The following is a 207640-nucleotide window of genomic DNA, read 5'->3' as shown; positions in this document are numbered from 1 at the left end:
ACACTGGTGTTCCGCAAGATCTAGTCAGGTGTGCCGTGGGAATTATCCAATTTCACATTTTTTTTCTAAAAATAATTTGCTCTCACAGCCGCTGTCAGCTGTTGAAGAGTAATCATGTATAATTACTCTTCGCCAATAGATGGCAATACAGAACTTTGCCGTTGAAATCGAAACCGAAAGACGTCAGTCTGGTTAGTCTCCACCACTCCCATCTTGTATCAAAGTGTGTCAGTGACAGTGATGGAGAAGTTTTTGAAAAGGAAGAATGTTAACCAGGATCTCAGCTCTGTGTTCATCCATCAGGTCCAGGTTTCACACAGTGAAGAAAAATTTAAAAAAAAGAAATTGGGAAATACTTTTTTTTCTGTATTTATTTGATTCCTGTTGATAAAACTTTGATGAGAATGACTTTATATTGTTAATACAGGCTACAGCGTTTCAAATTTTTACATTTTCGGGTGGTGGTGTGCCTCCAGATTTTTCCAAGCAAAAAAAGTGTGCCTTGGCTCAAAAAAGGTTGAAAAACACTGCTCTAAAATGTCCTTGTCATAATTAAAAATAACAAACCTTAAGTGCCTCCAGCTTCTCTTCGTACACTTGTTTGGGTTGGTCCTCGCCGTCCTCGTAAAGCCAGTTCTCCGTGTCCTCCAGCATCAGCGTCAGCCGGTTACCGTCCTGTCCAGTCACACACAAAACATTACGTAGATGTGAAACGTGAAGACGGATCTCGTCGCTTCACGAGCACGCCGTTACGCGGCGATTGTGTTGCTGGGGGGGGGGGCGAGCGAGGAGTGGGCGGTGCTCACATCCTCCGTGATGTACTTCTCGTACAACCCGCACAGTTTGTCCCGCAGGTCGTAAACGTACTCCTCCACGGCGTTTTTGGCGTCGTTCAGCTCCTTCACCAGTTTGTCCTGAATGATCATCTGACGCTGCGGGAGAGGAAACACAAAACCACACCACAGAGGAGATGCATGATGGCAACAGTAAATAAAAAAAAAAAAAAAAGCAAAACAACTAATGAGCATGAAACAAGTGGAACACAACCAACCTGATTTATCGGGAGCATTTTTTTTTTTTTTTTTTAAATCAATGTGTTGCTTTTTGTGGAGTTCCAGTTTTTTTTTTACTTTATTACTTAAACTGTCGGTGAAAATCAAATCTGGTCTGAAGTGGCTCATTAATCTTCAAAATATACCCTGAAAGCAGAGCGTGAGAGTGAAGAGCACTGATGAAAGAACATTACGCCTGTTTTTTTGGTTTTTATCTCCAGAGAGGTTTTTTTCTGCCGGCACTATTTGAACCAGTTGGCAATCGTGAAACAAACATTGTGTGTCTGTGTCAGTCTGCTGAGGAAAAGCCTCAGTGGGTGAAAAATAAAACAGGTTTCAGTTGCACATGTTGCTTCACAGCCGATTCCACAGCGCCTCACCTCGTACTCCACGAAGTGTGTGAGGACGTCACCGTCCAGCTGCCGAAGGTTGTTGATGACGATTGGGAGCTCCACGCTCTTCACTTTGACTTTGGGCTTGCTGCCTCCGGCCGCCGCCTCCTGCTTCTCCCCCGCTGCAGCCTCCTGCTGGAGATACACCACAATGAAACCCAGAAACACTTTGTTTTGCTAAACGTGGTGCACGTGCATTACCTCGTTTAATGTTTTTTTTTTTTTAAGAGTAAATATTTCATAATTGTTACACGGATGCATCAATGGATATGAGTGTGTTTACATCAATTGATATCATCTGAACCATAGAGTCAACATTTGTTTTGTATCCGAGTCATTGTTGTCTAGATGCAAGTATGAAACGGAAAAATACATGTTAAGTGAAAAAAAAAAAAAAAAAGAGAAATGTCAGGAGGCAGTGCTAAAGTAAAGCTGATCTCACCTTACTGCCGGAGCTGTTCTCCTCATTCTGCTGCTCCTGCTGGCTCTGGCCTTCTGGGTCCACCTGCATCTTATTCTGAGCCATAACACACACACACACACACACACACACACACACACACACACACACACACACACACACACACACACACACACACACACACACACACACACACACACACACACACACACACACACACACACACACACACACACACACACACACACACACACACACACACACACACACACACACACACACACACACACACACACACACACACACACACACACACGTTAAATTTTGGAATAGAAGATTTTAGCGGCGTGGTAAAGCTCTTAACAAATACACTCAATCACATCTTAAAGAGCTGTCGAGTCCTGTATCACCCCAGAAGAACACCAGGACACCCGGGACCATTTTCTAGAGAAGCTGACAAACTAGAACTCCCCACTACCTGGGAGTTTATCATTTCTCTGCCCCCCCCCCTCCCCTTGAGGTCACTCAGATCGAAGCTTAAAACCCAAAACATCAGCGATCGTACCTGATCCTCTCCCCTGCCTTCATTCTGCACCACTGGCTCAGACTCGATCTGCATGTCGTCTCCTTCCCCCTTCTGCTTCTCGATCAGCGAGGCGCCCGACACGCTGAAGATGCCGTGGACGTTGACGCGCACTTTGACCTTGACTTTGGAGCTGTCGCCGTCCGGCTGAGGAACCACGTTCTGCACCGAGTAGCAGCCTGGCGGCACAACAGAGCCGGCAGGTCGTCAACGCGGTCCCCCCCCCACCCCCTCAGAGCAGACTTTTAGTGTGCTCCGGAGGATGACGCAGCAAAACGGATAATACATAACACACACAGTTAATGATGCCGTTTGGCTGAGTCACTAGAAGCCGTCTCTGGATGGCTGGGCCTCGTTCCTAATTACCATCGAGTTACAACCCCGGGGACCCGGGACACGAGCGGGTCAGACGCTTTCATGCAGTATCTGGTATTTCTGAATAAATAAACTTCGACAGTCAATACGCGAGTCAAGGGATTTTCATGGGATTGTTTTGGAAGCATGGCTACTGAAGCGGGCGAGATTAAAACGCTCGTCCGGTACATTTTTCTTTTTTTGTTTGTTCAAGCAGAATCAGCAGCCTCACCTATCCGGTGGTCGGGGTACGGGAGCTCTTGAGGGCTGCTGTAGAAGGCTTCAAGGTCGAAGGGCTCCTTCTTGTGAAAAGTGATCACTTTGGAAAACGGGGCAGCGTGCATCTTCGTGAACACCTCGCACTCCCTGGTGGGGGGGGGGGTGTAGTAGCAAAGTGAGGTCATAGAGAGTCAACGCCGTCAGCACAAGATGCAGGCTGCAGAGACATTTACCCCAAGCCGTCCTCTGTGGGCGACTTCCAGCGCAGAGTAATGGGGAAAGGAACCACGTCGGTGATGGAGAACTCCCGAACTTTACAGGCTGGAGACAAAATCGCACACTGCAACACACAACACACACAACATACAGAGGCGCACACACATACACACACAAGTGGAATTATATCCAGAACGGAGAATTGTTGCAGAGAACACCGGGGAAGTCGATGAGATCGTCGCAACCTGCAGGGCGCAGCCTCTCGCCACGGCCTCGTCGGCGTTGAGCGTCGTGCTGACGTCCTTGCCGAAAAACTTGGCGATGCGCTCTTTGATCGCCGGGATCCTCGTGGCCCCGCCCACGACCTCCACCGCGTAGACGTCGTCCCGGCTCAACTCTGCCACAAGACAACCCTTCGTTACTTCCTGTTCCGGCAACATAACCGACGGATAATTGCTTGAGCGGCGTACTTGACTGCTCCAGCGCCGCTCTCAGGGGCGTTTCCACCCTCGCCAGATACTGAGCGGACATTTCCTCAAAGTGGCCCCTGCGGATCACAAACCGCATTTACCGGAGTGCCGTTTTCCACAATACAGACGCGCGACGCAGGAGAAGCGAAGCGCGGTTCCTACCGGTTCATCCTGCTGGAGACGTCGATGTCGTTCATGAAGCACTCGATGTTCAGCGGCAGGTCCGAGGAGTTGGCGCTCATGAGCTTCTTCAGCTTCTCGCACTCCTGGTGCAGCCGCAGCACGGCCCTCGGGTTGTCCCTCACGTTCAGCTTGTACTTGCCCTTGAACTCCTCGCAGAAGTAGTCGACCAGGGCCTCGTCAAAATGGCGGCCCCCCAGGTGGGGGTCGAACGCCGTGGAGAGAACCTGACGGGAGGGTTGAGCTGGGACGTTAAAACACACGGGGTGGAGCGGGGGGAAATTACAAAAAGGAAGGCGCTCCGGACGAACCTTGAGTTTGCCTTTGTTGAAAGCGGTGATGGCGACCTGGAATGAAGAATGTCCCATGTCGACAAAAACCACATTTCTTGGTCTCTCTTCTGGCGTAGGAAGGTCTTGTTTATAGATCCCGTAGGCCAACGCCACTGTTCATACAAAAAAAACATTATTGACATGGTATTGCGACGACACAAATCGTCACGGCCATGTTTCTGACACACGGCTATAATGAAGCGCCTGACCTGCGGTGGTGTCGGTGATCAAGCGGAGGCAGTTCAGCCCCGCGATCTGACTCGCGTCAAACACCGACCGTCTCTCGGCGTCGGTGAAAAAACTCGGGACCTGCGGAGACGGGGGGGGGGGAATAAAGACATTTTCTCCCTCTTGTTTAAAATTACTGCAAGCAGGCGTCTCACGTCCACCACCCACCGAGATGACGCAGTCCACCACCGGCTTCTTCAGGGCGCTCTCCGACGTCTCCTTCAGCTTGGTGAGCAGCATCCCGGTGATCTGCTCACACGTGAACACTTTGTCCTCCTCCAAATAGCGCACCTGAGACATCAGGACAAGTTACGGTCCGAGACACGGAGCCATTATGGTTGCTCGGAGGCGAATGATAGGAATATATACATCTTTGACACGAACTTGTTTGTTCGTAAGTTGTACATGGTTTTACCTTGATGCCGGTGTTTCCATTCTCCAGTTTATGTAAGCTGTAAGGCAGTTTGGGTTTCTCCGCTTGGACGAACGGGTCATCAAACGCTCGGCCGTGGAACTTTTTGAAGCCATGCACTGTGTTCTTGAAGTTTGTTATGACCTGCAAAAAAAAAAAAAAAAAAAAAGGAAAATGCTCTTGCTGTAAGGTGACAATCAACAACTACAGTTCAGCTAATCAGGTTACTGTCCGATGATCTTACTTGACTCTTGGCTGCGTTTCCAATCATGCGATTTTTGGTGGCCAAAGACACGCACGCCCTTTAGCGGAGGACAAACACATCAGTTATCTTTTCATAACAGAAGCAATAGTGGCAGCGGATGTGACAAAGCAGGAGTGGAAGTGAGGGAGTGCTGAAGATGGGGGGGAACAAGACAAATTAGGGCAGATCACTTTCACAGGGGGATTTTTAAAAAAATGAATCAATATTGTTTACAGACATGGGATGAATGTTTCTGTCCCCAAACGGGTGAGAAATCTATTTCACAGTGGCTGACAGTGAGAAGTCACTCCCTACTTTCACCTTGCCACAAATGTACCCCCCCCCCTTAAAGGTGCACTGCTCAGCCTCCTCTCCAGCTGCACGTTCTTTTTTCTTTTTTTTTTAGCAGGATGCTGCAGCAGATACAGTCTGCACGTTTTTTTGTATGATTGACTTTAAGTGATTATTGTCTGCACTGATCTTTGAAGGGGAAATCCCACACGTCGGGGTTAAGTTACCTCACTCATTCAACTTTGTCGGGCACACTGAAAGCGTCCTTTTAAAAACCCGCACACAAGCGACATTTTGACCTGCCACAGTTGGACTGTGACGGAGAAAGAACCAACAGCCACAGGCCGCAACATCATCATCACCATCATCACCATCACCATCATCACCAGCCGCCGCCGGTGTGCACACATTGCGTAACAACCCGGCGGCGATGTGACGGTATCGATACTCACGGTGTGCATCTGTCACTGTAGTCGTTGGCGATGGTCTCGATGCCGCCGCTCCGGGCCACGGCGATGTAGCAGTTCTGGAAACCCACGTCGATGCCGACCACAGACATGGTGAGCGCTCTCACGGTTCACCTCTTCCCCCCGTGTTGTCCTCCAACCACCCCCCACCCCCACCCCACCCCACCCCCCTCCAGAGACGACCTCACCTCCGAAGAAAGAATTAAAGACGAAGAACCAACCGGCGGCTCTCGTGTCTGAATGAAACGTGCCCGCGCGTGCGTCCCACTCCAGAAATATCCAGAGCAGCTAGCCGTGGGGCGTACTGACTGTATTACTCGCTGTTATGTAAGTGGAGCTGTTTATAGCCGACTCGTAGAGAGTAATCCCGGAGCGCGGTGATGTCCAGAGCGGATTCTCCCCACTCCTCCGCACGGCTGCCCAGACATCACCCAGCAGCGGCGCTCACGGACCGATGCTCCCAAGAGCCCGCCCCCGCAGCCTCGTGATTGGTGGAATCACAGCCGCTGTCCTGACGTGATTGGTCAATCCACCAATCGATAACAGAAGCATCTAGAATCCCCTGGTCTGGTGGTGGTGGGGGTGGTACGTCATCAGTAAGAACAGCGATTCCCTCTAAGGTAGTTTCCCCTGATTTTAACCTGACAGGTACACGTTCCACATTTAAACCCTCACCAAGTTCAAGCGATAGCGATGTGTCAGGCTGGAACAAACGTGATGAATGTTGAAATAATATCTATATCTGACAAGATGCGATAATCGCTTTAGAAGCAGGTGCTGCCTATAAGTACCTAACCAGGGTTTACAATCTCCTCCCTCAATCAATTGACGACCTGAGGGCCTGTACTGTACACTATAAACCAAAATATAAACAAAGGTTTATTCGATAGAAAAAGATAAGAACCACTTAATTATCAAAAAATATTTAACACATTTATTCAGATATTCTTTAAAATCTGAATTATGAATCCCCCCATCCAAAACCTGATTATTCACCAATAGTACAGCATTTAAATAGCTTTTCCTCTCCATGATACCTGTCAGTGTTTTGTAGTGTTTTTAAGGAAGGCTTACATTTTAATTTTTTAAACATATCTGCCAATTCGCAGCACTGATGGTGGGGGGATCAGGTGTGTTTGAGCGGGGGAAGAATCTAAAACATGTAGGGCTGCGGCCCTCGGGAACTGGAATTGTCCGCCCCTGCTCTAAGACACCTGATTGGTCAGGAGGCAGAGTTTTCATGTCCATTGCTCTCTTATCCAGAACATAACCTGGTCCAGAGCAGGTTAGAGATTCTGCAAAAGTTACCAGAGTGAACCAACAACACAGTACAGGAAACCTCGATAAGAGAAAATCCTGCTTCGTAGTGTAGGCCTCGGGACAGTGTTATCAAACCGTGTTTCTGTAAGCACGAGCACACAGCAGGTCCTCATGTCACATTGTGTGGCTCTCAAAAGGCAATTTTGCTTGTGCTTCCTCTCGCACCACCTGCATTGTGTTTGCTGAGCGGCGGGCAGAAGGTAAGGTCGGTGATGGATTGTTCCGGAGGCCTATATACCACGCAGTTCTTTGGAACCAGCGAGCCAGTCTTGACCAGTGTTATTGGACATTTTCCTGATGTCCAATAAAAGTCTTTGGCTGTAGACAGGGCGGACGAATTACATTTAACACACTTCAATACCATTGTGTTGGACAGAGCTGGAGTCGCCGTGCATACATTACGTTGTCCAAAAGCTTACACTATGGGGGTAAATTATTGTGATTAAAATAATAGTCGTACCACAATTCAATATGTCCATGTTGCCGTGAGCCAAATTTCATCTGAGACTTATAAAACCTTCCATCTATGTTCTGTCCCACATCTGCAAACATTATACTTTATTATACTAACCCCTTTCCATCTGGCTTGGTCAGGACATAAATCTCAACTATCACACATCTTACCACCGCCACGATCTATCAAACATTTTACATTACTGCACTATGTCCTTGGGTGTGTGTGAGCGGGTCTGTGTGAGAGCTGAATGTGTGTGTGAATGTTTAGGTTATTCTGTATATATGGTGTGTCTGCTGAGATGAATGCAATGCTGAATGTGAGAATGGCTGCCTGTGTTTATTGTATGTCAACTGTGTGTTTTTAGCTATACCGCAATTTCGTTGTGCAATTTTATTGTACAATGACAATAAAAGCTTCTAATCTAAATTCTAATCTAATCAGTGTCTCCAGTCTTGTTTTTCTATTTACTGATATTCAATTGTCACACTTTCACTTTTGACTTTTCCTTTTTAAATAAGATATAACTTTACTTGACTGATAACATAGAGGTGAGATTTGAGTGCTCAGATCCTGATATTGGGTTTTCTATCCAGAGATATGTTGGACTTTGGATTGTAGCCCTGATCTGGGGTTTGTGATTCGGCAAGGTTTTAATTAGGATGTTGTACTGTATTATTAGTGTTTACTGTTGTGCGCTTCCACAATCTGGGACCAGAAACAAAATTAACTATGGAAGTCATTTTTTTATTTCATGATTGCACCAGAAAAAGAAGACGTATCAACACATAGAGGCCAGATCATTTGACAGTTTTGGTACGACTCTTTGACTCTTTCTCCACAGGTTTCCTTGGTTTCTTCTTCTTCCCTCTCCTGGTCTTGCCTTTCCCATGTGGCTGCTTGGCATTGAGAGCCGGTCTGGACCTGGTCAGGCTGTTGGCTGTGGGGCTGAGCTTGCTGTGGCCCATCTCTGGATCGGAGTGGACGCCATGAGCTGAGATGGACTTGCCCGGAGGAGAGTGAGGAGAGTCGGAGAGCAGGTTGGGTTGGGAGTAAGAGCGCATTGCGGGGGAACTGGTGGGGCGGTACGGCGTGGAGCCTCCGATCATGGGCAGGTGGACGTGCTCGCTGCTGAGGTTGGTGACGGAGTAGCGGCTGCTGTTGGACATGACGATGTGGTGCCAGGAGCTGAGAGGGGTGGCAGAGAAGTGCTGGGGGCCTCTTGAGTCTTCTTTGGCCCCTCCGGGAGACATGACCATGGAGTCGCGTGGCGTGACGGCCTCCACGGCGCTCTGGAAGGTCTTCAGGATGCGGTCACTCTTCTGCTTCTCTTTCTTCTGTCGAGACTCAACCTTCCTGAGCTGACGACGGTGATCTTTCATCATCTGCTTCCTCGTGTCAGCCAGTCCCCTGGACAGAGACGCCACGCTTGGTCAGAAATCTCTGGAGAAACTGCGTAGAAGTAACTTCTATTAGTGAAATAAGAGGAATAATCACCTGTAGTCCACCATTCCTGTCCTGTCGCGATCAAGTCTCTGAATCAGCTCCTCGATCTGGTATCGATCCAAAGGAATACTCGATTGCTGAGTTTCATAGCAGAATGGGGAAAAAACGCATCAGGTTCAGTTCCTCTTCAGTTTAAAATGAACAAAGGAAGGAAACTAACCAGCCATGACATTATGACCATCAGAGGAGCTGCAAAGCCGCAGAAGTTTGAGTTACTGCTAAATTCTAAAAGGGAAGGGGGAAAAAAAGACAAGAAAAAGAGAATGGGTGAAAAAAAACAGGCAGAAAAAGAAAATAGGGAGAAAGGGAAAAATAAGAAAAGGATATATGTTAAAGAAAAAAGGGAAAAATAAAAAAAATATTGTGATTTGATAGAAAGGTGTCAGAATACGCAGTGAGCTGCAGTTTGTTGTGCATGGGGCTGCAAAAGGAGACATTTAAAGGAATTAGGCAGGCTGTCATAATGCTATGGCTGATTGTTTTATATATATATAGTTTGGTAGAAAACCTGAACAGCCTTCCTGAAGTCAGAAACTGGGACTCGCATGGTTCCGTCTTTGTCGATGTTCCGGAAGAAATCCCACAGACGAAGTTTGCGATGATCCAGATAATCCTTCAGAGACAGTGGTTCAATTGATTTTGACAACATATAATGATGAAAATACAGACAAATCTATGCATAAAACAAGACATTACTCTCGTTTGATCAACCTTAAGATATCACTTTTAATAAAGTCATTAAAAGGAGTCAACACACCTGGATAACTTTCATTGGATCAACGCGTTTTGGCGGTTTTTTGGCGATGAAGCCTCCAACTCCTCCGTACTGCACCTCCAGGCCTGGATGCTCCTGACAGGTCAGATCCAACAGGTGCACAAAGTTCTCATTCACCAGCACATTCTGTTCAGGGAAGACGTGCAGAACACACACGTTGAGCTACGAAACACTTCCTTCAGGTGGGTGTAAATGCAAACATGACTGAAGAATAAAGATTTCAGGCCAATGCCAGCCACTCACACATATGTTGATCTCCTCCAGGGCAGTTTTGGGTGAGTTTTTCACCAGGTTGACCAGGGCGAGAGCGCCCTCTACTGTTAGGGAGTTATAAGCCAGCTGGAGAGGGAAAGAACAACGTGACACGCCTCTCTGGTGTTCATGTGGTTCTGACTCTGTATGCGACCTGGTGGTGGACTCACCAGCAGGACTCGCAGCGTATCGTTGCTCTCCAGACCCCTGCACAGCATGCCCACTCCCTCGTTGGTCAGCCGGTTGTTGCCGAGGTTGAGACTCACCAGCGTGTTGTTGAACTTCAGAGCCTCTCCCAGAGCCAGGGCCCCCTCGTTCCCGAAGCCGTTCCACGACAAGTCCAGATGTTTTAACATCACGTTCACCTGGGCGCAGAGGCGAGCGTCAGAGGTCGGATACCAAGTCGGTGATGAAAGGAGCGGTGCAAGGCAGCCACACCTTCAACCCGGCACAGAAAGCCACGGCTCCCTTCATCCGGAGACGATTCCAGCTGAGGTCCAGCACCTCCAGACCTTCATTGTTGGCTGTGGAAAGTGGAGACTCGAGTAAGAGTGAAGACAAGTCATTTAAAACAGAGGATAAGAATTGTGCAATACCTAACAGCTGGCCCAAGTGTTGCCCTCCTCTTCCACAAAACTCATTATTGCTCAGGTCCAACTCCTTTATCCTGGAATTAGTCTGACACGCATTAAAGAAACATTATTCCCTTGCTTTAAGTTGGCTCACGATATTTTCTGATGTTCATTCTTTTAACTTTGTTCTAAAGTTGGCTTTGAAACCTCTCTTTTTAAGGTTGTTTTTTTATATCTTAAAGTTAAATGAAGTCATATCCTTAATTTTGCGCATTTGACATTGACCTTGTCATTAATGGAATACAACGGCCACAGATGCTGGAGCACTAATGCAAACTTCAGACATGATGACCTGGACATACGTGTATTTCAATATGTATTCCTAGATAGGTGTGTGTACTTGGATATAGATTATCTTTTATATATGTATTTTTGTAAAATATAAAGAAATATAGAAAGACACAAATGAGTATCATGTTTCTTATGTAGATATATGAAGTTCATATTGGAATCTTTGTTTTCACAAATGTAAAATGAATTAATGGTAAGAAATACTATTGAAATTGAGTTGCTTTACTAGTAGCAGGTAAGACGCCATTATTTATTTTAAATACCAGCATGGTATTTAAAATAGTTACTGACAATTACGTCATTACTGTCATAGTTACAATGTTCCACTTTCAATAACGTAGTAGTGGAGTTACTTTAATATGAACTGACTTTGTATTTGACTTGATTTTTAAACTATAATACTTCAGTAGTTGTTACTTTACTAAAATGTAGTGGTTATTTAAACCACAGAGGAAGTATTTTACCAATAGTTGCAATTTGTATTTGATTAGATTTACTGATATGCTGTAGATGTGAAGTAACTAAAGATTAGTACTTGATTCAATGATTGTTTTAAATACTGCAGAAGTTACTCTACCGACTGAAAAATAGTACTTCTTTGCAGTTATAACTAGGAGTAATTCTATGAATAACTAAATTAATTACACTAAGTTACTGATTACAACCTTGAATAGTGTAGTGAATAATTTATTTCATGAAAAATAAGTAGTTTCTTTTTTCTCCTCCAAAACTCTTCTCGAGTCATGTATTATTTAATAAAAGTGTCCAGCATGTATTCTCTGTAAGGGGAGGGATCTTCCTGTTCTGAATATATGTATTTCAGGAGTTTATTAATAACTTACCGACAAGGCATCTCCAAAATATTTAGCATCATCATCATTGAATCCATTGCCTGTGGGAGAACAACTTAAGTAGAGTAAATATTGTGATTACCACTAAAAACCTGCAGAAAATCCACCTGGATCCTGATCGAATCACATCCCTCCTTCTTAAAATTATATTAAAATGAGTATTACCTGAAAGTTTAATCGACTTTAACGCGATGTTGTCCAGCAGCACTTTGGTCACATGCTCAGCTCCTGCAGATTTCAGATGGTTATTGGATAAATCCTGAGAAAACAAAGCGGGGTTGTTGATCTGTGCCGTGGAGGACTCTGGTGGTCGATCTCCAGCACCGACGTACCAGATTCTGAAGGGTGAAATTCACCCTCAGCATCTCTGCCAGGTATTTGGCTCCTTCAGCCTGGATGTGATTGTCTGCCAGCTCTAGAGTGCTGATGGTCATATCGGTCTGAAGACACAGAACCGTCACCAGAAATGTCCCCCCCCACTCTCACTGGATACACTTGGATTATAAACTCACCACCAGAGCGATGGCCAGGGCCTTGCAGCCCAGAGGTCCCAGGCCGTGGTGGGTGAGGATCATCACTGGGGAGTCCAGATTCCGAAGGAAGTACGACACAGGCACTACACCCACCAGCTTACAGGCCTCCAGGTATACCTGAGACGTGGACATCTCCTTCTTGTTCGTCTCACCGTCTGCAGACAGCCAGCGGTGGAGAGGACAGACACTGCACTCGAGGACAACTTCTGAGACAGTGTTGAAATACTGAAGTAGTCGACGCAGTTTTGAGTTTGAATTGGTCTTCAAAACAAGATTCTCTGAATAAAAGTCTATGTAGGTGCTGTATCCTGCAAGGGTTACATTTACCAATGAAGTAGGTCCTCTTTTACACCATCTCTTAACACCCCCAACTGCCTTTCATTGAGGAAACGGAAGCTGAATGTGTACACTCACCGTCCGACTCCAGGTCTGAATCAAACTCATCGTACAAGTCTTGAGATGGAGTCGGGGAAGGACAGTCGTCGTCGTTTAAGCAGAGTGACTCAAAAGACAGCGTCGACATTCCTGTCTATTGGTTCATCTTCTCCCCGAAGAAATTCCCCGACACACTCCTGCAGGGACGACGCCAGCTTCTATTGTCTGCTCAGGTATTCAGCCGCTTCGTGTGAGCCGAACCTGTGATGTGCAGCAGGTAACTGTAACCCCCCGTCTCATGTATGGCAGCATTAATAATCAATGCCTCGGTAAGGTTTAGGGTGACCACATTCTGAAAAAAAAGCCAAAAGACGACACATTTAGAGATACTGCAAAAATCCCGAAGATGTTTAAAGATGAGAAAGTAGCTCTATAAACCATGTGTATATTTAAACGGGCGGGGGTGTAAATAAAATGAAACTCCAGTATCGGCCACACATTACAAATTAATCACAATTCGAATTTTACCTGTAATTCACATCACTACTACAAAAGCAAGTCCCTGGAGATTCTCTTCCCTTCGACAATAATTGAACGTGGGTTCTATTCAAACCAGGTCTCCAACTTCAAATTCATCATCCAACGCCCTCCATTTCATGTCCTCTTTGCCACATTATCCAGGGCGGATCATGCGCTGTATGACCACAACAATTCTGCACGTTTCTCAAAGTGTGACCGTCCCTGGTTTTTGATATATGTGCATGTTGGGAGTTTGCTACAAGACACTTGGGGTCGACATTTTTCTGCCGACTATAATCGAGCAGAAACTCACTTGTATTGGATTGTAGTGGCACTTCTCTTTTAAACTCGCCTGTTTGGCCTGGTAGTGAGGACACAAAGGGACCTGGCAGACAAAAAAAAAAAGATGCAAAGAAAATTTACACACACATTCACAAAATATTGCATACAAGTTATTTGAATAATTGGTTACACATGACACATGTGATGACAGTTTACTTACCCAATGGCAGATGTCAGCTTCCACGCCAGGAACATCCCTCACTAGTGTATTTACATCAGAGAAAGTTCTCACTCTTTTGAGCTTTCAAATACTAAAATGAAGCACATTATCTCTTACTTTCTCACCTGTCTGGTGTGTAAAGGTATGTAGAAGATATTTTACATAAATAAGATCAGCTTCATTGACCTTGGTTATTTGTAGAACCTCTAATGAACCGTTTAAATGTGATTTTTCTGATTTTTAAATCTGCGTGAAGCAATGGCTCCTCACTGCAAATCAAACTTGAAACAGAATTAGGGCCGTATGTTATTTCTCGGCGTGTATGGGACGCTGCGGTATGCACCGAATAAGTGATGGTTGCAATCTGCCAATAAACCAGAAGAAGAAGAAGAAGAAGAAGAAGAAGACGACACTAACGGAGAGCCTGAAAGAGGCAGCTGATGTGAGTGTGTATTTGGTGATAAAACAATAAAAGTGGGGTATTGAGGAGAATTGTGACACTGCCATCTAGTGGCTTCAGAATATTAAGACATCAATAGAGGAGCAGCATATCGGGCTTGAAATACATAAATATATATCAAAGCAATATCCTTTTTAAAAATATGTGCAGTAAATCAACAAGTTTGAGATATTACAAGTATATAGCAAATTTTAACTACATTTCCCCATCCCACCCCCCTTTTCTGCAGGAAAATATTTTTTCTGAAAGACTGACTGCAGCAGACTGGTGCAACGAAGCCAGGTTTAATGGGAGACTTCGACTTCCTCTCGTCCTTTCAATGGACAAAGAGCAGCAAACAGACTGTCCGTGAACTGCAATACTGCAATGCTTAGATGACGATGACGACCCAGCAAAACGTTTCACTTTGGTTTTTCCCAAAAAGAAAAGAGAGAGACTACAAAATGTTCTGCAAAGAAATGGTGGACAAGAAAAACTACAAAGTCTTTGGAAGATTTGAGGAAATTGGGGAAGAAGTTTGAGGACCTCAACAAAAAAGAGTGACCAAAAAATGCTGTTGAGACTGACAATAAACTGGTAGAAACGTTAAGACACACGTACACAGTAAAAAAAATCTCTACTCTAGTTATTATATAGCTGGCTGCAGCTGTGGTGGATGCTATTTTAACCGATTCAGTTATTTTTTATTTTTTATTAGCCATTTTTACTTGTGGACATTTTTTTCTTAGCAGTCATGTTCACTATTTTATCTCCATTCTTGACAGTTTCAAACATTTTGCCTCTTTTTTTTTTGACAATATGGGTTTTTATTAGCCAAACCTTCTTGTAATACTTAGTAAAGCAATAAAGTTGTAATCTTTTTTTTTTTAATATAATATAGTTTAGATTTTGTTTGAATTATATTAACGTAAAAACATGATGTAAAGTAATGTAAATCATGTAGAAACATTGAAACATTCAGTTCAGTGTAGGAACCCTTCCAACGAGCGCGCGCACGCGCTCGAAGTGCACAAGCGTGGACCGGCGTCAGAAAAATGATTGGCAGCCTGTTGTGTTACGTGTGCGCCCCTCTTTCCCGGTTTCTTACCGTCCGGTTTGCAGGTAAATCTCTTAGCTCGTGTTGAGATGTGTGTGCATGGAGTGTGTGTTTAAATTAAGCTGACGCTTGGAAGTGTGTGCACATTCCTCCCGAGCTGCAGCAGCTAGCCAGTGTTTCGGTTCAGCTGGTTACCCTGTTAAGTGGTGATTGGCTTCTTTTAGCGTCTCTTGTTGCTGCCAGTAATGGCAGACGTTAAGAAAAAAAACAGACAGAAATCTGCAATATGTCCTGATAAACGCCGTGCAACCGCATTTACAATAAAGTTTCGACGTGCCGTACCTATTTAACATCTGCCGTTAGCAACAGCGGCGACGGACAATAAGGGAAGTCGGTCACTAGTTAACAGGGAATCCAGCTCATCCATAACACGGGCAGCTAAACGGTCAGTTCAGCTGTCTGCTGACTCGAGCAGGTTTATTTATTGGAGTTACCGGTGCTGATTTCATGAGTGGGATTGTAACATTTGTTCTTCCTACTTCACAATCTCAGCATGACTCTAGTATTGTGAAATTTCACTTTTTGCGTATGTTTGTTTCAACTTGCACCTGTTCAGTGTCATACGCAGCCTCATGACGTCATGACGTTATTGCGTGCGTGTGTTGACTTTTTCTTGAATACGTGTTGGGGTACCAAAAATTGCATACTAACAAGTGGCCTAAAATTATAAGTTCCCACGATGGAAATAATAAATTTTTCAGTTAGTATATGTTATTGTCAGACTATATATGTAACAAGTTATAGTTATAGCTGAGTTTAATATTAAACTCTTGTCAAATCATGCGTATTGTCTCCATAAGCCATAGTAAGTCCTAGAGTTGTAGTACATACTGCCTAACACAGCACCGAGACTTTGAGGGGCTGAGACCGGGATCTTGAAAGTACTACAACATTACTCTACTAATTACTATTTTATATACTGTGGTTGTAGTTTATTTACTAATAACCACTAGTGCACTAGTGTTGAGAAAAAGTAGCACTTTATTCCTGTCTGCTCATGCAGTAGGTAATAATTTGAATATTGTACTCATGGATTTACTTTGCTAATAACTGAAAATTATTAGTTTGTTTCTTTGATAGTTACAGCTAAGCTTGAAATATGTTCTACTGACACTTGATTGCAGGTAGTGGACTAGTCACTGCTAAAATATTACGGGAAATCGATACGAGGCACTCGCCTTGGGTGCTTTTGTATGATCAGTGCTGCGTTTGTCCATAAATTGAAAACCCTGGTGCCTTGTGGGGCCCATCACCAATTGTGTAGTGGCAATCTTTTTATGTGGATATACCGTGCAATATATATATGATCTTGCTAGATTTGTAATGCACTATCCGGATGCATTTTAGCACCTAAAAGGTTAACTATGAGTTTATCACTGGGTGGATTTCTTCATTCATTGCTCTTATCTTGCAGTAGTCTCAAAGAAGCTCTCCCCTCCTGCTGAGGTTAATGGCTCCGCAGGGTGGGATGGTGCTGCTGTTACACCCGGGACCTTCACCCAGTCTCAGATGGCCTTGCTGGACCGGAGCGTCAGCCCAACCAGGGGTTCCGAGGGGGAAACCGGAGAGCCAAATCAAGAAAAACAAGATAGTACGAGGCTTGGCATGGAGGAAAAGCCGCCAGTCACTTCGTCGAATGAAGATGAAGATACTGTGTCGGGCCCAATGAGTGAAGGTGAAACAGGAAAGCCTCCTGAACACAAGGATGAGGAAATAAATATCCTCCATGAAGTTCTGAAAGTCACAGACAGTGGAAATATGTCTTCGCTTGAGGTCATTAGTCCAGAAGAAACCCTTCAGAAATCAGAAGACACCGTGCAAGCAAATACTAGTCCAGCGCAGGAAGAAATCCACACGTCTGTAGCGGCTGCCACTCCCACTGGAAACACGTCAACTCAAACCCAGATTCCAGTCAAGGAAACGTCGGCGGCTGAAGCCGAGTGCTGGGATGAGCATGTGTTCCCCTACACTGTCGAGACCAGTAAGGACGTAAACTACCTGAAGGTGGCGTTGTCCTCGACTGAGAGCGGCCGCCCAGCGCAGACTGGCTGCAGCTCCCCTGCAGGGCCGGGTCAGGCAGAGGAGGCGCTGTGCCCCCCCTGGGAGTTTCACCCGTCGTTCGAGACGGCGGCACCCGCGGAAGGTGAGAGGACAATAGATCATTGGTGTCAAACGTGCAGTAGAACGACGCCCTCGGATCACCAATGTCGGGAGATGAATGAGATTTTGCTCCCGCCTGGTTAATGAGCACGCTAATGGCTGCAGGACATCCTGTGTTCTGAGGAGCAACTGAAGTTTAACTGCTTAAAATACTCTTGAGAAATATTTGTAATGAAACTTTGGGGCAATTTCAGGTTGTTCATTTCACGTTATTTTCAAAGTGCACAAAATGTGTAAATTTTACGGTGTGCTGGTATGAATCGTCCACCAAAATTGAGGGAAAACCTCGTAGTTTTCAGTATGTAGCGGTGACTTGTGTTTTTATTTTACTTGCATTGGCCAGTCAAGATGTAAGAAGACTAGAACAATCACTTTTTTTTTTTTTTTTTATTATTACTTACTGATCTCAACAACTGTTTTTTCCTCCAGTTTGACAGCCACTGCAATTGATAATAAATTAAAGTCAAACGGATTTTCCCTGCAGTAATCTGGAGAGAGTGGAAGAATCTGGAGGAGGACGCTGCTGCAGCACAACCCACCCCGATGCCACCCCCGTTGGGAAAAGCCTCGGTGGACTTCACCGTCATGTCCTATAACATCCTCGCTCAGCACCTCTTGGAAGTCCACGGCGACCTGTACGCCCACTGTGCCCCGGAGGTGCTGGACTGGAGCTACCGCTTCAACCTGCTCCTGGAGGAAATCCAAAAATGGTTACCAGATGTGAGTCTGGCGTGCATTTTTCTGTTTCGTCTTCACGACACGTGATATCCGACCATGTGTGTTTTATATTTTGGTGTAGATTCTGTGCCTTCAGGAAGTTCAGGAGAACCACTACCTCGAGCAGCTGGAGCCCGTGCTTTATCACATGGGTTCGTTTACCTGACGACTAAATGTGTCGCCGTCCTGTTGGGAGAGATTTCTCCGCTCATCTTGTTCATGTCTTTGGTCCAGGCTACACGTGTGTGTTCAAGCGACGCACGGGCTACAACTCTGACGGCTGTGCCACCTGTTACCGCGCCAGTCGCTTCGTCGACGCGTCCGTCACCCAGCTGGAGTTTTTCCGGCCCGAGACGGGACTCTTGGACCGCCACAACGTGGGCGTCGTCCTGCTCCTTCGGCCGCTGGTCGCCCAGGGGTCCGGCCTGACGGAGAGCGGCCCCGCCCTCTGCGTGGCCAACACCCACCTGGTGTTCAACCCCGGGAGAGGCGACGTGAAGCTGGCTCAGTTGGCCATCGTGCTGGCTGAAATCCACCGTGTGACCAGGTCCTGCAAGTCCAGTGGGGAACATTGTAACGTCGTCCTCTGTGGGGACTTTAACTCCGTCCCACACATGCCTCTGTACCAACTGGTCACCACCGGATTGCTCTTCTACAAGGGGCTGCCCTCGTGGATGGTGAGAGACAAACACTGCCACATGTTCTATTACAGATGGCGCAATTAATAATTTACATTTCTCCTCTAATCCTGACCCCCCCCTTTTTTTTCTAACCACTTCCTGCAGGTGTCTGGTCAGGAGGACCTGTCACACCGGCTCTATTGTCACAGACTGGCTGTTCCTCTGTGGCCCAGCTCTCTGGGGATCAGCAACCGCTGTCAGATGGGACTGGAGAGGCCTGAGCAGAAATCAGGTCGGCTCCAGATCCACTGTCGGAGACGTTCATTATGTCTTATTGTTGTCGTCATTCTCCAGGAAACTGAAAGCAATAGAACACACCAAAACAACGTTTGTGTGGAATGCTGGAATCTTTCTGTGAAAGTAGTTTGCAATCTCATGAAAAGCCAAAGAAAAATCCGTTCTTCTTAAATTCTTTTGCCATGACAGGAGAAAATATCTGGTTGTTTTAAAAAAAAATATTTTTAATGTTTTCTATTCTTTTTAAACCTAAGGGCTCTTTTTTTTTTTAACAACTAAGAAAACATTTGTACTTGTATTTTAGTTTAGATCTATACATGTGGTTACCCAATGAGGAATAAACGGATCTTATGACAGAAACCAGAAAAAAGTATATATATATATATATATATATATTTTATTTTATTTTTTTTATTTTTTTTTCAGTCGAAGTAATAAGGAAATGGCAACTTTGTTCTCGTGAAGATATAAGATTATTTGTAAATTCAACTCGGAACAATACACTTCACAATGAGCTGAAACAAAAACTATTTAATTCAGAGTTCCAATGGCTTCAATTCACAACGTCAGTTCTCATTGACGTATTTCCTCTATTCCGTCTCTCGTCGCAGGGGAATTTCAGTACGACCACGACTTCATGCTGAGTCTGCGCTTTTGTCCCGCCGCTTGTGTTCGCCCTGAAGGTCTCGAGCTGATTCCAGGAGTGACGGACGGCACACCAGGTGGCACCAACGGACAATTCAGACGCATGCAGTTGTTCTAGCTTTGGCAACAACTGACTAATCTCTGTCTGAAATGTCACTGTGCACAGATCCTCCAAGTGAAAGCCAGTCTTATAAAGAAAGGTCAGTTCATTGTATCTAAAATAGAATCCTTAAGATGGCAAACCCAAGGGGTAAAACGTCCCATATAATCATCAATATGACTTGTTAACAGGAGATCTTTAATCTTTTCTGATCATTGTGAAATTTGGCACACGTCATGTACTTAATTTTATACAACAGACATCGGAAACTTAAGTCGTTTTAAGTGCATTTAAACAAGGAATTAATAGAAACGGTTGTAGTTTACTGTATTATTGAGTTTATTTGAAGGTAAAAATATCAAATGTATGCATGTTGATTAGAATTATAGACATAGAAATAGTGATTTTCATTAAGTTGCAGTGTGCATTAAGTCTGATACATTCTTAAGTCCGCCACAAGGCAAACGTAGCGAAGGCAGATGTCGATCCCTCATCTTCTGTTCTCAGGTTCGGCCCCACCATCAGTCATCAGTTGGACCTGGAGTCGGTCTATAAATTCAGCCCGGGCGGCCCAGACGTCAGCACCCTGCACTCTGGAACCGGCGCCGTCGTCGACTACATCTTCTACTCCCCGAAGCGTGCCAAAGGTCAAAGAATATAACATTGAAGCGGCAGCAAAGCAGCTCTGAAATGAATTATTTGCCGCTGTGAATAAGTTCTGTTTCTTTGAACAGATCATGGAGGCCTGAAGCTCACCGGCTTCCTCCCGCTGCTGTCCGAGGACGTCTTGTGGTCGATGAACGGCATTCCCAATCAGCTTTTCCCCTCGGACCACCTCAGCCTCCTGGCCAAATTCCAGCTGAATGTCAATACAGCATAACAGGAATGTATACATGCAAAGAGGGTAAACATCGAGCTTTGGAGTGTTTTTTAATGTTACGTTTGTTCTGGAAACATTGCTTCAGAATTTCTGAAATGAAGAAAAGTGAATCTTTTTGTTGAAAGTGTTCGGAGAAAAAGCTGTTTTCACTCCACTGTGATAGTTCATTTAAAACCAAAGAAGCAGCGATTACCGTGTTTTAATTGGTGTGATAGTTCACCGATGTGTTTCTTTTGCCGGTTTCTGTTTTGTATTTTTTTTTTACAAACCTCAATTCTGTTTTAAATTTGAAATATTTTTTCAAAAATATTGAATAAATATTTTTCCACAAGCATGTGACTTACTTTGACTCCTAAACTCTGTAATATCAATCCTTATTGTTTACCACTGTATGGATGAAGGAGCTGATACCAGATGACAAGTGGAACCAGATGAAACCCCGTGTCGGTTGAGAGTCTCCAGCTGACTTTGAATCGCATGATTTTGATTGAAGAAACATACTGTTACACTGAAAGGCCAAGTCCAAAATCCAAACAGGTATATTCCCACTCTGAGTCGAGAGTACTAACCATTATACCACTGTTCAGCGCGACTATTTCAGAAGAAATCGTAAGTTAATCAAACTTAAATTGACTTCATGTTAAGATTTGGGGTCATTTCTAGACGTGATTGTTCAGTTTTGCGACAATATAGACATTTTAATCCCATATACTCTGTGCCACAATACTTTAACATTTAAATTTAAAGGTTATTATGGGACTATTTTACTGGTTGAGATGAAACGGAGCTCTATGGTGGCCCCTAAAAATGTGCGCGTCATTAAAATGTGTTGTTTTAACTCATGGCAGAAATCCTACACGTGCCTTCAAATTATAACTCCCAATTTCCTTAGTTTCATCTGGAATTAAATTATCTTCCTTAAATGCATTGATAATGTAATTTTCTGCTGGTATCTGGCTCTTTGTGTGCATCCTGCTGGCCTCGTGCAGAGATTGTGACCTGAATGTTTCTCACTGCACTGAGACTCTCAGCGCAGCAGCGTGCATTGCACGTCTGCGTCTGGTTGATGGAGCAATGAATTATTCATGTTCATAGTTAAGTATGGGAGCGTAGCGGCACTCAGAACGGTAACCTTGTGTACGTATAAGATATTAAACATCCGCAAGCAAGAGACACGAGAATACAGCCATTATGATGCTGGCCAACTTGGATCCTCTGCTTTCTGGTGGAGACCTAAATGTGCTTATACTGGGGGAAAAAACAGAAAATATGAATTCAAGTTAGATGAAGCTGGGTGGAAAAATTGAAGGCTTGAATTAATATCTATTTTTCAATTGAATTGAAACACCTAAGGGGCACGATGAGCCAAATGCGCAATAGAACAATAAAATGCTGTGATAGAGAAGAATGAATTCCAAATGTGCTCGTGTGAAGACAATGAACCAAGCCTGCATGAATCACAAAACAGATTTAATCTCAAAGATTGTAACATATTATGAGTCAGGGGAACTTTGAATAGAAGCAGACTTCCAACTTCACGTCCGTACGGATTGAGAAGCAGAAAAAGCAAGAAAATGAGTAAGACACAGTGTACGTTCACATGTTTAGTGGTACGGAGGGACTTCTTCCAAAAAGGAAACAAAACATTTTTTTAGGGGCCAGGCTGTTTGAACTCATTGATGTGGCTTGTAAATTAACTATCTTGTGGTATGACAGTGTATATACCTATCTGTAAAGTATCTAAGGATAACCATGGATTATAATCATGAGGGAATTTTTTTTTTTTTTTTTTTTTTTTTTAGCGCATCGAGTATATTTACTGGCAAATTAAAAAGCTCTAGGCGTTGATCCCAGAAACATTGTCCTGCTTCCCGAAGCTGAGGACAGTTTCGGTCCCGGAGGAGACGTGAGTCTCCACTATCTCTCCTGACCGCACGGTCTGGAGACTGGAACAGGAAGGGCCAACACAGGTGGAAATAAACTTTTGACTGAAGTGATGGAGACATTTTTCAAATGAAAAAGAGAAGATGAAAGTGACGCCACCCCCTCCTCAAAGGCCAAATATTGTCCGCAGGGTCCCGAGGTCAAAAAGGTTGAGAACCTCTGCTCTGAATCCAGAGGTGTAAACAGCATTACTTCAGCATTTGCCCCAAAGTGCTGTTGTCAAAACGTACTTGAAGTTTTAGTTGCTTCTTAACTGCTTTTGTTAAGACGAGACATTAGATTAGTACAATCTCCATAATAAATATCTTCATGATGTGGTGGCTGGTGATCCGGTCAGCTGAGTTTTGGAGGAGTATGAGTTTGTGGAAGCCTTTCTGAGGCTTCCATGAAAAAAGAGTGGCAATAGTCCAGCCGTGAGGTGACCAAGAACGAACGCATGAGACCTGGAGAAAATGGTACATATTAAAGAATGAGAGCGAGTTTCATTGGTAAAATATAGAATTTTGCAGACTGTTTTTGATTCTCACTGTATTACCGGACACAGTGCGTCCCCTTTCAGCTCAGGACGTGTACTTTTGTTTGCGAATACGGGACGATTCTGTTTTTCAAGGGATGGTTGGTAACCCTAATTTACTCAAATGATCAAATCAAATCAAATCAAATCAATCTTTATTTATATAGCACTTTATACAGTGAAGTAACACAAAGTGCTTTAACAAGAATTAAAAACAGTGCAAAGATAAAATAGATGAATAAAAAGCAAATGAATACACACACACATGCAGACACACACCATAAGTGAAGATATGCCTTGTGATATGAAGACATGGCAACCACTGGAGATACAAATTCAGTTAATAACCGAATAAAAGTAGAAAATTAGATAATTATCTAAAATAGATAAAAGTAGATAAATAAATTGATAAAATACATAAACATATATACATAAATATGTAAAAACATACACATATAAAATCAGTTAAAAGCCTGATTAAAAAGGTGAGTTTTTAACCCTTTTTTAAAAACCTCAACAGACTCTGCAGCCCTGAGGTTCCCTGGCAGGCTGTTCCATAAACGGGGGCCATAGGAGCTGAATGCAGCCTCCCCGTGTGTCTTGGTCCTCGTTTGAGGGACAAATAAAAGGCCAGTGCCGGAGGACTTCAGGGCCAGTGAGGGTTGATATGATAAAAGCAGTTGGATTGATAGGATAAAATGATCTCCAGTTTGGGTTGAATTCGAGGTGTCACATCTTTTTTTCGAGACAGAACCTCCATGCAATGTCCAGGAAAGACATACAAAAAGAACTTTCATTTTGACATAAAAACATCAAAGACATCAAAGGCATCAAATACATCAAAATGAGATCATAACCAGTATGAAAATCCTTTCATCTGGACTACTTAAAAGGGGACTGACAGTCACAGTCACATTTCTACAAAGCCTCAACCAGTGTACAAACGGATATTTAATTTTACGCACTATGAAAAACTGGCGTATTTGGCGGTGGTTTCGTCGTCGCTGCTTCACCTGGAAGACAGCCAACCCTGTGGTCCCTATGGAGACTTCACAGCCAGCTGATGGCTACCTGTTTGAGGAGGTGAAACCAGGACGCATCCTGAGGGTTCGACACATCGTCCCTGACCGGGCGGTAGTTGAAAAGCCCAGCAGCCAGGGCGGGATCGTGAGCTGCAAGCGAAAGATCACGGCCTACCGTACTGGACAGCTGTTCATCGAGAAGCTGTATGACAGGGCGAAATTGGGATTAAAAACTTCGACAAAATCGAGAAAGGTCACGCTGTCAGAGCATAGCAGAAAAGGCAGGCGGAAACGCACTGTGGTGGTCGACTGTGAGAGGACGATATCAGCCTGTAAAGAGACTCATGCAGACGTGGCTCTGTTCTTCATCCACGGCGTTGGAGGCTCTCTGGACATCTGGGGAAACCAGCTGGACTTCTTTTCACGGCTGGGATATGAAGTGATCGCCCCTGACCTGATCGGGCATGGAGAGAGCTCAGCGCCACAGATCACTGCAGCATACAGTTTCTACGCTCTGGCTGAGGACATGAAAATAATCTTCAAGAAATATGCTCGGAAGAGGAATATCCTCATCGGACATTCTTATGGGTAAGTTTAGGGGAAACCTTAACATAAAACACACCAGGACCTCTGTAGATCACTCTGGAAATTTCTGAGACTCTACCTAATATATTAAAGCTCCGTGAAACAATTAAAATCTTATGACATAGAATTTTCAAATCATTTTACAAAGTAAAATGTACAACAACCTACTTGTTTTGGAGATTTTTCAACAGACTTTTCAACAGACCTTTGAACAAAATTGCTCCTAAGACTTTTGAAGGTTACAAGAGTGGAATTGTTGTCATAGCAGCCTGGGTCCCTGTCTGTTGACTTTGTATAAGACAAAACAAAGAGCGGTGTCACAGCAACCTAGGAACTTTGTACGTTGTTCTTATAAGACAAAACAAATCTCTCCTAACACCAGGCCTGCCTACAGTGTTTTTGTAGGAATGAATAGCCGTAAACCTGTTTGTTTAGTTTTTTTCACACCTCTTTCTGATTCGATTTGGTCGCACAAGAAGCTCCAAAATATATAACCTGCATTTTAATTATTCAATATGAAACTTCACAAGGTTCATATTTACTGAACATCCAGATTCTGGGCCATTGTGTAACACTGGTGTTTCATCGATTGGTTATGTACTTTTTTTTTTTTTAACATTTGTTGAAAAATCTGTAGAAGTTTTTTTCAATTGACAGACTATAACATGAAAGGATTCATGACCTTTAGAGCTGACAACAACAACAATATCCACCCATCACAGGCAATTTGGAGCCACTAATTACCTTTAAAGGCATGTTTTTTTCGACTGTGAAAAGAATCTAGGGAGAAAACTTTCATAAACACAGGGATATCATGCAAACTCCACGCAGAATAGTTCCCAAAACCAAACACTATGACAAGATTATTATAATTTATGATTATTATAATCCATATTAATAGTAACATAGTAATCTATATTATTTTTGTCTGGCTGGTAATCATTCCTCTTGTTCTTCCTGTGTAGTGTGTCGCTCTGCACCTTCTTGGCTCATGAGTTCCCACAACAGATTCACAAGATGGTGTTGATTAATGGAGGCGGTCCAACATCTCTGGAGCCAGAAACCTGCTCCATCTTCAACCTGCCCACCTGTGCACTGCACTGCCTCTCACCTCTACTCACCTGGGGCTTTCTGAAGTAAGTCTTGATGGCACATATTAAATAAGTCATCCATAACTGACAGCTGTGTAACCTAACCTATCTGATCTTTAAAATGTTCACCTTGTGAACTAAATAACATGATCAAATTACTTTGAGGAAAAGCTTCGAAGTAGGTAGATGTGATAAAGTCATGGTCGTCCACGTTCTGATTTCGATGGCTTCCTTGACCCTTCCCTTGTCCCAGTCCATCATGTGGTTCTTTCTTTTTCAAGGATCAGTGATGGCTAATTTAGCATTTTCTTCTTCTGCTTTGTCTTGTGAGTCGTCCTGCCTTATAAAATTTTCTTTGCACTGTCCCCCCCACAGGAAGGGCTTCGTGCGACAGGGTGCAAGGGAGAAGCGGCTTTTGAAAGAAAACAATGCCTTCAATGTGTCACCATTTGTGTTACGCGCCATGATGAATGGGCAGTACTGGCCTGAGGGCGATGAAGTTTACCACGCTGAGATCACTGTTCCCACCTTGGTGGTTCATGGGAGGCACGACAAGTTTGTCTCCATTGAAGGGGACAAGTACATGGCAGAGGTGGGTAAATGGAGACACTGTTCAACAGAGTCATAGAGCAAAATGTTGAAAGTGAAGTTTGAATATGACATTTTCGGCTTTTTCTTCTGGGCGCAATTGTAACGTTGACCCTAAGCGTAAAGTTTAGTGGGAAAAGATTTAGGAGATTAAGAGCAGAGTGTGTATGGAAAGCATGAGAAGTAAATACCAAAGCTTTGCATCAGTTGATAATGATATATAAAAACTTAGTAAACAGATGTAACCTGCTGGGTCTTGTTGTATCTGCAGGAAACATCCATTATCGGCATGCTTTAGCTAATATAAATTAATACAGGCAGGCCTTCAACAGGGAAATATCCTTACTGAAGTCAACATAAGCTCAAGTTGTGTTTGGATAACAAATACAACTGAATTGGCTGTGCAAACCCTTTAATTGGATAATTTTCAAAATACATGCAACCTTGATTAAAGAACTGTGAGCAAGATAATCAATTAAAGCGATAATATGTTTCCATACTGGGCACAGGTAGAATGAATATAGCAGTGTTTTGCAGTTCCTGTCATACTCACAATGAAAAACTTTAGTGTCGTTCAATTAGCTTTCTATCTTTGGTAGTAGCTTGTTTTTATTATATGTCACTGCTTGAAAACAGTGCGATGCCAGAATGGAATAGAAACTAACTAACTCACTGACTAACTTTAAAATGTTCAATGTCGTTACGATATCTCTATTCTTCGCTTCATTCTGATTTGGTCAACACCATTGCTCATCAGAAGGAAAAGCTTCAATTACCAAACACAAACAGGAAACTTAGTTATTTGCCGTGTTTGTGACCTTTTCTCAATCCAAATGCCAAAAAATTTGATATTTCATTTGACATGTTTGTTTTTCCCCAGATCCTCTCGATTGCATCCCTGAAGGTCTTGGAGAACGGCAGCCACATGGTTATGCTGGAGTGCCCCGAGGATGTCAACACAGTCCTGCATGAGTACTTCCTCTGGGAACCGGCCACCCTTCCGCGGCCTCAGAAAGAGTCCATGACCGGAGACTGCAAAAGCTCAAATTAATGTTGCACCTGGAATACATGTTCTGTGACGATTCACACACCTCGCTCCGGCACCAGATCCTCACGGACACTCCTGGAGTCAATCAGCTAATTGATTGCTCCACACTCTTAAGCCCTGCAGTGAGGTGGGTCCGGGGCCAGAGGATTGTTTGTCTGTTCTCGACTGCTGTCTACTGCGAATCTGTGTTTGTCCTCCCCGGGGAGTGAGTGTCCTCCCCGGGGTGGGCCAGTCCGAGATGCCCGTGAGTCCCCGGGTCCGTTCCAACGGTTTCAAGATGCCCGAGAGTCCCCGGGTCCCGTTTCGAGATGCCCGTGAGTCCCCGGGTCCGTTCCAACGGTTTCAAGATGCCCGAGAGTCCCCAGGTCCGTTCCGACGGTTTCAAGATGCCCGATAGTCCCTGGGTCCAGTCAAAGATGTCTGTTGTGTATGTCTTCCCTGTGGTGTGGCGAGTCCTTCACGGGTGTGTAGTGTTCTCCGTGGGGTGTGGTGTCCGTTGTGTGTCTCTTGTCTGTGCAGGACTTCCGGCAGCAATCCCCGTGCGCCATCCACACTCCGCCATGGAGTGCAGCGCACCTCCCTGTGGCCGTTCTCCAGTCTGCGCAGCGCTCCCAGCAGCGTCCTTCCACGTGCGCCGTCCGCATTCCTCCCATGGAGTGCAGCGCACCGCCCTGCGGGTCCGTTCCAACGGTTTCAAGATGCCCGAGAGTCCTGATCCCCGTGCGCCGTTCGCATTCCTCCCATGGAGTGCCGCGCACCGTTCCTGCTGCTGGGGTTCCCGCCTGCGCCGCACTGCTGGCTGCGTTCTCCGTGCGCCGTCCGTACCCCCCCACGAGGTGCCGCGCACCTCCCTGCTGCTGTGGTTCTGCCGGCGCAGCACTCCTGGTTCGGGTGCAACGCACCTTCCAGCTCCCCTTTTCCTGTCTGCGCAATAAAAACTGTGACAATTGCATCTATTCTGCCTTGAGGTCTGCTTTTGGGTTCTAGACTTCCACGTATCGGCTCCCAGCCGTGACATGTTCTCTCCTAAGGAAACAGGCTGCAACAACAATGGTGAGACAATAAAATAGCAGAGGGGGGAGGTCTTCACTTCTTCTGTTTCTGTAAAACACAAAGGATTGTAACGGCTTTGTTTAACTATTTACTGTATTCTTCTTTTTGAATGTTCTATTAAAATTCTTCATAAGAGGTTAACTCGTCTGGATTGCACTTACTCCCTTTCGGCTCCTGCACACACATTATCGGCCCACACACTCAAGTGCTTCGTCACTAATCATGGCGTGCAGCAGCCATCGGGCCTGATGGGTGTTTGTTCTCTGCAGTGGCATTGACTTATACAGCCGTCCAGTCTGGGATCCATAAAGGAGCAGGAGTGCTGATCATGAGAAGTGCACACATGCAGTCAGCAAATACTCTGCAGCCATTAGCTGTATGACTGCAACGGGAACTTGTGCTGCTCCACATGATGCCTCTTTGAAATGCGTGTGTTGGCGAAGACATTCCTTCTGTTTAAACCTTGCACATCTGACTTCAGGACACATTGAGCTTGATGAGACTCTCATGAGAACAAAGAACTGGCTCTATTTTCTTTTTCTGCCTCCCACACAACTAATCACAACATCTCCACTCTTTAAATAGAAATAAATGTTTTTTGTGGCCTGTACTTAAAAGACAAAGCAGCTATTGTAATTTCCTCCTGGCAGTAATTGATTACTTTTTTTTTTTAAATATATATATTTTTTGAAAACCACTTCAGAGCCAGACTGTCACAATTAAAGCGACATCTGGATCATATTCTACATCCAGTCATGATTAGAAAAACATAATTAATAAAACAGAAATGTGGCAATGATAGTATTTCAATGTTAAAATGTGTGCACTCCATTTAAACAGTGTAAGACTAGGAAAAATAAATGATAAACGTGTAAATGGGTGTAGCTTGTCTCCGCTGTTTTGTTGCTGCTTCCTGTTGTCATTTTGAATTTGGATCCCCCTCATGGGACTGTGTACACTAAGAATAAGTCATACATGCAGACAGACCAAAATCAAGTGTGTGCACCACTCTTAGACGTTTATTTTTTTTAATGAAGTTCCTGTTTACTACAGGAGCAGCTACACTCATGAGATTGTCTCCACAGTACCTATATGATTTGTTTGTTGGTCCAAAATAGACAATCATTATTTAATAAGTACAGTTTGCATGTCATAAGTTTATATCAGCTATTTAATTTCTTTATTCTCTCATCGTATTAGTCTGTAAATGTATTTCCTTGAAGAACATGGAACATGAAGATTGACTAAAACAGACCCCCCCTCCCCTCAAAATAAAATTTATGTTTCAGAATTTGATTTCCAAATGACTCATGTATCTTCATCTAAACTTGTCTTCCATATAACTAGTGAGTCTTCAGTTACAGTAAAGTTGCTCAAACTAATTGAATTCTTTCTTAAATTGAAGTGCAACTTCTTAACTGTCTCTTGACTGCTCGAGGAAGCTCATGAAGGATTTCTATTTTGGAACAGAAACAGGAAGTTTCTTGGTTAAATTTGTTCCTTTCAGCGTCACTGTGGATACATGTTAAGAGGTTAAGTGGAAAATAAGTGATTTTCATGTCAAGTCATTTTAATACATTTTCATGCTTTGAAACACTTCTCATGTGTATTTTCTGCATAAAAAAAGTGGTTACCATAACTCTCATAATTTCAGGTTAGGAAATTACATGATATGTGATAATACACCAGCTAACAACCGGTCTGGACTTCTTATGCTGCAGCGAGCGTACCGACAGGAACCAGCAGGAGAGATCACATCACTCCGATATTAACTTCTCTTCATTGGCTTCCTATTAAATCTACAATAGATTTTTAAAATCTTTCTTTTAATCTATAAGGCTCTTAACAACCAGGCTCCATCTTAAATTAAAGAAGTGTTAGTCGCATATTATTATGGGAAGCAGACCTTTCAGCTCTCAGACTCCTCTCATGTGGACCCAGCTCCCAGTTTCGGTTAAGGAGGCTGACAGCCTCTACTTTGAAGGTTATTTGTCAGAGTTTTCTGTTTAATAAACCATTTTCTAGTGAAGCTGCTATAGGTTTAGACCACTGAGCTTTTCTTTTTCACTGCTATGTTGTACTATTGCCACTAACCTCTCTCTCTCGCTCTCTCTCAATCATTAATAAAGCCTTAAAATACTTTTAATTGAGTCACTTTCTTCATTAGTAGTAGTAGTAGTAATAATAACAATAATAATATTATTCTTTCACTGTAACTTTGACTCATCCACAACAACCACAGTTTCCACAATGATGACTCTTTATTTCGTTCCTGTAAATCAACAGTCTCCAGATACAAAACATCTCTGAAAAAGAAGGAAACGACACAAACTGTACAGATAGAAACGTTGCCTTCAAACACCCAAAACAGTATGTGGTAAATCCTAAATGCTCACTGGTGATAATCAACACTGGAGGAGGTATTAAAAAAAACACGATTCCCCGTTTAAAAAAATACAAAATGCCGGTAAACAAACTTCTGTACACCTTAGCTTAAATGGAAGGATTACCACTTAAGGCAAGTGAGAAATTGGATCAATTTGCTACAAATGAAAGTACACCTAGTGATAAGTCACATATAAACCCACTTCTCGATGCTTTTTTTAATGCAGACCTGGTATTTTTCTTTGACTCATGTTTTATAAAGCCTAAAAAGTTTGCATGCTGAACATGCCGGATGTTAGACGTCTGTGTTGAAGGATTAATTCTTTAATTTGCAAATGGATTTGTGTTTAGTTCGGAAATATTAACAACGGGTAAGATTTTTTTTGGGGAAAGTCTTTTTTTTCTTCTTCTTTTTTAAATTTCCATAAAAGGCACATGGGTAGTGGCTTGCAAACTACTCACCTCACAAATAATTGTGGATTTATATTACACGACATGTATTTGCACACTTAATACAGATTGCAGACGAGCCCTAAGAGCTTTTGAGTTTTACGCACGCACACAGCACACAGACTTTGATATGTCCGCTAGCACATTTACATCAAGTTCTTAACTTGGAGGAAGGTCCATGGTTCATGTTGTGTACAAATCGCTGCTCTGTCACTCCCTAGGTCTACTAGGTCTACTAGGTTGGGAGCATTGCCAGCACCAATTACTGTGCACAGGAACTGCTACAGAAACGGGAAAGCTGAATGAGGCATTTCTTTTTGGACAAAGAAAGAAAAAAAAAAAAACAGTTGCTGGTGCTCTATTCAACATTGCATCTGTTGAATAGGCTGGTGTAGAGAAACCTCGGTGTAAATCTCAGGCCCACTGAAACAACTGTGTGGTACCTTGAATTTCACACCTTCTTCACACTCGGATCTGATACCCATTCATGTCTGTTGATGGTTTCTGCTCCAAAACCTTCTTGTCTCCAGAGGGACTGTAGGGAAAACAAACAAACAAACAAACAAAACAAAAAAAACAATGATGGTTATTCATCTCCTGAGACTGATGCACGAACCTAACCTCTTTCGCCTTGGATCATAAGACGCCCGCAGTCTAAACAGGGAACACACTTATCCCGAGCATGTGATTCCTCGTACCGTCTCTCCACACGGCTGATTCTCCGTATGGGGCTTCCAAGTCCTCTGAGGGGTGAACCCATGCTGTTCCTCCTGTCTTTGGTGGGAGAGGGAGGGGCGGGCTTCCCGATCTGCAAGAAGACATTTCAGTCTTTAGTGAACGACGCTCCTGTGCTGGCTGACATCTGGCCCCGTCTCCAGTGTGCTGCTGCGGATCAGCTCTGGACGGACGGAGGCAGCCGAGCATGAAGCGGGGTCAAGTCATCACATTAGTTTTATTACATGGAGAGCTCAGCGCCGAGGCTGCCGTCATCATGTGAGCGTAAGAGGTGATGAGAGAGCATCGTTTGACTCGCAGATCCACTCAGTGTCGGCGAGAAACAGCACGCCACAGGAAGGCACGTCCATCTGCTGAGGGCTAATCTCTTTGCTCGGGGTTATATTGCCGGCAAGCTCTAAAAAATACTTCCTTCGCTGCCACTAAAAAGGTTAAAAAAAAACTTTACTTTTTCTGCAGTCTGGTATGTTTTTGCACACGCACACGCACACGCACACGCACACGCACACGCACACACACACACACACACACACACACACACACACACAAACACACACACACAGAAATGTGTTAAAATTGTAATTATTGGACATTATAGCTGAGATAAAGATGAAATTGCAATGTTGGAAACGGGCAGAGCTCCTCTGTTCAGTTCAGAAAATCTCTTTCATCTCTTGTCAACTTCTTGTTTACTTTCAATGCCCCCCCCCCAATCTAAAATCAGGTTAGTAATCTAGAGGTAATAATGGACTCAGACTTGAAATTAACAGCCACATTAACTTAATAGCATCAGAAGCTTTTGATCATCTAAAAAACAGGAGTTTGTCTCCAGCGTGTTAGATGACGGCTCACTGGCCTCTGGAAGCAGCTGTCAGACGGCTGCTGCTCCAGTCCTGACTGGAACCAGGAAGTAGGAACATATTCGTCCAGTGCTCAAGTCTCTGCACCGACTTCCTCCTTTCGTTCAGAGAATGGACTTTAAAACAGCTTGTGTACAAGTTTCTTCATGGTCGAGCACCAAAGCACGTATAAACAGCTGTGGATCAGCGGGTAGAGCGGTCAACTTTTAATTTGAAGGTTGCAGGATCGACTCCCCAGCCCGAAACTGCTCCGATTGGGTGGACAGAGTGGCAGCCATTGGTTTTGGAATATTTTGGAACCTCACATTCTGAGTTCTATTGGTCTATTGGCCCTCATTAGAAGGAAAAAAAAAAAAAAAAAAACTTTGGACAAACCTGCAGTAACGTTGGAAAACATGGTAATAATCATACTTTTCAATTCTATTCTCCATCTGAAGAAGAGCAGTCTCGCACCATACCTTCAGCCTCATGTCTCTCGTGTGCCTCTCCAGCTCCTTGCGGAGCTCCTCCTTGGTCAGTTTGTCCACATCCAGTATGGAGTGTTTCCACTCGATCTGCTCCACGCTGTGGGGGTCGTGGGACACGTACTGGCCGATCTTCACCTTGCGCAGCGTGTGCCAGTAGCCCCTGTAGGCCCCCTCGTAGTCCTGCACCAGGTCGGTCAGCGTCTTGTACTCCAGGGGCTTGAACATGAGGTCCTCCCTCCGGCTCATGCCCAGCGCTCCGAAGCGGCCCCCGCTGTGGACTCCCAGCACGATGTGGTAGAAGTGGTTCCCTGAGAAGTGTGACTTAAAGCTGAGGGGGAAGCGCTCCACACCAGGCATGTTGTTGGTGAGGTGACTGTGTCAGGAAGGGTCAAGGAAATAACGTTTAGTCTTCAATCTTGTATACGAGACTCACTGGAATTCTTAAAATCCCCCCCCCCCCCCAATTATGCTAAATTTAAAGTAACATTTATTTCACTTTTTTTGTAACTTATTATGGGCTGTACAAATAAGCACTGTTGAACAGTGGTTTCCAACCAGGGGAGGCAAAATTCTAAGAGTCACAGTGGGGTTCGCAAAGCCTCTCTTGATTTTAATGGGCATAGTATTTTTTTTATGTTTTTAAAAATAGGCAGCATTTAATATCTGCATTTATTTAATTTATGTCACAAAACTACTGAATTTCAGCATTGGCATTAAATATGTATTTCAAAATAGATGTAAAATAATATTTAAAAGGGTCTGCAATAAACACAAAAGTGAGATTGCAACGTCAGTCCAACAAACACTCTGGGACGGAGTGTAAAACCAAAGAAAATAAAGGAACTCATCCTTACAGAATAAAATGTAACTCCATTTCACATTTATCTTGGATCCCTCAAGAGAAATGTTGGGAATCACCACTGTACACCAAAGCTGACATAGGTATCAAATAAATCTGTCAAAAATACATGTAACTCACACATATTTTTCTACTTATGGTTTAAGAAAAACCCCTTGAAATGCAAAGTTTCTAATATTTCAGAAAATGAAGTGCACTCTGCCACCACTCAGCCAGAAAACTGCATTTTTCAGTATTCTTATAGATTTCAAGCAAAACTATTGCACTTTTTCCCCCCTTTCAGTTTCTGGAAATAATATGGTCTGCGTTAAAAATATATCACAACAAACAGAGAGAGATCAGATACCCAAAACCATGGAAACATGGATATTATGCAAGGATCTTTCTGTTTGACTGGGCTATAATTAAAACTATCTTGAGCCAAACTGCAGTAAGTCTTCCAAAAGCACATTTCTCACTCTAATAGTCGAATGTGTTTGCTTCACACAAACCAGCATTTCTTTCCGAGGTTGAAGTGAAACATAGCGCAAGTAAAAGAAATATCATGTCCCATCTTTCGTGGCTGTAAAAGATACATCCCCAGGATGACTGCCTCCAAGCACTTGATGGGCAGCGCCTCTCGCGTCATCTCCTTCGCGATGTCCATCAACCTATGCAAGAGAAATATAAGCAGAGTGCAACGAGCTGTCTGGGATTGGAGGGATATAGACAGAAAAGTACTAAAATAATCAACCATCCTGTCCTGGCGTTGATTAAAGCTACTTGCCAAACACATCAAATCATAAGCTGAGCCTCTCATCTATTGGCGGTAAATCTCACACTTGTCTGCTCACACCACTACTGCAGGACATCGGTTCAATATTTTTAGCTAAAGCATTAAAGCTTCGCATTTCAAATGAAATTCATGATATTTTTAAACCCTCATCCACTTTAATCTGATGTCAATTCAACCCCCACCCTCCACTGCTTTCATCACAAATGCCAAGCAGGGTGTTAGACACCAGGATACCAGTAAATGTAAAAACAAACAGTCGTTTTCCATGAGCAGCTGCAACAAAATCCATGTGACTAAATCTAATAAAAATGAGGTCAGACAGACTGTATTGCCGGCTTCTGATGGACATCAGCCGTTACTCATGAACACCAGAGCTGCAGCTGGTCCGCGTGCGCCAGCCAGCAGCTCTGACTAACTGCAGGAAATCTAAGAAGGTCAGTTTCCCGTCGGCTCGGACACCGGAGATCAAACATGGATTCAAAAGGCAGATTTGCTTACGCAGTGAGAGGCCGGCTCTTCTTTATCTCAAAAAACTGCGTTCCTGTGTGATTGTACCTGTAGGACACGGTTAAGGCCGCAAGGACGGTGCTGCGAACGAGTGAGGAGAAACACACACAGACCTTCAAAGTGCTTTGAGATATTCATAGTTTGTCGGTTAAATATAGATGGGACTGTTCTCCCTGACTGGATTCAAAGCTTTTGTTTCTATCATGCAGAATGCATCCTCTACATTGCATGTTTCACCCATATCATTAATCTGTAATAAAACATTTTGCAATAAAAAAGGTTGGAGAAAAAGTTTCTTTCTCCATATTTTTGTATCAATTATTATATATTATAATTTATTATTACTATATTACTGTATTTATCCATCCATCCATCCATCCATCCATCATCTTTGGTCCAAGGATACTGCAATTCCCTGATGTACTTCTGTATGGCTTCCAGGCGCTGTGGTACGGTGGTGGTGGGTTGATGTGTAGGCACGCTCGGCACTGGAATCTGTGGGACGGACAGAGCATCCAAACAATTGCACCATCGCACAATCACAATGTTCTCTGCAGCTGCAGAACGCAGTGGTGTCCGACCTCTATGATTCTCTTTGTTTGGGGAAACTGGAGGCACGAGTATCTTAAATGCTCCCTGAGCACTTCTTCTTCTCCCCCACCCCCCACCCCCCTCAGAAATGAGTGTGTATGCTATTTTTAAGTGAAACATGCACACAAAGCATCATGTGCTGCAGCGGAGAGTTTGGACAAGACATGCAATTGTAAAAAGGTCGTCTTCTAATCCCAGTGTTAATGATTCAGTCCTCTGTCCATGGGAAATCCCAAATGAATCCCAAGTCGCTGATCTGGAGGCACAAAGCTGTATATTTCTGGCTAATATAAGTGAGACTCTAATCCCGCGGTTGTCAAACATAAGGCACCTGAGCCAAAAGCAGCCCATCACCCTGTCCCATCCGGCTGGCGGGGTTAACATTACAACAAGATGCAAAGATGAGAAAACTCGGGATGGGAAAATTTCTGTAAAGGCTTTACTTGCAGGGGATTACTGTGTTTTATTAAAAGAGACACACTCTTAATCTGTGAAAACATTCATGCTGGAGGATGACTTGGGACATTTCTCGACATATCGCACCAGGTGGCATCATTACAATACGGCACAATATTGAAATCCCTCCAATCTGCCCGTTTGTTTTCTCCTTTTTCTCTCCCGTCCTCTCTGACTCCAACCGGAACACATGAAAGTCTACACCTCTGAGTCTGGTTCTGCAGGTTATTCCGTTTTTGCAAACATTCATTGTAGACTAAAGCATACCAAGTTGCCCACAAACTTCAGAAACGATCTGACTGGGCTTTGTGTTGCTGGACCGGACTAACATGAGTTTTACTCTCACCGTACATCACAGAATGGAGTGGTTCAGTTCTCCACTGAGGGTGAGTTAGTGTGAAGGAGTAACACGCCATGCAGCCCTCTACCTTGGCCAGGTCAGTGGCGCCCCTGATCTCCTTCCCCAGACGTTCCCCGCTGGGATGGATCCGAGCCACATGGCGCCACATCCTCTCCCAAGTCTCCTCGTCCACCGGGAGGCCTCCCCTGTTCACGTAGAAAGGCACTCCTCCATCCCTCAACTCTTCTTCGCCTTCATCCTCCTGCTCCTCGTCCCTCTCCTCCAGCGAGCCCACCGTGGCCTTCAGCATCCTTCCAGAGTCCTGGCACAGGCAGAAATGTCCCGGCTGGTGCCTTTGGATCCTCTCTCTGGTTTAATCTGCTTGCAGGTTTAAGCAGGTTCTTCCCACAACAGATGGCCAACTCATGACATCAGGCAGACTGGTGGTATTAAACCAGCCAATGCAGGGGTGAGGGGAAAGAGTGATCTGCTGTAATTACAGCTCTCCCCAACAGCTGAAGCAGGTGTGAGTTAAATAGTGGAGCACAAAGAGCTTTCTTAAGTAAATGCAGAAATTATATGGCACTTCAGAAACACAGCTGAACTGTGATGGAGCAGCTATTATGACAAATAATTAAATTAAGACACGAGGTAAGATATAAAACGTGCTTTGACCTCAATACATTTAAGGTTAAAGCAAATACAGTGTAAGAATATCTCGGATGAATGACTGCAGGCAGCAAAGTATTGGAAATGTCTAATTCCCTGTATCGGCTGAGGTCATTTACACCGTAAATATCCCCCCCAAAAAATCACCGATCCTGTCCGATCTCATCCTCTCGTCCCCCTCGGATCCTCTCGCGTCCAGTTCATGTCCGTTTTACCGAATATTTCCCCGTTTAATCCCGTTCATTGTTCATGCAGATGCTCTCCTTCAGTCTGCGGGTTTCTCTCGCATCCACTCCCCAACCCGCGGCTACTGCGCATGCGCCGCACTCAACGGATCAACCGTGCTGCGTTCAAGTGCGCCTCGGAAGAAATCGTTACTACGAGCTTTTTGTAAAGGTAACGAGAAATACAAACTTCTTAAGTACGAGCTGTACAGTTTCTCGTGAACACAATAAATATTCACATAATTAAAATGACTTCATCAAATAAAAAACATGGTCGGAGAGATTCGTATAGCTTATTTTAGGTCTGTTCAATTTGTTACATTTGAAAGTCAATGAATGCAACTTATTATCTATGTACACATGTGGACAAAATTGTTGGCACCCCTCTGTTAATGAAAGAAAAACCCACAATGGTCACAAAAATAACTACGGAAGAGTATTAGGGCCACTGAAGAAAAAAAAAATTCTATGGCTAAAAAACAACCTTCATGCACTTCAGAAAAAGTCAAAAATCAAAGTCGAGATATATTTTTTTTTCACGAGAATTCTTTTTTGTTCTACAAAGTTCATCCGTCCACATGCCAGCTCATGTGACAGCTTCAAAACCTATTGCAGGCGGGTTAATGAAGTGGTGAAAAGATGCTTCAGAACAGAATTTAGCTCATAAACACAGTGCAGTTATCAGTATTAGGACTTTGCAGCCTGCAGCGTCGTTGACGTTCGTCGAGTACAAAGGACAAAGGCACGGATCCCGGGGTGTTTATTAAACATGTTAATATTAATCAAGGAAATCCTGTGTAAAATCACATGTCCATAAGTAGTAAGTAACCCTATATAGTCAGAATTAAGTGATATAATGCAATTTGACATCGATTTCAATCTATAGGAAATATTCTTTCATGTACACGTATTTTAATAAAATATGTTTATTTATTTATGTAGGTTATTTACAAGAGATATATATGTGTATATTTGTACATGTGTATATGTAAGTTTGTGTGTACACTGTGTATATAGATATGTTGATAAATTCAAATTAGCACATATATTTTTTCCTTTTTCTGTTTTGACATATCTAGAATTAATAACAAAAAGAAGCATGTTCACCTTTCTAATCTATCAATCAGGGAAATAAAAAAAGCACATCTTACAATAAAAGGACACATTAGTGAGTAACTAATATTTTCTGGATACCCCATGTATAGCACTAACCGATGAACTGCTGTCTACCACACTGGCTGCTTAGATGTTTTCCCTATAAACAAATATACTGTGATCAGGTTTGTTTTTTTTTGCTCTATTCTGAGTAATTATTGGTAAAATTACAAAAACTGTAGGCAATTTGCAGCTCAGCAAGTCATTTATTAAATTCAAAATAACAGATAGGAAAGTGTTTCAGAGTACATTAAGATAAACTTTGCATTTTGGTCAAACACAACCAATCCTCTGTAAACTAGAAATCAACACTTTCAAACCAGAAAAACCAAACCAAAAGAAGGAGCTTCAATATATTTACAATTCCAGCTTGGATGAAGACTAAAATCTTGGAGCACCGTAATCATCAGGCATCCGCTCGATGTTATACCTGAAAATACAGTGAAAAAGTCAAACAGAGTGCTCAAGCTTTACAAGGAAAGGAGCAAATCAACAACTGAATTGCTTTATAAAGCATATTTACCTGTGGTTTGAGATATACATGATTGGAACGCCGGGAATCTTTCTGACCCTTCTTTTAAGATCTCTGTCCACAGTCGCCAGAATGTAACACTTGTGCTGCAGAAATATATTTGATATCGATTATATTGACCTTAAACACCAAATACACATTATTACATGCACGGCTACTGACAACAATAAGCATTATAAACAAAGCCTTTACGTAGTTGTCGTTAAGTGTATATTACCTGCGTAACTCTTTGGACCAAACAGTCGTCGGCATATGTTCCCTTGTGTGCGCACGGTAGCCGCTCAAACCGAGGATCCTTTGCTATTCTGTAAAATAATAAACCAGGCAACTGTGTTGCTATAAACAACTGACGGGAGGGTTTCATGTGCGCCATGCTGATTATTATCCTGGAGAACGTACCTGAGCGCGACTCTGTATTTCATTCCGAGCTTTTCAATTTCAGCCATCACACAGTCTGTGATGTATGGGATGCCTGGATCGGATAAAATGTCAACAAATCAAAACAAAAATCTCATCAACTGTGAGCTTCTGTTGTTCTCACTGCTACTTATCAAAGGAGAAGAATACATACATTTAGCATACAGGCAGTCCATCATGGACTGAACAATATCCAGCTTCGCCTTGATGGAGAAGTTGATGAAATTAGTGTCGATGAGGATGTGGTACGGTGGACCGAGCTGAGTGTTGTACTGGAAGAAGAGACACGATGGATGTTTCAGCCTGCACAGAGAGATGAAGAGAGCGAGTCAAAAAACCCATCCTTGACCGTTTTGGAAGACACAGAAGATTTTATGTCGTTAACTTACACTTCTCTCTCCTTGAGCGCAGAGGGATCCTTCTTCTTCTTCGTTTTTGCTTTGGCACGGTCTTTCTCTTTACTGAAATTCAAGCAAATGGAGGACTGAAGATGGATTTCATACAAGGGACATTTAATGCAAGAGGTATTTCAATCATATTTATCAGACAAATTATGATTTGTTACCGACTCTTCAGCTTAGACGAAAGCTAAACGTGGAGTTCCACAGGGTTCTGTCTTAGGCCATATACTTAATATTCCTGAATATTATCAGGAAACACTCCTTTAACTTCTATTGTTATGCAGATGACACACAAACCTATTTATCAACGGCCCATTTACACCGAGCATTAACATGGATGATGGGTGAGCAACAGTAGGAACTGAGTAATAAACTGTTTAAATACCACTGTCCTGGCACTGTTGCACTGCAAATATTGTAAATAGTAATACTACTGTCCTCCCCCAATTATCTTTTAAGTATGTGTCCAATATTGAGCTGCTGCGATGACTGCATTTCCCCATTGTGGGATTAATAAAGTCAGATATGCTCTTATCTTATGATGTGGAATTGTTTTTCCCCCCCTCAGTAAACATGCCAGAAATGACTGTGCTGTATTTGGCACCACCGAAATAACGTTGGATTGAATAGACTAAATGCAACAGTGTGAAGACAATAGAAAACTCACAGTCTGGTATCTTTCAGACTGATCATCCTCTTCATGGCAGCAAACTTCCTGGTTTTCTGCTTCCCCTGGATTAAACAAGTTAAATGGGAAAAACAATGTTACAAAGCAACAAACCATAGTCATAAACCAAAGACTAACATTCAATACCAGTTGAGGTAGTGCATGAATAAAATTGAAAAGTAGCTTCAAAGCTATATTTAGAGTTAATGACGGAGAGCGAAACCCCGGCTGCGTTCTGTAGTTCACATTTAGGTTATCAATTGGATATCTACGTTTCAGACACCACAACAAACACCTTTATATTGATGAAAATGTGTTATGTTGTTACACTGATTCAGAGTGCGTCGCATGTCCACAGATGCTAAGCTAACCGAGCTAACGTGGGCTTCGCTCAGCCGTTTCCATGACGCCACACTTCACAGCGCCATTAACAATGTACACTTTATCCAACTTAAAATACCCACGGCCAAAGGCGAAGCTGTTAAAGTAATTAGAAAGTACATACCATGTCTAAATCTTGACACTGTGGCGACGGGGCGCTCCTCTTCCACCCTCGTGTCTCCAAGTGAATACGTCATCAACAAAGGACGTCTTTCGCTCGCATTTTCCGGTTGCTATGCTAATCAGACGGAGGTAAATGTGCAGCGTTTGAATGACATATGTTATCTCCGGGCATTTACAGTTTCACTGTGTTTTTTCATGTGGGCAAGAGCAGTCTTTGAAAGCCTGGCAACTTTTATTATTGACACCGATATTGCTGGTAAACTCGGCTAGCTGATAGCATTGTGTTGCCATAGCGCAGTGCTAACCGTGAGCATTAGCTTTCACCTAGAACTCCAGGTGTCAATAGAGCTGGGGATTGATGAGTTAACTTGTTTATTTCCAGCTTTCTGTGTTTTCTCGAGTCTTTAAACCCACTAAAAAGCTATAGCATCGTAAGACTCGACGTAAGTTGTCTATTTTTGGATTATTTGGCTTGCGTTGTGTTTTGTTTATGATTGGAGCACAAACAGCTCATCATTATCAGCAGCAGCAGCAGCATAAACCGGCACGATGCACGATTCGCACTGTGATTAGACTGTGGTTGGTGGGGTTTCTCTTGATTCCAATTTGTTAGTTGTGGCCGAACACGCAGATAAGAGTCTTGATGGGCACTCCTTTTGCCAAATTGTTCATGCATATTTCAGCGCTGTGGATTTCATGTCATGTTATTCCACATACCTCCCCAAGGTGACGCTTAAATATTCATGCAGTCGTCGGCCGAGCCAGTCCACAGTTCAGCTCCCGGGATCGTTAGGTCTGATCCGCTTCAAACTTTCACGTCCCGATTGTGACCTGAGAAGGTTTTGTCCTCCATTGTAGGAGACTCGACTAGCCCCCCTGGCGCGAGGCAGTTTCCCCACACCTTTGGAGTGCGGACCGGGTCTCGGTGAAGGCTGAAAGATGGTCTGATGGACCGCCGCTTCTTCTTGACCTTCCTCTTCTGCTCCGTGTCGTGGATTTTCTTCTGGGAAGTGCGCTGGAAGAAAGGAAAAGAGAGTCAGATCGAGGAATGGCTCCAAGGACATAGCATCACTCAATACAGGCACTTATTTAAAGGTCAGTGAGTTACAGTTCTTTACAACTACGAAATGCAATATGATATTGAATCCATGCTCCCAAGTAGTGCCAAGAAAGTAGATGCAGAAGTGTTTGGAAAGTATTATATAAAGTAGTATAAGTGTTTGTTTCAGCCTCTAAACATGCATAAAGCAGTGAGAAGAGTTGTCAGCACAGTTATAGTAGCCAGTCAGTCTGATGTCAACTTGCAGGAACTCAATTCCCTGCTCATGTGTTCATCCAGATGTACAGACACTGGAGGAGCTGAGTCTGAGCGTGCTTAGTCGTCTGGAAGAGGTGGTGAAGGAAAAGCAGCGGTGGAGGGAACTTGCAGAGGTGCACATCAGGCTGCTACGAGACTTTGCCTTCCAGGAGTGGCTCTGTTCCCAGAACCTGGAGCACTTTTACCAAACGTAAGCAATGGAAAGGTCTTAAACTTAAACATCCATGCCAATCTGGTTTCCAGGGTTTTACTGCCATATTATAAAGACTTTCCATGGGAAGTTTTTTTTAAGGTTAATTTCTTGTAATAGGACGTTCTAGTTATTTTCATGGCGGGGAGTCCTGTTTATTTTCGTCCACTTGAGGGCAGCCTCTCCATTTATATGGCTGGACAGTTTGCTGACACGGAGCTGTGGAGGCTGCGGTGTTTCAGAGGATCACTGCAGTAAAAAGTATTCTTTCGAGACTGCAAGTGTAAGACCCTGCGGCAATGCAGATGTTCCTGTACTGGGTGCTTTTCACTGATCCATACACACCTGACTATCATTAGTGGTTATTTTCCCCCCTCACAACAACTTCAGCGTACAAACTATTGATGTTTCCAGAGGTCAGCATGCATGCGGTCGTGTCTTTGAAGAATTTAGCTCCCTGTGTGTGAAGGTCATACCGCCAGGCCCTGCAGGTGTTCTGAAGCTCAGCTGGTCACCCTTCAGTCGTTTTCACTGTCAGAGTTTCATTAAAGCATCAACACTTTGAGACTGCTTCCTTATTCTATTATTTTGTAAAAGTCTAAGTCTATCTTTATAATGGCTTTTAATAGTTGAGGTTTTGTATAGGTGGTGTGTACCACTGTGATTGACCTTAATCTTTGGTCAGACTTCAGAGCATTCTAAATTATGTACTAAGTTAGTGAGAGCCCCTCCCCCCCCATGGTGGTCCTCAGCCTGGTCACACACTACACTACGAAACGCCACCTTTGAGAAGACAGAGCTCACCCTCACACAGAGGGGGGATTTATCAGTGGCCACTTCAGAATCTGGGAGTGGAGAAGATGAGCTGACCTCATCGGCAGTAAACACTTCAGGCTTGTTACTGCCAGAGAGATCAACACGACCACGTTGGCCGACTGTGAATTTGGATTCATCCCATGGCATTGTGTGAGCAGGCCGGTGACCATGAGGAGGAGCTGTGTGGTTCCGCCACATGCTATTGAAATAAAACATCGCTCCCAAAAAAGATCTACCCATCATAAATGAGATTTTATGCATGTTTTGGTTTTTAGCTGTGGTATTACTTGTTATGAGCTCAGTAAAATTACTAGAAGGAGTCACATGAAATATATCAGTAAATGATACAGTCACTGTTTCCATCGCTAATTTAACTTGAAGTGAGCTTTAACTTTTACTGTGCATACAAAACACACCGTGGAATTGAAATGTTGTCACACTTGCCCTTCCACAGTGTAGACATCAATCACTTAAAATAAAAGATAGAGAATATTGACAAAATAGAATAAAAATAAGAAGATATATGCAACAAAAATTTTAATACAGAAGTTAAAGAAAAGCTGGACAGTTACAGCTTATCCTAAGGCTGTGTTATAGAGCACAAGACATCATTGAGGGCAGACGATAACTCCTGAAGCAGTTTCCAGGCCAGGGCTGGATGGATAGGTTTGTTAGTTTTGAAAAGTACATCAGCCATTATTTATTTATATATTTATTTATTGACTATGGCAGAGTTACTTTAAATGATGTGTACATCTTTCTGGGTCAAACCCGCGTTGAAGGGTGAATGGAAGGGTGACAGGAAGGGTGAATGGTTGTACGGTTTAGCCCCCCCCCAAAAAAAAAAAGAAGCTAATTTTCTATTCATCAAGAGTTTCTGAAGTTTTCTCCTTCTGTGACGACGTTTGATTGACCAGCGTTGGCCTTCATGTTCACACCTTTTCGATGAGGTTTTTCCTGCTGCGCTGTATATAATGCTGCAATCCATTTGAATTGACAACGTGGCATTTTTCCCCCACCGCAGACTGAAAAGCCTGGGTTGTATGAATCTGGATGACCTGTCCCGGTTCGACAGCCAGCTGCAGCTCTCACTCGCCGCCTGGGGCTACTACTACGAGGACTACCTGAAGTTGTCCACGGGCATCAAGACCCTCCAGGCCTCCAGGGGGAGCCGCGACCAGGACTACGAGATCCGGCTGGTGCACAGCCTCGCAGCAAGGCGTCTGAATGACAAGTGGTCATTTGGTGAGGCGCCGATTGCCTTTTCTGCTCGTCCCTCACAGCTGCAGCGTATCAAGCAGCGTCGGGTGTAAACAACAGATGTTTGTTGCCGCTTCGAAGTGCTGCTCAAGTGTTTTTCACCAACGCCGTTGCTCTTAAGAGTTGCACATCATTTAAATGCAGCTGAAGTGTTGTCATGGAGCTTTCTGGTGTTACTTCATCTCCGTCATTGTTTTCAGTCATTTCCTTCTCATAAAAAAAACAAAATCCTGCATCCTCCCCCCACTGAGACACACAATAATAAAATAAATGCTGTTAATTATTTGCCTTCTCGTTGCACAATCTGCATCACTTGTGGTTTCAATTTGACTTTGCAGGGTAAAGTCTATAACCGATATCGCTGATAAAAACTGGCCGTTTTACTTGATTGTTTGTTGTAATTTCTTGTGAAATCACTTTAGTGCTGCTGATTACTATCCTGAGGTCATACAATCTGTTTATGAAGAGTAGAAAGCACAAGCTGCAACAGTCAATCTGCACACTCAGGAATTATCGAGAGTGCTTTAATTTTTGCATTTGTCTTCCCAGCGGGAGCTCTCATATTTGGCTGTACTGTGGCGCTGTGCTTCTTGATAAGGGACCTCATGTTTTACGTGATTGGTGAGTAAAGTCAGAGATGTTTGGATGAATGACGTTTAATGATCTTGATCTTTGCTGCTGTGACTTAAAATTCTCTTACGACAAGGATTCGATGCTCTTAGGCTGTGAGGCTTTTGTTTAATTGAAGAGTTTGTATAATTACTCAGACTGACCTTACAGTAGTATATAGTATAAACTCATTTCAACTTGAAAGCAGTGGTTTTCAAAGCTTTATCTCATCCGTAATTTTTACATTATCAGTGTTTGCAGCTGCTGGGATTCATACTAATAGGCAATAAAAAAAACCTTTTTTGTGCTAGTTGGATGTTTTCTGTTCAAAATATATAGTAGATAATTATCTATAGACGGCAGCTGTCGTCCCAATTACACTTCTCAATGTGCATTAAAGTGAATTATATCATATTAACTTGTTCACATTAAGCTTAGAATAAACTTAGCTGTAATCAGTTGTGTTTCAAAAGTTTGATTCATAGTTTTACCCTCCACTTATTTCTTTTTGTTATCACTTCTCAAAAATTTAAAAGGAAATGGAAGTCCCCCGATCAACAGACACTTCCTGCTGAAGATTTTTGACGTTCCAGTATGGATACATTGAAAACAACTGTTTTAAATTGTTTATGTCATATCGCTACTGTTAATGGTGTCATAATTATTTTGAAATTTGGCGTGAAGGTGCATGGCATTTATCTTCAAATCCTCAGCAAATGGTTATAAAAACTGACGCCATGTATTTTAGATTTGTGAAGTGCAGCTGTAACAATGAATGAGATTTAAACTCTTCTGCTTTCAGATTCTTCTGTTATAGTTATAAGCCAATCTATAGTAAGTTCCAATATGGAAATGTAGCATTTATCATATAAAGAGTAATGCCAGGTAAGATGTAGCACTATTCTGTAATAAACCCCTCAAGGAAAATCGCTCTAACTGGTGAATTCCTGTGCTTCCTCCCTTCTCTTCTCAGGTGGAATTACTGTTTTCATCATAGCGTTTGTCTTTACCATCAAGTTCCTCTGTGAACTTGCAGCGCGGGTGGTCAGCTTCCTGCAGAATGAGGACCCAGGGCGCCACGGCGACCGCAGCATCTACGACTATGTCCGGGGCAACTACCTGGACCCCCGCTCCTGCAAGGTGTCGTGGGACTGGAAGGAGCCACAGGAAGTGGGGCAGACGATGAGCTTCAGGGTTCAGGTGATCTTGGATTGAGTGTCAAGAATATTCCCTCAACAAAAGTTGGCTGGGAATGGGTCAAAGTAACTTGTGTGTTCTCCACTTTCCCTTTTTCTGCCGGTGTTTTCTCAGCTGTTTTATAAGAATGGTCAGCCTTTCCCAGCCCATCGGCCCGTGGGACTACGGGTCAACATCACCCACATTGAATTGGCTCTGGACATCCCCGTTACACAAGAGGTTCTGCAGGAACCAGAATCCAATGTAGTGAAAGTCGCCTTCACAGTGCGCAAAGCTGGACGCTACGAGGTTGCCGTCAAGCTGGGCGGCCTCAACGTGGCCTACAGCCCTTATTACAAGATATTCCAGCCAGGTGATGTGCGACTACCTCGAAACGTCCAGTTTCTGAGAAAAACTGTCGTCTGGATTGCTAAATTAAAGCTAAATCTTCTATTCTCCTATTAATTCCAGGCACTGTGGTTCCATCCAAAACCAAGATCGCGTACCATTTCTCCACACTGGTTCTAACAAACTGCAAGCAACACAGTTTACAGATTGAGCCCCGGGACGAGTATGGAAACCCCACCAGTAACTCCACGTCGCTCACCGATGAAGCCAACTACAGTGTTCAGGTGCACTCGGTAAGAGAGCCAAATCCATTTCACGTCTCCCCATGCAGGTCCTCAATCACAGGGCGAGCACAATAAAGGCATTCACCACCACCAGAAGCACTTTTAGATGCAATCATTTAACCACAAACACATGTTTTTGGAGTCACGCGTGCTCAGTGGAGCGAGACCGCCGACCACCGTTCTGTGATAAACGGCTCTTTTGAATTGGAATGGATTTATTGAGGAGCCGAACGAACCCGGGATTCACCTCATTCGTCTCCCCTCCAGCTCGGCACAGTGGACGACGACAACACGGAGGACTTCTACAGTCAATCGGTTTCGCTCAACAAGCAGCAGTGCCAGGTTCTCCTGAGGCTGACCCTGAGGAGGACCGGCTGCTTCAGAGCTCGCATCTCCTACAAGGATCAGCCGCTTAGCAACGGGGAATTTGACATAATTGTTCTCAGTGGTGAGCAGTTTTGTTTGACACAGTGAAGGGGGAAAAAAAAAAGCTCACTTTCAGCGATAGAAATGTAGCCATAAGCGGCGTGCTTGTGTTTTCTAAAGCTTGTTCCTCCTTTCACGCGACAGAGAATGAGAAGGCCTGTGTGGAGAAGAATGTGTCCACTCCTGGCATAAGTATCTACTTCGAGGCTTACCTTTACAGTAGCGGGAACTACAGCAGTTCGTCGTGGCAGTTACCGGCCTCCTCGCTGCTGGCGCCTCAGAGGAGGCCCTCCATGGGAGAGGAAGAGGAGGAGCACGACTCTCCCGTGGAGGGACTCCCGGAGAAGGTCAAGAAACCAAAAAAGGTCTACTGTTACATATCGCCAAAGGTACGTGGCCGAATGGGCTCGGTTTTCTGTCCCATTTGTTTGTCAAAGCGTTGGACGATGGATTTCCCCTCACGACGCTGGCATTGCAGTGCGTTACAGTGTTTTTCACGTTGCAATAAAAAGCATCACTCCTGTATAAACCCCTATTTAATGTTGTGCAGGCAGAATGATCTCGGTTAAAAAAATGTGTTTTCATCAAATACTTAAGTTTTACAACTTAAAACTAGTAATTGAACTTGTGATCATCTGAATGTAACACATGGAGATTTCTTCCACTAATGTAACCTTCTCTTGTGATTTTGGATCTTTTCCACACAGCAACTCTCCGTGAAGGAATTCTACCTGAAAATTATCCCATGGCGCCTTTTCACCTTTAGAGTATGTCCAGGAACAAAAGTAAGCAGAGCAGCTCCCAGAAGCTAATAGGAAAAGTCCCACTTCTGCCTGGTTGAAGAGGCAATCTTAAGCTTTTTTTTTCTTTTTTCTTCTTCTTCTTCTTCTTCTTCTTTCAGTTTACCTATTACGGCCCCGACCCAGTTCACAAGTACCTAACACTAGTGGTGGATGATGGGATCCAGCCCCCCGTGGAGCTGAGCTGCAAAGACCGGAACATCATGGCTGCCACCTTCATTCGCTTTCTGCACAAGAACATCGGTTGGTTTCGGTCTTGACGTGACTTTTGCCCGCAGGCTTTCTCGTGACCGGTCCCTCTTAACGTGACGCACGTTGTCTTCAGGTGGCTCCGAAACGTTCCTGGACAAGGTGAACTTCTTCCAACGAGAACTCAGGCACATTCACTCCAAGAGACCTCGCACCAAGACCTGCCTAAAAATCACTCGACACGCCATCCTCGATTCAGTGAGTGCAAACCCGTAGTAGTTCACATAGGTTCATTTGTAAATATTCTCTATCCTGTTGCACCTATATGTGTTTTGTCACAGGATACGCGCGACGTTTCACTTGTTTTCTGGTTGGATTTTGTCCTTTGGGCGAACAAGTAACTGCATTTTACGTGTGGTCTGATCCGGTGTGTTCAAGCACTTTTTCCATCGGTCTTGTGATGCGTTCAGTGACGCCTCCGATGTACAATACAATCAAGCCGCTGTTCCACCTCACGGTATGGGGCAGAGCGGGGGGGTTACGGTACGGCAAAGCGCACCCAGGACCGACTGTGTGTCTGGTCCCACGACAGAAAGTAGCGTAAAATGTCGGCGGGGTTGTGAACGACTCGGAGACGCCACAGCGAAGGACGCGGCGGCCGTCCAAGTCGGTACACCTCGTTAAAAGACCGCGGTGTTGCGTCAATAAACCCAGTTAACAAATCAACCAGTGAGCGCAAAGCGGCGAATGTAAACAACAACGGAGGGCTTACGGCCGACGAAATAATTAAATATTGCGGGCAAGTCGAGAGGAGCGATCATCACGAAAACCCGCTCCGCAACAGAGAGTGTGGTGGAACTGCGCCTTCAGTGTCCCTTCGTGTTCCGTTTTTGTACTGTTTCTTAGCCTGTGTCCTCTAAGCGTGTCGGATCTGTCAAAAGTGTCAGGTTGGTCACACTTCAGTAACACCAGCTGATATAAAGACACGTCATCCGCCACCACTGGTTGACATTCGTGGTGAGGACGGGAGAACACACTCTGAACATGTAAAAGTAGACACGTTTAAAAAAAAAAAGCCTGAAGAAAAGAGAAGTGCTCATCCTTCTTATTTGAGTTCTTTTTGATTGCACTTCCAGCTGTGAGCTGCCAAACAGTCTTATCAATCAACACCTATTCTCTTCTTTCCTACTCTCTTATATTGGTTTATGTTGTATTTTCTCTTTTATTACGTATTATTTTGTCTCTCTTCCTTATTACTTCTGTTATGTTTAGTTTTATTTTTACCATTAATTCTTTGAGTTCTCTCGCTGTGCTAAAACTGCATTAAGCCATGCCTTTATAAAAGTAATCGTGATAATGACTCCTCGTCCTTGTGCTCAGTCCCTGAAGGCGACCAGAAACTTCTCCGTGTCGGACTGGAGCAAGAACTTCGAGGTCGTGTTTCAGGATGAGGAAGGTAAATTCAGTTCATTGGGTTCAAACTAGGTCCTGGAAAATGTTTTTGGTTTTTTTGTTTCGTTTTTCACATGCTAAAATTAAGAGAACGCCACAAATTAAAAATAAAAGTGACATGTGCCCTGCAGCTCTGGACTGGGGAGGGCCCCGCAGGGAGTGGTTCGAGCTCATTTGTAAGACCCTCTTTGATACATCCAACCACTTGTTCACACGCTTCAGCGACAACAACCAGGGTCTTGTGAGTCGGATCTTTTTTCGCCTCTCTTCCGTTTCGTCTTCCTCAAAAGCCCGCGAATCCTTAAGCGACCCCTTTTTGTTTCCAGGTGCACCCGAACGCAGAGAGACCCTCGCACCTGCGTCTGAAGATGTACGAGTTTGCGGGTCGCATCGTCGGAAAGTGCCTGTACGAGTCGGCTCTGGGCGGAGCCTATAAGCAGCTGGTCCGCGCTCGCTTCACGCGGTCCTTCTTGGCCCAGATCATTGGCCTCAGGATGAACTACAAGGTACGAAACGCGGCGCTTTTCCCTCTGAAGACGAAATGTCACGGTCATATTGTTTATTCCTCCAGTGTCAGCTGGTCCGTCTCCTCATAGTCTTTCACGAAGCCAAAAAGCCTGATTTGTTTCTTGGCAACGTCGCTTAAATGGACAACCAGCCAGTGTGTTTAGTTGTTTATACAAGTCACCCATATTTCAAAGTCGAGGACTAAATCCCCACCCAATTATGCTTTATCCTTAAAAAGGTGGGAAATGTCAAGTTTATTTTAGAAACGTCATTTTACTGTGTTTTATTTATTTAATTTCCCCCCCCCCTCACAGTACTTCGAGACAGACGACCAGGAGTTCTACAAAACTAAAGTCTGCTTCATCCTAAACAATGACGTGAGTGAAATGGACCTGGTGTTTGCTGAGGAGAAGTACAGCAAGTCCGGACAGCTGGAGAAGGTGAGGCAACACTCTGAGAGGGGAAACCTCCCCTTCCATCCCTGACGTCATGTCAGAGGAGATGGCAGCAATAAACCGGACTAAAAGAACCAGACTGCCTGTTTGGCCCGAGTCTCGGTTTTGTCAAATGAGGACGTTTGGCAAGTTTATATGCAGGTGGATGAGTGAAAGTTGACTTTCCTTCATTTTTATTCCAGGAATATTAAATTCTATTCATTGTTGTGGAGCTCCGCGAGTTGAGAAATTTATCAATTGTATTAAATCATGGAGTCACAGTAGCTCACCCACGACACTAGTCACTCGTCAAGCTGATACAGGCGCATCTCAAACAACAGAAGCCCAGGTTGCTTTGATGGCAGCCTTCAGGCCTTATCTTCCTCTTGACGACGCAACGTAGACTCTCTCTGAGGTTCACATCAGGCCAGTCTGCCGGCCGCTCAAACACCACGGTCACTGAACCACCTTCTAGTAACTGTGGCAGTGTGGGCCGGTGCCAAGTCCTGTTGGGAAATGAAATCAGCATCTCCAGAGAGCTCGTCAGCAGAAGTGCTCTACAAGTTCTTAATACATGGCCACTTGACTGCAGACTTCAGAAAAAGCTCTGGACCAATGCCAGCAGATGACATGACATTGGTGAGTTTAGGGGCCACAAACAGCCAAAATACAGTGAAATGTTAAAAAAAACAAACAAAAAAAAAACAACCTCTGTAAGCTGTTGCATTATGGTGTTGACATCATGAGGTTATCTTTGTATCAACAAGGTAGTTGGCTTTCACAGCAGCATCACCAAAACCTCTGCTCAGGTCACAATGTTGTGTTGTGTCACTACTCTTAAGTCAAAACATGTGAAATCTTTGATGGTTTCCATGCGCCGGATTGGAGTGTCTTGTGTGCTGGATCTGGCCCCCGGGCCTTATGTTTGACGCCGCTGCGCTAAGATATTTATTCCCTCAAACCACCCTCTTATGCACTCGTTCGTGTATGAAGCCACTCACTCCGTGACCTACTTACTCTCCTATTGAGCAATAAATGCACCAGTTCCTGAAAGAGTTAACCATAATAAAAACTGCTCACTTGTATGCAGATGTTTATAGAAGTTACAAAAAGACAGATTAATACCAAAAGCGACTAAGCAGCTGTTGTGTGTACAAACACTCAGGTCGCGATTTACTGTCCACGCTTTTGTGTGTGTGAATGTCACGCGGCTCATTCTGGTTTTCAAAACCCGTATGATGTGCCATGGCCTCTCTTTGTGTTTTATCTCTTCTGCTCTCGCGTGCAGCATTTTTCACATATTTCCCAACGTGGCCTTCTCGATCCCCTCCCGCAGGTGGTGGAGTTGATATCAGGAGGAGCGCAGATCGCCGTTACCAACGATAACAAGATGCATTATCTCAACCTGCTGGCCCAGTACAGGCTGGCCAGCCAGGTGAGAGACGAGGTGGAACACTTCCTGAAGGGTGAGCGAGGCGGCACAGCTGCAGCCCCACATTTCTTTTTTTTAATCTTTGAGATCTCTGGGAATGTGCATGTAATTAATGCCAGTTCCCGATCTGTTTGCAGGACTCAATGAACTGGTTCCAGAAAACCTGCTCGCCATATTCGACGAGAACGAGTTGGAGGTATGTTTGATGTTTGTTTGTTTTTTTGTTTTTGTTTTTTTTAATGAAATACGGTCGATGCCTATAACACCAGCGGGTATTCATGTTGTTTTCCTTTTGGTTGTTTTGTAGCTGTTGATGTGTGGCACCGGGAACATAAACGTGCAGGACTTCAAGGCCCACGCGGTGATCGTCGGGGGGTCGTGGCACTTCAGAGAGAAAGTACGTTCCGTCCGTCCGTCCGTCACGGCGAGGGGGGGGAGGGGTGACATGTCGATGAACATGTCGTCTTTTCGTGTCACAGGTGATGAAGTGGTTCTGGGCGGTGGTGTCCAGCTTCACCCAGGAGGAGCTGGCTCGTCTGCTGCAGTTCACCACCGGCTCCTCTCAGCTGCCCCCCGGAGGCTTCAACACGCTCTGCCCCTCCTTTCAGATCATCGCCGCCCCGACGCACAGCACTTTGCCCACTGCACACACCTGGTAACTTTACAATAGTTGAAATTTGATGCAATCAGTGCTAAACCATAAATGGATCTGTGTCCACAGTTGCAGCCGAGATATGAAGAGATTTCGCCGACGCGTCTCACAAGCTTGAAAACGAGTTTTCAGATTCCAACAGTTTTAAACCATCTTTTATTGTGAGAAACATTGAGCTTTCGGTTAAAGATTATTACTTGCATGTGCAGCACGCACAGCGTGAGAATCATGGGGCGTTTAAAGTTCTGTGAGGCACTTCAACACTTTAAAAACCTCCTGCTTGCTGTTTTACTTCACTTTTATTGAATTTCAAGCAGTTAAAGTTCAGTCAGTGTCCTGAAATTGGATAGAAGTGGTTCAGAGGAGTTTGAGTAAACAAAAGCTGAGAACAAAACAAAAACAGTTTAGAACTCGACTGTCCCTGACAGTGTGATCCCGCCCCCTCAGTGGACAAATTAGGAACTGCAGTTATCCATATTTTCACACCCAGAGGCTGGATTAAAACTCCGCCTCCTCAGGTGGGATCAGGTATCAGCTGAGGCCAGCAGAGCAGTGGGGATAACACAAGACTCAACCATTTAAAAACTCGATAATGGAACGCTTTCGTATTTCTTTGGATATTCAGTCACTGGAAAAACAATGTTCACGTGTTTCACTTCATTATCTGATTCCTTTTTGAAGAATGTATACTTGCTGAACCGGCTGCTGCCTGCAAATGATCGTCTTCTTTAGAATTTGTTTTCTCCCAAACGGCATCAAGTGGGAACATTTTCACGATCCAGGAAAATAGTGCCTTAATAACCATTAAATTCAAGTTTATTTTTCTTGAGCTTAACCTGGGCTGGACACCGGTGTCAATGCTGAACGTGTGTGCGTTTCCCTCTTTGTTCAGTTTCAACCAGCTGTGCCTCCCGACCTACGACTCCTACGAGGAGCTGCACAAGATGCTGAAGCTGGCCATCAGCGAGGGGAGCGAGGGCTTCGGCATGCTCTGACTCCTCCGCCGGCGGCTCCGCCCGTGCAAAGGGAGAGCAGCCCCCCCCCCGCCCCCTACTGCCCCCACGACCCCACACTCCTCTGCGTCGAAACATTGAACTCACTCGAGAGTCACAGCGACTCTCTAAATCCTCTCTCAGCACGAGAGAGGGCGCATCAGGACGGCCCAGGAAGCCGGGACTCAATCAGCAGAACTCTTAGAGCGACTCTTGTGTATATATAATATTTGTAAAAACACACAGACTGCTGATGGGGGGCGTGTTTTCTTTCTTAATGCTGAAGTTTTGCTTAGTTTTCTATGTTTTGAGAGACAAACTGTGTTAGAGCAAAGGCCTTGAGTATTACTGTATATCTGCTTCTTTTTGCATTCGGCACACTGAGGAACACTTAAGTGCAACAGCAGCCGACACGGTGACGTGGGTGACCCCGCAGCACTTTGGCCTTAACCGATCAGGGACTGATGTGTGTATGTAAATATATGATATCACTTTTATTTCAGTGCTTGTACATACCAGTGTGTGTGTGTATACGTAGGTTTTCATCTCGTCCCTGTTTGATTTGACATTTAAGGAGAAGGGATTTCGTTACCGTTGCACATTTGTTGGGTTCACAGTTAATTTAATTTCTGCTGTCTGAGGTAAATGGGGTTTTAAAAATAAGCCAAGTAATTCGTATTGTGTTTTTAACTTATTGTGCGCGTGTGTGTGTACGCGTGTGTGTGTACGCGTGTGTGTGTACCCACCCACACTGTTAAAGTAATGTTTTCTAACCTGCCTTATTCATGTCCTGTCGCCTCTGATTGTCTCCACAATGTAGAACCAAGTCAATAATCGGTGCGTTAAGTCATTTCTATCAGGACATGCAGGGGTCAGTCTGGACGCGAGTGCTGATTGGCTGTCAGGGGAGAGCTCATATATAACAATACTTGTGTTATATATGCATTGTGTTTTGTGTTCTCATTCCCAGCCTGTTATGGGTTTACCTCAAAGTCTCCCTTACCACCTATGCATCCTCTGACAGCCGTGTGTGTGTGTGTGTGTGTGTGTGTGTGTGTGTGTGTGTGTGTGTGTGTGTGTGTGTGTGTGTGTGTGTGTGTGTGTGTGTGTGTGTGTGTGTGTGTGTGTGTGTGTGTGTGTGTGTGTGTGTGTGTGTGTGTGTGTGTGTGTGTACCATTGTAAAACATTCCCTGTATGTCTGTTGTTGTAAAATCTATTTGTTTCTAATGCTGTTGGGGTTTTTTCACTGTTGTGAGTTAATATTCTTTTTTTTTTTCTTGTTTTATTTTTCTGTTAATAATTTTGTATGATTGTTTTCGCTGTTCCAGAGTTTACATTATTATTATTATTATTAATATTATTATTCATTTTTAAGAGTGTGTGCTGCCAGCAGGAGTGCTGCAAACAGGCGATCCTGACCTTTCTTGTTTTTCCTCGGCAGTGTTTTGATTGGACCGCTCGCAGAGCGCCGCTTCACTCCAGACGTCATTCTCTCTCTCTGACTCTGTTTTAACTCGTCGAATAGCAAAGGGATCACTTTAACATTTTGCGTCTGGCTCATCAGCACCAGTGTCTGTTGCTGGCCGACCTTTTTACGGCGTTAAGAGGGTCAGAAGACGGTTGACGGATTTGTGTTTTGTTTGGGTTGTGCAATGTCTAATTGGTGTACCGGGTAGAAGTGTTGTAGAAGTTGCTCATAAAAAAAATATTTCTACAGGGGGTGTTTCAAGCACCATCACCCACGACTGACGTCATATTTATCAGACACCATGACACGTGTGACTTGACCACTGGAAAGAGGCATGAAGGAGCTTTGTGTTTAATGTGGGGATTTTCATGAGCATCTGTTTTATGTTTGGATGGTTTCTAGGCTTAGAGGGTCTGAGTGTGACTTTTAGCAGTGTAGATATTGTGAAATATTTTTGCCTATGACTTTGAAGCTGAGGGAACTCTTCTGTTTTGTTTTGTTTTTTATTGACGAGCCTTTGCTGATGAATGTTTGAGATTCTCTGGACTGCAGCTCCTTTGTTTATGGGAATTAAAAATGATGGAATAAACTCTTATCTTATTTCAACGTCTGCGTATGGTTTGTGTTTTGACACGGTGTCGTCATACATTTTCTTTCAAAAGTACATTCTGACCCGAAGAGCTGTGCTTTTGCATTTATTAAAAAAATTTATACATTTCAAAGTCATAACTGACTGGAAGTCATCACTGTTTGTGAAACAATGGGAAAAAAAAACAACTTCCAGTGGCTTGAACTGGCACTCAATCCAGCTGTTGTGTGTTAAAACAAACATTTTGCGATGAGCACCACATTTTGTATAATATTAAGACGTTCATGGGTCAGAATAGTTTATTATTTACAAAATGAACAGAGAAGACTGAACATTTCTTGCTTAAGTACAAATTTAAAACAAAGGATTAAAAAACAAAAAAGAGCCAGGGAGCTGCTTGAGAGTCGAAGCTGTTTTTTGAATTGGTCAAGAGTTTTTAAAGATCGGTCGATGACCGATGTGCTCTGCCACCGTCACCACGGTGGAGAAGCAACACACTGCAGAAGTCAGAGGGAGACGCTTCCAGTCCAGAAACCTGACTGGAGGACGGCTGAGACGTGGACCGAGACGTTGGAATGAGAAGCTCTCCAGTGGCTCAGACCGGTCAAACTGCCATAATAACTTCAATTCAATTCATTTTATTTGGCCCATAATCAAGCAATTACTACAGACGATGACCACAGTTTCAAGATAAAGCCAATTTTAATGACGCAAAATACAGTGAAATGTGCAAAAAAAAAAAACTTGTACGGCTCTTGCATTCGACAAGTTTTCACAAACTCACCCTGACGGCTTGGCTTTGAGGCTTGTTTGATAGAAATGAGGTCACTAACTTTCACGGCAGCATCACCGACGTCTCAGCTCAGGTCTCAGTGTTTTGTTGTGTCTACTCCTCTTAAGAAATTATTTTTGTTTTGTTTCTTTAAATCAATGTTTTCTTCAAATTTCTTACCATTTAATTGGTGGTTTGGCCAGATTGGAGCCTCTTGCATGCCGGTTTTAACCCACGGGCCTTATGTTTGACATCTTTGTGACATTGTTTTCCAGGTTATTCTCAGATCACCATTATTGTCAAAATCTCAGTATCTTCTCTGTCCTAAGTTCTATTGTTTGATATCAGTGTTCCCACTGTCGACGAGGGAAAGCAGACGTCCACAGACAGCCTCCTCTGGTCCAGGTGTGTGACAGCTGTGGTGACCGCATCCTCCGCTGACCTGGTACCTCCGTAAACATGTTGTTGTCAAGGTCAGCGTGAACATGAGGGAGGGTGAGTCTGTCAAAACATTCGGGGAAGATCAGGGTGCAGGCAATCGCAAGCATAATGCAGATTTGCATTGGCCTGTTACACATCATTATGATCTGTTTTATTGGTATGTGGAACAAAGATTGAGTCAAATGACTCTGTTTCAGTCATTAAGATGCATATATATATATATATATAGGTCTTTATCGGTGAATCCAGTGTTCCAACACAAGGGGGCGCTGGCTCTACATGTGATGTGAGGCTCCTGCCTCCTGTTATCTGACAGGACAGCTGAGCAGCAGTGACTGATGAGGGGCTTTCCTCCCTCCACACTGTCAGGCTTAAACGTAGAGAGAGCAGGCCAGATTTACATTTTTCATTTCCCCATACACTCACACATACCTCATGAGCACATAAAGTATTTCATTCAAACCGGCTGCGTTCATATTAACTAAGGGACTCCCCAGAACAATAGCTCTTAAAAGTACAGTATAGGATACTTTTTTTTTTTTAGTTGCTCCCCATTTTAATCATAAAAATATCAAAAAACTAGAGAAAAAGTGATATTTTAATTTAAAAAAAAACTTTGACATGCACTAGACACTACAATACCTCCATAGCACAGATGTGGTATCACCCAAATCATACAAGCGACACCTTTAATCATAAGAGAAAAAGAAAATAAAGACAGATTTAAATCTTTTTTAGGATTTCTGTGAGACATACAACTCAACTCAACTCAACTCAACTTTATTTGTTGCCGTAGCTGAAACAAAGTGCTGTACATTGAAAATAAAAATATAAGTCGCAAAATAAAAACATTAAAACAATAAAAAACAATAAACAAAACATAAAAGGTTAAAACAATAAAAAAACGAAGGCACTAAAACCAGAGCAGAGTCTCACGCTGAGGTAAAAGCCAAAGAATAAAAATGTGTTTTAAGACGAGTTTTAAAAAACACGTTTTAAAATACAAGTTACCTTCTACACCAATGTTAATCCATCCTACTGCTTTAATATTATATTGGCCTCTGTGCAAACTTGGCATTAATGAAAACAAAAACCTATAATTTTGGCATATTTAATTTCACAGGTTCACAAATTCCAGCATCTGAAGCAACCACAAGCAGCCTTATGATGAGAATATTATTCTTTTGCCTACGTCTTTAAGAAGCAAGATACAAAGATTACTATCCTTGGCACCTATTTAAATTTTTTTTTTTTTTTTTATCGTCTTTTCCATTTTCAGCGCATAATTAGTCCCGTTGGGAGCATGTCCACAAAAATCACATAAAAATGTGGGGGAAATTGGGAATAGTGTGCCATGACTTTTGTTAATAATTTGGCAAAAATGTTTCCACCCAAAATAAACCCCTAAAACAACAACTAACGAATTGGCCCGTCAAACGGATTCTGCAAAGAACTGTGAAAAACGTGACAGTGAAAAACACAAACAAAGTAAAATTTAATCTGAAACATTCTAGTTATAATATGTGGTCATAATGTAAATCAAATTGAATCGACTCATTATTAAAGTCTTTATTTGACTCGCCCGGTTGATACGTTTGTTTGAACTGTATTCGAAAATAACTACATGGCAAAGAATGTGCTGATTCTACTTGAAGGTCTTAAGTGCCATGACAGAGTTTATCATTGTTTTGTCTCAATTGTTTCATGAAACGCAACCTTGACTCTCAACAATCAAGCGTTCATCCAGTTTTGCCTTCACCTTTTTCCTCCACGTCGTTTTGCAATTTTTCCTTGAGCAACGTCGTGACGTCAGCAGAGAAAACAGGAAAAAGACAAAATATCATCAGAAATAAAACAGAAAGGGATTATAGATTCTCCCATTTCTTAAAGAATGTTCAGGATGAAAATCTCAGGATGGATTAAGATTCAATTCAATCCAATTCATCTTTATTTATGTATCGCCAAAACAACACAGTCCTTTCAAGGCACTTTTAAGGAGAAATCCCTACAATTCCACATGAGCAAGCATGAACGACTGTGGAAAAGGAAAAAAAAAACGTCCCTTTATAAAAGTAAGAAACTTTTACAGAACCAGGCTTAGAGGTGGTGGCAGAATCCACCACAGCGAAAGTCAGCTGTATATATTTAGATTTCCTCCCATTTGCTATCTAACAAAAACCCTCAAAGAAAGACGCCTTTTTGGACCAAGATGCCCTTCTTCTTTCAAGACAAACGTAAAAATCACTCATCTCATTCAAGCACTTCTCAAACCAAAGGTATATTGACACTTATTCTGCAGTCAAATAGCAGAATGCCTCACAATCTCTACCCCAGAGAGCCACCATGAAGACGTTCATATCCAGGGAACATATTTTCTTCTTTCTTATTTGTTTAAAAGTGCATCGGGACACAACAGCTAAAGCTTAGACTGCATGTGGGATTCAACCCCAAATGTCCTCACAACCACAGTATATCATCTGAACCATGACTCTGCACAACCCAACTGGATGAGAGTTGCACGTTGTGGCCTTCTTAGGTCATTCTTATTTGTTTAGAGGACTTACGGGGTATGACAGGAGAAAAATACCACATGTTTGGATGAGCGCTGAACTTCTGCCTCTGTATTTCTCATCCCGCAGAAGCCCTGTTTACACAACATTTCCCGTGAAAACGCATCGTTTCAGAAAAGTCATCTTTTCTCTTGGGAGCCGTTTTCAAAAAGTTGTGTTTTCAGACGTCGTTGACTTCGCCGAAATGCCGTCAGCAGGTTTGGCAGAGGCACGTCCAGTGAGCCGGAGGGTCCTTTAATAAATGAGGAGTTCAAGCCTCCATCGGCTGCACCTCTTTATCTGGCCCAGGGCTGCAGGGGGCTGGAGCCAGTCCCAGATGACTGTGGCTCCATCACAGGGCAAAAAACACACACTCACATTCACACCAAGTGGCCTCAGACGAAAAGCATGCGTTGGGTTTTTCCCCGGGAAAACGTGCAAACTTCACACAGAAAGACGTTCAGGATCAACTGAGTTCAACATCTTTCTCAAGTTTTTTGGGGTTTTTTTTGTCCTGCAACTTCACAAACTCAATCATTATATTGTGTTCCTGTGTATCCAGGAAGCTGCGGCTTTTAAACCAAGTGAAGTGTCAACATCAATAGATCTGTTATATAAGCATTACACTTAAAGTACCAGAGGATCTATTAAACTGAAGTGCACATGTTGTACAGTTTTGTACTTTGAGGGCTCCTTTGATGCTCTCCAGCAGCATCAACACCAATGCGATCGATTAAACTCTTGTGAGGATTATTTTGGGTATTTCATGTCTTACTTTAAATAGCGTTAAAAATACGGCATCTATAATTCAGCGACAGTCTATCGATCCACAAAGTTAAAACCTGCGATGCCCCCGGAACTTCACCGAGCTGCAGAGAGCTGTGCTCTGCATGAAATGTGATAATACGCAGCTGCCGAGAGTGAAGTGGGGGAAACTATCTCTTGATTTCAGTGTGTTGGAGATGGTCACAGCACTTGAAAACGCTATCGGCGCAGGATGTGATAGAGGCACACTCCAGACATGACAGAGTGTTTGCTCCCTGAGTCAGAGCCTGATAGACCGACCGAAGAATAAAGTCAATTTTAATTGCCTTGCTTGAAGGCCGCGGGCGACGCTGCACCCACATGGTCCTGGCGTGTGTCCCCACACTGTGGTCTAAACACCATCAGGAGGGCCGGCCCAACGCCATCTTGAAGTACTTGGAGGAAGGACTCTGGTTATTTGCTCTTGGCGTGCACCTGTGGATTTGCATAATGGTCTCGCTCAAATTTCCCAAAGGAATGCTTTGCTAAAGAGGGACCACAAATCAGAAAGTCATCTTCTGGCACTCGCTGAGAGTAATGTACCATGCTGGAACTGTCTTCCTTCCCCCCAGAGGATCTTTGAGAGATCGTTAAGCAACAATATTTAGCATTTATGGGAATTTAACCGATGATACAAAATCTCAGGGGAAAACACCCTACGTATTTTCACTATTGTACTCTTGCACATTGTAATAATTCTCAGCGTGGTCCCACAAATAAAAATCTTATGTCTATCTTTTCTAAATATAACAATAAACAAAGAAAGTTATAATGATGTTTTGAGTTGAAATAACTATCTCCATTCAAAACAGTCACTGTTTTTCCAGTTTAGTCATATTTTTAAGGTTGCTATTGTTCAATAAACTGCATGACATGTAGACAAATGTTATTAATTCTAGCGGTAAGTTCACTGATCTCCTAAAAGATGACGCTTACAATTACTGTTCAAATATGCATATTTTAACTGATACTTTTATATATTATTATATAGTTGTTTTTTTTTATCTATCTGTCAAATACAATGGAGCACTATTAAAGTTAATTTCAAATGAGAAAGTTTTTCTTGACGACCACTAGTCCTTCCATAAATCTTCTGTACGATCGTATCAAACTAAAGATCCAATGTGTTTGGAGCTGATGCCTTCTGTCAGTGACGTTTTTAACCTGATAGTCTCAAGGTCCATCAGATAAAAACAGGATGATACATCCAGGGGCAAGTTGTTCAAAGGTAATCTGACTGGATTTTGCTTATGGGATTGGATCAAATCTTGAAAATGGGTTGTTCAAAAGGGAAAGAAGGATTCTGAAATCGGATTAGATCATGTAATCCAATCCTAGTTTTAATCTGGAGCAAACCTTCAGTTGGTGTTTTTCAAAACTTTTCAGCAGGATCTGGATCACTTCAATCAAAAAATAACTAGATTTCAGGAAGAAAATGTAGCAAACCTTTAAAATAAGAAAAGAAATCAATTTGGATAATTTTGTTCATATATTTTTATTTATATTTTGCACTTGATTTGTTCAACTGTTACAGTGATGAAGTAGATAAAGTAGACATAGGCTATTAAACCTTTCAGTATAGTAAAGTAAGAATAAAATTAAAATGATCTTGTCCCCATGAAATAAACCCCCAAACAGATTTGAAGAACAAACAAAAATGATATATTCAATATTTCTATCATTAATCGCTGTATATCAAGTCAATCGTGCACAAGGCCTTTAAATACTATATTCACTACAACAGATGAGGTGGAACCGTGGACTCAAAAGGATGTAATTTCACTGTTGCAATTTCACAAAGGTGAAATTTAGATGGAAGAACCTGCGGGCCAGGAGCCACAAAGGATCTTGCTGAAGCAAAAAACACCCAAACAGGCAACAAACCCTTTAAAGGTGAATCCACAGATGTGGTTGTGGACATCATTGGAGGCGAGAACTCTGAAGCGTTGCAGGTGATTCAAGGTGTTGTTGGGGATGATGAGCCTCCGACTGGAGAGGAAAGTGAGCCGGTTCCTCCTCCGAGTGCAGAGGAAACATTTATTCTGGATCTCAGCCAGATTACCGAAGAACAAACCTGGATCCTCACTGGTAGAGCCGCCGGAGCTCAGGAAAGAGGCTTGAAGCGTCCCAAATAATAATGATTCCTATGAAGTACTCCTTATAGGAGCAACTGAAAGAGCAGAAGCACAGATCCTCCTGGCAGAGGAACAAATCAAGCTGCCAAACTGCAGCAAACCAGGGCAAAACTTTAGATCTGCCTCCTGAAAGCAGGGCTGGAAAATGCTTCATAGAGCACTGATAATCCGGATTTGGTGATCTTGAAAACTGTCTATCTGGATCAGAGTGATCCAATCCAATGTTGCTTTGAAAAACCGCCATAAAAGTAAGATGGATTACCTGATCTTGCATAGCAAAAAAAGGGGATTTTCAAATTTGGATCATTTTGATCCAGATTACATTTTGTTTTGAACAACTGGTGATTTAAGCTTTGTTTCCATGGTGACGGAGTCAGAGCATTTTCAAAAAGTTACATTTTCAGTGGCTACCGAGCACCGTTGTTGTGTGAACGCTCAACCAAAACGCAATGAAAGTTTTCCATTTTCACTCAAATCACGTAAACGAGGCACCTATTGTATTTCTACCGTGGCAGGACACAAGCGTACCAGGAGAAAACATACGTATGCAGATAGAGAGTGAACTCCAGACAGAAAGTTCCCCAAACCTTGAGGACTCTCTCAGTGTGTGGTGAGAAATTGGCAAAGTTTTATAACCGGCTGATAACAGGAAATGAAAATGCAATAAAGCATTTGCGGTAATTTTCATATACGACGCCAACAAAAAGACGGATCCATCTCAGGCGAGTTTATGTTTTCTGAGAAATCAGTTCAGTTGAATTGAATTTCATGTCTTTAATGGCAAAGACAACAAAGTCATTTTAAGGCGCTCTGACAGAGAAAAACCCAACAATTCCGCGTGAGCGAGTTAGAAGAGATGGTGCAAACGAGAAACTCCCTTTTAACATAAAGAAACCTGCAGAGTTGGGAGCGCCGGTTCTCTATTCAAGTCAACAGAAAAAGCAACTGGAACTGGAACTGGGGATTTGGGGGTTCAGGGCTTCAAAACTCCCATTGGAGGGAATTAATGGGGGAATCAATGTTTGATTTTAAACATGATTAAAAAAAGCAAGTGTCTCCGTGAGACGATGTCCACCGGCCTCGCCCATCAGAGCTCGGTGTCTGCAGACTGTGATCCACACAACACGTCTCCCTTATACCTCCTCAGAACAATGACTGCTCGCCCTCCTCCCGTGGGGTTGTCTGCTTTTCATTCCAACAAGCGGGTCCTCATTACCTGATTACCTGCCGACTGGATTGGCTGCACGTATTTATCATCCGCTGTGTTTGAGCCAGTTTCCAGGCCAGACTCAATCAGGGCTGTTGAAGGACAGCAGCGTATCGCTCCAGCACCAGGCCCCGACTTCACTTCACTTTTTACTCTACCCAGTAATGACGTCATGTTACATGCAGAGTTTTTTTTTTCCTATGCGTGTTCAAACACTGGCAAACATCACATCCGACTGCATGCACACACATGCGAAGGCATAATATGAGAGTGTGAAGGAGTTATTTCCTATTTGGACTGGTTGGCCTTTGGGGGACTTGCTGCCTCAGCTCGCGGGGTCTTGACGTCTCCCTTTATGACCGGTGGCAGTGCTACTCTGTCTTGTAGGGGATTATGGGGAGAACAGCTGTAAGAAACACATATCACGGTGATGACAACGGTCTGGCAGCTTAACACAGTGCAGCAACGTATGGATGAGATACTGCTGCTGATTAAAGAGACTTGACAATTTGCAGATTCTCTGTGATTCCTGTGCGGAAGCCTCGCTCTCTGCGTCAGCGGCAAACATGCAAAGGTCTCATCTCACTCCATCCCGCCGTCAGACGCAGGACATGTGCTCTGCTTTGAGAATGACGTAACCGCTGAGGTCAGAGGCAAGCAGAAGCTCACAGTCACATGCCGTCTTGAAAAACGACGCGCATTTAGATTAAGTATCCCTCGGCTGATGGCTGTCTGCATTTAATATATGATGCTGGAGAGAGACTTTTGATTCATGGTGTCGGTTGTCCTGTTGGGATGTGCAGCTGTATCGGGGAAACATTTCAGTCGCTGTGTTTCCTGTGTGAAAACATGGCCTCTAATGTGGAGTGTTAAGACAAATTCCGCGTGCCGCTTCTGCTTTTTATTGTCAGCATGGATGTCACGGCGGGCGATGTGAATAGGATGTGAAAGGGGGGAATTCACCCTGATGTATAAAGTCCGTGTACAGTAAATATTATTAGCCACGCTCGAAGCGCGGCTCTCGTCAAGTCTGTCAGACGACCATCCAGACTGAAAAAAATCCCAACAACCTGCCAAGAATTGCCAAGACGTTTCATCATCTCCCAAAGACGAGCCTTCCTGACTCCGGTAATCCCCTGACTTTTTTTTTAATCGCACATCAAATAACTTTGTCTAAATCATTTTTTTTTAATGGAATGCTGGATTGATTGAAAATAAATTCAGCCATATCTGTCAACCCAGAGATCCCTTGTGATTTACGTTCATCTCTTGGCGCTCTGGGTTTTGTTTGCGTGGACAAAGCTTAAGATTTACTGTATGTTACATCAGGAGTGTCAAACACATTTTAGTTCAGGGGCTGCTGTACAGCCCAATTTCCCCGCTGAAATAGTGCCATAGTAACCTCTAGATTTCAACTTCCAAATATTTCTTTGTTGTGACACAGAGTATAAGTGATGAAAACATTTTCGCAAAAAAATAAATATCTATTAGAGAAAATGACAACAATCTCAACATGAAGCCAATTTTAATCAAATCTTCTGGTACAAAATATAATGAAATTATGCACATTTTTACAGACCTGACAGCATGGCTTGAAGGCTAAGACTAAACTCCCTTTTATGGCAACGTCACCGACATCTCAGGTCTCAGTGTTGTGTTGAATCCAAAACTTTTAAGAGATTTTGTAAAAAAAAAATCTATGTTTTCTTTGAAATGTCAATCATTTGCTTCAGGTTTTTGTTGACTGGAGCCTCTTGTGGGCCGATTTTGGCCCATGGGCCTTATGTTTGACACTCCGCTGTTACATGTCGCCAAGTTGCCAGATTATCTATGTAGCATGCCATCACATACCATCTAGCTATGTCTATGCAAGTGCAACCAAATTATTTGAATGAAAGAAAGCAAACTTTGCTGATACTTTATTGGGAATTTCTTCAATGCATCTAACGTAACGTCTTCATAGTTAACCTTAACTTTTCATGCGAGGAGCAGCGGGTTGCCACAGTACAGTGCTCAGGGAGCCAAGGGGTCAAGGGTCGCGCTTGGGCTCAACAAATGGGATTCTAACCTGCAAGTCCACGTCTCTCACCACGAGGCCATGGCTGCCCATTGAGATATCATCATCTATGTAACTGCATCACCTGCAGTATCTTATTAAGACATTTGTTATTGAAAATCAGAATAGAATTAATGATCATTGTTTTAGAAACAGAAGAGTTTGAGCTGCCAGTACAAAATGATCATAATCAAATAAATATTACAAATCAGAAATGTTATTTGCATCTCAAACTCGACTCGGGGGGATTTTGTCTGCTTGGCAGTCGAATGTGTTTTTCCTTCTATTGTTTGATGTCTGTGTTTCATTCCAGAAGTCATCAGGTAGAACAGGTGTGGTGGACGTCTACGAATACAGCTGGCCTTCTCATGTAGTTTTCTCATGTCTCTGAGGGTCAACGTCTGTTTATGATGTCCTCACCACATGCTGCAGGTCGCTCCTCTTGTCCGATACATTCGTAGGTCGCAAAGGTTCACAATGTGAAATCTCTCACTTTGCTTTCTTTTCTTATTAAACATCATAAAATCTCAACACTTTTTCTGTCTTAGTTCTTCTTGTTTTCCCAGTGCTGTGTGAATTCATACACTATGAGAAAACATCGTTACATATTTAGTTGAGCTTGACAGAGCTGCTGCTCTCACTCCAAAATCTTTTGCCGCCTGTCCCTCATAAAAGTCACCATGTCAAATCGTCCCTTTAACTGTACATGCATATGAAACGCCTCGTGCTGCCTGTGAACCACAGTTGAGAACATGGCTGTTTGTGACAGAATCTGCTCTTGTGGCGAGAAGCTGCATATTGACACAATCCTGACTGACAGTGACGTATAGAAACATGGACGCAGAGAGAAACTGTGGACAGTTTTTCTATCCGTTTATCTTTTATACATTAACTTTAGCCAAGTGGGGCGTTGGAGCAGATCCCAGGTCACCATGGGCGAAAGACACGGCATCATTGACATTGCAGGGAAAACACAAAGTGATGAACAATCACTCACACACACAGTTAAGGTAGAGACACAAAAACCATCTGTCTTTGGGCTGAGAGACGGAACTAAAGTACCTGGAGAGGAGCCACACGCACAAAAGAACAGCAAGGAAAATCCACACAGGAAGGTAGCACGTTCTAGAGTTACATGAATGCACACAAATATACATTCACACACCCACCCAGTCATACTCCTATATACAGTCTATCTACAATATTAGAAACAACCGTTCAAGTACCTCCCCTGCAGTGTCCCACACTGCCTGAGGACCAGTATTGCTGAATGGACCACAGTGCTGCTCTGTGGTTTGGGCCAAATTACTACAGAGTCTGAGTAACACAGTTTGTAGTCATCCTTCAAGGTCAAAGTCATCACAGAGTTTCTCAACTCAAAGGGGAATTAATTCATTCATACTTTCTCTAGTTAGCGGATGAGACACTGACCACAGCAGTGTCAATACCGCAGAGCGAACCCATCTGGACAGCACATGTGCTTGAGTGTGTGTGTGTGTGTGTGTGTGTGTGTGTGTGTGTGTGTGTGTGTGTGTGTATGTGTGTGTGTGTGTGTGTGTGTGTGTGTGTGAAATGTCTATATTTTTTAATTGTTGGCTGAGTACAGGAGAAGCAGAACACTTGCAGCAGACCTTTGCGGGTGGTAACAAGCTGTGTGAGGACTGGCAAAGTAAAGCTATGGTACCCGGATACGTTTGGTGTTTCATTTTGAACTCATTTTAATTAAGGGGCCAAATTACAGAGTGTCCAAAAGGACAGCGCGGCTCTGAGGCTGCATAGCTACGAGGTATGGAGCTCGATGAGAATTTTAAAAAAAAGAGAGGAACAGTGGTAATTGTGTACCCGCTTGAATCTGCACGTTGAACTGTGTCCGTCTGCGGTGCTGCTCCCTGCCAAGTCATCTGAGTACAGACCACCCTGGCGACGGGACGAGGCTCCGATGTGACTGACAGAAGACTGACTGCCTCCTATCAACGGCTGCCTCTATAACGCGCCTATCGCTCTCCATTTAGATAAAACAGGCTGCCGCCTTTCAGACATAAATTGCATGTTTTCAGCCTGATTTCATTCCCACAGCCTCACACGACTCCTCCTGACCGTCGCTGCTCCAGCTCAAGGTTTGATTCAGTGTTTTCAACTGGGTGTGAATAAGAGGAGTGTGATTTGTCGATGGATATAGTGAGTGTTTCTAATCTGGTGTTCTGAACGCACATCTACTTCTGCTGAATATTGGTTTTTTGGGGGGGGGGTTTTACCATGAAGGGGGACACAGAGAGAGAACATGCAAAGTCCACAAACAAACGCCTGATCAGTATTTGAACATGGACCTTTTTGCTGTGAGGCGAGAGCAACATTGTTCAATTTAAACAGGTCTGAGTGAATCAAAATCTATAGACTTCCATATGTTTAACTACCAAAAATCATTCTTTATCAAATTAGTTTGTGCTTTTTTTAAACTTCTAATGTCGACAGTTGTGTGTTGTTTGAATATAACAGTAGAAATTACTGAAACGTCAGCGCAGGCATCTGCGCTCGTAGCTCGTGCAGAAAACGTTATACAATAAGCACACGATCGTGTCCTACCGTCTCAACAAGACACTTTTCACCTCATTCTTTATGTTTTCTGTGAAAGCACAGTGGAGTCATGGGAGTCTCCTCCTGCTGAAAGGGGTGTCAGCGTCCAGTGGGATGATGATAATACCATCCAGGACCGTCTGGGGCAAAACATTAAAGAACCAGAAACAAGTGAGGACATGAGAGAGGTTACGGACATGGCAGTGAGTGTTTGCTTTGCTCTGGGTGTGAGCAATGTGTATTTTTCTTTTAATGGTGACTGGCTAAAACAAGGCTCCGTAGAGGAACCCCCGTCACGGGTCACCACACCGCTGTACCAGGAATATCACGGAGCAACAAACTTCGCTTTAAGGACTTTTTGTTCCGTCTTCTTTGCTGAACTCGTAACTATTTTGAGAAAATGTTGAGATGATTACTGACATAAGGAAGAATGCATGTATGACTGGGATTGTTCGACGTGAACTCCAAAGTAAAATTATACAAAACCAACTCTGTCCATCCATCTGTTATCATGTTTTATACAATTTACAATCACGGAGTGGGGCTGGAGCTGATTCCAGCTGAGTACGGACCTGTAAGCACTCATCAGAGAGCAAAGAGATGATCACATTCAATTGTGAGCAATTTAGGTTCACTTTACACGGCAGGGTTTTCAAGTGAAAATTCATCATTGGAGAATTCCCCCAAGGACCAATTACGTTCTGAAAATTATTACATACAAACTGCAGAAATGCTGAAAATGATGTATTCAGCATGTAGGGCCACGAGTAGGTGCTGTAGGTTGTTTTTGTAATAAAATCACACACAGGCGCATTGAAACAATACACTGTAAACATTAACAATGGGAGTACATGGGCATTCGCATGGACAGATGATGAAGTTAGATTGTTATTATGGTGACTACTCCACCTACTCGTGCATGTGCATGTGCAGAAAAACTATTTACTCCAGCCGTGGTGTGCATGTGCAGTAGCAGCGTTGAGGAAAAGCTGTGTTTTCCCTTGTTTCCAGGAAAATGGAGTCAAAGGGTTTTCAAAAAGCTCTATCTTGAAAGCCATTTTCAAAAGGTTGTGTTTTCAAAATGCAACAAAACTTTTGCATCTTCACTTGAAAGCGACCTGGGAGCCACCACTAAATCCCCAAAATATTCTTTTGGGCGACTTGAGGGCACACACACACAGAAAGAACATGCAAACTCTGCACTGCCGAAGGAGTGCGAACCACTACATCACTGTGCAGGCAGAACAAAAATGTAAACGATTCTAATATCAAAAGAACTCCAGAGGATTCTTCTTGCCCTGAAATGCCTACATGAGGACGATTGCTCACCGGTCTGATGCTTGATTTGGATAAAGTTGAAGAAGCGGGACAAATGCCCACCGGTGACCCCGTCCAAACTGCCAAACCATCAAAATTCCTCATTAAAACCCTGATATTTACAATATCGTCTGTCATCAGACTGTCATCATCAAAATCAAACAGATTGTTAAGACCTTGAATCCCCCCCACCCCCCCTCTCTTTGTTTGTCTCCCGGTATCCCTCCTGTCAATCAGTCAACGTATTTCACAGACCCGATGAAGCCCGTTTTCCAAAACCTCTCGTGTGGCGGGCCAACCCCTCCCGAGGACATACACATTTCGTCAGATATGGAACAACGTGCGTGAACTGTGGTTTAAATATTTTCCATTCCTCCGCATTGATCTGTGCTCTCGTTGCAGCCGCGACAGAACTTTTTTCTTTTTTCGTGGCAACGTAAACATGATATCAACAAAGAATGTGCCCATGAAAACCTTCTCTGAGGAGGTTCCACATGGAAATAAACTTCCAAGTAAATACAGCGCTGTAACACTTTTCACTCTCGATTTACTGACACCCCATATTTATTACCGGCTCAGTATGAAAACCTTCCATTTTCTGTCTCCTGCTCAAAACAAAAGTGACATAAAGGAGGCTGTTATGCAACGAGGGAAGTTTCTGGGTGTTTGCACCGAGAGGAGTGAGCGGTATTCTGTTTAGCTTTGTGATTAACAGCCCCCAGGTTGTCTCCAGATGTGCTTTGGCCTCAGACGCGCACCAAGTAAAATTTTTGATCAATTCTCTAATAAAAAAGTGACCCTACGTGACCCCATCCATCATCATAAGGGATGACGCAGTGATCTAATGAGTCGATCTGACTGCAAACATGGAACCATTCTTAATGCGAAATGTTGCACAGATGCTTCGGCCTCGAAGAGCAGTCACATTCAGAGATGAGCAAACTTCTCATCACATATTATTTAATGAAAAAAACAAAACACTAAGGTAGTGGGAAACAGTAGTAATACATTTATCAGCTAATCCTGAAATGGCTTCTCGAGAATGCGTTTATTTTCAAATATTCTGGATCGATCTGCACATCAACAAACACCAAGTGGATTGTTTGTGTGTATCAGTTACACTCCTTCACTCCGCTCTTCATCTGCCCAATATGAAATCTCCTGCAGCTCCACACAAATTCCCAAACATTAAACTTGCCGCGGAACAAAATGTGCAAGGCCAAATTTCTGCTCCCAATTTCATCAAAACATCCCACGCACGGACTTATATCAGGCCCTGAAACATGAGCTCTAATATACAAGGCTTGTGATTGATTCCTCCGCGCTATCTTATCTTGAGCTAAGTAGAAACAGTTGAAGGACAGTTTTATGACTCTATCGTTGAGTTAGCAGCTCGTGATAATTGTCGTGCCTGCCGTCGCGTATTTTTCTCCTCAGCTGTCATCCTGTTTTTATCCCTCGGTAATTTACCTCTTCCTTAGATAAACACCGATCGGACCTGTGCCAAGATCATTCGCAGAGGAAGGAGGGAGAGCGCGTCGAGGGTCGGTGATCACATCCCGACACAATGACGGCACGATAAAGCCCAACCTGTGTTCACGCTTGTCTCGACGTTATGCTTCGATGCATCGAGTTCAATTTAAAGATATTGTATAATAGACGAGGTTGATGGATACGATACATAAACCTGGATATAACTTTTTCAAAGGACAAACACAACTATGAGTACTAACCTTTAGCTGCTTGTCGATACCAAATTATGTTGAAATTGTTGAACAAAAATACATCATCCTCTCACCTAATCCTCATCTCCACCCAGTGCCTATAACAAATCCTAATTGTGAATGGTGAATTAAAACTATACATATGTTCCTTTCTTTGTGTACTGACATTGACTTCTAGCAGACTGCAGAGGAATATACACAAGCGTATCCTCTTTTCTTCTAATTGTGTGTATCTGGGGAGGAATAAAATCCATCTCTCTCTCGAAACACATAAATCTTGTATACATGAATTTAATGAAGTTGATTTATTGTGTACTGAAGTCTAAGTGAGGCATAAATGCCAAACTCACTCCATAAACTAAGCTCACCCGCTACACATACGTCATTATATTTCAGATTTCTTTCCGTATAAAAAGAGCAGCGCACAATATTGAACATATACAGTGCATATAAATATGCCAAATTATAAAACAGAGATAATTTCCGTCTTCTGTATCTTGGCAGGGAAATTCCAGCCACATAAAGAAACACATTCCAAAATTTAAAAAAAGGACAATAACAGCAGTGAGGGGTGATTAAAGTGGAAAAATTATTTAAAATGAGGAACTATTCTGGATGTCAGACCAGAGGAGATAACGCTACAACATGGGGCTGGAATTCACTGCTGTTAAATACTTTTTCAACATTTTAGGACACATGGAAGCAACTTTCTTAACTATTTATTAGAAAGCTGAAAACGCCAGTAGGGTCGTTAAGTCCTATTTATACATGATATAAATATATATAAAGAATTTCTCAATCATGCTGTGAAAGTGAAGCGCTGATATAGTTTGATTAACCCCGTTGTCAGTTTAGTCACGTGCCTCCAACATCAGTTTAAGTATCTCACAGACCTGATTCTGAAGGTAAACGACGCACGGCAGATACGAGGGTGCGTTGCTTATACGGTGCCATGCAAAGTCATGAGGATCAGCAGGATAAGTCAACTCACCCTTTCTGGCACTTGAGGCCGTTTAGCAGCATGTCTGTCTGCGGGCTTATTAAAACTTGGCTCCCTAATGAACGTTCGCCCTTGAAGCCTGCTGAGTGCTTAGTGCTGCTCAGGAGACGGGGCTCTGGACACACGGGGCCTCTCTTCCTGCTCCCTACGGAGCGCCCGGTATAAAACTCATCTGTGCCGGCAGGCCGGGGCAGAGTCATATGAATACTTTTACATTACAGTGAACTGGAATGTTAACAAAAGAAGAAGTCGTGTGCTCGTTTCTTCGTGTTTTGGTTTTATGGAAATTAATATCAGGGGCTGATGTGGGGGAGGTAACGGCTCCTTAGGGTCAGTTCGTCACTGTCATCTTTTCCTCTTTGCTCCGTCTGATTTAAATCCGACACTGGAGCAGAAAGCAGTTCCACATGGGCCGATCGGGACCCTGCAACCATGCCGTGACTTCACACTCCGACATGCCAACTTGTGTGTGAGTGAGTGAGTAAATGGGAATGCTGGATGAAGCATGTGGTGGTGGAATTGTAGACGGGGTTGCACAATAACACGCCAAAGGCTTCCTCAGGGGTGTGATTAACAAGCTGGGCTGTGACGGGAGTAATCCAACAACAAGGGCCTACAGAACAGACATGAAAATCCTGGGATTATCTGTTTATCTAGCTATGGCCCCTCTTACACGAGATTAATTTCAAGTGAAAATATAAAAACGCCTGTTGTGCTTTGGGTGCTTGGGGCCACTGAAAACACAACTTTTGAAAATGGTTTCCAAGGCGGAACTTTTTGAAAATGCGTCGACTCTTGTCTCTGGAGGAGTGGGGGTGATGGGGTGGGAGGGGGACCAACTTTTCTGAAATGCTGCTCCTGCTCAGGCACAACTTTTCTTTTTAACAAAGCTGCTGGACAATAACAACTGTGAGTTTTACAGTTGAGAGTTACATCTATCTATCTATCTATCTATCTATCTATCTATCTATCTATCTATCTATCTATCTATCTATCTATCTATCTATCTATCTATCTATCTATCTATCTATCTATCTATCTATCTATCTATCTATCTATCTATCTATCTATCTATCTATCTATCTATCTATCTATCTATCTATCTATCTATCTATCTATCTATCTATCTATCTATCTATCTATCCATCCATCCATCGTGTCATTGAACTTCTCTTGAGTGTCACACAGAATAAAGCAGCAGTTCAAAGAGATTCCACTCGGGTGCCATGATGAATGGTTCAGTCTTCCCTAACATCTGTCGGAGGCCTCGGTGTCTGTCTGCCCGCCCGGAGGCTCTTTGAGACAGGTCAGCCCAGTCAGCGAGGCTTCCTCCCTCAACCTCCGCCTATTCTTCCCCCTGCGTCCCGTCCCACGAATCCCATGGCCATAACAAGGTCTCATTGATGCCCCCGCACTGAAGTTCAGCCTTTGTTATACGCTGCTGTTGATGTCGCCCTCTTGACCCTTCGCACTGGAGGGATCCTCACCCGACACTTTTGTCTGACAATTAGCAAAAGGAGCCTGTGGCAGACGGCACTTTGAAGTCATGTCAGCTAATTGTTGTGCCGTCCTCTTTTCGCCTTGAAGCTCGCCGGTGGTACCACAGAACATAGGTTACGGCAGGCCAGCGGCTCTGACTAAATGGACTATGTGGAAAAGGTTTAATGGATTGAAAAATAACAAATTTATCATGCTTAATGGGAAGCTATTCAGGTCAAATTGACCTCATGCGGGGGGTTAAATCGCATCATAACTTTCTGGCGCTCGACCTTCACTGTTAATTGGGGGCAGTGAAGAAGATGTTTCATTCTGGTAACTGTTGCTGAAGAGAGCACATGATTCTCCGCATGAGGCCCGTGCAGCAGCTTAAAAAACACAGCGAGCCATTAGTTTGGCCCAAACTACAGCATCATACCAAATTGATGAGCTGTCCTGGTGAAGCCTGGAAGGCACGTGTCCCGACTGAGTCAGCCTCTAAATAAGGTTTAAGCCTCATCCATTCCCAGCAGTTAAGGTAAACAGATCCTAACCTGCATTACTCAACAAGTCTCATACCAAAACAACCGACAGCGTGCTTAATCATTTTTGTACTGTTTGTGCAGGCAGACTGAGAGGCAGACAGCCGAATGGTGAAATTAAAGAAATGCTCTTCAGTGTCGCAACTCGTGTCGGGTTTTCCTTGAAATGAAAGTAAATTCCTCCAGAGTGAGTTACACGGCTAGAGACCCCGTAAACAAATTAAGATTTAAATACGGATCCTCTGAGCACTCGCCATACATGTCTTTACTTTAAGCATTCCGAACGTTATTGGCTGTTCGTTGGCATTTGGTTTGAGAGGAGCGACCCTCTGGAGGCGACTAAAGGAACATAATGCTTCCTGCATATGTGCGAACAGTATTTTATAGGTCCTGCTTCAAAAGTAAAAGCTCTTTTTATGTGTTGCTGCCTGACACAAATAAAGTTAAGAAAATAAAGGGGAAGTGGACAAAGCCTAGCCTCTCAACTTGTTCCAAAAAAAATCTGGGATTTGGTTGAGGGTAAATTGACTGTATGCCCGAAAATTACACAGGCAGGGTTTTAGACGGTTTAACTGCTTGAAAGTCGGTTTGGTGCCAAACAGTTGGCATGAACGCAGACGTGCTTGTCTCACCTTTGCCCCAATTTTTTTGAAAAATACCCCATCAGATATCGGCCCCGTATCGTGATTGTTGTCTGTTATGAAAGTGTGTTGAAGAGAGCCATCAGTTGCTAGTTTTGGGAGATAGATACGTGCGCGGAGCCTTTATTTCTTTTGCGGTGAACGGGAGGAACGAAGGGTAATTGCAGCTGATATCCATTTCTATCCTCTCGGTAAAGCTACTAATGTGGAAAGGAAAAAAAAAAAAAAAAAAAAAAGAAGGAGAAGCTCGACCTTGATTTTTCACGGTCGGTTGGTTGAAGACGCCGCGAAACGACGTGACGCAGGACTGACGCTGTGAGGCGTGCGGACATTCATCACCTCCTCAGGACAGTTCAGGAGGGTCGTATGGCCAGGTCACAGCCAGGAGAACCAGGCGGAGGAGGAGGAGGAGGAGGAGGAGGAGGAGGAGGAGGACCCCCGAAGGCCCCGGGCCAACGGCTGGACCGGCACGTTGAATGGAGGGTGAGAGGCCAGGAAAACCGAAAGGGAGGGGAGAGAGGGAGAAAGAACGCCAGCATGATCTATCGCGCCAATTAACTCCTCCCTTTGCTTCTTTTAGAGAACTAAACGCCCAGATTTTACAAGAATCCGTGTCACAGAGGGCACTCCATCCCACTCCTATTTAGACATTACTGCCAGTATTGATTTATGCCATGACCGACTTCATATGAATCCCAATGTTTCGGGCTGCATCTGGATAATGACGGGAAATCCTCACATCTTTGGAAAAAGTATGTTTCTGGAAACTTATGGCAACTTCTTATTCGACCTAATTGGCTGCCAGTACGATCCACCCTTTGACTCTGCGCCAGTTATCATGCAGTTGCGTGACATCATTGTGTGCATTGTTCATCCCAGACCCTTTTAAATCAAACTGCAAGAGGCACGAGGACCACACCGTGGAATTCAGGGCAAACATTTGGAAAACCATTTATAAAACTGAGCAGCAAACTAAAGCAACAAAGTCAGAAACATTAGCCAAGACATATTTCAACTGCCCTCAAGGTTTCCATTGATAAAACAGTTTTTAATGGGATGAACTGGAACTCTAAAGGCTAATAAATCTAAAGAAACGCTGCTATTTCTGTGCTTGATGTAGGTCTGTGGGTGGACTCCTCACTGTTTGAACCAACTCCCAGTGAGTTTAACTTTCACTTAGAAAAAGGGAAATGGAAAGTTGTGATGAGATTTACTTGTTGTTGTTTTTATCTATTATTCTGTCAGCAAATCACCTGTCCATCTATATTCTATCCAAGAGAGAGTCGGGGAGAGTGAAGAGCGAGGCAGAACCCCTGGGTTTTTCAGAGACAACATGTAGCAGGGCCTGGAAAAATCCAACCAGGCAAAGGAAAACCATGAAAACTCCTCAGCCCGGAAGCAAACTTGGGGTTCTTGTTGTAAAAGTAAATACTTTTTTTTTTCAACACCATGTCTTGAATTACGAGACCAAAATCAGCCTGACATTACCCAACTTGGTAACTTACACATTTCTCTCACATGTATCTCCAACTTAATTACGGTAAATTGATAGCATGACATAACTCAAAGGTTATTCTAAACTTTGCAGTAGGGGCTGTCCTTTGTAGGATTTCTATGATTTGAGACATTTGTAAAAAGCACAACACTGTCCTTGTGTATTCAACATAAATTATGACCATTTTCACTATAAACATGAAGCTTAAAATACCATGTATATCTTTTTCAAAAGAGTCAAAATGGTTAAAACAGGTAAAAATGTCCAAATTGTCTAAAATAAAAAATGCTAAAAACGACTGAAATGTTGTTGATGAAATGTTTACCATCCTGAATAACAACTGAAGCTTCATAAAAGCAATATAAGTAAGTTTTTTTTCTATCAAAGCTATATATGAAACTTTATAAGCTGTGTCAGCCTCATTTAAAGGTAATAGATGTTAAATTATGATTTGGTGACAAAAGTGGCTCTTTTGTTCATAAAGGTTGCAGACCCCTGATTGAAACAATTCAAGAAGCAGAACTATCAGAGCACGAGTTCAGTTTGGTTTTTGTGAGATTGGATGGTACTTTGGTTGTCCTGTCATTGCAGATTTCAGTTTATTAGACACAATCCAGCCTCCAGCAGCCTGTCAATCCCACATTACATATGCTGTAATATATAATATACAATGACGGGTGCAAATCTCAAACTATTTATCCCCTGGTAAGTCTTTTCGAGGGATAATTTGCTAAAAGTAAGCCATTAATCCAATCTCGGTCACAGTTTTCATCGTCCCCGGCAGCTTCATGTCTTTGTTAACTAAACGGCTCACGCCCAAAATACAAGAGCTGCTCGTTCAGGCATGAAGTCATACAGGGTGGACATGCTGCCAGTGGTACGACATCCTTGAGAAATATCAACAGCGGGGCAACGGTTTGTCTGACTTCAACATGTTTCCGGATTTATTTGGAAGTTTGGATGATGCAGAAGGATTTTTCCTTCCTTTTCTGTACCGTATCCAGCGACAACATCCGAGAAACAGAAAGAAAGCAATAAAAAAAAAAAAAAAAACCTCAGGTATGATTATGAAAGGCGAGTGGAAGTGGCTGTCTTAAATAACGCCCATGTGACCTACTTCTATTACCCAGCTGACAGCACTTCATTCATGCGAGCTGGGAGGGAGAGCCTGCAAGTCCTTGGCCTAAGCGCATTACATTTATCCCGCTCTATCTTCCACGGCTTCCTCTTGTCGCGCGAATGCCTGTTTTATGTACGTAGCTCAATCTGGTATGAAGCACGATGGAGGCCCTTTGTAAAATTCCTCCGAAGGAAAAGCTGTCATGTTCAATGAAAAAAAACCTGACACTCATAAAGCACATAATTTCGGCTTTTTTTTACGAAGTGATTCTCTGCCAAGCGCACCTCTTTTTTTTTTTTTTTTTTCCAAGCGTTCCCCCAGGTCCCCGCTGCTGCCCGGCCTGAACAATGTCAGTATTATGTTAGCTCTTGGGGCAAAAAAAGAAAGGGGAGCTGGGGGTGGTGGTTTGATACAAACGGCTAAAGGTAGCTGACGAGGAGATTGACGCTCCTTGTTGGTGCTCCCCATTGAAAGTCATCACAGAGACCGATTCACATGGATCACTTAAAATTCTAGAGGCGGCGCTAAGAATACACTGTTGATACTCACTTATAATGAGAGCTCCGCATTCACGGTGTAATGATACTGTTTGGCTTCCTAATGGCTACACTTGAACTCTGACCTCTTACCCACTCAACGGCCGCCACGCAGTCACTTCCAGCTAAATGGATGTAAATGTGGCATTTATGGCGACGGGCAAACACGCCGAGGCTGCGAGCGGACGTTGTTGTTTGTGTGAGTGCAATTGCAATTTGTCGTTATTGTTATCGTTACCGTGACTCCGTGCTTTGCAAGAAAACTGTGCTATGCAGTTATATTTCTGCTCCGCATGTGAAAGATGATAGGAGTGGCTTTGTCGTGGAGCCAGAGCTTTCAAAAGACTCTTTGTGCAGAAGCGTCGCTCATAGCCAGAGACATCCTCCTGGTATTTATTCCAGAGTTTCTCCAGATGCTGCAAATTGTATTGATTTGGGCGACGTTAACGGCTCACTTTCATAAGATGTAAAGTTCCTACACAGATAATTAGAGATTCCCAAACAGGGGTACTTATGTCACAGATGTTACTCTTGGATTTGTTAGGGGATACATGTAGTGTAGCTATAAAAAGAAAAGAAAAGAAAAGAAAAATCAATGGCCGCATAAAGATAGATCACAAATAGATTGTGTTTTGAGTTTACATGGATTTTGCAGGTGACCAGCGATGAATGAGTGCAAACAAGGGTATTCAAATGAAAGAATTCAGTTCAGTTCAGTTCAATTCGATTCCATTAATTAAATTTCTATAGCGAAATAAACCAAAAATAAACCAAATAACAACACAGTCATTTTTCGCCACTTTTCCAGAGAAAAACTATACAATTCGACATGAGCAAGCAGAGAAGACGGTGAAAATGTAAAAACTCCCTTTTCACAGGAAGCCTGCAGAACCCGGCTCAGAGGTGGTGGATTCCTGCTGGCCTGGCTGGGGTGCAGGTGTGGGCATTCCTGTTTTCAATGTTCTCCCGCTCCAACACACCTGAATTTCATGAATGTATTGCGATGAAGCTCTGCAGAAATCCTGATAACCACCATCATTACTATCAGGTGTGTTGAAGTGAGGGCACATTGAAAACTTTGCAGGAATGTGACTCTCGAGGACCAGGAGAGCTCAATCCTGCTTCCCAGAAGCACAAAATCACTTCATGGATGTTGGAGGCATCCCAGGAAGAAATTGTCACACATCTTAATCTGGGTTCGGGTTATATCTGACGTGGATATATAGTATGATATGGATGTCAAAGTGTTGGCCGCGCCTCCCTCGGGGGGGCGCTGCAGAGCTTCAGGGTTTTGCACAGAAGCAGGAACAATGTCGAGGTCAGGGCCACACCTTTTCCCCCCCACTATATTTTTCTTTCTCTTTATTTTTCTCGAAGGAAAAGTGCTAAAAAGAAAGACGTGGGGGTTAAAGCTATGAATCATTTTAACAAAACACACATTGTTGGTACTGGATTTATTAGACGTGCAATGGAGATTAATTAAGTAAAACTTACTTTAAGAGATAATCCAAATTAAAAACATCCAACCGGCATACAAAGTTATGCTTTTTTTTTTTATTGCTGGAGGCCTCAACAGCTGTTAATCATCATATCTGATAATGTGAAAAAGACGAGGAAGACCAGCAATCCAGCAAAAAGGACTCTTCACTTAGCGTGAGGCTAAGCATGTGTGGCGTGAGAGTCGTGGGGGGTGGCGGGGGGGGGGGGGGGGGGGGGTGGCAGTGAAGTTATTTCAATCTCTCAGGGGGGTTCATCCTCTCATACTTTCATTAAAAACACTGATAGTTGAAGTGACTTTGGTCATCTAGTTTTAACTGCACATGGACTGCACTTCAGATCTTGAACTTAATGTGACACGACAGCGTTTCAAGCAGAAACACATTGTTCTCCATGGTGAGATTTTGAAAATGATGTTCATTTACATGGAAATGACACAGTCGCTGAAAATGATGGCGTTCTTCAGCGGGGACACTCGGGGTTTTTTTTTTTTTTTTCCTTCTTTTTGGAGTTAAACTAGAACAGAACATAGAACAATAAGCTAGAAACATTAACTATGGACTAATGGGGGAAAAGCACAACTTTTCTGAAACGCTGTGACTGAGCATGAACACTATGATCGTAGTAAATCGTTTTTCTGTACATGAAGATGGACAGAAGCACCCACGAGTAGCCAACCATGAAAACGACACAGTTTTTAGCCTTTCACGGACATCGTTTTAAAAATGTACGTGAATGCAAAGCTTTTCTGAAATGAAAACACAAAAACTATGCGTTTTCACTTGAAACGTCAGGAAACAGGGCTTAAAACAAGTTAATAAGGTCAGATATCTATCAAGGTCATTGCTTTTTCTCTTTTTCTCAAAGGAACAATTTGAACATTGTGGATTTGCTGTCGTAACTCCTAACAAAGAAAAACTCAAGCTCAAGGCTGCTTTTTCTGTTTGTTTTTGCAACTTTCATGGACGCCATACATTCTCATGCAGGCTGGGTTTGGTACAATTAGAGTAGCGCCACATGCCACAAAATATTAAGAATATGAAATATTGAATGCACATATGAAAACTGGTGAGCAAGTTTACATTTGTCTGTAAGTAATCGATCAATTCAGCTGAAAGTGGTTCTGGATAAACAGATACTAACACTGTGTTTTCTCTACAGATGAGATAAGCAGTAGTTATAAATGACCAGACATAAATCTGTGTAAGATTTAAGCTAAAGGTGAAAGAAAATACATCTGAGGTGATAAATCAGTCACAATAGAGAAGCGTCAGGTCGCCTAGAGCTCTGAAAATCCCACCAAACTCAGCAATCCACGAGTTAATTCCTTCAAACCTTTCCTTGAGACAGGAAGGTTTTGTTTTTGTTTTTTTTAAATTAACTTTAACTCAGTTATTGTGTATACCTGCCAAATTAAAGGGCAACTGCTCCACACAGAGAAGCACATGCTACACAAACAGATAAAGACACGGACTGGAATGACAGCAAAAAAACCAGCTCTGGAGCTGCAGCCAGCTGCTCGCTCACACAGGTCAGCGAGAGAATCTGTCCGTGCTCGTCCCGGTCACCCTCAAGGATGTCGGGGTCAACCGGCCGTATTCAGTTTCAGAGGCGGCGGCCGCATTCGGCAGGCAGCGAGACAGTCACAAGACAAATGTAACCTTCTCTAATTAGATTTCTCACGGGGTTGGAAGATGGTCCGTCCCCACAGAGTTACGTTTGCATGGAGTAAAAAAAAAACGAAGGTTTTTGTGTGGGAGCCGTCACTCTCCTGAGGTTTGTGTTTGCCATGGCGCTTTATAGTGAGAAAGTGCATGAATGGGCAGACTGGAGGCCGCTGTGTGTTTTGGATGGCAGCTGAGTGGTAATGGTGCTTGTGGGACCACTCGTGAGAGAGAGAGAGAGAGAGAGAGAGAGAGAGAGAGAGAGAGAGAGAGAGAGAGAGAGAGAGAGAGAGTGAGAGAGAGGGAGAGAGAGAGAGAGAGAGAGAGAGTCCTCCCTGCATCTCTGCGGGTTCGAGTAAGACGATCGGGCCAACTCTCTTTGGGTTGTTTAAGATCTTAGGGGAGAAGAGAAATGTGTTGTTTCCAGACGCTCAGGAGGAAAGTGATGATGCAGCATGGATGAGAAGGGGAGATGAATGGGATCTGTTACATAAGTCGACTGCTTTTCTGAGGTTTCAGTTTAAACTGTGAGCTTCCCATACTTTTAACTGACAGCTCCAAATATCCGTGTAAGCCTGTGAATGGGCCTTTTTTTTCTGTTGCGCTGCCTTGCTGCTTATATAAAAACAATCAATAACCATTTAAATGACCATAAAAAAAGACTTTAAATGGAGGAAATGAACACTCATCAAAGTCTTTTATTGCACTCATGGGTGGAAGTAACTCATTACATATCATTTTACTTTAATTAAGAGGGATTCTGGAGTACTTTTAGATTAGATTAGATGAGATAATCCTTTATTTATCCCACAATGGGGGAATGTTCATTGTTAGCAGGAAGGGGACAGTAATAAAGAATACAAACAACAATAATACTCTCCAAAAAAAAGGAACAATAACAGAAAGAATGAACGATTTTCCAAATGTGGAATTTAACTCACACATAAAAGAATTTCCTTCTGGGATTAATAGAGTATTTCTATTCTATTCTATTCTATTCCACAGGAATGATGCATATCATACAGTCTATTCTATTCGTTTAGAAATCAGAGAACAAGCATCATTTGAATTAATAATGATAATTTGCATTTGAATTTTGGATCCAATACTTAAAATCCCTGCTTCACATCTAGATTTCTGTCCACAGAAATATGCTGGAATGTGCTTTGAATGCAGTTCAATAAGTCATGAATACTTTGAGCATACTTTGTCTGAAGAGCGTCTTTTAAAAACAAACAGTAGTTTTCAACGGCAGTCGAGCTTTCTCTCCATATTGCAGGAGCCTGTGACTGAGAGTCAAATTGGAGTTAATGCTTAATGCAGCTGCATCCATATTAATTCCTGCATTCCTCATTCTAACTAAATCCTCCCCAAAAGACCAACAGCAACATCGTGCAGTTTGGCAGAGAAAGCGCGTGTGGGCACATGGACCGAGCGGTGCTGTGAGTGGAAGCAACAATACAGTCGACAAGGGGGAGTTTCTTCTTGCAAAGCGCATGCAATCCTCTCCAAAAAAAAAAAAAAAAAATCCCAGTGACTTCAGATTCAAGGAGGTGCTGATATTCATGGGAGCAGGATTCAAACTTTCACTTGGAGCAGGAATAGAGCCTCAGCCTGCGCGCTGCTCTCCTTTTCTTGTTAAACATAAACTAAAACAGATGGAGTAATGTTTGCTTAAAATAACTCTTGTTTTTTTTCATCGCTGGAAGGACTAAAAAAAAAAAAAAAAAAAAAAGAAATCTGATAGTTTCTCAGTTTGGGGCTGCAGTTAAAAGCTGATTTAATAAGCTGAAGTGTCACCTGGGCATTATGAAGAGGTATCCAGGCTTCTTTCATTCATGGCAGAGGATGCCTTCCTGCTGAGCGCGTGTAGATTCATCTGTCATTAGTATTCCAGTTGACTGAGACTGTAATCTGCTCCTTCTTATTTTATTAAAACATTTTTTGCGCGGTACATTTAAAAAAAAAAAAACAACCAAAAAAAAACTTTTCAACATGGACCGTGCAGGATTTGCACTTTTATTAGTTTTGGCGATGGCGCACATGCGGCTCGGTGACGGTCACCGGGACGCGACAGGTGGGAGGAAAGCTGCCGCAGGCGCGTCGCAGGCGCTCCGGTCCCGGGGGATCAGTCAAGGTCACTCATCCTCCAGGATCAGGACTCTAATCCGCCTGCCCAGGGGAGCGACATCCGCCGGAGAGGAGTCGGGAGCGGTGCGCGCGGCCGGCGCGTACCGGGAAGAGGTCGCCTCGTGGCCGCGGGACGCCGCGCAGCGCGCCGCCAGACAGACGCAGAGGACCAGAGTGAACCGCAGGCAGAACAACAAGCCCGGCTCCGCCGGCAGCAGGCGGCTCTCCGGGTAAGACTGACAGCCAAGAGCGCCACAGTGTAACAAAACATGTTTTTTTTTTTTTTTTCTTTGTCAAGTTCACTGTGAGAGATATATGTGTGTGTGAATGTGACCTATTTTACTGCTCGTGTCTCCAAGAGGTGTCCCACTTCAGAGGAGACTTCTCCACTAAAGAAAAAAAAAAAAAAACAGTTGATGATGTAACAGGGGCTGCAAAGTCTTGTATAGTAACAGCTGGAGGCCAACTCAGTGAATGCTGTATTGTATGTTTTACCATCAGGGGCAGAACATGGGATGAAGGCTGTGGTTCTGCTGATTAAACATCTGATAGTAGAGGATCTGTAATGAGCAGCAAATGTATATATGTATGTGTGTGTGTGTGTGTGTGTGTGTGTGTGTGTGTGTGTGTGTGTGTATATATATATATATATATATATGTATATGAATAAATGAGTGAACTGTGTTTGAACCATTTGCCACCGTATTATCAGTGTTCTTTTCCTAATGGTACAAGGAGAGTGATGTGTCCCCACAGACTATTTCAATGTGTGTGCCCCAGTTTGGTGCTGTTGCCTGTGGCCCTGCTTTAGTGGCTCATCCACAGCACTGGCTGGCGAACATTTTGCAAATTTGCTTAGTGATCAGAAACACCTGTTTGTCCAGTGGCTCTCCCTCTCCTACTTTCTCCCTTTGCTTTCTCTCCCTCTCTCTCTCTCTCTCTCTCTCTCAGTGCTGCAAATGTCTGTTTTTGTCTCTGTTAAACTCCAAACAGGACGGCGGACTGTTTCCATATTAGAGCTCTTTTCTTTTTGTTAAATGAAGCCTCGTGCATCCAGCTCTGTTTGTTCCATAGGGACAAAGCTTGATACACACTGGAGGGGTGAGTGTTTACATAATAATCAGAAGGGGAATTTGAAGGGCTCACCTTGGGTTGCAGACAGTAAAATATAAATAAAACACCACATTTGTGTGTCAGAAGAGGGCAAACAGCTTATTTTTCTGGACAATTTATCAGGGGAATAGGAGGTTTACTGATTCATACCTATAAATCAGGGTGTGACTCGTAGGAGGGGTGAATCCCTCCGCCCTCTCCTGGTCTTTGCATCAGCCGCTTTGCAAAGTTATTTTTACTGGAGGGAGGGATGAATGTTATTTCCTCTTATAGTGATTAAATCTAAATAAATGAGAGCTGTTGACTCTGACACATGCATTTGAATTTTTTTTTTTTGAAATGATAGTGTCTTCATCCAATGTGTTTGTGATTCCTAATATGGTCTTTCTTTTTTTTTGTTGATTTGTTTGTATAATATCAAGTTTTTTCACATTCTATTTCTACCTAATATCATCTATCCTCCCAAATGCTTCTAAACATCCTCCCTTTGGCTTTTATCATGAATTACACCCTCCAAACGATATGTATTTGCGAGTTTGAAGCGTAATACTGAAAATCAAAAGGACTGATGGTGTTTCACTCCAGCCTGTGGCCCCTCTGCCCGCTCCCACCTCCTTGCTACTGACTCACTATTGTGGTGTAAGACCCTGAAAACTAACACCCACTACTTAACATCTAGCCGAGGGGCAGAGCAGCAGTCTGGTACCTCCATACTCCTCGTGCCGTTTCTGTCCAGCTCATAAATGTGTCATGTCGTGCCCCCTCCGACCGGCGCTAATCCATCACACATTAAAAGACAACATTTCTGGACACGTCTGTCACTCAGGCAGTTGCACTGATGCATGGTGTGGCGGAGGTGCTGTCTATTTTAAGCGGCGTGCAAAGAAAATAGCTGCCCCCAGAATTAGATCCAACATGCTTTATTGCAGCGCGGGACGAATACCTTGCTTGACATTGCCAAGAAAACATATTCCAGTGTTGAATGAATGGGGTTCTTTGAGCTTTAAAGAAGCATAAAGGTGGGGTTATATAAATCTGCGGGAACCTTCCCTTCTAGTAGTCTGGGTGGTGATTTTAGTAGTTTGACTCATTTGCTTCCAATGAATCATCTGCTGCTTATTAGGGAAAGTGCTTGTATGACACATTTCCCTGTGGAATTCCTACTCAACATTGACTATACCCTGCAGCACTTCACTCGGCTTTACATTGGAGTTGACTCAGCGTGACTCCTTCTCTGTTTTCATTGCACCTGTCAGACCCTTGATGGATCCGGATAGCTCGGCGGTGAAGTAATACTCCGCGACGTCGTCGTTCGGGTTCTGATAAAAACACAACGAGGTGCGAACAAGGGGTTATCTGCATGCCCTCTTATCCCGCGGCGTGATACTAATTATGATGTATAAAGGTCTCGGTGACATGCATAAATCCCTCGATTGGAATTCGCGCACAATGACTGATGAGTTTGGCGCAGGCACGGCCCGATGTGTTTGATTTATGACGAAGCGGAGGCTGCCGGAGGGCCCGGACAACTGCATGTTATCCCCGTGACGCCTCGGCAACACTCGCAGCATCTAATGAGCGCAATCCAGCCGAGGTCAGTGAGTCAACCCCGGTTATCTTCTCAAATCACCATGAGTCAGACATCCACTTACTGTAATGTCTTGTGAAAAGATGATGGGGCACAGAGCCATGCCAGCGCGTTGACTGTTGCCCCGGAGTTGCTCTTGCGGTCTGGTGCCTTTTCATCTACCTCGCCGCTAAAAATTGGCCTGTGCTGCATGCGCGGATTAAAGAGCGCAAAAGAATCCAGTTCTAACTGTTTAAAACTTGTCATTTCTCATTTGCTCAGTGATTTATGGAAGGTGCGGGGTGTTTTTTCGTGTCCCGCGTGTCCGACATAATCCCTTTAAGTCTCAGATAACTTTGTATTTGTTTTCACTCTCGCATAACACAACCAGGGACTTGTGGGTCGACGTCCAGATAGAGTTTCACGAGAGCTTTTCTTTCTTTCTTTTTTTTTTTTTTTTTAATCAAATAAAAACCAATTACAGAGTAATCTCAACGGTTTGCGTATCAATACGCCAGCCATATCACAACAATTTGAAACTATAACAGCCGCTGCAATCAGATGGGTTTGTCATGCAAGCGCTGGAGGCCCTCCACGCTCAAACTGATATGGCTTATAAAGAAGCTCTTTATTTGCATGCGTGCTTGAGAGAAATATCGTAATTTCACCCTGCTCTCTGTCTTTGTGGTCTTTTTGTTCAGACCAAACGTCTGTGGAGGTCAGCAGTGCTGCTCCGGTTGGGCTTTGGCTCCGGGAACCAACCGCTGCATAAAACGTAAGTGTCTTTTTATGCACGTCTGAATAAACGTAGCTTCATCTAACCACTGCTTTTCACTGTGTGTCAACCAAGGTCATGCAAGCCTGCGAAGCTGCACACGCACACACACTCACACACACTAACACACACACACACACACACACACACACACACACACACACACACACACACACACACACACACACACACACACACACTGACATACATAATGTGTTTTAGAACTTTCTTCCCTTGCAAACGCTGCAGACAGCGAGGTTTTACAATCTCGCACACACAGGCTGAAAAATAACACAGTAAATGGCTGCTAATGACTGTGCTGTCAAGTGGAATTGCCCTATGAAAGATTTTCCTGAGCATTATTGCCCCCATGGTCTTGTACATCATGCAGTGTTTGCATTTTCTTTTAATGCAAGATCATCGTTGGGGAATTACCAGCACTTAGCACTTGGCTCTCTTTTTGACACCAGCCTCTAATTATGGGTGGAACTGCTTCTTCTTTAAGTTGACCACAGCAGTGTTGGATATCTTAACTGCCAGGTAATTAAAAGTCAAATAAGAGACAACGGCTGGGAACGAACAATCAGCCTCTTCTTTACAGTTAGTGCAGAAAGGGGAAGCATTAAAACTCTTTATTTTATGTTAATTTCTAACTTTTCTGGCCCTCTACTTTAAAATGATAGATTTAGCTGCAACTCCTGCCAGGTTTACTCCTCGCATGTTTCCAATTTACATTTATGACCGCCATTGTTAGCTGAAATAACAGGTTGGTGAAAGGACTGTTTTTAGTCGAAGTTATCTTTACATTTTACTGGCAAAGTGAAACACACACTGCAAGTGACATTTACCTAGCAGTTCACTCAGCAGACTTTTTTTAGTTTTTTTTTTAGACTTGTTTACTGTTGTTTCTGTTTCCTCTCCGCTAATTATCCCCCCTCACACAAACTCGCACAGTCCGCACACATTTCACTCAGTTACACAACAGGCTTCTTCTTATTAGAGACCCGTCTCTCGCTCTCTGCTGAGCCTCTTCCCAGTTTTTCCCGATCTTCAGATACTTACCGAGGTGTAAATTACATCTAACGTGTAGCTGTAGTTACACAAATCAAAAGAGTAAATACTTTCAATCTGCCCGGGAGTAACAGGTTCAGGCGAACGCGTCTATGTTAAACAAGGCAGGGGGACCGTCCAACCATCTGGACCCTCTTACAGCTTGGCCCTGGCCCAGGTCTGACTGGAGGCTATGCTATCATCAGCTGAGTGAAGCCCCACGGTCGGCAAAGTGCCAACACAAAGACCCCAGACTGGAGCTGGGACTGGAAGCCCCCACGTAGAGGACCTCCGTGGAGGAAAACAGGCTCAAGCTATCTTTATTCCGTCCTCGCCTGAGACCCAGGCTGCTTTATTAGGAGATGGCAACATGAGAAAACATGCTCACAGTGGGGAAAAGAAAAGGAACAAACCTGTCGGCAGGGAGCAATAGTTAAAAAACATATCGTGGCTGAGCCGCGTCGCAGAAATCCTCCCCGAACGGACTGAGGTAGCGTCTAATATTCAAAGTGTCAGCTGCAGGACTTCACCCTGTCTAGAATTGTGGCTTCCTCACAATAACTCCTTGTTTCAATTGGTTTTAGAGAAAAGCACATTTATGACAGGGATTGGATGACTAGTTGTTCGCTCCTTCTTGTCTTTAGAAGTGTGTTTATAAAAAGATCTGCGTCTGGGTCTCTTCAGGTCTGCTCGGAGATTGTCATCTGGCTCGTGAACGGCTCCCTCCTGCCCACGTCCTGGCAGGTTTCAGAGCAGACTGCCTCTGTTCTCAGCTTCAGCGGGGATGGCGAGCAGACATGTTTGTGTTTTAAAGTTGAAAATAGCCTTTTGTTGTGCGATCGACAGCTTTGATCCATCTGAAACAAACTCTGTCATGTTTGTCCTCTGTACCAGTTAACTGCATCAATTAGAGATGAAAGTGTATTGTAGTTTATGACTGTTTTTACCCAACAAATGTTAAGTCTATTAACAGAGGCTGAAAACCGAAGGTGTGTGTGTGTGTTGTGGTGGGACGGTAAAGTGAGGCCAGTTGTGAGCTTGGCTTCATTTCAATATATTTACTCACAAACAGGATAAGAATTCCGCCGGAGATGAATGGAGGATTCATTCTTTCATCCTTGTTGGTGCAGTCACATCTGCTCATCAGTTGTTCAGATGAAGAGCATTGCTGGTGAGCACAGTGGGTTCCATCATTCCCAGATACAGTATCTATTGACTGGACATGTGAAGAAAAAAAAAACAACAACCCCATAATAATATAAGAAAACTTCAGGTTTTAAGATGTAAACGTCATGGGAGTGTGTGTGTGTCCACCATTGTTTGGCTACATTGTAAAGTTTTGTTGAATCAGAGATTGGTCAGGGTGTCCACAGCCTTTCTCAGGGCAATCTGGGGGGGCGACAGGGAGGAATGATGGGAACATTCCCTTAGAGGAAGAGTGGAAGGATTTATAATACGGGATTATGGGACGGCCACATTATTGTGTTTCAGTCATTTCTTTTGACAAATGAAAGTGCCGTGAAACTCTGCAGATGTTAGTAGCTCACTGGTAAATCATCTGACGAAACTTTCTGATGGTTTCCATCGATTTAAAATACTTTGTAAAAGTACAACAAAACCTCATTTGTAGAACATGCCAGTAATTATAAGCCATGGGAATGTCGTACATCAGCCGAAACAGTAATTGCCAAAAAGGAAAAGCTGCATGTTGCTTTCGTACCAACAAATCTGTCCCCAATGGCTTGGATTGGAAATCTCAAATGTTTACAAAATAATAAGTTACTTAGCTGCGGATATGGATGGGAGTTTGAAGTGCTGGCGTATTTGAGGATAAATACAGTAACCTTCAATTAGATGTCTTATATATCAGTGTAGAATTACTACTTTAAAGTTTTCGTTTACGACATTTCTCAGAAAGCAAAACAATTGATGGGAAAACTCCAGAAAAGCCTGATAGCAGGGAGCAGAGGTAAATCAAATATATTTGCTTGTGGTTCTTTTTTAAGATCATATCTGTCACTTTTGTTGCTTGAGTATAACATTGCGTACACAAACAACCCTAAACCGTAACCCTACCCCTTTTTTTGGAAAGTGTTCCCTCGCGTCCTCAAACTAAGTGCTTTACTTGTTGCTATAAACTGAGAAAAAAAAGTAAATTTTATCCCCATAAGGTAGATCGGACCACACACACACACTGACACACACTCTTAATCTGTGCTAAGTGAACTATTTGGCAAGCTGGTTTGTTTTACGAGAGGCTGTGTGAGGCGATACTGTGGCAAAGCAGCCTCACCTGAGCACGCATGAGAAACTGTAATAACTGCTCATATTTGTCTGGTTTGCAGTTTTAATTTCACATGATGCCAAATTAAATTTCCTATTTAATTGAGGGTTTTATAAAAAAAAAAAAAAGTTGGCGAAATGCCTTAAATGGTGCATTCTAATGCATTCTGGACTTCTAAATACTACATTGCGACATGTAGATTTTGCATCTGAACACTAATGTGTTTCCTTTTCTCCTTAATGTTTTTGCTTAATGCAATATACTTTCTTGCTTTGTTAAAAAGTATTGTTTTCTTTTAAGGTAATGGCTTCTTTTCATTGGGGCTGGTAATGATTATCAATACTTATATCAAAATGAGTATTTTCACAGCAAATAATATTGTATTCTTCAATGAAAAGCATGAATGATGTGTCATGATGTGTCAACATTTTGGAAAAGAAAAATGAGACTGATCACATTTTCAAAAGGTTTAGTCCCACCTGTGTGGCTTCTGCAGATATATTCTGATATAATTCCTCAGCGTTTTGGAAAGAAAATTCCTCCGCTCTGCCCTGGCGCTTGAGCGCACCAGGATGAGTCACAGTATTACCAACCAATCACAGACCACCTTTCAAAACATATATGTGTATATGTATGGTATCAAATTGACCAATCATGTTGCTGGTTACTGGGCGTAATACAAACCGGAAGTTAGTTGCGAGTTCAGATTCGCAATATTTTCGTGAAAAAAAGATGAATAAGGGCAAAATTAGATGGTGACAAGTAGTGATGGTCATTATACGCATATTTTAGATGACTTTGAGCAACATGTCCACAATTTTTTCGGGCCATCTTTCCCGAAAAATGATCGTCCAAATGATGGCCGGCTGCCTAAAACCACGCTCTCACCCCTTCTTCATTAGACTCATTGACAATAATAGGAGCCTCAGTGTCATAGCTCTTTGTACATTATATTAATGAAATTGATGAAAGTAAGACGGACTGTAAACTATGTTGTGACAAAATATCAAGAGGAGGTGAAAGATAGTTTGTACACACACCAGCGATGCTTCATGCCAAACTAATCGTAAAACGTTGTCATGCAAACGGGGTCCCAGAAAGGTGTGGTGTGTCTTTGCCAGTAATACTAATTCTCTGAATGGATGTGTCTGTTACAGATAAAACAGATATCTTTGAGCACAGTAAATGTCGGTATCAGTTGGCCTTTTAAAGCACCCATAGCTCTGAAACATTTCACCCTCAAAGGTTTGATGTATACGTTAAGTTTGGAATCCATGTGCACCGCATTGAGTAATGCTGGCGTCTCTGGTTGACATGACTGTTTTAGTAATTGGATTAATGGCATGCTCTGCCACACACAGACTGAATGTATGGACCAATATAGAATAGTTAAGACCAGGAAACACAGTCAGGGAGAGATTCCCTGCAGCACACACGGGAGCTGCTTTTTATTTCACTGAAGCTCTCACGGTACTCCCTGACCAGCAAGCTTTTGAATTAATCTCACCACGCTATACATCACCGTGTTTTTCAAAGCAATGTGGCGCATATGGCAACATGCTGCACGATAAGCCCCCCCCCCCAGCCCACAGCCTGCTCCCCGTTTGAGTGTGTTGTCTATAAGAGAGCTCAGATGAAAGGTGCATTATTCACATGGAAGAATAAAGTCGTTTTCAGTCTCTTAAGCAGCTGCTGATTGACAGTGGAAGACGGAAGGTGGAGAGGAGTTTCGTTTTTGATTCTCCTTCCAGCTTTCTTTGGCCTGCTGTGCTGCTCCGAGTCCCGTCGCAGCTCCAGAGAAACTCCTCATGCAGATAAAGTCTCTCTTTCTCTCTGTCGTGCTCACCTTCGCCATTGCAAAGGTGACGTTTCTGCTGCTGTGCAGAGCAGAAATATAACGTGCAACATACCTCCCCCCCCCACTGGGGTAGCCGGAGCAGAATTACGACCCCTGAGTGTGAACTCACTGAAACCCATGTAAATAATGTTAGAGGTTCCATTCATTTCTTCTAAACGGGCTAAACGTTTGCAAGAGTCTCCTTTTTCTTCAGTGGAGCTGAAACCTATGTGCGAAATGCATTTAATGCTCGTCCGCCATGTGTGAAGCAGCTGGTATCAAGGACGTACATGTGTGAACGTTTTCTGACCTCCAGAACGGCACCCTAGAAATATGCAGGTTCACCATTTGCACCTAACAGATACAAGCCGTGTCAGTTTGCTTTGCGTTAACCTCTCTGACACAAAGCAATAGTGGAAAGGGATCCAACCGCGTTTTTTCAGTCGCACGATGGAGATCAAGAAAGTTGACCTGCGCTCTGCACTGCCGTGACATTTACCCCTCACAGGCTTATTTATTGTGCACACCAAAGGCTTGAGCTACTGTTTTTCACTTTGTGGGATCGCGGGCAACAGATAAAGGTCACAGACATGTGACGCCGTGTGCACCTTGACCCACTGAATGGCCTTCCTGCTGAGGAGCACTGCTAAAAGCATTACTGACGATATGATGAGTCGAAAGAGAGCAAGTTTCTTTTTTCAAACCGCACGATCCCACAGGAAGGAGTTGGTGAGTATATTTGTAAGCTCTCATGATGAGAAGGCATTTTATAGTGAACAATAGTGATGTCTTAGCACCATTGTGCCATTGAAACTGTTTACTTGGGGGTTAATTGTCCTGTGAAAGGAGAAAGACGAGACGACGGATTGAATCAACAACTTACACTGTATAATGAATGATTACATCAAAATGAATGTGACTGGTGGTGAAGGGCGCATTTACAATGCTCGGGCTGTGAAACATGCTTTATACAGATGCATTTCAGAACATTAGAATGTAATCATCCCACCATTATTAATCATATTACTGAACCAGACTGACAACATTTAGAGACCTATAAATTAGCTGCTTGCAGTCTGAGACAATGAGAAATGAGAGGGAAACCAATCTTGATTATATACGTTCATATAAGAGTTACGCTTTTTTAAAATTAGATTAGTGAAGTGATTGATGAAATTAAGTTTTAATGATATTCTAATTTTTTTAGATACACTTGTGAGTCAAATAAAACAGCAGCAGACATATGAAGGGATGTTGAAGCTTACTGGTGCATCTCTCATGATGCTGCCAGGAGTCATTGAGGATTAATGACACCTTCCTCTTCCAGTAAATGTCGTTTGGAAATGGAAAAACAACATTATTAAGGCCCCATTTACACAATAATGTTTCAGAAAAACTTAGTGTTTTAATGGCAGCATTTTGAAAACGATGTCCATTTCCACAGAAACGACAGAAATGCACAAAACTCTGCCGTTTTCAGTCGGAGCATCTTCAAAAAGTTGTGTATCACTGGCTCTGAGCCACTTATCAGAGTAAAGTTACTTATCCAAGTCACTGTGCGTCACTGTTGTTGTAATATTCCTTAGTAAAAAGGGTGACAGCAGCCTGAAGGGGGCAGCGTGCGCATACACAGACCAAGCTTTTTGCGGATATTCAGTGTGGGAAGTAAAGGAGAGTCTTGGTGCAGGTGGTCGCCCACCTTCTGAGTGAAATCAATAAGTGGGGGAAAGTTGAAGAGAATTGGCAAAACTGGTTGTTATTGTTATGTTGAGGCAGTGGGGGGTGTTGTCGAGGGCCACTGTCGTGCAAATGGAATGAAAGGTTCCCATTTTTGCTTCCAATCGATGGGTTGTGGAAGCCTTATGGAAACATGGTCGAAAAGGAAAATAAGAAGCATAAGCCTATTAAGTCGTACCTCCTCTCTAGTCAGTCTCTTCGTAACCTGTGTATGTGTTTTTTTTTAACCAATCACATACTTTCTATAACTGAAATAGCCACACAACAAAGCAAACACATAGTAAATAAACAGAATTTGTTATGTATAGGGGGCTTACGACAAAAAGTTTGGCTTATTCTCGGAGTTCTTTGTTTGAGGATATTTAAGGTCAGTGCAGGCCAGTGTTGGCTGAAGTGCAGAGAGAGCAGCTCTGAAGCTGTTTTCATGTACAACACAAGCAACAAACACTTAAAACTTTAATGAGTCTAACTGTGTTATTGAGTTTATAATCAGTTACTGGCTTGTTAGTGGCGATACAGTAAAGTTTTACTTTATAAGGCACCTACAATCATACCGTTTAATATGTGTTAGAGTTAGGGTTACAATTAAAAAAAAAAAAAAACAGGCAAAGACCAAGGCTTAAATCAGGCTAGGGAAGAAAGCTAACACCAGTGAGAACCCATGCAGCTTCACTGTTTTACAAGAACAGGAGGAAGTTTTTAAGATGCTGGTGTTTCTGGTGACGTCATTGAGCCGTGGAAATTACAGCAACACAGACAGCCACAGATCCCTCCTCGGCTTTGTGTGTGTGTGTGTGTGTGTGTGTGTGTGTGTGTGTGTGTGTGTGTGTGTGTGTGTGTGTGTGTGTGTGTGTGTGTGTGTGTGTGTGTGTGTGTGTGTGTGTGTGTGTGTGTGTGTGCGGGGGGAGATTTGTGGGGGTTGCACAGTTTACAGTTCAGGGCCACGACACTCTTTTGGCAGCCTTGTGTGGAGTTATGGCCCATTAGACAGACCCTGTAATCAATACACACCCCACCGTCCCAAACCCCGTGATTAACATAGATACCGGACGGCTCGCTCTCAATTTGTGTTCTCAAACCAGGAGTGCTGCTTTCCCCGCTCCAGCTGCTGCGTCTGCTTGCAAGGGTGCAATTGGGTCCTGTTTTGGCCTCCTGCGCCACATGTCTTTGTAATTGCTACCATGGACAAAAAAAAAAAAAGTGTGGCGTGAATGAGGGACTATTTATCATTGGCTGTTCCACATCTCTTTGTAGAAATTACTGTTTTGTTTATTTGTACATCTTTGTTCATAAGCAGTAGAGAGAGAGAGAGAGAGAGAGAGGAGGAGGAGGAGCGCTCTTAATCATGCAAAGATGGAAAATGTGCTTCACGCACTTTATTAACTCTGGTTTTCTTTACTCCTGTCCGCCTAATGGAAAATTGTTTATCCGCTGCAGCAGAAGCAAGCCTGCGCTTGATAGACACTTGCAGAGCAACATTAACGACTGGTGCCTCACTCTCTTCATGCACGCACACGCACACGCACACGCACACGCACACGCACACGCACACGCACACGCACACGCACACACACACGCACACACACACACACACACACACACACACACACACACACACGCTCCATGTGGCCGCCGTGTTGCTGGGGCAGCCTGTCGCCCACCATATATCATGGCACCCTCCTGCTTTAAGAGCATATGGAAGTTATTGGGATGTGATCCCTCAGGAAGATGGGGTTTGTGGGTTTTTTTTTTTTTTGGTGAGCACCACGTCTCACAGAGTCAGCTTTACAAGTCGTAGGCGCACTCCCCCAGATCCAGATATCCTCCACAGAGACCGCCAGCATGTGGCCCATTAGAGGCTGACTGTGGGAGCTGGAGGGGGGTGTGGTCGAGGTACAGTGCAGCACAGCTCATAGTAATGTACACAGTGTCATGGGTCAGATGTGGGTTAATTAAATCCCCCTATGGAGTTGAGGTAGGTTTTGCGGATTGAAGACTCAAACTACTGTACTGGATCAAGAAAACAACCCACACTGGGATTGAAATCTCTGACAGCAGCAGCTTAATCTGGTGAAATATAATCTTTGTAAAATTTACCATCGGGTGAAAATGAAGGATCTGGTTTGGATTAGAATAATAGAGAGCGTTGTTTCTGAAACAGCAGACCAGGACTCGGTTAATCTGGAGCGATCGCACTCGCCCTGGCAGTGATGTAGAAGTCACATGTTGCGAGGAGATTAAGACTCGTTGCAAATGCCTATCATGGAGACGCAATTGTATTAGCTGCTCAATAGACCAATTCTTCAGTGGATAGTAGGTCAGGATGAGAGGACGATTAGGAAACTCGTCTGTCCTCCGCATTTCCCACAATCTCAAACACTTGACCTATTTTTTTATGAGATCTGTCAGATTGCGTGGAGACAGCGTTGAAGAGGCTCCTGCAATCTCAGGAGGTTTACCAGACCTCGTATTCAGCATCAGGAGTTTGACACAGTGAACGGCTTCCTGCACACTGACTGGAAGGTTCAGAACTTCAATTTCACAGCACCTAGAAGACAGCGACGCGTTACATGTCCCGGTGGGAAAAATAGACGATGAGTGCTGTCCAACTTAGAATTTGCCAATTTTTCAAGTGGAAAGTTTATGAGCACTCCCAAGACATCACTTAACATTAGTGCATCTATATGGGAAATCACATTTCCTAATGATGTCATTTGTAATAAACAAACTGTATAGCGGTTAGGGTGAAAAAACTAAACTCCATAACTGGGGACGGAAATCGAAAGCCGGTTCTTGTTGAGAACTGGTTGCCAGTGTTTCAAATCCTTGGGATCGTTTGCCACCACAGCAAAAATAAACGTGCAGCTGCTTATTTTGTTTATATTCTGGCCCTGGACGTATTTTGTTTTTAATTGAATGACATGACAACACCATTTACCAGTGCAGCCAGCAGGACACAAGTGGCATAAATTCTCAAAAGTTTCATTACATTTCACCAGAAAGGATGACAACAGTGCAACCTGCAAGACTTGCAAAGTGGATATTTCATCAAAGTGAGGAAATGCTACCAATATGCAGAAACATTTACACATACAGCAGCGAGAACTTTGAATGAATGTCACATGGAACAGGAACAGAAGTAGTTACATACACATTTCTATCACATTGTTAAGACAGATAGTCAATCCAAAGTAAGTTGCCTCATCTGAAAATACATTTAAGTGTTTCATTCTAATTTTTCCATTTCCTGTGTTTCAGTCTGAGAGTTTTAAAAGAGGCTTCAGTCGAGCCTTTTGTCATTTTCTGCTAACTTCTAATCTCCCGAGCTGCTCCCAGCCCCCAAATCTCATAATGGGGTATAATACTCTCAGCCTGTTAGAAAGGACTTCCCAAAATTATTGTGATTATGCTTTCATTATCAATATTATTTTCCGAAAAGTCGGGTTACCTCTGGCGCTGTTGACCTGGGTGAAGCGAGGAGACTTCTCGACATGTTTGAACTATGTCAGATATTGGTTTCAAATTGCTCCTTACTGAATGAGAGGACTGTAAAGATTTGATGGGTTGTATTACTTTCAGTCAGAGCGAGGCGAAGGTGAATCTCTGGTGGATTGTAATGGACTGCAATGGAGAGCGAAGTTGGAAATGAGAGTCCGGTGTAAGGGGAACGATAATGGCAATAAGCTTTACACACACATGCAAACCTAAACTTTTAACAGGTAACTGTAACCCACTGCAGAGATTATGAGCTATGCTTACCTTAATAAAGCACCTGGGAATCCTTTAACCCATTAGGATCAACGCTTCAGTGCAACTCCCTGTCGTGTGCACATACTGATGAAATGACATAATTCCCAAAGATTCCTGAGGGGATAAATGTTCCCGAATTTGTTGAAATGCATGTAGGGAAGAAGCAGAATGATTCATGTTGATCATCCAGAAGCTCCTGCAAATTGTCATGGCTTAAAGGTATTATATTGCTTTAAATCTTTATGGGTTATACGTTTAATGTGATCAACTTAAAGAACTTTGTTTTCAGGAGTGATGTTTATTATATTCCTGAGGGTTGAGGTGTGCCTTAATGTAATTATGATTAAAACAGCAAAAATCAGGGTCAGGGGAGAAATAGATTGAATTAAGGATTTACCTGGAAAACAATTCCACAGTCAAATAAGTGAAAGTGACTGTTTGACTGACCGAAAAAAAGAGAAATGCTCAGGAAACAGCAAAAACTCATTTCAGTTTTTAAATTAATAGTGTAGATTATTGTCGTGATGAGTGGCTTTATCTATTTACTGGAGTGCTCTGTAGCTCCGACTAGTGGCGGGTGGCTGCATGACAGTATAGAGCATCAGTTACATGAATTAATCACTAAGGCCTCACATGTTCACATGTCAGTGTTTCAAGTGAAAACACGTCGTTTTTGCGTTTTCGTGTCAGAAAGGTTTGGCGTTTATATGTCAACATTTAAAAAACAGAAAGAGCAGAAATGGCAGTAACGCTGAAAATGATGTAATTTTCATATTGGGCCACTAGTTTGTGCTGTTGTTTGTTATTGGATTGAAACCACACAGACATGCACACAGAGAACAATATGCTATAAACATGGCACGTACGCAGACATTCTCATGGATAGAAAATGAAGTTGGATTGCTATTACAGGTGACTCCCAATGATGAAGCGATCAAGTCCAGGGAGATTATGGAACTCACTATATTTATTTTGTTGTGGCGCACATCTCTGGCTCAAAGTGGAGGTATACTCGAACCCCCAGGGGCAAAACTCACCCTGATTATGTCACATGAACCTGGTTGTTCATGTGGTATATTCAGTTTAAATGGAAGACTCAACTTACTTAAATATGAAGTTGAAGGCATTTTAATTAAGTCATCGGTGCATCACTAATGCGTTGCTGATCAGCATGTTATTGCAGAGAGTTCCTCCAACTAAAGTCTAATAGCCTCCTCTTTTCAGATGACTGGACGTGGACACATTCTACAAAAACTTGGCCAGTCCGCCTCAGTCATAATTAAGGCTGGAGTGGCAAAGGCAGGAATGTTTGCGATTTCTCGTCTTTTATTTCAGATGGATTATCATTTATCATTACTCTCGCTAAGTAATAATTGCTGCACATATTTGTGAAATGGATGGAATGTGAGGCAATTAGTTTTAATGATGTGCAAGACAAATCTGCACGGCAGCAATTATTGTGACAATGTGCTCAGCAGCCCCGAGGCATAACCCAGAGACGACACAGGCAGGCGGTGACTCTGTACGTCGCCGCGAGGCAGGGTTCATGTGGGGCATCGCGGAGTCACCGACCTGTCCCCGCTGTGATCCACGGAACACTGGTGTCGGCTCACTGGACAGATCCCACTGTCAGCCAGGAAGGGTGTTGGCAATAAAGTAACACGTTGATGTGACACGACGACAATTAAAGAAATAAAAATGGAGGTTGCAGTTACAGCTTGGTATTAGTTACTTTTGTCGTCGATAAGAAAACCGCTGCGTTCTCCCTGTGTCTTGCAAAGCTTTTGTTTCAGATAACAATAGGCTATAAACAGTAACAAGAGTATACATCATACACATATACAATATACATTTGTATGGACAGACGACGGAGTTGAACTGCTATTACGGTGTCTCTCGACTATAAAACTACCAAGTCCCAGGAGGATATGGACTGGGAGTCATGACACATCCTGAGTGGGCCGGACAGGTAACACAGCACAGAATATACACATTTTCACATAGCCAAACAATTTCTACCAAAATGACTATAATTCCACCATGAAGACAAGTTTATTGAAGCCTTCTGGTGCAAAATGTCCCCCCAAATGTCTCCTATATCTGTTGCATTATATATGTTTTTACACGCTCCCCTTGACGGTGGTAGCAATGACGTAGCGAGCGTCACCGATATCTCTCAGCTCGGGTCTCAGAGTTGTGTTGTGTAGGATACTCTCAAGAAATTTGTGAAAAATCATTATTTTCTTTGGCATTCTTTTCCCATCTGCTCGGTGGTTTGGTGGACCGGACTGGAGCCTATTGCAGGCCGGTTTTAGCCCATGGGCTTTATGTTTGACACCTCTCTCCTAGATCAACATTGGGTTCCCTTATCACACGCTGCATGCGATTTATCTCGGCCGTTTTGTTGCCGTTTCCTCTCGCTGTCATTCGCTCACAAGTTAGATTTTCCGGCGCCTGATGGATCGATGCCACCAAGAATCAGGAAGTTGTGAAGGTGAAAGTTGTTCCAACCGTCTCCTGGCAGGGTGACTGATTAGATTAGCCATTGAGTGTTTCTGCGCATTATTAGCCTGCCCCAATAACATAATAAAGCAGGTTGTCTTCCATCAGTGTTAGTTCGATCCCTCATCTTGCCTTTATCCATGTTTAGAAATGTTCTTTGGAGATAACTTGCTCACAGGCCACGAGCAGGTTTGTGTCCGGGAGAAATGGCCTTTCTGAAGTTATCGCCTGGAGAATAATGTCGTAGTAGTCTGTGGCCTGTTTTCATGCACCGCTTCCTGACTAAACTTGAAGTAGAACAGACTCGGGACAAGACGGCGGCACCGAGCCAGAGCGTACTTCAGGTAGATGATGTGTTTCTTCTCGCCAAACAGAATTGAGACAATTCCTATTTTATCCCATTATGGAAATTTCGGATCACAGACCAAATTGTGCAAATCCTCAACCGCATCTATTAAAATGTGTACACCTCATCAAAAAGAGGGTGTACATTTCCCCCCGGAGTGGTCGAGCGAAGTCGTCGGTCCGGATAGAATTTGCTTCACCATAATCCACACAAGAGTGATGATTGTGTGAAATGGAATCCTCTGTTTGTTAGTGTTTCTCATGAGACCACAGCTTGAAGATGTGTAATGTGGCGGTTTTCAATTAAACATGATCTAAGAAAACCAGAATAAAAAGTTTGTTTTCCTCTCTTGGAATTAAACACAGTTGTTACGCGGTGCTGTCATGTTTTGGCGCTCCCGTCATCAGAAACCGCCTCCCCTGGGGGGGGGGGGGGGGGGGGGGGGGGGGGTCCGGCGCGCTTTCACTCGACACTGGGAGGAAACATGAAGTGGCCTGAGCCGTACTGCAATAACAGGAAGCGTTGAGCAGGTAGACGGGCTGTTCGCACCCGGTGGGGTCCGATTCTGACTGCCAGCACGTCGCCGCTGCCAAGAGCCGTGTTCCTGCCTGCGATCTGTCAGTGTCCACAGCATCTGTGTCAATAGCATTCCACAGCGCTGTTGACAGAGGGCCGCTGTTTGCGTTAGCCGCCACACACCAGTGGCCTGATTTAGTGTTTGAGGACGATGTCATAAATCCTCGAGTGCCGCCTACTACATACATTTGTGTCACAAGAGTGCAGATTTGTTTACTTTGAATTGCGTGCCACAGCGTCTTTCAGTGCTAAGTATCTGGAGTGAGATGGGAGGATGTGCGGCGGGCTGGTGGAGCCACACAGATTATTTTTCCATGACCACAGAGTAACCCCTGCGCTCCGTATCTGATAAATATTATGCTCACATTCATCTTTTACGTACTGTAAGCACCATCAGCTCCTGTTTGTCTTTTGGAAGAACGGATACAGCTTTATAGGACATTTCTTTGCAGATATTAGCAGTTTGGCTCCAGTTCATGACCTCTTTTATTACAAACCCAGTTCCCCAAAAAACATTACCACAGAAATGCAATGATTTGCACTTCTTAACCCGAACCCACAGTTTATTCCCCAAAGAGCATAAACAACTGAGACATTTCATCACGTCAGAGAAAGTAATAGCTAATTTTGTAATTCTGTTGTATCTCATCTTCTCTAAGCACATATCAAGAGAATTGGATCACATCTATTGTTTTCTAATGCAGGATGTTGCTGGAATTATTGTTTCAATGTGCTTTTTAATTAGTGACGAATAACAACCTTCTCTGAAAGAGATTGCGCTAAAAACCCTTGTGTACTTTTTCAGTATTCACGGAGCCTTTCGAGATGAATTAGCGGCCCACAAAGGCTTCAAAGATGGAAGCATTTGAAATCAGTAGTATTCCTGAGCCTCTGCAACAATATCCTTAGAGAGGTGCTCTTTACCAGTCAGTCATTGTCTCTGTCCCAACTTTTTCAGGATGCGTTGCCTCCATGAATCTCAAACTGAGCAAACAACTTTCCTGTAATGGTAAAATTTCTCAGTTTCAAAATCTACTATGTAGTGTTGGTGATTTGTGAATCACTGTGTTTTGTCCTTTTCATTTACATTCAACACAGTGAGGTCAGAACGTTGTGGTAATCGTGGCCATTTAAAGTGTGTAACAGTGAAAGCACACACTGGATCTGAGATCAATAACAAAAGTTATTTTTAGCAAAATCTCTGAATACAAATGGCAACGGGGGCTGAGAGAAATTGGATAAGGATATAATGTCTACGATATTATACGTTCAGACTAAACATGGCCGTTAAAGACTCAGGAGAAATAGAAGCCGACAGCCCCTTCAGGCTGTCTGCTGAATAAAAACAACGAAAAATGCTTAAGAAGTGAAACTGATGGCCCCTTGATTGAATCATGTTGAAGTGATCCTGGACGTTGAGACCCGGGAAACTCATTTCTGCTACTGCTCCTTCATCCAGCCGGGGGGGTTTGGGGGGTGGGGGGTGATGGGGGGGTGGGGGTCGAGCTCGAACGTGACCTGCTGAGAACTTGATCTCCATCTGTGCTCTCTCTTCAGCGGACTGCCAGCCCCCCTGCCAGAACCGCGGCTCCTGTAGCCGGCCTCACACGTGCGTGTGCCGCTCCGGCTTCCAGGGGCCTCGCTGCGAGGAGGTGGCCCCCGAGCAGGTGTACATCCGTGACGGAGGGAGCCTGAGGCGCGTTCAGCCCGGCTCCAACCCCTTCCAGAAAGACCAGCCGCAGAGGAGGCCCTCGGAGCGGCATGCCATCGACACCACCAGGGCGCAGACCCCGCGACCTACGACCACCAGACAGCCTGCACACGCCGCGTGAGTCATGCTCTCGACTTCTTCTGGGTGTATCTAAAAATAGCGTCGCAGAGTTTAAAAAAAGACGTTTAAACAGGAAAGACTTTCATTAGCTTTCATTTACTGAAAGTGGGGACAAACTCAGACACAACAGCTTGTTTTTCTGAAAAATACCTTTCGCTTTGGTGCTCTACTGAAGTGTCTATTTCACAAAGCTTCTGTTTACTAAAGGAGATATGCCTCATTACGCCCCTCCATTAGGGACAATTTACACGCCAACCTTCCATGTAAAAACCCATCTCTTTTGCGTTTTCATTTGAGAAAAGTACAATACACTATAAATTAACAATGACGAGTTCACGGACATTCGTATGGGCAGATGTCCAAGTTGGTGACTCAGCTATAACGCGACAAAGTCTCAATATGGACTGGGAGTCATGTTGTTACTGTCCATCTACTGGCACATGTGCAGCAGCAGCATTACAGAAAAGTTGCATTTTCCCTCGTTTCCTTGAAGACAGGAAAGACGCAATGAAAGTTTTCCATTTTCACAGGAAAACATTGTTGTGTAAACTCTACTAACAGCATCTTGAGACATTTGACAATGGCAGCAGCATTAACCTGTATCCATGGGGATACTTTTGGAACCTCAAATGAATCTTACTTAAATCTTACTTTATTTATACCTCTATAACATCTATAATTGAGGTAGATCATTGTATTACTTGCTTTGCTTTGAAAGCGAGGGTTTGTTAAGTAAAAGTGAAGCAGTTATGTTATCTGTCCTGCATACAGAAAGTTGATCAACTCTAAACACACAGTTTGAGTGAATACTACACTTTTTACTTTTCAGGCTTTTACTTTGAAATTGGATGCTATAATATGTATTATACTTTACACTTATCACATAATGCTCATAAGTTCTAACTAATTCATTTAATAGATTCATGTTATCTTTACATGGCATTTATTGCTTTTAAAGTCAGATTTTTTTTCTCATTTGTATCTCAACTCCGACAGTCACGAAAGCTACTTTTCTGCTTCTATCGTAAATCCCACCATGATAACTATAAACCATTAATTTTCACTTGCCACTTCACTGTCTATAATCAATTACAGATTTAGATTTATATCAAAAACCTTTGTTTTCCTGCGACCTATACTCTGCAAAAAAGACATTTAAATGAAATCAGTCTGGCTGGTGATCTGTTTTAGTCTCGAAGACAATGTGCCGCCATCCAGTCCAGTTATTTTCTTTTTACTCTTAGGTCAGTTTGCTGTTGGTAAACTGCTTGAATTTGCTTGTCAAACACATTTTGTGGACTCACTCTGCCCCTGCAAGCAGATCCACAGATGGTGGCCATTCCACAGTAAGGAACTGATTTAGCAGTTTTATTGGCTGAAGGACCGGCCCTTTGCACTTCTGTGCTCCTTCAACTCTGCCGTTTCATTTCGGCTCTCGGCTCATTGCGCCCATGAACAATAGGAGGCAGTTTCACTTCAGCGTGTTGAGAGTACGCATATGTAAGTGTGGCGCGGCTTTTGCATAAGGAGGCGATTGTTTTAGCTACAATTTCTGTCGCGCAGGCACACTTACAGAGAAAAGACACTTTTTACCATTAGAAATCATTTAAAGTCCGCTGAACAAACAGTAGTTCTGATTAACGGATTTAGTGCTCGCTGTGTTTATCACCATTATAAATCAAACCAGATGACTGGGTTCATATGATTAATCTTTAACACAGTCTAAGTTAAACAAATGCTGAGTAAATTCAAAGAAAATGTATTACATTAAATCTGTGAAATGTAGGAAAATAGAACAGGGCTGAGCCGACACGAGTATTAGCCGGTGCTGTTTGCAATGAAAATAGAACAGGAGGGTTATATTTTCTTTAGACTTTGACGGTTTCACTTTGCGCTGTGATTCATTTGAATAACGGTGACTATAATGTATCCAGCTAATAATTGCTCAGACGAAGGCCTCTTCTGGTGCATTCAGCAAATTCTCCAAAGGCCACTAATCAGACAGGCGTAATAGTTTCTTGGCTCGGATGTCTGACTGCTTTTGTTCCAATCTTGTTGGAAATAACTTTACGGTTTGATTAATCACTTTACCATGCCGAGAACCATATTCCTGATCAAAGATGCTGAAAGGGTGTAATTGTTTCCGGGAATATTTGATGGATGTTTATTGCTTACAGGTTCGGACTTATCTTGTCAAATTGTGCTGCGTTTTCTGGGCTTGGGCCCAGTGTTTTTCACAGTCTGGGTCATCTGGGTAACTCCTCCGCACCAAGCAACTAAACCCCCCCCCCCCCCCGGAGTTCAGCTGACATTTTCGGCGCTCCTCTTTCTAATTGTGAATTGTGAATGCATCGTGTCATTTTTGCACTCTTGCCGGTCTCATAGAGTTCCACTGGCTGAGCTGTCCACATGTTTGTGGTAGCTCGGTGAAAATCTACTGAATGTTTTGGCAGATGGTTCATAAAAGAAGTTTTTATACATCCTCCTTCCTAAAACAATTATCTTAAGTCATAGTAAATCTTCTAATCAATACAAGACCCCTGAACAGTTGCTGTGCATATGTTTTCTTTGTTCCTGACTCACAGCACAGGACATTTTTGTGTCCTGAGTCACTGATCTGGGATAAATAGAAAGAGACTCACCAGCAGGTTCAGCATTGTCAGAAGCAGACAGTGTTCCTGAATCATAAGTGCCCTTTCTATGACTACTTTTACTGTTATGTCTATGCTGGAGGCTGACTAACTGTTTATAAGAGGTGAGATGAAGGTCAGGACCAGTCATTTCCCTCTGGTGTAACAGAGATGTTCGCTCTAGGTAACATATTCCCTTTTTTAAAATAAATTGATTACAACGATTCCAGTCATCATTAGACCGGACCAAAAAAGAGAAGTCAGATGTAAAACAGGGCTGCCAGCTCTCACACCTCGACAGTAATTCTAAACGCACAGCTGCACATACTGGAACTCATGTTGAGTAGTAGCGTTTGGATGCACACTAGTGTATTCCTCACGATAAAGGCTATTGTGAACAGCTGTTGGTATCTGAAGATCTCTGCAGACACAAGAAGTCTTTCTAGAAAGTCCCGCAACTGAAGCACCTGCGACACATATTGTTTTGTGAAAGAGGAAGAAGACAGGAAACAAAGAATATAAAGCATTTCAACAGAGAATGTTTAAGAAGCCTCAAGAGTTTGTTCATGGCATTGAGATGCCGTCACGCAGCAAATGACTCACGATTGCTCCATCAATTTGGTCAGTTAGATTGTCCATGCTAGCCCAGTGAACAGCATGACCTGATGGAGCTCTCAGATAAGAACTAAATCAACTTTTGAGACGGATAACCAAGTCCAGTTGACCCGATTCAATTTGCATTGAGCAAAATGGTTTTCATGTTAGATTGTCTTAATTGCTGTAACTCTGATTTATTCATACAGTAACTGCATTGTTATTTACTGTGGCTTCTTTTATCATTACAACTTGTTTTCTTTACATTACATTTGATCCAGTTCTTACATTTCTGTTTTAATAAACTAAAAAGCAGTTTTAAACTTCTATTATCACGGGCAGCATGTTGATGTAGTCGTTTGCACACCTTATAGCAAGAAGGCCATTGGTTTGAACCTGAATCCTCGACTTCCCATGTGAACTCTGGATGTTCTTCCTGTGTATGTGTGGGTTGTTTCCTCCCACAGGAGACCCAATGGTGACACTCAATCCAAGTTTTCAAGCCAAAATAAATTGTTTTTGTGTTTTCCTTTCAGAAAAGTTTTGCATTTATGCTGAAAATGATGGAATCAGCATGCCAGGCCACTAGCGGGCACTGCTGTTTGGTTTTGTAATGATACCACACACACACACACACGTGCATGCAACAATACCCTATAAACATTAACAATGGTGAGTACACGTATATTTCGACCAAGTTGTATCGTTATTCCAGGAGTATTGCTCTCAACTATAAAACTACCAAGTCCCAGGAGAACACGGACTGGGAGTCATGGCGCTCTGGAGGCAGCCATTGTTGTTATTGTCCAACTATTCACTGTAGTGCACATGTGCAGTAGCAGCGTCGCATTTTCCTCCGTCGACATGGACATTGAGTCAGAGCTTTTTTAAAAAGTTGTTTTCAGTGGCTCAAAAGACTGTTGTCGTGTAAACGGACCCCCAAAAGTCAACAGAAGCTTTCCATTCTCTCGTCCAGGGTGGAACCCAACTCATTGTTAGCTGAGATTGTTTCTTGATTAAAGCAATAAAAAAAAAAAAAAAAAAAAATATTGGTGGATTATTGTTGTCATGATTTCTTCCCCAAACATTCCAAAGAATAAGACACGGTGAGTACATATTTACCCTTACCCACCGGTGTTCTGGTTGTGTCACCCTGGTTGTAATCATTTGAGTTAAAAAAGTTCTTCCAAAGATGCAAAACTTCTTGATATAAGGTTGGATTTCATAACTTGACTGACTTCTGTAGATGCTTCCAGGAACCTTTTTGATTACTTGTGTAATCCACACGTAAAGCTTGGCCCTGGTGAACTGCTGCAGATTTTCTGCATTCTCCTGGCCCAGATTGATCTTTTTGGGGTGAAACAGCGTTTCCCCCTGGAGAAGATGTGGAAGCAAGTCTCGGTTTCACATATCACGCTGAGGTTCCGCTCTTTCCAAAGCAAGAAAAGCACGAGCAACGTGAGGTCACGGAGAGTCAGAGTCAGATAGAGAGGTTGGTGCCAAGGCTCAATGAAGGAGAAAGAGGAGGGAGGTAGGGAGGACAGATGCTCAGGCCGAGATAGATCTTCTTGGCTTTGCCCCCACTTATATTCTTGAGGGAGCAAAGGTTTCCCAGCACACGCAGCACCCAGCCAGTCTCCTTTAATTTATCCCAACGAGAGAAGGTGCGAGGTACAATATATGTCTTTCTTGGAGGGGACTTGGCTTGTTATGTCAGCAGCACCCTGTTACTAACCCAGTCTGTCAAGTGGCGCCAAGAACAAGAAATACTGCAGAGAGGGAATGAGACAGGCCAGGAGGGGGAGAACAAAAAGAATGATAATAAGAAAAGAGTCATTTAGAGAGCGAGAGAGAGAGAGAGAGAAGGTAATCTGTTAAGCCGAACAATGTAACTTGAAATACCAGCATATTAGTGGTATTCCTTCAGTCCCGGGCTGCTGCCTGGCCTTCTCACTGTCCAGCCAACACTCCTTCACGGTTTGGAAACCCCATCGCGTGCATATGTCAGAAGGCGGCAGACGGAGAAAGTGTAGTGTCTGCGGTCGAGGTTTGTCAGCAGCTTAGCGAAGATGATACTTTGCACGCTTTCAGCAGTCCAGCATCTGAAGCCTGTGTGCTCGGACACAGGCTCTTTTTGTTTTTTTGTTTTTTTTTTCTTTTGTGATTAAGCAGGAAGTAACCAAAATAGATTTTGTGGTCTGGTTACACTGCTTCATGGTGAGCGTTTGAACTATTGACTCACTCACCAAATCAGGAGGATTTCGCCACCAGCCTGCATAGTTTCCAGTAAACAAATTGCTGTGTTTAACACTTGCTTGACTTATTTATTTCCTTTTGGCACAAAATAGCGTTGTGGATGTTTGTAAATTTGAGCAATATTCTCCAGCAGTTTGTCGTCGCATGTTTGACTGATGTGGTCTTGTAGTTAATTCATTGCGGTTCAATTCCATATTGTTTATGTAACACCAAATTACGACACAGCCACGTTAGGGCAACTCTTTTTCCACTCAAAGGTGGTTGACTTTCTGCTTGGACCGGCTGGGATTGAGTACAAACAAAGTGCAACTCGGATATCAAACAATCCACATGCTGCAGATTTGATACAGATAGGAGGTAGAGACCATAAGTCCTCATCAACGTCCAGCTCAACTGCAAGAGGCCTGGCACAGAGAAAAGACGGACAGACAAACTTTCTCATTGTCAACAGCAGCGTCCAGCTCCTGTTGAATTTCCTCCTGGTGTTCCTGAGAGGAGCGACACAACACCGCGGTCTTTTAACGAGGTACACCTCATTAAAAGACCCCCATGTTTGCGACGCGCCGATGTTTCAATAAACCCAGTTAACAAATCAACCAGTGAGCACAAAGCGGCGCATGTAAAGGACAACGGAGAGCCTACGGCTGATGAAATAATTAAATATGGAGAGTGACGAGTTGAGAGTGACGACTGCCACTACCAATCAGTAGACGGCGGCGTTTGTGGTTCCTCCTCACAGGCCCGTTCTGAAGTGAAGAGAGAACCCTCAGAGTTCCACATCCCAGCAGTCTAAACCTAAAGCAGCTTAACCGTTTAAATGGTTCAAGGTGAGTCGAGGCAGTTTTAACTAGAAGCTCTATCAAGTCTTGGTTTTAAGTTTGATCACAAAAGAAGATTCAGTACAATGTTTGCCTCCAGAGTGTCATGACTCCCAGTCCATATTCTCCTGGGATTTGATTTGAACGTTTTCTGAAATAAAGATGCAAAGACGATGCGTTTTCACTGGAAATGTTGGGGTGTAAACGGAGCCTGAAACTGGTGGCTGATTCTACAAGTTTGGAGCTCGATAGCTTAAATCCATGTCTTCCACCCTCCTTATCCCAAAAAAAAGGGTTTCTGCATATAAAACTGGGTGCAGCGATGCTAATAGGTGTTTTCTTGTCTTAGCCCTCAGAACTTTTACCTGCAGATTGTATTCTGAGATATTTTGTGCTGTTGCTCTATTTACGTCCTGCCTTTTTCTTCTCTTTCTCTGGCTAAATTCAGATTTCTTTAATGCTTTCATTTGATTGAAAAGTTCCTCAACTGACACATCCATTTTTACGCTTGTGGGGACTCAATGTATACCAAACAAACTAACAATTTCAAGAATATGGTATTATTCTTAGGCGATCACCAGTAAATTGCATGCAAAACACAACTCAAAGTGTTGACTTGGGAGGGGTTTAGTGAGCAGGAGCATTTACCTCCCCTATACAATAAAATATAATATAATAATTTACATTAGAAATGACAGATTTTGGACATTGTGTTTCTACAGATCAGTTATACCAAAGGTTTCCTATGCTGTGTAGAAAGTCACAGCCTTTCACCGAAAGGCGTTTCTCTAGTAGCTGTCCAAACAGTCTTCTTTGCCGTGTGAGTTTCCACTTGTTTTTATTAAGACTAACCCTTAAAGTGTGTTCATAATAAAAGTCCAATTATTGCCTTATTATTACCTCATTTAGCATAAATTTGATCTGTGGACTGTTTATGTTTATTTGTCAACCGTACAGATGTTCGCTCCGATGAAGCCAGCCGGCGCTGCATGTGCCAGCAGTGTACTTTGGGTTGTGCTTTAATGTGTCTGTGTGTGAACATCTGAATGATCTCAGAACAAACCAGGAACTGGTGTGCTAATGATTCCCTCCAAGGCTTTTTCTTCTGATGTCTGCACATTTATTGGTTTGAATCATGTGGCTCCGGGGTGAATGGGAATCAAGTGAGAACACTTTTATCACTCTTGACACCATTCACACACACTGGACGTTTTTGGCATTCAGATGTGACTCTTTATTGAATTTGATCACAGTTTTATCCAAAATTCATATGATGTTCAGTCAAGCTAATCCTCTTTCTGGAATTATATTGGCCACATAAAGGTAACAACAAATCCTTCTGGCTTCAAGTGCACTTTTTCCAGTTGGTATTGCAGATGAACGAGTGTGTGCGTGACAGCAAAGAGCGTTTAATGTATCTTTATCACTTTACAGGTATATTGTAAGGCAACGTTCGCATGACAATTCAGATGAAGCTCACAGCAACGTTTTGAAAATGTGTCTGTTTATGCAGAAATAACAGAAACTATGTAGTTGTCATGTTGGCCTGCTAGTGGGTGCTGTTGTTTGTGTTTGTAGTGAAACCACACACACATGCATGCAGAGAACAGTACAATATGAACAATGGAGAGTATAAGGACGTTCGTACGGACAGACAACCAGGTTGGATTGCTATTTCTATAATTGTTTTCAATATGTTGCCATGTAAATGCAAAAGTTTTCTAAAACGAAAATGCAAAAACAATTTACCTGTGCTGATTCCAATGGCTTTGCATGCATTAGCCCCTGTTGGCATGAGAACAATCTTGTTGAAAAAAACCTTTGTTTACTTGCAGTTACCTGTGAGTGATTGAATGGAGCCCCCCCCCCCATCCCAAAAAAAGAAGAATTGGACATGTTTTTGAGGAAGTGATTTCATTTCATATTCCAAAGCATTACTGCAAATCAATTCGGAAAAAAGAGAGAAAAGAAAAGAAAGAAAAGTGCCATTTATAATGTGCAGTTCCTGAGATGTGTTCAGGAACCACTCAGCGTGTCTGTCAACTGCGATTTAAGCCACGTAACCCGTCCTCTGGTTTCCACTCCTTCCCCTGATCTTTCTATCTGCATCCCAAACGTCACAGCTGAATGATCCACTGAGGAAGGGTTTAAATAGGCACATCCTATATTCAGCTGGAAAACAAATAAACATTTCCCTCTTTGACCTGCGCAGTGGAACAAATGTGTTTCACTACAACTGGCAACTCCGCTTCCTGTGCTCAGCAGCAGTGAAAGGCTCGTCCCTCACACGTCTGTCAGCTCCGGTGTGAAGGTCAGGGCCAGCGGTGGATACTCCTCGCTAAGCTGCAGCACCGATAAGGCTTAGAGGTCGTATTGAGCCTCTCGTATCATCGACACGGCCCTGGTGCTCTGTGACATCAGCTCACTGCAGGAAACAGAGCCGGGAAGGGCAGGATGTGCGCGAAATGCGCAAGTCATCCCTCTAAAGGTCATCGCTCTCCCTGGTCTCTGTGACATAATCAGACTCAGGACGTTGGTAGAAACCACCTGACTGATAGAAGCTTGAGGTCTCACTGCATATAGCTCGTGTTGTAACAGTCAATCTCATCAATAAATGTCTCAAAATGTTCTTTTTGAGACCACAAACCAAAGTAAGACCATAAAACATCAGTGGCATGCGCAGATGTCAAGTCTGTAGAAAAATGCAGCAGGTTATCGCTAATGAAGGGAGTGAAATATCGTCTTTGGACATGGAGAAGTTGAAACAAGTCTTTGCTCATGTGTGGTAGTTACAAGCATCGACAACTGAAATTTACAATGAGTTTATATAAACTTTGGTTTTAGTGGTCTCCTTACACTTACGGTTTGTTGGACGTCACGTTATTTTGTACAGCGATTGTTTTTTTCTTGATTTTTCTTGTTTTTGAACATTACATCCAGTTCAAAAACATGTGCTTTGATAAAATATATTTTAACTGAATTGTATGCCGCACAGTGCAGTAGTGGTTTGCACCAAGACATGCTGGTGAGTTCGGGCAGCACATTATATTGCACATTTCGTGTTCCATTATCAACATGCACAATATAATTATCACACGTTTTAAGATTCAAAAAGATTAAAATTCAAAGTGGCAGATTTTTAAACGTGAAAGAAAGATGCAATTATTTGTGAGCATTTCATAAACAATATACCATTAACTCATAAAAAAACTGTTAATCAGCTGACAGAAAAATACTTGGAGGAACGCCTCAATACAAAAAGACATTAATCAGAGACCTACCTAAATGTAAATTTGAGTTGAATATACGTAGCTGTATCGTAATTATTCATCATTATTACTATTATACAACATAGCAGTATAAGTTTTTCTATTGTGACTTTGTTAAAATTCTGGACTTTAAGTGTAATTAGAAACATGTTGAATGCAATAAAATGTATCCAAATATGATGTGACTGTGAACAATGCTGGATGGAACAATGAAAAATGAACACGTAATATGATACCATACGTTACAACAAAAAGGAGAAGAAAAAAAAGTCAACCAGACATTGCTGAGGATAAATGACATTATCTAGTGTAACTAAATGTGTTTTATGACTGTTGGTTCACCAACGCTTCATTGGATTTGTATTGGCAGAGATAGCGACGTTATTGAATGCATCATGTGGAATTTTTTAAGAACGCACATTTTGTCATTGCAAAAATCTGCTCTCAGCTGTATTCAATCAGTTATATTTGGCCAGGACTCGCTTTCAATCACATTACTGAGAAATTGTTTCATGCGGTGAGGTAACCGTTTTTAAAACATTGGTATTCATATAGGCAGTGGCGAGCAGTCACTTCTCAGAGCGGAGAGATCCTGCTTTGATTCTGGCCGTTCTGTGTGGAGTTTGCATGTTCCTCTTGATCCAAGACGTGTTGGCAGCATCACGGCGTAAAACCTAAGAGAAGATCTTCAAAATGTCTGGTTTCATTACAAAAACAACCAACGGCGCCAACTCGTGGCCCAACATGAAAACTTCATCATTCAGCATTTCTGCCCTCATTTTCATAACGTTGCAGTGTATACCCAAAACTTTTCTTAAAAGCAAAAAACGATGTGTTTTTTTTTTTCCAATATATTTTTATTCAATTTTACAAATAAAATCACATCACATTGGTCACTCACACTTGTTCATTCACACCCTTACTGCATTCACACTCGCACGCGTCCACTCAGGCACACACGGATGCACACTTGAGGAGAGAGGCGCACTAAAGATTTCACAAATCAAGGTTTTTGGGGTACAGGCATTATTGGAAAAAGTTCCCAGATATTATCTATACTCATCCATCCTGCACTGGCTCAGGATCAGCAGACGATCCAGACCTTAGCCAGATGAATGAGTGTTGCTCGGCATCAAGGGCTCCCAGGAAGCGATCATTGGATCACTTCCTGAGGACCCCTCCACCGTCAAAAAAACGATGTGTTTTGACTTGAAATGTTGCAGTGTAAACGGGGTCTACAACTGAAAAGAAAAATTTAATCAATCATCGGAAAAAAGAACAGAACCAGCTGGAGGGTAAAATTATTACCTATTATATTAAATCACACATTTGCTGGTGATTAATTGAAATGTTAAAGTGTAAGTAGCAGCCCTGCTTCTGCCCAGAATCAGCTGGGATCGGCTCAATGAGACCCTGTGCTGGATAAAGTTGTATAGAAGTTAGATAAGTCTGTATTAATACTCAAGTTAAAGCATTACAATAAATATTAGACGAGAGAAAGTTGGCTTAAATTAAATCCTGCTGTATTTCAATGTACTTGGTCCGACTTGCAAAAGTCCTTTTTTTAAAGCCCAGTTTGCTTAAGACTTGATCCCAGATTTGGTTGCACCCAGTTACTTTGTACCAGATGTTGAAGAAAAATAAAAACACCCTGTGAGACAGTCACTTTTATGACTCTCACTGCATTAACCGTCGTGCTTATATCGGCCCCGGCATTTTCCTGGTGACTAATAGGGCCGGTGGTTCTGTGGCTTGTTGACTCAAGGCTTTGCGCACGGCCACACAGTCGTTTCTCAGAGGAAACTGTGGTCATAATGGGAGTTCTCCACCTTAATCATGGATCACTGGTTGCTTTCACTCCCACTCCTGACAAACCATACCGCCGGCAATGCCAGGAGCTTCTGTCCAATTCCCGTAGGTCACCATGCACCTGTACAGAATCTGACTGTTATCTCCTGTGTGGGAGTAAACCCCAAAGTTCGAGTGTGGAAGAAATCCACTGAGCAAGATATATTGAACATGTAGCTGGCATCACAGTGAAGCTTTACATCTGATCCCACTCTTGATATCTTTGCATTTGAGCATATTATGACTAAAGTCTATAGTTAAAAGTTGAGCCTGGGAAAGTTCTCAGATGGCACCACCTGGCAGTCTGTTTTGCTACTCGGAGAGAACTTGTCCAAAATCATCCTCTTTCCCTTTTTGCCCACTGCCAAAACACAAGAGGCCTGCAGATGGGGAAGGAGGTTCTAGTAGAGTGAAGAATAAAGGGCAGGGTCGTTCCCACAGGTTGGACGTGCTGCTCTGTCTCTCCACTAAACCAGGCGTGTGACTGAGTCCAGGGTTGTGATTTGTATCTCTGCATGGTTTGAGACCGGGAATGAACTTGAACCGGGTCATTTTAAGCGGCTTTCTGCTTGCACGCTTGTTTGCAGAGCGTACTAATGCTACAAACTTGACCTTTGACCGGACCCATGGTTCCCGGTGAGCACTTTCTCTTGCAGCATGAATGGGACGGGGCTTTCCGGAGTTCGGGCCGACATCCTCTGCCGTGGTTTTTGTGGTGCTGGGAAGCGTCATTGTGCACCTCGGCTACTGTGGGTTGAAACATGGCAGAGTGCAGACTCGGCTCCTGAGGCCTCCCTCTCCTCAGGTGAACCCTCCACAGGCCGCAAGAGGAAAGAAATGCACAACAGTGGATCCAAATGGATGACGATCGATCCAGCACATGCTAGACTCCGTATTATGTGTGTCTAAACGCGCTGTAGAATTGTTGGATGCGAGCAGCTTGAACAGACAACAAGCCAGGAAGAGTTGGTGTGTTTCTCTCTGCGAACACGGAGCCAAGCGACTCTCATGAGTGTTTGGCTTCCTGCTGGGCCGCAGGGAACAAAGCACAATGGAGAACTGAGCACTCAGCATGGGACAGATATGTCTCTCCCCCCCCCCCCACCTCTATCCTGACTCGCCCAAAGCCCCGTCCCAAACACACTCTCTCCGTGCCGCCGTGCCAGCGGGCTCCTCATCCGAAGCCAAATCCTCCTCATCAAGCGGGCCTGTGCAGATGCAGCTGTCGGAGGGACGGATACTGCACTGAGGACGAGGGGCGCCTATCCTAGAATGCACTCCGGCTCCGACGCTGAGGCAGATGGAGGCGGCATCAATCAGGCTCGTCTTCCAGATATGAGGCGCGCTGTTGAGAGCATGAATTAGCGGTGCGGCTGTGTGCAGGACCAGTTAATCCATTCACATGTCAGGATGTAGGTTCCTGTGGGGCCGAGCAGAGGAGTAGACTGCAGCGGCAGCTGCATGGTAAAGTGGATCGTCTTCCAACGTCATGTTTCGACCTTCATTCTCAATATCTTTGTGTCCTTGAGCAAGGCACTGAACCTCAAACTGCTCCCAATGGAGATGGAGCATATTGTATAGCCATTGGTGTGTGAATGGGTGAAACGGTGAAAACGGATGTTTAAGTCCCGTTCATTTACCTTTTCATTGATTTCATTACAAAAACAAACAACAGCACCCACTAGCGACCCAACGTGAAAACAGTATTATTTCCTAAATGTATAAATGCAAAACGTTTGTGAAACAAAAATGTAAAAATGATGCATTTCCACAGTCGTGTGAGTCGGGCCTAATTTTACAGTTATACTTAATGAAGTTTCCATGTGATTTTTTTCCTTTCATCTTCTGGAAAATAGATTCTGTTGTTTCTGTTCTTCAAAGTACTTATCAACCGTTATGAAAGTAATTCTAAAGACTGCATGTTGCACACTTTCTGCATCATATCATTATTAAAACACACATGCGTACTGTGCTCCACAACTAAGAACATTTTAGATCATGTCATTGTTTTACCCACTCAAGATGGTTTGTGGCCACTGAATTAAAATGTGTTTGACACCCTCCATTAAAAACACCGACACAGAGCTGATTACTACAGTAACACAACTACGTGCTCGTTCTACATCCAAATCCAGTCCACTCAAATTTACACAGGAGTTCTCCTCCACTGCTTTTAAAAAAAGAAACTTCAATCCAGCGCTTCAGTAACTTGCACAACTTGACGCAGATGAATTTGGTCTTTTATATCTGAACGTCAGGCCCGGGCTTTGTGTTGGCGTCCTTCGCGTCTCCACTCCCCCTGTGCTCCCTGTGAACCGAATCTTTTATGGCTTTTCAAACTAGTCTTGAAGCCCCGTTCAAAAAAATATTCCCTCACTCGCCTCTCTCTTTGGAAACCGTTTTGGGCTTGTTGTCAAAGCAGGCCGACACATGACACTGACCAGCATCGAGGCATAACCTCAGTCAGCACTTTGTAATGGCTCTTCCTGCTGACCTGTCTTGCAGAATTTTGACTAAGCGAAGGATCAGAGCAGCTACAATAAACTGGAGAATATTGAATGGCTGCTCAGCTCCCTGATGTTCAAGCGCTTTTGGTTCTGACTCCCGAACCACAGCGACCACACGACATTGCTTCCATCTCGAACTCCGGGCTTCCTTATAGCTTCAAAACCTCCGCTGTATAAATGCTGAGGTGAAAACAGACAGATTGGCACTGCTGCTGCCCCCCTGGAGATTTAAAAAAAAAAAAAGGAACTGTTTATTTCACAGGTTTTGGCCTGTGATTGCAGGCAGCAGTAGTCATGTGTTTCGATCGTGTTCTGTCGGCAGACCTCAATGGGGTCGAGTTTACAGAGAATCTATTTTCATGCAGGCGGTGGTGGAAATTATACCCATAAAATTAAGTGGAATTTCATCTCTCCATTTGTCTGTGTAGAACTTTGGCTAATCCGAATAACAGTCTTTGCACAGTGGATTTTTGTGTATGTAAGGCACAGTTGTTACAAGCCTCATCCCCTGGGGGAGGGAAAAAAAAATGCTCTGAATCAATCCAACCCCACTGTAACTCATTTCACCCAGGCTCTGGCGACTACCAACGGGCTTCCTGGAAGGCCGTCCAGACAGAGAGAACATGATTTAATCCAGCCTCTGTGGTGGGTGCGATAAGCCCTGAGACACACCCAGCTTTTCACAAGGGGAAATATTCTGCCAGGACCCACAATTATCCAACTCATAATGACTAGAGATGTTATCAAAGAATGACTGGGAATTAATTGCTCACTGATGTTTGGCCTTATGTGACCACGCACACGAGGAAAACGCTTCAGCTGGGAGGATCGCGCCGTTATTACTGAGATGTTTTCATGACGGGCTGTTTCTTTTTATCGCCACTGTGTAATCCAGGACTGAGGCTTGACTTTACACGACAACGTTTCGTTTCTGCATCTTTGTTTCAAATAAGTTTTGCGTTTACACGGCGACGGCTTGAAAACGATATCTGTTTATACGGCGGAACTGCTGAAAATTATATTTTAATGATGGACCACTAGTGGTGCTGTTGGTCATTTTTGTAATGAAACCACAAACACACATGCGTGCAGAAAACAATATGCTATAAACATTAACAATGGCAAGAACATACGTGTTCAGACATACGTCTGGACAGACGACCAAGTGGGATTGTTTGTTACGGTGAATGACGACTATAAAACTACCAAGTCCCAGCAGAATATGGACTGGGAGTCATGACACGCTGGGAGCCGTTTTCAAAAAGTTGCGCTTTCAGAGGCTCCAACCACAGTTGTCATGGAAATGAACACCCAAAACGTAAATTTTCCATTTTCATTTGAAAACCTTTAACATAGTATAAAGTATTGCATAAGTACTCTGAAAAAGGAATTTGAACTTGAACTAAGAATAACGCCTTACTCATAATAGTAGCTTATGCATCATTTGTATTGCTTCATATTCAGGAGGTTTTATTAGTGTGTATTTCTGTGACTGATTATTGGCGCTGTCGGCAGTGTGTGGGTCGATCTGATGACTGATTCACTCATTATGTTTAGCTGAAGTTACATCAGTTGGTTGGAAGTCGAATGTTGATGCACATAAAGTAATTAGGGTGGATTTAATCAGTCATTATTAAAGTGCTCCTGCAACTGGATCCCATTTTTAGCAGTGATGTAAAACTCGGCTTGAACAAATTAAGGGCCCAATACCAATGACGAGAACAAAACAGAGTGAGATAAGATGAGAGCACAAATAAACCCTTCTGAGAAAGACAAGCGACTTTTCATTCAGGGGTTCTGAGTGCATCTCTGCCACTTTGGAGGCAGGCCAACATCAGTTAATGCAGAATATATGACAATTCTCCAACTGTTTCATACATGAAAAATGTCACTGTGTACATTTTCTGAAACCTTTCTGGAACAAAAATGAAAACATGATGTAAACAGGACCTAAATCCTGTAAAGAAGAGAAAATCTGCGTCAATCAAAATAGACCCATCCAATCAGGTTTGAAATCATATGCATTTGTTTTGACTGGAAATCCAGATCTCTATGGGTTCTGGGCCTCTGGCTCTGCTTTTTAAGGACCTCTGCTGTAAGAAGGAGGGAAGAAGGACACAACTTATCAGTGCTACAGGAGCTAAAGTGCAAAGGTTATCTTTTCAGAATGATCTATTCCTTCATACATTGAGGTTGTTCATGTAATCGAAATCAATGCTTTGCAAGAGGGTGTGTGTGAGCTTTTGTGATTGATTACCTCACAAAACAAACTCGGAGTCGAGGCCAAGACTCTGGAAGTTAAAACATTTACTACCAAAGATTAAGCATTCACAAAAAAGCTGTAATTCAGGGTAAGACTTTAATGTGACAGAGGCGAGTGCCGAGTTATTTTTACAATTCCAATGAACACAACGTTTACCACAGTGCCATTGCACGACCTTGTTGCTATGAGGAACACGCAACAACAGCGACATAAAAATGCCCATGAGGTTAGATATTTTATTTATTGGTGCATGCTAAGGATCAGACCTCTGGCTTTTATTGAAAGAAACACACTGGGACCTCAGTGTTTGAATGATGAATGCATGAGGGCGTGCTGCACAAAGCGTGAGAAATGAGCTGGTTGACCACAGCAGGGTTTGACCACTGCTGGTACAGATGGCTTGGTGCACTGGCTGGGTGGGTAAGAGAAGATTGATTCCTTTCTGCGCACGCAGAGACCGCCGTCGCCTCCCAAAACCCACAGAGGTGGCAAAGACACAACAAAATATCATTTAAACTTTAAGTTCCCTGGGTGGCCCAAGAGAGACAGATCAAACATGGGAAAACCTGCCCATCTTCTGAAAATATAAACAGGATCGACTTAAAATACCTGATTTGTCATGAATTTCTTATCAAAAATCAGATACAAACGCTGACCTATTACTTAATCAAATTCTGATAAGAACAAGTCATACTTGGCAGCGAAAATCATAGTAAGCCTCTAGTATCTTTGCAGCTAATCTGGAATATTTCCCCTTTTCCTACATACGTCGCAGTTAATGTCTTGGGTCTTGGATGTCACAGAGATTCATAACACTATTGGGCTTTGAATAGCAAAACACGAACAAGAGTCAAGTGTGTATGTCTTTGCTAATGTTCTCGAGTGAGTCCTCCTGGGACCGGCTTCAACCGTCTGCACTCTCCTTCCTCGTCTGCGAGCGCCAGTCTGCGAAATGTGGAGCACCATCTGTTGTGAAGTCGTCTGCTGAAAAACATCTCTCTTGACATTCTCATATTTTAAAACATTTCACAGTTTAACAGTGCCTCCTGTGAAAAAACGGCATTTTCCTCCAGGATGGGCTCCAGAGGGGCCTTGTTGTATCCATAACCCCGGACGGCGCTCCCTCTTCGACTGCAAAAGTCAATGCGTGTCCCGAAAACACTCATAAATCTTCTGGTTTTATTGTTGTCAACGGTGTTTGCTGTGGTTTAGCAGTACAAAGTTTTCATTGTTTCATCCTCTGTTTGGACATTTTTCGATCTCTGCTGCCGATTGATTAATGACATGCAAATCCGATCTTTGAACGAAACAACAGCGTTTAACACTTTCTCAGATGAGATAAATGTGTTTTATTTACTTTAGACTTTGATGACTGTCATTTATTACCCCGTTTATCAATCGCCTTCAAATTACCCTGATTATGTACAATTCGTATGTAATAAAACTCTTTTGGCTGATGCGCCCTATTGGAAAGCGGTAAATGGAACTATTAGACACTTTGTTTGAATTAAAAGAGTAATGACTTGATTTTCCTCTGGGCCCGGTGGAGAAACACGAATGTCGATTGGTGCTAAATCTCCTGCTGGTGTGAGAGGTTTGCCAGCCGTCACTCTTAAGGTCGTGTCCAGTCCAGAACGAACAGGATGACGGGACCAAGGTATCAGGTAGACCCAGACACTTCTGCCTGTCTTGTTTACACAGTCCATTCAGAGCTCCTCATATCGATGTATTAACTCCCGAAAGTCAACAAGCCGAGTCATTAGATGTGGTTTTGGACTCGAGGTATTCTCAAACAAATCAAAATGAAAAATGAGCTTTGCCAACCTCGACTTGTGCTGAGCATTAAGTGCTGTGAGAAGAAAATGTTTAATATCACAGGTCTGACCCGCTTTCCAAACCTACTTGGTATCCTGAGCCCCGACGAACCGAGCCAACTGCCGAGTGTGCTTTCTTTCATGTGTAGATTTATACCGGGCGGACGGGGAAAGCACTGCACAGACAGAATTGTTAGTGGGTGGATCAGCTGTGCTCCGTACGTTTGAGCGCGACGCTTCATGTAAACACTGAGCGGTGCTCGTCATGCAGAGTGGGCCACGGAGATAGTTTAAGATGTAAACACTTACTGAGGATCTGGGTCACTGCGTGTGTGTGTGCGTATGTGCATGTGTGTGTGTGTGTGTGAGGGAATATTTGGGGCCAACAAGATCACCAAATAAATCCAGGATTTCTCCGTCTGTCTCGGAGACACTTGTTTCCCAGTGTGCAGTTTACAGAAACAACGCCAAGATGATCGGAGGCGGTATTTTCCAAGCCCCCACGAGAGGAGTTTTTTTTTCTGGCCCTGAACAGACCGGCCTAATTGAATTTCTCCCGGCGCACTCTCATCAAACTGTGAAATCTTCAAAGTCCACCTCGCGTTTTGCTTGGCCGTGGAACTCACTGGGTCCTGCTCAACGCGGTTTATGTGCAGCATGCGCTCAAGTCCTGAGATCAGAGGGTTTGCTCGCCTTGTTGAGTTCCCCCCAGTCCTCGGTGCTGGCTTGTGATTTCACAGAGCTCGAGCTCCAATCAGGCCTCCTCGCCATTCAACCGGGTCACGAGGCGGGGCTGGAACCACCATGCACGCTGCCCGCCATCTCTTTATTAGAATTAATATTCACATGTTGTAATGCTGTGGTGAGTTCACAGATATGCACCGAGCGACTGCCAAAGAATACTTTTACAACATATTGGAAGCTCTACAGCTTTATTCCATACACAACGTCAAATCTTGGCCATCACTGTGATTTGTAATTTTCCTCAGTTGTGATGAGAGTTACCTCTAATTGCTTTTCTTACATGTGAAATGAACGATAATGACGGAAAGTGGACAGTGCCAGTGACTTTGTGTCTTGGTTTGAGGCGTCCTTTGTGATCAGATAAAGACTGATGCTTTGATCAATTGTTTGGCCCCAAAATGCTCAAAACACAGTGTTCTTCTTTGAATCTAATTATTGAGCACATGTTCTGGACATGAAATATTACCTCATGTACTAAACTTAGAAGAGATGTCCACTGTATAGAATTGATTGTCTAAATATGATGGATCTTCTATAAGAATGAACCAAAGTCCGATTTGCAATTCAGTAATTATTGTTAAACTAAAGCATCGACTCATCCTATTTCTAGCATGCGGTGGCCAGCCACTTTACTCCCGGGACCTGGTGGGGGTCAAGAATACGTACATTGGATACGTTGCATTTATTTTAAATAAAAGGTCTCCTGCACAGTGAAAACTGGAAGAGAAACTGGTCAAACCTGGAGAATGGAGGCTACTGACTGCATTGGTAGGAACCAAAATTCTAATATTTCCTGAGTCGTTCCAAAAGAAAGATTGATGATGCCAACCGACGCCCCTGATGGTGATCCAACAATCCTAATTTCCATTTTGAACATTCTGTGCGTTTTGTGCAATTTGGTGCTCCATTATGAGAACGTGCCCTTTCGCAGTGCCTGTACAAACACAGTCATCGCTCCTCATCCCTCTAACACACTGGATTTGGCTCCTTTCTTCGTCAGGATCAAGTTCAAGCTGATGTGTCACAATTTTTACACTGTGCTGGAGATCCAACTTGGATTGCAGATGCTGCATGCCACATATAGAGAAAAGGTCTCCCAGGGAGCCGTCCAACTTGGGTGCAGTTCTACAGATCTGATTGCACCTTGTAAGTTATGATTGATTCTAATTACAGGTCTGTGTATTAAAGTTCTGGAAGTGTGGGGAATGAGAAAAATAAACTTTAAGATGGACGAGGACGGTGGTTCTGTCCTTCTGAAGAAATAATGTAAACAGGCAAAAAGAGAGATTAAAACAGACTTACCTCCCAAGCAACATATTTCCAGCCGTCGTGCTTTGATATATATGACTGTCTGTCGTACTGAGGATTTGTGCTTGTAAAAATGGGCACATTATAAAATACTCACAAGCACATGAAGCTGATCTACTAATGGGATGCACTGAGGATCACAAATAATTACATAATAATACACATCGGTTGTGTGCAAATAACAGGGAGGAGTTTAAAGCGAGGTATAAATCAGTTTAGATCAGGGGAGTCAAACACATTTCAGTTCAAGAGCCACAAATATTTCAAAAGTCATATTTCATATTGACTGATATTGTAGTGAATTGCATTTCCCCTACTGGCCTCCCACAACTTTCTTTTGAAGACATGTTAACACTTCCTTAAGTCAGTCTTTTCTCAATCTCTTCTTTGCTCTTTTTTGCCACTAATGTTGAAGGTTTTCTTCTTATCGCAAAATTTTAATTACATTTGTCGTAATGCCCCGATATGTTTGGTAACTCCCTCCACCAACATGGTACCACATTTCATTTTGAGCTTGTGTCGACTCAGCTCTTCATCCATCGATGGAAACACCCCCCCCATAATTCCAACTAACTGAAAGTACAATGTATTTGCATGGGCATACATCATTTATAGAAGATTTTATATCATTAGAGTAAAAATATTGATTTGAAGGAGCTGGGTGTTGTGATTTTCACGGAGGTCAGTTTTTGTCTCTTCTGTATGGCGTTTGCATTCTTCCCATTTCCCTGAGGGTGGGTTTAAATGTTTTCTAGGTGTGTATATGCATCTTATTCCGGTTATTCGTTCACGGTGTATCGTGCCTTTTGCTCAATGCGAGCTGGGATCAGCTCCAGTCTCTCTTGGGTGAAGCAAATATAAAAGACAGAAGAGTGGATGGTCTTGATCTGTTCATGTAAACCTTCATGAATTGATTATAGTGGGCCCATGCCAACTTTCAAATCAAATTTTTTGCAAGCGATCGATGGGATGGAAGAAAAATGGTCTTTTCATAGATTGCACTTTTTGCCAAGTACACAATGAAGAATATGTGAATGTGAATTATATTGACTAACAACCATAGCTTTGTTTGTCTTGTTTGGTGGATGTTTTGTGCTAACATCATTAAAGACACTAGAACAGGTAATTGAATTGCACCATCGACAAAACTAAACATGGAACTGATCGATGATGTCATTCTGTGTTATAATGTCTTTTTGAATTACAAAGATGTTTCCTTGAGCAGTGAATAACTTGCATAAATAAAGCATAAAGTACAAATTTTCATGCAATGTCATTTCTCTGATTGGCACCATCGACTTTTTAATGGGGACTGTATGGCAACACGTGATACCTCAAATGTTTTCCCCGTGTGTTTGTTCAGGCCATGCGCCATGCAATCTTGGCAGAGGTCTTGAAAATTGCTTTTAAGTCACCCAGAACAAGGCGGAGGGAGCGGGTCTTCCTCGGGGTGCCGGGGGCCTTGAAGCCCCGAATGATGACATCAAACGTGCCGAGCGAGTCGTGCTCTCACTGCGTGCCCCCCCCCTGATCTGCCGGCGGGGAGGGTATAGCGGTGAGCTCATGCTGAGAAGAAGTCACTCTGCCATTGAGAGTGAGAAAGTCAGAGAGAGCAACAGCTGGCGAAGTCCAGGAAGTCAGCAGGATGCTTTGAGGGCCAGGTGTCCCAGTTCACGATGGAAAAACCCGATCACGATTTAGAGTGGACGTGGTATCTGGGTTTGGCACCTCCGGTCTTTGCTTGCCACCTTGACACCGGCACCTCTGGTTTCCTTTTAGCACATCCTATCTGCAGGATCCACCCTGGAGATTCAGCATCTGGGTCAGCAGCTGTCAGCTATAGGTGCTGCCTGTTGTATTTCAACATGATGACGTGAGAGCACATCATCAAATGTTTGTCTCCCTCTTCTCCTTATTTTGTGTCTTGTTCCTCCCTGGCAGCAGGAATGTGGTTTGTGCTTTTCTAAAGAAAGAAACCTGCACAGACTTGTACCATATCTCACACAGCTGGGACAGTGTGTGTGTGTGTTTGTGCGCTATTGTTACAGAGTGCAAACACACACACACACACATTTTTTAGTCCATGCGCTCATCTTTGTTTGCATGATTTTTTTTGTGCGTCTCTGAGTCGACGAAGCGGATTCGGTAAGTAAATGCATGATGTGTGGCTGCAAACCACATGTAATGAATGGTAATACGCGGGTTCTATCCTCACTTCATGTTTGATTACAGGCCCGATTAGCCAACTCTACACTGACACAGGTGTGTTTTGTTGAACTCCTCGTCTGATCTGTCCGACATGGATCATCCTCGTCCTGCTCTGCAGATTGCCTGTCAGGGTTGATCACTGGGAACCAGAGTTCTTCTTCTTTTCTTTTTTTTTTCATTGAATCCCAGCATTCCCCAATCAATACGAGACCTCCAGAGCAGGTAGACATGTCTGCCTGTGTGTCTCAGAGGCACGTGCCTCCTCCAGGCCACGCACATGAGCTCAGCTTCCAGGTCGCACAACACCGGCTCAGTAATTGACCCAAATGAAATGCTCTTCAGGAAAAAGAAAAAAACGTGCTGTGCACAACACTGTTTCAGCCTTGCTCGTCGACCTCAGTTTTAATACTTCCTCCAGTCTAGCGCAACGCTCAGGATTTTGCTCCCTGGTGGGCCCCAGTCAGACAAAACCAAGAATTCATAATTCAGTCAGGCAGTGTCTGCTGTCGTGATGGAAAGATCTGATGTGTTTAATCACATACTGCACAGAGATCAGCCACCCAGAGACGAACACAAGCTGATAACTGTGATTCTTATTCCCACTGGCTGCCTGATTATTTATTTTCTGTAAATCTGTGGTGAATAATCTACCCTTTAAGGTAAAACACAACCTTCCATTAATTGGTGAGGGTCATGGCTCCTTGACTTCCAGCAGATGTCAGAAAACCCTGTGTGCTTGAGATAATGATATGGTGTTATTCATTTCATTAAAACTAAATTGTGTCCAAGTCATTGCGATTTATCTGTAAAATCAATTAAACAAAGTTATGACCGAGGCAGCATGGTTTGCTCTCAGGAGTATTATTGTCCGCTACATATGCCGATCGCGCTTAAATGGATTTCACGGTGATGCACATACGTTGCACCTTTGCAAAGTGCATAGACGTAGGACATTAGCTTTATCCTGAGGTCATGTGTTTATGGTCCTATGGTGATCTGATTGGCAGAACCCAAGTGAGACGGGGACCCCCTGACGCCTCACCTCAGCAGACTGGGACCTCCCGCACAGTGAAACGTTATCCCTCATCCTCTGCTCCTATCACCTCCAACGCTCTACCCAGTAGCAATGGCTATGCTAACGGACACGGCAACGAGCACAGGGACTGGCACGGACAGAGGAATGGGCACAGCACCGTGCATTATATCAACACTCACCGGCCAGCCAGTGAAAACCAGCTGAATGGACAGTTCAACAATGCCTTATCGCCAGCAGGTAAGAACCAGGAAACTTCACACAACTATTGCATGTAGTGTTTAAATACAATGATTCGACAATCAAGGCATTGAAGCTAAAAGACCTCTCATAGTGTGTGTTATGGTATCGGGCACCAAATGTTCGCAGCAGGTCAAATAAGTCCTTGAAGTTGCATAAGATCAGCAGTGTAGTCCAGGTCGTATATCCCCTTATTTTTCAGTGAGCATACACCAACTCGCAAATCCACCACTCAGTAGTATCTATGACCCAGATTACATATTTTACTTCCCTGAGGTAATTTGCCTCTTAATCACCGATTACTTGCTGCAGGCCCCAGGGCTGTGGAGAGTCTGAACTCATAACCATACTTATACACCATTCACCTTAGAATTGTGCAATCATTATCCAATAGACACTTTATATATCCACCTTACTGTTCATACATCCATGCTGCTACATATATATATATATATATATTTATTTATTTTTTTTTTAAATTTGTTTTTACTTTTCATATTCGGTTGTGACCCACTATACTGCTACTGTCAGAGTTTGCCAACTGAATTTCATTGTATTTCATATACATTGACAATAAAGGCATGTGAATCTCAATCTTAAGCCACTGATTTGATTGGTTAATGTCTATGTTTACCGTGCAGCATGAGGGCTGAGGATCCAATCAGAGCCAGAGAAGGGCGGGTCATGACGAAGCAAAAATCGAACGTATATCCACTTGTCCAGGGAACGCTACTACACTGCATAAGGCCATGTGTATCAATGGGTCGCTGTAGTTCCCGGACCACTTCTGTCAGATACTGACCATTACAAACACCACTGTTGTGCTGCCGTTTTGAAGATGCTCTGGCCCATTAGCCTAGAAAATCGCAACTTCCCCCTTGTCAATCTCACTCATTATCCACTCATTAACAGGTGCTACACTAAAAACACAATACGTTATTGTCTTCACGCGTCAGTGGTCATAATGTTAAGGCTGATGGGTGTATCCAATGCACTGATCCGTTCTCGTTTTATAGAGGCACTTAGCATTTCTCTCACTAGTCACGTCAAAACAAACGCAACATATTCTGGTGCGGTTTGCTCGGCTCCAGCACATGCATACACATCCTGTGGTGTCATTGTCAGATGGAACATTAGCCGCAAGAAAAAAATAACTGGCAGCACCCCAGGCCGCACTTCCTCTCTCCCTCTGTCTACCCTCGTCACCCTCTCTGTGGGTCCGCCTCACACAAACAGACGTTTCACATCGAAGCTGCATTCACTCTGAGCATGTGTGAGTTTGGGAATGACATCTCATGTCATGTGGCAGGGACCAAAACCTGCCATCATTACCTACACCAAAGAGAAATGTGAACTCGGCTTTCCTAATTTTCACTCCTCTGTCACTAGTTGATGTTTTCTTCTGATTCGTTGTCCAATATACACAGCTGTCTGCTGTTGTTTAGCCCCGTACCAGGGAAACGGCTGTTGAACGGCTTCCCACCATTACACAATGTTCACATGCACTTTCGCAGGCTTTGTCTCCTTCACGCATACACACATCTAAAACACCTTCTCCCAAAGATAAAGACTTTGGATGCCAGCCCAATACCTAATAGTATTCTCTCCCTATTTGTTGGCCCGTGGCACACTGCTCGTTTAGCTGCAGCGTGCCACTGGCCGACCGTCAGCACACACCCTCGCACGCTTATAAACCTCCCTTTGCCCAGACGGGGAGTGTGTCACAGTGAGGCTGAAGGAGAAAGGATGCAGCTCGTCTCCGGCCCGTGTCTGCTGCTGCTGCTGCTGCTGCTGCTGCTGATTCACTGCCATGTGTGTGTGTGTGTTCCAGGGGCCAACCTCACCTCCAACCTGGACCGCATAAAGATCGTCTTCACACCTATGATGTGCCGCCGGGTGTGCAGTGGCGGGCGATGCTACAACAGCTGTGAGAAAGGAGACATGACCACAGTTTACAGCGAGACCTCACACCAGCAGCAGCCCAAGAACCAGGGTTTCCGACTTTGTAAGTGTGGACGTTAGGCCCTCTGACTAGCGTCCTTCTCCTCCGCCTGTCTGTCTCTCTGCTCTGGCTTTTCCCTTCTCTCTCTCTCTCTCTCTCTCTCTCTCTCTCCCTCCGATTCTCACACACACTTTTCACGTCTCTCCCTTCCAGCATCTCGTTCCTTTTTCCCCTGACAGAATGGGTTCCCAGTGGCATGCTGTCCGGCTTGAATACGGGAGCTCAGAGAGGACGCAGAGTGGGGTAGATTAAAGCTGAGGGCTGTGCTAAAAAACTCAGTTAAAGAGAGAGACAAGGAAAGCAGGGGAGACAGGGGTTGAGCAGATTAAAAGTGGAGGAGGCTGCACAAAAGGGGGCTAATCCACCCCCCCCCCCCCTCCTCGTACACACACACACACACACACACACACACACACACGTGGAGCTGGTGGTCCCACGCTCCCAGCACTTAGCCCCATCTCTTTGCGGTTTACACCTCGCGGTTGGCCCCTCCGTTAACCATTTAACATGCTCCCCGGGAGAGCAGGGACAAATGAAAGAGTGGAGGGAGAGGCTGAAGGAGAGAAAGAGTAGCAGCATGAACAGGATTTTATAGGGATTACATTAAACCTGCCATTTATCCCGGGGGCTTTGCTCCGAATTCACACAGGAGTGTCCATGGTAAGGGACGAGGGTGGGCGGGGGGGTCAATGCCAAGGGAGATGCTGGCATGTTTCTTATTTTCCTCATCAGTTTTAAAACTCCGACTAATTAATTCACAGGGATTAGAGGTGAGGGGTGACCATACCACACACATATAAGTCCTCTCCTAAATAATAAAGAGGCGTGCAGCAGCCTTCACTTCAACGCCGTTGTGTCTCAGGAGGAAGACCAAGTTGACTTATAAATACATAAACAGGTTGATCGTGCTGATATATGTTCCCATTAATGGGGTTTTGGAACGTGCTGCAGATATTCCAAACACTTCAACATCCTGGCGGAGGCCTTCTTCGAGATTACATTCCTTGGTGCCTCCACTTCTTCCTCGGTGGTGTGTTTTCATGCCCCACTTTAATTCTCTTACAAATCTACCTTCGTTATGCAAAAGCGCGTGTTAAATAACGTGTTAAAAAAAGAGCTTGCTCGCCATTTCGGCTCGCATCCTGTTATTGCTCGCGGTGTGCGTGTACGTCCAGGAATGTCAAGTGGACAGCAAACAGTTATCTCATGCTGTTGTTATGTTGCCGACACTGTGCAGTAAAATCTGGCAGCTTAATTATAACAGGCTCTCTTGATACACACCCTGTGTACAACACGTTAAAGCCTGATATTAGATCGGCTAGGAGTCCTTTTTATTGAGTGAGAAGCGTGTGTGTGTGTGCGCGCGTGTGTGTGAGTGTGTGTGGGCGTGTGCGTGTGTGTGGTTATTAGTGGTTGTTAAATGGACAGACAGGTCGGCAGACAGGGAGAGTGCTGTGCGGAGTCGACGGTAGGATGTTGTCTAAGAATAGTTCCTGCCCCATGCCGGGTCGGGACTGGACTGACACAGACCAGCGCAGGCATGCATCCCACACCGAGAGGTTTTAATAGCCCTGCTTGAGTTGATCATTTAGCCAGTATGTCAAATCACAGTAGGCCTTCCTGTGTGCCTGAACACCAACACTGGACCTCTCTAGACTTTGTTTCTGTCTCTCAGCATCTTTTTTCTATTTTTTTTTTTTTGCTGCTTTTTCCATCTTCCCTTCCAGTTCTTGCTCTCTCTCTGTTTTCAATCTGTTATGTTAACATTCTCCTAATCCCTTTCATTTTCATCCTCTATCTGCAGCCTCTATTCTTGTTCCATTCCCCCCTTTCCTTTCCTCGTCCAGCCTTCTGTTGATGCTATGTGACAGAGAGCTCATTCCCTACATGCCATCTGGGCCGCTCGCTGCCGGTTAGTGTGTACTGTCTGCCTCGCTGAGACAGCGAGGATGCGGCTCCCAGCAGGTTTCCATAATCAGCATCTTCTTTCATCCTTCGGTTCGCGGTGCTATCTCGTAAAACAGTCCTCATACCTGTGGCGTGCAGTCGGCTGCTCCCGAGCCAAGAAGCTGCTGCGCTTCACTCTTCATCCCTTGTGACCCAGAATAGTTCTCCGTCCGTCACGGTCGGGTAGATTTTTTTCATTTGATAGTCTTTGATGTTTTGAGTTAGGAGAGGTCAGGGCAGAGCGGAGCTGTAGATGGGAGCACGTCCAGGTATGCCGGGGGCTGGACTGGCACCCATCCTTTATGCCAAAAAGATAAGGCCGGTCAAATGTGCTATGAAAGCGGTGCTGTCAGACACCATCTGGCCACCGTCAGACTTCTCTGGGTTTCTGTCTGTGGCAAATTGCAAACTATAAATCAAACTATATATCTATATATTGGAGATCCAATTTACTTGAATGGAGGACAGCCAAATGTCAATACTTTCTTTTTTTTCCTTCTGCTGTCAGTCAACTAAACAAAATTCAACTAATCATACTTTATCAATCCCCTTGAGGAAATTATTTTTTTCCATATTGGATGCTGTATGCAGCCACATTACGGCACCCTGGGAGGTGATCGTGGTCAAAGGTCTTGCTCAGGAACTCACAGTGGTGACCTGTCCACTTTGGGAATCAAAATGTAGTGATTTGAGACTGTGATTCAAGATTTGTTATTTCGGATTCAAACAAATGTTCATTAGATAATTGGAGCCTGAATCATTCACCCTCATTCATTGCTAAGTACACGGATATGTAACTTTTGATATACAGTGTGAATAATGTGTGAGGATATGTGGGAATAATGCTTTATAATAATGCAACACATTCTTGTAACATCAGCAGAACAAGGAAAAATTAATGTTGGCCAATATTGGCTGGCGTCCACTAACCTGTGATGAAGTCCTCCCCTCATTTAAACTTTATGGCTTATTAGTCTGTTTCTTGTTCAAACAAGGGGTTATGGTACATTTTGCATTACTGACAATTGTGTCCCCCTAGTGAAAGAGCAAGCAGTTGAACAAACTGGACTTATAATAACAGATTACTTCAAGCATACTGAAATAACATGGGCGCACCGTCAACTGATGTCCAACAAACTGATGTAACTCCCAGTTTTGGAAAAGTCACTAAAAATTAGTACCTGACCACAGAACATGGTTACTTCTTTAAAAAGTAGCCGAGTTAACGCAATCGAAATCTGATTTTTGTTAATTCCCCCCCCCAAAAAAAACCCAAGACAAATTCCTATCGTACTGAACATACCTGGCACTAAACGTTTTTCCGATTCTGATTTTGATTAAGGTCGGCAGCCGAAGCGAACAGCCACCTCACAGAGCCCGGCAGAGTAAAAAGCTTGCATAATTAGAAGTACTGCTGTAGTACTGTGTAGTGTCAATTTGAACAGGTACTTCTCAACTAACTTCAGCTGAAGTGATTCAGAGAAATATCTCACATGTACCCTTCTCTTCTCCTCTCTCCCCCCAGTCTTCTGCCAGCTCCCCTGTCTGAATGGTGGCCGCTGCATTGGAAGAGACCTCTGCTGGTGTCCTTCCAACTCCACGGGGAAGTTTTGTCACCTACCTGCCCCGCCTCCCGCCCGATCCAACCCTTTCAGCCACAAGGACGTCAGCCGGAGCAGAGGAAATCCTCCGTCTCAGTCCATGTACACGCTCCCGCTGTCCAATCAGCACGGTAATCACTCCTGCGACGAGAGCGTTTTCTCTACACGCTCTTGGGGGTCATTGTGTAGTTTGGGTGAATTTGGCTGCTGAGAAGCTGTTTTTCAGTCTGTTTTTTTTTGTTGTAGCTTTTAAAGGGTTTGTAAGACAGGTATCGTCCAGGGTGTGTTGGCTCGTAGCTGACCTTGGTTTGGCTTCTTAGGGCTTTTGTGTTCGTGTGTACTGTACTACTGGAGAACCACACAATGCAGTGGTAGGTCAGGAAGCCATTTAAGGTTTATGAATAGAAATAGAAAAAGACGATGTCCACTTTTAATTGGGTCTTCTTTGCCTCTGGTTTAACCTATTTAAGCTTCAGATTATTGATTTTTCTGGCTCTTCCTTCTCTCAGAAAGTTGTGGCATAAAGTTTCTTGCACACATCCAGTTTGTTTGCACTGAATCTACTCACATTAAAACATGACCTTTATCTCAAGTGTAAATCTAGTCAAGTCATTTATTTGCTCCAATGTTTACTTTTTTGGGTTTTGTCTCTGCGGGCCAGTAGTGGGGCTCAGACTCTATTTTAAGAAGAATAAGTAATAGATGACTCAGTGGAAGTCCTGATATTGTTCACACAATGCTGCTTTTATGAGAGAAGAAAGCTAAACAAAATAAAAAATAGTGGAAACAGAGAGGGGCAACATCATGGCTTTATATTAACTTGGAAGAAAAACATTGGCACACTTTACCTCTCCCCTGGTGTCAGTTCTTTATTTCCTCTTCACGTCTCGCTCGGTGTTTCACTCGGTGTAACAGTAAGTAAAAGCAGAAGGTCTGTCGAAGTTAATTTAAATTATCCTCACAATATTTCATCCTTGGAAATAAATTACGCGGAAAAATCTGACATTTACAACAACAGTCCACTGTGCGTGTTATGTCACAGCAAAGAAATGTGCCCCATCCGGCCTGTTTGCTTTCTATATGGACAGAGGGTAGCGTCGTGTCCCTGACTCTCGATAAGGTCTTCTCCTTGCACTCTGCTGTCTGTCGGTGAGTCTATGATTCATGAACGCGGGTCAGGATTCTGGGAACAAATCCTGGCACTCCCTGAAGATAGATGCTTCCCTTCTGTCAGAAGGACAAAAGAGCTTATTCTCCGCATTGCAACATCTTTTTAACATTTCGGCAAATCTGTTTTTGGTCTTAAATGGTTTGATTTAAACCAGAAAACCCTCAACTCTCTGTATTGTTGTTATGTTTTAGTATCTTAATAGTGTCTTCACTGCGGGGAGTTCCCAGTATACTTTAGGTCTCATAACATGATGATGAAGCAAGTGTTTGTCAAACAAATCTGTGTGAGACGACAGCCGACAGCTCAAAAACAGCAGTATATATATACAATTCTCATCCCTTGGCTGAAGGTGCTTCCACTCACATCATTCAAACTTTTGAGACTGTAAACGAGCCACTACATTTGTCTAAACTATGACCGTGTTCCTCCCGCAGTGTCTCTCCACCCATCCTTGGTGAACGTCCATGTTCAGCACCCTCCGGAGGCTGAAGTCCAGATCCACCAAGTAGCCCGGGTCCAACCTGGGCAGAGGCTGGCCACTACCGACGGGGCTCACTCCGTCCAGCAGCGCTCTCAGCCGGGGAACGGACACAAGCACAGCAGCGACCACAGCGGCAAACAGCCACACCACAACATTAATGGCCACGGGATTGGACACGGGAATGGCCACGGCCACGGCCACGGCCACGGCCATGCCACAACACACAATCGACACAATGGAAACGTTGGAAGATGCTTTCAGGAGACAGTTGATGGAAAGGTATGCTGTTGGCTCATTAAGGGTCACATTGAATGAAACATACTTTCATGCTGTCTTTATCCATCGCCTAAGTTTTCTCCCAGCCCACCAAACTGTCAACGCCAAGGGAGAGTTGGCTCGTTGAATGCTGGATTTCCTAATTTTTACTGGATCATGAGATATGAACATAAAAACCAGCTTTTCAGATCCATGGCCAATGATAACCATTAGAATAAGCTAATTAATGGCTTTTTATTTGAAACATCTGGCAAGTCGAAATGCATATTTTCCTTAAATTCCATTGCACCTTCAACAAATTCAATACAGGTGAAATTATTTATAGGATTAGCCTACAATTCTTTGTTTTTACAAGATTTCTTCTCAGAAATCACTGAGAAAAAAATACAACTGGGTAAAGACCAGTCTCAGGTTTCTACTTCTTCTATAGTCCCTCTGAAGGACTCTGCCCCACCTTGGGCCTGAAGGCTGGAGATATCAGTCAACTCTGAAGCCACACACACACACACACACACACACACACACACACACACACACACACACACACACACACACACACACACACACACACACACACACACACACACACACACACACACACATGCACACACAGAAAAATACACTATAAAGATTATGCATAGTTTTTACATTTTCTTTCAGAAAAGTTTCAAGTTTACACAGCTACGTTTTGAAAATGATGGTGGGTGTCGTTTGTATTTGTACAAGACACATGCATGCAGAGAACAATATGCTACAAACATGGCGAGTTCACGGACATTGACATGGATGGACGACAAAGATGGATTGCAATTTCAGGTGACTCTCAACTATAAAACTCCAGAGTCCCAGGAGAAGATGGACTTGGAGTCATGCCAAACTGGAAGCTGTTGTTGTCGTTATTGTCCATCTACTTGCACATGCGCCTTGGCTGTGGTGCACTTGTTCAGTACCAGTATTGTTTTCAAAAAGTTGGGTTTTCAGCCGTTTCCACAAAGACAGCGTTGCAGGGTTTTCAAAAAGTTGCATTTTCAGTTGCATCGATCACATTGGCGTGAAGACGGACCACAACAAAACACCCAAAACTTTTTCAAGAAAGCAGCAGAAGTTTTCCATATTCACTTAAAAACATGGTCGGGACCTGAATGAACTCTTCTTTTCTTTTATAAAGCCCAATAGAAACCACCAGCCATGTCATAGCAAAAAATTACACACAAACTGAAAGCCTATGACATTATTGTAATTGAATGTAGTGACTTTGCATTTTAATGCACCATCATAAAACATTAGATATATAAGCATATTATATATGTATAAACATTGGTAAAGATATTTAAAAAAGTAAACTTCTTTCTTCTAATCTTTTACAGACTGAAAGATCATCCTATGGGACAGATTAAACCTCCTCATCTTGCGTTTTCCAGTTGCTCAACAGAGACACTATGAGTTAGGATGCACTCAGAGTACAAAGGTTAAGGTGACCCATGTGGGCTCCTTTATGTTTCCGATATGTACAGTTTTCACGCTCTCTGTGTGTATACAGTAGGGCACGTTTTTCAGATTTACTGCACTTTCCATGGTCTGGATCAGGTATGGTTGTCACTACAGTTCTGTATCAAAACGAAGTTTGAAGAACTGGGCTAGAATGGCAGCTCTGTGGGCTCTGAGTCTGAGGCCTTGTACTGAATCCTTTTGTTTTGCTCTTATTGAATTTTTTTGACTTTTACTGATGTAATAACAGTGGTCCACATTAGAGTTGTTTTTTTGTTTCCAGCTTCAGTTTGTTTTTTTGCCTTTTCTGGACCTTGAAACAAAATATCGCAGTCTCAATGTCAATGGCAAGAAAATAATGTCTTCCCAAAAGGAGCATAAAGGACACTGCCAGTGTTTATTTCCAGACACAAACTCCAATGAGTACTTTTCGATAGGAATCTTCACAACTCACCCACGTTTTTAATGAGGCCCGTCAGGAGGTTAGTTGTTTTTAGGACAAGTTGTTTATGTCCTTCTCCAAATAAATAGTCTCAGATGTGTCTGGTTCAGTCTGTCCTTCCTGATAGGCGCGCGCACACACACACACACACACACACACACACACACACACACACACACACACACACACACACACACACACACACACACACACACACACACACACACACACACACACACACACACACACACACACACACACACACACACACAGTCTGACACGAACATGCACACGCCCATGACAGCACACACAAACAAGCATGCATGCACAAGCATGTAACACTCATCGTGAAACCTTCCTTTGTGAGATTTAATACAGATGTGTTTTGTTGCAGTGTGGCAAGCCTCTGCCGGGCCTAACCAAACAGGAGGATTGCTGTGGAAGTGTTGGCTCCTCCTGGGGCCTCAACAACTGCCAAAAGTGTCCAACACAACCAGGTAAGCCATGAAATCTAAGCATTTCCTTCATTCTCCCCTGTTCCATTACATAAATGTAATCTATGTCTAATCTGCTATAATTCTGTTGGTATAACTTTCTCATTTGCTATTGATGTGGATCCTTTGATATTCTTGTTCTGGTCTACAAATCACTGTTCTATAATGCATCAAAACATCCAAATGCAGCTGGGCTCTTTATTTCTTTCACGCTAAAGGTTTTTGTACTCTGTATTGTAAAGATCAGTGGCTCCCATTGGGGTCAATGAAAAGTTGAGAGGGGAGGCCTGAGGCTTTGCCTGCTCTGAGGCTATCAAAATAAGGCTCGGCTTACACAACCGTTTTCAAGCATTTTCAAACATTTTCAAGTGAAAACGCAAAACGTTTGTTACGTGGTGAAACTGACTCTCCATATAAGCAGAGAAAAACACAACTTTCTGAAATCGCTCGGGATCAGCTGCGACTGAGCATGTGCAGCACAGCCATAGTAAATAATTCTTCTGAACATGTGCAAATAGGTGGACAGTAACAACAATGTTTGCCCCCGGAGTGTCATGACTCCCAGTACACATTCGCCTGGGATTTGGTAGTTTTGTACTTGAGAGTCACCCAAAAACATGCAATGTGGCTATGCTTCTGCTCAGTTTATACAAGATAACTCTTAATATGTGGCAGTGTTTAGTTATAGTTCTAGTTTTGCTGCAGGTTCATGACTGTGGATGTTACAAATGATGGTGAATATTATCTGTGATTGGAGAGATGTACTGCAGAAGTCCTGGCAGTCACAGTAATGACTAGCATGTGGAGGAAAAGCTCTATTTCTCTGCTTTGTGGTAATGTTTGAATTTTCTTGATATTGTACGCAGTTCCTGTGTTACAGTTATGAGATGTTTACATGCCAGTTCCTGTCAGCATCGGCAGGATAGGAGAAAGTGCTTTAAAAGTTTTACAAGTGATGGTTTCTATACTCCTTGGCAGCCTTGATAAATTTTTATCACTTAATGACTGATGATGATTAACACATCTTCATTATCTTCCTGAATTCTTTGGCCTCAATAAAACTAAAATTGGAATCAAATGAAAGCACATTTAACATAAAGCTGAGAGCCTGGCAGTTGTACCACCCACCACTGCAAGCCATCAAAAGAGTGGTGAACTGAACAGCCGCGGTTCGGCTGCCACCCAACCAGAGCTGCGGTAGGTTTGAGGAACAGCAGCGGGGTGGCTGCTCGCCGGCAGGCAGGGTGGGTGGTGACACCGTTCACACTGGATGGAGACTCTCACTGGGGCTGACAGCCCTCTGTGTTCTTTGGAGGGGTGGATTCGGCCCCTCGCGGCAAGCAGCTACAATGCGTGGCCACATGGGAGGCTCATTGAATTCACCAGCTTTCATAAACACATTACGGCCGTGCCCGCAGGTGCCAGTTGGCTGTCAGATCGGCTGCACCTTGTTTAATATCTGACCGGACCTTAATCAAAAGCAGACTTCATCATCCATCGCTCTCAGTCTGCTCCATCAATAATAAATGCTGATCCATTCTTTTCCCTCCCACGCTTCAGCTCCCTCGACACGCCAGATTCCCGCTCTTCCTCGGTCTCCGACATGATCTCTCTTGGCTCCCAGATGTTTTCCTCTGCTCCCTCCTTTGATGTTTGGTTGGGGGGGATACGGAGTGAAACCCAGTTTGCTCATTTTTGTGGCAATGTACTGCAGGCGAGGGTCACATGCAGGCAGAGGAGGAGGAATAGTGAGAGTGAAGGAGAGGAGAAATGAAGTCAAAATGAAGTCATGTACTATGTCCCAGAGGCCTTGGAGGAAGCTTTAATAAGAGAAATACTCAGAATTCCTCCGGTGTTATTGTTCCCAGTTTAGACGCTTGGCTTTATCTTAAAGCCACATTCCTCGTTTACTGGCCAGCGTGTATACTTTCTTATATTTCTGTTTGACAGAAAGTGATATGTAGCCTGCAGAGGAGAGCCTCTGAAAAATGATGTTGCTGTTTTTATTTCATAGTGAATGGGCCAGTTGCCGACCTGCAGCACGAACAGAGGTCATATAGCTTTATAACAGTCTCCTGTTGAGTAGGTGATAATGATGTCATGAAAACCATCTTTGTATTTAGGTGTGCTATGCTACCATCAATCAATGTATAGGCTGAGAGAAAGACCTGCACGTGTATTTTTTTTATTTTTTTAATATCTGTAGGGGATACCAGCATGAGCGCAGCTTCAAGGTATATGTACGTCAACCTCAATGTCATATAGAGTCACTCTATATTAGTGTTGTTGCAGCCTGGTAGCGTTACTCAATTCTGTGCAGATGATGATATTTTATAGCGGAATATTATTTATTATTGTACCCCAAGGACCTTAAGGTTCTATTGAGGCAATAAGGAGGAACTTAGTGCGTTTATGTGCATGGGGGAAGAGGGGGGTGGGGGGGTGGTTGATGTCATGGAGGCTGGAGTGCCAGTGTGTCCCATCTCAGTGGGAGACGACGCCTTTAGGAGCCAGCGCCTTTAAAAGTTACATGCTGAGGATTCCGGGCCCGTAATGAGATCCAGATCAACCGGAGAGGGCTGCAGTCAGCCCCGTCCCTCCTGTTCTGATCATGAGGTGCAGTTACTTAAACTTTTTGGTTTTCAAACCATTTCATGCTGTCATCGGAGTATTTGAAATCAATGTTGAAGTGGTCAATACAACCTCAAGTATGAGATTTGTCCAGTGGCCTGTTGGGTCAAGTAGGAATGAGAATTGGTAAGTCAGCCAGGGGGTGATTTGGTTACACAATTTCCATTAGAAGCACAGTGCCGAAACTGGATCCACTGCGATCCCGAAAGGAATTTTATCCTTGAAAAAAATCAGGGAGTCGGGATAGTGTGGTTTGTGCAACTCTGGGGTTGTTTTAAGGATACATTTCCATCAGGAAAACAATCAAACAGTTTTCAACGGCAGCCGAAGGTGAGTTGAGTCTGGCCTGAGTTTGACCTTCACTGTGCTGTCGGCGTGGGATTTAACAAGTGATTGGCCAACACATTTGTCATTGATGGGAAGCCCCTCTCTGTCATGGCATCGCAAAGTCTCTAGAGCTCAAAGTTACAACCACACCCACAGGAGCACCGGCTTCCTCTAAGGTTGCCTCTTTGGGTCTACAAGGTCATTATGACGTCGGTGCTCTTTGGCCCACCTTCCATTCCACCTCTATCAGTGGGAGTTGTCTGCCTGCTTTGCTCCATTCTCTGTAGTGAGTACACTGTTCGTCACAAGGTTTACATCAGTAAATTCAGATGAGGCAAAGGAGGGGGGGGGGGGCACAGAGATCCACAACTTACAGCTCTTCCCATATGAACTCATTCCTTCCAAGTTTCCCATCCAGTCCCAAGACATTTGAGCCGACAACCAGCGAGGACACAATGACTTGTGCTTCTTGCTTTTTATTAGCACTGATCCAACATGAACACGTCTTAACGACCAACAAAAACCAGAGATGCAATAACTTCTCCTCCAAAACAGGCACTAACAGAAAAAAGAAAGAAAAAAAAAAGCACTGGAATAACTCCACACCAGCTTCTTGCGGTGAGGAGATATAGACGTCACATCTCTGTGACAGCGTTTGATTCATCAACGTTGACTTAGTGTTATCCCTTCACAACTGAAATGCTGGTTTCCATTAGGTGAGCAGCAGCATGGCTAATCAGGGTTGAGAAAGCCCAACCACTACGAGGAATAAGTCCAAGTTGGGGGCAGATGTATGTGAAATGTGTGATGGATGTCTTAATTGGACACAAGTTAAGTTGAGCATATTTTGATGGGGAATGTGCTGTTGCATGCCTCATGTTGGACGGAGCCCAGCGGGTTAATATTCCACAATGAATTGAAGATTATCGAGGAATGTGGGTCTGTTTGGAGTGTGTTTGATGCGGGTTACACTGTCATCAGCATCTCAGGGCAGGGCGTCAGGCACATTCCTTAAACTACAAACAGAGCTATAAAATGCATACTTTTCTAAGTAGAAACAATGAAAAATATGTTTCGAGTAAACGTTCAATGTTGCAGAAAAATGAAATAAGCTCCTAATCAAAGCTTTTGTGTCGCTGCCTCGCAGGGATGGTTGTATTAAAGCAATGTGATACAGCTCCACAGCGAGCATCACTAACAATGGAGCAAATACGGCATCTTGCAGCTTTCACATTGGGCTTGGTGTTTATTTGCCAATCAGTTGGAGAATGTTGATGTTGACCCCACGTGTCCTAACTGATTAGCCTCAGCAGCACTGCTGGGGTCATGCTATACAGGGAGTGTGATATGGATCGTGACAGACTGGATAATGTGGTATGTGTCAAGAAAACATTTTGTTTTGAAGGAAAATAACAAACTTGCTCCAATCAAGCTGCGACTTAAAGGCCAATAAGAGATGGCTTTGCTGTTGCAGAGCATCAAAAGACCTGAAAACCCTCGATGGTGATTAAAGAGCTCTGTTTGTCCCTGATCCTCAGTCAGCGGCACCAGTTTGTCCGGTGGCGGCTTGTCAAACAGCAAATTGCTGGAAAGGATCCTGAGGAGGTCTTGGCTTTGGTGCTTCCCTCCAGACTGCCCCCCGGTGGAATGGAAATGCAGAGTGCCTCCTGTTTGTGTCCCTGCCGATGGCATCCATCCCTGCTCCCACTTGTCTCCCGCACGTTCTTAAGTTTTCCAGTTAAGTGGAGAAGCCCAATGCTGAGGTTGTATCCCAGGCAGATCCCTGGAGGAGCTGGCAAACGGCTCTGAGCCCTGTGATTGATGGACCGGGCCACTCAATCGTCCTGCAGGCCGGGTGGTCTTAAGAAGGATTTTACCCAAATTAGCGACTAAACATTCTTGTAAGGCTAAGAAACCCAGCTGACTTGAAACTGTCTCCCCTTTCAGCCGCTTGCCTTCTTTCTTTTCTTTACTCTTTTGCATGAGCTTTGAGCTGAATTCCCAACAGCGCTTTTCATTGAGGAAACTTTCGCTCCACAAAGATCTTGCAGGATTTATTCAGATTCAGCAAATCAAGATGCTTCAAGGAATTCGAATCACACTTTCAGGTCAGCAAATATTACTGAACAAGGGCCAGTGGAATGCACAACACAATTGAATGGAGACGAACAATAAAGTAATGAGGGGTGACAAAGTCTTTTGTTTGACAGGGTTAAACGGATAGACAACAATTGGAAGGTTTTGCGGGTACACTCCGTGGATGCAGACACGTCTGGGTCTACAGTCTTTGTAACCAGGGGTGACACTAATGATGCGCAGCTTGAGCTCATTCTTGCAAATGATTGCCTGTGCAGCTCGATATTTTCTACACAACTGATTGTAGGAGCAAGCATGGGAACAGGCACGTCATTAAATTCACCAAAAAGAGACCATCATTCTTACTTTTTTGTACACGATTAGAAATAAAATGATCTCGGTATCCCATGAGGGACTAAAGTTTCGAGCTGTGGTACACATTGTACTTTTTTGCATTATTAAGGACATTCGTCTGCTGTTTTACCTCAATGTGTTTATCACCACTGTGTTTCCATAAGAAGAACTTATTGAATGCTTTTTTGAAGTTTGGATCCAGATTTTTTTTCTTCAATAATCTGTGGATATGAAGTGTCTAATTTAATGCAATCATTTAAACCTTCTCAGTGTAAAAGTCCTTACAAAAAGTACGTTTTATCACTGTGGTGTTGTCTACGGCTCTTTCAAAGCCATAATATAGCATTCATATACAACAAAATTGGCCAAAAGTTTTAGGTCTGAAGAGAATCTTACAACATTTACCATTCATAACTTCAAAATGTGTCTATATGGGACACATACAGGTAATTGTTGCTCAGTTGCTGTTGGTTGTTTTGTAATGAAACCTGACAAACATGCACAATACATTGTATACATTAACGGGAGTCCACGGACATTCACATGGACAGACGACCAAGTTGGATTGTTATTATGGTTACTGTCAAATGTAAAACTGCCAAGTCCCAGGAGAATATGGACGAGGAGTCATAACGCTCTTTAGGAAATGTTGTTATTGTTCGTCTGCTCACGCATGTGCAGAAGCAGTAATTCCACCGTCTGCATGGAGAAAGAATTTTCAGACAGTTGCATTTTCTTGTTTCCACAGAGATGAAGTCAGAGCATTTTCAAGAAGCTCCAACTTACAAAGGGCGTGTCAATAGGATGAAGTGATGCTTGTCATATATCTCAGTTTTTGGAACGACAATGAATTTTACAGAAACCTGACCTATCTCAGTGTAACTATCCAACCTTTAATGCAATGACTTGCTTGTTTGGAAGAGATTGGATGCAATATAGAAGCATGGTCATTAAGTTGAGGAGGCATTAATGCCTGGTAAAACATCTCGGTTGAGGTCCACGCTCCAGTTGCAGATCTGACTGGCTGATGCAGATGCAGAGGCTCCTCATTAAGACTCAAACCCAAATACCGGCATTTATTTTTTTGTTCTCATGAAAGAAAAATGCACGCCCTAATCAAAACACCATGACCCAATTATAACAGAAGGAAATCCGCGCTTAAACAAATTTTTGTCAAACTTCTGTATGATGTCTTTCAGCAGCTGGTTTTGAAACTCACAAATCCCCTTTGGGGAACAGTAAACATCTAATGAACTAAGGTTCACTAACAAGCCTGCTCAGTACCTTCTGCCAAATTAGATCCTATGTGCAAATAAAGGTTTATGGGCATATAAAGTGTCTGATGTACAAATCCTGGCAACATCTGTACTTTACATCACTGCTTCTTGCATAATAAGGTTGAAGCCGATGGCGAACTTTTGCATCTTCTCGAACTTTTTTCTTCAGCCATTTGACACGAGCTGTCTCGTCGATTCATGCTGAACATGTTACAGATGCACAAGTCTCCTTTTTCCCGCTAATAAGCTTTATTGAGACTCCGGGACCTCCCCCACTGGGCTTTCTTTGGCATCTGTGCTCTGCTGTCACTCAGGCCGGACTTTCCCTGATCCTATCGCTGCAGGAGGACGTGCACGCCACCCTACCACAACAGCTCATTACTCAGAAACTTGGGAGGGGGATTAGGAGGGTGTGGAGGAAGATGAGGAGGTGGACAGAAAGGAACAGGGACATGGCTTTGACACAGTTCCCCCCATTTTCTCGTTGCCCCCTTCAGGCTGACCCACTTCTGCTCTGTCAACCCTCAGGTACATTGACCCCGCCTGGTCCACTGGGTCACAGCGGGACCAAAACATAGCTCAGCTTCCAGGACCTCGTTCCCAGAAAACTCCATGTGCCACACATTCCAGTTTCCCCTGGGAAAATGACACAAACTCGTGACTGATCACTGGGTTTTGTTTCGATGGTTTACAGGATTGTTCTTCCTTCAAACCCTAAACCATAGAAGACCTCACTTCTGAAAATTATTACCGTGGCGTCTAAAATAACACTGGATGCTGTTTGTATTGCATTTAATGTGTGGGTGCATAGGTGGCTTAAGGGAACAGGTGTGTAACAGAGACAGGGTCTTGTCTGGTCCTGCGTGCCCAGTAAGGCATCCAGATATCCATTCACCTCATACCACAGCAGCCTTTCAGTCAACGCTTTGGTTTGTTTGCGCTATAGTCATAAACACAATGCCACTTTTCTTCTTTCACCAAAACACTCATTCAGTACGAGAGATGTGTTTTGGTTTTTTTTGTTTCTCAACTGGCAAAGCAGTGATACTTTGGCTCCTCGCATGCTTCACCTCTGTTTTCAACCTTCTGTTGCCATGGCAGCAGATTCAAAGCAATGTGTTTGGGTAATTGAGTAATTATTTTTATGTCGATTGTATGACTCATCATTTTCTATTTGTTCCTCAACTTTCTGTAAATGGGAAGCGTTCGCATGCCATGAGTTCTCTCCCAGGGTTTCCCCTAAGTGGGTGATGACATGGAATAAAAATGAATGCAAACAAGACATAATCTGTTTTATGAAAGCAAATCATATAAACACATCCTCCGCTACGTTGTGTAAAAATAAAGATTCCTGTTCTTATTTATGAATTCAAAACCGCGCTGAGCCTATCAAAAGACTTTGTGGTCTATAATATTTTTAGACAAATTTGTTACCAATCCGCTCACCACTGCATTATAATATTTACAAGTTTTAGTAAGGATTATGTGAAAAGCACTCAAGTAAAAGTTTTTTTTTTTTTTTTTATGGCTTCATTTTTTCTTATGTCCTTGGATCTGGGTGAGTATTTCATGTTCATGTTATTCCAACCTCAGTTCTGGATTTGACACAATAGGCCATGATTCGATAGATCCCTGATTAGGAAACCACAGGACTAAGTGGGTTTATATAGGAGTTTTTTTGTTTTTGACTTCTGGCCACTGTTTTGTGGTGTAGCACATGGCTTTGACCTGAGGGTTCTGCTGCTTTCCTTATCCGGCTTTGTTGTCCCGCTGGGGCCTTGTTGTGTGAAATTTCAAAGTTCTACCTACCCATGCAAACTTTACACATTAAAAGTGTAGGTTTGTCTGAAAATCAATTTGCTGCACATTTGAAAGTGAGTATGTTTTCCCTTATGATTGACTGGTGAATGTTCCAAGGTGAAACCAACCTTCATACGTAGTCAGCTCTAATGCCTAATTTGAATGAAGCAGATTTTTTAGGGTCCTTGATTGTCTGAATGTCATTAAGGACTGGACAACAGATAATTATTTGCAGCTTAACGATGACAGAAGTTGTAGTTATTGCTACAGAAAGGAAACTAATCCATCATCTGTTATCCATGCACACCTTATTATTCCACCTCAGAAACAAATTGGTCCCATAATCTGAATTAAAAAGTCCTCATACATCATACATTGATTATTGAACTGCATTCTTGACCTCAACTCGGTGTGTTTGACTTTGATTACCTGCAGGTGATCCAATTGTTCAGACAGTTTTTGTGACATCTCAGCTTTTTTCTTGCATTCTGCTTTTTTCATTCATGTAATATTCTTTTTTTTTAATTGTGTAAAACACTTTGTCATATTTATGTATGAAAGTCCATTTTCTTTTTCTACATATCCAACTATATATTTTGAAAACTCTTGACAGGAACAGCATCTTTCCAGTGCGAAAATCAAAAACATGACTATCAGGATTAGGGCACGCTATGAATCAAAGTTGAAGTGTTGCTCCTATAGGCTGCCTCTTGTCTGACTATAACTTGGATTGACTGTAACAGTGAGAAACAGCTCCATCATTCTAACAGGCACTTTTTTTCTGTGTGTGTGGGGGGGGGGGTCTTCTCCTTCCAACATTATGTGCATAGAAACTTGTCATTTCAGTTTATGTCATGGAAAGATCTGCTACTAATAATCAAACTGTCTCTGTTACATATAAACTGTCGTGCGCAGCAGATCTTTCTCCCTCTCGCTGTCATACACACACACACACACGCACGCACGCACGCACGCACGCACACACACACACACACACACTTAAACATGCTTTATTTTATTTGTGTTATTGAAGCGTTACAGTGGCTTCCATTTACTTATGTAAGACTCACTCACCTAATTGCAGACTGGTTTTCACATTCAATATCAACATTTCCCTCATGTACCTCCATTTTTGTAAAACATGTCCCCTTGGGTTAGTGTGCGATCAGGCTTTGGTCCCCACTAATATATATATAAACAAACACAGATACACTCATACATTGAAACAGACTTTCTCTTTGCCATATGATAGCCCCGTTGACCTCTTCGTACGTTTAATGGAGCATGCTGAGGCATGACTGGGTGCCGAATGAGTAATGACACCATGTTTTCAGGGCTCTGGCTCTGACAGCTTGGCCGCACCGCGGCATTAACAGACACACCGTGTTATTAACTGCAAGCACTTCTAAGAACGTCCAAATGTACACACCTGATTTACGCACGCACACACACACACACACACACACTGTGTGATTTTTGTTTTTGATGCTATGTCAAAACAAGCAAAAAGAAGTTTGGGATAATCACTTTCGATTGAGTCGCACATTAATCATCACTCGTAGCGTGCGCAGCCACAGCATTAGTCTCTTGTTTAAGTAGATTTGCTCTGTGGTTGATGATAGAGGTCAGAGCCGTCACGAAAGCTTCCTCAACACATTTATGATATAAGCACTTCCTTGATCTATCCCTCGGGGTGGAAGAATGTCGTAGGTAATATGATTATAAATGACGTCGGGTGTTATTGTTACATTCTGCGGGATGGTAGCGTTTTGTAAATGTGGCTGATGGAGTTCCATTCCCATCGACTCACTCTGGGGTCCCACAAGGGCCGGTTCTGGGTCCCCTCATTTTTCCTCTTGCCAGTAGGCGCACATCTGTAAGTTATATGGTCCCCTCCTAAAGCTGAGCCTCTTTGCTCCCACTGTGATGAGCGCAATGCTTTGTGACAGAGAAGTGAGACAGTGTAAGATTGTTCTTTTTCTTCCTCCCCTGAACTCTGCTCTCTCTTTCTGCTTGCAGCGTACGCAGTGATTGCAAATGGACAAGTGGAGTGCCCCAAGGGTTTTAAAAGGTTGAACCTCACACACTGTCATGGTAAGTTCTAAAACACATGAATGAAAAGAAGCATGATGAAGAAGCAGGTGGAAAAAAAAAAAATCAGGAGGGTCAAGGGGATGCCTTTTCCAGCACGGCGCAGAGTATATGTGATGAAAATGTCTATCTTTTCACAACACCAAACAATTACTACTGAATATTACTCCAATCTCAACATAAAGCCAATTTTAATCAAAACGTCTGGTGCAAAATACACTGAAATGTCCCCAAAAGTTTTCTCCTATAGCTTTTGTATACTGTTGTCGTTATTATTTTTACAAACTCACCCTGACAGCATGGCTTTGAGGCTAGTTTGATAGCAAGGCGTTATCTTTCATGGCAGCATCGCCGATATCTCAGCTCAGGTCTCAGTGTTGTGTTGTGCTTGCTACTCTTCTGAAATGCATTAAAAAAAAATTCTATATTTCTTTGAAATTTCTACAATTTACTTGGTGGTTTGTCGGGCCGGATGGGAGCCTCTTGTCAGGCAGTTTTGGCCGACGAGCCTCATGTTTGGCATCCTTGCTCTAACTTGACATATTCACGTCTGAATACTAGAAAGAAACTCCCTATATAAAAAAAAATCCCTATAATTTGTCAAATGTTCTACAAATCCTGGGAAATATTGTTTTGTTTTTTTCCTTTTGCTTGGCGAGAATTGATACAATTTGGCTCATAAGACTATGATGTGTAAAAACCTTGAATTATGAAAATTCATTTGAGAAATTTTGTTCACTTAGACAATAAATTCAACAGAATGTGATAGACTGAGGGAAGACTGATTAAAACCATCCACACGAATCCAAAGTCCTTCTCGCGGGCCCTCCACTTTGCACAACTCAGGGTCACACTCCAACATGGCTTTGATAAACACACAGTCAGCATGTTTTTGATGCATGCTGGGAGTCCAGGACCTCCATAAAAGTCATCCTGCTCGCTGTACATCTGGCCCTAATGGGAACCAGGTCAAGGCTACAATTAGGCTTTCGTGCAGGGTCAAAGTTCAGCAGCCAACCAGCATCTGGTGCTCCCGTTTTAATTGGTCTTGGAGTTGTGAGTGCAAATGGTGCAGCAGGCTGTGATTATGGTCCATGTGGCTCTTTAAGCATCTCTGTTTGTCTCCCCGCGTTCCTGAAATCTGCACGACTGCCAACACATCTGTATGTAGAAACAAACGTAGATGGTTTCTGAACTCATGCACTGTTTCCCTCCATTGCAGGATCCCAGAAGAAGGTTGGTTTGGGTTTTTTTTTGTAGTTTTCTGGCAGTTGGTTTAAGAGGCGATAACCACCCACAGTGTCAGCTCTGTAGACACTCTCCCAGCGAAGAATTCAGACTATTTATATTTGTTGGTGGTGTTAGTATACAGCAGAATTAATCGGTATGAACAAATAAACCCTGACAGAAAGTCACAAGAAAACATTCACAGCTTGATCTGGCAGCGGGAGCGAGCTCCTACAACCAATGCCGACACTCTGAATAACAAAATGCAGCTTGTCTTACAGGCTACTTGCAGCTGTGTCACTGACTTGATTATTAGTGTCATAATCCAATGGGCAATGCTTACTGAGGCCTATGGAGTATAACAATGGAATGGTCCAGTGCGCAGCTTTGACTAACTCTGTAACAGGTCTCATCGGCTGGTTCAGCAGGTTCAACACCGTTTCCTGATCTGCGGAGCCGTTCATGTATTCAGGTGGTGATTGAGCAGAGAAACGTATCCCAAGACCTTCCGACAACTTATTATCTAATAATGTGTCAGCCAGCCAACAAATGTGGAAATGTATCTTTCTATATTATTCATGCCTTTTTTTTTTTTTTGTTATTGTTTCAAGATGTTTCTCCTGCTTCAGTTGTTCGTTTCACGAGTCCCAAAAAAAGCCAAGCAGACAGTTGCCCACAATATTTACTGGAGCTCTTTAAAAGTCTCTGTCTCACTCAGCTGCTGCTCCATTCCCAAAGATTACTTCTAATTCCAGGACTCGCACCACGTGCCAAGAAGGCAAAATCAGCTTTATTTTTTTTTCCTGGGATTTTTGTCATTACTATCAGGATGGCGTCCAGCTTGCCCCGCTGCGGGTCCTATTCTCAGCCACTTGTAGTGTGTCCCGTCTCATATTCCTTAATAAGACGTGATTTACTGCTGTGGCCATTGGAGGCTGAACTTCAGAAACAGTGACGCCCTTGCTTACTGTACGATAAGATGCCTCATCAGAGTCATACTCGGCTCCCTGACCTCAAGGACGATTCCTTATCTTCAGAAGCCGTTTCTGAGAGCCGAGGTCAGCTGAATATATGAAAGGCCCCCGGAGATGTGTAGGATCTGTTGTGGGTGGTAAACTACTATCGGGAGCAGGTCATATGACTCATACAGTAAACAAAAGAGCTAATCTAAGTCTTACATCTCGGTTTTGATTTCCTGGTTGGGTTGTGGGGGGGATTTTCAACATCAAACTATGTGTCCCCCTTCTGGTGGATAAATCTGCTTCACCAGCAGATCAGAGAAAACACATAAATAGTTTAATATTATTGTCCAAGTAAAGCAGGGCTGTTAATTCACTGTCATTGGGAGTAAATTCATAGATCAAACAGCACCTATTCAGAAGCAAATATTGGTTGATTCCGGGCCTGATATAATGAGATCCTTCATAAAGCTTGCTAAATTGCGCCCTCGTATAGACTGTGCTTTTAGTTTGTGGGCTCTTTGCAGGTGATCAATGAGGAACAACACCGCCATGTGCAAACAGGAGTATTCAAACGAGGGTTTTGCATGCATCATACGATGTTTACTTGAGCGCAGTCTGCTAGAAATGGCATTGCTTCCATGTGTGTTTTGCTTGTATTCACTATTGATTGGGTGGAGCTGTGAGCCCCACAAGTACAAAGTGAGATAACATGGAGTTGGACTTGTTAATGGAGAAAGTTATCAAGTGTATTAGAGTATGTGTCTTACATACGTGGATTTTAAAGTAAGATTACATCTTACTTTAAAAGCGACAAACAAAAGTCAAAGGGAGCCAGTCGAGGAAACGCTTCCCACCACATTAAGGCTCCATTTATACGAGAACATCTTCAAATAAAAATGGCCAACTTTCATTGAATTATGGTGTCCGTTTAAACAACAGCAGTGCTCATTACCAGTGAAAATGTGAAAAATCTTTTCAAAAACGACTCCCAAGGTGGAACCGTTTTAAAGCACTTTGACTCGTCTCCATGTAGACGGTGGAAAACAGCACTTTTCTGAAACACGGCGACTGCACGTGTAAATAGCTCTTCAGCACACGAAACTACATTGTTGTCATCGTTTTTGCCACTTCCATGAAAACTGACATCGTTTTCAAAACATTTCTGAAATGACAAAACATAAAAGATGCATTTTCACTTCAAATGTCCTTCAGCAGAACGACTGTTAGGATCCTTAGTAATAAAAACCGCCGTCGGCCTTCTATTCGTTCTATTCGGCCTGCAACTATTGCATTTGTTGTACTTTACATTGTTAATCACATTCACCCATTTGCACACATTCACACAAGCAAGCAACTGCCATACAAGGCACCTGGTCCATCCACTGGGAGCAGCTTGGGGTTGTTACACTTCTGTTTTTATAACCTAATGTCTAAACTCAAAAAGTCTTCATCACATTGATTCTTTAAAACTGAACTAATTCAGTTTTAACCATGAGTTCTTGACAAGAACATCTCTGTTGTTTCAGAAATTGCAGGCTGATTGCATCACTGGACATTTTGGATTGCATTAACAAAAACTACTCACATTTTTAAAACACTCATGACATCCTTCATCCTGAGCGCTGTCTCGGGGCAGGATACTGATACATCCCACCTGAGAAAATGTTGCTCCGGCCAGAAACACTTGATTCTCCTGCGTACGGAAAATGTACGTTCGCTGTTCACAGTTTGTCAATGAATTGCATTTTTGGCCTCATAACTTACATCAGGTTTGGGATTTCTAAAGTAGTCCTCAGGTACTCACATTACACTTAACAGCCAAGACATAATAAAGAGCGTGGTGCTGCCAATTTGCTTTACAGTGTTTCATAAATAATCCCACAGGTGTTTATGTGTGTTGGTTTTTCTTGACGTCAAGAGGAGACAGGGTCACACGAGGTTGCGTCAGGCTGCTGGGGAGAATTATGATCTATTATCGGGCATCATTAGACTGTAAAAACAATTCCTATAAAAGACTATTCAAACAATGAGTAGAGCAGTGTTGTTTGTCGAAGCAACCATGCATAAATGCAAAATAGATTTTGAGATTAGTGCTGATCGTGATGGGTTGTCATGGAAGTCAGTTTCAATTGCAATCAAGCCACCAGCAGACTGTAACAATAGCACTAATCTGGGACTGAACCAAACCGTGGATTAAAGGCCCCATGTGATGAAGGCTCAGCCCAACGCTGACCTGAACTCTGACCAGATGCAGCTTGAACTAGACTCAGGTCACCGCAGTACCTGCAGACAACACGCCATTGACCTGGAGAGTCCCAGCGGCGCCATCTGTGGTGGACTTCACCATCTTCATAGTGTGTCTCTCGTTCTTACTCAGGTCGCTTTTTTTGATTTTACATTAGGTCAACTCTACTAAAAGTCTGGGGGGGGGGGGGAGTAAAAAGCAACAGGGATCAGTCTCAATCCCATAAAAGCTCACTTTTTCCAGCAGGAAGCAAAACAACAAAACAAGAGCAGATTAATTAGAATTGGGAAAATCCGCAGTGGCAGGCTGTCGACTTCCAGTCGTCAGTGCAAATGGGAAAAGACCTAATGATGTACTCTTTGTTTAACACGGTGGAACAACAAACTTCACCCGGTCCCAGTGTAATCGCATGACTAAGCGGCTCAAATATGTCCTCCTATGCTGCCGGCTGGCACAATCGCCGGCGAGCGCGCCTTCGTTTGGCTTCGTGACTCAGGAGCTGCTGGAGCAGTGGGCACCGGCTCCACAAGCCGCTTTATCACACCGGTACATGGCTGAGGACAAACAGAGCGGAACCCCCCCCCTAACTTTCTCCGTCTGATGTAGGCTGTGACCTTACCGAAAGAAAGATACCTATAAAGATAAGAATCTCAAGCATCCCAGCTTTCCCTCCGACTTTCAGCTTCGATATTTCACATTTAATAAGCTACATGATTTTAAATCTGTTTTGTTTTAACCGGTCAGCTTTATTGGGCATGCTTTCTCCTTGTCATCACTCCATCTTGCTTTCATACAACCATATGACCTCAAAGCTTTAACCATATTACACAAGCTAATGGTTTGGCCTACATGATCTATTGCAGTTATTCGAATTCTTGTTCAAGATGGAAATTATTTCTGAACACTTACATCATTTGTTCTTGTCTTGAAGCATTACAGCGCCGTATTCTTAATGTTAAACATAGAACACAGAGATTGTTATTGATAGGTGTAGTCCGCAGTGTTGGGCATTACGCAGTAATGCTTTAGGGAACCTCCACTTCTTTCAACAGGAACTCGCCAGAAATTGATTCCTATTTGAACTGTTGCAATTCTTTTAAAATTTTCCTCAAGTTCTCACTTTATTCAGGGATTATAACAGCTGCTGTTATTGTATGATTACTGGAAGAGAAGCTTATGCTTTACTAATTAAATCACTCAGTGACATTGACATTAGCCTGTAGCTGTGATTTATTGTGACCCTAAATTAACTAATCTTATTGAGACATTTCTAATGTTGCCTGCTTGATGGTTGATTATCTCATCCGCTGTTGCTTCTACTACTTTTCATTGGTTTTCTTCATTTTCTTTTAAAAACTAATAATTTACATGTCGCTTTTTCTAATAACGAGATCACTTCAGTGACGAGTGAATTCACTGCGTTTACAAGAAGTAACTGATAACTATTATCAACTACTTATTTTAAATAATACTGGTGTCCAATTCATTTGCAGGGATCGGGGAAGTTCCCAAACAAAATGCTCACATTTTCCTCAAATCCAGGGATGTCAAACACAAGGCCTGTGAACCAAAACTGGCTTGCAAGAGGCTCCAATCTGGCCAAACCACGAAGCAAATAATCAAAGAAAACATAATGTTTTTTTTTGTTTTTTTTAACATATTTTCTAAGAGTAGCAGACACAACAGCACTGAGACATGAGCTCGGTGATGCTGCCATGAAAGATAGCTAAGTAGCATTTGCCTCAAAGGTTTTTTTTTGGACATTTCACTGTATTTTGCACCAGAAGGTTTCATTAAAATTGAGTTTATGTTGAGATTTTAGTAATTTTCTGTAGCAATTGTTGAGTTTTGTGAAAATATAGGCGTATCAACCACATATAATCCACAAAGAAAAATATTCTTCAAAGTTTTTAAGGATCTTACTGCTCCGGCCCACTCCAAATGAAAAATTGTCCCCTGAACTAAAATGCTTCTCTGCTCAAGAGTCCTAGAAATTGCATGACCAACATGCTGTGCATCTTTCAGACATCAATGAGTGCCTGCTGCCAGGGATCTGCAAAAACGCTGAGTGTCTCAACACCAAAGGAAGCTACAGGTGCATATGTAAGCTGGGCTTCTTGTTAGACACCGACAGGAGCCACTGTGTCTGTAAGTATTGTTTCTTCAAGAGAGTGTTTATTTTAATGCGAAGCTTTGGAATACACTGAACGTGTTGATTTCTCTCCCAGCGGACAAGGCCGTGTCTGACCAGCGAGCGCTCTGCTACCGCTCGGTTTCAGCAGGCGCATGCTCTCTGCCGCTTGTTAATCACATCACCAAGCAGATCTGCTGCTGCAGCCGCGTGGGGAAGGCCTGGGGCTCTGCGTGCGACCGCTGTCCTCTGCCAGAATCAGGTACAGTCCCGAAAGCGACCAGCCTCTGCTCTCTGGGCTGCACGATCAAATGTAAAATTCTGGTTTTACTGTACTTGCAGAAAAACTCTTTGCAGGCTTAAATGGCTTTTGCAGACATTAAATGTCATGTGCAATCTCACGTAAGGGCTTGCAGTGGTAGTAAAAGCGCAGGCAAGGAATACTTACCACTCGCTCGGTATTACCGCTCTGCCAGGCATGTAAAGCAACTCAAAATAACTAAATGTGTTTGGAATGGAAAAGGACCAAAAACATAACAGTTTTCATATTTGGGAGGCTGCATAATGGTGGGAGTCAGTCTTGTGTTATCACTCCAACCCTCAGAGAGAAACCCCACTAATAGACCGGCAAAGCTTCACAGCAGAGAGACGCAGCTTAGCCAAGTGAAACATGGGAAGTAGTTGTCATGTTTTTTTTTTTTTTTTAAATGCTGATCTAATCTTCAAAGTCTCGGAGAGAAACAAGCTGGTTTTATGGAGTGTCTATACTGGCTGGTGATTCATTGGGATTGTCATAGATCAGATATCACAGACGCAGACCTCCATGGTGCTGCACGCACACACACACACACACACACACACCCCTCTCAGTATTTAGGATTCTGGATTTTGTAAAGCCTGACAAGCTGTTTTAGCCGCGTTTTGAAATGTGTAGCGAGGCCGGATCCTTGCGACTTGGTAACAGGAACCCATCGAGCTTCGTTCCGTATTTACTCCCGCGCGTCTGACATGGCTCCTGATCATACAGTATATATAGCCTCACTCCCCTCCACTTTAAATTCATCATTCAGTAGCCTCTCATATCCACGTTTCCTGCATTTACATAAGCATTTACTGCGACCACATATCTGTCGTTACTCATATCTCTATTCCAGACTCTTTTTGGCACGGAGCTGCTGGTTTCAGGTCAGGTAGGGGACACACTGCTTCTCACTTGTAATGGATTCACCATGGCCGAGGTCTGTTGGACTCAGGGACAAAGAGGTGCAGTCTCCCTCCTTTTATCTAGCTTGCCAATCCCCCATTAGCCTCTCATTCACACGCCTCCACACCAATAAGTTCAAAGGTCAGTCAGTATTACATGATCCTCTAACTTCCCCCGGTGGCATAGTTGTGCCGATTTGTTCGTGCAGATATCCTCAGTCTTTTCGAATGTCCCTCGCTAGTACCCCTCTGTGACAGCTGTCACAGTTCACAGGAACGCACAGCAATACTCATCACATTGTCATAAAAGTATGACACGGCTGGCTTGTGGTGCAGTTTTTGAATATCATATCATGAGCCAGCGACTGTCAGAGTTTAATCCAGAAGGGCATTTTTTTTTTTTACCTCCTCTCATTGTTTGCTGCTGTGTTTCTTGTCCAACAGATCACTTCAAGGAGATCTGCCCGGCCGGCCACGGATACACGTACTCCCGCTCCGACGTGCAGATTTCTTTCACGCAGTTTGAAAATGACGAGCTGCAGAGCACAGGAGTGTCACTGGAGGAGCAGAGTCCCGCATATCCCCAGTCACCGTCCTCCCAGCCTTCGCTGCTGTATCCCACCTACCCAGAAACACCCCAATACCCCATCTACCTCGAGACACCGCAAGTGCCACAGTTCCCTTTGAGTCCTCAGCACCCCTCGCACCCGGCCAGAGAAACACTGAGACAGCCAGAAGGTAAATTTCAAAGCAGATGGAGCATTAAATCTCTCCTAAGTCGACTCTATAGGTTGGTCTGTGTTGCTGCTGAATGTTTTTTTTTTAAATATGCATTTTGACCAGTGGATTTTATACTGAATTGATTATTAATGTAAAGGGAAAAAAGTCAACTTTAGGTTTGCTGTTGCAAAAAGGCAACTGTTTTAGAACACCTCCCAAGAAACTGCTTTTCTGAAGCACTTGGTCTCCGTCCTTGTGTAGATGGCAGAAACACTACTACTGGACAAGTAGTGCATAGTTTTGGAGTTGAAAATCGCCCAGAATACTATTTCAACTTCATCGCCTGTCCATACGATTGTCCGTGTCCTCGCCACTGTTGATGTTTGTAGCGTATTGTCCTCGACACACGCGTGCGTAGTTTTATTACAAAACAAACAACAGCACCTACTAGTGGCCCAACATTCTAACTACATCGTTTTCAGTGTTCCCCCCCCCCCCCCCCCCCCCGTTACTATGGAAATCATTTTCAAAACATCTTGGACATGCTTGATACCTTCCGCTTTCAACACATCCAACTCCTTTGCATCAATTTTACTTTGTGGTTGAAGGAGGGTCAGTGCTCAAGCCAGTCACTCCACAGCAAATGCAAGTAAACAAAAAGAATGAAAGCCACACCAGTAGATTGTGTATACAGAGAATAAAACCGTGCAAAACTCTTGTTTAAATACTTCTGTTTGCATTTGACGGAAACCGAAGTAACCCACAAAACTAACATAAACCTAAAGTGCAATTTCTAAATTTGACTTTCTGTGTAAAAACTCAGTTTAAAGCTTTACAACAAGATAAAAACTGTTTAATTCTTAAAAATCCAATAATCAGCGTTGTAGCTTGAAGGGAAATTGGGAAATCCTCATTCAACCAGAAATTACTACGTGGAATTTGAGACATTTTCTGTCCAAACATCAACAGGATGTTTGATCTCGAAAACAGTCTCAGACACGTTCAAAGTTTTAGTTGTACTCCCTACGTCGGTATGAAACCCCAGCGAGCGTCATGCAAATCCTCAACATACATCTCAATCCGGAGGATCTTCTGTAAATATACTTGATTTATTGCTCGCAAGATACTTTACTGGCAACAGCACAACATTCTGCTTTATAAGAGGAGACAAATCTCTAAATATTTAGGACATTTTGTCATCATTATCAGGAATATTCATTTCTATGACTTGCTTCACATTTTTTCCAGAAGTTTTTCTCAGATCAACATTTTCCCCTGTGATTCAGAGAACGAGTGTCACACAGTTTGTTTTTTTTCACGAAATAGAGACATTTAAAAGTGGAATGCCTGAAGAGAACATGGATTATTTCATATGTTGTGTGTGTTCAGTACCTTGTTAACACGAGCAGAATGTCGGCCTTCGCTACTGATAAACTTTTCCTCTTTTTTTTTTTTTTTTTTCCTGTCTTGTGGCAGATGTGGAAATTCTGAGCCCGGTGAGTTCTGCCTCCCCACCCACCCGCCTCTTGGCACATGTCTTTGAAATGTTTTTCTTAGAACGATATGCTCTAGCTATCTCAGCTGGAGGGTTTGTTATGATTATATAACTTATTCAGACCACATTTTGGATGATACACTCACCTAATTAGCAGACAAGGTGAAAAAAGAGACTGACTATATTGAGGATGTGGTGATAAAAAAATGTAACTTAAATCCTTTCTGGTTGTTGTTTTTTTTTTTCTTGTTTTCTAGCCAGCTGTTGTGACTGACTCACCGCTGAAATATTCAGGTATTTTTTTTTTTTTTCCTTCTTGGCTTTCTTCAAACAGATCATGCTACCAGTAGTTGAACGCGTGCCTCGCTGCCGTTCTTTAATGCCTCTTGCGGTTTGATTTAGCATCTCTTAACTCAACGGCCAATAGCAGCTTCAGTCAGGCATGGACGTGTGATGTGATTTCTATAAATTGCTCCTGCACAGCAGTGGCGGTCTTGCTTGGTTTGCCTTTATGCCAGTGAAAACATTGACAATAAAGTCTAAAGGTTGACTATTTTTAACGAGCCCGTTCGGTTTATTTTGGGTATTGTAATGTTTTTAGCTCGGTCAAGTATCGCTGAACAGTGAATAGCAGTCATGAATGGAAAAGCAAGCAGTACTTTGTTTTGGTTATGTGGTGACCTAATGCCCAATATGACTGAGGGTGTCTGTGTTTTACATTTTCCTCATCTTGTACCTCATGACAGTTCTTATTCCCTTTAATAGATACTTCTCCTGACGTCGAAAGCTTTGATTCAAGGGAAACAAGCTCCCGAGGTTCAGCCACAGGTAAGAGTAAATGCAATAAAAGTACCGTCACTGAAAAGTAATTGTCCATCTTCACTGCACTCCTATGAAAACTCCACACACAGCTGCAGGGTTACGATGCAAAGGAGCAATACAGAGCTCTCTCAACTATTGGCAGGCAGTATCCCATGAGGAATGTTTTCAGGCTTACCCAAAGTAAAGGCGGGGAGAGCTTTATTTTGACCCCTTTTCCTCAGAGCCAATTTGGCTCGAGGACCAAAAAAAAAAAAGAGTCTGCCTCTTGGAACGGGATCCTATCCTGAATGGACCGAGGCCAGATTTATGAAAAATGGAGAGCGAGAAGGAGATGGGGTGAAAGTTTGTTTGGGTGACAGACGCAGTGAGAGAAGGAGTCACAGAGAGATCGAGAATGTGAGAAGAATTCGCTGCGAGCCGATAGAGACGTCGCTTTGCTGTCCTGAGCCTGGGTTTAAGTCAGAGTGTCTCTCTTTTAGATGGAAAGAGACAAGAGAAAAACTAATGTCAGGCTCTAGTGTGCATGACCTGTCTCTTGCTCCATACCACCTGTTCGAACACTGCGGCGCCATAAAAGCTGCCCTCTCATCCAACATGCCACCTATAAACCAGCGAGAGGAGTTCCCGGGCAGAACGACATGTGTCGGTGGAATGTGCTTTTTTAGCTTTTACAGTCCTTCGAGTGTTATGTAACCTCAGGTCAGACATATTCTTGTCCCCTTCCTAAGTAATGACTCTGCACATCTGCGTGGCTTTTCATAGGTATTGACAAGTGTGCCGCCACCCCCACCATATGTGGCCGTGGGAAATGTGTTCCTGTGCAGACCGGCTACACTTGCCACTGCGAGCCAGGATTCAAGCTCAGTGCTCTGCAGACCAACTGCATTGGTGAGTAACCCAAAGGAGGAAGACGGAGATTAAATCAGACGGGGCGTCAAAGCATTCTGACAATGGGGGGCGCAGCAGCTCTGTCTGTCATCGTTGCACTGTGTGCAAGTCGACAACACTCGTCATTATAAGCACAAGCATCTCAGCCTCCAGAGATCAAGTGAGCCAAAGAGAAAGAGAGCCGTTTGTTTACGCTGACCTGTTTCTTGTTGCTCGACTGTACATGCGAGCGAGTCCAAAGAGTTGCCATTATGCTGTATTGTCTTACCTCAAGATGGCCAGTGCTCGATCTTTTAATGAACTCGTCTGGGATCAGTGCCATCTCTGACGGACGCCTGTATCGAATAGGAGCATCAAAGTCTCTGCTCTGAAACTGAGCAGCATCTGCTTGTTAAATGCAACAATAATTCAATAAGGAGAGAACAAGGGAGGAAAGGGAAAGCTTTTCTGAATTTTGTGTTTGGCGAGGAGACTCTGATGATGAATAGGAAAGCAAGTAGGACCCCTTAAGTCTGGACGCTGGTCGTGGAGTCGGGTGCACTGGTTTGGGGCGGCTGTGGCTCAGTTGGGAGTGGTTGACTTTCAATCGGAAAGTTGATTGTTCAATTCCCCCATCTCTTCCTATGTACATGTCCAAGTGTCCATGAGCAAGACTGTGAACCCTAAACTTACATGTAGCAGTCACGTCCATTGGTGTTGGGCAGTGGAGACCGAGAGGTCAGAGAAGTGGGCTTGGGATCAGATGTTTGCAGGTTTGATTCCCATAGCTGACAGGTCACCACTGTGGCACCCTGAGCATGACTCTTGACTCCCATCAGCTCGCTGGAGCGCTCAAATGTGGATGCTGATCGATCCTAAAAAAGGAATTTCCCCAAATGGATTTATTAATATAATTAGTTTATTTTGAGTTAGATGAGTTGGCGTTGGATAGCTGGATTAACTGACTCCATGGGGTGTTGACATGGTGCTGTAAAGGAAGTTCGAGCAGGCAGAATAACAACTGTTGCCAAAGGACATGGAGCTGATTGGACATGTTGTAGATATACAAACATAAAACTAATTAAATGGGAGTAGTAATGACAAATTTGATAGACAGCTGATGCTTTTCCATCAGTTAGATATAGAAGTTTACCTTACCTCCTCCTGAAACGTGTGGATTCCTAAGCAGCACAGAGGAAAAAACGAAAGACCAAAGCAGCAGTTAAACTGCATGACTTCATAAAAGCTGCATGTATAGATTGTTAATCCGTTATTTTGCTCTGCATTTCTCGCTTCTGTAGATGTGAATGAATGCGACGAGGAGCCATGCGAAGGGAAAGGCCGCTGCATCAACAGCTATGGCTCCTACACCTGTCAGTGCTACAGCGGCTACAGCCAGGTGATCACTCACAACAGGAAGTTCTGTCAAGGTGAGACATGGCCCCGCTGCTGCAGGAGACATAATGTTTCCAGAGAAAACACAGGCTGCCGCCACAAACCCTCTTCTCTCTTTGAGCCATTCAAGCTCTCGTCTGTCGGCACTGTTCACTTAAAAAGCATCCTGCCCTAATTAATGCGCTGGAACAAAAAAGTCACTCTCTTTTCCATTCTCCTTGGTTCTCATTCAAACTGGCAGACATTAATGAGTGCGGCATGCCCAACAAGTGCCAGAATGGCAACTGTGTCAACACAGAGGGATCTTACACCTGCGAGTGCGACAGCGGCTACGCCAAGTCCTGGAGAGGCCTCTGCGAAGGTAACTTGCGTGCGTGCAGACACACCTACAGACACAGAGCCAGGTTCAAACAAGAGCACAATCCAAACCAGATCTATTTGTTTGCTGCTATGAATTAGTGTGTAGAACGCGAACAAAACCCATATTGTATTTTCTTTTGGTCAAAGCCAAGAAGAAAAACTATGCAGTCCGTGACAGAGGGATTGTGTGTATATTTTAGCATTTGTAAGCTTGCACCCTCTCTCCGCCCTGTGTGCGCACATTGTCTTTGCAGCATTGTTGTCTCCAAAACAACTGATTCAAACGTTTGTCCTTCACCTTCACCCCGAGCAGATATAGACGAGTGCAGAGATCCGGCCTCCTGTTCCAGCGGCGCGTGCGTCAACACTCTGGGGTCCTTCCTGTGCCAGGCCTGCGGCCCGGGGTTCAGGCCTGTCAACGAAAGATGTTTGGGTAAGGCCGCCTCACACCCCGTCAGTGCAGCAGCACCACCGCTACCCCGGCACCGCAGGGTGTTTCCAACCACCGCATGGAAATAACCTGGGTTCCCCTCTTACGCTGTAAAATGTCGAAAATCGGGCAAAGTCACAGAGACATCGCTTTAAGGAAAATAAACACAAGTGCTGTTAAAGACTTGTTGAAAGCTTATGATGCAGCGCAGTTTCCCCAAATGGCATTATTCAATTAAATTTGCAGCTCTGCGGCTTTTATGCTCAAAGGGACACGCAGATGTGCCGATATACTGTATAGAAAAATTCTAAAACAAATTGTGTTTTTGCTTTGAAAAGGTTTTTATTGGATGTTTTATGTGGCGAACGGACCACTTGTGACTCCACATGACAGACCAAAACCACAGTGTCGATTGCTATATGAGCAGGTCGCGACGCTTATTGCCTTTGTCCATTCAGGGTTTTGACGTTTGATTTATCATCTCCACCACCCAGAAGCCTCTACGTACTCCTCATTCTGTTTAAACACATTCACCATGTTTTTGCTGATCTTTTGATATCGCTGGCCCCGTAAAAAGATTGTTGATGATTCTTCAATTTGGGAGAGTTCAAATATTTTCTCTTGGCCACAGCCATGAACAAACAGTGTATTATTTTTGGAAAGCTCGGGCCACTGTAGTCTTGGGACCAGCAGAGGCTTTATTACCGCCATTGGGCTTGGTGAGGCGACCAAGCAGCTACACGAGATGTATGAGGAGGGCAAAGGGTCGATTCCCCTCTGCGAAGAGGTCCCGGCACGCAAACAAATGTCCTCACTCACCCGTACGCTCGTCGTGGTCCAGTGCAAAACTCTTACCTGGCCTGACTGCACTCGGTGTGTTTGCTCTCAAGTAGCCCACCAGAAGCTTCCACCCTGAAACCGGCCCAGTTACATAACATCCCAACTGGTTTTACTTGCCACATCCCCTCGGTATGACCTTGCACCCCTCTAATTTGTTTGGAAACCCAAGACTCCTACAGTGAGTATTCCAGAAATGTGAAAAGCTCACACACCACATGATGGAAAGTATGGAAATCGACTTTAGTAGTTCTGTTTTAATCGCTTTCTCAGTGAGTGTCTGTGACTGATGCTGTTGTTTAAAGTCCCACAATTTCCTTTCCTCCAAAGAAAACGCACCAACTGCTCATTCTGAGTAAACCTGTGCAATATAAATAGCCACAGAGAGAAACCCAGTAAATGAGGGGTGACACTTGAGGTGAATATTTTTTGTGCGGCACCGTGGGAGTCGCATGAAACGGGCAGCATTAGCAACGGGCTTTCCTGCGTTTGCTTCAGTCGACTGACGGCAGCGCAGTACAGTAGTTTGGGCTCAATTGGGCGAGTCGTGGATAAGCCTAATCGTTGGTGTGATAAACAAAGCAGCTCCGTTCCCCCTGTCAGGGCTTATCGGGAGAGGCTTGAGAGATGGCGCATGATTGCAGGAACAAAGCATCGGGCCACGCTGACAGACGTCTGGCAGCGCTCATAGCAGGCGGGCAAAACCCGGCCTCTGCGTTTCAGCATCACTGTCACCTCTCAGCAGGGGCGGACCTTCCATGGTGGCATGAGGGGGAACATGCCCACACTGTAATCTGATTGGCCATCTTGTTTGTAAACTGTCACTGGTGACACTGGTGCAAATAGAGTTTGCACTGGAGTTTCTCAAAACTTTTGCAGGCGATTTTTGTCTTATGTTGCTTGAATTTTGAACATATTCAAACAATGAACCCTTCCCCCCTCAAGAACAGACTCAGTTACTGCGTATTTGTGAGATGTCCGTCTCGTTTTCATCCAGGTCCTCATACAGCAACTGCACTTGTCTTATGAGCTCCATCCTCCTTGACATCTCATAACCAAATGATTGCTGGATGGGGATACACCTATATTTATAAGGCCAAAACCTGTCTCAGCTATTACATTTCATTTGTGTACTCCGTTCCCAGACAGCTGCAAGCACACAAAGTCTGCAGTTTAATTTGATCTAGAGCGAGTGTTGTGCAACATGTATGTATCCCCACGCTTTTGTGCGACAGTCAAACAGAGCTCGTTTTGAAAACGTTGGCGTGTAAACAAGAAATCAGGAATTTGAGTATTTTTTTGTTTCACCAAACTACTTGCATGCTAAATAGATTACCAGCTGCACTGAAGAAGCAGATGTTCATGAGAACACTGTAATGTAAGCGGACACGTCCAACAAATTATTCGTAATGACAGTGGAAAAAGAAGAAATTATGTCGACCCCCTTGATGAAGAGAACGAAATAGTTCCGTACTCTAAATATTAATGAGAGACGTCACTCCTAAACTTCTCTAGATCCACCCCTGCTTCTCAGGAATGTCCTCTTTAACATCCTCTGCCAAAAAAAAAGTGCTCTTTCTTTCCTCTGTTGTCTCCTTCTCGCTCTCTTTCCCCACTGTACTACTGTAAAAGTGCCACTGTTAGCACTTGATAGATTCCACTATAAAAAAACAATGTTTTTGCCTGAGGTTTTCCACACATATAATCCTTGGGTCAACTGGTCCGCCTCATGCAGTGGAAAAGACAGCTACTGCTGCGAGCAGTAAACGGCCTTCATGAGTGAGGCTCGGTCTGTGCGCTGATGTAATTTAATGGCGGCTGTTTGCAGTCATTAGGCACACTAATTGTGGTGTAATTGTTTCCCCTTTTACTGCTGAGCATTCCCTCCACAACCGTTTTCTGTGAATTAATGCTTTTTTTTTTTTTTTTTTCGTGGCGGTATGGGAAACTGGACGTTGCGTCATGTCTCGACCTCGTCTCTCCTCAGATGTGAACGAGTGCTTGAACCAAACCGTGTGTGGTGACGGTAGGTGCGTCAACACCGAGGGCTCCTATAGGTGCAACTGTTTCCAGGGCTTCGAACTCTCCCCAGACAACGTTTGTCAAGGTAACTGTCAGTCAGACGCCCCATATCAAAAGGCTCTTCACACTCCTACTACAGTAGCTTCGCGGCGCCATTGAAGTTTAATTTAAAGAAAAGCTACAAAGAGTTATAATTTGACTTTATCATTCTGAGGCCCTGCTTTTTTCTTTCCCTCTTTTCTCCAGATGTGGATGAGTGTGCACTTCCGGGAGTCTGTCTCCACGGCCACTGCGTCAACCTGGACGGCACCCACAAATGCACCTGTAACCATGGTTACCAAGTCACCTCGGACAGCAAATCCTGTGAAGGTCTGCAAGGGATTAACTCGAGCTGTTGGGCGTAACTCATCACTGCATACTTGTCGGCCCGTGCAGCGCTCTCGGCAAGCAGCATAATTTCTGCAAATTATTTCTTTTTGCTAGATGTCAACGAGTGCGGAACCGGCAATGTCTGCCCAGTGGGAATTTGCATCAACACCGCAGGTTCCTACACTTGCCAGAACTGCAGGCCCGGGTTTGAACCATCTGCTGACGGGCTCAGATGTGAAGGTATGAAGCCAAATTTACTCTAAACGTGGGCCTAATACAGAGAATTTGGGCATTAAAAAGGAGTGCTGCCACTGATATCTCTGTTTCAGATTTAGATTTAGCTTTTGATTCTTCAGTTACTTTCATACCACATTTCGACCACATTTCTGGTGAATTTGATGTTTTTCTTCCTAGATGTTAATGAATGTGCTCAGGGTGACATGTGCCGGGGTGGTATGTGTACAAACACTAAGGGATCCTACACTTGCACCAGATGTCAGGCAGGCTACACAGCGTCCCAAGACCACCAGAGCTGTGAAGGTAAAGTCAGACTCAGATTTTTAACTCCTGGAGTTTAAAGCATTACCACTGTTAGACTTACTCAGCACATCTGGGTCCTTACCTCAGTTCAAACTTTACTCCGATGCATATATACATATATATATATATATATATATATATATATATATATATATATATATATATATATATATATATATATATATATATATATATATATATAAATAAATTGTTTTCTTCCAGATATTGATGAGTGCCAGTCGCTGTCTACCTGTGCCAATGGGATCTGTCTAAACTCTGAAGGCTCGTACACCTGTGAGAACTGCCCCACGGGTTACAGAGTGTCGTATGACGGAGAACTCTGTGAAGGTTGGTGTCATCAGTGATGCTGGAGCCATTTCTATGAGTGGCTCTGAGGTAAACTCGGATGGTAGAATGTGTGTCTGGTGTCCTCGGTGGGCTGAGGGCAATTTGGTTGTTTTGCCACTTAAAATGTAAACCATTTAAATCCGGAGTGTGAATCTCACTTCTGTTCAGGGGCCACATTCAAGCCCAATTTCACCTTTCATGGCATAGGAGACCTAAAATTTCAACTTTGAAACTACACTTCGTTGTGGCACAGAGTAAATGTTTTGAAAAAGCACATGTTTTTGCAAAACGTTTCCTAAGTAGTTCTGAAAATTGTTAGTCCATTTAAATTATATTTTATGGTTTAAAATACAGAGAAATTTGTGAAAAAACGTATCCTATAGCATTATCCATTATGCTTGTTTTTATTAAGTCACTCTGACAGCATGGCCAGTTTGATAGCAATGAGGTGGCAGCATCACTGTTATCTCAGCTCAGGTCAGTGTTGTGCTGCCTTCTGTTTGACACCCTGAGTTAAATAGGTCGTCCATCTTGTATTCAGTTTTATTGAAGCCAATTCCACATGACTATGAGCAAATACACCCCGAACAGTCCATTCACATCTATGGGCAGTTTTAGAATCACGAGTTAACCTCAAACACATGTTTTTGGATTGTGGGAAACATGAATACTCCACATGGAAAAGCCCCCAAGTCCAACTAGGACTCATACTGAGGAGTTGTAAGTCCAGCATTTCCATAGGATGCTCAAATCATATGTTCAATAAATACGAAGAAACAACAAAATATAACCAAAAAATACTTATTGGGCAGTTCGTTATTATTAGATAAATGTCTGAATCTGTTATTGCCAGCGAGAGAAATGCAATATCTGCGATTTCTTTTCCATTTCTGATTTCTGCTTGTGCTCATCGTAACAGATATTGACGAGTGTGCGCTGCCCACTGCTTGCCCCCGGGGGACATGCACAAACACTGAGGGTTCCTTCACCTGTGTCGTCTGCCAGCCCGGCTTCAGAGTCTCTGAGGACGGACAGCAGTGCAATGGTGAGACTTTTGGCCGTGTTTGTTTTGCCGGTGTGTGCTTGGTTCTGTTTGTACACTTGAAGTCCGGCACTTCCATCCTGTCCTCTCATTCGACAAGCCAGACCTCAAGTGCGACACTGTTGAGCATGTTTCCCAGCTGGTTCAAGTTCTACATAAACACCATCAGGTGTGACAGCTTAAGACCCAAAGTCCCTCCACGTGATCGCAACACTCTGAAATACTCTGAGACATCACATCATCGCTGGACCGAGCACCTTCTCTGCCTCTGGCACCTCTTGTGCTTGCTGAACTCACTGAGACACAAACCCTCAAATAGAACAAGATGATGTCAGGCAAACATCCTGCAGATAGCCGGGCTAAAAACGATAGACGTGCCGACATTTATAATTCCTCGCGTCAGCGCTCACCAATCTGACTGATTACAACTGGCGAGCTTTATTTGTTTGAGACCAGAGATGATAATCTGTGCTGTGATGTGTCTGTGTGTTTGTGTCCAGATGTGGACGAATGCTTGGTGGCTAACGTGTGTCCAGGCCAGCTGTGCATGAACACGGAAGGATCTTACACCTGCAGGGGCTGCGGAGCTGGTTTACAACTATCTGCAGATGGCCAGCACTGTGACGGTAAATCTAACTCAATCGACCAGCTATGGAACAGTTCATCCTGTCACGATGGAAGACAGTGAAGCGAACGCTGAAGACAGTAAAATGGGAGCGCATTAAGCTGAGAACATGATCAGAGCAAATCTTCACTGCACTCGGTAATTTCTTGTGACATGATTTATGAGATCAATGCAGTGAAATGGCTCCATCCACGAATCCAGTGAGGTTAGATCTGCCATGACTTCATGAGAAGCGGAATAGAAATGATTATTTAAATAGTTTGAAACGTAGCCTCAGTTAGTCATGTATACTTTGGTGTGTTTTTCCGTGGAAGTGTGGATCTAGCCCGAGAGGAAGATCCCCCACTGATCCGTATCTCTCCGATGGGAGAAAGTTTCACAAAACAAGCCCCGGTCCAAGTCAGCCACTGATAGGATTTTAATGGATGAGTCTGATGCCATGGAAAATATGAAGTGCTTAATTTGAAATGAAGTCAACCACCTCACGCTGCTCAACCCAAAGGCAGAAAGGAGCGACCCCAAATCACTTAACAATAGCCTGTGCTTTTTTTTTTTCTTCTCGAGAAATATAATCCGTGGCTGCTCGAGGAATTTGCAGTGATCACGTAACAGCCGGTGGGCGACTGTTTGTAGATACAGTAATTATATGCCACCTGTAATAGCTTGCCGTTTTTTTGGATTTGATGACCATCTCACATACTTATCCTTCCACTCTTTTTAATAAAACACTGTCAGTGCGATCTAATAAAGCTTCTCTTACTGTATGTTCGGCAGTATACTGAGCTGACTCACTCTTAGCGGTTAATCATTTTTTTAACAGATAAAAGAGTGGAAGCACAAAAGGCTAACCTTTTTATGGGTAAGCTGATAATCTCTATCTAACCTTTTCTTCTATTTCCTCTCGTTTCCCTTAGATATCGATGAGTGCGAGACACCAGGTGTTTGCCCCACGGGAGTTTGCACCAACACAGAGGGTTCCTTTTCCTGCATGTCCTGTGACCCTGGCTTCACAGTGGCACCTAATGGGCTCTCATGTGAAGGTTTGTCAAATTAATTTTACGATAGGAGCCACATGCATACAAGCTCAGGTTGATCACAACTGAGCGAGTTCAGTAAAATCATTGACGTATAAATGGGACCTCAGTTTCAGTGCAAAGAAGTCTTGTGAAAAATCACTGCTGTGTCTTATGGCTGTGCAGTTATAAATCTCTTAGGCACGGGTGTCTTTTTTTGTGCACCTAAGTTAATAAATCATTAAGAAGATCACATTTAATGCACTATAATTAATCCTGATCACCTGAACTGATTCACCACATGAAACACATTTTTAGTGCGCCCCTGATGGTCAAATAAATACATTGCAGTTCATGTCATTTTTCTCGCAACTGGAATTTTTTTTAATCTCAGATTGGATTCAGGTGGGCCGGTTCTGTGCCGGGGGCCACATGTTTGCCACCCCTGCTCTTGGAGACAGACTTATGAAGTTGTTGCCCTCCCGATAGTGATCACAGCTATATTCTACAGATCTTATTCTCCTAGATCAAAAGTAAAACTCACGTGTTTACCTCCAAACAAACTCCAACTTTGATTTGATGCAGAATGACCTGTATGTTCACATTAAAAGAGGTTCCTGTCAACATCAGGTCTCGTTACAAACGTTTATTTTGGAGGTGAAAGCCAGAATAGGTCTCTAATCAGTCTGCAACACATAGTTGCAAAAACTGTGTTTTCATCTGTGCATTTTGCTTTTTTATCATGGTTCCCTCAACAGAATATTTTTAGAAAACCCTCTACTTTCAATAGAAACTGCACTCATGCTTGTTTATTTCATAACAACAGTGTGTAAAAACTATACACAAACGTTTTCGTTGCGAATTCTCTACTTTACTTTTTCACTGTCATCCTGTGCGAACTATTCAACCCATTGACTGGCTGGGTTTTGGCCCACGGGTCGTATGTTTGACATCCCCGCTCTATGCAATTACTCAGAGTCACCCTCGCCAGCACAGTATGACCTACTACAGCAAGTCATTACTGCTGCAGATGATGCATGTGTTTTTTTCACACGTTGCCTGTGGTCCGGAGTCTCCTCGTCCGAATGACGAGAGATTTACAGCCGGTGCCAATGCGTCATGCCAATGACGTGTGTCCATGTGCCAATTCAGATGTGAATGAGTGTGAAGATGCCAGCTTCTGTCTGGGAGGCAAGTGTACCAACAGCGTGGGCTCCTTCAGCTGCTCGTGCCCCTCCGGTCTGGAGCTGGTGGACGGGACTTCCTGCAAAGGTATAAATGCACACTGAAAATATACCATTAGTGGCAAACTGTTTCTGGAGGTTTACCTCATGTTGACACAGCTGGGTTGAGTATATTTGTGGCTGTTTGTGACAGATATCGATGAGTGTTTAACCATCATGGGGATCTGCGGCGAAGGAGACTGTGTGAACACTCAGGGCTCCTTCTCGTGCGTCTGCTCTGACGGATACATCCGTACGGATGGAAAGCCTGGCTGCCAGGGTACGGCTACACACTGCAGACATGAGAATATGGCACTTTGCGCTCACGGAAAATATAAACTAGGGCATTCAAAATTGCCACGTTAACACAGATTAATCCAAAGTAATCCTGTGATTAATGTTATTTGAAATTGTAATCATTTGACAGCTCTATTATAAACAAATTCCCCCCAACAAATCAATCAGTGGTGTCGAACTCATTTTAGTCCCGAGGAACATACAGCAGAATGAAACAATAGCAAAATTAAATACAAATTTATAATCATTTCAAGATGTTTTCCATTGATTTAATGCAGAAAGGTAAAGAAAAAGTTAACATTTATTTCAATACATGATGTTTTTCCTGAAATAAATATTATCAACATTATAACATTTGAATGCAAAATACAGTCGAAAATCTAAATTGTCTATTTGTGGCATTTTGCAGGCGTCATGCATGCTTTTGGTCATTCACCCTCACAGTGTGGCTTTGATACTTCACATGATTTAATGGAGAAGATATAAGAAGACCATACCATACCATACCATACCATACCATACCATACCATACCATACCATACCATACCATACCACACCATACCACACCATACAATAATCCTGTGTTTCTACAACAATGTGCTGTGTGTTTGACGCCACTATAATAGATAGTTCAATAAATAAAGAAGAGTTTAAGCAACAATGGAAAAGAAAAGGGCCCTCAGTAACAGACAATCTCCTGCTTGCACATGCGGTTAGAGGATGATATGAAACAAAAGGATTTAACAGAGGAAGATACAGTCTGAAAGCTCATCAATGCAAAACTCCAAATTCAAAGATCCTGCATGATGGTACAACGAGAAAGTTAATGATGATATGGTAATGAACGAAGAGTAAAGAGAAGACTAATTACTTCTTCCGATAATCAAACCATTTCACAGTAACAGTGTCATATTTGCTCTCCATGTACTGTGCGGAGAGCTGAGACCGAGCCAGAGACCCCTGGCATGGAGGCCCAGGCCAGCCTGCCTGTGTAATGGGCCATGGCTTCATCAACCGTCTCAGCTCGGACATTAGCTTGATGTTATTCCAGCCGCACCCAGCGACCCACTGGTCATAGTGGTGGGGGGAAAAAAAAAAAAGCAAGATGATCATCAACTTGAAAAATAAAAAAGCCTTTTCAACAAACTGGAGCATTAGCTGTACAAATACATGAAATAACTCTGGCTAGGATGTCAGATGTGGATCATTGTTATTTCTTGGTGGGTCTTACAAATAACAGCTGAAGTTAAGTAAACACTGGGATGTATGCCGTGAAATATTTGATCGTGATACGAGGCAGGTAGGTTACATCACCCTAAAATTGTCAAAATTTGCTTACGGTAAACGGCAGGAGTGAGTTCTGAAGCAGGGTCGTTCTCCCAGTGAGACTCCGGCCTCGCGGCTATTTAGATATCCAAACTGAGCAAACTGCCCAGCCCACATCAGGTACTTTGGCTGCTCGCCACAACAAACACTGAGCTCTAATTATCCTATAAATCAACAGTTGCCGTATATTTTCTTGCAGTCTGTCATTTTGCGTCCAGCGCTGACACAATGAAAGCCAGACGCCTCTGACATGAGCCTGCAGGGGCGGCAGAAGGGAGGACCAAGGTTTTTGAGGTTATGGAAATGAAAGATGGATTTTTTTTTTCTCTTTAAATTCAGGTGAGGCCAAAACGAAGCCTGGCCTTGACCAAAACACATGAAAAGAAAGATGGACAGCACACTGAAGCACACCTAAACTTAATCCCAATCACCACAGCGTTGCTGGAGCCCTGCTGTTCCTGTCAGTAAGACTTTAAAGTCTTAGAATTCACTTCAAAACCACCAAGGCTCTGCATATTTATGTGTTTACCTACAGTCTGGAGTATGTTTTTTTTTTTTCCCTGGGTGCTTACCATGTCGTCTCCAAAAAGATTCATCTGATTATCACAGGCTGGGAAAGGAAGACATGCGCTATTTCCAAAGATGACTTTACTCTGCTTTCCTGCCTTTCCCAACATTTCACCTCTGCTCCGACTACCTTACAAGTTATGCTGTAATGCTGCAATTATCCACCCATCCACCGCTAATCAAGCATGCAGCATCCATTATTAATTTTTAACGAGTCTGAGGGAAATGTTCTCAGCCCGAAGAGCTGAGCTGGATGTTTTTTCCTCCTCTTGTTTCCTGTTTTGAGAGTACGCCATTAAGCGCTCCAAATGGCCAATGCATCTCCTGCGCAGACAAGTGCTTGATTGCACATTCTTTCAGTGATACATATGATTGCCGAGCGGCGCTCCCCGCGGAACTGACGGAGTCCGAGGATATCTAGCGTTAATCAATATGTACCGAGTCGTGACCAGCCCGCTCGCCTATTATCTCTCTTTATTAGTAAGCCTTCCGTATCCACTTTGCAGATGTGGATGAATGCAGCAGGGACAGCGTGTGCATTCACGGGAAGTGCCTCAACACGGATGGCTCCTTCTTGTGCCTGTGTGAGGCTGGATTCAAGTTCAACGACGACACAGCCGACTGTGAAGGTGAGACTGTGTGAGACGACTCTGTTGGGGTTGTCACTGTGATTGTCGACCCTCTGCTCTACGCTGACATTTCCTCTCTCGGAGTGAACCAACATGTCAACATTTGCTATTTGAATGTCACGCTCCATTAACGCTGAAGCAGACCCGGTGTAGCACAGTGTGCCATGATTGATTGTCTATTGCGCTGGAGGACATGCCTTCGGCGTGAGTGTCCAAGTCTGGATAAGAGGCTTTCTCAGAGTGAGCGGTGCCTGGATTACGTGGCTGGAGCCCTGAACTCTGTCTCCCCGGGGGCGATGTATGAATGTCCCCATTGTGAGCAGGAGGTGTTTCTCCCTCTGGAACGTCTCCCTTTAGCTCCTTCACAAGTTCTTTCGTTGCTGTGATAATATTGTTCTTGGCCACTCTGGTTGCCTGCCGCGTTCACCAGGGGTAGCTTCACCGCAGGCCTCCTGGTCGACTCCTGCTGCACGACCATTAGGCAGAAGAACGGCGGAGGGAGTTTGCGTCCTGGGTTGCATGCATCTCCGCCAGTGTCCGGTTGCGCGTGCAGTTCCGTGCCCGTGCCTCTGTTTTTCAGCATCTGTCTGGCTTTCTTTCTCCACACAGACCAGAACGAGTGCAAAGAGTTTGGGAGCTCGGTGTGCGGTACCTGGCGCTGTGAGAACACCATCGGCTCCTATCGGTGCTTCATGGGTTGCCAGCCCGGCGTTGAGGGAGCGACAGATTGCGGTGAGTGGTCGAAACGCGTATAGTTAAGAATAGAGCATAATCAATTAGGCATTTGTAGTTGTAACTGGAACCCTATTTGTTTATAATCCATGATCTAATCAATGCATTTTAAGTATTTTGGCTGCTCTTAACAGTACTCCACATACTGTTTCAGTCTCACCACTCAGTGCATAGATAATTACATCTCTTTGGCTCGCGCTCACAGAGGCTGATGTTAATCAAAAGCTATCAAGTGCTCTGGGTCTGTGCACACAAAAGACGGTGGGGGAGATGATGAGAAATGGCCCCTGAAATTGAGGTCCTTAAGAAATAAGAGTGCACCGTCATTAGAGGAGGAGTGTGACGCCAGAAACTGATAAAGGTCTCATCCTTCTGACAACGGGGGTATTCGAGTGCCTCTGGCAGACGTACAAGGTGGAACATGATCACCCCTCTCATTCTTTGTGAAACAGATTGGATTCAGGACGGCTTAGATCAGTGGTTCCCAACCTGGGGTCCAGGAGCCTCTTAGGGAGGGAACACGAGATTTCACTGGGGAATCCCGAGGCCTCGCCTGCTCCGTGGTCGTCGATATTAAACTAACACATCCAACAAAAAGACACATTTTTGAATCTGGACTGTGAAACTGAACATGGCTTGTTTATGTTTGTGAGAGGGGGCCCCGCTTACACAAGTGAAAACACAAAGCTTTTATTGCGATTTCGGTGTTTGTTTACATGACAAAGGTACTCGGAACCACTGAAAATGCAACTTTTTGACACCGACTTCCAAGCTGGAACTTTTTGACAAACTCCTCAGTGTTTGGCTTCACTGTTTGATTTGGCCAATTAGAACTCCAATAGGAGTCAAGCAAAAAAAAAGTTGGGAAACACTGATATAGACGATCTCTTATCAGTCTTTGCTTTCATGTCATGACTGCCTGGGTTTGCGTCTATGTTCACATCTGGCAAACAACAACAACAACAACAATGGGTACATCTCTGTGGTTTTCCAAAATGCATGCAGATTGTGTTTACTGGCAGGATTAAACACCCTTCGTCTGGGACATTAATGTGGTTTGTTGCACAGTGGTTTGAGCTTATTACTCTTCATTGTACAGTGTGGTATTGGTTGTCTTTGTCACTACCGCAGCACTATAAAATAACATATTTGGTTTGTAAGGAACACGAGTGACAAAAGGCCAAATATTTTTTTTAACGGGATCCAAATGGAGAGTGACGGGAGAACAGAGGAAAACAGCCTGAGAGCATCAGAAAGGAATGGACGTGTTCTGCTGCAGATGGAAGCAGTGTATGTGAATGTGTGCGAGCATGTGGTAAAGTGTGAGCTTCCTCTGCGTCATCCCACGTTGTGTTTGTGTTGAAGGAAGAGAAACAGAGACCACACCGGTCGTAGTGCAGATGCAGATATTCTCATGATCTTAGACCGCTGCAGCGTTGGAATAGTCGACCCGATCCCAACTACAGGCTGCTGCCTCCGCCCTGCACTTTCTCATCTTGTCTGTCTGGCAACCAGCTGAGAAGAACACCGGCCTGCAGTGTGATAAGGCCTGACAGAAAGCAGCTGCTCACCTCCACGAGTCAAAACACTGTTAACCAGCTATCAGAGTCTCCATACGGTTAAGTGATTCAACTCAACATGTCTCATAAATATATTCCACCTCACTACTTTTTTTTTTTTTTTTTTTTTCTCCATCAACTTGAAGAGATTTTAAGTGCAAAACAGCAGCGGCTCCCAACTTTTTTCTTCCCAGATTGATCGATGTGCCAGTTTTCACCAACAGGAGACTTCAAGTAAAAGCAATAGGGAATTCCCAAGGTTTGCTGTGCATTCTAGAGCGGTGATTCAGAAGCTTTTTCTCCGGGGACCCAAATGTTTATCGTAAAATTGTACCACACCCTGCATGGTGCAGTTACAACAAAAAGTTGAAAGGAGCCTCACAACATACTATGTGTGAAATACATTCTCTTTGCTATATTCTATAAAGATGGGTTTCTGGTTTACAAACCAGGTGTTTGATGGACTGGTGCTGCTTCAGCTTGAACAATTTTGAACTTTAATTTCCCAGTTTTTTCATGGCAAAAGATGCATTCAACTCTAATTTTGTCCATTTCTTCCGTGAAGCCATATTATATGTACTAATTCATCTATCTTTCACCTGGCCCGCTGCCATATTTTCTTCTGCTATTTTCATTTTTAATATAAATGCTTAAACTTAGTAGATTTGGGACAAAAAAAAATAAAAAATCAAAGTCACCTATTTTTTAAAACAGAGACATTTTTTTACAACAAGATGGCAAGTTATATGAATTTGACTATATAACTCAGAGTAGTGAAACACAAAACACGGCGCACATTGACGGCGTTTACATATGACATGTTTCCCTGCGACGCCACCATCCCGGGATGCATTCAAGACGCGTGGACGTTCACACTGGAAATTATTTGGTACTTGCCAAGATTTAAGATTTTATTATGAGACACAATAGATAAGTTGACTTGTTTTAAAAGTCATTTGCTTATTTTGAATGTTTGTTTAAAAATCATACATCAAGATTTCTTATCAGGTAAACTTTCCTTGCTGCATAGACAGATAATTTCACTTGTTTAAGTAATTCTCTTCTCAGATTTAGGGTTTAGGCTGCCCTTTTGTACAAAGCCAATGTGGTCAGATGCGTCCCTGACCACCTTGACAACTGTTTTGAGTGAAAGCACTTTGAAATCGTCTTATATCCCCAGAACAGGAAAATCCTCCCTTGACTGACCCATGGTTGCCCTCCGAAGAGACCCAGTACTCACAAAACCTGCAGGGCCACTTGTCTGCATTGATTCAGAGTTCTGACCACGTCCCGTTGCTATGTTGTGACCCTCCTCGTGTTTTCCCTTGACAAACAGCATTGAGTCACAGTCCTACTTTTCAGAACCAAGCCCTCGAACTCTGAGAAGCCGCAGCGCCACGCACAATAGTGGCTTGTTTCACCTCAGAATTTGTGGGAGATGCTGCCGTCACCCCAATAAAAGTCCAAGAAGGGAACTCAACTACCTCGGGGCATATTTGTCTGCTTGTTAAAATCATCAAATATTTAGGAAGCGAGCAGACGCTGTAATTTGCAGTTTCTCAGAGGGGCGTTGTTTTATTTTTACTCATCGGTCTTTGAATAGGGGCAGCGGTTGTCGTTGGCTCTGCTCGCTGCTCTCATTTAGATTTGGAGTCCATGACACAAAAGGGAAAAACAGAGTTTTTTCCGTCGCAAACGTCACTCACAACTGAGAGCTGCTTTCAGACCAACACAGAGGCATAGTGCACGTATGTCAGTGTGTTCATATGTGTGTATTTGCAGGCCATTGTTTTTAGCTTTGCCCATAAATTCCCCCCAAACTATGCCTCGTCTTTAATAAGCCTTTTGCCAAAGGGGCGGAAATTGTCTGCGGTCGCACACTTGCCAACCTTCCACCCCTGTAAACATATAGGACCGTAAAGACTTTACCATGTGTGTGATTTCTCATGGATTTGTGCGGACGTAAAATTTCGTTTTGGGTTTCTCTCCGAGAGGTATGGGCAGGATGTGACAAGTTGTTGTCCCCATTGGAGTAACATAATACACGTCGTCGATTTGATGTCAAATAAAGCGTGAAAACGCATTTCCCTGAAAGCACATACCCCGCCTCATCCCTGCCGAGTCGCGTGTGAAATAATCTCCTGCATATGGCTCTAATCAGATGAGGGGTTGCCCTGAGTATATGGGAGAAGTGTGGCTGCGGAGGGTGAGCCAACAGTCAACGGTTCCTATATTCTAATTGCCCGCCATGTGCTCCACATTAAAACATGGCAACTGTTCGCCGCCTTTATGCCCAAATCACGGCATCACTGGATTCAGGAAGCAGGTCTCCTTTATTAGAATATTAGGACAGGTACGTGTTGGGCCTGGGTTGTATTTTCTCACCTTTTCCCCCCTCGAGGCAATTTTAGAGCTCCGCATGTGTTCTGACGTACTAGATTATTACATGGAAAGGCCTGCTGCTGTGGGACCCGTTTGCGGTGGAGTTATCTCATTTTGTGTTATGCACTGTTTCCCACAAGCCATCGTCATCCTGAGATTAACATGTTGACTCTCTCTGCGGATGACAGATCTGAATGCGCGGTCGAGTAATGTCGTCGCTCAAACACAACCCGGGGAGGAATACGCTCAACAACAAAAGCCATTAAAATAGTTTTGGGCTCCATGTTCTCATTCCTTCCCGGGATGATGCTTTGATTGCGTCTCAGCACAACATGTGGCTTGCAATGGATTGTGTTCCATGTTACACATGAATGAAAGACTCCGATTATTTTGTATATTAGCAGAGCTTTCATTGCATTCTTTTTCTTTTTTTTCGTTTTTTCCCCCCAGACCTCCCAGCTGCTGTCATTGCAACACGTCCAACTCCAGTAAAGCCTTTCACACTTGGAGAAATGTTATTTAAACTCTGAAATATAATACTTTTCACTTCACTCTCAGCACATTCTGGGGAATTTAAATGATAAGCAATTTAAATAAGCCTTGGAGAGACTTCACCGCTTCTCCAAATGCTAATTCAGCTGGTTGGTGGGTTTCAGTATGTGCCCATCCAGCCACCATCTATCATCATGTCGCCACTTCAGCCCACAAGTCTATTGTAGTTATCTTGGTCTGTTTCAGCATTTCCTGTGAAAAGTTTTACAAATGACAAAGGCAATTTTGTCTTGGCAGTTTTATTAGCTTGTGGGAGCCCCCCTCCCACTCCATATCTGACCCATGAGGCATGTTAGACAAGTGGCCAAGTCCAGACAGGAACACTGACAGAGCACTTGTCCCTTCAGAAAGCCTGAGAAAGCAATTGTGAGGGTTTGAGGCGAACGCAGAGGCGAACGCCGAGATCCCGGCCAACTGCCCTAATGATCTAATGTGTCACGGTTTCCTCATTGGATACCGGCTTTGACAGGCCCCATTTACACGACAACATCTCAAGTCATTTTCATTTCAGAAAAGTTTCACGTTCACTCTGCAATGTTTTGAAAAAAAAAAAAGACTATTTGCATGGAGATGGCAGAAATGCTGAAAATGAAGTTTTCATGTTGGGCCATTAGTTGTTTGTTTTTGTACTGAAACACATACAAGCAGGGAACAATTCACAATACATCTTAAAAATGGCGAGCATATGGACAGACGACGAAGTTGGATTGCTATTACGGGTGAGTCTTAACTATAAAACTACCAAGTAGCAATCCAACTTGGTCGTGTGTCCGTATGAATGTCTGTGTCCTTTTTTATAGTGTATTCTTCTCTGTGTGCATGTCTGTGTGTTTTTATCGACATCATTTTCAGTGTTTCTGCCGTTGCCGTGTCAACGGACATCGTTTTCCGTTGTAATGTAAACACGAAACTTTTCTAAAAACAAAAAAAACAAAAATGATGCATTTTCACCTTCAGTGTAAACAGGCCCTCATTCATGTTTTTTTGGGTTCGTAACACATTCTGCCAGCAAGAGGGAGAGAGTGAGCAGTTCTGTTATGAGCTGTGATTTTAACAGCCTCCTTCACAATGACATAATCACACTTACTTCCACCAATGGTATTATTAAACCTGTTTGATGATTTACTGTCATACAAACGAGAGACTACTGTTCGGCTGCAGACCTGTCAGATTTGGATCTGAACTTCATTTTTACATTAAAAAAAATATATATATACTTTTAGTTTTTGGAAGCAGATTTGACTGATTTTGATGTAAAGCAGTTTCTGCCAGAGACTTGTCAAAGAGATCTCATGCCAGGCCCAAAGTCTCTGGGTTTTTTTCCCCCTGCAGCTTGTAAAGTGTCTGGGTGAATACTGAATGTTGGCTGTACGATGTAACTCCTCTGTCACTTCCCACTTTGCTGACACAGCCACTGAATATTCCCTTTCCAAACCGCTCCACTGCACTCTGATGCACAGAGAAAACCTCTTGGGATAAATCGACATGCAGCAAAGTTTGAAAAGCCTCCTAATGAATCGTCTAGTCTGTACACTGTCCCTGACATGTTGTGATGGCAGTGATTTCTGTTGTTATTGCATGCTGACAATGGCAGTGCTGTTTATTTTGGAAACGTGGGGCTGTGTTTTACGAAGGCAGTCCCCAAAAAGGCTGCTGTTGCAGATTCTACACAGAAAATATTAACGCCGCACTTGGCCTCCCTTTGCAGATATTGATGAGTGCGACAATGAAACCATCTGCGGGAACCACGGCTTCTGCGAGAACACCGACGGATCTTACCGCTGCCAGTGTGACCAAGGCTACACCAACCCGCCTGCAGACACGACCAAGTGTGTCGGTGAGTTTCTCAAAGTTAGCATTGATTACGCGGACGAGATCCAAAATGGACATGAAACGCTTGGAAACAGTAAAAAGGTGAAAGTAAAGGAAAGTAAAAAGTGATTTCCAGAACGAACATTGCAAAAATAAAAATTTTCACTTGAAATCGTTGCCGTGTAAACGAGCCCTTTGTGCGCATCGTGTGATCTCGGAATTTTATGACGAGTGACTTCACTCATGACCCCCTGAGATCAGCTCTGTATTATTGGATTATTTGATGTGTTTCGTCGGGTCTGCTGGCGAAGGAGGGATAGAAAACTGTGAGAGGGAGCAAGATTTTATTACATTTTCCGTGTAATTATTTTGCAGCATGTGTGTGGACCGGGTTGTTGATGTCTTCAGAAGGCACCAATTAATTTAGTTTTTGTAACATCTTTCTGTGTGACTGACCCAAAATGTGTTTGTTTAAGCTGTCAGTACTAATATAAAGAAATGGGAGGTTTTTTTTTGTTTTGCTTTTTTTTTTTTTTTTTTTTTTAATGAAACTGCAACATGTTTTGCCATATTGAGAACGTATTTCCAAACCTTTGACTTGTTTGTGTCCTTGCTTCATGTCTGCATGCACATGCCTGACCCCGACCTCACGCCCTCCTCTCCTGCCGTTTTCTCAGACGTCAACGAGTGCGAGATGAGCTTGGCGCTGTGCGGGGAGGCTCTGTGTGAGAACTTCGACGGCAGCTTCCTGTGCATCTGCCCCAACGACAATGAGGAATTTGATCCCATCACCAGCCAGTGTCGCTCCATGGGTAATAGAGCAGCGCTCGCCCTCGCACTGACTCGCAGGACTTAATTCTCCAGCCTGCCGTTGGGAGACGGAGTTTTCCCTGATTTAATGAGCTGTCTCTCATTATCCAAACAACCGTGGCGAGGTGGATGTATTTTAGTGTTTGTGTTGACCTGTGTGTTTCCATTTTACTTCACGAGCTGGTTAAGGTCGAGTCGCTTCCCTGGAAATAATTTGCATTAGCTTCATTAATCCCTTGGACAAATTGTGAAGTAAATAGAGAATACTGCCAGGCCTTAGTTACTGTAAACTAATCCCCCCCAGGACTAATATAAGGTGAAGCTGCTAGTAATTAAAGTGCAGAGGTTTAACCATGACAGCACAAGGTATCTAAGTGATGGAAATACCATCACATCCAGCTCCATACGTGTACACACATTGTGTGTCCTCACATTGTCGAGCGGCTCACCCTCAGCGGGGATGTTTTCTTGTTCTAAACCCCAGTTATGCTCCTGTGTACCGTTTTGCCACATTCCACTGTTTGCTTTTGACGTGCGTTAATCAATCATGTGAGAGCGAATGGTGTGCTGACTCTCATGCCAGTGTTTCCATTTGGCTAAGCCAGCAGCTTAAGGGTGAAATGCCTGAGCCCATGCCTTTGGACAAATGAGCAGGCTCAACAGCGGGAGAGTGGAACACACTACCTGCAGGAGGCATGGGGATGTGCTTCGACGCTGAAGATCTACTGGGAAGAAAGATTTACACTCTGAAAGCTGTCAGTGACCCTTTTTCCATTGTCTGCCAACACACCCAACACCGAGGAGGTGATTTGTGGCAAGTGTGAGGCACTGACGTCGAACTGCCCAATACTGTCTCGGGGCGGTACGGTGGAGCAATAGTTAGCACTCTTCACCCCCAGGGAGATGGCCATGGCTTTAAAAATCAGCTGGGCCTATATGACTGGAGTGTCCTATGGATACCTTTTTTTAAAAGTTCAATTCTCAACCCTGGGATGGAGACCAGGAGACTGAGATTTCCAGGATTTGAGGTTTTTCTTTGTAGAATTTGCTTGTTCTCCGTTTATATATATTTTTCTCCCACAGTCGAAAAACCAAGTTCCAATCGTCGCTAAAAATAGGCCTTTAGGTATAATGGTGTGCATTTGCCTTGCGGTGGATGAAAGTGACTCCAGCCTCCATGAAGTTGGATGAAACGAGTATCGAAGCTGTATTGATGGAGGAATTACTTCTACTCTGTTATTCGACGATGTTGTTCAGTTATTCATACATTAACAGCCTGTATTGGCCAATCCCATTTTGTATTGAATTATACAGTCTGAGGGGCGACAGAGGTCAGAACAGTTTCCTTCTTTTCTGCTGTATGAACAGAGAATATTCATCGCCTGTCAGGAAAATGTTGAACTGATTGAAATCACATAGAAATAATCTTTGTAGCACATATCTACATGCAAACTTTAAGATTCATTTCACTTTGATTGTATATCTATATTTGATTCTATACCTCCGACTATCCATGTGTCAAAGTGTCCTTGAGCAAAACACCAAAGTACTTCCAATGGATGGATTGAGCACCTTTCAAGATCCAATCTCTGGAAGTACGACATTTCATAGGATCTTATTTTCATTGTTCGTCAACAGGTGATGTTGGCACGAAGCCCCTTCCACCATCAGCCCCCTCCACCGAGGAGAGGAAGGAGTGTTACTACAACCTGAACGACGCAAACTTCTGCGACAACGTCCTGTCCCGGAACACCACCAAGCAGGAGTGCTGCTGCACGGTGGGGGCGGGCTGGGGGGACAACTGTGAAATCCACGCCTGTCCAGCCCCGGGAATAGGTACAACAATGAGACCGGAGGCCGGCCTGCGTCCGCACCTCATCACATTAAAGTGGAGATTTTTCAGTCTGTCAGCGTGTTTTTATTCCACTAATTATTTCCATTTTTTATTTTTTTTCTCTCCAGATGATTATAACCAGTTGTGCCCTCATGGCAACGGATTATTACCTCTGCCTCTGTCGGCTGCGACTCAAAGCTTCGGAGATGAACGGCCTTACATAGGTGCCCACTACCACTCATAAATACTCATTTGTTTGATTGATATCCCTGAGGGTTTTACAGCTTCCATTCACACTGAACTTTACCTTGGCAAGGGAAAGGTGGAAAGTCTAACTATGTTTAAAAGCCTCTTTTAATGCCAGATAGAGAGACGTTTACAAGCCGCCTGCCTAATGAGATACCTGGCTAATTACCGTAATCGCATTGTGTGTTGACAGTTCCTCAGAAGAGGGGAGAATGACGTTTGTTCCAGTGTTTTTAGAAGCAGTGCGGCTTTCTTATGCAACAATCAAGCTGTGAATCTGTCTCTCACCTCAGATGCAGACGAGTGTGAGATGTTTGGATCGGATATTTGCAAGAACGGACAGTGTTCGAATCTCTTCTCCACCTACACCTGCTACTGCCGCTCCGGCTTCTACTACGACAACATTCGGCTGGAGTGCGTGGGTAAGAAACCACGCGTCTCTTTCAGGGTTTTATCCACAAATAGACATCTCTCATGCACAGTAAAACTACAGTTTTAATTATTCTTGTTGCTTTCACACTCACTGAATAAATGACTTCATTGCAGCTTTAATGGCACAACACCTCAACACTGCAGTAATACCCTTTAAAGTGCAGTGGCTGCACTTATAGGAGCAATGATCCAGTTTAATTTCCAGAGGTGTGCCTTTTCATTTTAGGTTACTTGTTCTATTTCAGGTTTAAATGGTTTTTAATAGCAGTTTTTCATATCCAACAATCTACTTTTTTTTTTATTTTATAAATGTAGTCATTGCCTATAAAGTTAGTCCTGCCTCATGTTGAGGATGAAAGTGACTAAACAAGTAGTTATCGTCCTTTATAAGACTAGTTTTTACAGTTTTACACAGTCTATTCGACTTTACTAAATCACAAGCCTCTATATAGAGTTTATTTAAATATTTATCAGTGTTTTTGTGGAACTTCCTCTTATTTACTTACATTTTTACCACAGTCTAAGTGGTATATACTTCATAATTTGTGAGTAAGTAGATTTTTTTTTATACAAATAACATTTATCCTGCTTTAATGATGTAATTAAATATGCTTGAAAAGCAGCTAATTGAGTCATTTTCTTTTTTCTTTTCCCTAAATGGTTTTCAACAATACTTTTACTTGAAATTTTAGTTCAATTAAAGATGGATGGAATAGAAAAGCACCTGTGTGACTCTTTGTTCGTTTGTGTGTTGTTGGGGTTTTTTTTAGATTATGATGAGTGTGAGTTTAGAAATTCCTGTGAGAACGGGGCATGTGTGAACACAGCCGGCTCCTTCAACTGCTTCTGCAGTCCTCCTCTAGTCCTGGACAGCACACGGCGGCGCTGCATCAGCCTCAACACCACGGAAGGTGGGACACGCACGCACACACTCACACACACACACACACACACACACACACACAAGTGTTTGTCAGTATTAGAAATTTGAAAGAAGAAAAATTTTACAATTATTTGCTGTCCAAAGTTTATTAGTTGATGAATTCTATAAATATCTCAAACTTTTTCAAGTCAGACTTCAGTCCTTCATTAAGTCTGCTTTTCCCTGTTTCTTTGTAGAACCTGTAGAGTCCGACCATGACGTGCACATGGATATCTGCTGGCAGCGACTTGAGGGGGACAACGTGTGCACAGGGCCCCTCCAGGGACAGAGGACCACATACACTGAATGTTGCTGCTTGTATGGCGTCGCCTGGAGTGGACAGTGTGCCTTCTGTCCCAGGAGAGATTCCGGTGAGAATAAAACAGCAGTAATGGATTAAAGATTACTCTCGTCAGTACATTTAAAACAGGGGTGTCAAACACATTTTTCTTCAGGGGCCACGAACTGCCCGATTTCAGCTTGAGTGGGCCAAACCAGTGAAACAGTACCATAATAACCTTTAAATTTAAACTTTTAAGTTTGTATTTGTTGTGGCACAGAGTGTACATGATGAAAATGTATTTCTTTTTATAAAACCAAACAATTACGACCGAAAATAACAATTTTAATAAAACCTTCCGGTGTAAAATTCATTGAAATGTCCAAGCACGTTGTTGCATTGTGCATCTTTTTACAGATTCACCCTGACAGCATTGCTTGTAGAAATTTTATACAAGTAAATTAGATTGATTGCTTTCCACACTATTAACCTGTTAAAAAGTTGCTAATTTTGCAAGTAGTTTATACTTTGTGCTGTGATGTCTGTATTTGTTAATAATAACACTTTGTAACTAAGTCGTGTAACAACCAATAATGTAATAACTGAAAATAAGTTAATAATAATAGTAATAATTTGATAAAGCCAATAACTTGACAATTAATTTTTCAATGAAAAATCAATATGATAACTATTCCATCCACAATACCTGATTTTGAAAAGCTAAATGTACAAAACTTGCAACAAAACCTTTTATCCCCCACAAAATACAGCTTTATTTATGGCTTATCGCAATATTGGATCCCATTACTTTTTAATAGATTTTTTTTCAATGCCATTTTCATGTTGTAATAACTTCTTACATCATCAAAATGCTGCAATGAAAATTGGTCAAATATGTTATTACATTAATCACAATATTGGCAAGTTATTATATTACATCATTACAATGAAAAAGGCCAGAGATATGAAATTACTGGTTGTCACAAGTGTAATTTAACCATTGTAACAGTAGTTGGGTATAAATTTGCAGTACTCTTCCCACCTCTGGACTCGGGACACACAGAGGACAACAGCTACACTAATAAGATAATACGTTGACATGGAATGTTGTAAATGTGCTGCTGTCTCCAGAGGACTACGCCGTCATGTGCAACCTGCCTCGGAGAGGAGGCTCGGACAGCCTGCGGGAGCGGGTTGGGTACGAGTACGGGATGGAAGGTCCGGAGGACCTGGCGGAACATTTACTCCCGCCATACTGGGACAGCTACGGAGGTGCCGCCGGACCGTACGACATTCCGGAGGGCGTTCCACTCTTCAACGACAACGACAACGACAACGACTACAGCGTGCAGCAGCCGCCGGCGCGTGTACCAGTCCAGCGACCGCGGGAGCCCCAGCCTCTGCCTGTGGTTCCCTACGCCGGTGGGTTCAGGCATCCTCATCTCAGCTTGATATTAAGGCAGATTATATAATAGAGAGGGTGCGATTTGGTTGACGTGTCTCCATCGTTACTGAAATTATTGTGATGGGAGGTCGAACTCCCCCACACACTGATTGAATCTGCATCACCAAAATATCAAGTGATTGTATTTCTAATGCATGTTTCACCTCATGCCCTCATGCCAAGTAGTAATTGACACGTAGTAGTGAAAAATGGATAATGTGAAGTGAAAGGAGCTCAGTGTAGGTCCACCAGCAGACTGAACCAGCTCCAACTGGAAGCTTGATCGAACAGAAATGTCTTAAGCCTCGTCTTAAAATTAGGAACTGTGTCAGCCTTAAGTGAAACTGGGAGCTGGTTCCACGTGAAAGGAGCCAGAGAGCTGAAACCTCTGCAACAGTTGCTTTCATATTTTGTCACTTTCGCTTATTTTATGAACTCATTCATCTTCATTACAGAGCATCCAGATATAACCACCTGTGTCTTGTAAAATGATAATTTTCATTTCTTCTCCCCTGTTGCAAACATATCTACATCTTGTTTCTCTACAAAATACATTTTGACTATAGATGTATTTGCAAAATAAAATTAAAAAAAAATTATATAAAAATGAAGGCAGAGTAACTCCCGAAAGTGAGCTCCTCTGAAAACCGGTGAACTTCTAAACCACGGCTTAAATAGCATGATTCCTGTGTCCCATCAGAGCGCTACGACGGCTTCGAGGGTCTCCGAGCAGAAGAGTGTGGCGTCCTGAACGGATGTGAGAACGGCCGCTGCGTGCGCGTGCGGGAGGGCTACACCTGCGACTGCTTCGACGGCTACGAGCTTGACCTCGACAAGATGGCCTGCATAGGTTGGTTCATTCCCCAGTCGACCCCGAGACCACCCGCACCTCCACCCCGTGCTCCGGGGGGAAACAAAACCGACTTGCCCGAAACTAATAGTGGGACTCAAACACCTGCTTTTTATCTCGTGGTGTCGATTCTGCAAAACAAACCGCGGTGGTGAACTTTCGCTTCAGGTTTAAGTCTTCAAGGGTCTTGGATCGATTTCAGCAGGCGAACTCTTCGTGCTGTATATCATCAAGCTGAAGGAGAGGCTTTGAATTTAACAACCTTGCATTAAGTTGCGTTTTATGGGAAACTAATGAAAGCGGTGAACTCCTCAAAAGCATCGTGTAAAACCCTCTGGACGGGAATTCCCCTGTCGCACGCTGCCAAGAGCGAGAAGGCCTTGAACTGAAGCCGATGGTGTATTATATGATTACATATTATATCTTAAATGCGCTGTGTTTGTTTAGTAATACAGTGAGACTGTCTTGATGTAATGGAAGGCTGTGATTACAGTATTCTGTCTGCGTGTTGGCTTATCAGCGCCAAGGCCAGCTCTTTTCCCAGGCCGGGTGATTGAACACTGTGGAAACACGTGGGAGCAGTGCAGCTCATGCCATGCCTCCTTTTATAAATATCACCACTCGCATTTCCCCGGCACAATATGACATAAACAGAAAAGAGGGTCGTCGGAGATTGACTGCCGTGAAATGACAATCAGACCTCCCGTGCTTGAAAACGGGGAAAGAACAACTCATTGAGGGCCAAAAGGAAACGTAACCCGCCGAGCAGTTAGCTCCATGGCTGGGAATCCGAGCTCAGCCCCCGTCCAGCCGAGACGTAACATGACAGCACGTTTGATTGAAGATATACAAGTTGAGATATTATGCAACGTGTCAGTGAAGGCCTCATTATGAAGCTGAACTTTTAATGCCTGTTGCTCACGTGATGTGTGCGGCATTGCCAAACAACTACCTCATATTTAGAACTTCATTATTGCTTGGTCAAATCCTCTCACCCAGGGGTCTTCATTGTGTGTGTGTGTGTGTGTGTGTGTGTGTGTTTGTGTTTGTGAGGGGGTGGTAAACCACAAAGCCCCACCATCCAAACCTCTCCAACACCAAACACGCTCTCATGGCAAACAGAAAGTTTGGTATGAATGTTAGACTTTCTAATGTTTTCCTCATTATGAGATATTATTGTTAACAGCTGTTGGGCACAGCCAATACAAAAAACAAAAAAAACAAAAAAAAACACACAACTTCAGATGACTTTTAGCTTTTTGCAACTATCTTAACTCTTTCTATCTATAACTCTTTCTCAATCACATAAAATCAGTTCAAAAGGTGTTGGGATATAAGATCTGCCTGCCACTGGCTCTGCAAATATACATATACAATATGTCCTCGATCTGGCCTCATTGTAATCCATTTAGTAATATGGAATGGAATAGAATAGAAATACTTTATTAATCCCAGAGGGACATTCTTTAACCAAACCAGCAGCAGCACCCAGAGAGAACTGAAATCCCCATGCTGGGAATTGAACTGGTTTTCTCTCATTGTGAGGCCAGACCTCCACCCACAGCAACACTGCACAGGCCAAAAATCACTTTCTTTTTTTATTTGACGTCTCGTACGACTCATAACGAGTTAACACTTGCTAATAACTATTATAAGATCAACAATACAATCACAGATGTTACTGCAAACATATTTATATAAATATGATACAGAGGATATGGAGGAAGAAGAGATTGAGGCTTGAATAGTTTTTTACTATTATTTTTACTATTTCAGTGTTGTATCGTTCCTCCTCACACACTGAGCTGCAGATGACTCACTCTGTGTGTGTGTGTGTGTGTGTGTGTGTGTGTGTGTGTGTGTGTGTGTGTGTGTGTGTGTGTGTGTGTGTGTGTGTGTGTGTGTGTGTGTGTGTGTGTGTGTGTGTGTGTGTGTGTGTGTGTGTGTGTTTCCCCGTGCAGACATCAACGAGTGCGAGGACATCAGCGACAAGGTGCCGCTGTGTCAGAACGGCCAGTGCTCCAACACGGAGGGGTCCTACAAGTGCACCTGCTCGCCGGGCTTCGTGGCATCCGCCCAGCCGCACAAATGCATCCCGGCCATCCCGGAGGCTGCGGTCAGGGAGGCGGCGAACTGAGTGCAGACCGCTCCTTTACACCCCCACAAGGTCCTGGCGCTAAAACCTCCAACAGAAACGTCCAAACCCGTTCGCGCGCAGGCATACACACATGCACACACACACACACACACACGCACACACACACACGTACACACGCATCACAAGAGGACCAGGAACTGTGCAGTGAATGTATTACATGGGATTTAGTACTCGCCAGATATCCATTTGCCTTAAAGGGATTTTGTGGACTGATCTTTTTTTATTCAGTAACCCCGGGCAATTTGATATATTTTCCACAATATTTTCTCTGTCACCCTCCGTTTCTTTTCTTTCTTTCTTTTTTTTTTTTTTTGTGTGTGTGTGTTATTTATTTCATTTACATGACGGGCCTCTGCAAAGTGAGAACGCAGTCTATTTCAGAGGGCAGACTCGATTCCTCCTATTTCAGAGATGGTGAGGGGGAGGGAGGGGGGGTGATAAATGTATGATGGGAAACAAAAATAATAGATCAGCCATATATCAGCATGTATGTCGCTGTCAAGTCTCACACCAGTGTTATAGTGTTATCACCATCCTTCAGTAATTAGGTCTGACCTCAGCAAACGGCAGAAATTTATTGCGCAATTTTATCTAACATATCTGGAACACTCGCTCGTAAAAAACTTTAATAGTAAAATTCTCCAGTCTTCACAGAGACTTGGAAAGACTGGAGACGTATGAGTGCATCTTGAAGAATTTCAACGCAATTGATCCACTCAGAACTTTGTGATATTTATGGCCTGCAGTTACAAAAATATCAGATCTTATGAAGGATTCTACCATTTTAAAATACTGTATATTAGATTCTCATGACTTTTACATCAAAACTTTAAACGTGATTTATGTGTAATAAATCTAAAATATACCACAGCTTGAATTTAATTCTTAAAAAAAAAAAAAAGACTTTTCCATTCTATCCTTATTTTTTGAGATGAATCACGATTTACAGCCTTTCTCTTTTGTGAGACACTACTTTCATCAAAACGTATTCCTTTATTTCGTTTGTTAATTGGTATTTATTCATGCATCCATCTTTTCTCACAATTCATCCAACTTCAGCTGATCCCAGCTGACTTAGAGAGACACACCTTCACATCTATGATCAATTTAGAGTCTTAAATTCACTGAAAACAGGTGTTTTATGAACTGCTGGGGGGAATATGAAGGTGACTCCCGCACACACAGGGAGAACATGCAATCTCTCTATTGGAATTATATCTGAAGAGATACGCACCACGGCGTTGATCCTGGGCTCCATGCTGACATGAATTCTGGAAATACAGACATAAAAAGTGACTTGGATCTGTTCACATTCTGTAATAGGAGATGTTTTTTTCTTTTTTTTTAATGCAGTAGTGTCAAAGAGTTTCTCGTTTCTCACCCACAATGCGGCTGGATCTCGGCTCTCATCCATCATCATTCCCATGTGTGCATCTATCAATGCATGTAAAGACAAAGGCTTCGTTGGAGAGGTTTGGTATATTTTGTACAGATCTAGTACTATGTATTATTTTTGTTACATATTCTCTTAATGGATTATAGCACAACCATTACTTTGTTTGACATAAAAAACATAAAATGTAAGAAAAATCTGGCATTATAGCTTTGTAGATTTCTATACGTCTGTAAAAATGTTTTTCTTTTTTTTTTTAAAGTATGAGGAGAGTGGCTGACACTGTACCAGAGGAACTGTGTGTGTATACCCTGCCCTGTGGCGCAGACAATGAATTATATTTTTTGGAAGTGGCAGCACTGTTCGAATCACAGACATTTTGTCTCCTTAAGTTCATTACAAAAAGACGATGCTTTGGAAATGCAATCAGCGTCTTCTGTGCATCACAACTTTACAGCTCCATATTAGTCATTGTGAACATTATCTCATGTAGATTCGCTTGTTATGGACGTGTTCACTTGGTTTCTGAATTCTTCAAGCCAACAGTCTGCATTCAAAACCCTACAGTTGTTTGAATGTGTTCACTCGCTGCCCATTGTACTTTACTGTGCTGTTGAAATCTTTGCCTGTATTACCAGAAGTCTAACATAGAGGTGGAATATTTAAAGTTTCAGAATCACACATAACTCGGGATAAATGTCTTCTTGTAAAGCTGTGGTCAATGGAAATATCTTGTGCCTTCATTTTGTTTACCTCTTGACTGTAATCACTATCAGTCATTGAAATAAAACTTTGAAAAATATGTGTCTGACTATTTTTGTCTTGATTTATGTCATTGCATTTAGCAAGGATACAATAACGTTGGTGAAAATGCAGGGATATTTTGTTACACCTGTATCAATGGTGTAGGTGTGTAATTCACCCAGATGAAACCCTAACGTGAATAGATATAATTATCTATTTGCTAAAAGTATATGATGGTGTTATTTGAGCAAATCCATTAGATTTGACAAAACTATGAACAAAGCCAAAACCAGTTTATTGTTCGAGCTGTAGAGGCCACTTTATTTATAGAAAAGAGACATCCAGAAAAGTCAGTATACAATGGAAAACTTTTTTTTCCCACCATAATCCAGTTCACACTGAATTTCTAACACTTTTTAGATGATTTGCTGATATACTGAATTATCTAAAAATTTTTTGATGTATTATTCATGTGGTTTGCCAAAAGGTGATCTATACTAGTTCATCTTATGTAGGGTTGCAGGGCGCTGGGGCCGGTCTCAGCCGACTGTGCACAAGGGCAGGATACACCCTGGACAGGTCGCCAGTCTGTCACAGGGCAAACACACATATACAGACAAACAACCACATACAGTACTCACACCTCGGCGAAATTCGGCATCACCAATTGACCTCACATGCATGTTTTAGGACTGTGGGAGGAAGTTGGAGTACCAGGAGGAATATCTTTATACATACTGTATTTATTTTATCTAGATTGACAATACAGATTATACAATACAAACATACAGCATATTCTAATCCCAAATGTGAACATATGTTTCATTCTAACCATAAAATAGCATACAATTATAAGAAATTAAGAATTGTTTCAATCACTTAGTAGTTTTTACTTACTCTCTTATTTTTGATTATACTTTAATTACTTGCTGGTAGGCCAGTATCAACCGTTGAGGTGTAATTTAAAAAAAACGTTGTAAATTAAAACCCATCAAAACTATTTATTATACTGTAGTTCCCTCTAGAGGACATGTTGTAGATTAACCGTCCCCGGCTTCCCTATCTCTCCTAATTTTGTTTTACAAAGTATAAAGTAATGAGTATCTGTTAAGGAGAATCGTATCTCACGAAGACACGAACTTTTTACATAACAACATTGGAAAAAAAATTACAATTTAAAAACAAAAAAACGCTGTTGGTGTTACTAATTTGAGTCTTACGGGATTCCGTAATACAGTGGTTACAAAAGGATTCTGGGATACTGAGTTTAATCCGGCTGGTTCGATGGACGAAAGCGGCACGTTAAACCACATTTCCCGGAATCCAATGGGCTTCATAGCGTGTCGTTGATGGACGGTGCAGGGTATGTTCTGTTTAATGTTCATAATAAAACAGTTTCAGAGGGAAAACAAGCTCCTGTCTGCAACCTAATGTTGTTTTGAATGCAGCCACTGGACAACCGGACACATGTTGCAAAGTTATGTGCAAGGAGAAAGGAAGGATTGATAGGAATTCCTTAAGAGTTTGGCAATAATGTTACTGAAATGATGAGCAGGAGAGGCGTGACATCCACAGTCAGCAGCACCTGTTTTATTAAGCAGTATTAACGCTGTTTATCTTTGTCAAGGCTATTTAGACTTATTCACCCTGGGCGGTCAACATTAGCTCGGATTGAAAGTTCTCATGGCAAAGGAAGAATGCAGCCTACAGTGGAACCAAACAGGAGACACTTCAGCAATACGAAACAGGAGAAGACCTCCATCCACTCAAGACAACAACAGACAAACTTGTGGAAATGTCTCAGGAGGTGACAGTCTGTCCTCAAATGGCTCATCGAGTCAGATACCTGACAGACAGAGTAATGAGTCCTCCAGTAAGATGCTGCTGATGTTGGTGGTGGGTTTGTCTTTCTCTACACGCCTCTACAAGATAACAGAACCTGCACACGTGTGGTGAGTAAATCTCTTTTTACAGGCCGGTTTGTAAAACTCTGCAAAGTCTCTGTCAACCAAGGGTGTCAGACACATCGTAGTTCAGCCAAATGTCTTCCTGATTGGGCTGGACCAGCTGAATAGTGGCATAGTGACCTTTACATTTAACCTTTAATGTTTTTGTTTGTTGTGGCGCATGCATTTTGGTGCAAAATGACAGAAAATCTTCTCCTCAAGCTGTTTTATTGTGAATGTTTATCATGGCAGCATCACCGGAGATCATCACAGATAAATCAGTGTTTTCCTTGATATTTTCACAATTCGTTAGGTGGTTTGTTGGGCCGGATTGGAGCCTCTCGCCGGCCCGTTTTAGCTCAAAGGCCTTATGTTTGACACCCTTGCTTTAAATTTACACTCTATTTCATTTTACTTGAAATAAAAACCTGCTCCTCACTTCAGGTGTGACTCTTCTCATAACTTCTAGTCTGTCCTGTCCTACCTTTCAGGACACCCAGGGTCACTGTACCTAATGTCAATGCTAAAAGACAATTAAAAACATAATAACAACATTAAAACAATTTTTTTTTTTAAACATCCAAGGGATTTGCAGTAAACCAAAAGCATTTAGAATGAAAATGCTTGAATGTTTCATATGTTGGCCGCGAGTAAGTTCCATGAATCTAATTTATGGATATGCACATGCAATTTGGGTGAACTCTAGGCATGTTCGTGTGACGTCTCATGATCAGGTAGGGACTGCTAAACATAGTTTGAGTGCATGAAAACAAACCCATTCAGGAATTGGATCTTGGCCCCAGTTGATGGCATTGACTTTCACCATGTTGAAAAATGTCTAATTCTCTGCTGGAACTGCTGGAACTGCGTCTCCACATAATGACTTGTTTTGGTGTTTCAGTTGGGATGAGACACACTTTGGAAAGATGGGAAGCTACTACATCAACAGGACCTTCTTTTTTGATGTCCATCCACCTCTTGGAAAAGTGAGCTCGCGAAGCCTCTTTCACGTTAACTCTCTTTTTTTTTTTAAAGCTTTTTTAGGTACAATTGTTATGGATGTACGTCACTGTCTTGCAGATGCTGATAGGTCTTGCTGGCCACTTGACTGGCTATGATGGCACGTTTCCTTTTACAAAGCCAGGAGACAAGTACGAACAGCACAACTACTGGGGGATGAGAGGGGTGAGTTTCTCTTCAAATAACCGATTACGAATTCTATTTGTATTCATACATTGAGTCTTGGTTCCAAACTGCAGTCACATGCCCTAACTGTAGGGGAACAACACATTTTGAAGCTGTCTTCGTGTTTTGTTTTGTTTTTTCTTGCAGTTTTGTGCAGTGTTGGGCTCCTTCCTCCCAATTTTTTCCTACCTCATCGTACTGGAGCTTTCTCGGTCTTCCACTGCTGCTCTCATTACGGCCATCCTCCTCATATTTGGTGAGTAAACATCCCTGGATGAAAAACATATATGCAGAAACATTTGATTTTAGGATTAGTAGCTACATCATGTAAAACATGTTTTTCATATTAATTCTTCCCATTGTCTAATTTATAAACCAGGGCAATTCTGATAACTCTTTACATAATCTGTAGAAAAATATACTGTTCAAATTCCCAAAATGTTGTTCTAAATAACATCAAGATTCAATCCAAATTCAAATCCACTTTACGTAGGGTCATATTGGATGACGCTGTTTGTGATCACTGAGCTTTGTTGACGTGACCTTCCTGACAGACACTGGCTGCATCACCATCTCGCAGTACATCCTGTTGGACCCTGTGCTCATGTTCTTCATCATGGCTGCAGTGCTGAGCACCGTCATGTTCAACCAGCAGAAACACAGGTAGGACACAACAACTCCCATCTCTGTGCGTTTGTCTTGTCTCAAAGTGTGTCACTAAGTTGATTCGAATTCAATATTTCATTTCCCGAATTATTCAATTAACCAGTCAAGATTTAGTCAGTTATTTGATTTTCACTGTATTTTCACCAAACGTTGCTTTCTAGGGCATATTTTTCTCGTTGTTTATTTATTTTTTTCTCAGAATAGTACATTATTCTCAAATTCATCTGCACATTTTGATGTGCTTTTTGTATATGTCCTCCCATTATCAGCAAAATCCCATCTGCTTTGACTGGCCAATTTTCCAACGTTTTGTTTTTTTTGCGGAAAAGTTTTTGCAAATTGTTGACAAATGTCATAGCACACTATTCCCGAATTTTGATGTGCTTTTTCAGTACATGTGCTCCAATCAGTGGAGGAAAGAGAAGGGGGAAAAAAATCATAGGTCCCACATATGATTTTTGTATTTGCACTTAGTAGTCTCTTGAAAATGCAAACACGCATAATAATCGGGATTGTCTTCTGATTTTAGACCCTTCTCTTCCCCCTGGTGGCTCTGGCTGGTACTGACTGGCGTAAGCCTTGCTGGAGCTTTGGGGGTGAAGTTTGTGGGTCTGTTTGTCATCCTGCTGGTGGGTCTGAACACCGTTGGGGACCTCTGGAGGCTTCTGGGAGATCTGAGTCTCTCTCTGGTAAACGGCAGCATATTTCTAATGATAATCTGAACGTGTAGAAAAACCACAGTCGCAGTTTCCTAATCATCTTTTCCGCCAGCAGATGGACATCGCAGCTCATTTCCTGGCTCGGGTGTTTGGACTCATCGTGGTTCCTCTCTTTCTTTATGTTACAATATTTGCAGTTCACTTCGTGGTGCTGAACAAAAGGTAGGAGTGTGTGTTTGTAGCTGGACTGGCAGGATCACATCATCCGCCGTGTCAGCGTTTGATTAGTCACAGTTGTTTCCTCTCGCCAGCGGACCAGGAGACGGTTTCTTCAGCTCGGCCTTCCAGTCCCGCCTGATCGGGAACAACCTACACAACGCGTCCATGCCCGAGTGTGAGTCCCCGTCTAAATCAAACCAAATGTTACCACAGCTGTGTTTACGAAAACAGTAAAAACCAAGGTGGAAAAAGAGGTCAAAGAGGAACGCAGACGTTCCTCGTGTGTGTGAAGACCGATGGGCTGCCACCACTGCTTACATTTCACTCTCTCCAATCAGCAACATGACTGAATTTTATTTTAAACCAGACCCTTTATCCCCAGTGTTAACGGGGTTTTTTTTGCCTCGCTTCCTTCAAGAAGCCCTTTCATCTCCTTGCTTTCCTCATGCAGATCTGGCGTACGGCTCCACCATCACAGTGAAAAACCTGCGTATCGCTGGAGGCTACCTGCACTCTCACTGGCACTTATACCCCGAAGGAGTGGGAGCAAAGCAGCAGCAGGTCAAGCTACGCCGACATGTAGCAAATATTTACGTAATCTGTGCGACATTTCTTTGGTGAAAGTAGACGTCTTCTCGAATGTGTGCTCACAGGTGACAGCGTACCTCCATAAAGACTACAACAACCTGTGGCTGGTTAACAGACAAGATAATAACTGTGAGCAATGCTGCTTCACTTGCTGTGACGTCGCGTCGTGTTGCTATACGATCTCATTGTGTGTATCTGCTTCTTTGCAGCTCAGACCGAGAGTCCTGATTTGGTTCGACATGGTGACATTATCCGGCTGGAGCATAAAGAGTAATCACACTACTGCACAGAAATTAATAATAATGTCCAAGTTTAAAACCATTCACTGATTTTCACCTGTATTCTTGTCCAGAACAACACGTAACCTTCACAGTCACCTCCATGAAGCTCCTCTGACCAGGAAGCACTTCCAGGTTACAGGATATGGGATTGTAGGTGCACTTGTTATAAGTATCTACGTTAGAAACGTCAATAATAACCCCCTCCTGCTGATAATCTTATTTTCCTCTTCATAGAACGGCACAGGCGACGCAAACGACTTGTGGCAGGTGGAGGTGTGTGGCGGCAAGAAGGGCGACCTGGTGAAGGTGCTGCGGAGCAAAGTCCGCTTTTTACATCGAGCCACCGGCTGCGTGCTTTACTCTTCTGGCAAAACCCTTCCGAAGTGGTAAAAGCCTCTTCATTTCCGTCACAGATTTGTTCTGTGCCTGAGGAGTGAAAACACATGGATGTTTGTTTGTGTCCAGGGGCTGGGAGCAGGTCGAAGTGACCTGCAGTCCCTACCTGAAGGAGACGCCGAGCTCTCAGTGGAACATCGAGGATCACATCAATCCCAAACGTATGGTCGTCACATTCCTCTTCCTGTTAACAGTCGTTGAATCTGGAGCGTGAGCTAACACGCTGCGTTTACCTGTGCAGTGCCCAACATCAGCCTGTCTGTGCTGAAGCCACATTTTCTGGAGATACTAGTGGAGTCGCACATTGTTATGATCAGAGTGAGTAACTATAAAGTAGTGAAGATGCCTTTTAATCTGAGCCGAATTTTGATCATTTATTCATCTGAATGACTCTTTAAAGGGTAATAGTGGCTTGAAACCCAAAGACAATGAGATGAACTCCAAGCCGTGGCACTGGCCCATCAACTACCAGGTGGGTTTACTTTTGTGAAACTCAATTTCGATGCATTGCTACTTTTAATTACCAATGTAATTGGCTGATTCTTTGCAGGGACTGAGATTTTCAGGAGTGAATGAGACGGAGTATCGTGTTTACTTGCTGGGAAATCCTGTAAGTACACCGTGACGCAGTGAAAAGCAGAACATATAGGAGAATATAGCTAAAAACTGTGGTCTGAATTTGAACAGTGTGAAGAGTTCACAAGGTGAACTGAGATAATCTAACAGGAAATAAAAATAGAAATCACTGTTGCAAACACCTACAGCGACTGACAACCAATAGAAATGCAGATAAAAAGTTGTGAGAGCATGATCCTTTCCACATTCTACTTCCTGTCAGACCTGAGTTTATGAATTTCATGAGTCTCTAACTAATGACCTTGATGGAAATGCTGTCATTCAAGGTGGTCTGGTGGCTGAATCTGGCCAGTTTGGGCTTGTACCTCATCATGGTGTCCGTGGCGTCCGTCGCCATCCAAAGAGGTTTCACATTAACCCCAAGAAGACGAGGTGCGACTGCTGAAATACGGCCTTACTGCACATGGCTCCAGCTACAATTCAAAGGCTTTTATTTTGTGCTTCTTCGTGTGTTTCAGAGCATTCCTCTGTGCTTATGAGGGGAGGAGGTCTGTTGTTCCTGGGCTGGCTGCTACACTATGCACCTTTCTACACTATGGGACGAGTTCTCTACTATCATCACTACTTCCCTGCGATGCTCTTCAGCAGCATGCTCACAGGTACCACACCTCACTGCACTTTGTGCTTTGCCAATATAACGAACAGCCGTTTTCAAACCGTGAGGTTTAAGTCTGACATTAGACGTAAATGTTAGTTATGCAGAAGTGGCAATAGCATACTTGTTCCTTGCTTAAGTGGAGGGATGATATAAATTGTAAATTAGCCTAAATGTGAATAAACTGTAGTTTTGGGGGGTTTATATGTTAATAGTGTATTTTCATCTCTTGATACAAATTGTAAAGTGAATTATCATGAGAGGGATCAACATGAGTTGTGAACACCCAGAGTTTCCCTCTGGCATTAATAAACTATTTCTATTTTATTCCACTGAAGCGGCTTTAGTTCGTATCAGCAGTTTTTGGTAGGAACAATCTGGCTTAGATCTTCCAGACTCTTCATGTAATCCCACACAGACAATCACTTCCAGGACGCCTTGTTCTTCTTTAGCACTTGTTTTATATTTGAGGCCAATTGGACTCCTTCCTTCTTCTATTCCACCGCCTCAAAACTTTTGCACGGGAGTGAATCTTGATCTGAAGCAAAAGTGTGACAAAAAAGAAAGGAGGATCAATCATTTGTTTGTTTGCTGAAGGAATCACGTTGGACGTCCTGTTGAAAAATGCGGACCTGCTCCTCCGCCTGCCGTTCTGCGACCGGCTGCAGAGAGTGAGCCAGACCGTGCTTCTGCTCAGTGTCCTTTACAGGTGGGCTTACTTACACTGTCACGCATTCCTGATACAATATATTGAGTTAAACAATGACAAAGGGTCTGTTTAGTTTCCGTCTACTCAACCTTAACAGCCCAGGTTGATCTCAGTAGAGCCAAAGCAGAACAAGGAAATTATGACACATTTTTCTTCACTTTAGTATGAAAAAAATGTGATTACATTTTACAAGATGTTCACTTTTAATGAGCTCTATTTGACCTGAAATAAACAACTTCAGATGTATCAATAAATCTGTATCAATCGTAAATCTGGTGCAATGTTTGCCTCCAGAACAGTCCTGGAAATCTCCTGCACAGTAATCAACTCTACAACGAAGAAATCATCTGTTCAGCATTTTAAATTCCAAAGTGGTGAAATATTTCACACTGGTTTTCCACTAAAATGCCTTCCTTTACCACGATCAACAGTCTGCAAACAATCAGAATTCATTTAAATTCCTCAGACCGAAGGAACAAAACATTCATACACATGAAGCTGGATCCAGGAATTCGTCATTTAATAAACTAATGGGAAGTGATACACTGATATTTTGATGAAATATCACTTAGCAGAACTGTGGTTAATTATTTTCTGCTGATTTTTCCAAAATGCTGTTGAATATCTCTGCTGTGGGGTGAATTATGGATGTAATGAGAAGTAGCATTGAGAAATGATTCAGCGACATATTTGGATTTAAGTCTCTTTTGCTCTCCTGTAAATAGAATGTGAGGATTGAAAGTGTTATCATTATTTGTCATTTATCTTCATTTTAAACGTCATTCTGCTTTAAAAGCAGGGTTTAGAGGAAGCCAAACCATTTCTCTGTGTTGTAGCTCCATATTAAACAAACAAGCATGAGTTGTTTTGATCTTAATCTGCTGTCCAGTTATCTGATGACTTTGAAATCCCAATTTATTTATTTTTTGGCATTGCAATGTAGAAAATATTAAAAGGGTCTGATTTGAGGACCGAGAGTTCAATATTTCCAAAGTGAGAGAAAAACATGTGACAGTGTATTTTTGTTACTTTGACAGTAAGAACAATGTTCAAAACCTCATAACCACACCTCTTTCCGTATCTTTGACTTTGACTTGTAATGCTGCGATGAGGAGCTCTCGAGCACTGAGGCAGCTGGAAAGCAACATAACTCCCATAAACAAGCAGAAAATAAACTGATTTCTTTGTATTTTTTGCTGCAAATGAATATTGTCAAATAGTCCAAATGACTCAGTCTTAAAAGTCTCTTTTCAATCCTTTTTAAAACACTGTCTTCCATTTCACCATTCTCTCTATTGTCAGTTTCTACCTGTTTCACCCACTCTCCTACGGCATGACGGGTCCTCTGTCCCACGAGCCAGGCAGCACCATGGCTGGACTGAAGTGGATGGAGTCCTGGGAGTTCTAGTCCGCTCTGCATGAAGACAACATTTAAGATGTGCACCGGTATTAGAGACTTGAATCAAACATTTCATGAACTTTTCACTGTCGAGCTATTTATAGAGCTATTGTGCTAGCAAAAGTACTGATGTGTATGAGTAGAGGATTTGTGTGTGTGTGCGTGTGTGCGTGTGTGCGTGCGTGCGTGCGTGCGTGCGTGTGTGTGTGAGAGAGATTTGTATATGTGTGATACCGTTTCTATACATTGAATGTGTAGAAACTACAAGGACCTTTAAATGTCCCAGGTGAGCCTCCAACTGGATATCTGCTCTTTATGTCCACGATGCTTACTTAATCTTTACAAGATTGAACCTGCCAGTCTATACAGAGGGCAAAAAAACCCGCAATATTGTGCAAAGTTCTCTTAAACCTGCAAAACACCGGCTGAGTGAGAGGTCTGTCTGAAGCAGAGGTGAAGACAAAGACATTTACAGGTACTTTAAGTCACACACACATGAAACAGATTATACACACTGACTCGGTGCACTAGCAATGTTCGCAACATAGAAATACACACAAATGGAAATGCACACTCAAAATACATGCATGTACAAGTTATTTTCTACTACAGTAGTACAAGTAGTTTTCACAGCTGCATCTTTACTTGTTCCAGGTATTTATGCCAGAGTATTTTCACAATGTGTTGTCAAATATAGAGTGTTACACAAAAGTGGACCTGAGCCCCTGCACGCGAGAGCCAGAATAAAGAAGAGGACTAAGAATCACCCAGAAACCTTAATTCTTAACATAAGTTTCATCCTGGATGTAGCGTGTACTGTATTCCATCAGAATGAGCTAACGTGCCTTAAAGCATCTAAAGAAAGTGAGTCTTTCTATGCTAAATGTCCCTGGATGTCAGATTTAAAAGGCACAGACTGTCTGACTGTATTCTTATGTGTCATTGTCCAGGTCTATTTCGTGAATTTAGCTCTTACTGGCTTTTCTTTTCACTGTCCAACACTCCTTGTCTTAGTGTTTACATTTCAGTGCGATCAATAAACTGATATTCTTGTACTCTTGTGTTGTTGTTTTTTCGTACCACATGCACTTCACCGTTTGGGTGAAGACATTGGAGGTACCAAAAAATGTTAGAAAACATTCCTATTGATGTTTCTCCACACATTAATAGGAAGTGTTCCAATCTTATATGTGCATTTTCAATGAAGTTTCAGAATCTTCAAGTGCATAATTTCCTTAAACCTGGGATCTGTACCTAAAGCTGGTGCCCACTGCTGGCACAGTCCTCTCAATGTTGGCTAATTTAGCTTTCCGGAAGAACACAAAACTAGCACATTCGTTTCTCAAATTATGTCGGTTCAGTTCAAATATATTATTATATTTTATATTACTGTTATTGTTTTTAATTATTATTATTATTATAGATCACATTCTTTTGCTACTTTTTTTTATTATTGTCAACTCGCTGCTGGAACAATGTGAATTTAAATGCAAATTTGATTAGACTGAGCTTATCTAATCAACTTATTACCGTTTAATAACAAAAAACTAACTAGTAGCACCAGATCAACTTATTTTTTCATATATGTTGAATAATAATCGAGTCATGGAAAGCCCATGACAGCAATAATGTTCATATTTTATTTCTATTGAATAAAATAAAAATATACATTGATTTTTTTTACTACGAGAAATATTCTTGAAAAAACATGTGATACGTCTTCCCTTCAAATTATTACTATTTTTGTCATTATCGTGAACATTCTTCTTCTTCCTATTATTATTATTATTATTATTACTCGCCAGTTCTGATGTCAGTTGGGAACAGAGGCCTCCAGCGGCGCGTTTGAGAACTACACGGACATGCGTGAATTGCTGCGGTTGGCTGTCGTGGATCACGTGATCATTCTGAAGATGGCGTCTCCAAATGGAGGTAAATTCTAATTCCTTACGCTGCTCCGCCGTGTATAAACTATGAATTGTGTGCCGGAGGCGGACTACATCGATAACGTACACAGCGGTGCATTAGCGCAACGCCGGGAGGCCACGGGATGTGTCCGTTGGAGCTGTACTGCGGCTGTTTGTGGGTGTTTTTCGGGAGGCTCCAGCCCTCCTCCCTCGCCCCTGTGTTGTGTTGTGTTGTGTCCACAGTGCAGACAGCTGAGGAGACCGCAGGGTTCAACCTGCGGCACAGCCTGAAACATCCTCAAACACTGACATCCATCTGTGTGCCGACCAATAATACATTTAATACCTTCTCTCAGAAGGGGTTTGCTCAAGGAAATTACGGACTAAAGCATCTCCACATAAGATTTGCTGTGTTCTTCATCATCGATGGTCTAACGCGTTTATGACCGACACACATATATGTTATTAATATACACCCTTTCAGTTAGTACAGATTGATCAACCTACTCCCAGTCATGCTAAATCTGTGACACAGTCATATGGTGTTATTATACTGTTATGTTTTAATGTCAGAGTGAGTTCTCTAATCTTACATTCTGCTTCACCCATGCATCTGATTTGCATAAAATTAGAACACTCGTGATTGTCATACTTCAGAGAACTATTTAAAGCCTTTATTGTCATAAATAAAGCAAACTTGTCTTATAAGGGCTACTCAGTGGTGTAGTGGTTGTCTCTCTCACCTCACAGTGAGAAAAACATGGGTTCTTTCTGTTCTTTCTGAATATTCATGGTTATTTTCATCGTGCTCTGATTTCAACCCACAGTCAGTCAGTTACCTTAAGTTGGACTTCGATGTGAGTGATTCATTGTTTTTTTTAGTCCAGGGGTGTCAAACCCATTTTAATTCAGGAGCAACATCCAGCCCAATCCTTCTTAAGCGATCCAGACCCATAAAACCGTACCATAACGTCCTTCATATTTATACTTTGAAGTTTTCCCTTCTTCTGGCGCAGAGTGTACATGATAGAATTGTTGATATTTTCCCAAAAACCAAACAATTATTCCAGAAAATTACTACAATCTCACCTATAGTCAATTTTAATGAAACCTTCTGGTGTAAAATACAGTTTTTTGACAGTGGGAGGAAACCGGAGTACCCGGAGGAAAGCCGTGCACACACTGGAAGAACATGGAACCTCCACAAAGAAAGTCCCAGCCAGTATTTGCACCCATGACATTGTTAGTGTGAAGCTGAAATGCTACCCGCTGCTGAAAAGAGTTATTTGGAAGTTCGAATCAAAGACATAAATGTCTTCTTCAGGATCTGTATTTATTGAAAATCCTATCTCTATCACAAGACTCACAAGATTATTTTCAGCTCAGTTTTGATATTTAGACATCATTAAGAAACATTGATTTTCCTTGGTGAGAAACAGTTATATAAGCGGCACGGTGGAGCAGTGGTGAGCACTCTCGCCCCACAGCAAGAAGGTCAAAATTAGATTATGTTGTACATTTCTTTCTTGATCATTTTGAATTATTATATCCTCACTTTGGTTTCATGTCTTCTGGATGTCAGTTCATGTTCATGTTGTTTGGACTCATCACTAAATTTAGAAGCCTTACGGACGACTCACAGGTTCCCTGCTTGGGGGGGGCACACCCGAGTGCATCGTGTTGGCTAAGCCTGGTGTCGAGTTACCATCTATATTCCCCTGTGACTGCTGCTACAAGAATATTGTCTGATTCTGCCTGTCTCTGAATCCAGTGTCAATCCACTAGGAATTGGATTGTTTTTGCCAATAATAATAAATGTGTTTATTGTATGTCGATTGACAGGTGATGATTTTGAGTCCTCTCTGCTGAGTTTCGAGAAGTTGGACAGAGCGTCGCCAGACTTGTGGCCAGAGCAGCGTGAGTTCCTCTCTTTGCTCTTCTGTCTGGCCCACAAATGACTTCTGCTTGTATTTACTGCTACGGTTTCTCACACAGTGCCCGGAGTTGCCGAATTTGCTGCATCTTGTAAAAACGTGAGTTGAGATTTACTCCGGCGAGCTTTGATTTACAAACTGCTTAATTAAACAGGCCGTTGTATACGGGCAGGATCAGTGCATCCGTTACGAGCTGTCCACTCAAACTTTATTTGTGTCTGCGCCGCAGCCCATCACAAATTCGCCACCAAAGTGGATGGCTGAACTAGAGACTGAAGACATTGAAATGTTGAAAGGTATGTGGAAACAACAAACACACAGCGTGTTAACCTGAAGCTACGCTCATTAAAGAAAGGAATATTGGAGCAGGTGTGGACAAAAACACGTATACGCCGTATATATATAATCCGATCAAATTGGATGAGAGTGGTTGAGCGGTTGAGGTTTTCCTGATGAGTCTCGCTCCCATCCTGCAGAGCTCGGGAGTCTGACCACGGCCAACCTGATGGAAAAGGTCAAAGGACTTCAGAATCTCGCCTACCAGCTGGGCTCAGAGGAGTGTAAGTAGGACAAAGACACAAACGCTGCGGCGCAGCACATGTGCTTGTTTCCTTTCTGATCCCTGGAGCGACGTTAAGATGAACAGGTGACACACGAAACAGTAATTCAGGTAAGTCAGGAGTGTCAAACAACAAGGCCACAGGACACGAGTACCATGAGGTCATCTGGATGAGAAAATAAAAAAAAGATTGTGACTATGTTTTTAGAAGGTATCCAGAGAGAATTTTAGCCTATTTAGAGGTTTTTAGACTATAATTCGACAAATATAGCATCATTTTGGGCAGTTTTGCACTTTCCAATAGATTGTTATTACATATTTAATTTAAAATTGTGTTTTTAGGACTAAATCTAAAGTCAAACATTAGGCTTGTGGGCCGCGCCATGCTGTGAGGGTGCGTTTGTAAAAACATGCATAATGCAACACCATTAGGAGACGTTTTTGAACGTTTCACAGTATTTTGCACCAGAAGGTTTCATTAAAATAATATTTATGTGGAGATTGTAGTCATTTTCAGTAGTAACTGTTTGGTTTTTGTGAAACTAGAAACACGTTTGTCGTGCATACTCTGCGCAACAACAAAGGACAACTTTAAAGCAAGTTTAAATTTATAGGTTATTATGGCACTAGTTTACTGATCCTGTCCACTCGAGATGAAGTTGATCTGCATGTCTTATGTTTCACAGATGAGATTAATGAGAACCCTCTCCAGATCGGTCTGATGCGACCACTAGATGGAGCTCATAGCATTTCTCTATTTGCTTCTGCATCTGAACGCATAGACCTCAGAGCAGCTCTGAACTCCCACATTCAAAACCTCTTCACTGACTTCACACAGGCTGTTGGGGTTTTGTTGGGAGACACAATAGAAAATGCAAAAAAATTGCAATTTGACGTCAACCCTCCGGTCGAACGGCAAAAATAAACTGACCTTAAGGTCTTCAAATAATGGATTTCGGACAATCTTGTTAAATGGAAAAGGTAAGAAATAAGGGCACGCCTGCAACAAAAGCCCCAGCATTTGATGGATGCAAAATCTATTTTTTAATCCATTCCACACAGCCCCCATTGTCATAATCCTTGTGGAGTGTGGATTAGAGAGACGTCCCTAAGTGCTCATATTTCCCTAAGAGAAAAATGGGTATTAATTTTTATAGTGGAAAACCACACAAGTAATGAAGAATTGTGATGGTACCCACCCCTAAAGCTTTTCTATCCGATGGGATAGAGCCTATAAATAAAAATACATGGAGGGTTTGCTCTCTTGAGTTGGTTGCATTTCAGTAACATGCCTGTTGTGGGGAGAAAGTGATGCGACGGTGTATATAAATCCTTGTTAATTCAACCAAAATTAACTCGCGTGATTTCAATATTAAGGATATGCAGCAATTTGACAAGCGATGGATATCTAAGCAGACACAGCATGCATAATAATAACCGACCGAACAGGAGCATGTGCTCATGTTTTGTGTTTATGTCTTAATCTTGCCGCCCAGATTTTTCCGAAAGCTGGATAAGCGTGTAATCTTGCTGATATAAAGATGTTTGCTGTCATAAATGTGGGACTGCGGGCCCCTTTTTGCAGTCGTGTCATGTACCTGGAGATGACGGGACACAATGATGGTTATTATTGGTGTCAGAGCAGCCCTGTAATCGGTGCCTGTTTAATGCTCTCTGGTTTAATTTTCTCCTTTTCCTGGCTGTCAGGGGAGGCCTTGTAAATCTCAGCTACTTTTTCATCATGTTTGTGCACTCTTCAGTGCCCATAAACACACTCCGCAGAGGCATGGCAGAGCGAGGGCAGGGGACAGGATTTACTGCCCCTCCCCCTTCAACATGTGGACCATTAAAAGAGGGAGCGGGTTAATGGGCAGAGGACAATCAAGCGGCGAAAAGTCACCCGCCCGCCACTGCAGCGAGGGCCTGAGCTCCAGGTTCTCTCAAGCCCACAAGCACACCTGAGCAGCGGATTCCTGCTTTGTGCTCTCGCTTTTAGTGCATGTGTGTTAAGCTGGACGCTCCCCCGCTGCTCCATCCCTAACCCCCCCCCCCCCCCCCCCCCCCCCCCCCACCCCTCCAACCCCCAACCCCCCAATATGGCTGCATGATGCTGGCCCAGTTGGTCCCCACGGGGCCGGACGCGTGCCTCCTCACCAGGCCCCAGCTGTTCCTCCGCCCCGTGATGAATACCCCCTGTCGTGGGCCGCTGAGCGTGGGCATCAAGCCCACGGTCTCAGGGGAGAGCCGAGGACTCTGATAAGTGCTGTTATTGGAGGTAATTGAAAGCTGAGTGTTCCTCTGGGATCCAGTGGCAGAGCGACTGAGACGGCTGGTGACATGGCGGCTGCTCGCACTGCTCACACTTCTGACTTCTGGCAAAATAGGATCTTCTATGGCGTCACAGACTTAAAAAAAATACAATTTCTCTTTGTTGCATTTAACTGGTAAAAAAAAAAAAAATTCGCTTTTAGAAATGAATGTGTGTTGTAAGTTTTACAAAGTGTCGATGCTTTTTGGTCAGATGCAAACATTTGGCTTTACTCAGATCCAACTTTCACTCTGTGTGTCTGCAGCTTTATTCCAGGCTGGATTATGACACTGACAACATATTTGGTGTGAAAACAGAAAGTCTCCTCTTCTGAGTCTGATTCTGCAGGGGTTTTTTCTGTTTTGTCTTTCTTCCATCTACTCTGCTTGCTCATGTGGAATTTGTTTTTGTTTTTTTCTCAGTACATGTGTCTTGAAATGACCGTGTTGTATATGACGCTATAGAAATAGAATAGACTTGAATCAAAAGGTAGTGTTTACATGTCTTTTTTTCCTTAGATCTGATGAAAAGACAAACAAAACTGCCAAACATTTACTCAGTGACAGAAATTAAATACTGGGTGCGTTTTTGTTGTTGTTTTGTTTTGTTTTTTACATATTTGGACATTGATATTTAATCAAAATTTTAATAATACTGAAAAAATATTATGCAAATAAACTAAACAGAAGAAGGTCATCAGAAAGACGATTGTAGCAGCTTATGAGTCTACAAAGTGATTTAAAAAGATCTTCAAAACAATCTGAAGTCAGTTATCTCAGCCACAGGGGGTGTATCTAGCGACTGGACGGTAGGGTGTCCTAACTTTTTAATTTTTATTGTTTACCTGCAATTAAATCACTTTTTTTTTTTCCCAGAGATGAATAAAAACAAGATTAGACATCGATATGTGAACATTTCTTGATAAAGAACTGAGCATTTAATGGGGTGTCGTCATGTTTTCCACATGACTGGAGCTGATACGACACTTCTCGAGTCTTTTAACCGTCCTCGTCAACCTGCTCGTTTGCTGATTCCGATTCCCACAGTGTAACTCGGGATTGTCTTGCGCAGACCAAGTGTAAAGAAGAGTTTGAGCGTGTCCTGGCTGTTGCGACCACCTGTTGTGGCACCTGTGGCAGCCCG

General features: G+C 43.2%; 11 protein-coding genes across 12 annotated transcripts in view; 7 read left to right on the top strand and 4 right to left on the bottom strand.

The window, feature by feature from the left end:
- Positions 1–6101, bottom strand: part of LOC308142878 (heat shock 70 kDa protein 4L-like) — an 11029-nt gene extending 4928 nt beyond the window's left edge. The window contains 16 exon segments of the mRNA XM_080513481.1: positions 568–675; positions 807–932; positions 1433–1576; positions 1887–1961; positions 2431–2627; positions 3035–3168; positions 3255–3361; positions 3483–3634; positions 3708–3784; positions 3870–4114; positions 4199–4332; positions 4429–4528; positions 4616–4738; positions 4863–5003; positions 5104–5161; positions 5847–6101. Coding sequence (XP_080369607.1) covers positions 568–675; positions 807–932; positions 1433–1576; positions 1887–1961; positions 2431–2627; positions 3035–3168; positions 3255–3361; positions 3483–3634; positions 3708–3784; positions 3870–4114; positions 4199–4332; positions 4429–4528; positions 4616–4738; positions 4863–5003; positions 5104–5161; positions 5847–5953 — 2028 coding nt within the window. The 5' untranslated portion in view covers positions 5954–6101.
- Positions 6102–8435: 2334 nt separating this feature from the next.
- Positions 8436–12998, bottom strand: lrrc74a (leucine rich repeat containing 74A; the record flags this gene model as incomplete). The annotated part of the gene is made up of 13 exons (XM_080513480.1): positions 8436–9045; positions 9133–9218; positions 9650–9754; positions 9899–10042; positions 10160–10255; positions 10339–10533; positions 10607–10692; positions 10765–10846; positions 11934–11983; positions 12108–12201; positions 12275–12382; positions 12455–12630; positions 12890–12998. The coding sequence occupies 13 exons, from the start codon at positions 12996–12998 to the stop codon at positions 8436–8438; spliced, it is 1941 nt and encodes a 646-aa protein (XP_080369606.1).
- Positions 12999–15347: 2349 nt separating this feature from the next.
- On the top strand, positions 15348–21109 carry angel1 (angel homolog 1). The gene is made up of 10 exons (XM_080513422.1): positions 15348–15432; positions 16842–17570; positions 18072–18307; positions 18387–18456; positions 18539–18981; positions 19090–19216; positions 19833–19943; positions 20033–20066; positions 20474–20613; positions 20701–21109. Exons 1-10 carry the CDS (start codon positions 15366–15368, stop codon positions 20844–20846), a joined length of 2103 nt encoding a protein of 700 aa, XP_080369548.1. The 5' UTR covers positions 15348–15365; the 3' UTR covers positions 20847–21109.
- Positions 21110–24270: 3161 nt separating this feature from the next.
- LOC308142322 (protein ABHD8-like) lies at positions 24271–28653 on the top strand (the record flags this gene model as incomplete). Its single annotated transcript, XM_080512670.1, is given in 8 exon segments — positions 24271–24914; positions 25877–26047; positions 26378–26594; positions 27471–27613; positions 27615–27660; positions 27986–28042; positions 28158–28474; positions 28626–28653. Coding segments are annotated over 8 exon segments (1623 nt in total).
- A 2319-nt stretch (positions 28654–30972) lies between these two features.
- Positions 30973–37952, bottom strand: vash1 (vasohibin 1). Its single transcript, XM_080513200.1, has 7 exons — positions 37205–37952; positions 36136–36224; positions 35721–35777; positions 35023–35097; positions 33580–33961; positions 32225–32334; positions 30973–32061 (listed from the first exon to the last, which is right to left on the bottom strand). Exons 1-7 carry the CDS (start codon positions 37424–37426, stop codon positions 31989–31991), a joined length of 1008 nt encoding a protein of 335 aa, XP_080369326.1. The 5' UTR covers positions 37427–37952; the 3' UTR covers positions 30973–31988.
- A 975-nt stretch (positions 37953–38927) lies between these two features.
- Positions 38928–41778, bottom strand: fcf1 (FCF1 rRNA-processing protein). Its single transcript, XM_080513398.1, has 8 exons — positions 41687–41778; positions 41182–41246; positions 40503–40574; positions 40268–40416; positions 40096–40168; positions 39914–40001; positions 39688–39782; positions 38928–39594 (listed from the first exon to the last, which is right to left on the bottom strand). Exons 1-8 carry the CDS (start codon positions 41687–41689, stop codon positions 39546–39548), a joined length of 594 nt encoding a protein of 197 aa, XP_080369524.1. The 5' UTR covers positions 41690–41778; the 3' UTR covers positions 38928–39545.
- Positions 41779–41790: 12 nt separating this feature from the next.
- LOC308142321 (uncharacterized protein) lies at positions 41791–45322 on the top strand (the record flags this gene model as incomplete). Its single annotated transcript, XM_080512669.1, has 4 exons — positions 41791–41814; positions 42544–42780; positions 43025–43193; positions 45034–45322. Exons 2-4 carry the CDS (start codon positions 42633–42635, stop codon positions 45320–45322), a joined length of 606 nt encoding a protein of 201 aa, XP_080368795.1. The 5' UTR covers positions 41791–41814; positions 42544–42632.
- Positions 45323–45818: 496 nt separating this feature from the next.
- Positions 45819–56598, top strand: arel1 (apoptosis resistant E3 ubiquitin protein ligase 1). Its single transcript, XM_080513402.1, has 18 exons — positions 45819–45890; positions 46852–47078; positions 47190–47427; positions 47526–47695; positions 47954–48134; positions 48257–48501; positions 48820–48897; positions 49014–49155; positions 49238–49359; positions 50482–50557; positions 50685–50794; positions 50880–51059; positions 51375–51500; positions 52831–52960; positions 53064–53122; positions 53234–53323; positions 53406–53581; positions 54471–56598. Exons 1-18 carry the CDS (start codon positions 45875–45877, stop codon positions 54571–54573), a joined length of 2469 nt encoding a protein of 822 aa, XP_080369528.1. The 5' UTR covers positions 45819–45874; the 3' UTR covers positions 54574–56598.
- Positions 56599–83737: 27139 nt separating this feature from the next.
- On the top strand, positions 83738–190568 carry LOC308142195 (latent-transforming growth factor beta-binding protein 2-like). Of its 2 annotated transcripts, XM_080512541.1 has the most exons (42): positions 83738–84537; positions 87689–87762; positions 103402–103672; positions 126942–127207; positions 129039–129212; positions 132682–132888; positions 134363–134688; positions 137010–137112; positions 147594–147668; positions 154125–154247; positions 154328–154492; positions 155878–156171; positions 157630–157649; positions 157906–157942; positions 158414–158476; positions 159233–159358; positions 160639–160767; positions 160974–161093; positions 161406–161525; positions 164347–164466; positions 164628–164750; positions 164865–164990; positions 165165–165290; positions 165513–165638; positions 166558–166683; positions 167181–167306; positions 168220–168345; positions 169471–169590; positions 169696–169821; positions 172238–172360; positions 172970–173092; positions 179294–179422; positions 180075–180209; positions 181846–182043; positions 182170–182265; positions 182581–182709; positions 183490–183630; positions 183839–184012; positions 185053–185343; positions 186066–186215; positions 188177–188382; positions 189727–190568. In XM_080512541.1, exons 1-41 carry the CDS (start codon positions 84173–84175, stop codon positions 188350–188352), a joined length of 6168 nt encoding a protein of 2055 aa, XP_080368667.1. In that variant the 5' UTR covers positions 83738–84172; the 3' UTR covers positions 188353–188382; positions 189727–190568. The 2 variants fall into 2 exon arrangements, with proteins under 2 accessions (XP_080368667.1, XP_080368666.1); XM_080512540.1 differs by having other exon boundaries at positions 188177–190568.
- Positions 190569–191858: 1290 nt separating this feature from the next.
- On the top strand, positions 191859–200730 carry pomt2 (protein-O-mannosyltransferase 2). The gene is made up of 22 exons (XM_080513135.1): positions 191859–191873; positions 192138–192462; positions 193358–193442; positions 193537–193641; positions 193789–193897; positions 194196–194304; positions 194837–194996; positions 195082–195188; positions 195278–195360; positions 195637–195746; positions 195839–195902; positions 195983–196043; positions 196126–196204; positions 196289–196440; positions 196520–196611; positions 196692–196768; positions 196851–196922; positions 197001–197060; positions 197353–197458; positions 197545–197685; positions 198279–198390; positions 199693–200730. The coding sequence occupies exons 2-22, from the start codon at positions 192194–192196 to the stop codon at positions 199796–199798; spliced, it is 2259 nt and encodes a 752-aa protein (XP_080369261.1). The 5' UTR covers positions 191859–191873; positions 192138–192193; the 3' UTR covers positions 199799–200730.
- A 945-nt stretch (positions 200731–201675) lies between these two features.
- The window catches only part of lin52 (lin-52 DREAM MuvB core complex component), an 11808-nt gene continuing 5843 nt past the window's right edge, over positions 201676–207640 (top strand). The window contains exons 1-5 of the mRNA XM_080512316.1: positions 201676–201721; positions 203539–203613; positions 203692–203729; positions 203860–203926; positions 204107–204190. Coding sequence (XP_080368442.1) covers positions 201703–201721; positions 203539–203613; positions 203692–203729; positions 203860–203926; positions 204107–204190 — 283 coding nt within the window. The 5' untranslated portion in view covers positions 201676–201702. The remainder of the gene's footprint in view (positions 201722–203538; positions 203614–203691; positions 203730–203859; positions 203927–204106; positions 204191–207640) is intronic.

This window comes from Blennius ocellaris (genome assembly GCF_963422515.1).
Source record: "Blennius ocellaris genome assembly, chromosome: 17".
In the NCBI taxonomy this organism is placed as follows: Eukaryota; Metazoa; Chordata; class Actinopteri; order Blenniiformes; family Blenniidae; genus Blennius; species Blennius ocellaris.
The sequence above is the reverse complement of the archived record's forward strand: the minus strand, read 5'-3'. Positions and strand labels throughout refer to the sequence as shown.

What these genes read in the sequence shown, in the direction of transcription:
- vash1 (XM_080513200.1), bottom strand. Translation starts at nt 37,426, where the DNA reads ATGCTGAAGGCCACGGTGGGCTCGCTGGAGGAGAGGGACGAGGAGCAG. An exon ending in AAGAGCCGGCCTCTCACTGC is followed by an intron (nt 35,098 to 35,720) that starts GTAAGCAAATCT and finishes TCTCTTGCATAG; the next exon opens with GTTGATGGACATCGCGAAGG. An exon ending in CGAGAGACATGAGGCTGAAG is followed by an intron (nt 32,335 to 33,579) that starts GTATGGTGCGAG and finishes GTCTTCTTGCAG; the next exon opens with ATCGGGAAGCCCGCCCCTCC.
- LOC308142195 (XM_080512541.1), top strand. Translation starts at nt 84,173, where the DNA reads ATGGACCGTGCAGGATTTGCACTTTTATTAGTTTTGGCGATGGCGCAC. An exon ending in AAAGTGTCCAACACAACCAG is followed by an intron (nt 137,113 to 147,593) that starts GTAAGCCATGAA and finishes TTCTGCTTGCAG; the next exon opens with CGTACGCAGTGATTGCAAAT. An exon ending in CGACACAGCCGACTGTGAAG is followed by an intron (nt 172,361 to 172,969) that starts GTGAGACTGTGT and finishes TTCTCCACACAG; the next exon opens with ACCAGAACGAGTGCAAAGAG.
- fcf1 (XM_080513398.1), bottom strand. An exon ending in GCGCTCAAGGAGAGAGAAGT is followed by an intron (nt 40,417 to 40,502) that starts GTAAGTTAACGA and finishes CTCTCTGTGCAG; the next exon opens with GCTGAAACATCCATCGTGTC. An exon ending in GGACTGCCTGTATGCTAAAT is followed by an intron (nt 40,169 to 40,267) that starts GTATGTATTCTT and finishes TATCCGATCCAG; the next exon opens with GCATCCCATACATCACAGAC.
- angel1 (XM_080513422.1), top strand. Translation starts at nt 15,366, where the DNA reads ATGATTGGCAGCCTGTTGTGTTACGTGTGCGCCCCTCTTTCCCGGTTT. An exon ending in TCTTACCGTCCGGTTTGCAG is followed by an intron (nt 15,433 to 16,841) that starts GTAAATCTCTTA and finishes CTTATCTTGCAG; the next exon opens with TAGTCTCAAAGAAGCTCTCC. An exon ending in AGCCAGTCTTATAAAGAAAG is followed by an intron (nt 20,067 to 20,473) that starts GTCAGTTCATTG and finishes TTCTGTTCTCAG; the next exon opens with GTTCGGCCCCACCATCAGTC.
- pomt2 (XM_080513135.1), top strand. Translation starts at nt 192,194, where the DNA reads ATGGCAAAGGAAGAATGCAGCCTACAGTGGAACCAAACAGGAGACACT. An exon ending in TTCAACCAGCAGAAACACAG is followed by an intron (nt 194,305 to 194,836) that starts GTAGGACACAAC and finishes TTCTGATTTTAG; the next exon opens with ACCCTTCTCTTCCCCCTGGT. An exon ending in ACTGGCCCATCAACTACCAG is followed by an intron (nt 196,923 to 197,000) that starts GTGGGTTTACTT and finishes GATTCTTTGCAG; the next exon opens with GGACTGAGATTTTCAGGAGT.
- arel1 (XM_080513402.1), top strand. An exon ending in GACACGCCATCCTCGATTCA is followed by an intron (nt 49,360 to 50,481) that starts GTGAGTGCAAAC and finishes CCTTGTGCTCAG; the next exon opens with TCCCTGAAGGCGACCAGAAA. An exon ending in GCGACAACAACCAGGGTCTT is followed by an intron (nt 50,795 to 50,879) that starts GTGAGTCGGATC and finishes TTTTGTTTCCAG; the next exon opens with GTGCACCCGAACGCAGAGAG.